Here is a 288,358-nt window from a genome sequence, read left to right on the forward strand (position 1 = left end):
ACTGCCACAAGAGAAGTGCCCTATAATTGAAGAATGAAAGCAAGAAAGAATATAACACAATGCCTTTGTGATAGGAATAAATATGGGAGTTGAAATAAGCTAGTAACAGGTGAGCTCCTAGAGCAGTTTCTGGTTTTCAATCTAAGAAATTTTGAAGGGCATGTTCCCTGGTTGAGGCTGGGGAGGGGAGGGCTGGGAGGGTTCCTCGTATAGGCCCCGGCTGGCCCTGGTTTGCCTCACACACAGAGACACATAATTCAGCAGCGGCTGATTCTGCTCACCGTTTTGAGTTGGAATAGAGAAGGTTCACTTATCATAACGCTGAAAAAATAAAAATGAGAAACCTTCCCGAACATATACTTCTTTCAGTATTTTTTCATAGAGTTACCGAAGATTAACTCCTGAAGTTCTTATTTATGCTTTCATCACCAGGCCTCAGCCCTTTATCTGGTGAAATTGGATGCCAAAGTGTAGATGGGGAGAGGGTCTCAGAAACTTTATAAAATTTGTCTGCAGCGTCTTAATTACTGTAATATTTTTAATAACTCTAGTTGTAGCTATGTTAGGAATAATCAATTCTTATTTGAGAGAAAAGGTCTGGATTGTCTTCACAGATATAGACTTTAATCATGCTAGCCAGAGGAAATAATTCACCTGCTAAGAAATGATGCTAGGCTCTGTGCAAAAGTCAACCAGGAATTTTTTTTTTCTTTTTTTCTTGTTGAAGGATCTGGATAACAAATGCTGTTCAGTAATGTAGTTGTCATAAATGTACTTTGAAATGACATTAACTGATTGCTCCTATCATATCAACAGCCTAAGTTAAAAGCTCCCAAGGGAATTTAACTTTAAACATACAGCTTGTTGGAGGAATGACAAAAAAGCAGCCCTGGCTGATTAAATTTAAATTTACAATGGGATCATGGCTGAAACCCAACTCTCCCAGGCTTGCTGGAAGAAATACAGCGCTGAGAAAATTTTAGCCTAAAGACTAAACAAATGTGGGGCCTTTCTAATTCACCACCTCCTTTTGCTCATGACCACCGGCAACAAGGTGCCTACCCCTTTCCCTTCTCCAAACTTGGAATTTTCCAGAGGCAAAGGCTGAAATCGGATCAGGGAAAAGGAATTCGCTTGTACAACTCTTAAATGTCAAGGCAGTCCTGAATGAATGGGTAGTGGCTCCTGTTCACCGCGGACGCCTTAAAATAGGTTCCCCGAGCGGGTGGCCTGGAGCAGGCATCATATTTAGCTTAGGGCTCCTCGGGCCAGGTCAGTCCCTGCGAGGTGGTTGCTCCCCAAAGCTGGACGCTAGGAAGGTCATAGGCCAAGACTCGCCTGCCTCGCCCAGTCTCTACCTTAAGAGGGCTGCCTGGGGTACTCCCTGCCTATTTGTACCCAAGCAAATTACCCACGCTCCTACACACCCTTCCCCGCCCCTTCCCACCGAGGGCCGAGGGACCCTGACCCTGGGTCCATTCCGTGGCATGTGGCCAGCCGCACGCCAAGTATTAATAGAGAGGCGCGGGCTGTAGGAGGCTGGCACTGGAGCCTCGGAAGGCAAAGGGAAAGCAGCGCCGAGCGCGCGCCCTCGTCCCTCCCCTCGCAGCGGCGTGCGCCCGGCGGCTGCCGCCTGCACCTGCGGGTCCCCAAGGGGGGCGCTGCCTCAGCAACCGCAGCCGTCGCCGCCTAGACTGTGGGAGCCGCGTCCGGGGGCAGCCCGGAGTGGGGGAGCAGCGATGAGCAGCGATCCGGACCGCGAGTGCCCGGTAGACGGTAACGACTCGCTTCGGCGGGGCTGCATTTTTAGTCCTTAACCGCCCCCCACGCGGGTTTTCCTCTCCCGGGTGCTGGTTGACCTGGGGGACGAGGAGGAGTGTTAGTTCTTCGGAAAGCGGCTGGGGCGTGTAGGAAGTCCCCACCTTCATGGATTTTTGCACCCTTTTCTGCACCTTTTAGGGTTATTTTTGGAATTAAACAAGCTAACTTTCGTAAAGCGCGGACAACTGCGCCTGGAACATAATGGGCACCGGGCAGGTTTGTTAAATGAAACGCAAATTGGGCTTTCACTGCTTGGCGCGCTGCTGCGGGTATCCGTAGGCAGAGTGGAAGTACCTTCCCTGAAAGAAAGATGGTTTTGCTTCTACTAGGAGACATGCATGGCATCACCCCCGCCCTCCCACCTCCGCCCCGCTGCTCTACACACAGGCAATAAGAGGCTACTTTGATCTTACACAGCGAGTGATGCCCTAATGCTTGTGGAGGGGAGACCCGGACGTTAGTTGTTTAAAGACGGCGTTGGGCAGCAGAAGTCCCAAACTGACTTTGTAACACCGGTGTCACTTAGTTCCGCTGTAAAACAGGGGCTACCAGCTTTTGCGAGAGAAGGGTCCAGATAGCTTTTGGACGTATGATGAAATACTCTGAACCCTTTTCCCACCAAAATTCACCTGTAGATACACAAGTTTGGATGTTTGCTGAAGATTTCAAGCTAGATCCCTTAACTGCCTGCGTGTCCCCCTTGGTTAAGAACCTCTGCTTGGAAAGGTCATTATTATCGCTATTCAGGCGTTTTCACTAACTAGTTAATTGTTGACCTTTTAGGAGGAGCCCTCCTCCAGGAATAACTCCTCCTTGCATCAATAACCCTTTCGGATTGTACTGAACACGGCTTAATGAAGCTGCGTTAAGTTGAAATTCCCTGGGGTCTGGGGCTCGACAGGTGCGTTAGGTATGCTGGTCTGGGTTCCCTGTGGATCAGTCATTTTCAGGGTGGGGAATTTTGCGCAGTAGTTGGCAGAGCAAGAACCACGTGCTGTAAGAACCATTTCATTCCTGGCCTGTAAAAAAATTTTTTTTTAAGTTACATTGTTATGGTTTTCATTTATATGGCATAAAAAACTGGCACTTTAAACTGTTGGAGCTTTTTGTTAAACTATTACTTTTGTGTTGATAGGGTCGGCATACACTGTAATTTAAGACATTTGGCTCGAGAACTGATTGAGAAGTATAAGTTCAATTGTTGATATAAAAAATCCTAGTAACGTGGCAGGCTTCTTCATGCGAAGCAAAGATGAGCAGAACAGTGGTGTCTGACTGCCATACCCTGCACGGTTTTGTTTGTTTGTTTTGTTTTGTTTTGAACCTTAATTCCTGTTTTAAAGCCATACGCCCTTTAGAACTCTGATGGAAGCATAGAAAAATTATCTATTCTTCCTAAATTAAGCATGTATCCTGTAACCAGGCATGTCTGTAGCCTGTGATGCCCTCATGTATGCCATATATGAAGGGTGAAGTGTGAAGTTCAACCTTCAGTCTGAATTCCGGAGGACACCAGAAGGCTTTGGCCACTATTTGGTTATCTTGAGCCAGCGATAAGTCGATGACATGCTTAATAACACTTAATTGTGCCAAATGCTTACTGTGATATCTTAAAAGACTCTACGATATGTATCTGTCAGGCTTAGTAAATTTCCAAGTATGTATGACAAGATCGTGCAATGTGACATTTGACGAGTATATTAAATGAGATGCCTGTTACAGACCTATACATCGGGGAAGAATGTCATAGGGAATCCTGTTGCAGATCAAGAATTCTTCTTCTAGGGGCCAGCCCAGTGGCGCAGCAGTTAAGTGCACACATTCTGCTTTGGTGGCCCGGGGTTCCCTGGTTTGGATCCTGGATGCGGACATAGCACCGCTTGGCAAGCCATGCTGTGGTAGGCGTCCCACATATAAAGTAGAGGAAGATGGGCATGGATGTTAGCTCAGGGCCAGTCTTCCTCAGCAAAAAGAGGAGGATTGGCAGCAGTTAGCTCGGGCTAATCGTCCTCAAAAAAAAAAAAAGAAAGAAAAAATTCTTATTCTACTCTATGCTTCTATACAATTTATGATCTTGCTATAGTATATCCAAGAGAAGTTTAGGCAATTCATGACATCAGACTCAAATTTTAATTTCACTAAAAATAAAGAATTTTTTGGACTCAATATTTTCCCCTATGGTTCGAAATAACAACACAAACCTTCCACATAATTGAGCCTGCAAAGTCATGTTTTTATTTTTATTCAGCTTTGATTCTGGTTGAAACATTTTTAAAATGAAAGCAAACTTCAAGTTTTAATGGAAGGGGGCAGAATCTTTTTCTGTTTTTTTCTGGTACATTGTAATAAAATTGAAACCGTGACATTCAGGAACAATATTTCTGGGTAATTTTTTCTTTGCCCTGTCTTTATCTCTTCTTTTCCTTTCTTTCTGTAATCTTTTCACTTTTTTTTTACTCCTTCTTATCATTATTTAAATGAAAGCCATGGCCAGCCCTGTGGCTGAATGGTTAAGTTCATGCATGCGCTCTCCGCTTCCGCGGCCCAGGGTTTCCCTGCTTCAGATCCTGGGCGCGGACCTGGCACCGCTCGTCAAGCCATGTTGAAATGGCGTCCTACATAGTAGAACTAGAAGGACTTACAACTAGAATATACAACTATGTGCTGGGGGGCTTTGGGGAGAAGAAGAAGAAGAAAAAAAGAAGATTGGCAACAGATAGCTCAGGGCCAATCTTAAAAAGAAAATTTTTTTTAATAAATAAATAAAAAATAAATGAAACCCACTGCAGGAAAAATTCATCACCCGTGGATGATCTCTCATTTAGAATAAGAAGTGCTAACGTTTATTGAACACTTACTATCTGCTGTGCTGAGCTGCAAGCACTATCATATCTCACCCTTATTAACAAGTCAATGGGAGGGGAACTACTATTGGCTGCTCTTTTTTTTTTTTTTTTGAGGGTGACTGTCAGCTCTGTGCATTCAACATAGGTGATCTGACTCCAGAGCCCACACCCCCAACATCTGATCCAGGGCCCGCGCAGTCTCCTGCTGGGCCACGATGTTGAATGTCCACAAGTGACCAAGAACAGCATCCTTTGCCTGCCTCCTCAGGGATCACAGGAGGAATGCTGGAGTGGGCCCTGGAATGTGGCTCTAAGCTCATTGAAAGGACAGCAGCATTCTTTCCTCTTCCTCTCGGGTGGGAGAGATGGAAGGAAAGGCTGTCAGTATTCGGAAGTCCACACTAAGGGCAGGGTTGCATGTGGCAGTCTGGTGGAGGCAGCTCACGCCAGCCCTCTCGCCAGGGTGGGGACGTGTGCTTTGCTGGTATGGCAGGAACACTTTGGTTGCTTGGAATGAAAGGCAGCTGGCCTTTCTGAGGGAAAAGGGCAGTGCCCCAGGGGACACACTCTCTAACAGCTGTTTTCTCGGAGCAGGTTTACCGGTCACATTCCTCTTAGGCCAAGGCAGATGGGTTCATTTTGGAAGGCGGTGCCCTGGGAGCAGGCAGACCCACAGTGGACCCCTGCTGTCTCCGTGGGTAACTGTGGGAACAGAGGAAGGAGAGAATACATAGCAAATATTCTAGCTTACAGCCTGCTCCCACTGCGGAGCTCTGAATAGTAGTTTAACCTCTGTGAGTCTCAGTTTCTTCATCTGTAAAGTAGGGATAAAAACAACCACTGTTTAAAATTATTGTGAGGAGTAGGAATAATATACAGTGTCTGGCTGAGAGTAGACTGTCCATCAATAAACTTATTATATTCAGAAAATTGGATGTCGAGATTAATGAGGTAGCTGGAAAGTGTTTGTACCAGGCAACCTTACCGAAAGAAAGCCCAGGGTGTAATTCATGCAGCTGTCCAACGCTACTGAGCGCAATTTACCCGGGGCTGCAGGAAGTCTGTCAGATGTGTGATCAGCCGCACACTCTGAGTGTTTTGTCTGCTGCTGCTCTGTCTTTGCAATCTGGGCTTTCATTTTTGGGAAAGACTGAGGAGAAGTTAATTTATATATTAAAACGGAAGGATGAGTGAAGAGTCCCGGGGATATGTGGGAAAGTGATTTTCAGAAAGCAATTTGGTCAATGGCATAGTGGAGTTACCCTCACAACTGACTTCAAGATTTCTATCCTTGCTCATCGATTTTTCTAGTGTAAGTAATTTGGTAAACCCTGTGTTGCCCATATCACAGCACTCTTCAAACTGTTTTGTAATTGTTTGTTTATGTCTGTGTTTCTTGCATAAAGTCCATGAGGGCATGGACCACATCTAGTAAAGCGCCAGGCACATAGTAGGTACATATAGTCAACATATATTTGTTGAATAAGTGAATGCACGAATGAAAAAGAGAGGGATGGGAGGCGACAATGCTTGATTGCTAAAATACTTTAATCCCTATTGCTTTTGCATTTAAGTTTTGAATTCATATTCACTTTTTCCTCCTGAGAGTTGTTTCTAATAGTGAAAATTTGTAAGTATTTACATGTCAATCAATAGGGCATTATTTAAAACATATAAAAATACTTTAGCTGGATGGCTTAAACAAATTATGATTGGTTATAAAACACTACGTGAAGGCATTCTGTTTTTGGAAAATGATCGTATATTGCGAGAGGCTCTAGGTGGACAGATAACAAAGGATTAATAGGTGTTGCCTCTGGGTAGGTGGGATTGTGGATATCCCTTAAATTTGTTCTTTTTTTTGCTTGTTTATCTGTCTGATTCTTACGTCATGAACTTGCTTTCTTTTGTAAGGATTAGGAGACACAATACGAGAAACATATACCATAAAACAGAATCATAGATCGCTTACCCTGCATCACCCAATCCCCTGTCACTGGACAACTAGGTTTTCTTCTGAACTAATTTTCCAGATTTGCCTTCCTCACTCTTTTTGAACATTTAGATAATTTCCAGCTCCTCAGGGTTATAAAGTAGCATAATTCATTTAAAAGAGATGAGTAATTGAAAAAGAAACTCAAAGTGAAAAAGAAGGCTGACTCAAAGCCAGTGAGGAAGGATATTAACTTTCCAACCTGTTGCCATGTTGAATGCATTGCTTTGCTGCAAATCATGGTTAAGCTAACTTATGGTCTCCCCTCTGCCCTTGGCTTTCCCTCCCTTGTTATGTAAAAATATTATAACAGTTCATGAATACCTAATTTGTAAGTGTTCCCTAATTGTTTTGTGTCTGTACCTGAGTAGCTTTCAAGGTGGCTACTGTTGAGTATTCTTTCTGTATTTGCAGAGTTAGCTCCAGGAACAAGAACCTTTGTACAATAGGGTGGCTTCTTCCTTTCAAAAGAAAAAGAAAAAAATCAGCATTCTTTGGCAATAGAGGTGTGAATGAGTAAACTTTAACCTTACATATTTATATACTTTGCAGAAATTATACTGCTGCTTCTACACCATTCCTGGGAACATCATGGTATTGTTTCTTTCTAACGTCTCCTTGCTTCTTCAGTTTTCAGACTGAGAAGTGGGACCTTGGGCCTCTTTTTCCAGAATCCGCCAGCAGCATCACTTTTTCTTCCATGAGGGGAACTGCTTTTCAGTCTTGAAGGAAATCCTCACCTAGTTTTTGAGATTTTTCCCTCACCGGCACTCTGATAATCTCACCAAGTGTCCCTGAGACCCCATCCCCAGCCCTCCTATAAAGCCCTGATCTCTTGCATTGAGGGTGATACCCCTGTTCCATCCCACTGTGGTAAGATGGGTATGGAAAGGGAAAAATACCTAAAAGAAAATAATATCCCCAAAATAGAATCCCTTCCCATTATAACTCTGGTATAGTCCCCTTCACACTTTCCTTTCACCTTGAGTTTCAGATGATTCCTGAGAATCATGGAACTCCATGGTGGTTGGTTCTGTTTTGTGTTTATTAAACTCCTTTCAGATTGTGAGGGGTTGCATCTATAGAACAGCCAGCTATCATTTTATACACTTGGAACCACCACCTAGATGGAGAAATATAATTTCTCCATTGTCCTAGAAGCCCCTATCGTGGGCCCCATTCCAGTCATAGCCCATTCCCTCCCCTATGAATTACCATTACCCTGGCGTTGATGGTAGTTACTTTCTTGCCTTTTTTATAGTCTAACCATCCAAGTATGCATTCCTAGACTTAACGATCTAGACTTACCCATTTAAAAAATTATGATATATGTTTTAATTTGTATTGTAGGTTTACCCTCCTGTCTCTTTCTATGCTTATAATTTATCTGTTGAAGAACCTGGGCCATTTGGCTTATAGAATTCTCTACAATCTGGATTTTGCTATTTGCATGCTCATGGTTCAACATTTTCCTTGAAGGTTACCTTCTTTTGAATTCCAGTTTATAGCACCCTAGCCCTTCCTCCTTCTGTATACAACAGGCACTCTGTTATTACCAAATATAAAGAAGTGAGGTGACATACTACTTTGGAGTCTGGGTACCACTGGTTAATGAACTCTAGACATAACCTTGGGCATGCTGCCCAGATTCTCTGGTCCAGCTTCCTCATCTGTAACTAATAACAGAACCATCTTGCAGAGTCCTAGTGAGAATTAAATGAAATGATACCTGTGAACCTTTAGCACATTGCCTGGCTCATTCATTGTAAGCGCTCTATGTACATTAACTGCTATTATTAGGAATATCATTGTTAAGTGGAGGCGAGTGGCAGGCTACACTTGGGACTGAAGCTCTGAGGCACCATATCAATTCCATTATCTTTTTTTGATCCACTGCCTATTTTATGCTTTTTGCCAAGAACTTTAGGTTGTGACCCTGCACACAGCAATACAGATTGGGACTTATAAGTTCTATTTATCTGTAGAGGCTGGATGCCCCAAAGCAATCAGAATCCTCTAGTCCTCTCTGTGCAGCACAGCTGTGGTGAGGAAAGGGGTTGCAACGTGCATTATTCGCATGAAGGTAACCCCCGTGGGGAGGAGTTTACATTCTGCTTGAAGAGGCTCTAACAGCTCAATGAAGCGTCGCTATCCCTCCCCCACTCCCTCCGGCCCCGGCTCTGCCTGCTTCTCGACAGCCCATGTTTGCTCTGGTTGCACCCACATTTTGCTCCGATAATGCAGTGACTTTGTGTAGTTTCTCTTGCGGGAGCATCTTGCTTACTTTTGCAGAACCTCTGGCTACTGTAATCAGTGGTAAGAAATCACCTCTTTCTCCATATTCCTACGTCCCTTGGACGTATCTAGTCCTCTTGGCCAAGTTACATTTCTTAGGCTAATCCTTAAATTCCAGAAACAACCATGAAATCATTTTATCTATTAGGTCTTTTATTATTAGGCAATCAAGCATTTTATTGAACTTTTCATATTCAGCTCCTCAGTTCTTGCCTTAACTTCATTAAACATAATGAGCTGGTTGAAAATTGATGCTCTCATTTACTAATCATTTCAAATATTAGTAATTTGGGAGCCTTATGGGGCAGTTTTGTAAACTTTTATATTTTAAGCCTTTCTTTGACCTATGTTCAGAATTTTCACATTTTTTTCTCTTTTATTTTTGATCTCTTGATTAATTTTCAAACAATTATTTCTTCTCCCTACCATTAGTAATAATAAAATGCTGGAGTGCATTAATTATTTAGAAATAGGGTTTAGTTTGAAAACTGTAAATTCCGGGTTATTTAAATGATAATAGATTGCAAAATAGCATGTACAATGAGTCCATTTTGTTGAAAATTAATAATCTATTTATACATACGGAACTGGAACTGAAAGAATATACAGCTGGGGATTAAAAGTAGTTGTGTATGATTGGGTGGATCATGGTTTTTTTCTTAGGTTCTTCTGCTTATCTATATTTTCTGTAATGAGTCAGCATTGCTTCTGGCAGAAAAAAAAAAAAGGAAAAAAAAGCAATTTTAATTCGGTAGAGGAGAGGCTTGGGGATGGGGTTTTTGTTTTGCTTAAATGTTTTTCTCATTCACTTTAGGCCAGGCTTTTCAGCCATACTCATCTGGTTTGGTTTTTATCTTCTTACACGGGCACGAATGTCATTTCTATTGTTCAAAGAAATTCTTACACTGGAATCTAAATGTGTTCTAATTAATACCCCATTGCTGAATTCTTAGATTGTTCCAACATTTTTTATCACAAACGTGATAGAGGAAAAAATAATTGGCTGAAAAGATAGAAGCAAAAAAAAAAAAGAAATTGTGAGAACACAAGAAAAGGATTAACAATATTTTAAGACACAATATAGAGTTGAAATTTAGCTCAGGAGGGCGTCAGGATTGCCATTCCTTGGAAATCTGGTGACTGGAAATATTTCTTTTCGACAAATGTTCATCTTGAACAATGTTGCACTTGGTCAAATTGCCGTTGGACAAACAGTAGGTTGCTGTCAGGGCAGTGAGGGGAAGGACTGGGTTTGAGCTTTGCTCTCATAAAGACCATGGCTCAGTTTCTGAGTCCAACAGCAGGGAGGCCCTTTTCTGAGCATTGGTTGACTGCCCAGTACAAGGGAGGCGATAAGAAACAACACTACTTACCTCATGGGGTTTGGTGAGAACATATGTGAATTACCTGGCACATTGAAGATAAGTCTTTCCTATCCTCCTCCCTCAATAAATATTTATCACATTGAATTATATGGATAAATATGCATGGAACTCTGTGGGGAGTATGTTTTAAGATATAGCTTAGTTTAAATAAATCCTCCAAACTAAATAGCAATTGCATTGTAAAATGAGGAAAGGAGATCTTTGACTTCTTTCACTCCTAATAGAGTAATTGAAAAGGGGACAGTGATTTTTAATATTCTTCCTGCTCAGAAGTGAAACAGCACAGATAGAGAATACAATAAAAAGATATAACGTGGGGGATAGATAGATTTTTTCTGTTTGCTGTTTTTGCTATGGATTAAGTTATGGTGGTTGAACTCAACATCTCCTTGAGCCTGTGCAGAGACAAGTCTTATCTCTGGTGGGTTTAGGGAATGGAAGTTGGTACTGCTTCTGTTGCTGCCACTGCCTTAAGAACCATTCCTTCAACAGGCACTGCACACTTGTACATGAAATGAATCACAGAGACCTCCAATGTGGGACCTCACGTGATGCTCATTTTATGAACAATACATCACAAAATTCTCATGTAATGGAATTATCACAGGGCAGGTATTCCTGTGCCCTAGCTGGACTTCAGCCCATGTCCCCAGATGTGGTTTAAATACTTTACTTCTTTACAAGTTCTTTACAACCATACAAGTTGTCTTGTCTGTGACTTCTGTGGTTGGGGCCCTTCAAGCCAGGGTTGTGTCCCAAGTGTTGGTCCTCGGACCCAAGAGGGTACCATAGAATGCATCTTTGCTGTTCCCTTCCTTTTCTGTACTGGTGGTGGAATGGGAAAATTTGGTAGACTAAAAGATGGAAGCATTTGGAGTCGGGTGAGCAAATAGGATATTTAGAGCTGAAGGATGTAGGTGAGTGGGATACCAGTTGTATATTCCACAGCTGACTATGTCACTGCTAATCTCTTTAAAAGCCAAAGACTTAAAATTTGTATTAAATTTTTTTTTTAAGATTTACAATAACATCAAAAATAATAAATATTTAGGAATAACCTAAACAAGAAGGTGAAAGACTTGTACATGGAAAACTTCAAGTACCGCTGAAAGAGATTAAAGGACACACAAATAAATGGAAAAACAACTCACGTTCATGGATTGGAAGACTTAGTGTCTTAGATCCCTATACTACCCAAAGCGAGCTACAGATTCAACACTATCCCTACCAAAGTGCCAAGAGCATTTTCTGAGGAAATAGAAAAATTCATCCTAAAAATCATATGGAACCTTAAGGAACCCCCAAATAGTCAAAACAATTTTGAAAAAGAAGAACAAAGTTGGTGGACTCACAATTCCTGATTTCAAAACATATTACAAAGCTACGGTAATCAAAACAGTGTGGTACTTGCATAAAGACAGACAAACAGATCAATGAAATCACTAAGGAGCCAAGAGATAAGCAATTATGTATATGGCCAGATGATCTTCAACAAGGTGACAAAACACTGAATGAGGGAAGGACAGTCTCTTTAACAAATGGTGTTGAGACAACTGGATATCCACATGCAAAAGAATAAAATTGGACCCTTATCTTACACAATATATGGAAATTAAGTAAAAATAGATTAAAGAGCTAAACTTAAGACCAAAAACTATAAAATTCCTAGAACAAAACATATGGGAAAAGCTTCCTGACATTTGATTTGGCAACAGTTTCTTGGATATGACACAGAAAGTACAGGCAACAAAAGCAAAAATAGACAAATGGGACTACATCCAACTTATAAACTTTTGTGCATGAAAGGACACAATCAACAGAGTGAAAAGGCAACCTATGGAATGGCAGAAAATATCTGTAAACCATATATCTGATAAGGAGTTAATACCCAGAATATATAAATAATTCCTGTAATGCAATGACAAAAAATCAAATCCAATTAGAAATGGGCAAAAGACTTGAAAAGACATTTCTTCAAAGATGATATACAAATAACCAACTAGTATATGAAAGATGCTCAACATCACTAATCATCAGAGAAACGCAAATCAAAACCACAGTGTGAAATATCACCTCACACGTATTAGGATGGCTACTATAAAAAACCAGCAAATAACAAGTGTTGGGGAGCATGCGGAGAAACTGAAACTCTTTATATGATTCTAAAATGCTGCAATTGCTATGGAAAACAATGTAGAGGCCCTTCAAAAAATTAAAAATAGAACTACCATAAAACCCAGTAACCCCACTTCTGGAAAAATATCCAAAAGACTTGAAAACAAGGTCTTGTAGAAATATTTGCATACCCATGTTCGCAGCAGCACTATTCACAATAGCCAAGAGGGAGAAGCAACCCAAATGTCCATCAATGGATGAATAGTAAAGAAATTGTGGTATATACACACAGTGGAATATTATTCAGCCCTGAAAAAGGAAGGAAATCCTGTCACTTGCTACCACATGATGGTATTATGCTAAGTGAAATAAGCTAGGAATAAAAATACAAATAATTTATAATTCCACTTACATGAGGTGTCTAAGTGGTCAAATTTATAGAAACCAGAAGTAGAATAGTGGTTACCAGGGCCTGGGGAATAGGAGGAGAAGGGGAAGTGTTTAATGGGTATAGCGGTGAAAAAGTTCTGGAGAGCTATTTCACGACAATGTGAATATACTTAACACTAGCGAGCTGTACACTTAAAAATGATTAAGACGGTAAATTTTATATTGTGTAGTTTTTACCATACACACAAAATATCCAATTTAAAAGCAAACAAGGGGCCAGCCCAGTGGCACAGCAGTTAAGTTAGCATGTTCTGTTTCTTGACGGCCAGAGGTTCACTGGTTTGGATTCCAGGTACGGACATGACACCACTTGGCAAACGCCATGCTGTGGTAGGCATCCCATGTATAAAGTAGAGGAAGATGGGCATGGATGTTAGCTCAGGGCCAGTCTTCCTCAGCAAAAAGAGGATGATTGGCTGTAGTTAGCTCAGGGCTAATCTTCCTCAAAAAAAAAAAAAAAAGGAAACAAAAAAAAAAGACTTTTAAGGATAGAAAAATTTATAAAATAATTTAAAAACTAACTTCCCTCGCTGAACAAGTTTAACTTTCTTTTGTGTATCTTGGCATTGCCATTGTGAGCACTGATCATGTTGTAACATTTCACAAGAGATGGGATGTGTCCAGCTGTTTGTTTATCCCTTCATTGAAGGATGTCAGATTGCCCTTCTTGAGGTCTCATATTTTTCTTTGTACTGTTACTGACTCCTTCATCATGATCTCCCATGAGTGTCACTTATATTTTCTTTCTTCTCTAAAATCCTAGTAGCATCTTTAATCACCATTTGCCACACTTCCTCCAGTTTATTGCTTTTTAACAAGCTTGGTCATCATCTAATCTTCTGTTTTTTAGCCCACAGAAGGTTGGAATTGTACACGATGTAAGGCAGATTCCTCTGAATGAGATGCGAAGAGATCTACCATAAGAAGAATTTATATCTGTTACATTGACATCGTTTTATTATTTATTTACTTATTTTTGCATTCCCCTGTATTTGTAAGTATATTCTGGATATGTGATGTTGCCAGATCAGAAGCTTCCATATAAAGTGTACATAAATGAAAAAGTATTTTTATGTAAACGTATGCATGCGTAATTACAGTTCCTGGTCATGATTTGAAGAAACTGCTAACATTTTATTGCTTGAGAGATATTCACATAAACAGAATTGTCAGGTAAGTTCCACTTGGTGAAGAAAAATTATAGCTTTTTGTTTATTGAAGTGCACTGGGAGTATGATTGATCTTTAATCCTCATGGAGAGGACGATGCCTGCATATTCTCTCCTTACTTGCTGTATTTCCACTGCTCCCGTCAGCACTGCCGCTAAGAGAGTCCATAGTCCAGTTTACAGCAGGCTGGGCAATGGGGCTTCCCTCTTTTTTATCTTGCACATGATTTTTTAAGAGCTTTATTGAGGTATGATTTACATACCATAAAATTCACCTGTTGGAATGTGCAATTCAATTTTTAGTAAATTTGCAGAGTTGTGCAACCCTTACCACAATCCAATTTTAGAGCATTTCCCTTCACATGATATTTCAAAAAATATTGCTGTGCTTTTCTTCTGCTGTTTCTAAGTACCAGCTCTTCTCTGCAAGCAGCTGTCTGCCTGAGAGAGATTATGGTCTTTGCAGGTAGAATGCAAAGGGAAAGACAATGGCTGTTTAGATTCTGGTGGTCAAAATAGGAGTTTCAAAGCAAAACAATAGTTTTAGAAGCCCAGCTATTGCCTTGAGATGGGGTTTTCTAAATTCTTTGATTTCCCTTTAATACAACATACTAGGCCTGGAAGACAAAATCGTGGAGTTTTGTCCAGAGTACAGAGAAGATACTCTTGTGTACCTTTAAAGATTATCCATAAAGCTAGGGTCAAAAAAGTGGTATATTTAATATAGGAAAAGTCAATGAAAAGTCTCCACTTCTGGCATGAGGTGATAATGGGGGCAGAAAAAGATTGAAGCAAGAGAGGCAAGTGCTGAAAGACACATTCTTGGTTTCTCATCACTTGGGATCAAAGCCAAGGGCTGGGGGGCAGGGGGCAGTAGATAGTTTTATATGGTAGTTTTATGGAAACATTGAAGGCAACAACAGAGATTTTACCAGCTTCTCTCTTGGAGGAGGACACCTTGCAACCTCTTCAAAGCGAAAGTGATGGCTCGCTGAAGTTGGACGGAGAGGGAGAGGCTGGATTTAGCTCTCCAAGGGGAGGAGGTGCTGCAAAAAGACCCTCTTGTCCTCAGAGGAAGGTAACTGGATCAAGTACCCTTGAACCTCTGGAGGAGCCCTCTCTGATGAGGATGAAGGCAGAAACCAAGAGATGGACCTGCTCTATCGGAGAACTGATGAAGGCTGCAGCATAATCCCGGGGGGTCTGTACCATCACCAACAACCAATGTGAGGCCGCCTCAGCCAGGGAGCACTCCTAGTGTGATGACCAAGATGAGAGAGAAGAGACCATGAATATGCCTCAGCCATGACAGCCAGGTGGGAAAGGAGTAAAGATGCAGAAAGCGAGATTGCCCGGAGACAAAGGTGCCAATGGACCGAGCACTGATCCAAGGATCCCACCATTCTTTTTCCATCAGGAAACTGAGTCACACATGCTTTCCTCCCATGCACCTAGAAGCCAGCAAGAAGAATATGAGGAGATGGGGAATGGAAATCTGAGAGATCAAGCATTTTTACACAGTAAAACTGAGCATTGCTTCAAGGGACTGTTTAATTTATTATATCTGACCAAATTTTAACCAGACTGGATTAAATAAAGTAAGTTTGGTTACCTCTTCCAGAAATGAGGACTCATGGGGAAGACAAGATTAATTAGAGACAAAAATAAGGATACTATATTTTCTCAGTACATCTGAGTGTCATAAATGTAATGGTGCCACAAATAGCCTTGAAACAAATGAAATAGGCTGCTTCAGCCACTGATGTTGACACCAGCGCTGTCTTTGGGGAGTGCAGTTGCCAAAGATAAATATGCTCAAAGCTGGGTCTCAGGTCTGCTGATAAAGTGTCCCCTGGTAAGTGAGCTTAGTAGATATGTTCTCCATTTTTTAAAGAGGGAAAAGCAATGGGTGTCAAATGTTAATCAGTCATATTGTAATTTGAAGCCGAAGTGTTTCTTCATTCAGTCACGCCCACAAGCTCTCTGTTTAAGCAAAATAATAGAGAGAGGCTTTTGAGATAAAACAGCTTTGCTGTGCCTGAAGTAGGCTCGTGGGCCTAAAGACCACCTGCTCAGCTTCTCCATCATTCCCTCTCCTGAGCCACCACCACGGAGGTTCTGAAACGTGATAGGAATTCACAGTTCTGCAGAGCATTGATGAAGAGCACTCTTAGAAATGCTGCAACGTGACTTATGTTAATCACATGAATAGGAAGTTAATTGAAAAATGGGCTTTAGCCTTAGAATCATTGACTGTTAGAGTGGCAAGTTGCCTTGCAGAGCATCATTTAACTGAGAGCATCGTTTAACCAGAGAGGTTAAAGTACTACTAGCAGCCAGAAAATTACATAGGGCTAGCGTCGGGGCTAGAACTCCCACATCCCAAATTCCAGACTGTTCTTTCTGTGCCTATTGTCAGAGCAGGTAATTAAAAGTACGAAAGCAACCCTACAAAATACTGATTAAATCAGAGTTGGGTTTTATATTTGTTTCCACCGGCATCTAACATGTCTTAGTGCAGCATTAAGAATTTCAGCGTTCAGGAGCTTCTTACTGGGAAATAGTGCAGAGCAATTCTCTAAATTACTCCATGTCAGCAAGCCGTTGGTAAATAGCCAAATCTGTTTTGGTGATTTAGCTGCAGCATCGACAAATTTTAAATTTCCCTACTCCAATTTTTGCCGATTAAATGTATTGCTAAATCTTCCCTTTGAGTTTCTTAGCTGGTAAGACTGTTCTCAATTCAGCACTCTGGACACTGTGTTGTTTGAACTCCTAATACTTTGTATCGACTTACAAAATCAGTAGAGACTTAGTTGGTATTTTATGATATATCTGTTCTCTTAGATGATATGTGGGCCAAAAAATACAGACAAGGAACATGTTTCCTTCATAGGCATTTTCATTGTGGTATATTCTGTTATACCATCAGCTCAGTTTTATTTCAGTACCTAATTTGTTTGAAGCAGTGATAGAGGAGAAAGAAAATCTATGAAAAATTGAATTTCCTAATATTTTTCAGTGGCCTTATTTTTCAAGTTGATGGCACAACAAAAGAGAATTTTTGAAAGTAATTGTGGAACATACGTATGATGACAGTTTTGCCCAGAAGTGTTCAGTACAATATGTCAGCTTAGCAATTAATTGTTCTTTTATTGTTTCATGTGTGTTAGTCCAGTCTCCCCAGTGAGAGAGCCTGAATAGTTTGGTGGAAAGAGAAGAGATGTTGCAATCACTCATAGTTTGAATATCAGCTGTGCTGTTAACCATACTAGCTATCTGACCTCCACAAGGTTAATTAACCTCTCTGATCCTCATTTCCATATTTGTAGAATTGGGTATAATACTTGCCTCATAGGGTGTTATCAAAATTTGTGCAAAAAAAGTAATATAAGTGCCTAGTACAGTGTCTGTCTGGTCCACAGGCATTAAAAAATGGTAACCATTTGTTTCGATTTAGGTGTTCCAGAAGCAGACGCTGAGTCAAAGATTGAGCATAAGTAGTTACTTTGGAAGAGAGAGAGCCAATCGAGAAACTGGCACTTGGATCAGCTGGCTTACACATGGAAGGGACATCTGAAGAACTACCCTACCTCATTTTTTAACTATTATTACTTTTGATTATTGAATAACTTTTGTTTTCCTAGCTCCCTATCCTGTAGTGAGCTGAAGCCCCTCATACCAGCTCATGAGAGTAGTAAATATTCAGAAATGTTGTAAGCCAATTTTTAAACTATTAGTGCCTTGAAATTTGATAGGAGTCTTTATACCATAGAAATAGGCAAATGCTATCAATCAGGGTCTTTTTTCTTCAGAAACCAGTTTAAAAGCATACCACTGTCCCCATTCCTTTCCTCCCAGAAGATGGAGAATAGGAGTTACATGCATAGGCTCAGGAATCAGATAGACCTGAGTTCAAATCTGACGTCTGACATCTTTTAGCTAGGTAGCCATAGGAAAGTTATCTAAATTCTCTGACCCTCAGTGCCCTTGTTTGTAAAATATGGATGTATATAACTTGTACAGCCATGGTGAAGATTAAACCCAATAACATATTGTATGTAAGGAGCACTGTGGAATAAGGAATTTATTATAAGAGTTAAACCTTACACAATTGTGAAAGGAGCCAAGAAAGGAAAATTCCATAAGGGGGAATTGGAAATCAGAGAAAAGTCACTAATTAGCCCTCCGGAAGCACTGGCAAGAATGGACAAGTTGGAGCTTGTAGGGGAATCTGGGAATGCAGGCATGTACGGTTACCAAAGTGTGACTATGAAAAGAGCTGGAGAAAGAAAGCTGTTTTTCTGTGTAGCTGCCATCTCTGGGGATCAAGGACCGAGCATCCAGATGAAAAGAGAGTGGGGTCAAGCCACAATGTGCTGGCATGTCTGCAACTACTCATCACTGTATCTGACCTCAAAGACTGTCAGAAAGGCAAGGCCACTGCTTTACTTGTTCCAGAGTGTAGAGTCAAGAGCCACAGAAAATAATGGGTTAGGAAACCACTCCAGAGGACAGAGTCAGACACCATTCAAAATGTGCAACTCGTGCCTGGCTAGATTTCAGAACTGCTTTGGACCAGTGACTGCCCTGTGCTGCCTATTCCTTCCTGGAAGTGTCTATGGCAGTTACCCTGTCCTTCTCGCTATTGTATGTTTTGTTTGTTGTTTGAGGTTTTTGATAACTTGTGTTTTAGTTTATGGGTCCCTGGACCAAGAGCGGCTGCAACTGAGCAGTCTTATCTATTTGTATTCCTGATACAAGTCATGAGATCCTGGACTTCAAGTCTGTTTATACAATAGGATAAGATTTTGGGAGTCCTGGAATGGGAATGAACAAGTTGTGTGCATGGAAGGATATGAATAATTTGTGGTCAGAGGGTAGACTCTGATAGATTGCAAAGTGGCTTCAAATTCCTTCCTTTCTAGTGCACATACCACTTTGCAATGTGACATTGCCTTCTGTCATCAAGAGATGAGCTTTTTCTCTGTATCTTTGAATCTGATTGTCCTTGTGACTTGCTTTGACCAACAGAGTATGACAGAAGTGATGTTGTATGCCATCCAATCTGAGGCCTCAAGAGGTTTTGCAGCTTTTGCCTTCACTGTGTTAGACCCTGCAGTCATCTTGTGAGGAAGATAACTCTAAGCTCTTTGATAATGAAAGCCCACGTGGAGAGAGAGGTCCAGCTACCTCAACCTTCCCAGCTGAGCTCAATTCCCAGCCAATGCACAAGTGGATGCAGTTGTGTGAGCCCAGGCACGACCAGCAGCACCAACCACGTGACCCAGCCACAGCATCAAAAGAAATAATACATCATTGTTGTTTTAAACTATGAAGTTTCGGGGTCATTTGTTACACAATTATAGATAACTGATATGCCCTCCCAATAAATTATTTTTCTGCTTAACTTAACCAGAATGAGTTTTAGTTGTTTGTATCTACACAGAGTTTTTGTGGGGGATAAATGTGCTATTGTTTATAAAGGACTTACCAAAAACCTGGTACATAGTAAATGCTAAATAAATGCTATTATTATGTGAAATAGATTCTAGATGCTTATACAAGGTGAAGTTTGGACAGCCCTTAGAGGATCTGAGGGACCTGTAAAAGGGGGTACAAATGCATTGAACCATCTGAGTGCCACTAAATCTGAGTTCCCTCACATTCAAAATGAAGATATTTGCTAAATTATCTGAAAGTGCTTGTCAAGCTCTAAGATCCCATGATTCTACACAAAACTGGCCAAGAAACAACCTTGGCATATATTCTAGATGGATCCAAAGCCCTGCCTCAGTGGGTGTCAGCTGTGGAATAACACATGCCAAGGTCTTCACGCTCTGTTGTGTGCTGCTCTGTGAGTACTTCATTTATCAGCATCAGGGTAGTCATGAGATGTGTGGGCATCCCCCAGAGCACCTGCATTTGCCCCGTCAGGGGCACCATCTAGAATGTAGTTGATGTGACTGTGTTGGCTCCCAAGTGAAAAATTTTAGAGTATTTTCTCTGATTTCCTATGGAGGCAAGGCTGATTCTGCGTAGCATAAAGGATGAGGAGGATGCTGGTGGCAGCCTCGCCCTCTTCTCTACTTCACGGAGCAATTCATCTCTGACTCCAAATTTGCGTATCCCATTCAGCAATGCATTTGCCCTGCAAGTGACAGAGTCCTCCCTCCTTAGAAGACAATTTAGACCATCTATTTTTACTTAAAGATGCTTCTTGGAGAGGTCTTACTGCCATTCCGAGCAGCTTCTCAGTATATTTTTTCCAATCACATTTAATAAACTCCATGGAGCAATTTTGGTTGGTATAGTTTTCTGCATTTGTGGGTGGCCACACGTGAATGTCACAGCATGCGTGCTGAGGTGCCAACTAGCTGAGAGTAATTGCCCTCTGCTCACTTAGAAGATGATCTGTCAGAGCCGAGGCCAGGAGGCAGAACCTTGGGCACAGATGAGCCTCATAGCAGAGTTAATCAGCAGATCATGCAAATGAGGCACCCATTTATAGCATTTATTTAAATTGTCATTTAAATTGCTGGTTAAATGGAATACATTTAAAATCCTGAAGTCAACACTTGGGCAAATTGGTTTTAAAACTATATATTAAATTGGAGCACATTGCAATTTAATACATAGTTCCAAGATAATTGCTTATTGCTTTAGGAGTACAAAGTGTGTGTCCAAATACTTGAGTATGGTTGATGAGACACAAGAAGCAATATTTTCTTGTTTTCCTTTTTTTGGAAACAGGTAGAATGTGGTAATTATCAATATAATGTGTGAACTCAGGCTGTGTGGCTTTGAATTTTGGCTTTATCACTTACTAGCTGTGTGATTTGGGCAATTCTCTTCATCTCTCTGGCCTCAGTTTCCCTGCCTATAGAATGGAGTCAATAAAGATCTCTCCATCACAGGGTTATTAGGATGATTAAATGAAATAATCCATATAAGGTGCCTAGCTCAGTACCTGATCCATTGCAAATATCCAATAAATGTTCACTTTTGTTATTATTTTGTAAGTGTACTTATATTTTGTTTCCTTTATGACATACTACTACTAGAAAAGATAGTCACACAGGTGGATTGCATTATATTTCCTTTTGGCAGTATTGTTCTAGACTCTTTTTGCTGAAATAGTACCCTACCCATTGACCTCAAGCATCCAGACTTATACTTAAGTGGAATATTTTTAAAAAGAGAGAAAAACCACCATGTTTATTTTCTGGTGGTAACTGGGTGATCTCCAAGTTTTAGCAAACAATAAAAATAGATGAGAAACTCTGAGGGTCCAGAAAGTATACTTAGTAAGTTGTGTCTAGTTGGTTTTAACTTTCCTTAGTTGGAAATGGCTACAGAAGCCAAGTTATTCAGAGTATTAGTTATGGTTCTCTAGTTTCACAGAACACAGAATGACTCTTACTCTCTAAAAGGGAGAATTTATTGGAAGGATCTTGGAGAACTCACAGAATTGGAGAGAAAACTAAATAACTATGCCTTGGAAAAGACAGGAGCCAAGGAAGCTCTGGAGATCTGGAATACTTGGGAGTTGGAGATGCCATAGAAGGGGGTAAACTTAACTGATGGCACTGCCAAGCCTGGGGAGAAGGGTGCTTCCAGTGGGATGCTGGTTGGTCCAAAAATGCCCTAAGAAAAAAAGCAAACTAAAACCAGTCATTCTTCCTACTCAGCCTTACATCTCAGAAAACACAGAAGTCACCGATAAAGTCATGAGTCAAATCTGATGTTTCACAATATATGTAGACAAGAAGCAAGATGAAGAATCAGAGAGGACAAGGAGCCAAGATGGCAGAGGGGGAAAATGCCAGCAGGAACTGTGATTACTAGAGTGGCAGTGGCTAATGACGGAGAGGGCCTACACAGGGAGTACGGCTCCAGGGGAGCATAGCGCGCCTTGGTGCAGTAGCTCCTGCTGAGCCAAATGGAAGCACATCATCTACAGCCAAATTCTCCAGCCTGGGGCTGAAGGATGGGGCTGAAGTTTACCATATGGGCATGCCAAATCCAGTTTTCTCACAGAGCCTGACTGCATTCAAGTCTTTACAAAGTTGTTCCCATCAAAGATCTCATAAGGTTTAGAGGTGGGATGGTGTGTGGGAGTGGTTTCAAGAGCTGTCTATCAATATGACAAGCCAAGACATACAATAGCAGCACATATAGCTTGCCAAGTAATGTTTACTGGAGCAATAGGAGTAGATGTCTCTGGAAAACCTACTTTCCTGACAATATCAGAAAGTTACCCAATTCCTCGCCTGGTGCCCAGTGAAAGGAAAGCATTTTTGAAATTAAAGATAAATAAACAGGGTTTACAGTACACCATGCATTTACTGGCCACTGCTAGGGCACTAACAGCTATTTTTTTGACTGTTTGAGAGACTCCCTTCTGAAGAGCTTGTCCTCTTAGAGAATGGATGGTATTTATGGACCCAGCTCTTGTTAAACAGAGTGCCTTGGTGTTTAAGCTGAATCTGAATCATTTGAATAGCATCCCAGATGTTAATACAGGAGGATCTCATGAAATAAAACTCTGCATGATGGGAACATGTCACCTCCCAGAAATGTTATATGTTCATCCATGACTTGAAAGAGAGCATCTGATGCATGGATACACAAAATTATTTTTTCCTATCCTATTATGTCACCTTTCATCCAAAGATCATTTTGGAATATAGGCTTTCTGGAGGATAGAAAAACTATCCTATCCATGAACAGCTGTCGGGCTCATGAGAAGGACATGTGATTCCTGGCTCCAAGTTTGCATAACACTATTGTAGGGGAGCGGTTTAAATACACACAAATCTAGCATCCTGTCATTTATCTAGTTCGTGTCCTCCCTCCCCCTGGCCTGGGTTATTGTTATCATAGCTCCCCACCTCCAATTCTTAACTTCTCATCTGAACTGTACACCAATAGCTGCTTCATCCCTCTAAAGCACTCTTCTTACCCCATCGGAAGTTCTCAATGACTTCCTGTTGCCTACCAAGTGACATCCAAATTCCTTAGTCTCTATTCAAGTTCCTGCAAGATCAATCTCCATGCCACCTTCTCAACAGTCACTTTTCCCATTTACAGACCTTGCCCTTTGGACAAACAGAAGTTCTCGAGGTTTCCTGGACACAGACAGACACATATATTTTTCTGCCTAGTTCATGATTCTTTTTTGTTATGAATGTCCTCTCCATGACCTTTGTTTCTCCCCTATCATAACCAATTCCTATTAATCAGTCAAAAGTCTCCATTTTCTACCCCCGCTCCACCACACACTTACCCAACTTGCCCTTTTCCATTGGTCCCCTGCATAGTCCCAGTATAGTATAGTCCTAGTACATTTCCCTGGTGGCTAAGACCCAAAACCCAAGAGCCGCCTTAGATTCTTTTGCATTCTTGACCCCCCTCATCCAACTGATCAGCAAGTCCTCTTGTCTTTACCACCAAAATCTCTCCCATATTGCAACACTTTGCTACACCTCCACTGCCACCTTCCAGATCAAAGCCACCATTATCTATTGTCTGGACTTCTAGTAGCCTCCTAAGCAATCTTCCTGTTTCCACACTGCTCACTGAGCGTCTATCCTCTACGTGGTATCAGAATAATCTTTGATAAATGTAAACCAGATCATGTTAAACCCTTAGGTGGCTTCCTTTGCTTTTAGAACAAAATATCTCACCTGATCTGCTTCCCGTCTTTCCAAAGAGCTCACTTTATTCCTTCCTTCCCCTTGTCCTCACACTTGGGCCACACTGATCTCTTTCTATTTCTTTAAGAGGCAAATTTATCAATTATTTGCATTTTCTGTTCCTTCTTCCTGGGCTTTTCTCTTTCCACATCTTTTTACATCTGGCTCCTTGTCCTTGATCACGTCTCAATTCAAATGTCTCTTCTCCCCCTGACCAGATCTAAAATACCTCCTTGTTCTTATTCTATCAAATCATTCAGGTAATTTCCTTTACAGCATTTATTAGAGTCTGCAACCATTTCAATTATTTACCTGTTTGCTCTTTTATTGACAATGGCTCCTGTCCACCCCAGGTAGATGTAAATTTGTGTCTTCTTGTTCATTGTTCAGTCTCTTTTGCCTTACACAGCGTTCTGAAGATAGCAGGCACTAAATAAATATTTGTGGAATGGCTGACTGAAGGGCCATCCTAAATACTGCCTAATCCAGGAGGACTTTCTGCTTTTCCCCTTCAGAGGCTCTTCTCTGGAATTTCAGTGTGTGTTTTGTCTGACCTCAAGCATCACACTTTATACCTTCTGGGTGGGATTCCAGATGTTCACAAACATGTCTAATTTTCCTTATTGGATTTTGAGGTCACCATCTGTAGATCTGATTCATCTTTGAGTTCCCCGCAGTCCCTACCCCAATGTCTTGCACATAGTAGGTATTCAATAATATTTCATGAAGGTGTAAAAAAAATATCCACTCACTGTGGATTTCAACTGAGGGGAGTTTAATCCCAAAATGAGACTAAACAAGCAATTTAAATTTGTTCCTTTTTCCCTATGTTTTGCCTGTGGGTACTCATCTCCAGCTGACTGAAGTTGTGAGCATCCTTTGCCATTTACTCCTTTGACGTCTTATTTGTGGGTTGCACTGTGGAAATTGTTCAATCTCTAAGTGAGCGCTGTGATTCTGCCCACTCACAGACCTAGATTCAGAAATGAAATCCCTGCCTTTGTTGTCTTTACCCAAATCTTCAGAGCTTCTGTGGTCACTGCCTTGTATTTCTGTTATTTCTTACTAGCTGCTTATTTCCTGTAGTTTTCTTCCTTGTACATTCTCCAAAGTTACCCTCTCATTGGCATGTTGGTTCTAAGACAACAAAAATGGCTTTAAACAGGTGTGACATTTGAAGGAGATGCAAACAATTTATGAGTCTGGCAGTATCTGGTACATCACCTAAATTAGGCATCCACTCTTATGAGCTTAGAATAGACACCTGAATTAGAAAACTCCAGAACAGAGGGATGTCTCTTCAACATATTTTTTCAGCTCTATTTTCCTTTGCCCTGGCTCCCTACATACTCTCTTTCTATACTTTGAACAACTGGATAACAGAGACCCTGTGTTTTTTGTTTCTATATTTCCAGGCACCACGCTGAGTACTTGGCATATAGTAGACCCTTATCAATTTATTAATTAATGCTATCCTCTTTGCCCAGGCTTTGCTTCTCATGCTTATCTTGGACTGGTCTACTGGGCTCTCCAGGTCCTGGCCCTCAGAGATCCCTTAGTCCCCAACATCTTCAGCACAAGTTTTTTGAAGAGTTCCACAGCCTCCCAACAAGATGCCTGGATTCATTTTTGATCTATTGTTCTGTCTTTCTATTCTTTGGAAGCAGGCATTATTTTCATATTGCTATTTGCTCTTAACAATTAAAGAGTCTTGGATGATAAACTTGGCTCTTACAGGCAGACTCTCTGACAAAGACCTAAGGCTGTTAATTCTAACCTCTCCCTGAGCCAACAGTGTAATGTGGGTGCCAAAAGAGAGTTCCTATAGACTCAGTCACATTAAGAGTTACCACTTACTGTGTTCTTTCCTCTGTTCCTGGCACTTTGCTCAGCAGCTTGCATGCATTGCCACATTCAACCCTCCCAATGACTCAGTGCGGTAGGCATGGCTATTTTCCCCATTTGCCGGATAAGAAATCCAGATCACATGGAAGTTAAGTAACATGGGTAACAAGGTCACAGCAGCACAGCTAGAATTTGGGCCAGGATTTGCCTGGTTTCAAAGCTTAAGCTTTGGAATCAACTAGGGTGCTAATGGAAGCCGTATTAATGGAATTATGGTGACTTCAGCATGGGAACTATGAATTCACTATATTTAAAACCTGGAGTTTTGTGCTATGCTTCATTTTCTAAGATAGAAATTCAGTGACCCAGACTAATGACCATGGGCTATCAGAAATCATTGAAGAAACTGGAACGGTTTTAACTGGCAAAAAAAAAAAAAAAAGAAATTTAGATGAGAGTTGAGAGAAGTCTTCACATATTTGTACTGTAGTTTTGTGGAAGAGAAATTAGACTTGCTTTGTCTAACTATTTATTGTAAAAGCCTGTTGAAATGATACACGTGCATATTTGGAGGTACTGTAAGGAGAAGATTTGTGACCATTCCAGCTGTCTTTACATGGCACTGATACTTTAAGAAGTGATAAAGTTTAAAAATTATTATTGTTATTTATTACTGCAGATATTCAAAGAGAAGACAAGTCTCCTAATTCAGAAACCTGATACCTCCCTGATACCTCAACTTCTCCTATAATTCTAAGCCTTAACCCCAGATGTCTATGTTGTTTATATTCAACATATGTTATTGTTGTCCTTCTCATGGCACTTGACATCTATTTTCTTCTATTGTAGTTATTCAGTTCCTTGAGGCTCTCAATTACTGGTGATAGGAACTGAGTCCAATTCATCTTGCCACCATTATTAACTCCCTAACATTGCCTTGCAAAGTGTAGACGCCCAGAAAGCAGAATCTTGTTGCTTCTTCATAGAACTTCATGTGTTATTTACCCCAGTTTCACTAGTTACTAGTTCTGTGACCTTGGGCAAGCCAATTAAACCCTTAGTTTCCTCAACTATAAAACTGAGCAACCAAGTGGAGTTTTTGTGACAATTAAATTTGTTAAATCTGTAAACCTTTTAGAACAGAGCCTGGCCCATAGTAAGTACTATATACATGTCTTGTACTGTCGTAAATTTTCAGCATTCATCTCCCCAATGAGACTTTGAGATTCTCAAGGAGATGATCCAATTCATGTCTTTAGCTTCTAGCCTATTGTGTGGCACATGGTAGGAGATAGATTCATGTTTGTTGAAATGAATGCATAATTATTAAAGAATGAGAGAAAGGCCGAACACCTGAAGCTGTTAGGTTTTGGAAAGACCTTAGCGGTCACCCAGAATAATGATTGCTAAACCCACCTGCATATTAGTATATTTCAGTACTATTAGTGTAAATTAGAGTGCTTGGAAAAATTTGAGATTCTAGGCCCGAGTCTGGAACAAAATCTTTTGCATAACAACTCAGGAATCTGAATCTTAGTCTTCCCAGGAGTTTTCTGGCAGCTAGTTGAGCAATTTCCTCAGATTGTCTCCTATTTTATAGATGAGGAAACTGAGGCACAGATAGGTTGTATTATACCAGAATCCAGAGCTTAAGAGTGACCAGGTGAGACTAGAACTCAACTCTCTTGGATGTCTAGGCCACTGGGTTGTGGAGGGGATTTTTGGGTTGTATGAAAGGGATAGAGAATATGATTTCCGAGATAACTATACAGTTGGTCAGTTGGTCCTCAGAGAGTTGTCGATTGCCTGCTAAACTATTTTCTGGGATGTCCAGAAAAATGAAACATAGATCCTTTCCCTGTAGGAGTTTATAATCTGGTGCAAGAAATAAAACCTCTACACAGATAACCACAGTGCAAGGTGGAAAGTGACAAGGTGCAAGGTCTGGACAGCCGTTCGCCAGCACGGGCTAAACTGCTTACTGCCATCTTGTGTTCTAAACATTGTGGCAGGAAATTCTACTTTCCTCACAGGGACAATCCCCTGCCATTGTGGCCCCCTCTTCTCACCCTTCCACAGGGGACAACTCACCAGCCACTTGGTCTAGAGTTCATTACCCTAGTCATTTGATCACTCTAAGGAGACCCCCCCCCACCCCGCCGCTTTCTACTGCATAGCTGACTGTCACATGCAAATTTCACTTTGCTCTTAGGCATTTATGTGTCTAACAAACATTATTGATTGTCTACTACTAGTAGCTAACATTTATTGAGTTTGCTAATACTGATAACATTTATTGAGTGCCCACTATGTACCAGGCACTGTTTTAAGTCTTTATCTGTATTAATTCATTTAATCCCATGTCAAAGGAAGAGGCCACCTCTCCATATCTGAAACAATATTTGAAGCTGAATTTATTGTTTATTAAGCAAAGGAGAGCTGTACCTCTCTTTGAACAAAACAAAAGTTGTGCTTATATAGAGTTTTGGAAGGTGTTGAGTTGAGGAGCTGGTGGAAATGCAGAAATCAGTGTTTAGTGGTTGACTGACTTTCATATTTGAAAGTGTGGTTCCTGGAGTGAGACTTGTTGATGGACTGACTCTCAGAAGTCAAATGATCACAAAAAAGGAGAAGAGAGAGCATAGAAAGAGAGTGGCTGCAGTAAAAAGAATGGAGAGAAGAGGCTGGCCCGGTGGGGTAGTGTTTAACTTCACATGCTCCACTCTGATGGCCTGGGGTTTGCAGGTTAGGATCCCAGGTGCAGACCTACACACCGCTCATCAAGCCATGCTGTTGCAGCATCCTACATACAAAATAGAGGAAGATTGGCATGGATGTTAGCTCAGGGCCAATCTTCCTCACCAAAAAAAGAAAAAAAAAAGAATGGAGAGGAGAGGAAAGTGAGAGCTTCTCATCTACTGTTTCCTTTAAAAATCCAGAAGCAACAAACTCAGTTTTGCCTAGTTGACTCTGTTCCCCAGGTTCTTCTTTCAGTCCCTACTCTCTCTTCTCCAGCCCATGAATTGTGTTCTATATCTGCCCCATGTCTAACTACAGGTATTTCCTGCTAGGTTAGATCCAGTAACTTGCAATGGCATCTCAGAGGAGGGGGACATTATCACTGGCTGGTTGAAGGAATTAGAGAAATCTTCTTTTATTTCATAGCCAACAAAGATCTATTGAACTCCTATGCACTGCCAGGCATTTTCTGGATGCTGCAGAAACAAAAGTGAAACCAACAGACACAAGCTCATGCTCTCAGAGAGCTTTACATCTATTGGAGAGACAGATATTTAAACAAATAAATGAATACATACATATTGTATGTCACATAGTGGTCACTGCTCTTGAGTCAAATAAAGTAGAGAAAGTAGGGAGGGGAGAGAAGTGGTTGCGGTTTTAAATAGAGTCATCAAGGAAGGCCTCACTGAGAAGATGATATTTAAGGAAAGAGTGAAAGAATAGTGAAGAAGCCAAAGTGGGTGGAACTTGGTGAGCTTGGAGGGCAGTCATAAGAGATCAGGTTTGAGGTCCAAGAAATAATGAGGAAGGGGCTCGTTTAGGGCCTTAGGGATCATTATAAGGACTTTGACTTTTAGTGCAACGAGATGAAGAGTCATTAAATGGTTTGAGTAGAGGAGTCATCATGTGATCCAACTTATCTTTTCAAAGGAACATAGCAACTACTATGTTGAGAACAGTCCATATGGCGTGCAGGGCAAGGTTGGAAACCAGGGGGTTAGTTGGAAGGCTACCACATTAATCTATGCATTTGCTGGTGGTTTGGACTAAGAATTTGCTGGTAATGGGGGAGCGGATGATGAAAAGCAGTCAGATTCTGCATACATTTTTCATGGAAGAGTCCTCCAATTGAAAGGCTTCATTAGTAACAACTATAAACTCCAGCAGTTAGATCGGAAGTCCTGAATATGCATTCCCAGAAGATCACAACTTGACCTACTGTACAATCTCCAGAGGGTCTTCTCCAATCTGGGCAAATTCAGGGGGAGGAAGAGGCACATTATCGCATCTGGCAATAGAAATAAAACACATTAGGAAAAGAGGCATAATCTATACCAAATTCTTTATAGTTTTTTAAAATGATATTTTCTCCTAGATAATTGTATGAATTATGAGAATTTCTTTAATTGATGGCTGTGAAGACAGAGAGGATTTTAATTTCAAGTTCACTGCTATTCTGGTTGCAAGTGGGTGTTTGACATTTGTGTGTGTGTGTATGTGTGTGCGTGTGTGTGTGTCTGTGTGTGAGAAAGAGAAGGAGGGAGAGAGAGAGAGAGAGAAAGAGACTTTGAGAGGGCTCCAGGGTGGCCGCTATTCCCTGGACAATAAAAACCTGAAACCCTATTAATGAGGTTAAAAAAACTTAACTTTTTCTGTGTGCTTAATAATAGTATTGCCTACTGACATAACCAGGGTTCCCTGAATAATTGCCCTCTTTTCCGATTTATTTTTAGGACGTAAAAAATTTGGGGAGGAAGGTGCCTTTAGATATAAGAGCATTTCCGTCTAAAAGCTCAATTCCAGGGCTTCAACATTTGGCCCTAAACCATGTTAAATACATCCTTTCAAGTGAAAGTGAAGGATGGAACTAAAATTCATCGTTGGAGCTCGGGATGGTTTACCCTTCAGTATGAGGATAAAAGATTGGTCCTTTGCTGCAGATTCCATCTTTCCCAAATTGGGGAATCTTCCTGTGACATATTTATCTGCCTCCGTGGACACCATTTGAGTTTGCCAGTAATAGAATTAAAGGATATATAAAACCACAGAATTTTTCCAAAACATTTAACTTTGAGAAGACGGACTCTAAGGCGTAGTAAATGTTAATACTATTAGAGCCCTCAGTAAGTATAAAAGTCTTTGAAATACATATAGACCACCAGCATATTTAAGGTAGACCTACAAAGTAGAAGTAACTCACTGTGCTGGGTGTGGTGCTGAAAAATACTTTTTAAAATTGTTTCTGTTAATTTCTATAACTCAATGAACATGAGGAAAGAGATACTGATAAGAAAAAGAGAGTACAGTCGAATCAAAGCTTATGGCAGATATTGGTTGAATATCTGAATTTAGTTGCCGGAATTATTTTTGTGGAGGGCTATTTTGGGTCAGCAGTAACCTTTATTCTCAGATACAGATTTCCTTGTTGACTTTTAACCTTTCGTCGCTGACCGGCAGTTGTATAGTCCTGAAAATGTTCCGTTCTATCCTTCTGCCTGTGCCTAAACTGCAAGTTTGAAAAGTTTAAAGGTATTATAAATGGGTGTGCGCAAATTATCGTGCTGCTCACGCGGTGTTTATCCTCCTTTCAGTAGGAAATTGCTGAGCACATTTAAGGAAGGGCTCCCAGCGACAAGGCAGTGTCTGTGATATCAAGGGTCATTTAAACATAGGCTTATAATGTAAAATTAAGAGAAGTGACATGTCGATGTTGTTTTTCTTCTTTAGAAATGACTTATTAAAAGGAAATATATGGCAATCCTTAACAAATTACAAGAGAGTGTGTGTGCCTGAAATAGACGTGGGTTTGTGTTTTCAAAGATCTTTTTGTTCATGTGTTTGAAAGGTGTCTGCAAGAGTGGGCAAAATGGGTTGAATTTACATTTCTTGAGTTCTTCCACACTCCCTGATGCTAAACAAGATGCTATAGGAATGGGGAATAGAACTTTCTTTCCTTAACTCTGTCATGCCAGTGGGCACCATAAGAAAATGTCAACTTCAGTGCCTCAGATTTATTAAAAGATAGTATGCCACTTGAAGTTGGGACGGTGACCCATTTTCTCCTTGTGTTTTGTTGTGTGATCTAATTAGATTATCTTTCAAACACAGTTTGTTTGTGTGCTTCCAGGAGGTATTGATCAGCAAGAGATGGTTTCAAGTAAGAAGAGCGCTGTTCTCGTGGATGGGGTCATACTGAATGGTCCCACAACAGATGCAAAAGCGGGAGAAAAATTTGTTGAAGAGGCCTGTAGGCTAATAATGGAAGAGGTGGTTTTGAAGGCTACAGATGTCAATGAGAAGGTAAAAATAAAAGCCTATAAGAAATCCCAGGAATGGGAAAGATAGGTTTTTTCCAAATCTGGATGGCCAGATGTAGAGGAAACGGGAAACACATACTTTAATTTCCCCCATACATTTGTTTCAAGGGGATGCCCAGATACCAGGGTTTGTGACCCCCAACCCTCACCCAGTATCTGCTTTCCTGGAAGGATTGACTCCCTAACTTTGCCAGCCATCCTTTGTTAGGGGACTGGCTGAGACTCCAGAACTTAACCAGGCTGTGAAACTCAGGAATGAAGCTTTCTGCCCTCGATAATCATATAGATTATAAATAACCTGATGCTCTGATTTATACACTCTCCAAAATACTCTTTACTCCCCATTTTTTTTGTGCATATTCTTTATGTTTCTAGTAAAAACTAAGCAGAAGGTATAAAAGAGTGCGAAAAGTTTTCACATTTATCTGATGGCCCTTACTGGGAGCCTGTCTGGGCTTTGGCTAGAAATCTTGGGTTGTTAAGTCTGACTTCTGACTGGTACCAATTTATTGGTTCTAGCTTTCAAATTCAGGCTCAAATTCAGATTCAAAATGATATTGGAGCTACTATTAATAACATCTACTTTTATGAGTACTTACAATATGCCAGGTGATGTTCTAAGGACTACTTCACATGTAATTGTGTGTTTAATCCTTAAAAACCCCTAAGAGGCAGATACTACTTACTAACTCCATTTTAGAGATGAGGGGAAAAAATGAGGCTCAAAGAGGTCAGGTACCTCTTTGCCCAGGATCATGTGCTAGTAAGGATCAGAGCTGACACTGAAATTCAGGCTGGCTTCAGAGTTTGTGCTTTGAACTACTCCTTTATATGTTTCTTAAAATCCCTAAATTACTCTTTATCATATCGATCACCTTTCATATTGGAATTGGATTATGAACAAATGGATATATAGGAGAGGTTTTTATTTCAATTCTACTTGTCAGAAATAAATGTCGTTAAAAACTTTTTGGAATGTGAAGTGGTATTTATTCTGAATTGTTGATCACATGCCTTTGGGAAAACTAATAGAAAAATAGGTTGAAATGACCCAGGAACTTAGAATAGTTATGTTCAAGGCAAAATCACTGATGGTATTCCCTTATAATATATTTATAATTACATATTTTCTGGTCTTACCTGTACTTGTGACATATTTTGGACTTATTTTACTTTAGAGCACACTGCTTCTCTGCTAAGAATTTTCTTAATTGGCCTTTATTCAATCATTAAATATTAACTGAGTGTTAGCTACGGGTAAGGCATTATATTCATCTCTGGGGAATAGAAAGAAAAAATAAGATAAAGGTTCAGCTTTGATCTGAATTTATAGTCAAATTGGAAGGATAAGTTTTTATTGGAAAAGAGAACAGAGGATTCCAGTAAGAATATGATAAATGCCCTGTGACTGGGGCTGACTTTGGGAATTTCACAGAGGAGTGGACACTTTGAGCTTTGGTGCGGAATGTGACGGTTAAGTAACATTTTGATGGGCAGAGAGAAGTCGGCCCATGCATTTTTGAAGAAAGCAGGAAGGTAAATAATGGAAAGAGAGTTGCAAAAGGCCAAGATGTATTTACCATAGCAAAGGGAATTTTTGTCTAGAAAGAAGAGTTCATATAGGGAACCAAGGGGAGAGAAGATGAGAAGGGGAAGCTCAAGATCTTAAGTTATCAATTAAGGAAGCACAAGTGGATTGCGATATAGTAGATGTGCCGGCTATCCATGTGAAGCTGGACTGAAAGCTACTTTGGGGTTGAGGGAGGGAGGTGAAATTTTTATGCCACTGACTTTGCCTACTTTGCCAGAGAACCAACAGGGCATCATTAAAAGGCGACCTGAAGATCCATCTCTACACTTAGTGAGATGATTACTTCTAGTGCCCTCTCTGGTAGATGTTCTTTCTCAGCCACTTTTTAAAAGAATTGAGTTATAATTTACATTCAGTAAAATTTACTCCTTTTGGTGTGCAGCTCTGTCAGTTTGAAAGGTTGTGTAACCATCACCACAATTAAGATATAGAATGGTGCCATCATCCCCCAAATTTCCCCATGTTGCTTTATTGTCAACACCTCCCCTCACCTCTAGCCACTGGCAGCCACTCATCTGTTTTCTGTCCCTGAAGTTTTTGCCTTTTCCAGAATGTCAGGTAGATGGGACCATACCACAAGTAGCCTTTTGAGTCTTGCATTTGAGATTCATCCATGTTGTTGCACATGTCTGTAGTCATTCCTTTTGATTGTCCCGGTCACTTTTGATTTACCTCTGCCTGTGATAGTTCTAACATCAGAGTTTAATTTCATATCTCTTGGACATTGGTACTTCCCCCTGCTTCCCTCACCCTCCCACCTCCTAGTCATTTCATTTCCTGGCTATCCTTGTCTCTCTCTTTCCCTCCACAGCCAAACTTTTTTAAGATTGTCTACACTCCCTCCTTCTCTCTATTTCCTCACCTCCTACATCCCCACTTCATGGCAATCTGGCCTCCACTCCCACCTCTTTAAGTCAAACTGCTCTTGCCAAGAAAACCTCCTTGTTGATAAATCCCATGAGCACTTCTCAGTCTTTATCTGATTTGGCTTCTCAGCAGGACTTGACAATGATGACCATCTTCTCCTTCTTAAGACTTTCTTTTTTCTTTGTTTTAGTAGCATATACTCTCCCAGGATTTTCTCTGCTTCTCTAGCTTGTCCTCCACCTCACAAGTGAGCTCCTCTCCCTTTGCCCGTTCCTTAAGTGTTGGTGTTGCCCAGGTGAGATCGGCGCCTTTCCTCATAGCTGTAGGTTCTCTCTGAGCTGTGTCATCCATGTCATATGATCATAGTATATGCCTGGAACTCTGTTCTTGATCTTTCGCAAGAGCTTCAGACTAACTGCTACACCCCTTTTAGATGTTCTGACAGGCCTTAAACTGAATATGTTCAAAACTTATCATCCCCATCTCACCCACAACCAGATTCTTCTTCTCGTCACCACCATCAACCCATGCATGCAAGCTAGAGACCTCAGAATTATCCTTGACTCATCCCTCTCCCTCATCCTTACTGTGTAACTTATTTCCAAGTTCTATTGATTGTGCAATTTAAATATCTTTAGAAATACTTCATTCCTATAGCATCTGCCCTCATCCAGACTACCACTTTCTCTTGCCTGGTTTATTAGAATAACCTCTCATTTCCAATTTTAGCTGGAATCTCCATATAGCAACTAAAGCTATTGTCCAAGAGACAAGTATGATCATATCATCCCCCTGTCCAAAACATTTCAATGTCTTCATTAAAACCAAGTTCGTACCCTGCAACATGCCACGTAAAGTCTGTCATGATCTGAGTCTTGTGTATCTCTTCATTCACTCATTCATCGCATCTTTATTGAGAACCACTTATACGACAACCTCTGTGTTAGTTACCTTGGACCAGTGAGCAAACAGACGAACATCTATGCTCTCAAGGAGATTATGTGAGACCTCATAAATGAATTACATGGTATGGAAAAAGGAAGAGTAGAAAAAGTCAGGGGGAATTAATAGAGATGGGGCAAGGTGCAGCTTGTGATTTCAAATAGGGACCCAGGATTGCTGTCATTAAGAAAGTGACATCTGAGCAGAGTTTTGAAAGAAGTGAGGGAGTTAGCTGTGAGGCTATTTGGGAGAGGAGCGTTCCAGGAAGAGGGCGAAGACCATGCAAAGACCCTAAGGTGGGAGCATGCCTGGTGCCTTTAAGGAATAGCCAGGAGGCCGGGGCAGCAGGCAGAGTCAGCCAGGAGGAAAGCCGTGCTAGGTGAGACAAGAGAGGAAACACTGCCAGAGGCAGCAGATTATACAGGATTGTTTCAGGTCATTGTAAGGACTTTGGCTTTTACTTTGAAGGAAATGAGGAGCCTTTGGAGGTATTTGAGCAGAGGAATGACCATGGCTTAGATTGAAGAGGATCATTTTGGATTCTGGCTGCTAGGTTGATAGTAGATTGTACAGGGCGAAAGTGCAAGCAGAGAGACTACTTAGGAAGTTATTTTGGTATTTCACCTTTACTTCTTGCCTCTCCCTTCCTCAAACTCCATGTTCTAGCCACACCAAACTTACTTCGTTCTTCAGATGTGCCATGAGCTCCCTTATATTTCAGCCTTTGTTACTTTTATTACTTCCACCTAGAATGCCTCTCACATTACCCCATCCTCTGATCTCTGCTTGACTCTCTCTACTCTTACCTCATGTAACAATTTAGATATCAGTTCCTCCAGGAAATCTTTGACCTTCCAAATCTAAGATGGAGCCTCTCATTTGTTCCAATGACATCTACATTACTGTCATGGCTCTTTTCACACTGAACTGTGGTTGTATGTTTAAACCTCTGTCTCTCTCACTTATCTGGAAGCTTTACAAGGGTGGGGTCCATGCTTCCAACCACCTCTCAACACTTGGCTCCAGTGGCTGCTCAATTAACTGTGCCATTGCCGAATCTCCAGGTTTGTGAATGGCGATCTCCTGAACAGCTGAAACAACTTCTAGATTTGGAGATGAGAGACACAGGAGAGCCACACCACAGGCTGCTGGAACTCTGCCAGGACGTCATTCGCTACAGCGTCAAAACTAGTAAGAACTTTAATTTACTTCCTTGATCTGTACCTCTAACAAGTTCTTACATTTTCTTAAGCACGTATTTACTTCATAGTAAAGCTGAGTATGACAATGTTTATGAGACGAGAAACTTGAATCCAAAAATAGTGGCTCTGATAATTTTACAATGATCCATTTAATCCCCAATACAGAGTTGTTGTCAAGACCAAAGATAAATTGATAGAAAAACTGTTGGTGTTAGTGATCATATATAAATATTATCTGCTCTTTGGCAGTCCCCATCATCTGTTTATAATCATGACCATATATCATGACTGCTACTTAGCATTTCTTATGTTGATCCAAACTGGCAAATGATATTTTAATTATAGAATTCATTAAGGGATTTTAAATCTTGATGGCCCAGAATATGCAAAAAAAAAAAAAAAAACCCCAAAAATGTTCTAGAGGGTGTCTTTACTATAAACAGGAATAGATTTATTTGGAAGATACTGATTAACTCTTGGCAGTTGATAATTACCAAATTATCTTATCAAATCTAGCAAGATCAAAAAATCAAAACCCTTACAAAAGTAGAAGAAAAATGAATACATGATAAGTTTTGTTGTTATTATTTCACAATGATGCTCAACCACCGTGATCTTTCATAAGTGCAGTAACATGATATCAGTCCTGTGCTGGAGTACTATTGCAACTGACTGTTAATATCCTATACACCCAGTGAACAAATCTCAAAAGCAGGAGGATAACTTTCCAAAACATGCATTTCTCAGTGTGATGTGAAGGTAATCTAGTGCTTAAGACCATACTGACATTATGCTTTGTGAATTCTGACACTGAACTAAATTTAGTGAAAAGAACATAATAAAATCCTGGCTAAAAATAATTGGTTTGTATTCCCTTGGGAAAGTCTGATGTATGTATCAAAAACCCAGTTAGCATTTCAAAAGCAGAGATACATATCTTACTATTATAGTGCGTGTCAGAAGTGTAGAATGACATTTAATGCAGCAGATTTTTTGGTTTGCTGGATATTTTCCATAATGTTGCCATGGAAATCAATCATAAATTAACACAGAACTAAAAGAAAAATCTTATTAAAATTACTTGTAGCAATGCCTGGTTTCCTTTGCCAGATTAGAGGAAGTTTTCCATGTTTTATTTGAAAAGACATTTCCTTTTGAGACTTTTGTTTTTTATTGAACCCCTCGTTTAAGGAGAAAAAAACCTAAACCCAAATGCTGTAAGTTGTGATGAGAGGTTACTGACTCAAGTGGTTCCCAAATCCTCAAATTTAGAAACAGACCTCCTGCCTCTTTGTTCTTTGTTGTCCTGGGCTTCCTCTGATTAAGAATGTCAAGCCAGTTAGCCTGTTGTTTGGTGTGAATATTCACACTGTGGAAAGCCAAGAACCTTTATGAGACCTTTCACAGAAGGGGAAAAAATAGAAAGTTGGAACTGAAGTCGTTTGAGTCTTAAAGGCGACTGCCTTTGAAGTAAGTTGAATCAGAAAGTTTACGTAAGCTGCACGATGAGTCACGTCGTATTCCATCTACATAATGCCAGCTGCATTAGGAAAAAGGGTCCGATCTGAAAAATGGAAAGGCCACTCACTGCTGATAGCCTGAAGTGTACCCTGTTGGTGAGTGAGATGCGTTTAAATGTAGGGAAGTTAATACTGATATTTTCAGAAGATAAAGGTCACAGGCTTTGACGCTTGTACAAGCAGCATTCAAATAACCTGTTTCTCAAGCATCCTTGTTTAGGTCTGGTTGTAAAAAAAAAGAAAAAGAGAAAAGAGCAGGTAAACCAATGCTCTTAAAAGAGTGCTCAAATTGTGCTTGGAAACATTATTGTTCAATAGAAAGAGCTATGAGGTGGGTCTTCAACATTTGTTTCCCTTGTCCATGATTAGATTTTGAAGGCTTTTTTAAAATTGAGCTTTAATTTACATTCAGTCAAGGGGACAGATCTTAAGTGCTTAGCTCGATGAATTTGTACATACCTGTGCATCAGTAACCATCACCCAGATCGAGAAATGAGCTGTTCCCAGCTCTCCAGGGGCTCCTTCCACGTCCTTCCTAGTCAATATCTCCTTCCCAAAGGTATGCAGAATTCTAACCTCTATCTCTGGAGATCAGCTTTGCCTGATACTGAATGTCGTATAAGTGGAATCAAGCAGTATATATTCTTTTGTGTCCAACTGCTTCATTGTCTGAAAGATTCATTTATGTTACTGCCTTTTTGATCTTTTTTTCTTTTTTATTGCTGCATGAATGAATATTTTGTTTCAATTTACAGACCACCCAAGATTTTTCAACCAGTTATATGCTGGACTTGATTATTATTCATTGGTGGCCCGATTTATGATAGAAGCATTGAACCCAAGTGTGTAAGTGCCATTTTACTGGAATTTTACACTGAACATGGATTAGAGATGTTTTTAAGTAGATGAAATTTTACTTCATGGATTTCTATTTAACGGTTTCACTTACACAGAGTCATCATAAATAATGGAATAGTGTTACGACACTTAGCAGTATTCAAAGAGCTGTTTGATTTGATAGTGGTACTGTGAAACGGGTAAGGCAAGCATTGTTATCTCCTCTTAACAGATGAGAAAATTGATTGAACAACTTTTCCTTCACTCCTGCATGAAAAGCCATGTCTGTGCTAAGTGTCGTATACTTTGAATAAAACAAATCTTGACTTTGCCTTCACAGAGCAAAAAATCTAGTGAGAAAGACATACTAATTGAAATGATCCACACAAATTAATGTAGAATTCAGTTTCTCATATGAAGGAGAGGTACATGATGCTATAAATATACATGGGACATTTTTTCCTAGTTGAGAGCTCAGGGAAGTCTTCTCTGAGGAAGCAATAGCTAAGAACTGAAGGATGAGTAAAAGCTAACTAGGTGAAAAGAGGAGGGAGGAGTGATGAGTTCCAAACTTAAGGAACAGTATGTACAAAGGCCCTGTGGCAGGAGACAGCATGTCATATGCTATAAACTGAAAGGTCAGTATGGGGTTAGCTGAGAAAGCTATGGGGAATATAGTGGAGGATAAGACTGGAGAGATAGAAGGCAGATGTGCAGGACCCAGTAGGCAATGTTTGTGAGTTGTTCTAAGTACCGTGGAAGGCCATTGAAGGTTTCTAAATCATTAGGTGCCATTTGCTTATTGAAAAGATCACTGGAAATATGGAGAGTGGATTGGAGGGGACCAATCAGGAGGAGATTACCTTAGTCAGGTGAGAGATGATAGTAGCTTGGACTTAGAGGAAAGTGGTAGGAAAAGAGAGAAAAAAAATGTGTTTAGAAGATAAAACAGGAAAGACTGGGTAATACATTGGGTCTTAGAAATGAGGACAAGGGGTAGGTTTAGGAGATGGTTCTTGGGTCTCTGGCTTTCATAGCTGGGTTGATGGTCATGTTATTCATTGAGATAAACATTTGAAGAGGGAACCAGTTTTTAAGTGCATGGTGAAGAAGGCAAGAGTAAGAAGTCAAATTTCACTTGTGAGCATTTGAGTTTGCAGTGACTTTGAGATATTTAAGAGTATATATCAACCAAGCTGAGAGATGTATGGGCCTGGAACTCCAATATCTATAAGAAAGATAAAAATTTAGGACTTGGCAAATCGATGGTAACTGAAATATTGGGCATGCATAAGATTCCTTAAGTCAGTGACTCTCAACACTCATTGCTCATTAGAATCAATCTAGGAACTTTTAAAAAATATTGAGGCCTGGGTCCCAATCCAGACCAATTAAATCTGAATTTCTATGGGTGTGTCCCACATGTTAATATATTTTCAAAGCTCAACAAGTGATTTTAATGAGCAGGATAGAGGCACTTGGAATAAAAACAAACCAGGAAGTTGATAACCACTGCCTGTGGGAGAGTATAGAATGAGGAGAGAAGAGGGCTGAGGACTGGGCCTTGAGGCCATCTAATATTTAATGGCTAGGAGGAGGAGGTCAGCCTACAAGAGAGAGAGAAGAAAGAGAAATCAAGTGAGAGGGTGTGGAAGCCATGGAGGACAGTGCACTAGGGTTGCCTGTTGTTCAGTATTCAAGTGAGACAAAGAATAAAAAATGTCCCCTGGATTAGCAACATGGATGTCATTGGTGACTCTAGTTAGAGAATTTTTGGTGGAGTAATGAGAGATGATAGCAGGTTACAATGGGTAGAAGAGTTAAGTGGTAGATAAGTCAGAAGAAACAGTAAAATTATACACTTCTGTGAACCTTTCTTGTTTATAAAATGACATAATGTCTGTAGAGTGCTTGGCGCATGGGGGATAGATGTTCATTTATTTTTTGCCTTCTTCCCAAAGTTTCCCCTTCTGGGTGTTAAAATAATTATATTAAATTCTGTGCCTATAAATCTAAATGTGTCTGCTTAGCTTATATATTTAGAGTACACTTTTATTCAGATACAGGTTAATGTAATCACCTAATTGTTTGCGATTATAGATATTTAGTCATCCTCAAGTGATCTGGAGAGAGAAGAGACTCAAAGATTACTAAACAAGGCATGATAAGTGTCACAGGTTGGGTTCCCTGGGCAGCTGGTCTAGAAGGAGTTTAGTGAGTAGGATGTTTATTAAGGAATACCCTTAGCACCAACATGGGTGATGGGAGGGGACAGAAGCAGGAGTGGGCAGAGAGGCATACAGACTCAATGACAATCTTGGCTGACCCTACAGAGACCTCTGGAGCCACAAAGGCCTTTCAGAGTGGTCTGGAGTTGCGCCGGCACACCTTTATACCTCCAGCTGGACCAGTTATCAGGTGTAGACCACAACAGGAAAGGGTGTAGCTTTGGGGAGCGTGGCTCCCCGCAGCTGAGGCAATTCCTAAAGGGGCTCACTTAGCAAGGTTCTCTGACCAGAGTCTTCTAGTCAAGAGCGACAAATTCTTCATTGGCAGGGGATCTGGGTAGGGCTTTGCAGTTAACTCATCACATCATAAGAGATGTCCACAGAGCACTTCCCATTTGTACCAACACAGGAGTGTGATGGAAGAAGCCCTAGTTCAGGATAGGTAGTTTCCGTGTAGAGTATCCAGAGCTGACTGTGAGGGTGCTCATGGTGGTTATCTAATAATACCTGATTACCATGACAATGGTTTTTCTTTAACTAGCATCCAAAGAGTAAACTGGCCACTGCTCATGGCAAGTAGAAAGAATCCAAATACACTGCCTTTATCTCTCCCAATGGAATGGAAAGTTTCCTATAAATTCAGACTGCAGAAGTAGCTTGCATATCCTTGAGGCCACCAGGTATTGGCATTTATCTAACCATGACTAGCGCTATCACTGACTGTGTATTTCTCTATTTCCAATGGATAAACTTCCAAAGACTCTACAGACACATCAGCAGCCACTTGATGTAATCAAACTCTATGTGCATTTCTTGGGACACCAAAGGGATGGTTTGACTTTAGTCATAGAAGTGAAGTGTTTTTTATATCTATCTAGTTATACGTATGAGGTGTCCCCAGTGTTTCTGTTAGTGGAAGAAGCGGTTCTGAAGAAAATGATTGAATTTATTGGCTGGAAAGAAGGGGATGGAATATTTAACCCAGGTAAGTACAATTAGTTATTGCCATCTCCCTTCCATTACAAGTACCTTAAAATGTATTCACGTCTTATAGAAGGAACAACTCCTTGCAAATTTGCACATTACAAAAAGTTGGACATTAATAATGCTACTGGGTGAGAATCTAGCTTGTGTGCCTTTCTCCAGAGTGATAATATTTTCCTTAAATGCTAAACAAATAACATAAATGCCAGACAAATGAGATGCCTACAATTTAGGGTTTATATTTAACACAAATAAATTTGTCCACTGCTGGGAGTTTGGAGGAGCTGTAATAAATTTTTCAGTCAATTTTATTTGAAAAGTCTTTCTGAATCACATTTTGGTTATCCTACTGTCCTCTTTTGGAACCAGAGATGAGCATATATTATCATTTTATTGATCAGATGACAAACTGAAAGAATATTATTAACTATGGAAACTTCGGTCCTGGCCCTAAGTCCAGAGATTGAAACTTTTTGTTTGGAAAAACTCTGGAATGAGAAAAGAGGCCCAGCCTTCTCTCTGTGCTGAGAGTGGAAATTGCCGGAATTGGAGATTAGGAAGTATGTACGAGTAATGGGGTGGAGGGTGTGGTGCACAGATGACTTTCACAGTTACTTGTCATTAGACTAGAGCAGCCACAGCTGTTCATGCTTTCCACTGTAGTCGGCGCTTAGGCAGCTATAACTTCATGCTGTAAATATGCCATTTCCATTTTGTTTTTGCAGGTGGTTCAGTGTCCAATATGTATGCAATGAATTTAGCTAGATACAAATATTGTCCTGATATTAAGGAAAAGGGGCTGTCTGGGTTGCCAAGATTAATCCTTTTCACATCTGCGGAGGTAAAAAACTATTTTTGATATCAGATATAGATTTCTGAGAATGCTTTAGTATTTAAGAGGTCTTATTTGTCTGGGGACTCCTAATGTGCTTTTATCCTATCCACGTGTGACTAATACACCTAAGTATAACATCGTATTTCATCTCAAAAGAAATTCTGATGAGTTTGATATTGTAACCCCTGGCCACCCAATTTTGTACATCACCTTTACTTAAAATTTATATTCTGTAACATTTTCTTTGAGGAAAGAGAATATTTAATTTGAAAGTGCTGTCTCTTTCTGTGAAATTCTTCTTTGAGTATCTTATTTATCAGAACTTGGATGATTACTACTGATCTCACCTAGGTCTTATACTCGCACTTCTTTGTAAAAGTGATTCCTCTCAATGCCTAACACAAGGGCTTTTCAAGAGGAAAGGGAGAGATTCAGTAACAATGAACATCACGCATACACACACACACACACACACACACACACAATTGGATGTTGCCACAATCCCCCATCTCATTTTACTCTTCACTAAAGTAGGAGGTCCAATTGTGGATAAGTACATTGGCTTTGAGCTAGGCTGCCTGGATTCAATTCCTGTCTTCACTGCTTTCTATCTGAGTGACCTTGGGTAAGTTGATTAACTCCTCTGTGCCTCAGTTTCCTAATTTGTAAAAATGAGTGTATCAGCTCTCATATCTAACAGATTATCCCAAAACTCAGTGGCATAGAATTATAGCTACATATTACTGCTGACAAGTCTTGGGATAGTCTTGACTGGGCTCCCTTAAGTGTCTGGGGCTTAGCTGGCTGATGGCTGATCAGGACTGGCTCAGCTAGGATGACTCCAGCGAGTCCTCTCTGCTCCACGTGTCTTACATCCTCCAGCAGGCTACTCCAGCTGTGTTGTCATGGCAATGGTGCAGGTGAAAAACAGCATGGAAACACACCAGACATCTTGAGTCCTAGGCTCAGAACTGGCACATTGTCATTTCTACCTCTTTTCTTGATAAAGTAAGTCACGTCTAGCAACCCAGATCCACAAAGTGGGAAAATAGACTACCTCTTAAGGAGACTTTCTGCAAAGTCACCTGGGAAGGGACATAGATACAGGGAGCAGTCAACAGTTGGGGTCATTGAGAAACGCAGCATCCACATGAGCTTAGTAGTCACCGATTAGTGGGTTGTTGCAACTCACTGAGTGAGTTAATGCTTGTAAAGTAGCATCTGGCACATAATTGATAAACAGAAATGTTAGCTATTATTATTAGCAGGAGGAGAGTGATCCAACTATAATAGTGTTGGTAGAATAGATGGCATGGTTTAAGTGTAGTCTTATCTGGAAGAGATTCTCTTTTTCCTTTTCTATTTTTGTGTGATTCCAGTGGGTGCCTCTGTCTGTTCCACAACTACCTCTTCCCCACGTCCCTGGCAGGAAAAGTTTAGCATCTGTACCTTCTGTGATAATCTAGGTCTCCTGTCAAGCACATGAGGTGGGCAAATCTGAAAATTCTGTTATTTCTAGTTGGGCTTTCCTGTGTCTGTTATTTTCTTTCAAGAGCCAAAGTTACTTTACTATTGCAAAAGGATAAATTGTGCCCTCAGAGGTGGGCAGTCAAAGAAAACCTGGCCACCCCGACGTTTTCCTCCTGCCCTGTCTGACCTTAGTTCGGGGTTAAGTGCAAAGTGGGCGTTGAGTGGTTGGGAGGCACCTAGGAGGGATAATCTAGGCTGAGATTCTTTTTTTTTTTCTTTTTTGTCTTTTTTATTGTAGTAACATTGGTTTATAACATTATATAAATTTCAGATGTACATCGTTATATGTTTTGTTTTCTGTGTAGAAAACATCATGTTCACCACCAAAGGACTAATTACAATTCATCACCACGCACATGTGCCTAATCACTCCTTTTTCTCTTCCTTCCTTGTCTCTTCCCCTCTGGTAACCACCAATCCAAAGTCTGAGATTCCTAGCACAGGCCCTGAGGCCCTTCTTTGTGAGGCCTTCTTTCTGTAGCAAGAGAAGAATGTTTGGGAATGTGGACAACTGGGGAAAATTCTTGGTTATTTGGTATTACTATGGAGTAGAGTTTCCCTCTCTGGGTTCCAATCCTTGGTATTTCAGTTTAGGGAACCCTAGCATATCAGCAATGTAAAGTCCATTCTGTATTTGAATTGCTGTTTCCATGTCTGGGAAAGCTGATTAAATAGGGCTTCTGCTATCAGCTCAGAGTTTTAGTTTTGCCTTTTTCTTTCTTCATTTGGTTTAAAACTTACTAGAGTTTTCTCTGGAATAATTGGGGGAAAAAATTCCATGGAAGCCTAGAATAAAGATTGTTCCTGGGAAAGATCAGGAACGCAGGTGTAGCTGGCAAATTGGGGGTGAAAAGAAATTGAAACCTCATGCAGTTGTGAAACCAGAACCCAGCATTTTTTTTAAGTCTCCAGTGGAGATATATATACAAAAGGAGGTGAAATATATGCCTTGGCTATTATGCCAGCAGAAGATGGAGCCAGAAAATCAAGAACTAGATATGTGTCTTGGTTTGCTGAGGCTGCTATAACAAATATCATAGGCTGGGGGCCTTAAACAACAGACATATGCCTCTCACAGTTCTGGAGGCTGGAAGTCCAAGAAGCAGGTGCTGATAGATTCAGTGCTGCTGAGAGCCGCTTCTTTGTAGAGCGCTGTGTGCTCCCAGGACATTTCCTCTGCTCTTGCTTGTAAACAGAATGAGATCTCTCCGTCTTCCTCGTTTTACAAGGGCACTAATCTCATGAGAGTCACCCTCATGAGCTCATCTAAAACTAATACCATCACATTGGGGGCTAGGGATTAAACACGTGAATTTTGAGGGGATACAAACATTCAGCCCATCACAATGTGAATTCCACAGAAAAATTCCATAACTGTGAACACACTATAGCCTTGAATATTTATTTTCACCCCCTCCATCAAGCCTCCACTTTGTAACTCACTCCTTTCCCTGTTTTGCCAAAGATACTCAGGTCATAGCATTTGCATTATTTTAATTCATATTTTAGAGACCGCCTTTACCACTTATTGCAACAAATCAATTCATTATTTAGTTTAAAAAAAGGAATTAAAGAATTAAAAAAATAACTGAAAATAAAAGAATTTCCAAGGCAAGTTTTAATGGTCTTAAACCCTATGTGAATCTTTGCTACACCTCCCTTGTTTTCTTATAGGTGTTGGCTCATGGCCCTGTGGTTATTATCATGTGTTCTTTATTAGGTGGTCTTACTTTTCCAGTTTTTATGCTGACCCAGATTAACCAGGGTAATTACTCCATCTCTGCCTTGCACCATCAAATGCAGAATGCACGCACCCACCACTGAAGGTATTTTTGCATCCTTCAGGTTTCAATTGTAATTCAACTGTTGCTGGAGACCTGGAATATCATGACAAAGCCCCCTACACTGTCAACCTATCCAAAGTAGCCTCTCCAGTGCTAAACAGGAACCAAAAAGAAGGGGATTTGGGAAGAAAAGTAATAGTAATAAATTCGAGGCATGATTAGCAGTTAGATAAGAATTTCTTGAATTTATAGAAATCCTAGGTTTGTAATTCGAATCATTTTGGGAATCAGCATAAAGTAGATCATTGTCTGCCACTAAAAAGTGAGAGAAGAAAGAAACTTTTACCTCCCAGGGCGACGATCAATTGGCCCAGCTCCTCTCTGGCAGGATCGAGGCCAGGGTAAGAAGAGTGAGACGACCAGGGTTCACGTCTCCGAGCTGTACCTCTTTATGTTTTGCACCCGAGATGCCTCATTCACTCACCCTATCCTGGCCCTGCCCTCCGGGAGAGGCTGCCCTGGTTTGGGTGTGACTGCAGGCGTGCTCCACAGGCAAGCAGGGGCTTCTTAGGATGTCGTGCCGAGCATGGAGTGGTCCACCTAGATGCCGGCTCTGCTTCTTTGGGAACTGACTCATCTGTGTGCTCTTGGAAAAGTCCCTGTACATTCTTTTTTTCATTCCCTAACATGGAACATTCATACACTCTGCTCTCCCCACCTCCTGGAGCTAATTTGAGTGTCCAACTAGTCAGCACTAGAAAGAGTCCAAGTGTCCAGAACACAATCTACGGGAGGGGAAAGCAGCAGTTCTTTGAGAAACCCAAGGTCACAGAAAAAAAATCCTTGCTGGAACCAGAAAGGAAAACCTCGGTGCAATTCTGTCTTTCATGTAGGTGCTTGCTGTTTTATCCTTATAGAAATGCACACCTCTGACATTTTTGCATCTTCAGTAGATGAACGAAGCCTAGAGGGAGATTGGGTCTTAGAACGACTGACTTATCTTTTGCCAGCAATGGGAGCAGCCACCGTTTGTTTCTAAATGCAGCTGTTACTTCTGAACTCCAGCCTTCTAGGTTATTCCTTTGCTTAAAACTACTCAGCATGTCTGAAGCATCGCCTTCTCTTTTCTTCCCTTCTAGAGCTCTTTTCCTCCTCTGCTGCGTTCAGACATTTAGACTTCAATTTTGTAGACTTTTTTTTACCTGTCTCTATCCATTTGAGATTGACATTGGACTAGACTTTGCCCTGGGGCACCCACAGATAGCTCCACTGAAGTTATTCTTATTCTGATTACCATTTTTTTATTCAACACGTTCATTGTTGGCGATATTTTGCTATTTCTCGGGCAAAGCAATGTGCTTTTCTTTATTGGCAAGTGTCAGTGGGGTAGGCTGCTGTTTCTCATTATGGAATCAATAGCTGTTTTGTTACCAGAGCCCAAATCTCTGGTGAGGAATAAGTCACCTTAGCTATGTCACCTTAGCTGTGGTGGGCTGATGTAGCAAGTAGAGAATTAATTACATTTTCAAGTACATTATTACTTCTCCATATGCATATGTTCTTGTAACAACCTGAAATGAATGCATCCTACAGGCATTTTGAACGCATCCTATTTGATATTTGGAAATTAATTATTTGAATGGTTTCATTTTTCCTGATGGTGTGACTTTTGCATTTATTTTGACAGAGTTAAAAAAAGGACTCCCAATAAAACTCTCTTGACAAAGAGGAAAAAATGACCACATTTGAGGGAATATATCAACTTAAGTGTGAAGGCATGACTTCTTTTTTAATGTATTCATACCTACAAATTAAATTACTACGGTTTTTTGGTACAATAATGTCCTTTAGCACCTTCATTTTTCTGGCATGAAAAAGAATTAATTGACCACCTGTCTGCACTAATTTATAAAGAGCGACATCTCCAATGTTTGAATGCTAATTAGTTTATAGACTTGATGTAGTAAGGAAAAATAGGCCCAACAATATAAAGCATATACTACTATTTGCCAGTAAGAAATAGACCAGACCTCATTCCAGAGCCATCTATAGCCTCATTCATGCCAGGGTGACATAAAGTAGTGCTTCCATAAATTATTATTACTTTTGTTATTATAATTTTGGCTACATTCCTTTGTGTCTAATTTCAATCTTACATTCAATATCAAACAACATTGGTCAAGTGTCTGATCAGCATTTATAACCCATTGTTTGCTCTTGAAAATAATTAAATTCTTCTGTGGTCTGTGATTACAATTTTTGAGACACAGTCTTCTTCATTCCTTAGAGGGTTTGGAGTCAGCAGTGGACTAGATTCTGTTTCCGTTAATACTGAGTCTCAGCAGTAGTATCAAGACAAACTTTTCTTGATGTTATGGAAAGCGACAGCCTCCAGTGTCCAAGTTTGCTCCATAAGCCAGGCTCTGTCCTGAGCTCTTTATGTTTATTAACCCATTTAATTCTAGGACAAGCAGATGGAGTAGGTATTGACACGCCCATTTTATAGATTAGCAAATTGAGGCTTGGAGAGTATTCATTATTTGCTCGAGGTTCCATTTCTGTAATTAGGAAGATTTGGAATTAAATCCTGGTTCCTCTGACCCCAAAGCCAATGTTCTCAACCACTATACTAAGGAGCTCAATTAAATTACTTTCTCCTTTTTCTTCTATGCAGTAATGTTCCAAAGATTGGGCTCAACCACATGACTTACACTCATTTAAATAATAAGCAAAACTTTTTTCATGCTATGTATTCACGTCTCTCTCTTCCCTTGTGTCCCTTTTAATTCAGTGTCATTACTCCATGAAGAAGGCAGCCTCCTTTCTTGGGATTGGTACTGACAATGTTTGCTTTGTGGAAACAGATGGAAGGTAATAGGGACAGGATCCAGAAGCCTGGTGGGCGGAGGGGGAAATTCATACTTTTGAAAAAGCAGTACTCAACATAACTGAGCTTCTCAAATCTCTTTCTCTTAGAGGTAAAATGATACCCGATGAACTGGAAAGGCAAATCTGGCAAGCCAGGAAGGAGGTGAGAAGGGAGAAGAAAAAAAGGGGAGAAAAAAATGCATGCATGTGTCTGGGTATGAGGGAGAGAATGCCAGGGAGGGAACACAGCAGCCAGACCCGTTTCTGTGTGTGGGAGAGAGGAGAGAGCTTGTTGGAAACAGAAGAGGGAAACTCATTTACAGATGTTCTATTTCCAGGTGCGTGGCTCTCTATGTTCTGTGGAGTTTCTCAGATGTTTTCATTCCCAGGAGGCTGGAGCCTATTAAAACTCTGACATCACTGTACTCGGGATTCTTGCCTAGAATTAGCCTGAAAAGATGAACCCAGCCTCTCCAGCAGGCTCCCAGCATCCCCTCTCCTAAATAACTGCTGACTGACAATCCTGCAGGCCAAACCAGTTGTCTCTGGGTTGCATTCAGAATGATTCCTGATTTCTTGATCAACCTATCCTCCCAGATTGCTTCCACCCCAAGCCAATCTATAACCATCACCCCATATTGGGTCTGAGTCTAGTATTTCAGCTCTGGCAGAACGTCCTCTCTTCCTCAGCTGCCAGAATGTATTAAAGCTGATGTGTCAGTTGCTGGGGAAGGCAGGGCATGGCCCTGGTCACCTCCTATTCTCCAGCTAAAGCTGTCCCCTGCTTTTTAGGTGTGGTGTTGTCTTGGTGCCAGCCATCTTGCTACTTGGCCTGAAAGCCTACTGAATTACGTGCGCCTACTTGACTGCTTCCCTCCCATCCCACCACAGTCCTCACTGCTGAGGGAGCTTCAGACCGCTCTCTCGTAACTTCCCAATGGGTAGCAACAAAGTCAGGTGTCACTGCTGAAAAATGAAAAGCCCAGCTTCTGAGCTGGGATGGAAGTATATCTCTCTTCATAGGATTTCGCACTCTAAGAAAGATGTTCGTTTATTTTTACTTTTGAAGTTTTAATATTATATTTTCTTTACTCTTTATATTTTTATTTATTCACAAAAATCACCTTATCCAGAGTATGCTAGATCACTGTATTTCGTTTGAAAGTCTGAACTTAAAAGTTCTGCCTTTCTTGCAGATGTATTGGCTTCAGGTGTGTGTCCTCAGATCTACGTTTATTTATTCATTTTTGTAACATTCCAATGCCAAGTGGATTTGATAGTTGTCTGGGGGTGCAGATTCTCAGATGTCTTTGACTCTTGGGTAAAATCCTACATTACAACCTGTTTGTTCTGCTATGAACCACAGATATTGCATTCTAGCTTTATCTTTTTTGATCTAGTTTTATCTTTTTTCTAAGAAATTCCTATGAAAAAGAACTTTATGTTATTAATGCTTGTTGGTGAGGAATATCGATGGTGCTTTTTGTACGGTTCATATGAGTCCTTCCTTCCTTTCTCCCTCCTTGCTCCTCCCTCCCTCTGTTTCTCCCTCTCCCTCTTTCTTTCTTGAGTTTTAAACTTTTCATTATGGAAAATTTCAAATATATGCACATCTAATATAATGAGCCTATGTATAGCCATCAAGCAACTTCAGCAATCATTAGCTTCTGCTCCTTTCTGCTTCATTTATGCCCCCTCCCGTCTCACCTGTAGATTAGTTTGAAGCAAATCCCGTATATCAGATCATTTCGTCTATAAATACTTCAGTATATCTGTAAAAGATATGCATTCTCTTTTTTTAAAGAAAAGGTAACACTACTACAAGAAATAACAGTTTCTTAATGTCATTAAATATTCACTTACATTAAAATCGTTCCCATTGCCTTTTTCTGTGTTTTTAAAAAGTTGGCTTGTTTGAATAAGGATTCAGACACGGTCCATACATTGCATTTGGTTGATTCATCACACAAATCTTTTCTAATCTATAGCTTCCGCCTCCTTATTTTCCTCCGTGCAATTGATTTGTTGAAGAAACCAGGTCCTTTGTCCTGTAGAGTTTTCCACATTATGGATTTTGTAGATTACATCAAGAATCTGAGAATCTAAGCACTCGCCTTTTTTGCACCATCCTGTTTGTTCTCTATATTTCCTATAATTCGGTTGTTAGATCTTGAAATTCAGTGAGATTCAGATTGGATTTTTCACCAGGAAGGCTTCCTGGGTGGCATTTTGTCCTTCCATCAGGAGACATCTTGTGTCTTTTTTCGTGATAACACTGATTGGTGGGTTCTGGTATTGTTAGTCCATCGATTATCGGGCTCTGCGTCACCTCTCACCTTATGGATTTTGCTGCCCTTGGTGATCATTGTCTCGACTCATTATTTCATTAGGTATGTTCTAATTCCTTCTCTTATTCCTCCTTCATTTATTGGAGGTACACTGCTATCAAGAAAAATGTTCCCTTAGGGCCAGCCTGGTGGTACAGTGGTTAAGTTCACGCACTCGCTCCGGTGGCCCAGGTTTTCGGGTTTAGATCCTGGGCACAGACCTACACACCACTCATCAAGCTGTTCTGGAGTGGCGTCCCACATACAAAGTAGAGGAAGATGGGCACACGTGTTAGCTCAGGGATGATCTTCCTCACAAAGAAAGAAAAATGTTCCCTCGTCCCTGTTTGATTTCCCTGAGGAAACAGTTTGCACAGGCAAGGCGAGATAAATGTTTTCTGCTTTCCCCTCATTTACTAATTTTCAGAATAGTAAATTAGTTGCCTGGCATCCCTTAAAGACAGACAAAACTTTTTTCTTCACTTAGTATCATTAAGAACTCATGCTCTAGCATGTGGGATGTGTTTTATTCCAGGATGGTCATCATTATTTTCATTGTTTAAATTTTGTTTGTTTTGACAATGAAAGTTCATGAAACTGATGTATTCTAAAGTTGAAAACTTGAGAAAGGAAGGATTTTTACTTTTTTAAAAAGTAAAAATTGCTTTAGGCACATTGAAAAGTAGGGCAGTGGGGTTAGAGTTGATACGTCTCCTCAGTTTTCTTTCAAGTCAGTTGAAACTGGAGCCTGCCTTCATCAAGGACAAACTTTGCATCCATTCTGAGATAATAATACTGATAACTAGTTTATTTTGCTCAGTAGCTTCAAACCTAGTTGTTTTTGTTTCAAACTTTTAACTCACGTTGTTTCAGAGGTAGAGAACAGGACGTCAACTTGTTTTCTGCTGGGATTCAATTCCCTGGCCAACCACAATCCATTAAAAATATGTTAAGCAATGACCTTTACTTGATGCCATGACAAAGCTGATGAAAACCACAGAGACAACAGAGGTTCTAAAGTGCTATGAAAAGATAAAACTAGTATAACCACTGAATATTTGGAAATATTTTTGGATATGAGTGTTTGAAGTGACGAACTTTCTTAGGGAATACAGCCCATTGTCAGCACATAATCGATACTGTTTCCACTGAGTTTTCTTATTAATAGCACGAGATATGAGAAAGGAAGAAAAACCTGGAAGGTTAAATCCAGATTTCAAAGTTTAATTTCTGGACCTGCTATTTATAGCTAAATTGTCTTTTAAAAAAAAAGTGAGGAAAACTCATTAATGGGTTATAATAGATTGCATAGGTACTTTCTCACAACTGTCAGGATGTCACATGGTTTATGAGGAAAAACCCAGCCATTAAAGACACCTCAGTGGTTTTAGTAAATTACTCTTTCTATTGCTTTTAATGGTTCATGTAAATCTGGTCTCATTTCATTTAAGTCATTGACATGATAAAGACATAATCTGTTGGTGTCTGAGTACAATGAAGAAGTCCCAAAGCCCCAGCTACTATCATCTACTGGCCCCGCTCTCAGAGGTATGGGCGGACTAATCCCATTTATCACAATCATCTCCCCAAATGGCAAATGGATTCATTGTGTGCCATCACTTGGGTTCCTATGCAACTCAATTTAGAGATGTGAACCAAGTGTCCTTGCTCTGCTCAGCTTCTCATTGAGATATAACTTCTTTCTGTCAAAGGTTAGCTAAATTGGAATGAGTCTGGTTCAAATGGAACAATCCCTGGCATTAAATGGGACATAAAAATATATTGCGAGAACAACTGCCTTTCAAGATAAAACTGAGGGAAAAATGACTCCATCCTAAATGGAGGTAAAATGACTTTTATAGGCACTAAATGTTCTCATCGCTTATTCCTCAGGTGCTCTAGAATCTTAGGATTCTAGTTGCTTCCCCCTCTCCCACCTTTGTCTGCAAATTTTCCCTTCAAGACGCTTCCACAGCAAGCAACCTCATGTACTCTTCCTTTGCCTGGTGGCCATAAAGTCCCTTATAGGGCCAAGGTGCCTGGCTCGCTTGGCAGGAATTACCATTCATCTCTGCATGTGCTCCCACAGTCTCTCTTTTCTCCCCCCTTTCTTTCCCGCTGGCACCTGTTCACTCTACAAGATGCAGCCATCAACTGTACAAGGAGGAATAATCGCTGTAGGAATGATGCAGGTTCTCTTTTCTAGCACATTCTAACAGATTTCTCTGTTGCATCACCTGTGTCCCCTTGGATGCCAAATTTGTAGCTGAGTACATTCTTTGTTTTGTAACTGCACTTGCTTTACAAGGAGACAAGCAGACAGGGCTGCCTGGTTTGTCTCTGGAGCTGACTGTTTGTCTTCCAATCATGTTCCTTTTTATTTTGGAGAAGAGTAACAAATGCTGGCACTGTGGAGGCCCCACTGAATCTTCCCAAGAAAGAGTTAGGAATCCCACAAAATACCAGTTTGCCATTGCGATTGAGGTTATTCACTTTCAATCTAGGGAATCTATAGACCAGAAAATGCTCAAGAAAGAAAATGAGAGTGAAAATAGCGAGGATGCATATTGAGTTGGAACAAAGGGCTACTATTGTCATAGCATCCTAACCTGTTTATAGTGACTAGAGGCTGTATAGTGAAGTTTTAAAAACACACTCTGAATTACTGATTATCTTCAAAGAAACCAAGTAAATTTCTGCATGTTTAACCTTTGTATTTACCAACCTACTACAGGACAAACTTAGTGGTGATGGTGACAGCTCTTGTGTGTGGGTCCTTCTCACAGGGAGCAGCACCATTTCTTGTCTGTGCCACCTCTGGTACAACTGTGTTGGGAGCCTTTGATCCTCTGGATGAAATAGCTGACATCTGTGAGCGGCACGGCCTCTGGCTTCATGTGGATGTAAGTTCGTTTGTATGTACACATCTGCTTAACTTTTCTAGTCTTTTTCCAGCTTTGGTGGGAAGTTTTTCATATTCTCAGAAACTAGATGTGAAGTCCCCAGCTACTTTTATTTAAGTGTGTATCTCTCATTATGGAAAATAAATATACCTTTTTCTGCAAAGTAATAAAGAAGAAGATCCCAAGACTTGATGTAAATTTTGTTTGTTTTTAGAATTCCATTTTATTTCCTCTTCTCCCATGACCAATTTTCTTTGGTCCCTTGAATCTACTGTCATTGAGGAAACACGGTATAAGGGGCACATTTTGGACCATGGAGTCAAGAGAGATAGATTTTGGATTCTAACTGGCCCCTTCTTCACTGTGACTTCAGTGCTTAGGGCTTCGGTTTCTTTATTTGTAAAGAGAGAAATGGCTGATGTGGGCTGTAAAGTATCTTCTAGCTCTAAAATAATATGATTCCAATCAGCCGGAAGATGCAAAAAGCTGCATTACATAATTGCATGCTATAACTAAAGCAGGTTTTAGCTCGATCCATCATAGATAATTATTTGAGAGGGGTTGGGATAACTTATATTACTTCTAATTTTCTAACTTAAAAGATTGTGTTTTTTTCTAATTAATTTAGTAAGTCCTAGGGCTGTTCATAATAAATTTGTCCTTAATTGAAGGTAACTCTTAACATTCTACTTATCCAGAGTTAAAAAGTTGAATTCAGCCAATTATGAATGCTTGTCGAACTTTTTGGTTTTCTTTTGTGTATGTGAAATCAGGAGTTAATTAGTCTGATTCAACCCAATAAAAGCGACTGTTGAACATGCTGACGAGACTTTAGGGAACTTCTGGAAAGTGAGAGATTCATATCCTCTTTATCAGAAAAGGAAAGGACAATGTTTTTGACTTACTGGGTGGAAGGTAACTAAGCATTTGGAGGATACACTTACATATAATTTTATAGTTTGGACGATTTTAAGCTTTCAAAGTAAAGCATTTTGATATTATATGGAGAGAATTTTTCAGCAGCTCAAGGTTTTCACTAAATATATGTTAATATTTGGTAAAAGCAGCAGTAATATAAAGCTCACAAGAGTTATAGGCTCCATTAGGATGCTGATGGCAATACTTCAGGTGGATTATTTGTGACTTCTTTAAATGGGATTGTAGTATTGTATCTGTTCACATTTCAACTTATATCTTATTGATTTTTATAGACTTAGAAGCATAATACATTATGTCCTAAAAGATAATATGAAGTGAGTACTCTGGTGACTGTGAAAATAGAGGGAAAAAATCAAATGCATCAGCAGTTACACTTAAAAATTCCACTCTCATAAAAGAAACATTAAATATGGATTATATAGTTTATGTAAAACAGTAACTACAGCAGTTTCTAACTTGGGAATGATATGAAGAGATTTATGGGGCTTAGAGAGAGGTGAGATTTAGAAGTATGAATGAAAACTCCAGATTTTCTAAAAATTAAAAGTTGAGCTTTTGAAGGAAATGTTTTTATAAGGAAACACATATCAATTATTCTATTGCACATAGTAGGCAGCTAGTGAATACCTGTAGTATCAGATTAAATTTGACAACAGTTTATCTGACCTATTAAAGAAATTAGCTCTAACACAGAGCGAGTGTTCACCCATCCTTTAATATTGCAGGCATCGATGCTGTTGATAAAATTTTACACAGGGGCGTGTAGCTTATCTTAAAGAAACGGCATATACAATTAATTTTAAAAATTGAAAATTAATAAAATTGCAGTGATTACTTTGGCCTGTTTGAAATTTTCTAAAGGATGTTTTGAAGATACTTTGAAATATTAAAAACTGCTATTTCCCTTTTTCTTTTTAAAAATGTAATTATGATTGCTTGTTCTTCTGGGTTTTCCATAAAACTGAGTTCCCCTGCATAGATACCACACTTTATTAATTTTAAGATATGCTTATTTTGTTTACATTGTTAACATATCTAAAATAGGTAGGTTGATGTCATTTTTTTTCTTTCTTAGTGGCACACAAAAAAATGGAGACTCTTAAATTTGATAGTGTCTTAAATTTGGTTAATTACAACGCATTTTTAAACAACCGAATAAGAAAACTTTGGTTTTGTGGGAATTTTTTGCCTCCAGTACTATCCTTCCTCCGTGAAAGCGAGTATTACTCCAGCTGTGCCTTAGACCAGGATTTCAGGGCTGGTCCAGCTGTTCTCTGAAGCAGAGGCTGTGACTGCTACAAAGCCTCACGCTCCTGCAAAGCTTCCTGAAGTCTCCCACCCGCTCTTCCTTCCAAGTCCCAGGGGAGGTAGTAAACACTAACCTCAGTGCCTAACATATAGTGATAGCTCAATAAATGATGGAATGATTGGGGCCACCCTGATAGTGTAGTGGGTAAGTTCACACGCTCCGCTTCAGTGGCCTGGGGTTTGCAGGTTCAGATTCAGGTACAGACCTCGCACTGCTTGTCGAGCCACACTGTGGCAGCATCCCACATAAAATAGGGAAGATGGGCACATTTAGCTCAGCGACAATCTTCCTCAAGAAAAAAGAGGAAGATCGGCAACAGATGTTAGTTCTCGGCCAGTCTTCCTTACAAAAATTTTAAAAATAAAATAATAAATGATGGTATAATAATAATATAATTATTGAGATGGAAAACCAAGCTTCTTTATCATTTAGGTAATTGGTTTGATGTTTTTGCAAGTTTTAGAGTTAGGAATTTAGAAAGTGAAGCCAATAGAAGTAGGGCATTGACATCAGGGGTGTTGTTTTTCTCCTTTCAGCTCTTTTGAGAAATAACTTTGTGAATGAGCTATTCCTAACCCTGCCAAACCACTGTGTAAACCAGTGAACTAATGCCTTGAAAGAGTTCGTGTGATTTTAAAACTTGAATCCAGCTCATTAGGATTGGGAGAATATCGTTCAGTTTCGGGGGGAGGAAGAGGAGGTAGAGGGTAGTGCAGGAGACATGAAGGAGAGCAAGTGTAATGTGTGAGGTTGGTGGAAAGGGCAAGAGAGGACATGGGAATGGCTGAATCTTACTAATTCAGCCTTCCCCTAGTTGTTGCTGGTAGGTTCTCAATGAGGTTATGGGATACAAGGATTGAGAAAGGTAGAGAACTTAGAGTTTAGGGTGTAAAAGGAAATAAAAGAACCTAATATGTAACTCATTTTAATGTTTGTGAAGGTCATATCTGGGGATCCTCAATTAGTAGGCCAGGATGAAGTTCTCCTAGAGGCTGAAGGCAGCTGCCTCTGTAGCTCAGCCTTAATCACACATGGTCCATCATGAATACCAGTTGGGGAGAGGGTGCAGCTTGAAGGGGACTTGACTGACAACCCCAAGTCATCTATCCTTTATCTGGGAATCTTTGGGATTTGCATGCACACCACCTTCAACACATAAACCTTTGCGAACACCTAGGGTTATTAGAGACTCTAGCCAATGGAAGCAGGGCTGGAACTGAGGTGAGGCGAGTGAGGTTCCTAGGACTCAAATTAAGGAGGCATTCACTCAGGGTTGTGCAAGAGTACAACTCTGAGAGTGAGCTCCTCCTTAATTGTGCATCCTTGGTGACTCACTTGCCTCACCCTAGTGCCAACCCTGAATGAGAGAGTTGCTTTTAAGTGGGATTAAAGGCCACTCTTCACTGTTCACCAATGCGTTCAGCTTTGGTGATACTCTGAGGATCATGGAGACCCCTTGTTTCCTTCATCCTCCACATCCATGGTGCACGCAATCTTTCCAATTCTTTCTGAACGATATTCTTCAGATAAGGAGTCTTCCTTATCTTTTTAAATTCTACAGGCAAAAACAGGACAGCCTTTTTCCACATCCTAGGCAGCTCCTGAACTCACCCCCGCCTGTAGTACTTCCATCACAGATCTCCATGCTGTACTCTACCATTTGGCCAAATCGTCACCTTCTTTCAGTTATGAGGTTAATCATGAAAAAAGAATAGGCTTTGGCTCCCAGATCTGATTTTTATTCCCTATGAGACCTTGGACAATTTATCTACCACCTCTCAACCTTAGCTTTTCTATTAAAAATTTTGAGGTGATGACTCCATTCTCAGTGCAATGTTATGCAGTGTGAATACCCTTGGAGAGCGTTCAACATAGCCCAAGCCAGACTCCTTATATTCCCTCACTGCCATCACCCTTCATTGCCTTACAAATTAAAACTTAGAAATCTGCTCAATTTCAAGGACCAAACGGACTTTCTCATTTCACACATTGATTCTTCCTCCTTCCCCTCCAGATTTATTGACTGTGGGGTTTTCTGTCATCTCATTATTCTCAGCTCCCTTCTCCTTTGCTCATAATATTTACATCTCCAATGAATATCTTCGTTAAGTCCAAGTCCTCCTTTCTCCTACTCTCACATTTTTTATTTCTAATTATTTCTAAAAGCTATTTGGCTAAAAAGATCTAATTTTCATTAATAAGATTCATTTCTACCTAGCCCATCCTAGCTGGCTGTGAGTTCCTGTATTCTCCTCTATCCACCCTGTCAAGCATGTGCCTCATTTATTATACAGAAAGTCAGCCCTTTGCCCATGTCTCATTATTAGCATTTGTACATTGTGTGTAGTAGAATATCAGCATTGTAAGGATCTTGTCTATTTTAGATTCTAAGATTCAAGAGGGTATGGGCTGTGTCTTCTAAACCTCCTTTTGTCAGTATGCAACAGAACAAGTTAATATACTAACTTCTTTATCTCGTGTGAATGTAAATCCTAAGGGTCAATGGGGGCCTAGCTGTTGTGATGTGCTTCTGATTGCCTGAGTAGAGTCAGTGATCAAAATTTCCTGGAGCACCAATTGGTTAACACTGACAAAGTATAAAATGACAGATTGAGGTTGTCACTCAAGGTTTTCTATGACAACCAGCTGGTAAACAAATAACACTGAAATAACATTATCTTGGTTATGTAAATATCTCAACAGGCTTCTTGGGGTGGCTCAGCTTTGCTGTCAAGAAAGCACCGCAAACTTCTGCATGGCGTCCACAGGTAAATGCAGTTTCCCAAGCACACGCCTTTTCTTTAGGCAAAGGAATCTCTTTGGACTTTGCCCACTTAAGTGACATTTTGAAAATAGGCAAAAAACTAAGTAATTGTTTTGCTTTAAACGAAAACCAAAAAACTCCAAACTCCCCTTACCAATCAAACAAGGAATCCCGTAGAGGACTAACCTGAGTATGAGTACTGAATGTACGTGCTGCTGAGGATAGGATTCTCTGCACCAGGAGAAACCAACTGAGTCCCCTCCCTACTCTGTCTTGTTTTTTGTTTAACAGAGCTGACTCTGTGGCCTGGAACCCCCACAAGATGCTGATGGCTGGAATTCAGTGCTGTGCTCTCCTTGTAAAAGACAAATCTGTAAGTTTTCCTTTTATGGCCTTTGGGCATCGATTGGAGTTAAATTATCGTGTTTGCGGAAGACCTGTTTTTGCTTATATTTTGGTGCCTTGGGCCATATAGATGAAGGTCTTCGGTAAATGCTGGTGGCATCAAAAGGAAAAATAAATAGGCCCAGGCAAACGATTTAGTGTTTCTGCTAGGGGAGCTTTGTGGATTTGATTTAGGTATTCTACAATCTCATTAGTTATAGCAAAATGGTCTCTCTTGCCTTCATTTGGATTACATTTTAAAACTCAGTTTTAAACATTATCGAGACTTTTTCTCCTTGATTAAGTCTGGGATTTAAGTTATCTCGAAATTTCTGCTCACTAAGTAAGTGGAACAGATGTGTGTCATACATTACACTGAATGCTTAATATGCTTCGCAAGGGCTTCACAGCCCGTTTATATAGAAAGACCTTATTTCAGGCTGATCATCGAATGTGGATTTATTAGAGGATTGCTAGTCTCAAGTGGCCGGTAGTTAGCTTCTTTTGGAACATTGGCGAGAGTTGGAAACTAGTTTGGATCCCTGTGAAGCAAGCGGGGGAAAGAGTTGCTGAGGTTCCTCTTGGCTAGAGGTATAAACCCTGTGTTTTCTGTGGTTTAAATAAGGATCCTTGTGGGAAGTGGCCCAGGCTGGGAAGTGCCACTTCATTCTTAGAAATGCCTCCTCAGATCTGTGTGCCGCATGTGGGTGATCTTTCTCAGCCATCTGTTTACATTTTTCCTGAGGGGACTCCCTTTGCCAATGCTAAAGGCATTTTCTCTTTTTAAGGAATTTTATTTGAAACAAAAGCCATATTTAAAGCTTCAAACCTAGTCTTGCATGCGTGGATAGTTACAACTCTCTTAAAGAACAAAAATGTGATATTTGTATGTCAATGCCCTTTGTGTTTTGAGATGACCAACCAGAATATCCATCAGATATGATGAATAGACTCTTCATCTGTAGATAAAGACACTCTGAGAATATGAATCTGCTCCTTAATATTTTATTAGGTTGGCTACGGTTGACTGTATTCAATGCCATTTGACTTTTTTTTAATTTAAGTCTTTAAATTGTATTGTATGTTATAACTTAAGGTAATTTAAGATTACTATATCATTTGTGAACCAAAAAACATGCTCAACTTGCCCATAGTTACATATTTAGGACAAGACAGAGTTAGGAGCAAACCCAGGCTTTCCTTTGGTCTAGATATAAGAACAAAAATACATCAAACATTCTTTCCATGCCAGGCATTTTACAACTGCTTTCTCCCTATCAGCCAATCTGAATGACATCCTTGTCTGTTGGTGGGATGTTCTCAGGAGTGGAAAATTTAGACCAAAAATTTTATGACTATTCTTTTAAATAACTCAAGCTTTTATGCGTTTTTCTTGTTGAGTGATATTTGAGTGATTTAGCCAAGAATTGATTTACATTTATATACCTGAGGCAATTTAAAATTTTCTGGATCATCTAACTCTATAACCAGGGTTAACATTTTATTTTTTTTAAAGAATTCATTCCGGGCTTTCAATAAAAACATATACTCATGTCTACTCATATGGCTGGAATTAGGAGGTTAGGAAAATGATATTCATTATGCAAAGAATTGAGTACTTTCAAAAGTTGCCCCTTTTTTGGATGAAAGGCTGTTTTCAAATTCACTGGAATGGAGAGCTGAACCATGCGATACATGAGATATGACAATCAGCTTAAGAAGTTTCATGTTGGCAGCTTTCTGTCTCTTTTGTACCTATTTTCTGCCTCTATTGTTCTCTTTCATATTCATTCATTCATTCATTCAGCCAACAACAATGATATTCTCTGTAGGCCCCATTCTGGGCTTACAAAACAGACACATTCCCCATAGCCAAAGAGTTTATAATCTCACAGAGGAGACAATGGACAAAATGTACATACTTAATTCTTTAATTACTATTTGGATAAGCGCTCCAAAGAATGTGTCAAACATTGTTGATTATATAGTCTAGAGCCAATCTGAGCTCCTTCCCTTCTATCTCCCAATATTTATCTACTCAGTCTCCCTTGCAGCTAAGAGTCACCATACGACACAGATGTGGTGAATACGATGTTGGGGAAATGTGATGGGGGCTCTTGAGAAAGGTTTTACTTTTGGCTAGAGGTGCTATACACAAGAGGAGAGCTTCGTCCCGCCTTTTCTGCCAGTTGTGTCAGAGCATGATGCATGGAGTTCTGACAGCCACCTTGTAACCATGAGGCAAGACCCTAAATTGAAAAATGAACATGCACAGAATGGCAGAGCAGAAAGGGGAAAAGTCATGGTCTTGGATAATGATTTTGAAATGTTGCACTAACTCTGAAAGATGTCATGTAGGCAGTTGACATATGAATCAAAAGCCAGGATAAGAGGTCTGGGCTGGAAAAGTATATTAGGGATATTAAGGAATTATTTACATACAGGTGATATTTGAGGTCAGAGGAGTGGAATGGACTGCCTTGGGAGGAACTTTGGAGTGAGAAGAGAAGAGGATATAGAACTTAGCCTTGAAGAACTTTGGAGTCTAAAGGCTGGATAGACAAGGAGGAAACCACAGTGAAAGCTATGTCGAAATAGCCAGGAAGGTAGTAGGAAGATCAGGAAAGAGTGATGCTAACAAAATCCATAGAAGAATGTCATGAGGAGTGTGAATGACCCTCATCCTTCATGTCAGAGCTTCAATGCCACCTCCTTAAGGAAGAGTTCTCAGGCTCACCGAGGTAAACTGGCATCTCCCCATTATTCTTTCTCAGACCCTGTCTCTTCCTCTAAAATGCTTATCACAATTTGTAATTATGATTTCTCATGTAATATCTTTGCCTCTCACTAGAATGTAAGCCATCTGAGGATAAAGACTATATGATAATATTCACCACTATATCCCCAGTGCCTAGCAATATTCACTGAAAAAGGAAAAAATCAAAATACACTGAAAAATTTAATGATTAAATAAATTCAAAATCCTCAGAAATGTCTGCCTTCATGTCAGCAATAACTAGGAGTTTCCTATTTCTCCCCTACCCCAAATAATTCCTTTTGAGAGCTCTGAGATAACAATGATTAAAATTATAGTTGATGAGCTTTATTGCCCAGGTCCTAACACAAGGCTTGAGCATGCCTCCGGCAGTAATTGATGAATAACGATTTTAATTTGGATTTACTTCTCTAGTTAATGGAAGGGGATAACTCTAGTTAAAAGCAAACGAATTACTTAGTGAATATACTTCCACTAAGGGAAAAACTAATCCCCTAATTTGTACCCTCAAAGCCCCGACATTCACAATGCTCATTTCCTGATTGTCTAGCTGGTGGTGTTTGCGTTTTTAATTTCATGTATTAGTAAAGAGGACTGCTTCAGAAACAAAGCAGAGCAGTTGCTCTCAAAGTTATACTATCACTAACCCTCTTTGCATCATAGGGATAAAAAAAAATCAGGGATTTAAAAAAAATTTGTGATTATAAATAGGTTGACAGATGTAAATGCTGGATCTACATGGCTTTTTTGGAACAAGACAGTTTTGATGCTTTGATTTAAAATAAAAGCCAATATATTCTAAGAATCAGTTGCATAGATAGAGAAAAATCTCAATATTGGCCTTTTGATTTTTAGTTTTTATTAGAAGGACTTTTTAGTTTTAAAAAAGCTACCAGATATATGTGAACATGAAACATACCAATGAGATGCCTTTTAGAGTACAGATTATTCCTCTCCATCTCTCCCTGCAATGTCATCCTATATTAACTCACAAAGACTTCCTGTTGAACCTAGCAGATACAGATAATTAAAGGGTCATCCTTTTCTTTTTTTAGGGAGATCATGTTAACACTATGGTTTTTTAAATCACATTCATTTTTATATGCTTATTTCATAAACAATTCATGTTTATCATACCAATTGGAAAATTCAGATATGGAAAAAGACGAAGAAAAAGAGACAGAATACAAATACCCAAAGATGTCTTTTTAATATATTTTCTTATGCATATATACATTTAAATATATGCATATGCACACACACCTCAACTAAAAAAATTGTAACATATTTTGCTTTTTCTTCTAGCTTTTTCTGTTTAACAAAATTGTGAGCATTGTTCCATGCCAATATGCATTCTATACATTTTTTAAAAATGCATAGTACCCTATCATTTTGATATATTGTAATTAACTTGACCATCCCCTTATTACTGATCAATTAGATTGTTTTAATTGTTGGCTATTACAGATTGGCTGCCGTCTTTGAGGCTAAATCTTTGTGCACATCTTGTGTTCTTCCCTTAGAAGAAATTCCTAGAAGTGGAAAAACCATGAACATCTTTCATGACACTTTTTTTATACTGGTTTCCTAAACGTTCTTTCAAAAAATTGCTTGCCTTCTCACTAGCAGAGTATGAGTGCGTGTGTGTATAAACCTTTGACATCACAGGGGTTTTTAGCTTGGTCGATTTGATAGGAAAGATGTTTGTACTCCCACACTTACAGACGCATGTGTAAACATTTTCCTTCTAATTTTATCTATTGCCATATTATACCTACTTTCCAAGGATCTTCTTTAGATTTGGATATTGACATGCAATTCTGGGCTACCTAGGTTTCAAATGTGAGGCCTTGGAGATAAGCTTGCAATTCTTTTCCTTTCATCCTCCTTCTAGAGGAGGCTCAGAATGTAGTCTCAGTTTTTCTTTAGGAGAAGAAGTAGTAGGAAGAAGAGGAGAAGAAAATTTATTCAGTACACACTCAACCAAAGATATATTGTGGGTTCAGCACTGCAATGCAAAGCAAAGCAAAGGACACTAGTATCGCCTCCCAATGTGGTCCCCCCCTAAACCCGAGAAGGCAGATAATTTTCTCTGGAGTACCACACCTGAAAAATGTGTTATCTCTCAGCTCCATTTAAATTTCTATTCTGAGTGATAATTGATATTGCAGATGACAACGATTATATGTCATTTTTAAAAACTTGTGCAAGACAAGAAAGAAGGAAGAGGAAATAGATTTATCAGAGAAACTAGAACAACTTGCATCTTCTTTCGTGAAGATTTCTTTCTCAGCTCTCATTTTCTTCATGGAGTTCCTACGGAAGTACCATCAGATAGTTTGAAAGTACTGGACAATCTGATCATGAAACACTTTTTTTGTCTCATGCGTGAGAACACTCACACCTCCCCTACACACGTACGTTATCCATTTCTTTGGAATGACAGCCTCCTTGCTAATGTAGCAGGAAAAGGGGGAGGTAGGTATTTAAAACTGATTAGAAAAAAGAAGCATTTGACTTGTAGGAGAGACATCAATCTCCTGTACTTGATGCTGCCAAAATTATTTTCCATGTCTTGAATGTTCCTGCTTGAGCTGAGAAAATTCTTCTTAGACTTTTCAGCAAAGTTGAGAATTGCATTAAACTGGCGAAATCATCAAATTCATGTTTGGTAAATAGCCCTTTTCTTTTTTAATTCCTGGGTTTTTTTTAAAGTTGTAATAAACTAAAATTAACTTTCTTTTCATGACACTTTTGAAAATTTGTACACATGCATTGTATATTGATGCATCACCTTAAAAAAAACCCACATAGTGTTATCTTAACACACACTCTTATCATGTCTGCTTTCCTTCTCCATGAAGTAAAAGGATTTAGCAATTAATGTTAGAGTCGTGTGTGTTTCAAAATCCATTTTGTCTTTCTCCACCAAATGGGCCAATAAAATTGGGTTTTAGGGTTTGTTTGTTGGTACTGAAATTATCATTAATTTTAACAAGGGGATTTGCACTTTATTTTACATCCATGCTGCATATAGCCTAATATATTAATTCCTTTGCAAACTGTGACTCCAAGAGATGTGTTGTTGCATCATGATCGTAGTACCTGATTTCAATCATTAGTTACCATCTAGTCATAAATAAGCACAGGTCCCAGTGTAGGACCTATTCCACAGTTCTTGGAATCATCTATGTAATAGACTGTGACATACTGGAGGACAGAAGGGGTCTGATTCACAGCTATAGTCCCACTACTTAGTATATAGATCCTGATACTCAATTAATGCTCAATAAAAATGTTTCTTGATATCAACTTACTTTGTGTCTTCTTCGAATACTACCAAATGGTAATGTATTTTAAATGTGTTACCTGCAGTATGAAGTAGTGTGTCCTTTATCATCGCAATCTGATCTCTTTCAAGTCTCAGAGTGTCCCTTCTTGCTAGTACATAGGAACCTTCTTTTTTTGAAGGAGTGTAGAAATTATTTGTCTTATCCATATGGTTTGATATATCTGTTACCTCCTTACGTCCCATTTCATGTTAGCACTTAAAAAAAGTCTTTAAACTGTGCCAACATTTGGCCTTTTATCTACATGCCTCAGAGACCAATAATAAATCAGTGACTCATGCTTTCCTTTTTCGGAAACCATATTTTCTTTCCCCTAGCAAGTTATTTTCGTTTCAGTGTCTAATGATGTTGTTCTTTATTGGAGACTGGACAAGCGGAAGAGAGACTTGCTTTTCTAAGGTTTCCTGGGTCCTCTCTCGACCCCTTCTAATGAACAGAATGACATTCACAATCTGCCAGTTTGCTGGTCCTGGCTGTTTGTAATGTTGGATCCAGAATCTTGGCCAACAGTTTTCCAATTTCATCCTTGAGTTCCTTCAAAACTCTTGGGTGACTGCCACCTGGTTCTACTGATTAAGCTAAGTTTGACTTAGATGAGTTGGGGTGTTGCCCACAATTGGATTTAATATCTTCTGCCTGTCTATTTCTGGAGAACCCTAAGTGTGGGAATCTCTCTGATATCCTTCCAGGTAAAGAATTCTTTCTTCATGGCAGCCATCCCGTTTCTGTATGGGACACCAACCTTTGCTTCTCTGCCAATCATCACAGAAGACTTCAGATTTGCTAAGAAATGACCAAAAAGGAAAAAATATGAAATTCTACCTCTGTGTCCTTTTGTCATCTCTGATTTGACAGAAGCTAGCAGTTGAAAAATACCCTCAGAAAGAGGATTCTATTTACAGATTGAACTTTTTCTATCCTATGTTGTAACAAGACTGATTAGGGTCCCAGAAGACAGGAAGATTATATAAGTTAACATCTATGAAAGATAAGAAACATAAAAGTAAAGGCACAAAAAGGAACCTGGAATGAAGCTAATGGAAAAATTCATGCCATAATTAGCACATTACACCTGCCTCAGTGGGTAGGCTAAAATTTGGTTTTAACATTTTTAAAGGATTCCAAGCATCTGCCTTTTGCTTTTTCATTTTTTGCCTTTTATTTCACTATTAACTCACTGCAACAAGGCTATCTCTTCTGTTTCTACTCTCTGATAAGGTGCTCGAGACCCTTTTGACTTCTTGGAATAATTGTTCCATTTGTTTTCCTTTGCACAGTTCTAGTTGTCATATTTGTTGTTTTCCAAGAAAGACATCTAAAAACATACCTGAAACTCCTAATTAGGATTTCTAGCTTTGTTGTTTCAAGGCCAAAAATTTCAGGGAGTCAATTTTTTTTCTAGGTTTTTCTTCCATGGCAATTCAAAGTGTCAATACAAGTACATGTGAACAGCAGAAGTATTCTAATTTTATAGATAACTCACTCAGAGGTGGTAAATATAGATTTATTTCATAAAGACTTTCAGTAATTGTATTTAAACCTTAATTTATATGGAAATTGTTAGTGGCATATAATAAAGAAATTAATTGTGGACTGAGCAGAAAAACAGAAACTCTAAAATAGTGACCACATCTTTGATATAGAAGGTGTATATAACTCACGCATGCAGGCACATGCACATGGACCCGCACACAGCAAACATACTGATGGAAAAATCTTAATTTAGGGAGTTTTGTTAACTGCAAATAGAACTGAATATATTCTCTGGTAGTTCATTCTGAGGGCTATTTGGGAGTTTGGAAGACGGTTGGTCTTTTTTCCAATTAATTATTATGAAATACAAGAAAAATATAAAAATATACATAAAATGTAAGTGAACAGCTTAATTAATTCTTATAAAAAGAATAATCAGGTAATTCCCATACAGATTAGAACAAAAAAGATAACTGGAAACTCAGAAATTCCCCATGTGCTCCTTCCCATGATTGACTTTTTTGCTTTTCTTTTTAGTTTTCTCTGTAGTTATGCATCTTCAAATAATATAGCTTATTTTTACCTTTTTGAAATGTATATAATGGAATCATACAGCATATATTTTTTTGATTGGCTTTGTTGTTGCTGCTGCTCAAACTTACCTTATGTCTGTAAGATTCATCCATGTTGTGGCACAATCTGATGATTATTCGTTTCCACTCTTTTATACTATTTTATATGCACTTATCACAGTTTGTTTATCCATTTTACTATTGATGGACATTTGGGTTATTCTAATTTTTGGTTTTTACAAAAATTTACTCTGAGCATTTTTGTGCACATATCTTCATTGCTTCCTGTATCTCCAAGGGTTCCATCTGGTATAGTCTTCCTTTCTCTTGAAGGCCATATTTAGCAATTTCTTATTGGATTGAATTGTGGCATATTCTGTTAGACTTTGCTTCTTTGAAAATGGCTTTATTTCATTTTTGCTGGGGATAGAATTCTGTCAGTAATTTTCTTTTGGCACTTTAATGATTTTTTTTTTTTTTTTTTTTTGTCTTTTGGTGTTGTGCATTGGAAAGTTAACTGTCATTCCTTTGATGGTAAAATGACTTTTTCTCTGGCTTAAGATTTTCAAGCTTTCTTTAAATTTCTGCTGTTTATCTATGATGTCCTAAATATGGATTTTGTTTAGTTTGTCCTGTTTTGGTTTCATTGGACTCCTTGAATCTGTGGATTAATGTGTTTCATAAATTTAAAAAATTATCCATTTAATTATTGAGTCTTCCTCTTTTTCTCTCTCTTTTTCTGGCACTCCAATTAAATGTGTATTAGGTCTTCTCGCTGTTTTTTCTCTTTTACTCTATTTTATATGTTTCATAATTTTGTCTTTCCATGCTCATTTTTATGGCCTATCTTGAAATTCACTAATTCTCTCTTCAGCTGTGTCTAATATGCTGTTAAAGCCATCCTTTGAGTTCTTACTTTGTTGTTATCTTTCCAGTTTTATTATTTCTAACTGAGTCTTTTTGGCATATATCATATCTCTAGGTTCTTGTTGACATTTTTAAGATCAGCTTTTATCTCCATGAACATTGTAAAGATAGATGTACAAACTGCCTCTATTAACTCTACTATTTAGATTCCCTCTGATGCTATTCCTGTTTTTTCTTGTGTCTGTGATTCCTGGCTTTCATATTGTCTAGAGAGGCACCTTATAATCTTTGATGGTTTACTGGATATTTTATTTGAAAAGTTACCTTTAGGAATAATTTAAACCTGAGGTAAAATTATCTTATTCCATAGAGGATTTTATTTTCATTCTTCTGGGCATCCAGGAGAATTAGCAGTCTAGGACCAAGACTTGAAGTTTTTCTGGATCTCTAGAGTATAGCTTATACCTCTGTTTCAGGGTGGAAACCTTTGGGTCCTAAATGAAAGAAAGCATTGCTTTACTGTCTTTGGTGACACTGAACACCTTTGAACTCTGTTTCCTGCAGCCTTTGGTATGCCTGCTGGTGAGAAGTGATGGTGATACACCAGATCTCCACACATGGTAGCTACAATCCCTGTGCCCTCACCTCTCATCATTCTGGTTCTTGTTTTAACTGTCTCCCCTCAGTCTGAAAATGTCCCTGGGCTAGAAACATTTCTGGCTTGTCTTCTTGAGCTCCATTCCTCTTCTTATACGCGCCCCACCACCCCCACCAGTAGTTTATTTCTGTCTTATGTAGGTCTGCTATGCTTTCCATTAGATGCAGTTTTTATGTTGTGTTCCAGCATTTTTTGTTGTCTTCAGTAAGAGCATTTCAAATTCATCTAGTCCTTTATTACTAGAACTGATGGATGCCAGGTTTTGGCTTTTTAGTAACCAGCTGCTGTTACTGCTGCCAGTGAGCATAAGCATTTGTTGATTTATTCAACCTTTCATTTAACCTGCAAATATGTACAGCCTCCAATCTGTTAAATAAGTACAACATGATCCCTATCCTAAGTGAACTCAAAGGCTAGTAGGAGAAACAGATTTCAAGCAAATAATTAAAATGTAATACTCTTTAGTTATGTAATTTCTTTATCCTTTCACCCATTGATGGACACTTAGGTTATTTATATATCTTGGCTATTGTAAATAATGCTGCAATGAACATGTGGTGCATGCATCTTTACAAATTAGTATTTTTGTGTTCTTCAGATAAATACCCAGAAGTGGAATTGCTGTAGCGTATCAACCATCTATTCTTCTTTGATTCTGTTGACAACTTTTTGTGACACACAGTACCTATTCATTTATAGAAAAAGTTCTCAAGTGAAACCATACTTTTGTAAGAGCAAGTTATCCCATTAGATGCAGCAGATTAGACCCAATGTTGCACAAAGCCTACAGACCAACTGGGGGAAGTGGGAAATTGTCTAACGTGAAAACAAATTTTTAAAAACATAAGAAATTGCAGAATTCTAACAGTGCATAAACTGGAGAAGAAAAAGCAGAGGAATGTTAATTAAGGGTCAGAAGAAGAGAAGGTGAGGCAAGGATCTAACCTGATATTCCATTTTTGGAGTAACTCATTCATTGGATCAAACTGCTAGTGATTGTGTTGCAAAGTCCCCATTGCTGTAATTATCATAGCTTCAAAATATGTTTTATCTAGTGGGCAACTCTTCATTCACTCTTCAACAAAAGGATTTTCATCTGTGTATTCTTCCACATGGAATTTGGAAACTTTTTTATTTAAGACAAAAACCTTCCACTGGTCTTTTTCTTAGGGTTATATTAAACCTATGAATTAATTTGAGAAGATTTTACATCCTTGCATTATTTCAACCTCTTATCTAGGAACATGGTATATATCTCCATTTATTCAGATCTCTTTCATTTCACACAAATATTCTTTTTAACTTTTTATTGTGAAAAATTTCAAAAATATACAAGATGAACTCCTACGTACCCATCATATGCCTACCAAATGCCTTCCATAAGGACGAATTCATGGCTAATCTAGCCTCATATCTACCCTTTCCTACTCTTCCCTTTTAAAAAAAGAAAAAACAATCACAGGCATTCTGTCATTTTACCTGTAAATATTTCAGCTTCATAGAATTTTGTGGGTTTTCTCATAGAGAACCTGCATATGCTTTGCTAGAGTTATATATATAAATTTTTATATTTGTTAATATCATTATGTATAGTCTTTTTTAAAAAAAAATCTTCTAACTATAAATGCCGGTATAGAGGGAAATTTTAAAGTATTTATTTATATTCAGCTACTTTACTGGATTTTTTATTAGTTCTGAGAGATTTAAGTTATTCTCTTACATTTTCTAAATATATAATCATATCAGCATATAGCTGTAATTTTGTTTTCTTTCTAATATCTAAGCTTCATATCAGTTGCAATTATAACACACTAATAGAATTTCCAAAAATATGTTCAGTAATAATATTAAATAGATGGCACTTTTGTCTTCTTTGTGAATTTATTAAAGTTGCCTTTAGAGATGCGTTCTTTATAAATCCTCTTGAGAAAATATTTAGGAATGGATATTGAATTTTACTATATTCTTTTTATTATCTAATAAGGTAGTTCTATCGTTTTACTTCTTGAACAAAGTTAAGTATGCGTTAATAGATTGTCTACTGATTAACCTCACTTTGTGGCATTAAATTACTTTAATGTATTGATGGATTTATATATTTAGAGTTTTGTCTTTATGTACATATGGTTGATCTACTCTGTGTGTGTGTTACCTTGGTTGGACTGCATTTTGAATGCCAGTTTTAAACTGTCTCCTTTGTTTTAGAATAATTACTGTAGCATAGAGATCATCAGTTTTTAGATATACTCAGAAAAATTAATCATGAAACTCTTGTCCAAAAGTTTGAGAGGAGATAATTCTTTGATCAAGTGTTCATTTTTCCTTTTTTTTTTTTTTATGAGGAAGTTTGGCCCTGAATTAAAATCTGTTGCCAATCTTCCTCTTTTTACTAAAGGAAGACTGTCGCTGAGTTAACATCTGTGCCACTCATCCTCTATTTTATGTGGGATGCCACCAGGGGGTGGCTTGATGAACCGTGCTAGGTCTGCACCCGGGATCCGAATCTGTGAACCCCAGGCTGCCATAGCGGAGCCCACAAACTTAACCACTCGGCCACAGGCTTGACCCCCTCATTTTATCTTATATCTTTGCCTGAAGTCTTAATTTTTAAAACATTTTTTTCTATTTTTCCTGATTTTGCTTGCTTATCTTCTTGGGAGTCACTTCTTGCATTTATTTTTCCATTCGTGTCTTTATTAAACTTATTTCATTACTATTCATTTTCTCCTGCTTTCTTTATGTTTTATTCTGTAAGAATGTGATTTTACATTTGAGGGCTGTTTTGACTCAGCTCCTTAAATTTTGTTTTGGAGTATTCTCATTTGAATTATTTTCCAATTAATCTATAATGACAGTGTTGATTTACTCTTCCAGCCGAGAGTGATTTATAAAAGTGATTTTGACCTCCCAAGTGCTTAAGATATATTATGAAGTTCTAGTTTGTTTTCTGGTAGTCCAGATAATGATCAGAATGAAACCACAGATCAAGAGTGACAAATTTTTACCTTTTAAACTCAAAAGTTACTCTTGAAGGGTATCTTATCATCCAGAATCCAGTTTTAGTTTGCACTTTCTTCCCCAAGTAGATAAATAGTTCTCAGAGTTGGAGAAGGGAGAAAAGCATTTTAAGAGGAACCAAGTGTTAAAGATGAATGTGTAATTTCAAGGAGATCAAGAAAGGATAGAACTTCCCTGTAAGTATAGGATACATAGGTTGTTTCCTCTCTTGGCTCAAGTTTTAGGTGAGACTTGGAGAGTTAGGAAGGCTCCCTCCTCTCCTATCTCTCATAGCAACATGGTTGAGCAGAAATTAAATAGATGGCAGGGGAGGCCCTAGGAGTGCTTGAGATAGCCCCCAGTTTTCCTGAAGGCTTCAGAGTGGCTGGCAAGGAGATCATCCATAAGTGACTGAAAATGAACAAGAAGACACAAGGAAGCCTGGAAATAAGGGAGCGTGATTCATATGATCTGACAACCAGAGGCTGTGGCAGGGCTTCATATATAAGCAGGAAGATGGAAAGACCATCTGGGGATGAGCAAGGGATGGAGCAGGTAGTTAGCATAAAGGCAGCAGTGACCACACTGGAAAAGCATATGTTCATTCCCCAGCTTCAACACAGCACTGCCAGATTTAGCAAATGAAAATATGGGATACTCAGTTAGATTTGAATTTCAGCTAAACAACATATCCTAGTATACTAAGAATTTTGGTTTTATGAATTTATATGTAATTCAAATTTAATAGGATGTTTTGTGTTTTATCTGGCAACCCTCTCCAGTGGCATTTGTGAATGTCCCAGTAGTGTCAAATAAAAAGCAAGAAGAAGAAAACTTTCAGAGGAAAGATCTCTTTTTTTTTTTTTTTTTTTTTTTGAGGAAGATTAGCTCTGAGCTAACTACTGCCAGTCCTCCTCTTTTTTGCTGAGGAAGCCTGGCCCTGAGCTAACATCGTGCCCATCTTCCTCTACTTTATATGTGGGATGCCTACCACAGCATGGCGTGCCAAGGGGTGCCATGTCCGCACCCAGGATCCAAACCAGCGAACCCCGGGCCGCCGAGAAGCGGAACGTGTGAACTTAACCGCTGTACTACCGGGCCGGCCCCAGAGGAAAAATCTCGATGGACCACATTTTACGTTTGAATGGCCTCAGAAATCACTCAATTTGAGTTTTTCTGGAAGTGACCAGATTAAATATTTTGCATTAGAAATAAATGTAGCTCCAAATCAGAAGTGTTTTCAGTTAAAGAAAAATGAAGTGTCACTTCTGGACATCCAAAGTGATATAATTTTGAAATTCATAATAACTGTATTTGTTTTTAAGTTCATGTAACAGGTAAAATATGGCACTTCACAGTATGATGTTTGCATCTTTGTGCAAAAGACCAGTGCAAGCTAAATTAGGCTCTCTCAGTATTAATTCCAAATTCCTAGGCTTCTCCGCCTCTGGTCCATTCAGCTGGGACCAGGCGGTGGGGTGAGGGAGTGGTGTAATGTTATCATCGCTATGGGTGAGAAGGGAAGTAAGGGGTCATTGTGAACTGGGCGAAGAGCCTAAATTGTCTACTATAAATGTCTTCCATCTCTTGCTGTGACAACTTACTAATGGATTGCTGAGTTTTAAATCTGGCTCAGAACCTGAAAAGGAGCAAAGAAGATGGATTCTATCTTCCCCATTTCTAGCTCCATAGCAATTGTCAGAAAGAAGTCCACAGCCTCTCTCTTAGAAGGCTACTCTCTTCCCAGTACATTTCATTATGCCCTTGTCATGGAGAAGCACATGTCACTATTATATGTCCTTTGGATCTTATCTTGACATATTGTTCCTCTGTTTTATTATCAGTTTTAGACAGCACCATAGTGCAGATTAAACTCTAAACATCGAGTTACAGAAATACCGATGCATTCATTTAGAGTACTGTCAGAAGCTTTGTGCCATTTCACTATCCAACTTGCCAGAGATGTAGGGAAATGCAATGAAACACATAGCGTTTTTTCAGAACTAGTGAGAATGAGGACTTTATATATAATAAGGAAAAGATTGTTTTCTGCCTATAGCAACAGCGAGTGTTAGAGGGTTAGTCACTCTCATAGGTTTTATTTCCCGATTATTAAAGTTACAGGGCCCCCTTCACTTAAACGGTTCAATTGAAATCCAAAAGGAAAATCTCCAGGGGAGTGGAGCTCTTCAAATATCTCCTTAATTTAAAAAGATTGTGATTGGGAAATGACTCACTCATGACTGGTGGTGAGATTAATTTCATGGAGCCAGGAGTCTTCAGTTTACTCTAGGGTCTGATATCGGCTTACAGTTTAAGAATGAATTAATGTGAACCTGTGGGGTTTAACTTTCCCTATATGAGGATTTGTTTCCCATTAACTCTATTGCTTTAGATCATCACTTATGTTCAAGGCATTTGCAATAATTATTTAGAACCAAAAATGCCATTCATCGGTGCTGGGCTAGATGAGATAACAGAGAAGACATATTGTCCCTTATCATGGTACCAGTTTCATGGGTTTTTTGAGGCAGCAAGAAGGAGGATGTCCACAGTTAATTTTAGGTCACTGTGTTTCTGGGACACCGTACCTGTCAGCGCACAGTGTCTTTATAGAGGGAACACTGAGCAGTGTAGGCTTGAGGACTGAATTTGGGGTAGGATATGGGGCAGGAGCAGGGACGAAGCCTTCACCCCATGATGCTGTATGATACAGTGATTCCCTGTTTTCTGACAAGTTCTAAACAGTCAGAAACTGAGAATGTGTGGTCTAGAGATAGAGCAGGCACCGTCCGGGCAATGACACATGCCAGGCGCCTGGGATTGAGGAGGGATGTGCTGGGAGATGTGGCTGGGAAGCAGCCTCAGGTTGCACGTGGAGGGCTTTGGACATCATATTAAGAGTACACTGATTTTCCTGTAGGCAAGTTGTCCTCTCTGTGTGGAAAACCAGACACTCTCTTCTTTGACTATCTGAGTCCTACTTTTTCTCTCACAAAACTCTGCTCAAGCATCAATTTTTCCAGGGGGCCTTCTTGCTTTCCTGGCTGCTTTAGGGGCCTCTCCTCTATCCAAGCATTTGGTCTGCATCTATCACAAAGAGCTCTATGGCTGAACCATTACCCTGTCATCTACACTGAACTAGAGGCTCCTTGACTGTTCTCATGCCCAATAGAGGCCTCACAAGTGTGATGGAGAGACATGGGGGGGGGCGGAAATAGAGTAACCCACTTAACCCCCATGTCAATCCCATGAGGTAGGGACTATTACTCTGCCCACTGCGCAGATGGAGGAACTGAGTACAGAAAGCATAAATAACATGCCCAAAGCTACAAAGCTAGTAATGGATGGAACTGGGATTCAGAACCACTCTGACTCACTCCACAATCCTTACGTTTCATCACACAATCCACATGTTCCTAAAACAAGATGACAGTTAACGGATCAACCTCATTTCCTGACTGAAATTATGAATTTTAAAGCCACAGTGATGTACAGAAATAGACAATGTTGATTTAGAAAGATAAAATTTGAGTGTCTAATCCCTTTAGAACCAATAGAAAGTGAAACACTATAGCTAATGATTTTGCTAATTCTAACTCTTTTCCGCAGACCCAGCCAGGCAGGTGAAGCTGATCTATAAATCTCCAAATTCAGTTTGGTCCCCAGACCTTGCCTGTAGGTTTTTCTCCATAGATATAGTCACTCTCCCCCAGGACTTGCAGTCAGGGTTGCTCTAAATACACCCAGTCCAATTGTCCCCTTCGGGACACTTGGAGTTCATCAAACAAGAGTTTGGTTTGGAAAATATGATTCTCATACCTAGAGACGGATGGAGCCAGAGACTCCTAGAAGTCATCTCATCCCTCTGCTTCCAACCCACAAGAGAGCTCTTCTTTCTGGCTTCCGTCCCTCCCTCCTTTCTTGCTCTTTGACCAGTAGTAGCTTTCACCTGCTGTTTGCATGTAATGAGCTTTCAGTTTGAGACTCATAGCCCTTCCTGCAACATTATTTCAGCAAAGATCCATTGCAAATGACAAAATACAACATTAAAATACAACAGACAATGACCTCGGATTTAACCAGTTTCGTCACAGAATTTGTTTTTTCTTGTTGCGGTATTGGGGGAACAAAGGAAATTAGAAACTATAAACCAGTGTGAGTCTGGGTCATCAAATGATATTCCGTATGGAAACTGCATAAAGTGTTTCTCAAAACCAAAAGGAAAAGAAACCATGGCAATTTTATTTTCCAAATTATTCTCTTTTAGAAGCTACTGTATAAAAGGGATTGAAAACTTGCCCTATTGAAAATGAAAGACAGTGGCTTGGAGCCTTCATGTAAATGTTTGACTTTTCCTACCTCTTCAATTTTGGAAATGGTTGTTGTATTGAGTGTGTCTCCTCCTGTCTTAGAACAGGGATCTGCAAATTATGGCTCAAAGCCTGTTTTTGTAAATGAAATTTTATTGGCACACAGTCACACCTATCATTTAGATATCCCATATAGCTGCTTTCATATACAGAGGTGAGTAGTTATGACAGAGATTGTATGCCTTATAAAGCTGAACATATTTACTATCTGACTTTTTACAGAAATTGTTTGCTCATACCTATTTTAGAATATCCAGAGGAGAGAGCTTTGCCTTTCCCAGTCTCTGGGACCACAGTTTGAACCAGGAAATTCTGGGATTAAATATGGTTTCTCAATGCATAAATCCACCTATGGATCTTGAAGCCTAGCAAGACTTGTATTCAGATTCTGCCTCTGCTAGAGACTGCTTCGCATGACGTTGACAAGTTGCTTAACTTTTTTGAACTTTAATTATTTTATCTGCAAAATGGAGATACTTTCTATTTTGAAAAACTTCTATGACATTAAATGAGAGAGTGTGCAGAAGTGTGTAGTGCATTTCCAGCCATATAGCAAGTACTCAGTGAATCTAATTTCTTTTTCCTTTGTTCCATCCAGATTGAGGAGTGAGCCACATGTGAACACACAGATTCTTCTGTCTGGACAAATGTCCATTACTATAGTGGAAACATTCTTTGTCATTTTAGCACATTCCTGTATTTTATCATGAATCTTTGAAAAAAAAATGCTTTTGTCCACTACATCATGAGTTTTATGTAGAGGTTTTACCAAATGCTTCTTGATTCAATGTAAACTATTATTTAAGGCAAGTTTTAAGTAGAATTGCTCATGGTTATGATAATATCAACAATTTCCAACAACTCTTTAATGGAATTTATACAAAGAGCAGGGAACTTGTGTTTCAGAAACTGCCAGCCTGCAAAGCATTTTTCCCCTGTATAAAATCAACCTCTTGCCTATATTCCGGGCCTCAGAGGCTAGACCTCCAGAGGATGCTCAGACTCCAAGAAATGTAGGCCAGTGACCTTGCTGCTCAATGTGTAAAATTCCATTTGAGAAGGAATAGGGCCCTCGTTAACAGCATCTCAATAAGTTGGAGACATAGACTGATTTTGTTAAATATTGTGCTCCTAGTGTGGAATCACTCTTCCAGCCTCAGTCCAGAGCAGCACAATTGCTCTGTGTCCATTTTGTCCAATTTGAAAGACGTCATTTCCATATACATCTGCTCACCTATTTTGGAGCGATGCAATTAAGCCATCTAGACTGAAGAACTATGCCTTGTGTTAATAAACATTTTTTCCCAGACATTCGCTTAAACATTGTGCCATAAATACTCATCCCCAGGGGGTGAGCTACCATGCAATATCATTGTATTCAACTTACAGATGAATGAAAACGAGATATGATGAGGCAAAGTGATGTCTTTGACAGTTACACAGTAAATACTCAGAGCTCAGAAGCAGCAAATGACTACTGGATGCTTTTGCCATGTGCACATTACCAGGCATGCCAAGAAATTGGCAGATGATCTATCCCCTTTCAACCTCCTTCCAGTGTGCCTTTTGTGCACAGGTGTCTCTCCAGGCTTTGTTGTATTTCCCCATCTCGTTTTCCTGTGGCCTTGATCTCATCTCTTCTCCTCACCTTCCTCCTCTTTTTCCCTTCCCCACCTCCCCCACTTCCCTCATCTCTTCTATCATCCCCTTCTCTCTTTCCTCTCCTTCCTCCTTTTCTCTCCTAATCCTACCATACTGTATTTTTGTAAGCTGACTTAAATCCCTTTTGCAACAAAGTAGAGTGTAAATAAATATATATCAAGTAGAATCATAGAAACTCACAGTTGGAAATAATGCAGGAAGAGCGAAGATCACAACTCCTCCCATCAGAGTTGAGTGAGCAAAGTTTGCTTATATCTGTGTTATGATTAAGCTTCCAAAAACAGATGATGCTTTGTTCCATATCACAAGAACATCGCAAATCAAAAAAGGTGAAAAGATTAGGGTTGTGGGGCTGTTTTGCACATTACATCCATGCCACAATCCTTGGACATATGATTCATAGTTTGTACCTTTTTCTCCCCCTATGATTAAGACTCCAGCATGATCCAGATCCAACCTATATTCTTGTTATTTAGGTGCATAGAACAAAGTCATTCTTCATTTGTATTCACGCACAAATAAAACTTTGATAATGGTCAGTAATAGCACAAAAATAAGTCAATCTCCCTGGTTTATATGCTCTGGTAAAAACTCAACACTTTAGAATTCTCTAGACTCAGCATGAATGTAATATTGACTGAAACTTCTAGATCTGGATTTTTCAATGTAAGGTTAAGATCCATCAGAGCAGTGGTTTTCAATTCTGGCTGCATATGAGGGTCACCTGGGAAGCTTTTAAAAAAAAGTGATATTCTCCTTACCCTACACCAAAGATTCTGATTTTTGGTCTGGAGTAAGACCCTCTGTTAGCATTTTCTTTAAAACTCAGATAATTCTAGGGCCAGTCCAGTGACGTAGTGGTGGTTAAGTTTGGCGTGCTCCACTTCAGTGGCCTGGGTTCATGGGTTTGGATCCCAGGCACTGACCTGCACCGCTCATCAGCCATGCTGTGGCAGCGACCCACATATAAAAAAAAGTGGAGGAAGATTGGCACAGATGTTAGCTCGGGGCTAATCTTTCTCAGGGATAAAATAAAAAGCCCTCAGATAATTCTAATATCATCTAGGGTTGGGAACCACCATATTAATTGGCCTTGAGTTATATAGTCATTTGTAAGTCATATAAGCTTTTTACTTTCCTTTTTAATGAACAGTCTGAATAGAATGGAATAGAAAATACCAGTATGCAGTTCACATAGTAATGATGAAACTATTCCATGAAACTTTTGTTTCAGTTTCATGTATATTAGTGTGGATGCTGTCGCTATTTAAAAATAATTTCTTACTGTGTGTTGCAGTCAAAGTTTGAAAAACACTATTTTAGATTATCTTTCACAGAGAAGGTATGTTGATAGCTGCCTGGGGAAAATCGGAAAATCTCCACCTGTCCTAAGAGAGAAGCCCAATTGCTCTATTTTTAAATGCTTGTGGGCATGCGAGGTATTGCCAAGTGATCTCTGCTCGATCAAATGTTCCCCGCCTATTTATAGAAGCCCTTACTTACACATTCTCTAAGAGACCGAGCCCAACTTTCCTCTCTCCGGTAGGCACTGTCAAGGTGTAAAATCATTAAGTTGCCTTTCTTAAAAATATCTTTTAGCTCAGTCTCCTCATTTTCAAATCAGCTCATTTTAACCCTTACTTAGGGATATTTAAGGAAGAGTTACACTTCAGAAAAAAATACAGGATCTCAGGTCTGGCACCAAAGTACCCGATCAGTTCTCTGAAGATCCCTATCAGGTTCACAGGCCTAGAACTTAACAAAACGTTCTGGAATCTTACAGGAGGCTTTCTAGAATGAGTAGTAGGGTCCCTGGTATTAGCAGTAAGCGCTCAAATATTCCAAGATAGTGGTTTTCACAGATGATATCAAACTGATTAGTCTCCTGTGATTTTTTAGCAGTTCATATGATGGTAATGTAGAAACCCCTACAAAGAAAGTTAAGCGTGCTCCTGGCCCTCGCTGGCTCTGCCGGGCAGGTGAGCGAGGGCCCTCCCTCTCCCCTCCCGCGCTCCCCTCCTTCCTATCCCCCTCCCCGTCCCCCGTTCTCCCCTTTCCGGCTTCCCCCTCCTCCTCCTCCCTTCAACCCCTCCTCCCCCTCCCCCTCTATTCTTTCATTTCTGAGTGAAGACACCTGTGCGCTGAAGGGCTGTTGTCCCCTCCCGCCATTTTGCTGTGATGTGGCTGTAGACCGACTGGGTGGAAGAGCAGCTGGGGAGAAAAATGGAGAAGGGAGGCGAGCCAGAGGGGGCTGCAGCCTTGAGAGGCCTGCACTTTCCTTGGCTAGGGGATCAGCCAGGGATGGGACCACCGTGCATGTAGCGCTTTCTGCTGCTTCTACCTTAAGCCGGGGCACAGAGCTGTAGGATCTGTTTGATAACTTAGAACAATGTGCACACTGGAAAAGTCATGATTTTCAAAAATACATCAAATGCATTAAAGAAAGGAGAGACTGAACTCAAGTATGCAAAGCAACTTAGGAATTTTCGAAAACAATCAACCTGAAGCCCAAAAGAAGAAGACAAATACGACTTAAATATCATGGAAAACTTCCCTTTCAAAACATGGATGAGATGATGACATTTTCTCAAAGAACAGACTTTTACAGATCACTGTGCAGTTAAAAGCATTATGTATATGAACTGAAACAGGAGAGGCAGTCCCATTTTTTTGTTGGAAACCTAGCACACAGCGCCCAGAAACTTTCTGGAAACAGCTTGAATCAGGCTGACTGTTGAGCAGGTTTGCAAAGATGGCTGAGAGCGGAGCAGTACTTTGAGTCAAGGGAGACCGACATGAGACCGACATGAACATTACAAAAGGAGATGTTGAAATGACAGGACAACATCTTAAATATATCACAAATATGCCACATTGAAGATGCTTCACCAATTCTTCAGAAATTCAAGCACAAGCACCTTAAATGTCAGCAAACTTCTATATATAACATCTTCTAGAAAAGATAAGTGATGAGGAGGAGAAGGTTGAGTGAGAATTGGAGAATTAATAGACATAGGCAGAAGTTGACCTGTAGATGGTACCAATGACTGGGAAATACTTGAAGAGAATAGGAAAGAGACCTGAATCAGTTGATCAAAAAATGATTCAGAGCTGCTAGTAGAAGCCTGTGTCAGCACGCGAACCTTCTGCAGACAGTGAAGCAGCCAATAAAGCACAGTGTATCTGAAACTAGCCTTTCCAGTGGCAAAGGAGAAGGCAAATAAAAACGCAGATTTGGTGGAGGGTTTGAAGAAAAACTGTAGCTGTTCATCAAAAATAATCTTTCTCTCAAGGTGGATGCAACAGCAGATGATTTTAACAATTTTACACTCTGATAGAGAGTGTAAAAACTACAACAGGGAAAAAATGGATTAAATAAATAAATCCAAAAGAGAGGGATCGAAGAAATGCCATAAGAAAAATAAAAGATGTGTATCTAAATAATCCACAGCTGAAAGGACAGCTGCTTTGGATTACAGATGAACATAAATAGAGCAAAATAAAGAAATACTGTGAGTAGAGTCCCAAAGAGTGGAGGTCTAGCTCATTAAAGTTGAAGGCAGATTCTCAATAAGTAAACAGATCTTACAACAGAGCTGAGTGGAGGAAACACATACCCCATCATCAGTCAATAACTGCGTGAGACTGGAAAAGCCAGACAGCAGTTACATAGAACAGAGTCAGGAGGGTGGTGAAGATTAATGCCAAGACTTTTGGTGTTGCAAATGATTTTGATGACCAGCTCTCATTCCTACCACAAAGATTTGTAAAATATTCTATACACTGGAAAGTCAGAATGAGAGAACATTCATGGGACTCTCATGGAAAAACATAGAGAAAAGCCAAAGTAGTGCGTGGGCATGCATTGAGAGAAATGAAGGCAGAGGGTTATATTCACACTTTCCTACTTCATACATCAAAGTCTAGACAAAAATGGCAAAGATTTCTAAAGGTGGTATGTTGGTGCAAGAACCACGGTGTGCTGGAGAAGAATCTGAATGGTCTCCTGGTTTCTACAGGCCTCAAACACACCCATATAAACACATGACTTGGGCTGACCTGTAATTTAGCATTTGAAATCTCACCTTGAAATGATAGCTCTATATTGTTCTGTTCTTTTCTCTCTTCTTCTCTTTCTCTCTCTCTCTCTCCAGGCTATTCATGGCTTAGCCTAATACACTGGCATTTTCCCCTGTTCACTCTGTTTTGCTTCCTTTTGGGGAAAATAACAATGACATTATTATCATTCACTTACTTTCTTCCCTCCACCCCACACCAACTACTCAGCAGTCAGTCAACATATCCTTTGTCGACTGCCTGCATGAGGAAACTGAAGACAGCTGGACAAGATGGACCTGGCCATTTGATGTCCCCTTGACCCTGAGTCCGCCTAGTGTGTGCCCTTGCCCACTTTCACTTCGTACTATGCCTTTTGTGTCTTCCATTCACAGCACACTGAGACTTGTAAAGACCCACAACATCTAAGAAGGCCATCAAGTGTGATAGCTTAAGTGAGGTCAGGCTTGGGTCGACTTGGAGGATGAAGACTGTGGATAATTCTTTCTTCATCCTAAGATTTCTTATGATAGCCTTAACATGTTCTATCAACTTGGTCTACTTCTGTAGTTGTTGGCAGATACATCCCATTAAAAAGGGGAGGTGGATGAGGTGTAATATGCTCATTTCATAAACATGAGGAAGTCTAAAGCTGGCATTCTGTTCTGTAGCTTGCCTGGGGAGAGAAGTCAATCAAAGGAAGAATGAATGGTGACAGCTGGGAGGGGCCAGGGGCACAGGCATATGCAGGAGAAAAGTAGTGCTGGGCAGAATTTTGGCAAAAGACTGAGAGGTGCTCCAAGTTGACAGTATATCACTGGATTTTCACAATATTCCTGTATGATGGGTAGAGCAAGCACCATCATCTCCGTGAGGTCAATGAGAAAAATGAAGCCCAAGATGTTAAGTGACTTGCTTTGAGTTCTGACACCAAGGGACTAAATCAAAAATGAAATCCATATCTGCTGATTCTCACTTTATTCTGCCAGATCAATAATGAAGTTTAAGTTGTAATATCTGTATGAGCCTGTGAAAATTCCATGACCAATCATTCTTACTAGGGCATTTAAGATCCATGGTGACTCAGCAATTCTTTACCTTTCCAGCCTTCCTAGCTCTGCCCACCTCATTAGTTGGCCTCTGTCATACTGAATTAATTCCATCTTTTCTTCTACCCAGCTATCCCTCATCATTTCAGCTCTTGGGTGACATATTTCTTCTCCTGAAGAGCCCTGTCTAACATCTCTAAGTTAGTGAAAGATGACTCTCCTTTGTCTCAGACCTCGTTCTCTCCCCCTCTTCTAGCACTGTACTGTAATTGCCTGTGTTTCTGTCCCTATCTCTATCTTAAACTTCTTAGGAATAGTGGCTTTCTTATTTACCATTACATCACCAGTGCCTAGCACAGCTATTGGCACATATTAAGGCTCTCAAAATGTTTGTTCAATAAATAAATACAGGCATACCTTGGAGATATCCAGGTTTGGTTCCAGACCATTGCAACATAGTGAATAACACAATAAAGCAAGTCAGACAAATTTTTTGGTTTCCTGGTTATGTTTACACTGTACTCTATAGTCTATTAAGTGTGCAATTGCATTATGTCTAAAAAAACAATGTACATACATTAATTATAAAATGCTTTATTGCTAAAAAATGCTAACCATCATCTGAGGCTTCAGCAAGTCATTATCTTCTTGCTGGTAGAGGGTCTTGTAAAAAACACAGTATCTGTGAAGCACAGTAAAGTGAAGTATAATAATGAGGTATGCCACTAAAGCCAATATTAGAAGGTATCATCATTTTTTAAATTCGCTTTTCTATTCTAGATTACAATCAAGCCTTTCTGCTATTCACAGCCTAAATTTAGCTTTGTGCATTCAATCAACAAATATTAGCCTAAATGCATAGTTCCTCCATGGGGTTGTATTCCCAGGCTCCTGGCATCACAGTGCTTGTTATATAATAGGCCTTAAGTACACAATTTTGGAATTAATTAATTAGTACAAAGATGATTAACATTTCCTAAGGCATTTAGTTTAGACAATTTCTTGTATGTAAATAATGGTGATATGGGACAGAACATGGGAAGAACCATTTGGGAAGAGTTTTGGTAGCTTTTATTTGGTGAGCAGAAGAACATGATTGCAAGAAGTGCAGACTTAAAGTAGGCCAAGTGGTCTTTGACTCCTGGAAAAGAGACAGCATCTTATCTGGCCTATGGAAATCAAAGATGGCTTGACTAAACTTGACAAGGGAAATGTGCAACCTAGTGATTCTCGATGTTTTTAGTGATACCCTTAAGTGTCACCAGCGTCACATGTCTTTAGAAAATCTCGAAATGCTTTATAGACAAGATATTACCCTAGTAAGACCAGAAGTCGTATTTATAGGAACCAAGTAAGGGTCCTCAAAGGGATGATAGTTATTTTGACCTCTAGTTTGATCTGTTTTCTACTGCCATTTTGCTTTTCACCAACCTCTTCAAGAACTCTTAATGAGCGTTTATGGAGCATCTCTTCCACATGTACTTAAGCACCCACTGTAGAGGGAGTAGAGTGTAATGGGTAAAGAGTTCAGGCCCTGAATCCAAACAGCCTTGGTTTGAAACCCAGTCCTACCACCTAGTAGCTACAAGATCTTAGGTAGTTACCTGAACCTCACTGTGTTGCAGTTTCCTCACAATGTGCAGTGGCATTGACAAAAATGATAGAACTTATCTCATTGGGTTGTTGTGAGATTTAAATTAATTCATACGTATACAATGCCTGGCACATAGTAAGAACTCCAGAAACGTTGGTTCTGGTCATTATTATTATGTGCTAGGTTAGGTGATGTGAAAACAAACAGTGAAAAAGAAAGCTGTATTTTCTGTACTCATGTCATGTTCTTGTCATTTACATGTTTCTCTGTACAGTATAATTCAATCTTCAGCCTTCCTCTGCTTTGCTCTGAAAGGGGTCTGACTCCTGAGAACCACATTTCCCAGAATCCCTTGTCAATTGGCTTCCTTCTAGGTTTGGGCAGCAGAAGGTTCAACAAGAGATTGAGTTTGGGAGGCCAGCGGTCCCTCTGTGCTTAGATAGCAGCAGCAGCAGAGGCTGTATCTTCTCCGTTTCCCATGTCTCTCCAAATCGAGCCTCCTCCCATGCTCACAGGTCCCACTGGAAGTGCTAGTTCTCAGCTTCCTAGCAGCTCTCTGCTTTTAGAGTGAGGCCAACACACAAGAAAATAGAACAAGCAGAAAAAGATTGCAGATTTAACCCTGGATCCAACTGTGCCTGAAGATTATGTATGACTGGATTTTTAAATATATAAGCCGATAAAAATTCGCTTTTTTGCTTCAGCTGCTTTGATTGCATTTCTTTTGCTCGCCATTGTGAGAGTCCTAGTACAGTGTCTACTAATTCCTGAAAACTGTTTGAGATGATATCACACTATAAAGCAATTGGTGTTCTTATTGCATACTTGTCTCTGGAATTCATATAACTTAATATTTATCATCCTGCTAGAATTAAGAGTATGAAGATGAGTAAGACAAACATGGTCCTTCACTTTGATAGCACAATAAGGACTAATTAAGTGCTTTCAAAAAGGTTAATTTTCACTATACTTATTCCAAAGTCTTGTTTTCTCTGGAGATCTGAACATCTTCTCTTAGTTGAGGTGTATCTTAAAACTTAAGACATCTCATCCATTTTAATACAAGGATATAAACTGAAATGCAAAGCAGGAACTTTGGGGGGAAAGTTTTCATTTATTTTCAATAAAGTAAATCCCAAGCCTCCAGTTGTTTTTTATGAAACCCTCACAAGGCAGGGGGATTTCTCAGTGTGATGAAATTCACAGTGTCACTCCTGCGGGACCATCAGTCATTCTGCTGTGTGCTTTCCTGCCTCTCTCCTTCTCCATTTGCCTGTGATCATGCAATTTGTCTTCTGATAATGGATGGGCTGCCTCTACCTTTCAATCACTAGCATAAGCCACTGAAACTTGCCCACGAGATGTCCAAAGTTCATCTGCTTTGGGGACTTTTTTTTAATCTTTCATGGTTGATGAATGTAAATTTATAATCTTGATGCAAGTACAAGTGTGTGTGCATGCTTTGTCCTTAAAATATATGCAGTGGCCTTTTAATGTTGTAATATATGGTCAGGCTGTGGTTGCTATGGAAACAATAACCAAATTTCCTGACCTTTGAGAGTGGGGAGATACAGTGGTGGCAGCTGTGATCAGAGTTGAGAGATGGCTGACAGCATTAAAGTAAAGATTAAGGAGTAAGGGCCTTTTTCTACCTTAATATTCAGGTCAGAGCAATGCACTCTTCCCTGTGTCTACCAATAATATCCATCAGCCAGGTTGAAAGCTTACTAGTATTCCTTTAATTATCATTTTATATTCAGTTTGTTTGGGATACTAGATGAGTAAGATTTTGCAGTCTTTGTTTCTAGCTATATGTAAGTTTTTACATAGTATAAGGTCACGCTTTCTGGTAACAAGGCACATAACTCCATATTAATGTCTACACAAGACAATATTGCTATGAAGACAGGAAATTCATGCTTTCGTTTGGAATGTGATACCTTGAGATTTTCTTTTTATTCTTTAAATAAAAGTTGATCAGTCAAACAGATACATTTGATACATTCTCTGTTCAGAAAGGATCATCTTCTAGGACCTCTGTGACTACCGGGGAGTTTCTCTGTAGCTTCCTGTACAGCATTGACTGTTTTGCACTGTTAAGGTTTGGAAGATGCACCAAATGAGAAGTTCATCTATCTGTGTGTGTTCTGTTCATACTACATGCCAAGGGAATGTGAGAGAAGTATGGAATATGGGAAGTGGCTTCATCACCCTGATTGCTTAGTGAGGTCTTCTGTTAAGCTCTGTGCATGTGGACATGGATAGGAAATGATTCCTGCCCTCGAGAACGTGCTTGATCACATGAGAAGAGAATGTATGTGCACTGCTCATTGAGTAGGGACATCACAGGAGCAAAGCCAACAAATGTAGCCAAATATGAAAGGAAAATTGAGTCCAATGGGATGGGCAGATAAAGAAGCTTAAGGGGAAACCAAACTTCAGATGAGACCCAAAAGAAGGGCAGACCCAGATAAAGAAGGAAGACAATGTTAGTAAACTTCAGTGTTAGTAAACTTTAGAATTTATAAATATTCTGCATATACTCTTTTGAATGTGTCAAATGTTATCTTAAAGTGGAGACAAGGTCAAGCAGATGATGTGAGCAAAGGTACAGATGGGGCACGATCTAGGGGGTAAGGGACACTGAGTAATTTGATTATGTTGGGGGAGCAGAAGGTTCTAACAGGTATTCTCTGGGGATGAAGATGCTTAGGGAGACCTGTGAAGGACAGGTCAGGATATCAGAAGACACTGAAGGCAACATGGCTTAAACTCTAATAATTTGAGGCCAAAGTGAAGACTCTATAATAGTAATAAACAGGGTAAATTGCCACCCACTTCTTAGTGAGCAGTAACCAGTCAGTAAATGAAACTGAATTTAGTTTCAAATAAAACCAATATGAGACCAACTCAAAAACCCTTTGGAATTGTAGAGGTTGTTTTATGGTGGTTAAAACTTGTTGCCTCTTGTTTAACTCTTCCATAGCTCTTTCCTCAGGTTTTTAATCCTTGGGTTACTGTTACTTCTGGCTTCTACAATATGGATATAAGTTGAAAAGAAGAGGGTTTAAAACCCTGGGGGGTTTTGCCTATGAAATTCTATAAAGTATGTGCAATATGTTATGGGGTTTTTTCCCCCCAATATGGAGCCTTGAGTGAGTTATAAACAGGTTTTTTCATCTTGATAAATTGGCCCACCTTAATGTCATGCAGATGTTGACATGGTCATCTCAAAGCTTCTCAATACCATACTCATTTGTGAAATTGTGAAGATGGACTTAACATTCTCAACTCCGAGGAGTATTTTTGGAAACACAGTAGGTAATCTGTGTCTCAAAGTTAATACACAGCAACTGCTTATGACATAGGACAGTCATAGAGTTAGACCAAGCGCCTTTAGCTCAAAGTAGTAGAATATCTTACAGGTTTTGTTTGTTATGGGTGTGTTTTTGAAATCAAGTGCACCCTAAAAATGGACAGTCTTACAATCTTTCCTTCTTCTTTTTTCCCCCCGCAGGATCTTCTTAAGAAATGCTACTCTGCCAAGGCATCTTACCTCTTCCAGCAGGATAAATTCTATGATGTCAGCTATGACACAGGAGACAAGTCTATCCAATGTAGCAGGAGACCAGATGCATTCAAGTTCTGGATGACTTGGAAGGCCCTGGGCACATCAGGCCTTGAAGAAAGAGTTAACCGTGCTCTGGCTTTATCTAGGTACTTGCTTGTGTGTGTGTGCATGTACGTGTGCGTGTATTGTGTCCATGGTTGTCTGTAACAGAACTACTCAATGAAAATAACATTTGCAAGGTCTGTCCATGTTCTTTCATTTGTGCATTCCTTCTTTCATCTCATAACCATTCTCTCAGTACTTACTGTGTGTTAGGAATTGTGAACAAGGCAGTCCTACCTTCTGCCCTCCAGGATCCTAGCCTAGTGAGAGATACAGTCTGGTGACAAAGCAGATAAAATACAAGTGAATGTACTTTTTGGTAAGGGGAGGTATAAGGTACTCCGGAGCACTCAGGAGGGTTCCCAGTATGTTTTTGAGAGGCATAGGCAGAGGCTTTCTGGAGGAAGTGACATTTGACTAAGACTCAGTGAAGAAAGGAGAGAAGAATGATCCAGGTGGAGGGAGCACCAGACCCAAATCTCGGGATGTGAGAGAGATCATGGGGACTTCAAGGACCTGAAAAGCAGGTCTGTGGGAATGTGGTGCTGGTGTAAAGGCATAAAAAGGTGAAGAGAGTGTAGAAACGCCATGCTTGCCTTGTTGTAACATGAGAGACAAAGCTTTGACACCACGCTCAAAGATTAGCAAAGCTCCTGAGATACAGGTGCTGGCCACTGGCCACCAGAACAGGACTCTGCTCGGGGATCAGTGAGTGCAAATGGCAGGCCACGGCCTAATTTAGTTTCAAATGTGGCTAGTTCAGCCTGAATTGCATAGAGTTAACTTTCATGGTGCTAAAAATAATAAACATTTAAACATTTAAAACACTTAAAACTAGGGAGATTTGTTGAAAAGCTAGGTTTTTGGCTTCTTTTGAAAGATCAGAATGCTCTCAGTCTCTCATGGTGACAAGCCTCTGAACATGATGCTCCCTGGTTCTGGAGACCCACGGTCCCGCCCTCTTCCCCCTGTTCCTTATCTAGCCTATTTTACTACAGCAGAGAGGTGAGGTGTGGACAACTGGGACTCAAAACCGAGCTCTACCCTGTACAAGCTGTGACTTGGGCAAGTTTCTTAATATTTCTGTATCTCAGTTTTATCCCAACAAAATGGAGATAACAGCATCTAACTTAAATAATTGTTATGAAGATTAAATGAATTGATATTCGTAAAACACTCAGAACAGGGCCTGGCATATGCTGCACGCTATACGAGCTTTAGTTATTATTTTCTTACCTGCTTGGCCCTAAAGGCATCAGGGTTTGTGATCTCTGGTTTGGAGAATCTCTCCTTCTTCACTCCCTGTTCACATTTCACTTGCAAAAATCTCAAGTGTCTCCTTAGAGATTTAAAATAATTTCCTCTTTCTATAGCGGAGTGGTATGGGTGCTGTGTGCAACACTCTGCAACAGTGATGCTCTGAGCATCACTGCAGACTGTCTGACAGCCCAGTATCTTAAAATATCAATTATTTATCCTAAGAGGTCTGCGAGTTGGCTGGAGTGGCTTTATCTCATCCTGTGGTCACTGTGAGGGTGAGGGGAGAGGCTGGGTCTACTCCCCACATGTCTTGCATCTTCCTTGGACCAGCAGGCCAGGTGGGGCATGTTTTTGAAATGCTGATGACAGAAGCCCGAGAAGGCGAGTCCATTCATGCAAGCCCACTTTAAACTCCTGACTCCATCCTATCTACTAGCATTCCAATGGCCAAAGCAAATCACATGGCCAAACTCAATGTGAAGAGGCAGAAGTACACTGGGTCTTTTTGCAGGATGAGCTGCAAAGTTACAGGGCAAAGGGCTTGGATATAAGGATGGATAAAGAGATGGCTTTGTCACTTTCCGAAGACTGTTAGAAGTCAGCACTTCTGGTGATTATGGTTTAATAAGTAATTTGGAAAATCTGTAAATGTTGTACCAGTTAGGACTCTTTTGGTGGTGAGCAACAGAAACCTTAGCTCAACGTATTCTGAACAAAGAAAGGTAATTTATTACCTCATGTTACTTATAAGCTAGAGTGGTGATGACTTCTGGAATGGCTTCTTCTAGGGGCTTAAACAATATCACCAGGCCTTAATCTCTCTCCATCTATTGGGTCCGTTCTTCTTCATGTTGGGTTTATTCCTATGTAGGAAGGTAGCTGTCAGGAGTGTCAGATCTGTCTTCTCCCAGATTCAAATTCAAGGTCAAAAGGAAAGAATGCTCCTTTCTCAACAATCCCAAGAAAAGTTTTAACTATTTCTGATTTAGGCAAATATCCATCTCTGAATCAGACACTTGCCAGGGAAATGTGATACTCTCATTGGTCATACTGAATCACATGCTCTCCTTTGGCAATGGGAAGACTGTCTGTTCCTTCTATGGAATATACACTGAAACTAGGTGAGGAGTGTGCCTTTATTAGGGTTAAAGTGCCTCCATCAGAAGTAGGGAGATAGCTACCCAGTGGTGAAAATATGACACTGTCTGCCATAAATATTCATAGTTGCCCATTAAATTAAAACAGAAGTTCAGAAAGCTCTGTTCCCTGCTTTGTATTTTCCCATACTATTTACGTGTGGTAGAATCTCTGTGTTATTTTATCTAAGCTGCTAAGTAATTCAATGACAGGTGTCTTGAAACAAAGCTAGATATAAATATTTGATGATCGTATTTCTTATAAAGTTAACATTCATCTCAGGGTGGAATTTAATTTATAGTCTAAGGATACTTTCTAATTTTTACAGAGATATATCACAGGAGGATAAATGATAACATTTCAATTCAATTCAACAACACTTATTGTTTGTAAATGTTTGTCAAGTTGAATTGAATTGAATTAACATTTCAGTGAGCATCACTGCAGACTCTGTAACCTATATTTAACTATTTGAAAAATAATCCCTCTTCTTTCATGCTGTTAATCATAATAGTTTTCTTGCCTTAACTTTCCACATTCTTGGTATTCAACACTCTATTCCTGGGGCGGACCGAAGTCATCCTATTCTCCCATCCCCAGAGCCAGGTGCCAAGGCGGAATCCTTTTAGGCGTGTTGCTTGGAATGAATGTGAAATGATAATCTTGGAGAAAGTTTCCGTAGGGCTAAGAATTACATTATAGGGCCAATCCTGATGGCCTAGTGTTTAAGGTTTGGCACTCTGTGCTTCAGCAGCCAGGGTTCAATTCCCAGTCATGGAACCACACCGCTAGTCTGTCAGCGGCCATGCTGTGGCAGCAGCTCCCATAGAAGAATTAGAAGGACCTGCAATGGTACTGGGGCTTTGGGAAAGAAAAAAAAGAAGAAGAAGATTGCAAACAGACATCAGTTCAGGGAGAATCTTTCCCAGCAAAAAAAATTATAGTAAGCATTATAAGGGATTTATATTCATGATTTTATTTATTTTCAAAATCATTGATTTGTTTGTGGTTCTACCCTTTAGGAAAGAAGAAACATTTTCTCTGTTCTAAGGTTTATTCTGTTTGCTGGAGCCTATGTACAAGGATTACTGGTAAACTGGCTCTCAGGAAGAAAATAAAACCCAGTTTGTAACATCTGCCAATTTCCATGGTGTAAATATTCCCACCATGGAAAATTGCAAGCTACCAAGAGTTGTGATTTGCAAGATTCCTGAATGTTTAACAATTGGCTCTCACTAGCCGGCACAATCTAGCTTTAGAACACCATTGGTTCTGTGAGTCGGGGTAGTTCAAACCACTGACTCGTGAGAGTTAAAATACCACTTCCCATAAGCCCATTGACCTGCGACCGCTTACATTTAATAAAACTGATTCTCATCCACGGTCAAAGGCTCTACCTGGCATAAATTCTAAGTCAGAGTAACATTGTTTTGTTTCCAAGAAGTATAATTTCCTTCAGTGGATAACAACTCCAGCAAAGTAAAGCTGCATATGATGATTGTTGATGATTCGGGATGCACGTCTATTATCAGCAGCCTGATGTAGCTAAGGTACCCATTTCCCTAAGTCCCAGGGCAGGTCTCTTATATTCTGGAAAGGCTGTGCAAGTCTTTTCCCCTGACAGGTTGCCGTACAGATTGCGCTGATTCCGTGGAAACAATATTTCCATGTTCCTGAATCTAAATGGAACTTAGTTTTGAAATTGTACATTGACTTTAAGATATTAAGGCCCAGATTTTGATGGACCAATAGATTGCCATCACCCTGATGGACTCGCTTGCTCTCTCTTCCCCTGGGAAAGCAAGGACAGGCATTTCAAAGAGGACAATGATTCTTATTTTAGGAGTTGTCAGAAATCTAGCAAGAAGGAAAAGTTTAGTGCCTAGAAGATCTCTAAGGCTTTTCCTAATTTCCATTTGACCCTTGTCATTTCAACTGATGAGAGAACATTTCTCTCAAGAAATATTAATGACTAAAAACGTGCTTTCTCTTTCAGTTATTTGAACACCAGTGACATCAGGAACCTAAAGCAACATGTGATTGTTAAGCATAATTGAAACTCAGATGGCTGAGGTTTAAAACCACCACCTCTAGCACAAGGCAGGTGATGTCTGCCTAAGAAAGTCAAAAATGTTTTCCAATACCAATAGCAGAGCTACCTGTTGCTGAGGGCACCCTCTACGCCTTTGTTATGGAACTCAGGGTAGATGGATATTCACTAAGGGGTAATTTCTAAAGCAAGTGTAGAAGAGTCATGTGCAGAAGTCTTTTCAACAACAACAAACAGCTCAGGAACTCCCGTTCTGCTCCTTTGTTGGGTCTCCAGTGCCTCATTTATCTATTCCCTTGACACACAATCTCTGTAATCTCTCAGATGGAATTCATTTCATCAACTTGCATGAGTACTGAGGAATTTATTGTTATCAGTATGGAAAAGGTGAGCAGTTACACAGTGACACTTTGGTGCTAGTATATTTCTCTAGGTGACGAGAGGGGGAGAGTCTAGAAGAGTATAGAAGGGCCAACGTTTTCATTTTTCCTCTATACTGGTAATTTTTTAAAAAAATCACAATTGCAGTAGAATGTAGCATGTAGATATCTGGGTTGAGTCACACAAGCCGTGCAATATGTTCCTTTACATGCAGAGCACACAGGAACCAGATGGAAAACATGCCCGGGAGTCCTGGGAGGCTCCGTGCATCAGAAGACATTTCAAATGAGGAGATGAGACTGGGAGAGAAATTTGGTCCACAGTGCTCCAGGGAGGTTCTCAGTGGCTGGTGAATTGAGAAAGGGACTGGAAAGGCTATTTCCAGAAAGGAAAGAACGTCCTGCCAAAGGACCCATGACACGCAAAAATATTAAACAGACTCATGCAACAGGTCGGAGACTGAGGCTCTGTAATTTGGAGGCACATTTGTAAGCAAAGGAAGAGGAAGTGTCATAGAGCAAGATTATCATTAATATATGCTTCAGAATCAAGCCAGAATCTTAGTAGAATGAGATTTTTACCCAGTAGAATGGGTGAAAACTCTTCCTAATGTGCGTTTTTTTCTCTCTTCTCTCTTTTTGCTAATCTTGGTGGGAAGGATAGTGAAGAGTTTTATGAAACTATTGTTGCTTTTTGAACCCATTTACCTGGATGACTTTTGCTAGAAATGGTTTATGGTTCCTGCTTTATGTCCAAAAACCCAATGTACATCTGTTTTTTCTGACTTGCATCAGATAAGAATAGGTTTTTTAAGTGTATTTTAACTTTAGACTTCTCCTGTATATTGAAAAGAAAAGTTGTGAGGATCAAATCAACCCCATGTGACTCAAACCTTACTTGGATTCTTGTACAAAAACTCATTTCATTGAAGCATTTACTTAAGAAGTGGGTAAAGTATCCTATAGAAGAGACACTTCTGAACTAGCATTGTTGAAACTATGCTCTGTGGGATAACAGGCTTCCAGAAGATCTTAATAGACATTCTTCCAAAGAATATTTCCATGGCCAAATATGTTTGGGAAATGCTAACTGCTATGTCATTCCTTTCTTGGAGATTCAGAGTGTTCATGGGTACAATAAAGGCTCTGAGAAGACCTGTAATATAGAAACGTTTTTTATCTGGCTTTAACCAGTATGCAGACACTGTTGGTAGTTCACCTCACAACCATTCTTCCTTTTCCTTGCCAGCAGAACCTTGATTTTGCCTAGGTAGCAATATTCCAGCTGGGAACATCAGTCTAAGCCGATCCTCTTTGCCAACAATTGGTTTATGAGTGGATATATGACTCAGTTTCAGTCAATAAGATACAGGAAGAATTCTGTGAAAGCTTATGGGGAAAATATTCTTACCTCAGTAGAGAGAAATGAAGAGAAAATGCTCTTGCTCCAGACCCCTCTCTTCCTCCGCTGGACACTGTTGTAAACAGTGTGGTGTATGAAGCTGTAGCAGCCATCTTGTGAACATGAAAGAATTCTCTAACACTCTGAGCATAGCAGGCTGAAATGATAGATTCCTGATTACTTTATTGAACCATCCAATCAGTTCAATAAATGTCCTTATGAATTAAGCCAAGTCTACTTCTAATTATAGAGAAAAGTAATCTAATTGATATCCCGAGCATTGCTCACATTTATCTGACGATGGAACCCTTTTATGTGGGAAATCTATGAACATGCTGTATCATGGAGTGTAGGTTGGGGACTCTGGTGTGAGCCTTTTGTTACTGTCATAATAGCAGCTCTTCACCCAAATCACCTCTACCCTCTGCTCAGTTGGTATGCTACACTGGGCTCCACAGGCTAAGAAAGTGACCGCAGTGGGGACACTGACCCTGACACGAAGCCCAGGTCCACATTTTTAGCAAAAAGCAGAGTTTTCACTGAAATGATTCAGCTCTGTTTTAGGATGCCTTTCTCCCAGAAGCAACTTCAGCCAGTTTGATGGAAATATTTTAAACTGAGACTATGGGCAGTATCTAAACTTCACGTAGACAAGGTCTGTCAGGAAAGGATTGTACCAGTCTGACTCGCCATCTCCATTACACACATGAAGAAACTGAGGCAGGCTCAAGCAGGCTGAGGAATTGGCCTGGAGTCACAAAGTTGATGAGCTGCCCAACTGGAATCTTCTAGAGTCAGTCCCAGGCTTTCTGCACATGCAAAGCTTTTCTGTACCCTCAGGGTGTGGAGGACTGGTCCTCAGGATGAAGTCACGGCATCGGCTTTAGAATTACAAATTGCCTACACGTTTGTGCCTGAGAAAGTGAGAAAAAGGATGGTTCGCAAAGCTGTCCTTGTATAGTTGGAGACTGTACATATCACTTTTATTTTGTGCTTTACTTTTTTTTCATTAAGTTCCTTTAAAAAATTATGCAAGTAACCACACCTATAGAAATTTGCAAAGAGACATAAAAAGAGAGCTAATAATCCCTGCCTCCCCCATGGCATCCTGTTTTTCCCTCCCTTGGGTAAACATTAACAATTTATCAGGTATTCTTCCATACCTTACTTTGTGATCATGTATAATCGTGGGTAGGTATTACTTTTGCTTTCTTTTTTATAATTTCTTAAAAAATGGAATCCTAGCATCCACATTTCTCAGTACCTTGCTTTTATCTCTTACTAATGCATCATGAGCTTCCCTGTGGTTTAATCGAAGTAGATAAACTTTATTCTTTTTAATAGCTGCATCATATTACATTGTTGCTATAATACATTTTATTTTACCATTTGCCAGTTTCTGGGTATTAATCTTGTTTCTAGTTATTTTGATGATTTTTTCCTGGTAGATTGGCATCTCAAAAGTGGTTTGCTGGATCAGAAGATGTGATTATTATTAATTTTAAAAGCTTTGTAGCAGCTTTCTACCACATTCTCATTAGCACTAGGTGTTGTCTCTCTTTAAAATTTGTTTAGTATCACATGGGCAACATGGCTTAATATTGTTTTAATTGGCACTTCTTTGATTACCAGTGATCTCCAGCACGTTGTCTGATGTTTATTAATGATTATAATTGCTTTTTTCTGAAAGTTGGGCAGTGTGTTAAAGGTTCAAAAACTTCACATCTTGGGGCTGGCCCGGTGGCGTAGTGGTTAAGTTCACGTTCTCTGCTTTGGCAGCCCGGAGTTCTTGGGTTCGGAGCCTGGACATGGACCTACACAGTGCTCATAAAGCCATGCTGTGGCGGCATCCCACACACAAAAATGGAAGAATATTGGCACAGATATTAGCTCAGGGACAATCTTCCACAGGCAAAAAAGAAGATTGGCAACAGATGTTAGCTTAGGGCCAATCTTCCTCACCAAAAGAACAAAACAAAACAAAACAAACTTTACAGCTATGTAACATCTGAAAAAATATTCAAGGAAAAGAGTATGTAAAACATCAAATACTTTGTGAGTCTGTGTGTGTGTGTGTCTGGTCACAACATTGTTGCTCAAAGTAAAGGATCTATATTATCTAGTTAGTACTGATAGGATTTTTCTAAGATGTTTGTATAATTCACAGATGGTGTAACCTATATGCTAACACCAATATTTAACCTTATGTGAAACTTATATAAATAAGTTTGGGAAAAAAGAAGTGCAACTTGTAAACTGGTGTATTCCATGTCCACATTCCAGAATGGCCTTTAGCAAATGAACGTAGTGATAATAATCCCCATTTCCACAGTTTCTATACTTTACAATTTTTTTGTGTATGATTTTATTTAATTTCTTTACAACCACCTCTTTTGAGATTGGAAAAGTACATTCTGTATTCCAGTTTTGCAAGTAAGGGAATTGAGGCCTAAAAGGAGAAGTTTTTGGTTGCCCTGAAATCTTAATTGAGTATATGTGATTTAGCGACGTGATCATATTTTGTATGGTGGCACCGTAATTCCATATGACTGGACCACGGTTTTCAAAACCAGTCCTCATTGCCGGCTGTGATGTTTCTTTCTTTCTTTTTTTTGCTGTTACATACAAAATCGCAATAAATACCTGACAAATGCACTTTTGTCAGTGCCCCTGATCATTTCCTTACATTTGAGCCCCAAATTTGAAATACTGCGTCAAGTGTTATGAACTTTTCAAGGCTCATCATCAAATTACTAGTTTTCAAGGCCAACCATTTCAGAAGGCGTCTCTTTTTATAGAGAGGAATACCAAGCCCAGGGGAGAGGTGTCAATGTTAATTTGCTCTCTGTTCTCAATATCGTTTTAGTCTTTCCTCGGTCATATTCCGTATCTCATATGTCTCTGCCCTTTGCTCATAGTGTGGTAGTTCTTTTTCCCTGATGCTCAAGATGACTTCATAGACCTTCCATCAATAGCTAAGCTCACTTACTTTTAACCTAAAACCAAATAATCTTTCCCCCTGTCCTGGCCTTGGAAAACATGATATTGAGCTTCTTTGATCTTAAGTGAATTTATAAGCAGCACTAAATCCCCATCTAGAATACAAATGTGAAACCCACATGGTCAGAGATGTATATCCAATCTACATTATGTGGCTTTTCACACTGAGGTTAAAGTCTGATGCTAACATGCAAGATAGACATCATCTCATCAAAAACATGTATCTTTCTCCTTGGACCCCAGGGTATTGCAGTAGGTTCCAGACTATTTGTCTAAATTCATACCTATGCCTAAAACAGCACCCTTACTTATTTCTAAGCCTTGTATTTCTAAGCCTTGTCTCTGCATCAGAAGTAGCTGTTTTGTCTTATGTCAGTCATGTTCACGGAATTTTTAGGTTGTCGATTATAAATGTTACTCTGACTTTCATTTTCAGGTACCTAGTAGAAGAAATCAAGAAAAGAGAAGGATTCAAGTTACTGCTGGAAGTAAGTGATTACGAAATTGTGCTTGTGATTTTGTCAGTCAACAGTGATGAAGGTGGTAATTTTCTAATCTGTTATATTTCATTGGTTTTTGTGTTGCAGACTTAGAAACACGTCATTAGCTTAATTCTTAGAGCCCATTATGTTAACTTACTCTATTAGTGAGTATTTTTCCTTTGTTGGATTCACAGAGAACACTCTTGCCTTTAAGTATTGAAAATTAAAGTGCTCAATAATAATTACCAAGGATAATACTGAATAAATTATGACCTCTATCTTGATATATAAATTGTATAATGATTGTACTGCAAATATTCAACTGTGCTATAGTGGTGCCTGCATGTGGAAAATCAATTAAGTGAATGTACAATAATGCATCCAGTTTTCTCTTTTTATGAAATAATGAGAGCATATTAGCTTTGGAGCAATGGGAAAACAAGCCATTTTGTTGTTGGTTGTTTGCTATATATAGGAAATAAGGTGGTTAGAAAGATAGAATATATTGCTTTTTTCCCTAAAATATATGGTTAGAAAATATGAAGAATATTATTTAATTCTGATTTTTAAGAAATATAAAGTGTGAGATTCTCTTAGATCTTCTTATAGCATATACTTGGTAGCAATTTTTAACCTAATGTAAAAATTATCTAGAGCTTGCCACCTAAGAACCTGTTCTGTATATAAGCAATTTGGCTATTTTTTGGTATTCATTTATTCAGCAAGATTTATTGAGTAATTGCTATGTGCCAGGCACAGTTCTAGGCACTGGGAGATACAAGACAGGGAAATTCTCTGCTCTCACGGTGCTTACACTCAATTAGAAAGTGGCAGGCAATAAACAAACAAATTAATACATAGGAAACATCAGGTAGTGAGAAGTCTTAATGAAAACAATAAAACAGCTTCATGAGAGATAATCTAGTATACAAATAAGTAATTAGACAGTTACAGATGTGGCAAGTATTATAGTGGAAATAAATCAGGTGAAATGCTGAAATGGGATGTGGGCGGGGGATGGCTTGTTTGGTTTGGGTAGTCCAGGCAGGGCCCTCTGAGGTTATCTTTGAGCTGAGACCTGAATGATGGTAAACAGCATGCCATGCAGACATTTGAGGGAAAGGCCTTCTAGGTAGAATCAATAGATAACTGCCAAGGCTTAATGCTGGAAAGAGTTCTATGTGTTTGAGGAGCCAAAATAAGGCGTATTAAGCAAGGAGGGGAATAGTAGGTGATGGTTTTGGAGAGGTGGGCAGAGATCAGCTCAGGTGGAGACCAGTAGGCCATGGTAAGACCCTTGGCGTTTATTCCAAGTGTAATCATTGGAGAAGTTTAAGCACAGGAGAGTCTGACTTCCATTTAAGAGATCATGCTGGATGTCATGAGAAGAGAGGAATGGGAGGTGGTGGTGAAAGGAGGACAAGAAAAGAATAAATGATACAAATTGGGAGACTGTTGCAGGAGTTCAGGTGCCATAGGATTATGGTGCCCAGGCAGCTTTGGGAAATACTGCTCTGGAGAACCCTGACCATGGTTTCTGCCACTATCTACAAAGGACGCATCAGACTAGAAGGTTCTGAGAATCCAAAGCTCCTGAAAACTAGGGATATAAAGGAACTTGCAAAGATAGCAGAAGAATCTATATTTAAATAACTTTCTGGTAATGCTACAAAGAAGCAAGAAGACAAATTTAGAATGTGGAATATTCTACAGGACAACTGACCTGGTTTCTTCAACAGGTCAGTGGCATGAAGAAAAATAAAGGAGAGAGTAGCGATGATCACTTTAGGGTTCGAAGAGACCTAAGAGGTATAACAACCAAATGCAGTGTATGGACCTGTTGAAATCTTGGTTTGAACAAGCCAATGGTACTTGTAATTAGTCTGTGGGTGGTGAACATGATGTAATCTACACAGAAGTCGGAATACATTACGATGTACATTTATTTGAAAGTTATATAATGTTATAATCCAATGTTACAATAAAAAATAACGTTAAAAAAATTAAAAGAAACAAGTCAATTGAAAAATGTAAATTTTGAAACAGTTGAAGAATTTCTAATATGAACTGGTAGGAATTATTGGTAATCTTGTTAGGCATGATAATGGCATTATGACTGTAAGAAAATGTCTATATTTTCTAGAGATGCATATTTACGCATCTGGGGATGAAACAACAGCTCTGTGACTGGCTTGAGTTTGACTTTGAATCACCTTTTTCATTTTTTTGTGGTTGAATTACTGCTTTATTTTCTCAAATTGGAATTGCCGCCTTTATTTCTCTGGCTATGGGAGCTATAGTAATTATGGACAGTGCTATGCACCTCATAATTGCACAGTCTTTTGATAGAGATAAGAAGAAAAGTGATGAGAAAAAAGATGAACTGATTTAAAAGTTATTTATATGTTCTTCCTAAAAGCTTAAAGACTGAGGGAGGAACCTCTTGCCATCATCATCAGGGAACTGCAAACATTCACATCCTGGTAATGAAAGTTAAGTGGGTGTTAATCATTAGGCAGCCTTCTGCCCTGAATATTTTGTCTGTGCGAGCCAGATGACCCCAAAGCAGTAAAGGTGACTTCCTCGATGGTACTCCAGGATGCCTACTTAGAAGGATTTTTGTATGTGATCTGCATTTGCTTATTTTCTCTGTATTCTGTTTGGACAAATAAACTAAATTTAGACCTTGAATTTCACATATAAGTGTCAAGTTGATTAGACTCTTTTTGTTAACAAATGCTTTCTTTGGCTTGACTAACTATAACCCTAATGCATGCTTAAGAGATACAAAGATTCGATTGGAACCCAGGTCTGTGAAACTGCAAGTCTTTCAGTTTAGGAAAAACAGAGGTCTATAATTATATATTTTTTCACTGTTTAGCAGATAGCTGTGAGAGTGTTAAGTGGAACGTTGAAAACAGTAAATGAACACAACAAAACAGAGTATCTGGTGCTTGAATATCTTTTCTTGAAAAGAGCAAAAATAATGTATATCTTCTTGAAGATGATTGAAAGTTATCATTTCAAATGAATTCTGCATTATTCATAGGCCCCTGAAAATCATCTCTATTTTCCTGTGTTGGATCTAAGATCTAATAGATGTTTTCCTCGAGGTATATTCATTCTTATACTATCGTTCACATATTTTATTTTGATCTCTCGGGAGAGTCGTAATTATTCAACTTTTGTTTTTCTCTTCCTGAGTTCTACATTAGGAAGAGTTATTTAGGTTTCATAGACTTTCTGAGTTATAAAGGATCTTCAAGGACATCTAGTCAACTTCCTGCTCAGTGTAGGAAATCTCTCTTAACAGTACCTGTAACAGGAGGTCAGCCTCTGCCTGGACACTTCCTGTGCCAGAGAATTCAGTTCATTCCTCTTCCAGGGAGCTCTAATTATTCATATTCAAATACGTATTGAATCCTACTGTTAGCATGTATCAAGCAGATTGCAATTATAATTATCTTTTTATATAGTTTTATTAGATCACAACAACCTTATAATTGCTAAATCCAATGCACATCATTTAATCTTTTTCTTATTAGACTTCTGCAGCATTTTATACCATTATCCACTCCATCCCTCTTGAAATTCTCTCCTATCTTGGTTTCTTTGGCTTCCTCTCCCAGTTTTTATCCTTTTCATGTGACGTTTTCTTCTCAGTCTCTATGTGAAGGTCTCTTCATCTGGGTACCCCGTTAAATGTTCTGCTTCACTCTTTTGTCTTTGGCCCTTCATTGTGTCCACATGCTCTCCTTGAACTGTTTTATCCATATCTAGAGCTCTGTTGTCAATAGCCTCAATAATGTCTCCCTCCTTGACTTGTTTCCTAAACTCTAGTCCTTTGCATATAGGTATGTCCTGGAATTTTCTTTCTTTTTTTTTTTTTGTTTTTTGAGGAAGATCAGCCCTGAGCTAACATCTGCTGCCAATCCTCCTCTTTTTGCTGAGGAAGATTGGCCCTGAGCTAACATCCATGCCCATCTTCCTCTACTTTATACGTGGGACGCCTACCACAGCATGGCGTTTGCCAAACGGTTACATGTCGGCACCCAGGATCCGAACCAGCAAACCCCGGGCCGCAAAGAACCGGAACGTGCGAACTTAACCACTGCACCAGCAGGCCAGCCCCATGTCCTGGAATTTTCAATTAGACCCCCACAGGCACCTCAAATTCAACATTTGTAAAGCTGAAAGGTAGCCATTTTCTTTACCCAAATTCTATATTCTTCTTTTGGTCATTAGAACTATGATCCATCCAAACAAAAATCTTGATGTTGTCTTCATATCTTCCTTCCCCTTCCCCTAAATATATCTTTGTTGCTACTCTTTTCCACTCCTGAAGCCATTGACTTGGTTCAGGCCCTCATCACTCCTCAAATTGGCTCTGTCTCCTAACTCATCTTCCACTTCCAGACTCAGACCCTTCTAGCCCATCTCCACACTGCAGCCCCACTGTGGACTTTTAAAATGAAATCCGTTGCCTAGATTGAAACACTCCAGTGACTCCACATTGCCTCTAGCATCAAGCCCAAATTCCTAAGTATGGCAGATGAGGAAGCCCTTCATGAGGTGACAACCATCTCCATTTCCAGCTTCACCTCTCTCCGGTACAACCCGTCCTCTATTCGTTCCAAGTTCTTGCCATCCCCCTGAATATACTGGCTTCCGCATGTGTACTATTCCTTTTGCCAGGAATGTTTCTTGGATTACAAGAAATTTCTTCTTTTGTACTGCTCATTCCATTGCAGTTTAATTGCCTGTACCTTGCTCCATTACTAGTCTGAGAGTTCCTGGAGATAAGCATATAGTACAAGTCATTTTTCTCATCCCAACGCCTGACCCAATATCTAGAACACGGAAAATTTATGCTTATTAAATTGAACATTTCAGTTGCCCTTCTTTGGACATGCTATAATTTTTTAATATTCCTCTTCAAACATGGTTCACAGATACCAGCATAGTGATGTGTCTCACCTAGTACAGATTTTAATGGGGCTATTCATCAGCTTGAAAACGACATCTTTTTATGCTAATATAATCCCAAATAATAGTTACTACACTGATAGAGTGCTTGCTGTATGCCAGATATAGTAGTAAATATTGAAAATAATCTCCTTACTCATCAAACCCACTCCGTGGCTCAGACAATATGATCTCCATCTGATAGATTAGGAAGCTGAGGCTCAGAGAGTTTGACACTTGTCCAAGCAAAGACCTGGTGAAGTTGGGATTCAAACCATATCTATGTGACTCCAAAACCCAGTCTTTCCATGCTACTCAGGGCTGTCTTTGAAATATTTCAGCAGTCTAATCAAATATTTAAAAGTTAGGAGCTTGAAGTCAATTAATAGCCACCATGGCCTCTCTCTCCGTTCCATATTTGCATGATTGATTGTTTCGTTCTATGTGCTAGATTCTGCATCTATACTTATTAAAATGCGTACTGCTAGGTTTGTTTTTTATCACTACTATTGTGATCTAATGACATTATAAGCAAAAGAGATGAATTTCTTTTAACATGACTCAGTTTTAGAGAATGCAAGCTACATGTTTGTGACCATTGACTTTTTCCCTCAAGGGGTCTCATATCATTTGCTCAATAATCCTTGCAGGAATTGACATCAAATCACCTGCTTTATTTCTTGGAATATATCTATTTTTTCCTCTTTGAAAATCAGGATAGAGTGCATCCATCTTTTCTTCACTGACGCTTCTCTTCTCCATGAATTTTTAGAGATTATGACAATGGTTTTACTGCTATAGGTTTTTTGTGTCCTGCCCTATCATCTGTCTGGTTTAGACACTTGGATTCCTTTTTATATCTTCTCAAGTTTATGGTGTTAGAGAACGTAGACTAAATGTGTTCCTAAGACACCCAAGAGGTCAGGCTTTCATATACGTAGGGAATTAAGTGGCATGTGAATGGTTCTACTCTGAAAATACTCACTAGTGCTATGAAGCCTCCTGAAGGAAGTCAGTATATAGAATGCAAGCTACAGAGGCAAAGATACAGGGAAAACTCAAATATTTTTCTTGTGAACATTCAAGGGGATGTCTTTTCCAACTCTTAATAATTTTGGAAATGACTACAGTAATGGTATTTCACCAAATGGAGCATCAAATTTCCTCCACTGAAAGAAGTGAAGTGTCAAAAAGGCTTCCCAGTTTTTCAAATGTCATAGCACTGAAGCCATGCCATTCTAAAAGAGACCATTTGGGGGAAAGGAATCACAGATATATCACTTTTAAAATATCTAAACAGAAACTTATGAAAGGAAGCAAATTTATAAGGTGATTCAAAGTTCTAGATCCTAACTTATAAAGTATAGAGCACATCTGGTAGCAGATAAAAACTGTTGCAAAATGATTCATAATGTTGCCACATAAATGAAAAGAAATAACTAATTTAATGATGTAGTAATCAGGGTCCAATAAGAAGACAAAAACTGCACAGCAATTTGAAGTGGGAAAGTGCAATATAAAGAATTATTGTCCTTGCTTCGACAGCACATGTACTAAAATTGGAAGGTTACAGACAAGATGAGGATGGCCCCTGTGCAAGGATGACCCACAAACTTGTGAAGCATTTCATATTTTTTAAAAAAAGAATTATTAACAGGAGCTTGGAGTCAGAGGGGATTGCCTCATGGAGAGAAAGAGAACCCTAAAAAGTACAGGAATAACAGATATAGAGAACTTCCACTACTCCTGGAACTGAGATAGAGCGTCCAGGCAAGAAGCCACCCCCTCCCTGGCTGAGATCCAGACTTGGTTGGAGAGAGCACAGTGTGGCTCACTGGATGGCAGGGAAGTTCACTGAGGTGTCACTCCAGTGGGATTCTCTAGAAATCCACCTTCTGGAGTGCTGGAGAAAGCCATTTTCAGGGCAGTGTCATACCTCGGAGCTCACTCCAGCTACCCACGGGGGTTCCAGAGAAGCCATCCAAGGCCATGTGCCTCGCTGGCAGCACTCCCTTATGGAACCACCTGAGGGGAGTGTGCCAGTAAAGCCTTTTACGGGTGCCCCCCTGCTGCCAGTCGGCTGTGAAGCCACCAGAGGGGGTGGTGCTGGGGGAGCGGTTGGGGGGCCACTTGCTGCTGGTCACCAAGGCTGCTGAGAAGAAGCACACATACTGCAGGAGACCCATGAGGAGAGCAGATCAGAACCAGGAAGAGACACCTCTTCCTTCTCAGTGACCCTCCAGCACCCTCTGCTGATAAATTCTAAGATTGGACCAGACGGCAAGGAGAAATGCTTATAGAGTCTACCTCCATTTTCACAGGACACAAAGAACGGGAGGATTTGGAGCTGAGAGGCAATAAATTGGTAACTGACATAAATGGTATCTAGAAAAAAAATCTTTGTTGATACAACATGCATTCCTAGAATCTAGTGACAGATAATAACTGTATTTTTTTCTACTTTCTAATCAACTATAGCTACTTTATTTGAAAAGATTTATTCACATTAAATGATTAAAAGTCTTGAAAGCCAGTACATTCTATGTTAGAGAAACCAATCACTTACAAATTAGAAATCCAAATATAAATTGTGCAAATTTTTAAAAACTATTGTAGTCTCATGATAAATATTTGTGGAAATTGGGTTAAATTACATAGTACTTGATTTTGAATTACTCTAGATTTGTAGCTCTTCTTTTTTGTCAAGTCCAATAAGCATGTCACAAATTTCAAAGGTGAAAGGATGATCAGATCAAGAACATCTTGTTGAACTGAGAATGTTTCTGCGCATTCACTTGTGATTTAAAATCCACGAAAATCAGAACTCTATGTAGTACCAGTCTTAATTTTAAGATATGAAATGAGAGCTATTTCCTCTTTCTGAAATACTTCGAAACTTTATACTGACACTGGAGCATAACTGATGGTTATCGAGAACTGTTATAACATTGGTTATTACCTACACACTGTGTTTGTGGTGGAAAAATGGGAATCATTTCAAATACTGTCAATGCTAAGAATCAAATAAGGAAGATGCTGAGTGGGTGGGCATGACCAATAATCTTTCCTGAATACAATTCTGTGTATCCAATATACACATCATATAATATAAATAATAAATAAGTAAAGATCTATAATATAAAATATGTAATATATATAAAATATATGAATATATAACATTATATGTATAAGATAATATATAAAATATATAATATATAAAATATATATATGATATAAGACCTCCAATATAGTGTCCCAAATCTCCTGGTCATTGAATACAAGTCTTGCCATTGCCTTTGGCATACCCTGTGTTTTTTGTCCAGTGAGGATGAAAGGTGTGGTGGAGAAGACCTCCTTGTCTGTGTGGCAATGGCTAGACTAAAACCTGTTTGAGAATGTTATTGCATATTTAACCAAATCGTGTCTCATAGAAAAGCAGATTACTGGGGAAGATGACTGGGCTATGGCCACTTGAGATCAGGCTTTCTCAAACATAGATGATGCATACTCACTTCAGAATCACCTGGGAGGCTTCACAAAATGCCAGTTCTTCAGCCTTTTCTATGAGGGACTCTGGGCATTCTAAGCACAGGGACTGAGAATCTGTACTTTGAGCAACCCCTAGCTAACTCACATCCTTTCTGATACTTGAGACTGAAACTGATACTTGAGAGCCTGGAGTCAAGGTGATGCTCTTTCTTTTTTCCAAAGCGGCATTGGCTAGGGTCACAGAGGGCTGGTCAGTGAAGCCTGAGTGGGGCGTATGTTATCAACTCACAGGTAATCGGGGATTTTGCATTTATCAGGTATTGCAGGTAACAGAAGCCAACTTTGGCCTCCTTAGGGAAAGAAGGAATTATCGGAAGGATATGATGGCATAAAGATTAGAGTTGAAGAGGATGGAACCAGGACATCTCTGGGCACATGTGTATCAGGCAGAGCTGGGTTGAGTTGGCTTCAAAGTTTACAATGTTTATTCCTGATTTTGTGCTCTTCCCTTACCTGGAGGAAAGAGCACCCTCTAAGTGTACCCAACTGAGAAGAAAAATTTCCCATTAGGCTGTTATCAGAAGTAAGCAGAATGGATGTCTACTCTGTCCGATTCTGACTTATCAACGTAATACACACATGATAACTCTTAAAGAAACTAGCTAAGAGTTTAATTGCATTCTAAGATTAACCTTAGGTTAACAAAACTTTCAAATTTTCTTAATCCTCAGCCTGAATATGCCAATATTTGCTTTTGGTACATTCCACCAAGCCTCAGAGAGATGGAAGAAGGACCCGAGTTCTGGGCAAAACTTAATTTGGTGAGTAAGAAGTAAATTGAATTTTCCCTTTTGATGAAATAGATTCAATGCCCATTGTCTATTGATCCTATAAATAATTCCCTATTTGCAAGAAACTCTTGAAGATCTAGAGAGGTGGCTCCTGGTATATTAATTCCTGATGACATGACAAATAGTTGTAAACATTGTTTACATTTAACAAATTAGCATATTTGATGCACACACAAATTCAAAATAATCGTGCTGCTTTCAAGATCGTTACAGAATTTATTAGAAGTTCTAGTTCACAGTACACTTCACACAGGGTGCTCTGGTAATGGGACACAAGGTTGAAGTTATACGATTAACAGCTTCTTCTTTCAGCTCTGCTAGTGCCCGTCTGTGACCATGTGCATCACCTCACTTGGAGATAATGTTGAAAGTCTAAATCTGTTGGCCTTTGTGAGTGTGACACCTTCTGTTCTTTTCACCAACAAAGGCCCTGCATCTTGTCCAAGGGGCTTATGTGATAAAAAAGAAAAGAAGTGCTAGCAAACGGGTTTCAACTGATCATCGAACAAAATGTGCTTGAAAGCGTTTCACACCCAGCTGGTGGAGGAGAAGCTCCAGGCTCTAGGGGCTTCTTTTGTCTACCCTGCACCATTCCTCACATGGCCCGGCTGGTTAAAATCCTGCCTCTAATTCAGATTTCCAAGAACTATGAAGTCTTATGAGTCAGCACTACTTTATCCCCTTCCCGTGCTGCATGGACATAATGTATATAAACATGACCCTGGTTAGTAAAAGCTCTGGCTTGCAAACCCCTCCCTACCCTCAGTGGGGAAATCAATGATGGCTTTAATGGCTTTTATAGGTGATAGCCCTTCTACTTGACCTTTAGAAGAAAAGGAAAAACTCGCCAGTCAGGCAAGCAGCACACATTGACTGAGTGTTCGCTGTGCTGTACACTGGAGACACAAACACCAAAAAGACTTGGTCCCCGCCCTGAAGAAGCTCATATTTGAGGAGACAACTGAGCAAAGAGATAATCACCAGGTACCTAGTAGGTGCTAGATGGAGATAAATCCTGTTTATAGAGACAACAGAGGGGCAGGGTACCTGCCCCAATATGTGACACTAGAGCTGAGTCTTGAACAATAAGTAGATGCCAGTCAGGGGACAATTGTAAAGAAGTGGATCCTGGGAAGAATGACAGCATTATGGCCTAGATTTTAAGAGAGGGGGTTGTGAGTCAAAGATCATAGGGCTGCCAAGAGCAGAGGTGGGAGATGAGATGAGAGCAACAAGCAGAGGGAGGGTCATGGGGTCCTTGTCTTTCATGAGCTTGGAATTTGTTCCTAATTAGCAGGAAGAGGGAAGACCATGGCCTTTAAGCCATAGCCACCTCACCTGCAGCATCTCCTTTCAGCCTCGGGTCATTTTCTGTTTATTCATGGCTCATTAAACCTCCGGGACTGTAACATAATGCATATCCAATATATAAATCTTCTCCCTCTTGTCAAACCTGTGATCAGGCAGCAGAGATGGGAAGAGATGGATGGTGTTATCTGTGCCTTTGCCTAGACAAGCCCTTCAATACCCATTTCAGCAGTTAACATAGTCTTGGGGTTCATCTTGCATTTTTGTCGCTCAAGGCAAGTAGGAAAGCGCTAAAGAATACATTTCAGATGGTAAGTAACCCATGAAAAGAAAGAAGTCCTGGACAAAGTGGGAATTTAATGGTGGGGTTTCTAGGGACATTTTCCGCTTTGATGGAATGCAACTGACATTTTTTGGTGGAATGGGGGAATAATTGCTTAGAGTTGGGAAAGAGATGGTTGGCATTTTTCTCACTTCTTGATTGTTAAGAAAAGCAACGAGGAATGTGATATTTGTGTTTTACTGACTCAGTACTGTTGCATAGACACGGATCAGGATAACTAAGTAGTCCCGTTATGTTTGGGAATATTTTTGACTCACTCTTTCTTTATTTAAAGAAATATCTACATTATCTAGTCTCATAAAATTCAAAATTGAGGATGGATATATAAGATAAAATAAGATAATTCAGCCTATATTACACTTTTAATCTTAACTGGAAATTAAATATGAATCAGGACATTCTCTTCTTTCCTCACTATTTGCCAGCTCTGATTCTTTTGTGGTTAATATCCATGATTCTCTATCCTTTCATTTTGGAAATGCTTTTCTGCCATTTAGAACCGTGGGTCCCTTGCCCAGTCTAATATTGTACTATTTTAATTGTTACGGTTGCTTCTGATTAGTAAACATGTGCATTGCCAACAAATTATCATGGTTCTCAGATTCTTAGTTTCCTTTTATTCTCTCTCTTGGTGTGGGGGTGTGTGCATGAATTTGGCAAGAAAAGGAGGCATGGAAATCTATTGTTGATGTACATGGTTTTATGCTTACTGTAGCATGAGAAAGCAAGTATGTGATTTATAACCTGGAGTGTGCTTAAAGCACACTTGAAATTTATTTCAGGATTTATCTTAGATGGAGAATCACAGACAAATAAATAAACTGAATACGGCTTTCCCCCTCCAATTCAGACTAGTGTCAGGTGGAGCTGTCAGATTTCAGAATCTGCGACGTGGTAAGTCTTCCCTTTGGCAGCAGGAGGAGAGAGGGATTATTTTGTAATGAATCTGGAGTTTCAGAGTACATGTGTGTCGTGTATGTGTGTGTGCGCTTGCAAATGTGCATGCACATGTGAGACTATTTTGAGAACACAATCACTCTGCAGTCTAATGAAACTATGATGGTCACTCCGTGACACTATATTCCATCACTGAGTTCCAGCGACTTCTCTTTTTGAGACGGCCTCCATAAAATGCACTTCTTTCTGATTCTTTTGGGCATTGTCGTATTCTAGGTCTTCATGAGTTCCCTGCCCAGGTTGCATTTGCCTCTTTTCTGGTCTCCTTGCCTCCTGCCATCTCCTTTTCCTGTTTATTTTCTTTACTCTCTGCACATTCATACCTCCACCTCTGCTTTATTGTGTCACTCTCCTGCTGGAAGTTTCTGAATGGCTTCCTATTCTTTATAGGAGAAGTTTTCAACCCTATAGACCCAATGACCACTGTTCATAGTAAATATATATATTTTCTTTGGTGAGGAAGATTCACCCTGAGCTAACATCTGCTGCCAATCCTCCTCTTTCTTTTTCGCTTGAGGAAGACTAACCTTGATCTAGTATCTGTGTCAATCTTTCTCTATTTTGTATGTGGGATGCCTCCACAGCATGGCTTATGAGTGGAGTAGGTCCACGCCCAGGATGTGAACCCACAAACCCGGGCTGCCAAAGCAGAACGTGTGGAACTTTAACCACTCGGCCACAGGGCTGGCCTCCACAGTAAATATTCTTAATGTTCCATTTACCCACCTAAAATAAAACCAGTAGAAAATATGACATATCTACACATAATTTTGTAAAAGGCAATAGAAGGCCTTACATGTAATATGAGGGAAAAATGATATTTTTAGTAAAGATAAGTATTTCATTACGTAAGTGCTTAGGCATGACAATATTAGAAGACATGAAGAAGGAATAAGATTCTCTCACATACTTTTAGAATCACAGTGAATCATACAAACTCAGACTGTTATACGTAGGTGATGTTGCTGATGCAGATAACAGGGACAGTGTGGTATTAGTGACATAATTTTCAAAAATGGTGTACAACTCTTGGTGAAACATTGAAGAAAACGTTTTTCCCTTGATTTTCATGGTAGTAGAAAACTTAGTATTTATGAAAAATGGGCACAGAATATTCTACATTTGCATGTAAAACAGAGTTCAGTTCTGGGCTTGAGTAATTGTAACCAGGCTTCTGACCTCATGCATTTCCGGTAGGACATTTGAAAGTCATGCCAGACCAGAGACAGTTTTTCATTGCTCAGGATTGCTCTGCACATTGCGGGGCAGCTAGCATCTCCGGTCCCCACCCACCTAACAGCAGTGGCATCCTCCAAACATTATGAAAACCAAAACCATCTGCCTAAATTTCCAAAATCTTCACTAGAGGTGTAGTACCGTTCCTGGAGAATGACGGGTCCCCAGGGGACAATCTAGCCCATCCTACTCGGCATCCAAAAGCCTCTAAGTCCAGTCCTCAGGTATCAAAATAGCAAGAGATTTTAAAGGACCTAAATATTCAACTACAGGGAATTGGTTACATTTCAGTAACAATTTATATGCAAATTTCTAGTGTATAGACAATTAAAATTCTGTTCCAAAATAACATATTCATAATGTATTATTAACTGAAACATGAGTTATAAAAGAGTCACTATAGTATGATACCAATTTTGAAAAATTATATGTTCGTATATACATAGGTGTTTATACACATACAAAATATAGTATATGGTTAGATAAGGGGCAGACAGTAGGCTCCAAAATATTTTAGAGATAGAGTTATAGGTGATATTTCCTTTTTTGTGTGTTACTCTGCAATTTCTTAATTTTCTGCAATTAATGAATATTGCTTTTATGAAAATATCAAGAATAATAAACCACAGTATCGAGTAATTGACCTAACGAAGCGATAGACTTCCTTGAGTGCTTATCTAGACAAAGCCTATCCAGGTTTTGACCTCAATCTCCTAACAAACAGTTAAAAAAACTGAAAAAAATAATTGAGGATTCACTCCAATTTATGTTTACTGTTTTTAAACTATCTACATGTATTACTTTTTAAATATAGTATGTATATTGAAAAAATACACAACGTAAGTTTTCTTAAGGATGAATCTTAAATTTTTAATTATTAAGAAGTGTTCTGGGGGCCAGCCCCATGGCTGAGTGGTTAAGTTTGTGCGCTCCGCTGTGGCGGCCCAGGGTTTCGCCGGTTCGGATCCTGGGCACGGACAGGGCACCACTCGTCAGGCCACGTTGAGGCGGCATCCCACATGCCACAACTAGAAGGACCTGATACTAAGATATACAACTATGTACGGGGGGGATTTGGGGAGATAAGGCAGGAAAAAAAAAAAGAAGATTGGCAACAGTTGTTAGCTCAGGTGCCAATCTTTAAAAAAAATAAGAAGTGTTCTAATCTTTTCTTCTTATACCACAGAGGATTGTCTTGTTCGGACATCATGATTGTACCATAGTCAATCAATTTTTTTGCAAAGTGTTTTCTCTCATGACTTATTCCCAGACGTATTACCATATAATTTGTCTTCCCTTCCCGTTGCTCTCCTTCTCTCTCCTTACTGAAATACCCACACCATCCACACTGACTTTAAGGTCAGAGGCGCTGCTGCTGCTGATTTACAGTGAGATCTTCCACAGCCCTCTCAGGGCACCCTGAAGCTTCCAGTATCATGGTGGTGCTACATTTGCTCTCTAAAGCCACGGCCCCAAATAACGTTATGTGCGTTTGTTTCTTCTGAGGCTGCATCCCAGTGATGAGATATGGAGGGCAAGGGAGTTGGGGATGGACTGCAAAGATAAGCCAGGAAGCGTTAAGACCCAGAGAATGTACTGAAAATTCCAGTAGTTTGCTTGTCTCGTCCTTACTCGGTGTTCTGAAGCAGAAGATTTCCTCTTTTGTCAACGTTTCATACATGACTCTACATCATGCCACCAAAATTTACATTCTTGAAAGTAATTAGCAAGTTGTCTTTTGGTACTCAGGCATGGTCACTTCAACTTTTTTTTATTTGCAGATTTGTGAGGAATATCAGTCATTTCCCCTCAACGCTGGGGGAGGAATAAATCTGTTAGAACATACTTGATGGGTTTGTTGTTTTACTGCTTATTTGGTGACGTAACTTGATAGGACATTCCAGATATCTTTAGAGGGAATTTAGTGTTCTCCCTGGCAGGCTCCTGATTAAGAGCACTTGCAGATGAGATTGCACAATCTGGGTAGGACGATGTGCTCCCATGGAAGTCTCACATCAAAGACGCCTGAACAGGCCACATTCCGGGACTGCAGGCAGGCCTGTGGGGCCCCTTGCTCTACCATTTGTCTTGCATATGAACACACATGTGTGTAAATTCACACATGTGCATAAGAGGGCATACACGTTTTGAGAGCTTCTGTATATTTTTGAGGATTCTGATTCTAATTTTCTTTCAGTCACCATCTGTGATATCAGTATATCCGATCACTCATTTCTGGATTGTGAACTAAAAACACCCATTATTTTAAAGGTGCAACAGAATTTTTTTAGTATTTTCGAAGACGAGGTACTTTTTTAACCCTGTGACATAGAATTTATAATAGGTTTTTTGAAAATCATGTTTCCTGGTGGATTTCACTCATTTTAAAGCTATACTTTCTTTATAATTTACATTTAAGAAAAATCTAATATAGAAGTGTCTTTTAAATAAACTCTTTCTGCATGTGACTTGAGAGCCTCTGCTTGTTCTGACAGTGGCTGAGATGTAGGTTTCCAAAAATGCTTAATTAGTGAATTTCCTACGTCTTGTAGGTACTGTATTCTCTTCTCCCAAATTATTAAGACTGAGATAAAATGCTTTTCTTTTAAATATTCTTTCAGATAGAGATGTTAAGATGTACAATTTGTCAGAGTCTGCTAGTTGTAATCAGTTTTGTTCTTGTGTCATTCTGCAATTAAGGGTCAAGGAGCCACTTATGTACATCCCGTGTAAGTATGGCCTTCTTTAGAAATCAGCTGGGGAAGCTGGGGTGTCCCTTCTGCTGAAGGACGTGGAAACTCTGAATGTTTTGTTTTCTATGCTCATCTCTCTTCTGTCCTTGTTTAGTCATTATCTTTCTAAATAACAATATTCCAGGGGATTTATAAAATTTCAACGAGTGAAAGTATCCAACAACAATTTTGTCGGATGTGCACAGACAATGGGGAAGTTCACAGTGAGTTTTCCATTGTATTTAACAGCACCTTTCAACACATAGAATAAATTTTCTAAATTGTTGTTGCTATTAATTTATGTATTTACTTATTTACTTCTGTTGCTTTTTGGGCTTTAAACCTTATTTTCAGACTCAGAGAGGAACTGTCACGGAAAGTAACTTGAATTCCAAGTTCAAGGCTACACAAGTCTTGAGAGAGGCGTGGAGCCCAGAGACCCTGTCTAGTTCTCGGGATGCGGAAAGGAGAAAACACAAGAACAGAATACACCCCTATATCCTAAGTGGGCTGCCACATTTGCCACAACATTACTGTTCCTAAAACCCCTGTTTACAAGTCTGACAGCATGTGACAGCAAAGTACAGATGTCCTCATTAAAAATTTATTTTCTCCTTCCTTTATTTTTCTCTCCTAAGTTTACCAGGCTGGCCTCTCTTGTTTCTGTTGGGCTTTTCTCATTTACTGCGGAAGAAGTTCTGAGCTTGGCTTATCTGTTGAAAATTAAAATTGAGCTGGAGTCTCTGCAGGCTGAGGCTGAGCTCCCGGGCCTGAGGACAGGACAAGACTAGTTCTGAAAGAGGAATTTCCATGCCTGCGGCCTCCCACAGCTCACTCACACCAGTCAACACTCCTTCATTTGTGACTGGCTGATCCACGGGGCACCCTGGGTGGCAGTGTTGAAAAATGAGGCCAAAGAACAGCGCTAAAGCTGCATTCCACAAACAGCTTTTGTCCCTTGGACTTTCTGTGCAGCACGCATGCCTGAGTATACTGTTATATTCCACGAGCACGACTGGCCTCGTCTATGCCATTCTCATATGCACGAAGTTGATCACTTAAATCTGCCAGTTTCTTTAGTCTCTGTTCAAATCTTAAGGTCCATCTGAAATTATTCTGAATTTCCAAATATATCAAGGTGAGCATTGAGGAAAGGCAGAAGCTTAACTAATCTTTATGGAACACTTACCACTGTGTCCTGAGTATAATTTTATTTAGTTTACTCATTCAGGGTTACAAACTCAAACATCTATGGAAGCTAGACAAGTAGCATAAATGAGGGCAGTAGACTGGAAATAATTAGTAGGGAGGGGTGAGGATTGTGGTAAACTGGAGAGCACTGGTCCCAGTAAAGGGAGCAGCCTCGACTCTGGTCCTAGTGTGGACTGCCATGCGGGAATGCATGTTGACAGGTCTTCTTATTTTTAAGAGATGCTAGATATACAGATAGTTATATGAACTGTCCTTTGCTTTTAATGTTTTAATTGTTGGTAAATGATTTAAAAATGTACACCACACCTATGTCAGTGGGATCTGACCTTCAGGCTTGTAGGTCACAACTCTTACTTAAATCCATCAGTCCTCCATTACCTGTTTCTGTGCACACGTCCCTGGAAGCTCTTTGAGATGAGGGTGTGTCCCCTCTTTGTCTTTGTTCCTCCAAGACAGCTCATCTGATGGCCAGTCCCCAGCCCACCATCAACATAGAGGGATACCTGAGTTCTGTGTTGTCTATCAGACGAAGAAAACTCACTGTCACATGCTGTGAGACATGTAAACAGGGGCTTTTAGGAACAGTAATCCTGTGGCAAATGTGGCAGCCCACTTAGGATACAAGGGTGTATTCTGTTCTTGTGTTTTCCCCTTTCCCCATCCAAGAACTAGACAGGGCCTCTGGGCTCCATGCTGCTCGGGGTTTGTGGAGCCTTGAACACAACTGTCTTCCTAGATTTTCTGAAAGCATCAGCTGGTCAATGATGAGGTGATAGAAGAAGGCAAGTGGTTTGCAGGCAGAGAGGCAGGTACAGGGGAGCAAGGAACTGAAAAAGGGGTGCTGGAGGCAAGAGTTCCACAAATAGGGATGACTCCCAGCTTTCCTTCTTTGAGTACACTAAGGGGGTATCTGTGTGTGTGTGTGTGTGTGTGTGTGTGTGTGTGTTCCAGACGTTGGAATGTCTGCCCATTCCTAACAGGTAAGGACACAGCATAGTCACAGCATATCAAGGGATCATGTTGGTTCAGATCATAAGCATTTCATATATTGGACCAATGACCTAAACGTTAGCACTAGCTGAGACCTCCGGTACCTCTGCAGGACCCTTTGGGGCTATGGGAGCCATAGTAATGACTGAGACTGACTTTTAGCCTGGCCAGGTGGCTCGAGGTTGGATTTAATTTTATTCAAAGGATATAAAGTACTGTGACATTTCTTGCACACCTGAGTTTATGGAGCAAAATTCATACCCACAAAACAATTATTAAGGAAATTACTCTGGACTTGATGCTGTATTTATGGCTGCAAAACGGAGAATGGACCCTGTGCTGAAAGAAACAACTTTTTTGCTTTTTGCATATCTTTGAAGTCCCTTTGTCAGTAGCAAACCTGCCCCCTGGTGGCGCTTTTGCTCATTTTTCCTTCCCTAGTTGGAAAGTGACACACTGAATGCTGACTGAATGAATGCTGTCATAAAATGTTGCAGAATTGTAGCATCACTGGTGTCATGGCTACTGCCTTCCACCAAACCAAGAAAGGCTCACCTGAGTAAGAAATTCTCAAAGGCTCAGATCGTTCCTTGTCTTCACTTCAAATGTGTTTCTGTTTCTCTTTCTTCGTCTGTCCTCTGGAGGAAGGCGGGTTCCTCATCTCACAGGAGTCTCCGTGGCGTGTCCTGCCTGGACTTCATCCCGCCTGCGGCAGCCTCACCACTTTCTTCCTCTCCTTGCATCCCCGCCCACCCTCTTCTCCCCTTTCTTCTCTCTCTCTGTCTCCTTTGTACGTTTTCACTCTTCTTTATTTCCTCTCTAAGATATTGCTCCCCTCAACTGATAAATAGTCCAGGCTCTGATATCCTTAAAGGAAATACTTTCATGATTTTCTCTTAATCTTGCTTTCTCTCAAGCTCCTTCCCTGTCTCTTTCTCCATTCTTTCGGACTAAACTTCTGAAAAGAAAAGCTTAAAATGTCTTACCCTGTTTAACAGTCTGGGTCATGGTTTATAATTTTGGACACTCATCTTGCTTCCAATATTTCACTATCGTAAACACTGAAGGATGAACATCCTCACGCTCACATCCACCTTGGCTTTTCTTATTTCCAGAAGATAAAGTGCTTAGAATGTAATTGCTGATTGTGAAAATCAAGGTTGTCTTGATCTTGACTCTGGGTATATATTGCGATACTGATGTTTAAGAAGGTTGTATCCATTTACAGTGCCACTAGTAAGGAATGAGTTTACAGGTTTCACTCTACCTGTGGCAACATTGGGTTTTGCCAGTTTGGGGGAAATATTTAGAAAGCTAAAAAACTCTATCTCAAGTCTGCTTTACTTTATTCTATTAATCGTTAGTGGGCTGAACAACTTTCTATTTTTTTCTTTACTGATTGTCTTTCTCTATGTATTCACTGTTTTGTTTTCATATTTTCCATATTTATACTTTGAGGTCTGATGTTTTCCTTATATATTTGAATGAGGGTATATGTAGTTTGAGTTTTAAAGCTCTTTTTATCGCGTGGAATGCAAATATTGCCCTCAGTGTAATGTCCTTTTTATTTCAGTCTTGCTATTTTTTCATTGTACAGAAGTTTTAAATTTTTTATGTATTCAAATCTGTCAGTCCTTTCCTTCATGATTTCTTCTGCTGCTTCAAAGCTGAAGTTACTGCTCTTTCACAAATCTGATAAATATTCTATTTCATCTCCTGCTGGTTTTTCTGTCATTCAATTATTTTTTGTATTTAACTCATTAATCCACGTGGAGATTATTTTTGTACACAGTGTAAAATATGGATCGAACCGTCTGTTTCCCCAAAATTATTATCTAGTTATTCCAATTTGATTTATTGAATAATTCTTCCAACACTTTTTATTATGGGCACCTTGTGTTATCATGCATTACATTTTTTTTAAAAACCACTTTATTCTATTTCTGGATTTTCCAATCTGTTCTATTGATCTCTGTTTCTACTTTTGTGCCAGGAACAAAAGGTTTTAATTGATATTGATTTATAATGGTTTCTCAAAGCTGCTGAAACTCCTTCTGGTTCTTTTTTAAAGCAGCATTTCATATATTTTAAATTTTTTGATATGTATTTCAGAAACTTTTGCCTTTGGTTAAAAAGACATCCTGTTAGGATTTTTATTGGAGTTTAAATCACCGGATCTGGAGCTAAACAAACCCTTCGCTGCTCATTGGCTGTGTAACCATGGGCAAGTTACTTAAACTTCCCCTGCCTGCTCTTTTTCATCAATAACGCAAAAGTAATAAAAAGTGCCTACCTTATAGGGTTTTAATAGGGATTGAATGGCGTAATCCATGTACCATGTGTGGCACAGAGTGAGTGTTCATTAAACACTAGTTTTCGTTATTATTAATCTTTTTGCCCCAAGTTTGAAGGACTACATGAGCTCAAATATTTTCTTCACACCTTTTTGTTTGTCTCCCTCCAAACTACCTTATATACTCTTACCATAATAAACTTTCTGAAATACCACCCTGATCATGTCACTCCTCCATGCTCCCCTTTGTCCCAAAGAGTCCATAATCATTCAGAATGCTGTGATCCATTTAACTCGACCTTCTTGCTTTGTGTCCTGCTAATCCTCTTCATGTCCCCTGCACTCTAGCCAACTCAGCCACCTGTTCCTGCCTTTGTTTGGAAAGCCAGCATAGTACTGTCATTAAACATGTTGCCTTGCCAGTCAGAGAAACTCAGGTTCAAATCCTGGCTTCATTATTTCTTTGTGGTGTGCCTTTTGGCAAAGTACATTACCACACCATGCCTCAGTTTCCTCATTCCATAAAATCACAGTAATAATGATGGGTTATGTATTTGTGGGGGTTAAATGAGATAGTGCCTGTAAACCATTTTCCACAGTGCTAAGTAGGACTGGCTACATAATTTGCAGAGCCTAGTGCAAATTAAAAAATTATCAAGAATTTCAAGATGATGACAGAAAAGCATTAAACCAAGCCTGGGGCCCTTGTAAGCACAGGGCCGTGTGCAAAGGCACAGGTTGCACACCTGTGAAGCCAGCCTTGGTACTGTACTGCGTGTTTAATAATAGGGGTGATTGTCGTATTCTTACTTCTTTGCATTTTCTCCCATTGCTACTATCACATGATAGATGCACAATAAATGTTTGCTGAATGAATGAATCAGTGAATAAAGGCATGAACTCAGGTGTTACCCTTTTGGGTGACTGATTACATGCTTGTAGTGATTTCCTAGGGACGTAGTGGCTCTTACATTCTTTGCCCATGAACTCACTTACAGAAGTTTTAAAAAATATGACCGCTCATTCTGAGAGTGTGATTGAGTTGGTCTAGAGCGAAGCCCTGGGATCGTCTCTTTTCCCTGACTTCCGATGTGCAGGCTATTCTGATGCGCAGCACGGGCTGACGGCCCTCACGTCTCATGAATGGTGATCTGTGTGGGGACTTCTCAGGATGAGGGCAGCTTGATAAGGAAGACATTTTAGGGGAGATGAACATCTTAACGGCTCTTCAAATGTTGCCATGGAGGAGGCCACTTCCTCTGTCTTCATGTAAATCTAGCAGAACTGGAGTTGTAAGTTGCTGTCTAATTGTGTTCTGTTGGCCAAATCATCAATAGTTCAGAATTCAAGAAAAAAATTAAAAAGTCAAAATTTACAGTTCTGACTTCAGATGGCTAAACCTCTTGGGGTTTTAGTTCAGACTTCTCCTACTCTCTATCTTTGAATCCTGCTCTGCATCTTATGAGAGTGTTCCCCTATTTAGGATTTCCTAGAAATGATACACCCCATCAGTAGGGATAATTCAAATGCTGAAAGCACAGCAGCAGAGCTTGCTTTGGTCGATTGTAAGATCATCAGCCTGACTCAGAATGGAGACTGTCTTTCAATGTGCAACCTGGGGGGAGACTGTTGTCCAGGCGGTACCAAGGTGGACCAGAATATTGTAGCTAGTGAACTGGGCCCTAATCACGTCTGTCCTGTCAGTTAACAATGCCTGAATGTAAAAAGCAAACAGGGACTCAGAATTCACATTTGAATCTGCCCATTCACCCAAAAAATATATATTGGGCACCTACTATGTGTCAGATACTCTTGCAGGTGCTTGGGGTGCATCCTTTTTGTTGAATAATTTCTCTGACAAAATGTGGATCGAGGGACTTAGAAAAATTATAATTAGAGACTGGAGTTTTGTGAAAGGTAACAGGAAAGATAAGAAAATATATAATAAAAATTGATTTGCTCCTCAGTTTTTACAAAAGAAAGCTCAACTTGGTTTTTAGTTTATAAAGCGGTGGTCTTACAGTTTTATTTTTCTCATGCTCATACATCGTAAGTCTAATCTAACAGAAGTATTGCAAAACTGAGTTATGTTTTCTGTTATATTCTAAATACCAGAATCTATCAGACCATGTCTTGGAAACTAGTTTCTACAGTGTATCTTCTTACAGTTTGAGCAAAGAAAATGCCTTGGAACCAAAATCTCATATTATAACTCTATTAAGAGGTTTTTTCTCTTTCATATCTTCAGTTATTATTTAAGAGGACTAAATTGTGAAAGTTTCTTAAAGTAATTTATTTTTTATTTACTTTTTGGTATGAAGTTTAAATATGAAATAGCTTCACTCTTAAAGACAAATATGAATACACTAAATATAAATATAATATATAAATATATATTAAATACAAATTTATGTCTTTGTAACATGCTTGTCATATTATTTTCTATCACAAAATTAATATTGAATAAATATTTTATTGCCTGATCTCCTCATTCAGAGGTTTAAACATAGTTTAGTAGTAATACCCTATGAAATTTTGGTTCTTTTTGTTACAAAGAAAAAAATCAATGGAAAGATAGTTTCTTTTGTATTATTGAACTTATAAAGCCATATTTTCCAAACATAGATAGCCACATTCTATATCTTTTCAAAAAAAGTATTTTCTGATATCTGCACATTTCTTCATTTCATAGGTATGTTAACTTTCTTATGTAATTAAAAAATTTCTAGTCAAAAACTGACTGAAGATTTTATATGTATATTAATGCATAAACACATGCATATGTGTACATACACACACATATATAAAATGACACATATAACTAGAGTGTGTGTATACGCATATATTTATACACGCACACAGAGAGATTTTCAATGGAAGTCATAGAGTAGAAAGTATGTTGAAGAAAAAATAGTTTATAAGCTCACAAAAATATTTTGTTAAATTTCCAATCTCTGATTTTGGAAGTCAGTTTGTTGAACTGTAGAAGTCAGATATGCATTGTACATTTTCCCATCTAATGGCAATTCAGAAAATCACGTGAAAACTTTGAATATAGCCTTCCAAAGGAACCTTATGTTGAAGTACCAGGGAGAAAAGGAAGCTATTTTAAATGTTATGTCCTCACTCCTCTTTCGTTACCTGGATGACCACCACAAACCGGCTCAAACGAATCCACTTGCTTCTAGAATTGCCTCTACTCCAAGCCTGTCTCCTTACACTGTTGGTGGGCCGTGTAGAAACAGCCATCGAATCATGTTCTGCTGTTTAAAGACCTTCCCACTGCTTTCTCTATAAAATGGAGGTTCCTAAGCAGGGCAGTCAAGGCATTTGGTGACAGGGGCTTTGTCTCCTACAACCACATGTCTCACCTATCCAGGCCGCATGAGCTTCTTTCAGATCTCCAAGAACTCTGTGCTCAAGGTCTAATCTCTCTCTTTTGTACCCTAGGTCCAGATGCTTCCTTTTCTTAGAACCTCACTCCTCCCTGGCCCTATCCTCCCCAAATATTACAAACATATACATATATATGTATGTGTATGTCTATGTATATAAATTTCACATTATATGTCATGTAAAATGCAATATATTGATGGGTTGTACCATCTCAACACTGTCTCAAAAATGTTAACCTGAGGTTTGACCCGTAATTGGTATATGTGTGGGCGCTCTATTGTGGATATAGTGTAGAATAAGTGTTCCAACATGATTTTTCAACTTAATCTGGTCCAGTAAAGTCATTTTCACTCTGTCCATGCCCCCTGATACATACCTCTGAAGATCTCTTTCTAGTCCTTTCTTTGATCACTATGGGTATTTTCAATTGGATAAAATTTGGTCTAGACTCAAAGACTTTTTGGGGTAAAAAACAAGGATCAACTACAGAGTTAGGAAGGAAGCTTACCCAATTTCCATTTGCACAAAAATCTTTAGCAGGAGCTAAAATATATCATGCAGTAAAAATAAACATATAAAACCCCAGATTCTGCAGTTAATAGAATGTGAAAATGTGTGTGTGCTGCTGACACTGGGGGCCTGGAATAAGCCTTAGCCACTTGTTTTGACAATAAACCCCACAACTACTCTGTAAACATAGCTGACATACATTCCTCGAATTTACCAAATACATATTCTCTGAGTCAGTTTCAACTCAGCAACTTGATAAGGGTCTCTGATAGGCTCTGGCTGTCTCATCTATCTGTAAATGAGATCCACACCCAGGGTCTCTTCAGAGGTCATTCATTAAATGCCTGTATACAAACCAATAGCGTGAGGGCTGGCCCAGTGGCACAGCAGTTAAGTTCACACTTTCCACTTCACCAGGCCAAGGTTTGCCGGTTTGGATCCTGAGTGTGAACCTACTCATCGATTATCAAGCCATGCTGTGGCAGGCATCCCACATATAAAAGTGGAGGAAGATGGGCACGGATGTTAGCTTAGGGCAAGTCTTCCTCAGCAAAAGGAGGAGGATTGTGGCAGATGTTAGCTCAGGGCTAATCTTCCTCAAAACAAAAGAAAAAAAGAAAGAAAGAAAAAACAGTGATAGTGTGATATCCTTTTAGAGTGAAAAAAGAAATCTAGGTGCAAAATTTTTATGGGCTGTGTTCTGCATGGTAAATTTTAATACCTGTTTTGACAGTCTAAGTTAGTATTGCTTATGTTTTTTATTAGCCATTGATTTTTGAATAGGACAGCTAGGACATCAGCCCCTAATTGTGATAACTGCAGTGAGAATGGTCAGTTTCCCTCCGTCCTTTCTCCCCACCAAAACCCTCAGTGATGCTCACAATCTTTTTTATTAGTATGCAGGAGGTTCCATCACCACTCTGTCCATCATCACTCTGCCCTCAATTCAAGAAAAATGTGCACAGTGAAAATCCTGAAATTAGAGAACACAGTCAGGGCAAAGTCACATTACCAAAGTCACTCTTTGCTTTACAAAATTATTCCAAACAGTGTTCCTTTAACTTACAAGCTCCACTAAACTAAACTTCTGAGCACTTAGCAAAACCACATCTATTTCAACTACACGGTGTTTGACAATTATTAAATTTGGAGTGTGCTTTGGGGGAGAGGAAGATAACTGTTTAATACTGAGATTTTTGTGTATGGATGATCTGGGAAATAATCAATAAAAGAAAGAGGAAACAGAAGAGTAAGTCTGAAGAAGTTGCTGACCATGATTTGGGGAGTACCGTGTGAGATATTAAGAGGAATATCGGTTGCAGACAATCTGTGGTAGCTAGAACTCAGTGGCTATGACGTAAAGAAAGCTTCAGAACTGGAGATAGAGTTTGGGAGTTTCCACAGAAAGTGATGCAAGTCCCTGAAATTGATACTTAAAGGAGAAAAGAGGACTTAATGAAGAAAGCAAAATTCTTGAGTGACATCTGTTGATAAGTCATAATGAGAGTGGGGGTAGTGGTAAGGTAAGATCAGAAAGTAGCTAGAGCCTAGCAATATATATTGTTATGGAAATGAAGGAGGTGAGTCTCAAGGAGGAAGATGGGTGTGAAGGGAAGGAGATGTGTTGGAAGAAAGTGTTAACCTTCATACAAGATGCACCTTGTCTTTCTAATACATCCAATCTCCCTTGAAAGGGAGTATTTCCTTTTTTGCCTTTCCAGGGACATAATTTATTGTTGCAATGATACTATGTAACAAACAACCACCAAACCTTAGTGATATAAAACAGTAAGCATTATTGCTCATGCATCTACAGATGAACGAGGAAAAGGGGAGATGTTGGGTGGCTAATTTAGGCTGGACTCAGCTGGGGATGGCTCTGTTCCGTGAACCTCTTATCTGCTCCTTGAACCAGTGAACTATCCAAGGTGTGGTCTCATGGCAATGACAGAGACACAACAGCACAAGCCCAAATGTTTAAGAAACTTTCAAGAGTTTCTATCACATCATGTCTGCTAACATACGATTGGCCAAGGCAAATCGTGTAATTGCACCCCACATTAAAGGATGTTGAAGACTAACTCCACCCCAGTATAAGGCCAAATGGCCAAAATCAATATCAGTGGAGCAGGGAAATATACTACTCCCATGGAAGTGAGGAGGTGAGAATAGATATTTCTGAAGAGTTACCTAGTCTACCACAAACAAAGATGGTTACTTTTAAAATTAGCAATTTAGACATAATTTAACAACAGATAGAATATGGAATAATAAAATCTAGTGATAATTCAAGATGAGTCTTTTGCCTGCCACTGTGTGACTGTGGGAACCTGCCCCAGTTTGATTCAGCACATGCTTTGTGCCAAGCACTGTGCGAAGCACTGTGGAGAAAATCAAAGATGAAAATGACATAGCATCTTCAGCCTTCAATTTGAAGAAGAGACAGTCGCATCTAAAAGTTACTATAATGAAAAGTCAAGTGTAACAATAATTGTGGGCAGGAACAAAGTTCTGTGGGCACAGAAGAGAGACCAAAAGGAATTCCTCTTCTAAGTGACTGCTTAGGGATCAAGTACAGAAAATAGAATATACTATGGCTAATTTAGGAAGAAAGGGATTTATAGAGAATTAAAGACTCACAAATCATTGGAGGGCTAAAAAGACAAATATTTCAAAGCCATGCCCCAGAACTGGGCTGCTCCTCCTGCGCCAGTCTGGTGAATTGTGAATCTGCCACAAAATGCCAGCACTAGAACTACAATCTGCCTGGCAAAAATGGATTCCTATCATTATGCCTCTTCTCCCACCTAATTCAGTTCTGCAATTATGGCTTATACTAGTGTATCTGATTGGGTAAGTCTCAACCGCATCAGATACCTTAGCTGCAAGAGAGTCTGGAAATGCATGAGCCTCTCCAGTAAAGGAAGGGACTTCATTTAGAAGGAAGTTGGATCAATGCTGAATCAATCCCTAATGTCTTCTACAGGAAGCTCAGGGAAGAATTCATCAAGAGGGTGGCATTTATACCAGGTCTTAGAAAGTGCTGCCTTATGTCAAGGATGGCATAGGATTCTGTATATGAAAGTACTTTACAGATTGTAAAGTAGCAAAGGAATGTAAAGTCTTGCTTTACAATAGAGTACAATGGAGTCCTCCTGAATGGGGTCTTTGTGGAAACCTTTTTCTCAGTAATGAGAATCTAGGACTAGTTTTAGCTTTTTCTCTCCTCCAAATCTGTATGTTCATGGAAGGCCTGTATTTATTTTTCTGTAACACTTTCTGAGTATTTACTATATTATCTTACACTGTGCTAAGCCTGGTATATCTATAATCTCATTTCGTCCTCTCTATGAAATAGATTCTATTATTACCCTCAGAGAGGGTAAGCTACTTGCTCAGCATCTCATGTTAATTAGTTAGTCAGTTAGTCAGTGGAAGAACCAGTCTGATCCTAAAGTTTTTAAGCCCGGACACTGTGGTTTGTGGTAAAGGGAAGGGAGGAAAAAGGATAAAAGGCGAAGTATAGGTAATGGAAATCTGATAAAAGGCAGAGCTGGGAGAGGCTACAAAGAGTGCCCCAGAGAAAAATTGTCAGCCTAGGAGGGGCTCTGCAGGGAGCTGGACCAAGCCTTCACAAAGAAACAAATTTAACTCAGAAAGGTGAAACATTTGGTTCATGTAACTGTGTGTGCGAGCCAAAGCTTGCGGTTCAAATGGTTGTGGAGAGAGTTCTTTGGTATTATCCAGACTGAGTTTTGCTCTTGGCTCTGCCAATAATTAGCTCTGAAACTTTTGGGACAAGTTACTGCATCTTGCCAAGCCTCATCTGTAAAATGGGTTTAATAATACCTGACTCATGGAATTGTTGAGATAACGACTGTATACCATGGTGCTCAGTACATATCAAAGTGCTTGCTAAATGTTACCTGCAATCATTGTTGATGGGTACCTGGCCTTCCCATCTTGACCTCAGCTGCTTTTTCTCACTTTTTGCTGATCTGCTGGTAGTTTGAGCAACTTTGCTGCTGGTATATTCTGTTAATAAAGAAGAAAGAGGGAAGGCTGGGTATCCAGAAGGTGTAATATAAAAAGAGAACCCTTTAAGCAAGGGTGGGAATATATTTGTAGGAGTTGTAGAATTCCTTCAAGTTCTCATAACTGTGTGCATCAAATCTATTAATCATAAGAAAAATTTGGATGATTGGAGTTCTAGGCCCACATTCCGCTTATGCATACTCTATGGGAGGGGTTAAGCCCTGGGAAATAAACAAAATGCAAACAGCAAGGCAGAAATAAAGGCAACCATTAATCCATGGGCTGTAATTATCCTCAGAATATTCACTAATGGCATTACATTAGCCTTGGCTGTACATGGCCGGAGCTCTGTGAGCAAGTACATACTTGGTCATAAAGAGGAACTGATGGGTTACTCTTTCATTTCTTTTTTAACTACCTTGCCACTTTCCATGCAAATTTTCCTGAGCATTTATGGTTTTACAGGCTTCTGATGATCTAGCCTCTGATCTGTTTCCTTTTTCACTTTTGCTAACTAATCCCTTCCTGCTTTCCTGAATCAGCTGATTTTCAAATGTCAGGCTGGGTGGGTTGATTTCAGAAGCTATATTTAAAAAGAGACCTGCCTGCATCTTTGGCTCTTTATTGGGGCACCGTACTTAAAGAGGGATTTGATAGGATCCAGGAGACCGTTTCTTATTTTCTTTTTAGATCACATCCTGGAAGCAGAAGCCCAGCCGTTCACGTGGTGTTCTGTGAGTTAAGGGCAGGCTTTCTGCTGAGATCAGAAGCTCTCAGCCTTAGTCCTGAGGTCAGCCAGGCATTGTGGCTAAAACCACCCTGGAAATGCTGAACAAAGCTGAAGAGAAAAGTTGAACCATACAGTTGTCCTTATTTCACCAGACCACACATTTTCTGGCTCTGGTAGCCCTGTTTTCTGGACATGTTCGCAACGCTCTGGTAGGAGGCTGTAATGCTGTATCAGTTAGCTATTGCTAATATAACAAGCCACTCCCAAACCAAATGGATTAAAACAGTAAGCGTTTATCACTCCTCATGAGTTTAAGATTATCTGGGTAGTTCTGCTGGTCTTGGCTGGGCTCAGTCTTTCACCTGCAGTCAACTATGGGTCCTGGAGGCAGTTCTGCTGATCGTGGCTGTGTTTGCTGCTGTAGGCTGGACCAGGATGTCCTCAGCTGGGACAACTGAGCTCTCCTCCACATGATCTCTAATCCTCCATCGGGCTATTCTGGACTCGTTCTCCTGGGAGTGGTAAGGTTCCACGAGAGCAAATGGAAGTTTGCAAAACTTCTTGAGGCCTAGGCTCAAAATTAGCACACCCTCACTTCTGCTGTTTTTTATAGACTGGAGAAAATTGTAGGACCAGCCAGATTGGAGAGGAGGTATGGTGGAGGAGTAGACTCTACCTATTGACGGGAGGAATTTCAAAGTCACATTGCAAAGAATGGTAGAGGCCCAGAGAATTAGTACTATATTTGCAATCATTCTACCACAAAGGCACCTTTCTCTATAACATGACACATTACAGAGTGTTTATGACTTGACAAGTGTTTCCACATCCAAAATCTCACCTGACTTGCCTAAGAATCCTATGAAGTCAATTTCATTCTTATCATTCCCATCTTACTTATGAGGAAACAGAGGCCCAGATCAGTAAATTAGGTACTTAATTAGGTGGAGTTGCAGTGGAGCTAGAAATTAAATTGAGTTCTTAACTGTCACCAAGCTCCATGTTGTTTTCATGGTCCATGAAAAGATGATTATATCAAAGGATGACGTGAAAAGGAATGCTTCTTGGCATAGCTAAATTGTATGTGTCCAAAGACTGGTGAGTCATTCTGTCTCTGCCAAGGCATTCCATGAAGCTCCCTCCTGCTTGGTGAATGGAGGGGCAAGTGTCTCCTGAATAGTCCAAGGTCTCTGCTGCCAGGCCTAGGTGGGGTGATCCTATGGGTGATCTGGAAGTTGAGGTCTTCATAGACATATAGGAGAAGGCTTGTGGAAGTCTACCAGTGATGCTCACACAAAAGCATCAACCATTTAAGGCTGACTTGGAACTATATATATGAATGTTGGGTATACACGTGATTACCTTTCACTCTCTTTTAGTAGGAAAAGAGAGTGTACTTTGGCACATGTTTAAATCATTTTCTCTCATGACATGTGTTTCTGGACATTTAGCTTTTGTTGCCTTCACTCATTGACTTAACAAATATTTATTGAGCATTTCAGTGTGTCAGGCACTGTTCCATGAAGGCTCTCTGTTCTCAATAAGCTTACAGTCTAATGGGGAAATACAGACAAACATATAAAGGTACTATATGTACATCTACATGTACATATATGTATACATATATAATATACATACAGATAACTATACAGCTAAACATATAAATAACTATAATATTACCATCATTCAGCAAGTGTATGTTCTCTGCAACTGCCACACCCTAATAAAAAAAACCCTGACAATTTCCTGCCCTAATGGTATTGCAAAGGAGATAGCTCTCCTAGGACAGGCACAATGCCCTAAGCAGAGGAAGAATCTTCACCAATCCTTTAACTTAATATAATTTTTTAATGTGTGAATAATCATCTTTGTATTTATTCCAGTGCTGGCTTACAGAAATTTTGGACTTGTTAAAAGTTTTACTATGTAGACGTTTTAAATTATTTCTGGTGGTTGTCTTCTTCCAAGAGCTATATTGGAACTATCCTGTTTTATTGTTGCTATTTAATAACCAGGAAAAAAAAATCCACATTCTTTAATAAATCAGGCTGGTAGTTTTGTCATGCAAACCTCTCTTTATACACCTTTGAATCAATAAATAATTATTATCTCCTGTTATATCCCAGAGAAATCTAGTTAGGATATAATTTACAGTAAGGTAAAGGTTAGTCCTTAGTATAAGTGCGAATCCTCTAGATCGAACAGTATTCTTCATCCCGGAAATCCTCTTCAGAGCTACTGTAATGCTGAAGTAGCTCTCCTTTTGTCTGCTTTCCCAGTGAAAATCTCTTGGTGTTTTGATATTTGACCATCTTATTAGTCAGTGAAAAAAATTTTTTTAATTCCTTACAAGCAAGTGAGAGACTGTTTTTCAGAAAGAAAAAAAATAAGGAAAATAAACTAGTGCCCTACAGTGTTGCCCCTCATGGCACAGAGTTAAGATCCATTTTCAGAAAAACCTGCTGGGTAATTACATCTTCTACCCTTGCCTGTTTATCTCCGTTAAACACAGTAAACTTCTCACTGCTTAATTTGCTCTGTGGACCACAGCTTTGAGAAAGCTGGAGCTCTGGGGCCGTTGAGAGTTGATGTCTGCAGTATAATTTCACAGGCAGGGTTTTTTTTTCTAATTTGGCATTCTTGGCTCATTTCCAGTCAAATATCTTCCACTCCATGAAGCTTAAATATTTAGCCATTGAGGTAATACATCGCTTATCATCTGTCAGCTAAGCTGTAGAATCTGGATCCATATTCTTGACACTCCTAGGCTCCTATAGATTCAAAAGTTTGTCATCGGCATTCCTATGAAGCTATCCTGTTCCATGTCCCTTTAGGATTTAGGCTTTATAATGCTCATCATTGTGGCTGAATGTACTCTCAAAATGTAGTCACAGCACACTCCGTTTTTCTTTCCCAAAGGAATCTGTCTTATAATATTACCTGATAATTTTAATTTCATCAGTTGGATAAAATTATAGCTTACTCCCCTAAAAGCTTGCATGTAGGTCCCTCTTTACACAGCTTGATAAAAATAAATGGTGCCCTTCCTTCCTCTTACACTACACTGGACTTGAAACCATGAAGAAAGTGGAAAACGATGGAGTCATACTTCAAAGCCAAACCAATATACCTACTTTTCTCTTTTTATTAAAAGGGTCTTTATTCATCTGGAAGCCACATATCAATCAGATGCTTTTCTACAGGAGCCTGTCTATCACTAAAATGGAGTGTATCACTTGAAAGTGGAAGATATAGAATAAAATTGATGATGCCAGTGGCCCTCAGCCCCCCTGGAGAAATTCTATGGGTGGCCATGACTTTTAGAGTGCTCCTAACAGAAAGAGATGTCATTTTAAACAATTGCTTCCTCTTCTCTGATTATTCAAGATTCTAGGTACCTTTTCCTTTTCTGCAGTGCCCACTAAAATGAAGGTGCTGAGTGAGGAACCTCATAAGTGGATTAAAATGTAAAGGAAACTAGCCTGTTTTCTTCTAACTTATGAGTTCGCTAAAGATTACACAGGAACACGTGACCTTAGAGTTTAATAGTTCAGAAGCAAAGGAGAGGTACTTTATATTTGGGCTACTAGATTCACATTGGTTTCCTCATATTACTGTTCAAATATCAGTTGGGGCCTCCTGTAAACCTCATCTCATAGGTAAATATGGGGTTAAGAGAGTGAAGTTAAGTATTGCTCAGGAGAAGGACTAACAAGTTATCCTTTAAGTTCTGTTGGTCTTTGGTTTTTTTGCTGGACAAACTCAATGATGGTGGGTGGGAAAAGGGTTTCCCATTCATCACTCTTCTACAAGAAACCATCCTTCCTTAACAGTTTCTTTTTAGATTGAAAAAATGACTACCTGAGAGAGTATTATATTCTGTTTTACCTAAAAGTTAATATTAAGAACATTTAAAAATAAACAACAAGCAAAGCCCCCAATTCACCAAGATAAATGAGCAAAATTCATATTGTATACAAACCTGTGACTGTGTTTTTAAAGATGTACTTGCAACTAGGAAAGCTGCTTTTGAGGAAGGACTTCTGAGTCGAAGGAATGAACGTCAGAGAGAAAAATGCTGTTACGTGTAGAGCATGTAATGTAAATTGAAACTGTTTCCACTCACACAATCTGAAGGCAATTTCCTTCCACTTGCATGCAATTAGAGGTGGGTCTTTGGAGTGTGGTTAATATTTCACAAGGTTACTTAGCAGATTGATATCGCAGAGTCAGTAAATCACTGTCTCACCAATAAGAGAAAACATTGCATTTGTCTATTGGCAACGACAGTGGTTTTTAAACAGAAGTTGGTTTAAGAAGATGCCTAGTATGACTCTCCTTTAGGAATCTGAATAAACTTAAAATTTAATCCTTAAGTACGTACTGATGATAGAGTGTTCTAGACCGATTGAAGTTGATGAGAATGCAGATTCTCAGTTCTTAGCTGAGTTTGACGGTCCAACCAGTTTGTCATCATCCACTTATACTGGTTTGACTTCCACCTACCTTTTGCAGCAGTTATTTTTTGAGATTTTAAGAAATGATTATTTTATTAAAACTTAAATAGAACAAAATACTAATCTCTACACAGTTGGATTGTTTTCACATGTCATGGTGAGAGAGGAAAGATAATCTTCCCTCTACCCTTCTAGGTTCTTTGTTGAGAGATCCTTATAATAAAAGACGGATTAACAGGAGAAAAACACACAGAAGTTTAATAACATGTATACCTCCTGTATACATGGGAGAGACCCAAGAAAATTAAGTCACTCCGCAAAATAGCCCAAGCCACCACCTTAAATACCATCTATAACTAAAGACAAAAAAAGACATTGGGGGTGGGAAGTCAATTATGGGAGGTAACCAGGAAAAACAGAGTAAACAAGGGTAAGGTTGTTATGCAGATTTAAATCCTTGCCTTTTCCATTGATAAGGATTTCTAGAGGTTGAGTCATCCCCCTCTTAATGGTACAGAGAGGGACACACCCTTATAAATGGAGATTTCCCTCATGAATGTATAGGATACTTATAAAAGGATAATTTCTATTCATTTTTTAGGGTTTTCCCTGTGTCTGGTGTTTCTAAAAATTAATCAGCCTAAAATAATCCTTATGCCAAAGATTCATGTTTGGGGGTGACAAATTCTGGTCCTCTTCATCATTAACATCTCTCAAATGTTAACTAACAAACCTTTGAGTTCCAACACTTTCTAGAAACCCACAAATGATCTGAGAGATGGAGAAGGTTTCTTCTAGAACAATTCATGTTGCACTTCAGCTACAGTCATCCTGCTGTGGAGTGTGCTCCAATGATAACTACCAGGGGAAGAGGTTGAGAGAGAAAGGACAGGGAATCAGTCACTTATAACTCCTTGAGACTTAATGAAGCCAGTAGTGTCCCATGGAATCCTTATTACCAGGGCTATCCGAAATTTATAGTAACTGTAGTAACTTATCAGATGCAGGGCATTCTTCAAAAGCTGAGATTGGCTGTGGCACAGCCTCCACTAATGTTATTCCTGTCATCTTTGACCATAAATTTCTACACCTCCATGCAAAGCGCACCCCTTCAATGGATTTTGTGCTTAAACTGCAACTTGGAACTGTTAGATAGGCAGAGGTGGGCCCTACAGTGTCTAAAATGAAAATTAAACTTGGTCTCATGCCAGCCTGGGCTAGTACTCAGTTTGTGAATCTGGCCTCCCTTAAATTTAAAAGAAGAGCACGCTGTTGGTAATAACCCTGAAATTATCTGAGAAAACCCCATGCACAGCACCACCTCAGGGCCACCTGTTTTGCTCAAGCTCCTCAGTGAAGTCCTCGGTCAGGTCCCTTTTGTGTGCGGAGTGAGAAGCCACAACAGCGCTCTAATGAAATCGGTTTCAGTGGACAGGCTGGGCGGCCTTTGGAAGCCTTCCGCCTGCTGGGTTTAATTTCAAAATCTCAGCCTGTCTTATTCAGACGCCGTGGGCAAGGCTCTTTTTTTGTTGTTCTTTTCATCCTTGGCTTCATTACTCTTTGCCATTCACTTTTTGGGAAGAGAGGGGAACAAAATTGGTTAAAGGTGCAGAGGGAAGCTGGGTTTAGCTTTGCTGTTTAATCCTCCTGTGACAAAAACCAGCGGAAGTTTTCAAGGGGTTTCCTCTAAAACTAGGAACAGTGAAATGGTAAGACCATTGGGGACCGCCAGTGCCACAGAAATCTAATTGAGTTTCTCAGTACGCATTTATGGGACACAGCTGTAGGAAAAACTAGATTGGGAAGCGGGAGAAGATAGCCCCTCAAATCATTTCTCTTTAAATTTTCCTGTTAACCTATTTTTCCCAGATACTTCATTCAAAATCTGGAGGGCTTTTTTTCTCTTTTGCTTGGTATATTCAGTTTGCCTAAGAAATAGTTCTTTACTTCTTTCTCTACCAAAGCACATTTCCCTTTACATTTGCTGCAAAAGTTGACCTTGTGGTACAGATGATGTCCTGTGTCTTCCAAAAATGTGTAAAATAGATAATGTTCTATTGATTTTAGGCTCTGCCAGGCCCTAACATTCATTGTAAGTAAAAAATGAGCTCTCAAGTCAGGCAAATAAATCAGCATTTATTTTGAGTCAAGATGAAAATAAATTAGTTTGAATAAGATACTGATTTAAATCAAGCAATATGAAACCAAGAACAAATTACGTGTATATTGTGTCTATGTGTATTGCTAATATGGGCAATTAGTTGTAGCAATTGTGGCAAAAGATTGGCCACAGGGAGAAAGAAAGGGAGCAATACAAGTTTTTGCCCAGTAGGTTAGTCCATCCTTTGAAAGTATAAATTGGTGCCCTCTCAGTAGCAGCTATGACATTTCACACAGTCTCCCCTTTGGAATGCTGTGTGGGTATCTCAGTAGACCTGGCATTTTGGAAGCCTAAGCAGAGGGAGACCGACAGTGCTGGTGGTGCCAGTGGATGATTATCCAGTGCATCAGGGCCACTTGTCCACTCCATTCACTTACACAGCATTCATAAGACAGGCTGTTGGTATGCGTCAGGTGACTAGACAGTGTATTGCCCAACTCAGGCCACTTTTGAAAGTGAAATGGATGCTGTTAATAATTACACCAGAGAAACATGCACAAATAAGGACTCTTTGGAGCAAACCAGCATCCCTAGTTGTATGCTCTTTCTATTGTAATTTTAACCCCTTCTCTCCCATTCATGAAAGCATGTCAGAACAGGAGTGAGAGGGATGTTATATGAGGATAATCTGAAATGTCCTCTAACCTACTTTGAAGAACAAGGAAGAGGAGTTACTTGCAAATTCCTGTACTTTTAACCTGCTTAATAATAAGTAACCTACATACCACACAGCCAATTGAGTACCAGCAATATCTCCTGACCTTTGTCAAAGCATTCTTTTCCATCAGCCCTGATCATTGGCTGTAAAACACCATGTCTTAAATCTCCATCACTTTTTCTACTTCAGTTTATGGTATTTAACCCATTTTGTTTCATACGATAGTCACTTTTATGTTTTCTTACCCCTCCCTGAAAGGTGACTGTTACTCCCCATTACTCCTTATTAGGGTGCCTCAGCAGCTTATTTGTATTAGATGCTGAGCTGGAGCAAGTAACAAGGGACTGTGGAATTCTAAACCACTAAGCAGAGGCAGCCCGCCCTTCTACCTGCCTGCAGGTGCCTTGCAGGAGTTTCCTAGAAGATTGAAAATATTGCCAGATAAAAACTTCCCCTCCCTATTAGTTAAAAGACTACAAATAAACATAAGGAAAGCACAGCTGAGATGTTTGAAAACTCCTCTATTCTCTAAGTTCAAAGTAAGTTCAATTGGTTTAAAGTGTTATGTTCTTGGAGAAATGTCCCAAGATACAACTGTTGCTGAAAGTAAGTGTGGGTTGGTCAGTGCATGGCTGGATTAAGGTAGTGATAGCTAATTAGCCATTCATCAAACAATGGAAGAGCTGGAAGGAGAAAGTGAGAGCCGTCTAGCCTTCTGGTCAGTCTTTTCTTCTGATTACAGACAGAAGACCAAGGGTATCATGGAAGCTCACGATCTTCCCCGTGCCCTCTAATTGAGGCTTGGAGACCCGGTGGACGCTTTCTTGCTTCATCTAAAAAGGGATACCCAGCAGCATGGGCAACACAAATACAGCCTTTGGTTCCATTTAAAGTAGCTAGAATCAGTTATTCATAGAAACTGTGGTGCCCCAAATGGCAAACTGACCATGTACCTTCAGAGCAACAGCTAGAAATAACAAAACAAGCTTATAATCAAGAATGGTGACGTGAATTTTCCGAACATCAAAATAAGACAATGATCATTTGTTAGAAACTATTGATCGTTAATTATGGTAAGAGTCCTACAGTATTGAGCTGGGCTGGGGGGAGGGGGGTTGTTGTTTTGCTTTACTTTTTTCCCCCTGTGGGAAGTATAGACAGTCACATAACATTTATTCAATCCCAAAAGCACATAGATCAGTGTTCTGAGGGGTGTAACATGAAATGTGGAATTGAGAAGTTCAAAATAAATAAATAAATAAATAAATAAATAAACAGAGGCACCATTTTATATAGAAGAATTCAAAATGTAATAATTGAATTATATTCAACTTTCTTTCCCAGTTAAAAATCCTAGCTGACAGCTCTAGTTATAGAATAATGTCATATTTATTCAGTGCTTTTTGTGTGCAGCACACTGTGAAATAGGTACTATTGGTACTGATTTTCTGGCAATAAAAGCTATTGAGTCTAGAATAAAATTTTTAATTTTTTGATAGCTAAGGCCTCTGACACATATACTGTTTAACCAAAAAACGCCATGACTGACAGATGCATGTCTGAAAATCCAGCGCCCTGGCATCTTTCTTGCCAAACCCTTTAGTGCCATTTTCAGATGCTGACTTTCTGGCAGAAGTAGACTATTGATTGGGCTGACTCCATGGGGTATTTTTACATCCTTACCATAGTCAATGAGAAGTGCTGAGAGAAGAAACTGACTATTCTATCCCAAGAGGCAGGTGGGATAATGAGCTGAATCTGGTCTGTGCTCAAGTACACACTGGTCATTCTGTTTTGCTTTTACCCTAACTTAAAAAAAAACTCACACCATCATTCATTTCAGAACCATTTAAAATAGTCTGAAAGGAGGCATTAAACCAATTGAATCAGAATTTGGCTTGAGATTTTTCTTTCTACGTTCATGCACTTCCTCAAATCCTTCACTAGATGGTGTTCCAAATCAATCCATAGTCCTTAGACCATTGCTTTGGTCCAGGAGGAACGGGGAAAACACAAAGCCGTCCCTGTGACTCATCTGCCTCCCTTCTTCTGACTTCAAGAATGACTGGACCTTTCACAGCTATCCAGTGAGTGATTAGATCTGAATATTGTTGAACTGTTTTTGCGAGCCATGCTTGTTAATATTTTGTGGGTGGTTCTGACAGGAGGCATTTTCCTTGTGATTGGCAGGAAGCCTTGCTAGACCCATCATTAGTGGCCCCCGTGATCTAGCTGGTGCTGTGAATCAGGAGCAAATTTGTTTTAACTCCCTGGTAGAGACAGTCAGTTCAAACCACAGGCCACAATCCTGACAGGAACTGAAATCCAAGTTGGGTGAGTGGGGTGGACACATGAGTAATGAATAGAATGTATTTACACAATATGATAGACCAGTGGAAATATATAAACCCTGTGCGCTCTTATGTAAATCTTCCATGTTGCCTTAGATATGGCCGTGTCTAGAGTCTTCATTTCAAAGAAAGTGATAAATTAATGTTTTTGTAAATACTGAAAATTCATTTGGCACACAAAATATATTGGAGACTATCTTTCCAAGGGCAACTGGATTTGAAGATTCTGCAAAAACTGTCCAAAGAGATGTATGAACAGATGTGAATTTATCCTTCACCAGAATTAATGCGTGTTTAGATTCAGACTCTACTTAATTCCACAGTTCTCTTGCTCTCTCCTCCCCTTCTGCTCAATTATTCAGATAGCTAAACACACCATCATTTTGACAGCTATATATGCAGTTGGTTCATCCTTGGCAGTAACCAAGGAGACTGAATTTTTTCATGACATGTTTGAGATCTGTAGGCAGCTCCATGGGAAAAAAGAACTTCTAGACAATGCAACGGATTGTGTGTTAAAATCCCTGGGAGGGAACAGTGGCCTGGTTCCACTTGTGATCATTTGGCTGTCAACTAAGCAGAGCAGAGCTGGAATCTAATTGACGGGTCTGATGGTATGCTTCGTGTTCAAGGCTTAGTTCAGGTCTGCGATGATGAAAATCATCTGAGGGGTACAGAGAAAAATGCAGGAACCTGAAAGTTACCACCATGTTGTAGAGACATCCCTATAGAGCTGCAATAATTTTACAAGGTACCAAAAAGGGCCTGTGAGGATAAAGAATGGAAAATTCCTGGCCTCAATTGTATCCTTTCACTGAGGAATTTTTCAGTCCTTGTCTGCCCTGTAGTGCTCAAACTCACACTATTTCATTTTCACTTCCCTGCATTGCTGGCCCTCAGGAACACGGAAATACAATAGAGTATGATTTTGTACATCTGATAGTGCTGGTTCATTTTTTTCAAATATTTGAATTGCAATTTTTATTGACAGTTATTTTAATGACAAGTTTTTTTTTTGCATCCCCAAATTAGACCTCATTTTAATTTGTTGATATTCCTGAGTGTGAGATGTCTGATGAGCCAAGATTAGATACTATTCTCAGCTGACGGAAAAGTACAAAGTAGAAAGAGAAAGAAGCTTCTCACAAGCAAAGCTAACCCACCTGTCACCTTATGGCCCAATGAGCTATGCCCTGGTACCATTTTCCATGCCTACCTGAAAATACTTAAGGTGATGACTATTTGCATCTCTCATGTTCTTCATGTTCCTTTAATAAGGAGGTTCCCATACTTGGCTTCACATGAGAAACACAGGAAAATTTTGGTAAAAATCATATTCCCAGGCCCAACTTCTTAGAGATTGGAGATTCCATAGGTCTGCAGTGAGTGGTGCCCTAAAATCTGTATTTTTAACAAACATCTCCAGATGATTCCAAGGCAATTTCTCCACAATCTGGAAACACTAAACAGAGTGATTCAGTGCCTGGTGCAAATGCTACTATCTCCACCACCGGCTCAATTTGAATTATGTTAACATTAGGATTAAGTGAGTATTAAGTTGTTTCTCTGTTCTATATTCCCTCCAGCACATGTTTATTCAAGCACACAACCATACTATACGACCTCAGAGCAATTTCACTTACCTTGAAAATCTCCCTTACTCTGTGAATAAGTGGAAGCCTCCCTAAGCAAATACCTAATTTTTAGAGAAGATGAGTTCTACATTTCTTTTTATACCAGTTCAGGAGGAAGGTGTTCACCCCTGCCTTGATGTCTTATGAGGGAACTGTGATAGATTTGATGCATGTCAGATTATCTATCTCATGGACAGAAAAGACACTGTGTGGTTGTGAATCCCATTGGCCATTATTTTGACAGTAGAAGAAATGGAAAGAATGGGAGGAGGATTTTTGTATTTTAGGGCAAGGTGAACTTCAGGGTAGGGCTGAAAGATAAATTTAAAATGTTAAATCAAGCAGAAAATGTATTGGAAAAGTAAATATGCTTTTATCTGGTGGTATTTAAACTTACAGGCAGTAAAAAGTGACAATCTCAACAATTGTCACTTTGGCCCATGCACCAAAGATGGTGGATATTGGCCATGGGCTCCTGAGCATATTTGATCCTAATTATTTATGGTAGAAGACATTTAACAGAACATAGAGCAACATATTGAGATTCATTGCTTTTTGAAAGAAAACTTGACTTCCTAGTCTGAGTGTAATAAATCACAAAACTGACTTCTATTTAATTGAGCAGATAGTATTGAGATTTTCTTTCCTACCCCTTATCCATGCAGGACAGAGCCCTAATGCAAGATGTTGGGAATTTCATGACTTTGGTGTAGAGCACAGAATTATTATTTATTATTCAAAATATGCTCCTGAATTGAAAAGAAAGCATTTCTCTGTTAGGTCAATATAATTAGGAATCTAATTAATGGACATGTAAATCATGACATATATTAATATTTATTCTTAGTTATCATGAGTTTGTCTTATCAAACCAATTGCTCAGCAAATGTTGACTTAAAGGATTCTTGCTTCACCTCATTACTGTTTGACCTCATTCATTAACTTGGCACGCATTAAACAGGCCTTCACTGAGAATCCACTCTGAGTTTTGTATAGCAGGACAGAGAAAGATGAAAGGAATAGAAACTCATTGAGTGCTTACTTACTGGCACTTTATATTTCATCTGAATTAATTCCTACAAAAACCTATGAAGTTGTTTTTATTGTCTGTTTTTTACATATGGGAAAACCGAGGAATTATCTATGTCTTTCAGTGGCCATGGAGCAGCTTTTGATGTTAAAACAATACAACTGTGGTTGTAAAACATTAGGCTTGTTTTAAGATTTTTTTTGTTTGTGTGTTTTTTTTTTTTTTAATTTTCTTATGCTATGGCAGGGATCAGCCTGAGGCCAAATCCAGTCCGTTACCTATTTTTGCAAATAAAGTTTTACTGGAACACAGCTACACTCACATGTGTTCTGCTGTCTGTGGCTTCTGTAGATTGATACTATCTCTCTATGACTTTTATGATGGCAGATACTCACTGAATAACAGCTTAGAATCGTAGATCATTGCTTTGACTTTACCTATGGAAATCTAAGTGCATGATTATCTTCAGGGTTTGAGGCTTTAGTCTCCAGTGTCTAACGCAGAGAAAACTTATTACAGCCAAACTTTCAAACAAATGGGAGTACCTTAGCTTCCTTTAAAATGGGACTCATCCTACATCTGGCCTAATACATGTTAGTTTGAGTTGTATTAATTAGATTTCACTTAGTTATGCCACAGCAACAAATGAGCCCTCCCTCTCAAACTCAGTGGTTTATGATAACAAAGGTTTATTTCCTCAACACATTTCATGTCTACTTCATGTCTAGTGGCAGCTCTGCTCTGCCCCATGGTCTAAAGACCATGGTTGAAACCCAACGTCCCCGCGAAGGAGGAGCCCCTCCCTGAGACATGCCATTCTCACAGCAAAGGGAAAGGAGGAAAGGGCTGGAAGAAACACACAATGGTTCTTAAAGTTTCAGCTCAGAATTGATCACATGACAATGGAATGGAGATACATACTCCTGCTACAGGGAGGCACTGCAGGTTACCAGGCAAAGGCAAGGATACATACTCTTGAAGCAAGAAGGACATTTGAATAATTGAAAATAATAAGAAAATCTACTGCGGGCCATAACAATCAATTCCCTATCTGCCAACTAGAAAACATCCATCCTCCTAACCATCACTTAGGTGATCAGAGTGTTGTGCAGTTTCGGCATTATTGCTTTCTGTAAGCACCTCACTATCCCATCCCTCTTCTGGATAGACTATTGCTCTGTCTTTTCTTCTAGCAACCCAGCCTTACCTCATCTTCCAGCATGTGTTTCTGTTTTTCTTTCTGAGGTGAGCGCCTATGACTTGACAAATAATTGATGGTGTAGTAAAAGCAGGCCCAGTCAACAGCTTTTGATTTGCTCCCATCAATAGGTATGCACTATTCTGAGGCACTTCGACTGACTCTTCCAGGTCTCTGCCTTCCATTTGTCAGGCTTGTAAAGTAGAACGTAAAATCACCTAAAAAGCTGCCTTGTGATGTAAGTTTCAGTTTCCTTTTTAAAGAAAGCTGACCTCTTTGTAAGCCTAAAGATGAAAGTTGCCAGTTGAATGCAGATATTTTTGGCTCTTCTGCCTGGAGGTCAGTGAAGTAGAACAAGATATTAAAGATACTTCCCCAAACTGGGTCAGAACTGTGTTAAAAGACGAGGGGATTATTTCAGGAAGCCACACAATAATCCACTCACACAGGTTGAAAAACTTAATTTAGGTAGCATTTTTGGACTCCAAAAAGCTGTGTGAAGAGATGGGTTAGCCCGCCAGGGTAGCGCACGGGATCGCCACACAGGTTCTGTTTTTAGTGTTCCATTCAGCAGAACTCCATTATTGCAAAAGCAGGTTTTTAAAAGCAGTTTCATCATTTTCTACCTATCTCTGAGCATGTAAATCAAGAAAGTAATCCAAAATTATTTCTCCCACCTAAAATAGAGCAAGAAAAAAGCTCTTAGGAATCTACTAAAATACGTGTTGAATGACCTTCAAAATTAATGTTAAGACTTAGAGGTTGCATCATGGTTATATTCTCTTGTTTGTTTATATGATGCATTAGATTAATATTAAACTCAGAAAGTCTTCTCGTTAAACTCAGTAACAAATTAGGAACACCTGCCCTCACTGTTGTGTGTGGAGGTTGTCCTGGGAGTGCTAGTCAATGCAATGACCAGAAAGAGGCATGAGCTTTGAAATATTTTAAAGGAGAAGACTCAAATGCATTCATTTTTGTTTTATTTTTGCTGAGGAAGATTCACTCTTAGCTAACATCCATTGTCAATCTTCCTCTTTTTGCTTCAGGAAGATTCGCCCTGAGCTAACACCTGTGCCACTCTTCCTCTTTTTTGTATGTGGTTCGCTGCCACAGCATGGCCACTGACGACTATAGGTCCATGCCCAGGAACCGAACCCAGGCCACCAAAGCTGAGTGCACCAAACTTAACCACTAGGCCATGGGGCCAGCCACTGCAAGTGCATTCGTTTTAGATTGTGTGATTGTGTATGTATAAAGCCCAAGAGCATCAAATAAATAACTTTAAGAAATTTGCTATAGTGATATAAAAAGTTGACTATCTCAAAATTATTTTTCTTACGTACAGAGTAAGAAACTAGGAGGTAGAAAATTGAAATTTATGTTAGAAGGCAGCTTTTTATTCAGAATAATTTCATCACCACAATACCAAAAAACACATTCAATAACTAAGAGTTAACTTAAATAAAGTATAGAACCCATGGAAGAAAACTATAAAACTTGAAGGCCAAAAAAAAAAAACTCTTAATGTTATAGTAACAATTTCTGTTTTGCAAATTATTTCAAATGTAGCAGCTTTAAACAGCCATTTTATTGTGCTCATGGATTCTGTGGGTTAGAGCATAGAGGGAATACGATGTCTTGAGCCTCATCTGGGAAGACTAAATAGCTGTGAGTGAGTCAGTGGCTGGGACTGGAATATTCTGAAAGCATCTTTACTCACAAGTTTGATGGTTGATGCTGGCCCTTTGCTGGGACCTCGTTTGGGACTGTCAACCAGAACACCTACCTGAGGGCTCTCCAGCTTGTCTAGGATTCCTTATGGTGTGGTGGGCTCAGGATAGTCAGACTTCAAAAAGTGAGTGTTCCTGAGATCCAGCTGGACACTCCACCTCTCCTGACCTCAACTCAGGCCACGCAGAGTCCACTGCATCCTGCTGGTAACTAACCTGCCAACCCACAACAAACCCTCTGCAATTCGGAAAATCTCTTGGAGAGGAGTGCCAAAGCATTTGCATCCGTATTTTTTAAAACCACCTCATTTAGAAACTGAAAAACACCATAATTCTAGATGAGAAGATTAATTTTCCATAGTTAATAAATAGGCTTAATATAATTCTAGTCATATTAATGGAAGGTTTGCTTTTTTAAATTTCTCAAGCGTGTTTCTAGATATCATCTAAGAGACTAAATGGGTAATAATAAGTAAGAAGATTTTAAGAAGGATGGATACTAAAAGGAGAGTTGCCCTCTCAAGCAGTTTAACATTTTATAGCATTACAATAAATAAAACAGCTTGGATTCTCCCAAGCACAGACATGTTAATATTACAGAATAGAAAGCTCAGACCCAAGTGTTCTTGGAATCATACATGTTCTCAGTACATACTGGAAAGGCAGGCTTATTCCATCACTGGTTTTGAGAATCCTAGTTAAAAGTGGGGTTATAGGGAGCATATCTAATTTATGCAAGGTACCAATGGAATGTTCAAATGGATTAAAAGCTTTAAGTATCAAAATCAAATGAGAAAAAAGTATTTATTTAATCTTGGTATAGAAAAGGTTTTCCAAGTCGAACATCATATGTATAGTTGATAGGTCTAATTATATAAATATTAAAACTATACATGAAATAACTAAAAAGTAAAATTAAAAGCAGATAAATAACTTGCAACATGTAAAGCAATCAGATAGTTAAAGTTCTTAATGATAAAGGATTCTTTTAAATCACTAAGAAAAAGATGAGCACCCAAAATGGGCAAAGAACTTGAAGAAGCAGTTCGCAAAAGGAAGATGTTCGAATGGCCAGTGCAGAAGTTGAAACCCTGGGAGTGATTACAGGAGAGAAGCATATAGGTGTGGAATAATGATTACCCGCAAGACGCAAGAGAGCCCTTTGATTGGAAAGTGACATGGATTTTTATGGCACTGTACTTGAGACATACTTGAGGTTCAATTATGTGAAATATTTATTGCTTATTATTATTCTACTTGAACATGACTTGACAACGTAAGACATCCTTAACTCTTAAGCAAAAGAAGCTTGGGTTTAGCAAAGCAAGCTGTTTCTCTGTGCCTTTTTCTCAGTTTCCCCAACTTGGTCAAGAATGTCAGACTCCAAGAGCTCCTCTCTCCCTTTAGACTTGGCAGGTAGAAGCGTTCCCTGGGCCACCATCTTGAGGGCTATTTTTCAGCTATTCAAAAATGATAGATCGTGAATAATGATAAAAATAAATACATTGACAATCGAACTCAAACTTGGTCTTTTTAAATGGCAGAGCCCTTGCTGTCAAACAAACTCTTACATAGAATTCCAGTACATAAGACAGGTAAAGTGGGGCTTGGTTTAGGCCGAGAAGGGCCCTGTCTGCTTTGCCTCCTTCCTGCCCCCTGTGGCAGGCTCTCTCCCCCTCCACAGCACACTGTAGCCTGTAGCCCTCTGGAACACAACTGGACCACCATGACTTCGAGGAAAAAGCAACTTCCGATTTTAAACACTGAGTTAAAGAGTATTGAGCGAGCTCCCTAACAAAGAACGTATAATTCACTTTTGTTAATTTGCTCAAAATGTGCAAACCTAAAGCATTTTATTACTTATGTAAACTGTCTGGATTGCTGTTAAAAGCCATTGCTTAATATTTACAGCATTAATTGTAAAAACCCTTTATGAGTATTTATACCGATTTCAATGAGGAACACCTAACACTTAACATTTTCTCAATATTTTTATGAGTAATACAGGAACAATAATTATTTTTAAATACCCTCATGGTAGCTCTCTTTGATTCAGTAAAAAATAAAGTACATAAACATATGACTTTAAAAGTTCAGATTTTGCCTCTGAGGTTGAAATACCAGGCATTTTAGGATGCACTAGAGCTGAATAAAGAAATGCAGTGAAAAGATATGAAAACTGCTTATAAATAGAGATGCAAAGAAAAGCCACAGGGAGAGGTGGGAGTATGTCGTGTGCAACTAACTTTTGGATGAACAATGAACATCTGTGTTTCACTTGACCAAAAAAAGGTCAAAAAGGCAATTTGGACTTCAGTTTACTCCAGGAGCAAATAATCAGTGCACAAAAACGATAAACAAGATAAGGATGCAGGTGGGTGGGTGCAGGAGGGTGGGTGCAAGCCGGTGGGCACCCCACCGAGGTGTAGTTTGAAGGCCTTGGCAGCCTGTGTGGAGCAAGGTGTCTCTTAGGACAGAGCAGCATAGCACCGTGGGATCACTTCCTTTTTATTCTCTGCCTTGTCAGGCCCCAGAATCTACTATAAAAACCAATAATTCTGCTGCTCAGGAAGCTAAGCTTCCCAATCTATTATGCAGGTTCTGTGCCTTAAAATTCTTACTGTGCCAACACTGGGACCACCTCCACATCTGTGCCTGTGCCACTAGGTACGGGTTTTGCATTTATACCCCAAAAAGCTGTTATACTCTAACAGCCAGTTAGAAGCTTATTGGCATGTAATGAATCAAAAGAGAATTTCAGCTGCTAATTGCCCATTGCCAAATATCAAAAGGGAATAGGATTCTCAGGGAAAGTTACCCTGAGAAAAGCTGTGGGAAAAGGAGTCAGAATTGTCATCCTCTGTAGGATGCTTTTCAGGTGCTCCTTGTCTCACTGAATGTGTGGGTGACATGCGAATACAGCATCTGTGTGGCTGAAAACTGGTGAATCCGAGCTGCTTACGGTAGTGGGCAGTAGTGCTGGGGCCAACCCGAGGGTCACCAAGCTGTGTCCTCGCTAAACTGGACAGATGCAGTAATTAGAAATATTGGACCACTGCCAAGAGGACCTAGAGAGAGACCTGGGACTACTCATTTTCTCCTCTCAGATGGAGTGATACTCTTTGAATATGTTAAGAATCTTTGAGTAATCATTTCACGATGTACAGTATTTCAAAACATCACATTGTACTCCGTAAACGTATACAGTTTTTGTCAATCATACCTCAGTAAAGTTGGGGAAAAGTAAGATAAGAATAAGACCTAAATAAAAAAGAATCTAAGGGAAGCCAAACGAAGTACTTTTTGCCTCTGAGGATCCTATTTACTTTGCTGACTCATCAATTTAGTCATCTGTTCTGGACCAAGGTTAAGAACTCGTGAGAGAAATTGAAATAATCCAGAAGTGTCAAGACAAACTGTAGAAGGTGTCCCTGGAACACATGGGGCTCCTGACCAGTGTTTCTCAACAAGGGCATCAGTAGCATTTTGGGCAACATGACATCTTCCTTAGGCAGCTTTAGTCTAAATGATGTGGAGTGTTTGGCACCCTTGACCTTTGGGCATTAAATGCAAGCAGCACCCTGCAGTCATTGCAACAACCAGAAATGCTTAGACACATTTCCAAATGCCCTAGAGAGGTGGTACCACCTCTGGCAGAGAATTACCGAATAACTTGTCATTTTAAGGAACAATATAGGAATCTCTCAACATGGGCTAAAAGTTGGGAGTTGGCCCACTACAGTTACTGAGGAGCTGTTAGCTCAGATGGCTGCTGTGACACAATTGGGTATTAAGTTTTTGCTTTATAGAGTATGTAAAACGTTTATTGTGTCCATTCTTCAGCTAAAGCATTCAGTTCAGTTTGGTTTATTTTTATGGCTGTCATTTCAGCTGCCGTGAATACATGACTGACATTACGTTTATTGGAATTGCTGTCATCATCATTTCTATGTTGTAAACACCAAATGTGAAGCTAGCTGTGTTCTTCAGTCTTTCTGGGATTCTAAGCTCGTCATTTTTGTGGCTTTGCTCATCAGCATCGGAAAGGGTATAAACAGGGCGGTTCTTCTAAGTTGAAGCACTTTTTTATTTTGTGCATGTCTGCTTTTGAGATATACTCTGGAGGAAAATAAGGGTAAAAATCCATATTTGAAAAAAGGTATACCCGGTCAAAGTGTGGCCTGTTTCTCCATGTTCTGCCAAGCTGAAATGATCTCTTAGATGTGTATGATTTCATGGGCTATAGACCATCAATTTTACATAATTTAAGCTCAAGAGACTTATATCAATGCAACTCGTCTCTAAATTATAGGGGGAGGATATCAGGGGAAATGAGTGAGGGTCGTGCAAAAGAGTAAAAGAGGAATTGTGCAGGTAAGGAATGGCAGAAAATATATTAGAAGAGGCAAATTGACTCTTCAAGCAATCAAAACAAAGAGTTTCATTCATTGTTTCCTGGGTTATAGTTTAGTGTTTCAAACACTTTACCAGGTTTTACGATTAACAGAAAAGTTGGCTAGCAACTGCTTTGAAGGTCACTGGTTTATTATAAAATAGACTTAAGCAATTCCAGAAGGAGAGATTCCCAATCTCATCTCCCTTCATCTCTCAAAATTGTTTTTCCTGTCCAAAACACCTCCCACCGCCTACCTCACCATTACCTCTTCCAAAGTCCTAGTTAAGGACTGTCATTCTCCATGTTCCAAAGCTTGCATCGTGATAGCAAGAACTTGAGGTGCCTGGTAAATATATAGCCCACCACACCTATCCTGTCAAGATTCAAATTTAGTTGCTCTGGACTGGGGCCTGGAGCCAGGTGATTTGTATCCTCAGGTACATTTGGAAAGTATCTCATAGTGCCCTTTGACCTTCCTTTGATAAAAATATAAGTGGCAGGACAGCACAAGGAGACTGTACAATTTTGGACACAAGCTCATGAAGAGAGGGACAAATGACCTTTTCAGTATATGACCTTTTCACATATCCAAAGAAGAAGTAAATTTTTTACTTATAAAATATTTCTATATTCTGCAAAATGCTTTCACAACACATAGAAATTTCTAGAATACAGTAGAAACTCATCCCTGCCCACGATACATTTCAGTGGAAAGCTTCTCTCCCCACCCAACCCCCACCAAACTGCCAAGATAATCAACAACTGTCTTACTTTTTGAAGGAAAAAAAGACTTGACTTTGTCAATTTTTGTCCCAGTTTGAAAAAAATCTGGAACTTAAATAGAAGATTAACATAGAAGTGGCATACATGAGGTGCAAGATTTAATTTCCAAAACTGCTCATTTACAACCTCTCAAAATTATTTAAATACGGTTTAGATGCTTTTGGGAGAAAAGATAAATTACGAGTCATATTTTCTCAGCACTTTCAAATGCTATATCTCAAGGGATAATAATGAAATAGTATAATAAAAGACTAGGTGTGAATGTAAATTGATTAAAAACAAATTCATTTTAAGAAATTAATAATACTAGTTTGTATTATTGAGTACCTAGCAGATGCCAAACCCTATGCTTGGTGCATTCATATATATTATTTCATTTAGTACACATAACAATCCTCCAGGGGATTAGCAGTTCCAAATAGAAGAGGAATATGTGTCCCAGAGGAGGTAAATATTTACCCAAAGTCACATAAAATTTCAGGCACTGGGTCCCAGATCGGTCTAAACCAGTCTGTTGGTCTATGTATGGCTAGTCTAAATCTTATAACTGGCACCTAAACTGAGACATTTGTAACAGTGAAAACGGATGCTGTTGATAATTACAGGTGTAAATTGAGTCTGTCCTGAGGAAACTGGATATTTAGTCACTCTAGTGTGAACAGAGCTGGTTTATTCAATCAACAGGCAAAGTAAGCATAAGGAGCATAGGAATTGAATAGGGGCATGTAAAAATAGTTGCTAGCTTTTGAAAATGGCTCCAAAATACAAAAGAAAAACTGCAAAATCAGACATAAAGAAAGATAACATTATCTTTGTCAACTACAACTCAACTGAAATCTTCTATAATTATGCATGAGTTATTTCCTAAGTATGGCGGCCACATTTTGGTCTGACGTGCTGTAGAGCCCCAAAAAGCCCTGAGCCATACAGCGTCCCTTAGTTCACAGTGCTCACCAGGAAGAAAAGTTTCAAGTGCCGCCATGTCCAAAATACCTTCATTCTTTGCACCCAAGAGTGGCCCACATGACTCTTCTCATTTTCAGACCTACAGAGAAATTAAGTGATTTGCTTCAGGACATTCAATTAGTGGTAGAACTGGGAGGAAATACCCCAATTTAGAGCTCCATTTCCTTTCCAGAGTTTGTGCTCTAGACTATTCTTGAATAAAAGCAATGATCTCCATCATGTACTCTCTGTTTGTTCACAGCCTTACACGCTGCACCTACAGTATCGTACTCCATGTTTTGTGAGTCTTATGAAGAATCACTGTACTGTTATTATCATCTCCTGTCCAGAGATAGGAAACTGAGCACTGGGAGCCGAGGTTATTTGCCTGATCTCATGTGGCTACATGTCCTCTCAGCTTTGAATAGAACGGAGAGTCCAGTGGTCATGTATCCAACACTACAGTACCATACAGTTTTCCACTTTGAATCGCCAAATGCTCTAAGAAATGTGTGAGCGTTTTTGCATTGTTCTGGCAGGTACTGATGTTTCTTCCTTGATGGGGGGGCGGAAACTGCCTGTATGATTAGGCATAACCAAAACTTCTGCAGTTCAGGGCTGTGGGCTCAGAACGATTTTAGACAAAAGCAAGTTGTGTTAGGAGAGCAAATGTCTATTCTATATAGAATGTCACATTTAGGGCAAGAACAAATTACTCAAATGTGTTTAGAAATAGAAAGGAAAGCTTTCTATAATGTGAGGTAGCAACTGTTTTCTATCAGGTGAGAGATTGCATTTACTACATTTTAAAGATGCAAATCTTACCATTACCACAGAGAATTTTTTATATAAGACTGAAAAAAAGTTACTTTCTCCTTTGGACTACAGTATATTTAGACCATAAGGAAATGTTTTCTTTCAACAGCTGTTCATTTAGCAGCAACCTCCCTGGGTAACACAGAGGTTACAAACTGGAGGATACATATTTAGCTGAATTCAAAGCCCAATTCAACTCTACATGTTCTGAGTTGCATGTGTAAAGGAAAAGCCAGTTCTTATTTACAAAGGAAACCCAGATATCTGGTCAAAGATAAAAATGTTCATTTAGGTTTTAGTAATTTCTTATACGCAGCCTATTGTGGCACTTTTTCATGATCAGAAATTGATGGAATACACTTTTCCAGTGAAGAATAAATCTTTTTCTTTTCTTTTTTTTTTTTTTTTGCTGAGGAAGATTAGCCTTGAGTTAACATCTGTGCCAATCATCCTCTATTTTGTATATGGGTTGCTGCCACAGTGTGGCTGATGAGTGGTGTGGGCCCATGCCCAGGATCCGAAGCCACAAACCTGGGCTGCCAAAGCAGAGCATGCCAAACTTCACCACTAAGCCACAGGGCTGACCCCAGCCTTTATTTTTTTTAATTGAAGTTAAAAGGAAAACAGAGATGCAAATCTATGCTTAGACTTTGTGATCAAATATGGGTGTTGTGATGGCCTTCCATTCACTGGCTCATGACAGGAACATCACGATGCTTTTGTTATGGAGATAAATACCAGAGTAATTAGTGAGCAAATAAAGGAATTGCCGGCTTTCTCACATGTCTAATTTTCTACATCTACAGAACTGAGCATTCAGGACTGCAGGGGTAATCTCTCCAGGGTAGCTTTGCTCAGATGGTTGATCGACCATCAGCTTGCGCAGTCTGGGAAAACTCTATTTGCTTCCGAGACTGCCGGGGCACTGGCCTGCACCCTTCTTAGAAAAAGGAAGGCACATGGAAAGCCCATGGAAGTTCTCTGAGTGGTTCAGGCCTGCTAATTCTTCTCTTGGACTGGAATTCTTCCATTTAAGTCTGGTCCTTGATACTGTTTATGCCCTGAATTCTGGGCCCCACCTTGATCCACATTGTATCTCTATCTGAACTCAGAAAATCTGAGATGTCCCCAAACTGTCCAAAAGAAAAAAGTGACGACGGAGAAAAGAGCTATGTAGCTTAAGTCTCAGAAACAGCTTTGGGTTGAGTGCCAGGTACAAAGTGTGAACATTTCATGCCAACTCTTTGCATGAGCTAGATTTTAATATCCTACTCAAGAGCGTCTACCTCAAGTTAACTTGGAGGATGGGGCTTCTTTGGAACCCAGATTATCTGGGAAGAAAGAATAAAGCAAGTTACTTTTTGTGATTGTTCAAGAATAAGTGTGCTGAAACAAAGCCACAATGGCAACCCAGCCCACCCATCTGTGGCTCTGGTTTCATGCTCTGCTGGAGAAGGAGAGTCGAGAACACCTTTATCATTTCCTGGCTCAATGCAGAATTTCTGAAAAAAGCCCAGTGAACATAATTTTCTATACACTTTTTCCTTTGAAGGGGTAGATTTTACATATCATAATGTATTTTTCCATTTTGACCAGGAAGTTGGTAAAAGATGTCCAAAGCCAAATATAGTTTATCACCTATTTATGTATAGCCTAGGAGCTACGAATGGGCTTACCATTTTTAAGTGGTTGAAAAATAATCAAAAACAGTATAATATTTCATGACATGTGAAAATTGTATGATATTAAATTTTATCATTCCTAAATAAAGTCTCATTAGAACACAGCCATACTTTTTTGTTGTTGTTTGTATACTGTCTAGGGCTGCTTTTATGCTACAAAGGCAGCGTTGAATTTACAACAGAGATTGTATGATTTACAAGGCCTAAAATATTTATTATGTAGAGCTTTACAGAAAAAAAGTTTGCCACCCCAGATATAGAACAACTAACATTCAAGTATAGCCACTGAATTATCTCCCACTATATTGCTTTCTCGGTGTTTATTTGCTTAACCATGTATCACAAGGAATAGTTTTGGTATGGCTAGAAACTCTGTTCTGGAGAATACGGTCGGGCCAAAGGTGTACAAAGTTTAGTGTGAATATGGGGAAATTAAAAACTCTTTCAAGTGGATAGTTATATAGAGAAAAATTATTGTAGATAATTTTGCTTATTTGATACAACTCACTTTTAGGCAAGATAATCTTAGAAAAAATGTTGATTGCAATAAAACTCTCATAATTTATTCTTCAGTTTATTAGTCTGCCTGCCTGCTCCAAGCTCTATCCACAAAATTTACAAATTATGATGAGTTTAGCCTCGTACTCCTCAATCTCTGCTTCCTTGGAAAAAATGGGATGTGGATTAATTAAGCTGAAATTGAAAGACAGCTCTAAAATCTGGAGTTTGAGGAACATCGATTTGTTCATGGTTTAGGGGAGAATTTAAGAAAATACAAATCTCTCTGGATTTGGTAGACATCACTGTCTAGAGTCATACATAGTAGAAGCTTATGTAGTTTTTGTCCCTCATATTTGCTGCGAAAGGATCACCTCCTTAGTTATGGGTTGGCTTCTCAGAAACCCTGGGTATTGTGCTGCCCTATATTTTACAGGTGAAGATGTGACTATTTCACCCTCATAGCAAGTTATAGGAGAACTTGTTTAAAGACCCTGAAGTCTAAGACATTTTGAACCATTTACTGTTATAATCAATCTAAACCGGACTTTGAGGAACCGATTTAGAACTTTCACGATTGAGTCCATGGTTTCACTGAAATGCTATCATAACTGAAGCAGTTACAAGATTTAACAACTGGGAAACGTGTAGGTAAACTATGGCGCAGTGGTAGGGTGGAATACAAAAACACCGTTCAAAAAGGTATGGCGACCATGCCCATAAGCAGAAATAAATATGCAAAATAACATCAAGATTCATGACTAAAATAATGTACACCCGCAAGGAGCCAAGGGAGATAAACAGAGCAGCACTCCCCAAAATGGAGCCCCCAGCCCAGTGCAGATCCGTGAGCTGGATGCTACCTGTCTGCAATAAGAAAAGTATGGAAATTAAGAGTTATTGTTTAGAAACTTTTATAAGAACTTAGCAGAATAACTTTGCTGTTGAATTTAAAAATTAAAAACCCAAATCTGACTTGTATTTTTGGGTGTCTTTTTTATTTCATTTTTATGTAGCAATTCATTTTCATTTAATAATTCATGTTTATGGTATGTTGCAAATGTGTTTTTGTAATACATTAGAAAAAAGAAACTTCTTCACAGGGAGTTTGAGAAACACCTTGTATATTGAAAAAAAATGTGTTGTTATTAACATGAAATATGTTACACATTTTTAAGAAGGAATGCCATTTTATGGACATTACAATTTTGTTTTAATAAAAGACTATGATGGTGCCTGTTCAATTTCTTGTTATCAAATTAGCGCACTTGGCCAGAATGAGAGAGGGTTTCTTCCCTCTCTTTGTTCCCCTTTATAAGCAACTTATAAATATCAACTTATAAATATCAACTGCTATTTTATGCTGCAGGGGTGCAACAACAAAATTCTGTGTAAATGACTAAATCATTGCTGGGACATAATTTAAGGGAGGAAAAGCAATCCCACAGCAACTTGTCAATTAAGTTCCTGTGCAACCAAATAGAGACGTCAGGCTTTTCCTCCACTTAAGAAGCAGGGACCAGCGCACTGAGGCACGAGAAAAGAATTTGATTTACAATTCGAAGGGAAACTAGCAGTAAAATAATTGAGAGCCGGAAAGCAATCCACTCCTGCCAAATTGCTTTCCTCCGTGCATGCCCCGTTTTGGGGCGATGTTCAGATCCCCGCATTTAGTTTGTGCATATTTTCTTTCCCCTGTGAATATTCCGTCCTGTCGGAGTAGGACTGTTTCTCTGTTGTGATCAGCAATAGAGAATATCCAAGTCATCCAGCCTTGGAGCAAGCTCGGAGCTTTATAAATAGGAAATGGTTGATTTTTTTTAAGTGCAAAGGTGATAACCTCGCTGTTGGTGAAAACATTCTTGGTCCCTAAATTGCAAAGACACAGGTTCGTTTCAAATAAGCTTTAATTTGAGTTCATGAGAATCAGACAAGTGAAGGCGCTTTGCAAATTGGAATGAGTTGGTAAAATATTTATTAACAACAGCTTCTACTACAATTATAATTTGTCACAGAGATTTGATGACTATTAGCCTTGGTGTCCCTTATGGCTTGCTCTCCCTATGAAGTTTTTATAGACAAAGGAGGCCTTCCACTCTTGCCTAGGGGTAATTGCCTCTAGGAATTAAGCTTATACTCAGGGATTCATAAATAAAATGTGTGTTGTACTGTCAAGCCCTTGCTTAGTTGGGTCTCTGAGTCATATAGATATTTAGTCATTTATTTATAATGTTTGAAAGTCAGTGACACAATTTGGCTTAGAAGTTTGCTCCTTATGTCATATGTTCTGCCCGCAGAAGCACATTCTTATGCCTTACACAAGAGCAAGAATTTAAAGATCAAAAACATCTTTATGTGAAAACATCCCAGGGGCTCTCTTACTTTCATCTTTCTTGCTCACATTAGAAAATGTTTTTGGTTTGCTTATAAGAAATGCAAACCTGACACTCATTTTGATATTATTTCATGCGACCCTCTGACACATTAGGAGCTGGAATCAAAATTCTGATGCTCTCCCAAGGTAAGGTGTAAAGTATCATTTGAGGGGAAAATAGAGTTTTGAAAAGCAAACAGGAATAGACAATGCAAATTAGATTTGGGCCAAGAAAGTGCCTGTTTTAAATTTAAAATTGGCTCTAAGCCAGAGCCAGTTATGCCTTGGGTACCTAGAGGAGGATGGAGAGGAATATGAAGGGAATTTTTATCTAAAAAAAAAAAATCTACAGAATCCAGAATCACAATCTGTAAGCTCTAAAATTGATAGCCTGTGACTCTCCTGGCCAAACATCCGTCCCGTGTGAACCAGGTCTTCCTAATGTTGACAGCCCTGGCACTACTGCACTATTCTCTCATGCCTTCAGTTTACACTCAAGAGGCCACTTGTTTCTTTGAATTAAAAATAAACATGCCTTTGTCATGAGCCTGTCAGACCGTGATTCTGCATTTCCCTGTGACCAAATAGGAGGATTTTAAGAACAATAAATCAAAAATAATGGGTTAGAAGTTTAAAGTACATGTGATTGTGAACACTCACAAGTGCACGTACAAGCATGTGCACATACATACTGTGCACACACATGCACTTAGACACATACGTGCATGTGCATATACATGTCCTTGCACGTCCACCCATTCACATCCACATCCACACCAGAAGCCCTCCTACATGAGGCAATGAGGATGGGTTAGTTAAAGCAAATGATCCTAGAAAAAAATGTGATATATACATAACTCAAATATTTTAACATCTATGTGCGTTTATTTCCCCATCTTTTTTCTTTCTTTCTTTCTTCTTCTTTTTTTTTTTTTTTTTGCTGAGGAAGATTTGCTCTGAGCTAACCTCTGTTGCCAATCCTCCTCTTTTTGCTAGAGGAGGATTCACTCTGAGCTAACATTCATGCCAATCTTCCTCTATTTTGTATGTGGGTCACCACCACAGCATGGCTGCTGACAAGTAGTGTAGGTCCGTGCCCAGGAGCCAAACCTGAGCTGCTGAAGTGGAGCACACCAAACTTAACCACTGGGCCATGGGGCTGTCCCCTATTTCCCCATCTTTTGGTGGAAAGATTTTTTTCATCAAGTGAGGATTTCCAAAAGCCAAAAGCAAGTGAGGCTTTTCTCGAGTAGGAGTCTGATGATTAGAAGGCCTCTACCATTCTCTCACAAACTACACTCTTCAGAAATCATCTGTCATTTCCAGCTCAGGTTCCTTTAAGAGGAGTGAGTGCTCAGGCACCTGTGTAACCATCTGTGTGCAGAATCAGTCTGCACTCTCAAGGTTTTGTCTTAAAGCTTTTACATTCACTTACCCCACCTAACTTGACAGCAATGATGTTTGTCAGTCCCGCTTTATCTAGTCTTTCCAAAGGATTCAACTTAGATTTTATGGAAAGCACTTTTATTTTGCACTCACCTTTCATTTGCTTACACGTTATTTCACTAGATTTGATAATTCTAATAACAAATGGTACTTGCATAAAGAGCCTTGGAAGAAAACTCAGTTGATGCTTGGAGCATTCAAATTCAAGGTTTTCAAACTGACATGAAGAGGCATAGTAGAGGGTCGCCTACCAGCTTCCAGCTTCCAGCATCCAATGGACATTTGTGTCTAATTTTTGCCAAGAGAATGGAGGTGGTGTTGACTTAAAGCTATTTTTCTAATCTCTGAAAAGCTCAGAATAAGATTTGTGACACATTTCTAGTAATTTATAGAACCTGATGGTCAACGTGGTTTCACTAATTTGACCTCTGATTTCATCTTCTTTTTCTACATTTAGTCTTCTTTAAAGTTTGTATATCTTCTTTTCCCATCTTTTTACACTGTGGGAGACTTCCATCCTCTGCTAGAATAGCAGTGTGATTGGGTGTTGGTTTTTGCTGTCGTAGGCACCATGTTGTCCAACTTTTACAAGATTTAGGTTCTAAAATTAGCACATGAGGAAAAAAGTACTTAGTTAAAATTACCCTTGAACATCCCTTGAGAAGACTGTGCTGGAGTCCAACACATCAGACCTCCATATGTCTAAAACACCCAATGTTCCCCTAAGCTTTAGAACAGATCAACCTTATGTTGAGCATCAGATGAGGTAGTTTGGCTTGCCTTCAGGGGGGTATCTGACAAAACATAGGTATGGTTAAAAACTAGAATGCTGCGGATGGTCACGCTATGAGACAGGCTTCTGGGAACTGAGGTTTATACCCCTCACCCATGGAATTTTAAAGCACATTGTGCCTGATGTTATTTAGCACACATTCCTCCTTTCTGGATTAGCTAAATCTCATCTTCCTGAGAAGATGAGGACAGAAACTCTTTATGTTTCCTTTCCACATATTCACGGAGGACATGCTCAAAACTTTTTAGAGTTAAAATAAAATGAAAATGGAAAACCTTTGCTTGCATTTCCAAGCCAGTAAGAGCAGATTCTTAATTCTTTAACTCAGTGTTTCAAAATCTAACTTCACTTTTTAAAAAGTTTTTAACCTAAATTTTGGATGGTCACATGACTGAGTTGAAAATGAACTGATATTCCCGTATGGTTCTTTATTGGAGCAATTTCTTCAAATGTTAAACTTTTAGAAAAATTTGTTCATTTGGGTTATCAGGGCTCATTCTTCTCGTGTTAGCTAGAAATCCTTAAAATACGGGCTTCCTAATTTTGTTACCAACTTTATACTTCTTAATAAAAGACAGAGTGTTTATATTTCTCATTTGTCCTATTAATAAACTAATAAACTGTTAGTCTTCAAAATAGAACTGCACATAGTACCCATATTAGTGTTTTCCTTGGTAGATCATCAGTGCAAGGCTGTTATTTTGTGGGGGTTTTTTCCATCTATGACTTATTTTCTTCGTTCAAGATGCCTGAAGTGGAGTATTTTTTAGTTCAGACAAATTTGCAAATGTAAGATTTGACTCTTCGGAGACTGACACCTGAGGACACCCGATTTGTTTTTAATGAGGCAGCATTGCATAATGATTTAGGTTTCAGAGCGTGGGCTTGGGTGAGACGGCCTGGTTTTAAATCGTGGCTCTCCCACTTACTGAACACAGGACTGAGGCTATTTATTTAATCTCCATACACCTCAATTTCCTCATCTATAAAGAGGCATATTAGTAGTATCTCCCTCATGGAGTTAACTGTGAAGATTAAGTGAATTAACATATCTGAAGCGCTTGAATCAGTCCTTCTATGCCATAAGTTCTCGGTAGACTATATTATTAATGTCAACCTTGTTGTGTACATGAGAGCGGGATCCACGCCAGTGGATGCCAGTAAATATCAGTGGACTGGTTAGAATGCCGCTGCAACGCCTTGGTGTTCTGATCTTTCCCCTCCTCCCCTCCTCTCACCCATGCAGGTGGCCCCAGCCATTAAGGAGAGGATGATGAAGAAGGGAAGCCTGATGCTGAGCTACCAGCCGCACCGGGGGAAGGTCAACTTCTTCCGCCAGGTGGTGATCAGCCCTCAAGTGAGCCGGGAGGACATGGACTTCCTCCTGGATGAGATAGACCTACTGGGTAGAGACATGTAGCTGTGGCTTTTGGTCCCCCAGAGACATGGATCCCGTCCCGGGGAGGGTTACAGATCCAGAGAGTCTGGGGACACATAGGAGATTGCAGCCCTTCTGGTGAGAAATAGAAAGCATGCTCCATCCAGGCCCAGCAAAACCAAAATGCTAAGCCAATAGTGTTAAGGACTCTTTAGCTGCCTGGGCACTACTGTTGCTATAAAGCAGGAAGTGAAAATGGATTTTCTCAAGGATTGGCCCTGGGACACAGCCTTGAGGAGAGTTTTGTAAGTACCACGTGGGGCCTGAGTTCTAAGCTTGCGTTGCTCTTTAAAGAACATATAAATTAATAGTCTAAAGCAGCAGTTCTCAAAGTGTGGTCCCTAGACCAGCAGCATCAGCATCATCTGGGAACTTGTTAGCCATGCAGATTCTCAGCCCCACCCCAGACTTGCTGAATCAGAAACTCTTGGGTGGTGCCCAGTATTCTGTATTTTAAGGAGCCCTCCAGGTGATGGCAAGGCAAGGTAAAATCTGAGAGGCAGTGGTTTAGTGAAATCTTGTAATGATGGAAGAATCACCGTGATGTTTGGCTGGCAAAGTGATATCTAATATCTCAGCGGCCCCTGAGCCAGTCTGAAAATACAGCTGTGGCATCTGTAGCACAAGTGTTTAGGGGCATCAGAAGTATATCGAAGCTATTTTTTAAAAGAGAAACTGTATGAGATGTTTCCTAACTCACTTCCCAAAAGCATTTGTGTCATTAGCTGGGAGTGGACATTAGATATGTATGTCTTTAACCATGTACCTCTTCAGTTTGAGGGGCCCATTTCTTATCTTGCTCTCTGCTTGTAGGAAATAACGAGAATCAAGTCCAGGGTTATACAACATTCCCTTTCTCAAGCTTTGAAATGTCTGTTTAGACTCTTAAGTGGTTTATTTTGGGCAGAGAATCTGGGAATTAGACGCATTTCGATGCAAACATCTCCTCCATTTCTCCTGGGAGTGGATGATAGTAATTCTATTTCTGATCCTGGTCCTAGATTTCTAGGAGAATTTTCTTTGGCTAAGAAATAAACAAAATTCAGAGGGGTGAGTGCAGAGTTCAACAAGGTAAGATTACGCACCTAATTAGACTCCGATTTGGAAGGCAAATGATTGAAGCGCGCTCAAGTATTAGATTTAGTGTATTCAATAACCTTTTCATACTCCATCATTAACTTGTATCGTTTAAATTTTGAAGAGTAAGAAGCAGATGTGTACTATTTGCTTTTATTCCATATTTGCATTTTAGGGTGTGTGGTTTCTCTGTATCTCTGTTGGTCAAATATTTTAATCTTTCTCTGAATTACTTCAATCTCTGGTGATAACTATCTGTGTGTGTTTTGAATTTCTTGTTGCCTTTTTGTTTTAATATCTTCATAAAATGTTCCTGAAATTGATGTTTGCAATACTTTGGGCTTCGTGAAATTAAAAGCAACATTAGCACACACTTAGTGTTGTTGACTTTTCTTTTCTGGCCGTCTCCTCTTTACTGAATTGTATCAATACATTCTAGAAATGAATGGGGCTTGGTTAGCATTTTAGCTATATAATGTTTTTTAGTTAACACCTTGAATAAAATGGAAAAAGCAGTTATAGCAAAGTATGGATTTATCTCTCTTTTAATCTTTCTTCACCTATTAGGCAAGCCTTGGGAAACTCAAGAGCCACAGCTCAGCTCCTGTTGGGCCTTTTTCTGAGAGATGGCAATTCTTTGATCAGTGAAAAAAACTGCTACCAGATACTTTGAAAATTCCATTCTTTTTTCCTTAAAATGGTCAGATATACCATACCCAATCAGGTATTTGATTGAATGGTCAAGAGTAATTTTTTGATAAACTGTAATTCGTTCACTTATTAAAAATATTGGTGGTGTGCCTACTATGTCCCAGGCAGTTATCTAGGTCTTGGGGATATGCAGTGAATGAAACAGACAAAGTCCCTGCTCTTCTGAAGCCTTCACTCTAGTTGGGGCAAACAATCAACAAGTAAATATCTAACAAGTCAGATGAAGAAAAATTAAAGAAATAAAGGTGTTAAGTATGAAAGTAAAAGTGGGGTGTGTTATTGGAGAAAAGTTGGTTAGGCAGGTCTCTCTGATAAGATAACTTTTGAGTGAAGACTAAGGAAGTAAGGGGGAGAACCATGTGGGTATCGGCGAAAGGGTGTTCTAGATGGAGGGTAAGCCATGCTAGAGACCTGGGGAGCTGCATCCACGGTATGTCCAAGCACCAACATGGAGGTAAGTATGGCTGGGGCAGAGAGAAAGATGGGGTGAGTGGCAGGTGATGAAGTAAAGGAGTATCTGGGAGTCAGTACAGTGGGCCCTGTAGGTGGGGACTTAGAGTTAGATGGAAACCCACTGGACAATCTGGACAGAGCGTTGATGTGATTCAACTTATATTTTAGAAGGACCACTCTGATTACTGTTCAGAGAATAGAGTGTACATGGGGCAAGTGTGGACTCAGGGAGACCAATTAGGAAGCAATTGCAACAGTTCAAACCAGAAATCATGGTAGTTTATACTAGAGACGTAGTGAAGGAAGCGGTGATGAGGGGTCTGATTCTGGAAGCATCTAAAGATAGAGTTGATAGGGTTGGCTAATGGAATGGAGTGTTCAAAGAGAAAGGAGGAATTAAGGATAGTTTCATATACTTTTGACCTGGGCAACTATAAGAAAGGAATTGCCGTGTACTGAGAAAAAGACTGCAAGAAGAATAATTTTACTTGGTTTTGGTCATGGAAAACTTGAGCTGTCTATAAGTCAGCCAGCCAGATATGATATAAGTAGTTACCTCTGAGTCTCAACACTGGGGAGAAGTTGGGGCTAAAGATATAAATTTAAGAACCATCAGCATAAGGATGTGATTTCAAATTATGGGATTGGGTGCCATCATCTAGAGAGTGTTTGTAGATATAAAGCAGAATCAGGCCAAAGATTGAGCCCTGGGACACAGCTCAAGATGAAGGGGAGCCAGCAAAGGAGACTGAAAAGGAGCAGCCAATAAGGCAGAGAAAGGACCAAAAGAGAGTGGTCACCCAGAGGCCAGGAAAAGAAGCATTTTTCAGGAAGGAGGGAGTGATCGGCTGTATCAAATGCTGCCAATGGGTCCAGGAAGAACTGAGATGCATTTTAGAGTTGGCAATATACAGGCCATTTATTTGTTGAAATTTTATTTGCTAAAAATAAGCATTTAGAATATAACTTTCAATATTTCTTCAAGTAGTCATCATACTTCATTCAATCAAAAGATTTGTAAATTCCTCTTCTGGCTTTTGATTTTTAACCGATGGTTCTGGTTACCAAAAAAAGATCTAGTAACATAAAAGGATTTAAACTTAAGGAGGTATCATATTGCTAATTGGATTAGAGAGGATGAGGTTTAACAGCATATAACAGAAAACCCAAATGATTCCGGTTTCATTAGAGGGATTTGTTTTTCTTTATACAAAAGAAGCCCCAAGATAGACAATCCAGAGATGGTGTATTACATTTGGTTATCTCATAAGCACACAAGGACAAGGATTTGAAAGCAAGCAGCCTATTCATTTGGTGATCCCAAGAAATACTGTTTGGGAAGCGGTAAGTGAGATGGAGAAGAGATGGAAACCAGGAGAGTGCACGTTAGTGAGCCAATTAATGCTGTGGACAACTGAGGCTCAATGCTGCCATTGACCTCTGGGAAAGCATGTAGACATACCTCAGAGATGTCCCACCTGAGGGATGAGGAAGATGGGGCATTAATCCATTAGTGGAGTAATTGGTTGAGGGCTGATCGCAGGGCCATTAGCTCCCTAACAATCTCGACCATGCTTCTGTGGCCCTAGGAAGACTTCAGGCAGAGAGTACAGGTGCTTGTAACTAAAGCCTTCAACAGAATCAGTGAATGTTGAGGAGATTTGGGAGAGGCACTGATGGCTTTTGTAACAGATGGTACCTCCCATGTTGTCAGCTACCCCAGATCCTTCTATATTTTTGCTCTGCCATCTTTTGAGATAGATTCAATCATCAAATTTTACTCATGGTTGCACTTTGGGCACTGTGGCTCCAGCCATCTCCTCCACATTTCTGGCAGCAAGAAATAGAAAGGAACTTTCTGAGAAGCCCACCCACCACTTCCTCATTTGCCACACTTTGCTTCTGAGGGAGACAGAGAAGTGTAGTTTTTGGTTTTTGGGCATTTTTAGCTAGATATATTTACGCCCACTACCATATAAGAAGTTTTGTTAGTAGTAAAGAAAAATAGGAGAATGAATGCTGGGAGTAACTGGTAGTCTTTGCCACTGTGACACAAGCATTGGGTGGCACCAGTTTTTAAAGCACCTTTTTTTTTCCGGACAGCTCAGAAATTAAGCTACTTTGGTAAAGTTTGCTTCCCTTTGAACTGTTTGGATTCCAGTCTGTCTGGTTCAAGCTGAGCAGAATCAGCTTTGCCCCATTCACATTTATCTAATCCAACTGGAAATGGATTGACACAACTGGAAATGTCTTAATCCCCTTAACTCAATTAGAGCCAATTTTGAACTGGAGGAAAAAAAATTTAGATTCAATTTAATCTCTTCAGGACCAGTTTGATAGCTCTTAATTTAAACTGGTCTGAACTCACCCAATATAATCTGAACTGGCCTGATTCCGGTTTGAAGCAATTTTCTATCTCTGCTTTGATCACATTCCATTTGAGCTAGCCTGATCTTGTGGGAATTCATGTCAACCAATTAGAACTGATTTGATTTGTTCTAATTTGTATAGGATTTATTTTATACGATTTAACTCAAAGAAAATTGGATTAAACTTGCGTAATCCAACTGGATGCACAAAAAAAGTGCTCTTTTCAGGAAGCAGTGGGCTGTAGGCAGTACAATCTAGTAGAAGCAGTACAGTAAGGGGACTCTTGACCAGCTCTTCACAGAAAATTCTAGCAGCAAAACTCTAGCAGCAAAGGACAACCCTAGGTCTCACTGGAGTCACAAATGGAGAAAAATGAGAGTTCTCAGTTCTCATTCTTTTTTCCACTTCCTTTTTTACTGGCATGAGACTGATCAAACGAAAAATTGGATACACAGACCCTTAAAATAAAGGCCCATGGGGGAAGGGACTATGTGGAGTATAGCAGCCAAAAGGAGAAAAATACCATAATTTTCCTGTTCCTTTACCTCATTAGTCCTGCAACTATGGCATTTCTCATGGCCAAATTCCACAAGTTTGAGGATCCTCTAATACGGAAAACCAAGGATGATTGTAACAATAGCTAACATTTACTGAGTCTGTACTATGCCAAGCACTATGCTAACTAGTATATTTACATGGTCTTATTTATGCCTCACAAAACCCCAAATAAAAACTCCCAGGTGGGAGTTATTATTATCTTCATTTTACAGTTGAGGAACCTGGGGTTCAGATAGTTTAAGAACATTCTCGAAGAGTATCAAGCTAGTGAGTGGTAGATCAGTCCAATCAAATCTAGGTCCACTATACCCCAGAGCCCAGGCTCTAAATGTCTTCACTTTGCTGTAGCTATATGGTGAGGAAAGAGCCATCTGGGACAAATCCTGGCCATCTGACTATGTCTGGCATCCCACAGTCACTTGGCAACCAAAAATGTCAAGAACTGAGTTGGTCTCAGAGGGCAATAATTATATTATACTGTCATGGCCCCCTTCTCAAACCAGAATATAGGAATTTCTCTGTCTGCTTTTTGCCATTAAACTTGGAGGGCAGCACTGTAGAGGGCCTTTTGATTTGAAATATTAAGAAATTTTAACAGGAACCACACAGTAGAGGTGAAAATAATTATTTCCTGAGTATTTGGCCATAGCTTCATTTCTCAGACCTTTCTGAGTTCCATGACCACATGTGCAAATGCTTACTTGACAACTCCACTTGGGTGTCATCCAACTCAGCATGTCCAAAACTGACTCGTGATTTTCTGTCTCCAACCCCACGTTCCTCCTCAAACCTGTTTGTTTGTCCATGTTTCCATCTCAGTGAGTGCCATCATTTTCCATCTACTTTAACAAACCAAAATTTATAATTCATGCTTGATATCTCTGACTCCCTCTCTCCCTGACTGTCCAATCTATTGGCAGGCCTTGCCGGATTTATCTCCAAAACACATCTCCAAACCTTCCATTTATCCCATCTCCGTTGTTATGTCCAAATTCCAAGCTTCTTCCACCTCTCCTCCTTACTGCCATAGCCTCCTTACTGCCTCCATGCGTTGATTCTGGTGTCTGTCCAATCTACTCATCAAACTACGGCAAGATTAAAACACGAAACCTATCCTATCTCTGACTTGCTTAAAAACCTGCCATGTCTTCCTGTTTACTCTTAGGATTGACAACTGGCATCTCTGTAAAAGGCCAACAGAAAACCTGTTGGTCAAGCAAAACTGAGTTTATTAGCCCTCCTGAGTATGAGAGAACACTGCCTTGGAAGAGTTTTAGTGGCATCTCAGAAGGGGGAAGTTGGAAGAAGAAATTTACACATTCAGGTTTGTGCTCAAGTGACTTAAGGTGGGTCTTTCAAGGCAAACTGATTGGTACACAGTTCATCATGTAATAGTTTAGGATTGGTGGACACAGCAAGGTGAGAGTCTTGACGCAAGGCTTGATATGGAATCTGTTAAGCGCTAAGCAAGCTATTTCTGCGGGTAAGAACTCTTTTGTCCTAGTGGGATCGATGAATTAAGTGTTTGTCTGGATAAATTGGTTGGCAGGAATTTCCTAAGCAAACGGTAAAGTTACTCATTGACTTACAACCTTCACTTTCTGAGCAAGAATCTCCTGAAACACACAGTTAAATCATGTTGATGCAAGTAATCTCAGTTCTCAGTTCTGATAGTAAAGCTGTGCGGAGGCAAGTGATTTCAATTCTCAGGATAAAGATCAAATTCCGCAAATGGCTGCCAAGGCCCTGCGTCCTTGCAGCTCCCATACAGTTTCAGCTTTGTGTCGTCCTGCCTCCCTCCCACCGAGGGCCAGAAAATTCAGTCTTCTCTCGGATGCCACCCCTCCTCTTTTTTTTTTTTTTGATGCGTAACATAAAATTTACTGTGTTAACCATTTTTAAGTGTACAGTTCGGTATGTTAAGTATATTCACATTGTTGTGTGACCATCTCCAGCACTATGCAAAACTGAAACTCTGCCCGTCAAATACCAGCTCCCCACTCCCACCCCTCGCCCCGCATCCACTGTTCTTTCTGACTGCTCCAGGGACCTCCTACAGGTGAATCCTACAGTGTTTGTCCTTTTGTGACTGGCTTATTTCACTTAGCATTGTGTCCTCAAGGTTCATCTCTATTGTAGAATGCGTCAGAACTTTCTTCCTTTTTAAGGCTGACTAATATTCCATTGTGTGGATGTACCGTTTTGTTTATCCATTCACCAGTCCATGGACATTCGGGCTGTTCCCCTTTTTGGCTGTTGTGAATACTGCTGCTATTAACGTGGGTGTGCAAGTATCTGTTCAAGATCCCACTTTCACTTCTTTTGGATGCATACCCAGAATTGGGATTGCTGGATCATACTAAAAATCTGTGTTCAATTTTTTAAGGAAATGCTATGCGGTTTTCCACAGTGGCTGCAGCATTTTATGTTCCCACAACAGGGCACGAAGTTTCCAATTTCTCCACATCCTCACCAATACTTGTTATTCTTTGTTTTTTGGTTTTGTTTTTTTTTTTCATAGCAGCCATCCTAATGGGTATGATATCCCCACTTTTTAAATGTGGAAACTGAAGCTTGAAGGCAGTAAATAACTTGTCCAAGGCTGCAAAGCCCATTAATATCATCAATTCAGTTGTGATGTGGCACCGAATGCCCCGCCCGACTCCTGCAGCCACGGAGGAGGCCCACCAGCCATCATCAAGCTGCCAGCAAAAGTACACTCGAGGTTTTCCCAGAGCCCCAGCCTGTGCTCCCTGAGGCCGTCACCAACCCCCGGGGTGCCCCATGCTATTGCGGAAGTCAGCGCCCAGCCCAGCCCCAGCTGCTCTTACCAACCAGCAGGCCTGCCCTGCAGGGTCCACCCTCCCTGTGCTCCACCCAGGCGCTGCCCCACCCCCACCCCTTGTGCATGGAGGCCATGCAGGTGGTGAGGGAACCAGGATCCAGGCTGAGGATCGGGAAGGCACTGGACACTGGGACCCAGCTCTGGCTTTGTCACGTCCGTTTCTGGCCCCGCGGCCACCCCTCCTCTTTACTCATGTGTCAAAACCCTTTGACGTGGTACTCCCTCTTCCTAGAATGCTATTCTCCCTTCACCTTACTGAATTTCTGCTTACAGCTCTGATCTCAGCTTGATTCTCAGTTTCTTAGGGATGCCTTCTCTGCCTGCCTTCCAACAACCCAGAAGGATCTCTTTATAATTTTCCTAAAATAAATGTATCACTAGTCATAATTATATATCTCTGTGCATTGTAAAAATTAGACTACGATATCCATAGAGGGCTTAGCACATAGTAACTGCTCAGTAAATAATTGTGGCAGTAAGGATGGTTGGCAATAGGTACATTGCTTTCCCTTTGGAGATAACTTCTTTAATTAGGGGACCCTCGGATGCATAAATGTGATATAACTAACCCGTGTCTTAGAGAAAACTCTTAAATCACCTTTAATCTTAAAACACATGATGCAAACTGAGTTGTCAAGTGTTCTGGTTAGTAGACATGCCCCTGCCAAAAAAGAGAAATTTCCCCTTAAAAATGAATTTAGGCTTAACTTATCTCAGAAAAATTTTCTTCTTGGGATAAGTATGATTTTGATTTCTAAATATTTTCCCACAAGAGTGTGTAAGACTAAAGCCACATCCACCTTAAGACATCACAAGTTGTGGGTTGGTTAACACTTCACTAACACTGCCTAGTACTAACTCACATTTGAAATATTCTACAGTTCTGACTGATAGCTGACAATAATGCAGAACACAAATAGCCACAAATTGCAGCTCAAGTGAATGCTGAATCCTAAACAATTTTTATCCTGTTATTTGAAGGCTTTAAGAGTTCTTTGAGTTGGAGAAGAAGGGATGAGAAGGTTTTTATGCCTTAATGGAAACACAGCCGTCCTCTCTGAAGATGGAGTCCCTTTCTGCTGGTGGGCTGCGTAGGGAAGGGGATGAGCAATGGATGCTTGAGGACACTGATTACCTCCTCACCTCCCTGCTCTTAGAACAGGACCTATTGTCACAGTGAAGAACCCACGGTAAATTAAAAAATATGTCTTCCACATTATACCTAAGTCAACACGTGAGTTGAATTTTTACTTGAATGATTAGGTCAAGTGTTCAAGGACTCAGATTTGGGCCTATAGAGAGGAATTTTCCAACCCTGGGACCAGCAGCCCCAACTTAGTGCTTACTGGCTGTTACCCTGGAGCCTGTGGATAAGTTTCTGTATTTCTCATATCCTTAGGGCAGAACTACACAACCCAAATGGCATGGCTTCCAGGGCAGTTTTACATTCATGTTATAGAGACTTGCTGGTCTGCCAGGCAAGAGTACACATATTCCTCCCAAGCTGGTGTGCAAATTGTGAGGATCTGTTTGGGATTCTCCACCAAGCTCTGCATGCCCATTATAGTTGTGGCCACATAATAAATTCTAGGTGGGAATTTCTGCATCACTTCTCAATAATCAAGAGTGAATAATCAAGAGTGAAGAACAGATCCTGGAGATTACATGTAAGCAGATTATGTGGCACTTGGGCATGTTCCATCCCTCCTGTGGCTAGCTAAACCAGTGGAAAAACATTCATGTGCCTAATCCTGCACATTTACACAGTAGCATAGCATCCCCTACCTGTATTGGTCTGTGTTGTAAGACCATGGAAATAAGACCTCAACTGATATAGACTTAAGGCAAAGGTTCTGCTCCTAGCCTGTGTGTGTGCGTGTGTGTGTATGTGTGTGTGGTTATAGATTGAGACTGGGTTATAGATTGAAGGCACGTGCTTATACAACTGGGGCTGGCTTGACCAGGATGCTGGTCAGGTGTTGGCAGCCGGTCTGGGTTCTCTGAAGCCATAACGGTAGTAGGAGATTTTAACAGGAATGCAGTAATCTAGCAGCACTGCCCTCTCTACACCTTGGAAATAACATGAATTGAATACTGGAGAGACCAAGCCTAAATAATAAAATCCAGATACCAAAGATGGGGAATAAGGCAGAGTCAACAGAGCCTGACAGTTAGAGCTATGAAGATTTGACTTCTAAAATGAGATCAAATTGGTACCAAGGTTACTGCCATGAATACTAGCTGAGGTTTGAATTTCACCTTTTCAAGTCAGCAGTTTAATGTGTGTGATGTATGTGTGAATTGCACTATTCTAAAGGGCCAAAGTCAGGGTGCACTGGATGAGTGAAGGCATATGTGGAAGATTGATGCAAGTCTTTGAATCTGAGTAAACGAAAGAGTGGTTGTCATTACCAGGGAAACTTGAAGGAGAGCTGGTTTGGCAGGCAAGTGGGTGAATTTGATTTTGGATAAGCAAGTAACTTGCAATAAGAAGGATGTAATACAACTCAGAAAACTGAAGTATGCTAACAACCATAAATTGCCGTTGCATATGAAAACTGAAGAAAAACTGTGCCCTTGTGCCAACTGTTGCCTCCTCAAAAGTGCCTGGCATTTAGAAACCAGTGATTAGCATTTCTGCTGCTGTTGCTGATCTCAGATTCCATGCCAGCTGAGTGTTGTGTGATGCTGCCTGCTGAAATGATAATTGAATGGCTCCAGTCTCGGGCCTGATCCTGCCTAAATGGATCACCTTTGCTTCTTACTGTCAGAATAAGAAAAGCTCCAGTGAATGTTCATCAAGGAGTTTGCTGAGTTAAGAACAGGAGCTGTGTGTCTGGATGACTTTGGACCCCATTGTGAGCTTGATTGAGTGCTGATGACTTTCCTTAATTTGAAGAATAATTGTCCCTGAAATCCTTTCTCTGCTTTCCCATCAAAATAACGATTAAATCCTGAAAATAAGGGGAAAAAAATACTTAACAAGAGTTACTGTGGATGACAGGAATCCAGAGTATTCTGGATTTAGTTAGATTATATATCAGTTTCCTTCTTGGTGGAGCATTGACCTGAGTGAGCTGCAGTGGTGAACCGGAGCATCAGACGCAACCAGTTCAAGCTACGATGGGCTCCTCAGACTTGCCTGAATGGGAAGAAATGAGAAATATCCACAATGTGCTGGAAGAAAAAGACTAATAATTTGACCCCACAGAATCAGGAAGAAGAAGAGAAGAAGAGGAAGAAGGAGAGGGAGAGAGAGAGGGAGAAAGAAAGAGATCAGAAGTGGTAAGACGTGGTGGAGGGTAAAAAGTAGAAATAAATTATTTTTTTTAAATACATTCTAGTGCTAGATGCTTACCCAGATATTATTTAATTAATTTTTACAATAACCGTGAAAAGGAGGTATTATTTTATCAGTTTATTCACTTATTAGTACATTCTGCATATACTCATGCTTCTACAACTCAGCCTTGCACTGGAAATAGCAGATATTGGCAATGATGCTTTTATATTTAGATGAATAAATGAAGAAATATCAAATACTTTAATATTTAGATAAATTAAGTATAAAATCATCTCAAGAAAACTGTCACATGTGAAATAAATTGGCAGGGAGACAAAAACATTGGGTGATGAGATGGTAGATGTGGAAGATAGAAGGAGATATCTCTAGGCATCCTTCTTCTTCCAACAAAAGTGAAGTGACAGCAGCCAGATTTACTCTTATACATGGAATGACCAAACAACTGGACAAAATATATGAAACAATAGTTTTCAAGACATTAGGCAATAAAGGACAGGATCCCGGTGAAATAGGAAACTAATGAGGTGAACCATGGATTGCTCCACTTTACTGAATGAGAGTTTTTGGAGTGTGGCACAGGGAAGGGGAAACCAGGTGGAGCTCACCAGACTCCCTGAGTTAAGGAGACAGATTTGGGAGAATGGGAGACCAGGCAGCCAGAGGGTGCAGGACAGACAACTGGTGGGCAAAGAGTTGTATGGAAGGAAACCTATATCTGGAAGCTAAGTGTGCTGACTATATTTGAGGTGTCACTGCATCTAGGCCATCTCAGAAGACAGAGCTAGGAAACATATGCATGTCTCTAACCCAAGTATGCACACACACACACACTTTATATATATTACATACTATATGCGTATCATTTATATATGTTGCATATACATACACGTGTGTGTGTGTATAAATGTGAGTTCACACTGATATCACTGATGTTAAGCCACCACCACAGGGTTATTTTTAGCATTCCCTCCCTTACTTATTTGTAACTTCTTTCTCTGACAGTAAGAAATATGGCTGTCTTTATCTACAATATATTTACTAATTTGTTAAACTCTATTACATACATAAATTAATTTCAGAATTGCTAACCTGTGCCCCTGTAGGAAACAAATTTACCAACTGGAGTATCGTGAACAGTTCTTTTCCCTTTAGCTTTACACTAACCACCCAAGAAATTTTTACCAGTGACTTAGGGGCATCTCCTTTTTTTATCCCCCATCCCCTTCAGTGAGGTTATGTCACACATTTGTAATACCGTTAGATTTATTTATCGTAGTCTACATTCTGTCCTAATTACTGAAAAAGAATCTCCCCTTAACCAATCTTTAGCAGACTCTTCTGAACCCTCTTCCCGACTAGGCTTTGACCTTGGGCTTTTATGCTCATCCTTGCCGAGTCCAATTTTAGCAAGAATTCTGCTGAGTAGGTTTAGAGAGCTCCTCCACCCTTGATATGTGATCATTCTTGATATCTGATCAAGTTCTTGATCCTCCGACTTTGATGCGTAAGTCTTTGGTGTGTCTTTAGCAAGAATCCTGTTAGGTCAGTTTATAATCACAGGACCAGGAACAGAATTTGCTGCCCCAAAATATGCCTCTTTGGCATAAGGATTATTTTAGGATTATTTTTAACAAAGAGCAGACACAGGGAAAGCTCAGAAAACCTAGTGGAAGTTACCCATTTGTAAGAGAAATTTATGTTTATAACAGAAGTCGCCATTTGTAAGGATGCCTTCCTCTCTGTGCCAGGAAGAAGAGGATGACTAAATCTCTAAAAACTCTTATCAATAGAGGAGGCAATGACTTAAATCTACACAACTTTACCCTTGTTCACTGTGCTGACCTCATCCTAAAAATACAATGTTAAAGCTGTTTTTCAGGGGCAGTGAGCCAGCCAGGAGCATGTGCAGAAGAGAAAATTTTGATCTGCCAATGGAAATTTATCCTACCAGAGCTTCTGCATACCAGGCTGCCCTCCCTGATCCTTTAAACCTTACCCCATACCCTGGATCTGGGAGACAGAATTAAGAGACTTTCCTTCTGTCTCCTTACCATTTGATCACTTAATAAACTTCTTCCCTCAAAGACGCGTGTACCACAATATCAGCTTTTGTGAGCATCAGATGGCGAGTCCTTGCTTGGTAACAAGTTTAGCAAGAATCCCCCTATCCTTGAGGTATCCTCTTAGTAATTTCCCATCTGCTGACCCCCTTACTCTGTCCATTGGCTACAAATCCCCAGCTGCCTTTGAATTTGAAGCTGAGCTGGATCTCTATTGAAATATTCTAACTGCGATAGTCTTGAATAAAGTTTCTCTTACCATTTTAACAAGCATAGGAATAATTTTTTCTTTAACATCACTCTGACATTTCTACTTGATTTTTTAAATTTTGCATATAGTACAATTCACCCTTTGTGATGTATCTTTGTATGGGTTTTGAAAACTGCATGCAGTCAAGCATCTAAAACTACAGTAGAGAAGAGTTCCACCACCCGAAACATTTCCTCATGTGGCCCCTTTGTAGTCAACTCCTCTTTCCACCTTCAAACTCTGGCAACCAATGATCTGTTTTCCATCCCCATATTATTGCCTTTTCCACACTGTCATATAAATGGAATCACATAAATGTAGTGTTTAGAATCTAGCAACTTTCACTTGGCAAAATGCATTTAAGATTCACTCATGTTATTATGTTAACCAATAGTTCACTCATTTTTATTGCTGAGTAGTAATCCATTGTATGTATATATCACAGTTAGTTTATCCACTTAGCTGTTGAAAGAATATCTGATTTGTTTCCCATTTAAAGCAATTATAAATAAAGCTTTTATAAATATTTGTGTATAGGTTTTTGTATGAACATAAATTTTCAATACACTTGAGTAAATGCTTAGGAGAGGATTGCTGGGCAACATGGTAAATATATATCTCACTTTATAAGAAACTGCTAAATTGTTTTCTAAAGTGACTGTACCATTTTGCATTCCCACTAGCAACATATGTAAATTTCTTCTGCTCCATATTCTCACTATCGCTTAGTAGTGTCAGGTTTTTTTTTAGCATAAGGAACTGAAAAAAAACCTTTACTCTACCCTCTTAAGTTTAGTGCCTGGGGCTGATGAATTAAATTGACAGAAGACAGACTGACAGAAAAAAAAAGTTTATTTTGCATGCATTCAGAGGCTTTCCAGAAAAGAGGTGAAAACCCAAAGAAGCAGTTAGACCCAGAAGCTTATATAGCGTTTTAACAAAGGGTCATAAAGTGTGAAGAAGAAATTAGACAAAGGAAAAAGGAGTTTGGTCTTCTGGGGGTGGGGAGGGTAAGTTGTGGGAAGGTGACTAGGAAATATACAGTAAATAAGGGTTATTCAGTAAGGTTTGTTATGCGGATTCAAGTCATCTCAGGTGATACATTTCCTTTACAAAAGGGACATTTATGCCCTGCTTTTAGGCAGAAAGGGGGAAGGCAGAGAGCTCTTCTGTATTTGCTGTTTCTTAATCACCTTCAGCTCAAAATTATCCTTATGTCAAAGTGGCATATTGTGGGGTGGCATGTTGTGATCCCCTTCAATTAGCCATTCTAATGCTTATGTAGTGACGTCTCCTTGTGGTTTTCATTTGCATTTCCCTAATGACTGAAATATTGAGCTTTTTTATGTGCTTATTTGCCACTCATATATTTTATTTGGTGAAGTTCCTGTTCAGTTTTCGCCTGTTTATTAAAGTGGGGTCTTTGTTTTCTTCTTGTTGAGTGTTGTGTTCTTTATATGTTCTGGATGCAAGTCCTCTATCACAAATACAATTCACGAATATTTTCTCCCACTCTGCAGTTTATCTTTTTATCCTCTTCCCAATGTCTTTCACAAAATAAAAGTTGAAACTTTGACCAACTGAAATTTATCAATTATTCTTTTATAGTTCATGCTTTTGGCATCATATCTAAAAAGACTCATTGCCAAACTCAAAGTCACTCAGACTTTTCTCCTGTTTTCTTCTAGATGTTTTATAATATTACATTTTTTCACTTACATTTCTGATCCATTTTGAGTGAATTTTTATATAAAGTATGTGGTACGTGTTAAGTTTCATTTATTCTTCATCCAATCTTTCTAACACCATTTATTGAAAGGATTTTCCTTTCTCCAAGGAGTAGCTTTTGTACACTGTGTAAGGGTAAATGCAAATTAAAATAAATAAATAAATTCTCATACCAGAAGCAAAAAAGAACTTGCCCCTCTCTTTTTAACATCTTTTTTAGAAGATACGAAATTGCAAATACTTTCTGTTTCTTTTGGAGATGCACTTGTCTTTTTAAAAGCTAAATGAGCCTCTTGTCAGTTTTTCATTTGAGATTTCTTTCTTGAGATGACAGGCCTGTCTTTTTGAAATGTGAAGGTCAAGGAAGGTGACCCCAATCTTCCTGTTTCTTTGGGAGTTTTAGCTTCAAGTGTTTGATTCCAAGCTGTAACTTTCAGTTTGTCATAAAGACACAAGAAGTTTTATTTTTCCTTCTTGATAAAGACAATTAACACGTGTGTAATGGATTGTGTCTGTTTTGCTTTATAAGAGGGTGTGATTTCTTTCTGTCTTTACAATCTCCTGAGCTTGTTGCCTGAGGTGCACATCACATTCCGGTTTAATGCTTTTTCAGTAATAAAACTGTTTTCTTTCTCTTCTACCTTTGTGGGTAGGCTTTACAGATTGGCAGGAGATTTTATTTATATTATTAGATTTCCTCCTCAACTATCAAAAATCAATTGCTTATGTTTGTATGGTCTATTTCTGAGCTCCTCATTATGATGGCTATAGCTTTATAGGATGTCTTGAAAATTGACAGAATGAGGGCTCTGATTTATTTTGTTTTCAGAATTGTTTGGGCTATCCTAGTGCCTTTGCATTTCCACATAAATTTTAGAATCTGCTCCCTGACATCTGAAAAAAAAAAAAGTGCCAGGAGTTTGATTGCATTGTGTTGAATCTGCAGATCAAACGGGGGAAAATCAATAACTTAACAATATTGAATCTTCCAATTCATCGTCACAGTACAGTGCTCCACTTATTTTGGTCTTTTATATTCTTTTCATCAGTTTATTGTAGTTTCCAGCATACAAATACTGCTCATATTTTGTTAGCATTTAAACTGGTAGAGCTTTTCTCACTTTGAGGTCACAAGTATGCTATCTTCTGATCTTTTATCCTACTTCTTCACTAATTGTGCTCTAACTGTATACTTTCCAATAATTTTATAACCTATTTTACTTCTTTTGATTAACTTTGTTATCATTTCCTTTCCTAATAAAATAGATCAATACTCAGTACTTTGTAATTATAAACTATTGGAAACAACCAGTGTCTTTGAGTAAGGTGAATGAAGAAATTGTGGTATATTCATGTGTGTTAAAAGATAAACTGAAGCATATTAAAATTTTGAAGAGTTTATTTGAGCAAGCATCACTTTGAATCAGGCAGCATCGCGCCAAATGTAGTTAAGATGCTCCACTGACAGGAGCTGGGGCAAAGTTTTTATAGAGAAGACAGGAAGCCAAGCAAGGAAATTATTTGATTGGCTATAGCTGAAGCAATTCCATTATTTGGGAAAGCCTAGTTGGCTGTTTGTGATTGGTTGTTTTTCTTAACCTTTAGGCATTTACAGGAATTGACCCTGGATTCATGGTTTATTTGCTTACTAGGCTGGAAAGGCATTTGAGCCACTGAAATGTGATTACATGTGATTAAACACTACAAAGCAGTTAAAATGAATAAATAAGATTGATAGGCATCAACATAGATGGATCTCAAAAGCATAATCTTAAGTAAGAAAAAGGCAGGGAGTAAAGCAATACATACAGGGTTCCATTTATATAAATTAAAAACAAACAAACATACACAGAAGATAACACTCTAGATTATAGGTACATGCATAGATGGGAATGATCCACATTTAAGCCATGGAGGGGTGGGCTCAGTAGGGACAGGAACTGGGAACAAGGGATAGTTACTTAGATGGTGGTGATAGGCTTGTAATGTTTTGTTTCTTTTTAAACAAAAGGCTAAGTTTTGAATCAAAGATAACAGCACACATTTATTTAACTCTGGATATATTTTATAGGCCTGGATATGTGCTGAATTTTTAATCTTTTCCTAACAAAATAATTTACAATAAGAACAAAAAAAGTCTGAAAAATACAAGCCATAATATTAAAGAAAATTCTGGAAATGAGAAGTACAAACATTAATTAGAAGTAACATTATCTATAACAGACTTGTATTGAAATTTGGGTAATGGAGCAAGATAGTCCAGAAGTATTTTCTATTACAAAGACAAACCTACTGTGTCGTGGGGGATTGGAATTGGCCACCCCAAGATATGTCTCTTTGGCATGAGGATTATTTTGGGCTGGTTACTTTTAAAAACTGCAGACGTGAAAGAAACTCTGAAAAGTAGAAGTTACCCTTTGTAACAGACATTTATATTTGTAAGGGAAATCTCCATCTGTAAAGGTGTCTCCATCTCTACACCAGGAAGAAGGGAAGATGATTTTATCTCTAGAAACTCTTATCAATGCTGAAGGCAAGGACTTAAATCTACATAACAACCTTACTCTTGTTTACTGTGCTTTTCTGTAACCTCCCATAAATGATTCCCCTCACCCCCAACATCCTCCTTTGTAACTGAAGATGGTATTTAACATGAGAACCTCCACCATTTTGGAGAGTAGCTCGGTTTTGAGTCTCTCACATGTGTACATGTTATAAAGCTTTGTTTAATTTTCTCTTGTTATTGTGTCTCATGTAAATTTAATTCACAGCCTGACCAGAAGGACCTAGAGTGGGGAGAGGAAATGTCTTCCTCCCCTACAGTGTCCTTAAGGAAGTAACGTAAGTCCGTCATAAAGGAGTTTCTCACCCTCATCCCCACATTAAATGATGGTGGGGCATCTGTTTAGCAATTAGAAAATATATAGCTGGTCTTCCCTCAAGCCCACACCATGTACTCAAATACATTCCAGAGAGAATAGATAATTAACTCTTTAAAAATAATGCCACAGAAAATCTTTAAGAAAATAGAATTGGATATTTATTGGATCTTTGTAAAGACCATTATTTTCTAAATATGAATGCAATAGGAGAGTTCATAAGAAAATAGGGTGAGTAACTTAACTGCATACATATTTTAAAATTTGGATATATTAAATACACATTAACAAAATGAAAAGGCAAATAAAAGCTGAGAAAGTATTTGTGGCAAATATTATACTTTATATAATCATTTAGGTGTAATAGACAAATACGTAAAGGACATGACAGAGAATTCTCAGCAGTAAAACCCAAATTTCTAAACAAATTTATCAAAAAAAGATCAACCTTCTATAAATAAAAGAAATGCAAATAATAACAATGACGTATAATTGTGAAATATTAAATTAACAAAAAGTGGTAATATACAAAGCTAGTGAATGTGCTGTGAAATGTATGTTCTCATGTATTGTTGGTGGGAATAAAAATAGACACAATCCTTCTGGGAAATAATTTGGCAGAGATGACAAAAACCATAAAACTATTCATAATTTCCTGTAGGCTATCTTCATATAAATAAAAAATATACAAATACCAACTTACATGAAGATATTCGCTGCAGCAATATTCATAATGCTGGAAAATGGAAAATGGGAAACAATCTAACAGATATGAATGCAAGAATGATAAATTAATGCACATAGATACATGTGAAAGACACACAATTTTTAAAAACAGGGTAAATGTTGTATGTTTTCTGTGATTATTTTCACCTTACTATTAGACCCTACACAGCAGACTCCATAACTTGTCTACATGACTATCCTCTGAATATAATTTACTTAATCACTTCTATATTACTGACTGGTAAAATTTTGAATATTCAATGTCTGAATTTAAACTCAGGTTTCGCATTTTAAGAAGTCACATCTAGCATCTATTAGTAAAGATTTATAACTTGTAAGTGATTTAATGTCTTTCTGTGGTATGTGAATGACTTAATTTCCTAACACAGTATCTGTATTGTTTACACAACACTTATCTCATGAAACAAAACCACAAGTATTGCCTACGTTAGAGCTCTTTTCTGTACTGTTTATGCCAATAGCAGAGACATTCCTTCCAGTAATCATGATTTAAGCCTAGTGCATAGGGGAGCTATAGTGAAGAGGCATTCCAACAAAACCAGCTCTGTTCTAGAAGTAGGGTCTGTTTTTCCAAGGAGCAACAGCTGAAGAAAATACACTGCTTCCGTGGGTTTGGAAGAGATTTTCAACTGATACCATTCAGTCCCAAACAAATTCAAGTGTGGAGGTTGAGAGGCTGGGAGGATCTAAGCTAAATACCACCGCCATTATCTTTCTAGGCATCCAGTGCTCCACCCTCCAACTTGAAGGGCTCCTGAGTGCTCTGGGAAATTGAAAGAGCATTACCCACACAGCTCTCAGGTAGTGAATTGCAGTCTGCGCTTTACTTTCAAATACTTTAGCATATATATTTGGTATATATGTGTGTGTGTGGGTATATAACTTCGAAATACATTCATAGGATGGATGGCTGCTCCAATCTCAATAAATATTCCAGGGATGGTTAGTTCATATATAATCAAAAGTCACACACCAGAGACTGTTACTACAAGTACTTCACCTGCGTTTATTCATCAATAGAGGAGGTTTTGTTAATTATCATAATGGATGTACAAATGGGTGTTCATTGGTGAAACTACTGGTGTTCAGGATATGTGAATAGGCTACAAATATGGTGAAGATTCTCTATCTTCACATAAACAGAATCCAACTGGCTCAGAATTCTGGATCCTTCAGGATAGTATTTGAGGTCTGCTTCTAAAACAGGGTCCAGGTACTGATTTAGAAGATTCTGGTTGGTGGATACTGACAAATAAAAATGGCAAGTAATAGGATATATTGGAATATATGAGGAAGCCATTTGGTGTAAACCTAATTCGGCCTGACCTTGTCTTTCCAAAAGGGCCTGACCGAGGCGTTGAGCATGCATTGTGTCTCTGCTTTAGAGATTCCCTATGGCAAGAGCAAAAGGCTCTTGAGATAAAGGTGCAACTTCCCTCCCCCTCCCAACGTTGCCGTTGGCGTCTCCTTAAGGATTAAGTATCTTTCCTTAGGCTAGAAACTGATTGCTGCGCTCATCTGTGACCTCCCAGCTTGAGACAATAGACTTGCCTCCTGCTACACCCACCAAGATAGCAGACCCACTACCTGCTGTGTCCATCAAGTGCTGTGCGGACAGGGCAATCTTGTGACTATTGTGGGAGGGACATTTCAACCATATGTGAAACCACCCTGTGTACCCCCACTTCTTTGGAGTGCTCTGTTCCTTTGTGGAAAGACTCTCCCTGGTTATAATCCTAAGATTTAAGCTCAGAATAAACTCACCCAAATTTTCATTTATAGATTGGTTATGGATTATTTTCGTTGACAGTTCCAACTATAAAGTTGCTACATCCCCCATCTCTGGAATGTTACTGATTTTAATCTCAAATGCGAAGTATGGTGATAGCACCTAAGAAGAGAGATTTGGGACTTCCTTGAGGTTATGGAATGGGTTGCATGATGACTTCTGTGCAATCTGAGGCTACTTTTATTAAAACCTGCTGGTGAGGTTGTTGGGGAGACCTGTAGCCTTAGTCTGCTTCTAACTATTGGAAGCTACCAATACCCACAAGAGTCTGAGCATTAAGAATGATTTGGCTGGCCCAGTGGCACAGCAGTTAGGTTCACTGGCCCGGATCCCAGGTGCAGACATGGTGCTGTGTGGCAAGCCATGCTGTGGTAGGCGTCCCACATATAGGGTGGAGGAAGATGGGCACAGATGTTGGCTCAGGGCCAGCCTTCCTCAGCAAAAAGAGGAGGATTGGCAGTAGATAGCTCAGAGTTAATCTTCCTCAAAAAAAAAAAAAAAAAGATTGGCAAAATTGATTTAGGTTAATCCGCAACAGATTAGGTCTGAGAAAACTCTCTGGGGGCACTGGGACCACTTCTTGTGGACATTCAGTGGGCAATAGGCTGTTATGGATGGGAGCTTCTCACCAGATGCTTAGTGTGAAACACTATTGATGTAATTCCTTGGCACAGAAGATAGTGATGCTCACTGGAGTAGATTATGGAGGTTTTAGGCTTTCCGACTCAGTATCCATGTTGTTCCATGGGCTGACAATTTAAGGCCGCGCTCTAATTGGGGCTGAGTGTTCTCTGCATTATGACTTGACTTCAGTCTGCATGGTTCCTCCAGGTCTACAGCGCACTGGGTCCCCAGCCCCATGGTCATCTTCCCTCATCAGTCCTTTTGTTTCCTTTCAACTGGGGAATTTTGACTGGATTCAGTGGTGTGGAGACCAGAAGCCTTGTTCTGATTCAACCTGTCTTCCTCCTTGCTTTGAGTCCACCACAAGCTTTTTAAATTCAAAATACCTTTTCTTCTTTCAATCCTACCCTGAAATCATCACGCCCCACTAGATCACGCCTCATGATCTAGCCTGAATGGCATTAGAGAAAATATCATGAATAAGAAACCTACTGGTTCATATGTCCCAAACCCTATCCAAAACCTCTGGATTCAGATAGATTTAGAAATTCAGATTCTTTGGGGGATTTTTAGAAAGATAATAAGATAAACATTATGTGACACCCTAAAGTGCAGTATAGGTGACACTCCCATAATCAAACACATTAATATTTCTGCCATACAACATAAATATTCACCCTAAATGGGATGAATAATGACTGTAAGTTGCCTCACATCAGGTTTAGAAACCAAATAAGATAGGAAATTTATTTAGAGTTTTCAGAGATTTTATATTTGAAACAAAAAATAAGGGATTATGGACCTGTATTATCTCATCTCAACAATAAATGCTACGTCTGCCATTTTGTTCTCTTTTCCATATTTCTTCAGTGTTGTCAGCCAAGAAAGAGGCTGTTCTCCCATCAGGCCCAAGAGATTTAGAAAGTGGTCGAACATAGACTTGAAAAAACTATCAGATGGAAGTGTAATTCCCTTGATTATACTGGAGGATATGCAATGCATATAAATAAGCCTGATGTATTCTTTTGTGGCAGGATGTGAACATTCACTCTTATTATGGAAAAATAATCAATTGGTTCTTCTTCCTTTTCTTTGAAGCACTAGGAAGATGGAATGCAAATATTTCCTTCTCCAGGGAAGGTTTGAAAATTAAGTGAACTAGTTATTTGGTTGCTAATGATTCAGGCTCCAAGTTGATAGGCTATCAAACTCTGTTGAAGAAAGGGTAGGAGCAGAGCCTGGGCAAAGGAAATGATGGAGGATAGAGAAGCCTTAGGATCTGAAGGAGTGACGATTGTGTTGACTTCTGGAGCAGAGAACCCCTGCCTATTGCTCCCAGACATGGACCTGAGGGTACAGTGGGTTTTAAGGGTATAGCCCAGGGCACACCAGGATGCAAATCTAGATGTGTGGCGCTCAGATTCTCTCAAAAATAACACTAAGTCCCTAGCAAGGCAAGGAACTAGAGGAGAGGCAAACCTGAACAAACCCAGCAAATGGGATAAGCGAATCGTGCTTCACTGATAACTGAGAACCAGAATTCCCCACCCCCTTGCTCCTGTTCTCACGGTGTGAGACCTGGGCCAATGGTAAAACTTCGGGAGTTAGTGGGGAAGGTAGTCCCCCAAATAAGGGCTGAATTTCCCACCAGGCCAGCAGGATAGAAGTTTAGAATCAAAGTTAAGTAGACTTATAGAAAAATAAGAAATATGACATTTCTTGCACACCTGAGTTTGTAATCTGAGGTTAAAAACCACTATAATTTAATTAGAATATTAAATTTTACTGCCATATAGTATGTTTAGTTATAATGGCAACTGATGCTTCTTAAAAACAAGATGCCAGAATGCCTTTCTGGCTTGTTTAATTCTGAGAAAAAGATTCTAAAAAGGTGAACTGATGAGTTCATCACACTCACACACAGACACACAAGTACCACACATAAACACACATATTAAACAACTCTAAAAACATATATAAAGAATAGGAAGGTTATTGAAAATGAACCTTTTCTCTGTTTCTTTCCTAATTTTATGTAACACAGTTATTTTATAGTAAAAAAGAAGGGAAATGTCATATAAATATTGATGTGGGTAAATTAGAATAATTAAAGGAAAGTACTCAATAGACTTTAAGTACTAGAGAAGCCTTAGAGATAATGTAGTCCCATTTTACAGATAAGAGACTGAGACCCACATACTGTAAGGTACCTGTGGTGGTTTTAAAGCATTGCCCCAAAATTCTTTGTCCCTCCTTCCATTGCGAGGTGGGAGACCGCATCCCCTTGCTTTGAATTTGAGTGACTTGCAATTGCTTGGTTCAGTAGAGTATGGGAGAAATGATCTTATATGACTTCCAAGATGATGTCATAAATGTCCATGCAGTTTCTGCCTGGTTCTCTTGTGATGCTCACCCTAAAGGAAGCCAGCTGCTGTGTAAGAACTCTATTGCCCTGACACTGCCAGCTGGACAGGCCACGTGGAGGTGTTCTAGATATCACCCCAACTGAGCTCCCAGCAGACAATCAGCATTAACTGCCAGAGTGAGGCATCTTGGACATCCAGCCCAGCTGAACCATCATGATTCTAACCCAAGTAGATATCTGAATTCAACAGCAGAAGAGACCCTAAGTGAGACTGTCCAGCCCAAGCCCTTCCTAAATTTTTGACCCACAAAATTCGAGCAAAGTAAAATGGTTGCTATAAGCCACTATATCTTATAGTCATTTGTTATGCTAGAATAATGATAACTAGAATACTCAAGGTCATAGAGGTAAGGGACTTAGTAACAGGATATTAGGCCAGAACTCATCTTCCCATTCTCACATTTCTTATAGTCCAAAGGAATGAGATGGGGCATGGGAACAAGACATATACATATTTTCACATAGCCATAGTTTGTTTCTAAGTTTGGCCCTGGCGTGAAATTTCATAATATTGTTTGAGCATGAATTGCTCCCTGCGTTTTGTCAGGGGCTGTTAAACACAAGGTGGTTTCAAAGGAGGCTACAGTGGGTGGAAATTTTGCCAACTCTTTCTCATTTCTACATTCTTGGAAAGAAAAGTCATAGCTGCTCAAAAAATGATAGATGTGCAAAAAGCATGTGAAATCATTGAGATAAATCCTAATCCTTAAGTGACATTTTAATTATTGCACAATGTAAACATATCATTTTTGTTGCTGTTGTTAAGAGAGACAATGAAACCAAATAAAATTTGTGAAGTGGTTGGATTTTTATCTTTGGGAATCCCTGAAGTGAACAAGGGAGAGAGTCTTGGGCTTGGAACCTTTTCACCTTGGAAGAATTCATACCAGTGAATTGACTGAAGCTCTGTAGTGAGTTGAATGACAGTCCTCAAAAAGAGGTGTCCATATCCTAACCCCCAGAACCTGTGACCGTGACCTTATTTGGAAAAAGGGTCTTTGCAAATGTAATTAAGTCAAAGACCTTGAGACGAGCTCATCCTGCATTATCCAGGTGGGCGCTAACTCAAATGATAAACATCACTAGGAGGCACACGGAGAAGAAGCGGGAAAGGCCATGTGAAGATGGAGGCAGAGACTGGAGCGGTGTGACCGCAAGCCAGGGAACACCTGGAGGCCACGGTGGCCGAAGGAGTCAAGCTCTAGATTATCTAGTCCTGATTATTCCCTAGAGCCTTTAGAGGCAACAAGGCTTTGCTGACACCTTGATTTTGAATTTCTAGACTCCAGTACTGCGAGAGAAAAAAATTTCTGTTGGTTAAACCGCCAAGATTGCGGTAATTTGTTGTAGCGGTCCTCGGAAACTAATACACGGTCCTTGAGAGAGTTGTGAGAGAATTGAAGGAGCAAGGCCATCCTGTCAGGGGAGCAATGGTGGCTGGAGCACTACATCCATACGGGCAGATGTGGGACAGCAGGCAGGTTCTGACTAGGAACTTCTCTGCAAAAACCAGGCTGTTTCACTCCCGTAAGCATTACCAGCAGGTACATCCCCATCACACTGTTTCTTGTATCTGTCTGTCTCCTCAGCTGGACTGTGGACTTCTAAAGGCCAAGAGCTTTCATTTCGTCCTTCAGCAAAAATTATTGAACAATCATTATGCGCTCCTCTCTGTGCCAGCTGCTAGGATAGGATGCTGGGTGACACACAGTTCTTGCTTTCAAGATGAAGCAGACACTGGGTGGTACACCACCTTGCATTCAAGTGATATCTGTTGGGTGAAGGAAATAAACATGGACAAAACAGCTTGGAGGAGTGGATGGTTTTGCACTGAGAGAGACCTGGGTTCAGAGTGTGTAAACTTGCATAAGATACTTATCTCAATTTCCTTAAGTGCAAAATGGAGAAAATAATACCAATCTCATAGGGTTGCTAAGGGGATTGACATCACACACAGTTGGCTGTTCATATCCTCGGGTTCTGTGTCACAGGTTCTGTATCCACAGATTCAATCAACTGTGGATTGAAAGGCCTATGATGGTTGCATCTGTGTTGAATATGTACAGACTTTTTTTCTTGTCATTATTCCCCAAACAATACAGTATAACAACTATTTACACAGCATTTGCGTTATATTTGGTTTTACAAGTAATCTAGAGATAATTTAAAGTGTAAAGGAGGATGTGCTTAGGTTATATGCAAATACTATTCCATTTTATATATGGAACTTGAGCATCTGTGGATTTTGGTATCCACGGGGGTCCTGGAACCAATCCCTCGTGGATAGTGAGGGACGACATGATGGTATATATATATATATATATAAAATGTTATTAATAAATGAGGATCCAGCAAAGTTTCAGTGTACATATCTATGTCCCCAAAAAAGGCAATAAATTTTATCTTACATTAGTAATATTTTTCAATAACACTTTTCCCATGTGTTTTCACTTTTCACCTTATGTGATTTTTCTTCAGCTTTCTGATGTGGGCAGGACAGGGAAGTGTCTCAGATGAGGTAAGAGCCCGAAGTCATGGGAGAATGAACAGGTGATGGATGGTGGAGCAAGACCGAAACCCAACCTTCCTGTGTCACACGGCCCTGCGGGCACAGCACAGCCATGCCTGGCGCCCTGGGTGAAACAGCCCCTCACGGAAAGGGGCGGTTTGCTCACAGTTACAGATAAACGTGGCTCATCCTCCCCAAGAGTCCATTTTACCCAAAGATTTTGGTATCAATATGTCTTTAAAATAGCAGAAAAATACAGCTTTATTTTAGGGTAGAATACAAAAACTTAATAATAACCAATGCTTAGGTGCACCAGCCTCTATTCTTTTTCTTTTTGAGGAGAGCTAACATCTGCTGCCAATCCTCCTCTTTTTGCTGAGGAAGGCTGGCTCTGAGCTAATATCCGTGCCCATCTTCCTCTACTTTTATATGTGGGATGCCTGCCACAGCATGGCTTGCCAAGCGGTGCCATGTCTGCACCCAGGATCCAAACCCGCGAACCCTGGGCCGCTGAAGTGGAACGTGCGCACTTAACCGCTGAGCCACCAGACTGGCCCTGACCAGCCTCTATTCTAACCAATTTTAAAATAATAGCTCTATTCTTACAGTAGTTCTTACCACTCTCCTAGGTAGGTCCTATCATTTCTTCCATTTTACACATTAACAAACCAAAAGAATAAAATGCTTAAAAGGATTGAAGAAAATCCTACAGCAAGTCAGTGACAGAGCTGGGATTTGAACCAAGGGGGTCTAGCTCCAGAGGTCCAATTTAAATGATTTTGTTACGGATATTTAGACAAAACAGGAAATTTCAAAGGCATGTTCTCTTTTTTGGTGATCCTACTGCACCAGGGCTATAGCAGCTCCCTTCTACCATTGCAGGTGTGGGTGGAGAGAAGTCTTTGAGGACAATTTCAGAAGCACTGTGCTGTGCAGGTTGCATGCAGAAATGATCTTTAAGGATCATTTGTGTGTGTGTGTGTGTGTGTGCGCGCGCGCGCACAGTGTGTGAAATTTTAGCTTAATTAGAATAGGAAGACTATTAACAAGTTATTTTTAAATGCACCAAAGATCAGGAGATGTATTAGAATTAAATTGCACTGTGTGAGGCTGATTGGCAGGCCACGTAATGTGGGAAAGTTCACAATCTTGTCTTCACCAGCACAGTTTGCAAAGCCATGGCCCCAAACCTGTAGTCTACAGCTGTAATTATTCAAGTAAAAAAAAAAAAAAACTAATTGGAAATGTGATATGTAATGATTAGGCAGCCTATTTCAGGAGGAAAATGAACAAAATGAGCAGATGTCTACTGCAGTGACTTTTGTGAAAAAAGATGAGCACGCTTGTTTAAGTGAAAAGTTCTCTGTCACCTAGGGAAGGAATTTCCCTCAGGACTGGACTATTAGCATGTCATTTGCATAAAGAGCTTAAAACAAACACCACTGCCACAAAATAGAAAGTCCTGGGCACAAAGAGCGCCTGCATTCAAGAGCTGCCGCCTGGCGGAAGGGACTGCGTCCCCGCTGAGGGCACTTGGAGACATTGCCAAGTGGGAAGGCTCGCGACCTTGCAGTAGCGAGAACTGAAATAACCCGGGCAAAACAGAGCCTGCAAGGGGGAGTCAGAAGACCTTGGCTCCTGTTTTGGCTGAAGTTCTTGGGCTGAAGCCCAGAGTCCATGTGCCTTTGAGGAATGACTTTTCTCTCCCTGGGCCTCCTGATGGCCAACCCCTGCCCTTCCAATGCAAACAGCATCTTCCTTCTCTGTATTTTAGGCTACCGAATCAGACCCCTGAGCATTCCAGAGGCTCACCTGGGTTTCTAACTCTGGCTTCATCTTGTGTTCAACGTGGGAGTGTGGGCTCTAGGGTCTGACTGCTTCAGTTCAAATCCTGGCCTAAAGATGGCTAACAGTGGGACTCAGTAATACCTCGCTCTCTGCCTCAGTTAAGATGACCTCATAGGTTTGTGGTGAAGATTAAAGCAGATAAAGAAGATAACACACAGAGAATAGTGTTTGGTGCTTCCCCAGCAAGCGCTGAATAAAGGTTAGTGATTCGTATGCATTTGCTTCCTGGAGTGGAGCACACTCACTTCAACCATTCATATTCATGTGTCCCCTAGTCACCAAAAATAAGTTCCATCATCTACTTAATGCATTTTAAAAATCAATTCAAGGTTTTGAACTGAGCTATATTTCAAGCAATAATATTTCTGGAAGCCCAGGCTTAATGTGCTTATTTTTTCTAATACATGTTAAAATAAAAACAGACTCATTAAAATAATGTTTTAAAGGTTGGCACAATCTGAAATCATCTGAAGTACCAGTGTACATTTCACACATTAGGCAACACTGTCCACACTTATCCATCCATTCATTTTTCAATCGTTCTCTCAGCAAGAATTTAGACAACACATCGTGTTAGTGGAGAGCAAGTTGGGCAACAGAGATGAAAAAGCATCTTCCTTGCCCCCACTGAGACCCAGAGGAGAGTGAGAACACTGATCATGCTGTGTGGATGGAGTAGTGGAACATTTCATCATGGAGTGTCTCTTTTATCCCACGGGGTAGGCCAATTTCCTCAGGAGACAATATGAAGTAAAGAACCAACCATTATTCTAACTTATTGCAAATTCTATTTCCAGGACAACTTGGCTTTGCACCCAATTCTACCTCTGTGAGACCTTAGCCTTCTTACTTGAGTTCTCTGAACATTTCTCATCTGTAAAATGGGCACACGGAACTAGTGGAGGATTAAATCTGATGACACAGCAGGTACTCAGTGAATGAGAGTTTTCAGATTATTAATACTCACACAGGACAGAAAATTTCCTGTTCTATAGGCCTGTAGTATGTGCCCCGTTCTCCTATGTGTTGTAAATGCTCCCTAGAATTTGCCTCAAAATCTGCCTCTTTGCAAAAGCAGTCCTTGGCATACTAAACCAACTTAATATTGGCCAGTATGTATTGAAGGCTTTCCAAGTTCAAGACGTACCTCCAAAAGCCTTGCGTGTATTCTTTATCACAATGGTATCTTGTATAGGATGAGGTCAGTAAAATCCCATTTTACAGAAAATTAAACTGAGGTATGGAGAGGTTAAGTATTTGCCCAGGTCACATAGCAAGTAAGTGGGGGGCAGGTAACCACTAAAATTAGTAATCGCTAAAATTGCCAACCTACTAGTTAAGAGAGGACTAAAGCTAATTCTCAACTGAGGGTGATTTTTGTCCCCCAGGAGACATCGGTATTGGTGGCGACCTTTTCAATTGTCAGAGCTGTGGGGTGGGTGCTATTGGTAGCTAGTGGGTAGAGGCCAGGGATGCCACTACACAGCTTACAATGCACAGGACAGGCCCACTCCCCAAAGAATTATCCAACCAAAATGTCAATAATGCCAAGGTTTTGAAACCCTGATGTCAGTGCTACTATGTAACTATTTACAACCTTCACTCTTTAGAACCCAGTTGATAACTCAGAAGCAGCCACAGAATCTCTCAGATTCCAAAACAGGCAGCTCAAAGTTCAGGCAGAAAATGGCATATACTTTGTCACAAGAAGGCCTTCAAGAAATGACCTGGAGCCAACTGCCAAAGGCACGTTCATCTGTTGAGGCAGGTAAGCCAATCAGAAGCCCCAAGGGGGATGCTGTGGCTGACTAGAGAGGAAAAAGGAGGAGGCATGACAGCTGGCAGGAGTTGAAAAGATAGTGAACAGCCTGCTACTGTGAGGAAAGGAGAAAAGAGAAGAAACATATGCTCTTAGCAGCAGCCTTGGCTGAGCCAAGCCCTGGAAGAAGCGCTCATGGGGATGAGGGCAGCTCCTGGGAGTGTGGAGAGACTGAGATGGTGGCCGGGAGACGGAGGAGGACACCACGTCAGGGCCCTGGGATAAAGGGCAGGCCACCAACAGCACCTGCTATATCGCATGTTATTGAACTTCTCCAATGATTGCTTTTTTTTAAAAAAAAAAAAGGACCTGAAACTGTCATTGACAAAGACAGTGAATATGGAAAAGTTGGAGAGGATTTGTCTTGTGACTTTTTCTGCATAAACTGCAAAACAACCAAGTGAGGTCAATAGGCTTAGCTACTATGAACAGGAACAGGAGACAGGAAGCTGACCTGAGTATTTTTGCTTTATTCAATCTAATAAACATTTTATTTATATAAAAGACAAACGATGCATAGAATGAAAATTAGTGCTTGAGACATTTGATATAAAAAGAGTATATAGCATTCACATTCCTATTTTAATACATGAGTACTGCGGAAGTGTTCCATAAAAGAATAAAACTTTCCCTTTATGTATAGTAGTAAAAAAAAGTCAGTATTTTTAGGAACTACAGAATGTTATTCCTTGGTCTTTTTCTTGAATAAGAAAAAACAAAAACAAAACAAGCCACAGTATCATCTGACACAACATTCCAGTTTATACTGATGATGACCCATGAGTGATAAAGCTCTTTTGAATCTTGGAAGATCCCATTAATGGACCAGTATTCTAGAAATTCACCACTAGAGGTCAATGAGCAACAGCTATTGGGATGGCATCAACGAGCCCTAAGGTGCACAGAATTTCTGGGCCCTTCCATGGTATTGCAGCCAAAATGTCCTTAAGTCCCTCAGCCCACTCCCACTGAGCAGGGCGCCTCAAAGTTACACCCAATCCTAAACGTCAGCATGTCTGCTTAACCCCAATGAGATGAGGCCTTCCAAAATCCAAACACAGCTGATCTGCTCACTGCCAGTCCCTCTCTAATATTCCTATTTGGCTGAAAATAAGTAGCTTCCAAAACATTTTTTAAAAAGAGATTATTTGCAGCATTAACACTTGTTTGTGGATTAACAAGTTTCCTATGGAGTATTAAAGCTCATTCTTTGTTTTTGTCCATGTGGACACAGATTTCCTAATTGCAAATGGGATTTGTGTCCCACATTCAAGTCCTCACTAGCAAATTCTGCAACGGCTGGGAAGGCTGGTATGATGGAGAGACCAGTAACCGTTATGAAAGCTTCTTGGAGTAAAGGGCTCCCTTCCCCAGTGCAGAGGGGAAAGCTCTTAATATACAAGCAAAAGAGACTTGAGTTAACTGGGACCATTTAGAGGAGGTCCCTTACAGGCCAAATTCAAATCTTAACGGGTAGAGGGAGGGAATCAAAATCATATGTAGCCGGAGAATGACTGATTGAATGCACATTTCTTACAAGGGACCCTGGTTAGGGGTATGTGGAATTCCCAGACTGGGCTGGAGGTGGGCAGAAAATGCAAATGTTTACAGTGAGAAGTGAAGCAGCTTTGTCAAAGTGTCCACACCTTCATTTTGTGAATGATGCAGACCGGGGAGAAGTGGAAACCATCTGCTATCTATTCTCACTTGGGGATCCAGATTTTTTTTTGCAAAACCTCCAAATATTTAAAAAGTGGCTCAATTTTGTGAAACGCTGTGCTGGCCAAGCAACATACAGGTTCAGAGTGCCCGAGGAAACAGTCCTGACCGTGGCAGTGTTGTGCAGCTGTTGTACAGCTCCTTTCCACCAGGCCAAAATATACTTGAGCGCTCAGGAGCCCAGAAGGATAGAACCTACTGGTGTTTGCATAGAAAGCTAGAGACTCAAACCAAACATGAGGAAAAATTAAACACCATGAGCCCCAGAAGGGAAATTTGCTCCCTTTTAGGAAAAGAAGAAGGGCTGGGAGTGGAGAACAGTAACATAGATGTGGGGAGAAATTCTTTTTTAAAAAAAGGACAATCTCTTATTAGTAGAAGGTGTGGCAATTTCATGGGTGGGGAAGTTTGTCCTTCTGATTTTTCTGCAGCCTGTGAAGGTAAAAAATGAGGCTCAAAACTTTTAAGCTATTAGAGATAGGATGGAGTTTCTGAGATAGCTGAGGAAGATGGGTCACAAACCAATGATGAGGCTTGAAGCTCAAGAGAAAAGTCCAGGAGAAACAATGGCACACAGGAACCCCAGGATCTGGTCCCCAGACAGTGCGACTATAATTAGCTCCGTGGCCAGAAGAGGATCCACGTGCATGGAATTATCATTTTGCAAAACTGAGTGCAAGGTGACCATAGCAGGCTCTGAGGCACGGAGCCTCCCTCCCAATGCTAAGTCCTCCATCGTGTAGTCAGAGAACCATCACACGGGTGATTGTCAAGCGCTAATGCCAGCATGGATCCCTTCCCTCTGCACTTGGCTCTGGAGCTCTCCAATCAAACCAACTTCCTGGGAATATTTGATCTTTCTCTTTGTCTCTTTCCAGAGTATGGCTGTATATATAGATATAGACATATATAGATATATATAAAACATAGCTATTCCATATTTATATACAAGCATTAATAAAGTGCAAATGTTATTGGCTATTGTAAAAATCAATCTCATTTCCTGAGGAAGTGCTAACACAGCTTATCCTATGACAACGTCAAAGGCATAGAATGCTTCATGTCACCCACTCCCTGCTGCTGCTCTTTCTGCTCAGCCCCACAGCTTACAGGGAGGGGAGTGACCCCCTGGTTTTCCAGGAAGCATCGTTCAGGGGCAGCTTCCTGCTGCCTCTGTACTTTGGCAACAGGGGCAGCCTCTTTGGACTTGGCCCGGCCTGCCCCGGAAGAGCTATTTGGTAGTGTTCAGCGAGCCGTCTTCGGGAATCTTCTCCTCGGAGCAGCTCCTCCCCGAGAGTCTGTCCATGTGCTCCAGCTCGCTGAAGCGTTCTGCCACGCACTGGGCCGTGAGACGGGCCTCCGGGTCGTGGTCCCAGCACTCGGTCAGAGTCTCACACACCATCTGGATGCCCTGCAGGGGGAGAGAAGGCCATAGGGACTCTGAGTTGGTGGGTTGGTGGGCTCTACGAAGGGCAAAGTAGCCTGCTGACCTAGCTGCCGCAGTGCAGGCCAGGTGCGAAAGAGGCTGTGCACTGACTGTGTTCTGACCGGGTGCTCCCTGTATGAGGCCCGCCAGTTGCATGTGGAAAGCAGGGGCTGTGCAGGTGGCTGTGCATGTCCTGGAAACCAGCTGTACCTATTCGCTCTGGTGCCATTTGATCACAGTAAGTCGTGAAATGGAGAGACAGCACAAGGACCCTCCAGTAGGCTTCTGGGGCACAGTAGCATTCCCAATACCTGAAAATTTCCATGAAGTGGCCCCTAACACCGTTTCACACCTTTCTTTTCTTTTCTTTTTTTCTTTAGAGCAGTTCTAGGCTTTATTATTTAGGGAAGTTTTAGGTTAATAGCAAAATTGAGCGGAAAGTACAGAGGGTTTCCATAGCCCTCTCCCCCCACACGCAACCTCCCCCACCATCAACATCTTGCATCTGTGTGGGACATTTGTTAAAATCAGCGAACCAGCATTGACACAGTATTATCAACCAAAGTCTACAGTTCACATAAGGGCACACACTATGGGTTTGGACAAATGTATAATGACATGGATCCACCATTATAGCATCCCACAGAAGAAGCTCACTGCCCTAAACCATCCTCTGCGCTCCACCAGTCACCCCTCCTTCCTTGCCTCCTGAGCCTCTGACAACCAACCACAGATCTTTTTACTGTCTCTGTGGTTTTGCCTTTTCCAGAGTGTCCTATAGTTGGAATCATATACACATTTTTATTTAAACAGGGCTGAATACCCCAGGCAGAGTGAAATCCAGGCATTAGTCTGATTTCACTTTGTAAAGTCCACATGTTTTGGGGAGTAATTCAGTAGCCGCCTCCAACAGTTGCCAAAGATGCCCTCTGTTTCTCCCCCCTCCTCTCCAGCAACAGCAGACTGGACCCTATGAAACAGCTGTCTTTGTAGGTCAGAAGTGCTTAACTCTAGACCGTTTCAGAGGGTTCACCCTAGGCCCACAAAGGCCGCATTCAAAAGGCCCATCCAGGGGATGCTGCCCAGTATGGTGGCAAGGGTCTTCTCTCACAGCCTTAATTTTTATTTTCCATTGCAAATATTTTTGTTATCATCTCAAGCCCCTTTTGGAAATAAAGCAGGCAGGGCTTAAATAGAAAGTCCAATAGGCGGTAACAGAGTGTGCTCCTGCTCATTAGAGGCTCCACATCGTCACTGGGGATCCCTCACACCGGCGGCCCAGGTGGGATGGATAAAGCCCAATGCGTCTCCAGAGCCAGCACTTACCCTGTCCACCATCTCACACCAACAACTTTCCCAACACACCTAGGAGCCTCTGCCTCCGTTCCCGCCCTGAGACTGAGTTTATGATGTTGAATTAATTGTATAATTCACCTAATTGACGGTATTGATTGATGGTCCTGTTAAGAGTGGGGTGTTATTGTTGGTACACAAGTAACATTTATTTTATTCTGGCACTGTAATTACAGGCAGTAAATTAAATTAAATATTAAGCATTAACTTGAAATCAATAGGGCAACAAATCTCATTAAGAGAAAAAATGTATTATGCAAATTCTTTCCAGAATTTTATCATCATGAATAATGGCTTCATTACAAGAATGCTACAATGGAGGCGGCAACAGAGTTTGAAAGAAATAACACTAGTGCTTCTGATTTCAGAGTTGACGCAAAACAGTCTTGCATTTTCAGAGTCAACAAGGCTTTGCCCGAAACCCTGGGGAAGCGCCGAACTACGGCAGCCTGGTTCATGCTCTGCCCCGACTTCGTCAGGGTCTGTCTGCTGATGTGGCTGCAGGCCAGGACTGGCACAGACTGGGCTTCCTGCTCCATCTGTCTTCCCGATTGCGCCTGATTTGTTGTTTCTGTTTCTTATCTGAATTTGCCTTGCCCTTAGGAAAACCTCGGACTTAGCCCCAGCCTTCACTGGATAAGGGAATTCATCCAAAGGAGGCAATGAAAGGTTCTACTCAGCAGAAAGAACAGTTTGGCCAGTGAGATAGGGGTACCCCGTTCCCTCTCATTCTTCATTCCAGATCTTTCCTGGGTATCTCAGACAGACCTCTCCCTGTCATAAACTATCACTTTCTTCTTTTCCTCTGACCATTGCCTGCAAAAAAATGCCCCCAAACAAAGAATTTGGACAGGTTTCCCTCTAAGTCCAGAACCACTGCCCTGCTCTGGATGGCCTTAGCTATCATTTCTTGAAAAGAAAAAATAAGAAGCCATTAGGATGTTCTCAAAAGACAGATTTCCTGTTTGGCCACTTGCATGTTTCTATTCCACTTTGCTTTCTTTCATTTCAGAGTGGGGAGCTAGGCTCCTCTCTCCCAGCTCTGTGTGCACAGCCTGCAAAGGCCTGTACGTGACCCTGAGCACACGGCAGTCGCCTCTCAGTCCAGCTGGCTGACAAACTCTGCTTATTTCTCACTCTGCTAACTATTTCCTTCCAGAGCTGAAGATTCCCAGAAGAAAACATTTGGAACCAGAAGGGAAGAAAACATAAACTCCCTATGTAAAGGCTTGAGAGTGAGTGGCCGAGGCTGCAAACAGAATTTTAACCCCGAACCAAAGGGCTTGGATAGTGTGACAAATGCCTTTCAAATGATTATTTGCAAGCCCTCTTTGAACGCTGTATCTACCTACTTGTTGGAACTTACCATAACAGGGTCACCCCACTTCACTGGAATCTTCTTTATAAACAAAACCTAACAGCATCAGATTGAAGCCCAAGATTCCAGAATTGTCTCCTACCTAAGAGGTTACCTCAGAAGAATCTTATTCACCCCTCAAAAGAGTCACTCCTTACCTGGTGGTTGAGCCAGGAGCTGGGAATTTCTGGTCGTCCTCGATCTCTCAAGACATTGTCCTTCATGCTTTCGACACAGGGATGCTCCCGCACCTTGGAACCAAATGGAGGCTCATAATCTTTCACTTCTGTTAAGAAAGCAGGCAAACACAAGGCCATTGAGAAGGGTGTGTACAGCCGGGACAAATAAGCACGTTGAGATGTCTGGCTGGGCAGCATGAAGCACTGAGAGTCAAGATATATCTGTGACTACTCTAATAGCAATTTTTAATAACAGTGGATTAAAATAAAGGAAAGAGTGGTTGTGGAAGGAGCTTGAGAAGCATCAACAAATGATTGTCGACTGCTTATTATACTCAAGGTGTTGCGCTAACAGCTGGGGACACAGTGGAGAACAAGACCAACAAGGTCACCGAGCTCACATTTTAACACAGGCATTCTCAATGGGGTGACATTGCCCCAAGGGGGCAAAATCAGTTCTTGGGAAGTGGAAAAATCTTACATATTACAATGGTCTGTGGCCCTACAAAAGTCCACAGTACATAAACAGACTTAACATGTGGTGTTAAAATTTCATGAGGGAATTCGGCCATAAAAAGGATTCAAATTTTGACACATACTGCAACATGGATGAATCTTGAAAACATTCTGGTAGAAATAAACCAGACACCAAAGGACAAATGTTGTATGATTCCACTTATATGAGGTTCCTAGAATAGGCTAATTCTAGACATAAAGACAGAAAGTAGAGTAGTGGTTTCCAGGGGCCTGGGGGAGGAGAGATGGACAGTTATTATTTAATGGGTACAGAGTTTCAGGTCGAGCAGATAAAAAATTTCTGGAAATGGATAACAGTGATGGTTGAACAAGATTGTGAATGTACTTAATGCTAGTTTAAAAATGATTAAAATGGGGAATTTTATGTTATGCATGTTTTACCACAAGGAAAAAAATTTAGGAGGAGTGGGGATTAAGAAAAAAATGTCTAAAAGCCTCCTTTCGAAAGCCATGATGAAAAAAGAGTTGAGAAATACTGTTTTAGTCGGATGACAGAAGAGACAGATTAGCAATAACATCAACAAACAAGATTTTAAAAGATAATGTTTCTTCAACGATACATGCTATGTATGGTGCTCCCTTCACTAGGCCTTCAGGTTTCAACTAAGGTCAATTTCTTTACAGAAACTTTCGTGAACATCCTCTAAGTTGTTCTCAGATGGGCTGAGCAAAGCTCTATTTAGCATGTATCACATTTTAATATAATCGCCTGTTTATCTGTCTCATCTAACTAGACTGTGAGCACTGGAGGGCAGGTTGAGAGCCCTCTTCTCATTCTTGTATTCCTAGCACCCAGGACAGGGCCTCCCATACAATAGGCTCTCAACAAATGCTTTGTTGAGTAACAAATGAATGAATGAATCTTAGATCCTGTCCAAAGTGGCAGCACATAAACTCTGGGTGAATATGAAAATAACACACTAATTTAAATGGGCAGACCGATGTACACATCAGTGCCACAGAGGACAATTTAAAAGACAGAAAACACTCCCAGTGCTAAAATACGTCTGAGCTGAAAGGGGAGAGTAGGTTGGATTCAACATTTTTCTCTAGAGTAGTAGAACCTTTGACTTTTAGTCTTAAAATCATCTTGTTTAATGAGTAAGACTTTCAATAATCTGCCCTTCCAGGCTAAGAACTATGAAAGCTTTCAAGGCAAAATGTCATTTTGAGAAGGGATGGCTTGTTCTCGTTAATTTATTTTTTCCCCCTTTCCCAGAACCCTACTTGCATATTTATCTTCTTCAGCCTTGCCCAAATAGAAGAGCTAGTGGGATATTTTTCTTTTTCCATAGTTTGAGATATAGGGAAATTTGGGAGGAAGGCCTCCCATCATATGGAGACAAGCACACACCATCCTTCTGTGTGTCCACATTTGCCTTCAAGGGCCCACAGCACTTAATCCGTACTGCTCTTGGAGAGAGATCTGAATTTTGATTTGCATAATATCCTTCTTTTTGTTTTCTGCTGTTCTCTTATCTTCTACCAGACAGTAAATTCCTAAGGCCCAAGGCAGAGGCTGTGTTTTGTGTCTTGCAGTTCCCTCCTTGGTGCCTAAAATTGTGCCTTACACATAGTAGGCATTCGATAATTATGAGCTGGGTTGAATTCAAGAAAAAGCAGAGCACCGAGAAGCAGAGCTGGTTCCCAGTAAGGGTTTACTCTGACCTAATTCTTCTCTTCTATAAAATAAAGGGGCTGAATTGAATGACCTCCATGTTGCCCTTCACAGTTACCTTGAAATCCAATCTAGTCAAATAATGGGACGCCCTCTTAGTGCCATGCCTGGAGATATGAATACTTATAATACAATGTAATAGATAGGATTTGTATATGATATAAATTGCTCCTTAGATAATGTATCAGTCCACTGACTCTCCACTTCCAACTGTTGTGGTGGCTGTAGCAGACGTGGTTGGCACCCTGCCTAGATGCCCCTTAGCAAGCCAGGAGCACAGACCCCAGCTCCGCAGGTGTTGAGTCCTAAGGGCTCATACCTTCACCCTTCTCTGGAGGATTGTCCTTGGCTGATGGGACTACCTGGCCTGGAGATTTCTGGAACATGACAGCCTCACCTCCAGGGGCAGCCTGTAGCTAAAGACAAATTAATGTGGGAGTTTTCACAGTCTAACCCTCTTGCCTCTGGGGGTGATAACTTTGGTGTAATTCATACTCCAGAGTTCCCTGTGCGATCAGGCTGAGGCTAGACATCTCCCAAAACTGCTGGTTTGCTGACCTCTTTCCCCTTCCTGTTTCTCTTACTCGCTTCTCCTGAGACCTTGTCCTTAATAAATCACTGTGCAGTGGCTGGCCCTGTGGCTGAGTTTGTGTGCTCTGCTTCAGCAGCCCAGGGTTACCAGTTCAGATCCTGGGTGCGGACCTACACACCACTCATCAAGCCATGCTGTGGCGGCATCCCACATAGAAGAGCTAGAATGACCTATAACTAGGATATGCAACTATGGGGAGGGGAAAAAAAAAGAGGAAGATTAGTAACAGATGTTAGTGCGAGGCCAATCTTCCTCACCAAAACTGCATAAAAAAAGAAAAAAAAATTGCTGTCATTTAAAAAAAAATAAATCACTCTGCAAAAATCTGTGTGTTGGATCCTATTTCTAGTAAAGCTGGCCTAAGACAGCTGCCAAAGAAGTGCTTTCTCCTTTCTCCCAGGTCTATGTCTCAGGTAAATGACGCCATTTGACCATGGTCACAAAGTCACCCTGAGGAAGCCTTGATGTGGCCTCTTCTCAAGAAACCGAAAGTACCAACCCATCAACAATTCCTGTAGCACAGCGAATGCAATGCTCACGAGGGGGAGGGGTGAGCACAATTGGGGGAGGAAGATGCCAGGATCAGAATCAACCCCAGGTGTCAATCTCATGGCTGAGATTCCTTGAGATCAAAGGAAATGTCTTTACAGTTGACGTGATAACCCAGGGCCAATTTATTTGGTTTCCAGTCCTAATCTTCAGAGTCACATAAACCACAGTGTTTACTTTTCTAAGTTCTGCATGGACCAAAGCAGGTTTCTGTGGGGTATGGGGAGAGGATGGCACTGGGCATCAGGTGTGGGAATGTATTCCACTTAATGAAAAACTAATGGATGTTCCTGTGGAAAAGAAGACAAATGCAACAGTTCTTTCCCAAAGCAAAGAGAATTTCAACCGGATTACTTCCTACTTTTCTTAAAACCTTGAGAAGTTGTGAGAGTCCGTATTATTCCCAGGGGAGACGAAGACTTCTTCCTCTCTTTGCCTTGTGGGAGAGTGTGTGGGGAAGGGGGTCAAAGAGAGCCTGAAAGGAGCTAGAGAGGGGATTGACTCCCTGAGCCGGACTAGAAGAGTATGAATCCATGAGCCTCCTGCCTCCTTCTGAGTTTAGAACAGACAAGTCTGGGCTGATCATTGAACTGGCATGCTCCAGTCCCTTCAGGCTAAAGTAGTCTTTCGTGTATGCATATTTTAAGCTGACCTTTCTTCAACTCCTGGGAAAAGTCACATTTATTTAATATATATTTTCCAAACTAGCTAAGTTTGCTTTTTGTCTTATATGTATTTTTACAATTGCTCTTTCTTTGCTCTTCTCCCTCACTTTGAACACTCTACTCCTACCCATTTTTTTTTTTTATCATGCCCTGTAATGTGTATAAAGGTGACCTAATGCTTGGCAGTGTGTGTCCATTTGTCTCAGTCACCAGCTTTGATATTTGATCGTGGCAATCAGGAAACCCACCCTCAGGCAGCGATGCCTTCTTGTCCCTTTTGTGGCTAAGGCAATGCCATTCTAGGAGCTTCCATTAGGACGCGGAGGATGACCACTGACACACATTATACTGCAGGCCCTTCCTTCCTGGCGGCCATTTCTTAACTGCTCCTCAGTTCTTCTCAGAGTCTCTCAGAATACCATGGATACTTAGGTTGACTCAGCTGAAGGGGATGGCCACAGACACCTGGACGGAAGCCTGAACCCTGGGCGAGGAGGTAAAAGGGCAGAAACCACTGCCAGCCAAGTGGACGCTGATAGTCCTTCCAAGGATGGAACCTCATGCACTGAAACCCAGACAGTACTGCAGAATCGAGCAGAGCCGGTGACGAGCAAAAAGTTGGTGGCTGGGACCTCTGCAACTCCAGCTTCCTTCCCCTGGTTTCAGGCATCTAGAGGCTGGGATGCTTAATCTACCTGGGCAAAATCGCTGGGTTCAAACTGCCTATCTTTTATCGTTATCTATTTATTTTTCATGTTGGTGCTTAAAATACTTTTACTTTAGGAAATGCATGCAATTAAACTATAAAATTACTAAACAAATGGATACAGAGAAAAGCAAATCTCTCCCCAACTCCTAACCCTAGTTCCTTTCACAAAAGTGGCTTAAGTTGAATAATTCAGTGGGATTTAAAGTGACTTAAATTTTTCCCTTGTTTATAAATGAGCACTTCTCAATCTATTTTTTATAAAAGACCTGTGGTTTTGCCCCAAATTCATTGGGGACTGAGGCTTTGGTAAAAGACTATATAAATGAATTACAAGAAAAATGAATCCCACTTCGGGGTCATGGCAACATCAAATGATGATTAAAGGTACTAAACACCTACTCTCAGTTTCTGTCCTCATCATATCGCAAATGTGAAACCGCCAGTTGGAGGACCAGCATGTTTCACAGCGCACACGTGGAGCAGCTTTCAATGTTTTGCAAGGAATATGAGCTGCATCTTGACAGAGGAAAGTAAGGAAGGTATTAAACATATTCTAAGGGTTTCAAATTAGTCAGACAGAGACTACCGAAGAAGAGCCTTCAAAGACAGAATCCAACACCTCACTTTACAGTTGAGAAAACTGATGCCAAAGAGTGCACTGGATTCCGGGAAGCGCCTTCAGAACTGCCTACTGTCTTACTGTCACTCTGATGAAATGGCTTTGCCTTTTTCGGAAGCTTTCATGCTTTCTTTTCTCTACCAAGCATTTCAGTGAGTTCTTTCTCTTCCAACTAGCATAAGCACAGCTGGGGCAGCCCCAAGTGGGAACACGTCTGTCACAAATGTGACAAATGTGTCTTTCCCTGTCTTGGCTAGGCTGTCCTGACCGTATGACCCTGAGACAGGGAACCTTATGGGACCTGTTGCATGACTATGGTTTCTAAACAAGCCATGCAAAAAAACACCGATTACAAAGGGCAGCACTCTCCTTAGCTACTATCAAACCCAAACACTTGTCCATTCTGAGTTTTTGGAGGTAGGGGGACTGGTGGGGGCGGAGGTGGGGAAAAACGAGACTGTCACATTTTACACCACAGGCACCAGACCAGGGCATGGCTGGCAAGAGAATGAATGCACTATTTTCTAGAGTTCCTCTTTACACATTTAATCAAATGGTACCCAGGCTCAGGCCTCCCTTCGGTTAAGAACTGCAGAGAAATCAAGTTCAGGGGTGAGTGGGGTTAGCTCAGAGAGTGCTCTACCTGGCTAACCTATAATAAGAACGATCTGTAAAAGAAATTTGGAAATGCCTCTAAGAAAAAAGGGCAAAGAGTTTAGAGAATAAGACTGAGTTTAGCACTTACAAAAAAGTGCTAGCAATACGCACCCTAAAGAGGAGTATTATTAACTGTGTTTGCCCTGGTGTCATCATAAACTAGATATGAGGACTTGCAAAAGAGATGTCAACACTTTGTGCCTCAGCTCTATGTCCACAAAATAAGAAAAATCACATGTGCCCTCTACTATTACTCAGGATTCTCCTGTAGGACTGCTGGCCACACAGCCCTCTGCACTCTCCCTTTCCATGCACGCTGGCCCAGCTCCAAGTGGGGCAGGCTGGGCATCTGGGGGGGAAGGCCTCTCCACCCTTGCCTCCGGAGCAGCCCTCAACCAGACAGATGAGAGTTGGAAGATAAGCACTCCACTTTCCTCGTGCATCAGAAGGTGGATGCTGAGGTGCGTGTGTGACGCTGCATCCAGGGCCCCCAGCAGGATTACGCTCCAGTCATCCAAGGGGTGACCCGCTTGATAACACACCACTTCCTGGCTTCCTTCCCTTTCCTGACTCAATTTTCTGTTCTCTGACTGGCATTTCCTGAGATTTCTCCCCAAAGAAACTACTTACACTCAAATTCTTGTTCCAGGGTCTGGGACACCCAGCCCAAAGCAGAAGCCCACGCAGCAGAATTATTATTATTATTTTTTTTTAACAAGCTTCTGTTTTGTTTTTTTTTTTTTTAAAGATTTTATTTTTTCCTTTTTCTCCCCAAAGCCCCCCGGTACATAGTTGTGTATTCTTCGTTGTGGGTTCTTCTAGTTGTGGCATGTGGGACGCTGCCTCAGCGTGGTCTGACGAGCAGTGCCATGTCCGCGCCCAGGATTCGAACTAACGAAACACTGGGCCGCCTGCAGCGGAGCGCGCGAACTTAACCACCCGGCCACGGGGCCAGCCCCGCAGCAGAATTATTTACTCACACCAAGTCCCTCTCTCACCCTCGGACTGCTTCCCATGCCAGGGGGCTGGAGGCCGAACACCTCAGGACCTCCCTGCGTGCCTCAGACATCTCCCCTAAGCAACTTCTTTATTTCACAGCTCGAGAACAACCTGCTCTCCATTCCAGCACCCCTCCCCCTGTTTTCCCCACAATATATTTAGTGATGAAGCCGCCCCCAGCTCCAGGGCCTTGCAGCTTCTTTCCATTTCTCTCAGAAGGCTCTCGGAAGGGACTATGCTTGCGTCTCCCTTCCCAGGTCAGCAACACTCAGAGGGCAAGTCTCTGGGACAGCAACAGTGTTCCTCTGAACGTCAGCATCTGGTACACAGCTGCTGTTTGGATTGTAACAGGCAGCAAAGCTGTTGACGGTTTTCCCTGAAGCCGTACTCCTGAGTTTTCAACTATCCGCCTTCCGAATTATCCTCCCCTGAAACGCAGGAAAACGAAGCGCTTCCATCCTAGCCTCTCTTCAGTGTTTCTCTCTCACGCTTCTTTTTCTATTTCTCTCCCTTTCTTTTCTTTTTGACTCATTTGTACTTTCTGTCTGTCTCACAGACGGCAGCCAGCTGACAATACACTCAGGAGCCATTCTTGGGCTTATGTTTCTCCTCTTGTTAAATCCTTGCTCGGTCGGCTGCTGTGCGTCAGCTTATATTCAAAGGCCTAAATGGCTAGGGGTTTGGAAGTCGTCTGCTTGTGGGCCCATTTTGGCTGGGGATGACGTGAGTATTGTGCCTGCTGTGCTCGCCAAAGGGAGCCTGAAAGGGACCAGCCTGGCCTGCGTCGGCCTCCCACACACCACACAAACATTTGCATGAACACCAAACAAGCCAAAAGCCCCACAGAGGGTTCTTTGTAAAAGAGAACCAGCCTCCGAGTTTGTCCTTGCTGAATGGAGATTTCATGACTTTTCCCTTTCTTCATAAAACAGGAACACACCAATCACCTCCTTCTATCTTGTTCTTCTTCAAACAACTCCGAGAGACCTGTTTTCTTGACTTTTCTCTTTATTCTTTCAGATGACTCAAGTGTCTGAAATAACACCCTCTGTCATTTTCTATGCCCTAACTTCGAGTTATTGTCTTTCTAAAATCGCCATATCTACCTCCTTCCCTCCACGTTGTATAATGTATCTATTTGTTCATTACCCGTCTTTCTAGAGTATTAGGTCTTCATTAGACTCCCTGTCCCTGAGGACAGAGACTTTTTTTCACTGCTGTATCCTTAGCATTTTGAATAACGCCTGCCACTCCATAGGTACTCAATAAATACTTATTGAGTGAATGAGTGAATGAATGAACGAATGTATCTTCAGAAAAATAAGGAAAAGGAAGTTATCTCAGACTTTAAGGCACTGAGTTTATGAACATGCCACAGAATTTCACAGCCTTTGGATTCTGTTGACAGAGATTTACCCAGAGGAGACAGGAAAGCCAATCAGTGGAAACCTTCAGAAGTGAGGCCATCACTGACTGCTCTTCAAGTGTGCGACTGTCTTGCCAGGTACTTCCTGAAAGGCTTCGAGTCAAAGGCCAGGATGCACAAAGTAGTACTGACCACTCCATCCATAATAATAATGATGCGTGTGGCTGCCATTTATTAAACATGTTCTCCATTGCTCAGGCCAGCACTGGACTAGGAAGGTTAGAGTCTGTGGGCTAGTGTCAGACAACAGGGCTTTGATTCCTGTCTCCACAACTTTCCCATCTCCTGAAGCCTCAGTTTTCTCATCTGTGAAATGGGGTTAATAATACTACAATAGTTTAAAGGGTGCTTAGTAGATCAAATGCGCTGACCCATGAGGCAAGTGCTCAAGTAAGGGTAGCTATTATTCCTTGGTGGCTTTCCTCATCTGGACCAAACCTACTTCTACCAGAAAGTCTTTCCCTTTTGACCACTCTGTTCAATTATGACAACCCATCCCTTGAGCTCTGACGTGGAATTTTGTACTAACAGAGCTGTACCAGGTGGCTAGAAGGGTGGTATTATCATGTTGGCATTTTTTCACCTGATAAGAGTGAGGCTTCTCCAGGTAATGCTGTATCTTTCTTGGGTTTCCCTGTGCTGTTCTGCTCAGAGGAGAGGCTGGCTGATAAGGAAGTAACTGAAGAGGACACTTCTGAGTCTTACCGACCCTTCGAGAGCTGACCTAACTCTCAGTCCTGATCCTTTGGTTGCATTCCCTTTAGCCGATGTCGGCATTCAGTCCCTTGTGCCCCCTGCCTTACCTTCCTGCAGCGCCAATCACAACTCCACCACATTTGCCTGTGTAATAGTCTATTTCAGTGTTCTAGTCCCACGAAATGGCGTGAGACAAAGCCTAGAGATGAGACCTACAGGAGGTTCCGAACAATGAATGCAGAATGAGAGCACTGGTTGGAGACGAGCCTAGAGAGGCAAGCAAGGGCCGGGCTTAGCTTCCATGTGGAGAGTCTGGTCTCAACCTTAAGAACAGAATGGAGTCACTCACAGGCAGGAAAGCTGGTATTTCACATTCTCCCCCAAGACTGCCCCTGCCTCATTCCATCAGATGTTCTGCTTCTCAGAATAAACTGAATGGAATGTTAGTTGACCTATGTTGTGAAATAAAATGTTGATCTACAATTCATCGTACTAAGGTAAGCATATTCCACATTTCCTTTTTAAAGTGAGACTGTCAATGAAGAACAGTACTTACATATGCTGTATTTCAAGTGGCAGAAAAGTTTAAGCTTAAGAAAAGCCCTTTTACGTCCTGCCTTGTTTCTTAGACCTTATACATTAAAGCCTAATGTCAACTAGAGGGAATTATTAGCTATTTTATTTGTAAGGCAAGAAATGCGTCTGTATATACAAATTTTTGAAAAGTAAAGGAGAAAAAATAAATGTCTGTTTCATCAGTAAACTACATGCTTCCTGAGAGCAAGCCCTTTCTATGTGTGTTTCTACAACAGCTAGGAGGGACCACATCTACCTTCAGGTTTTATGTACCTTTCTTTAAGTATAAAAGAAAAATCTGAAATTAAGACTAGGCTAAAAATCTGTCTTGAAGGTTTCCAAAACCTTTGCTTTTTTTCCAAAAGGAAAAACAATCAATGCTTTCTAAAAAAGGTAAAAGAAATGGCTTAATATGTGAGTTCACTTCACTTAATCGAGTCAAGGGCTTTCTGTTGGACCGAAGCAAGGACAGATAAATAAAACTGGCTTCTGCAGCCGAAGCGGAGATGGGAGAAACAGGGCTGTGGGCTTAGGATCAAACAAAATGAGAACCAGGATGGCCTCTTTCCGGTTCCCCAAAAGCCGTCTGTTCTTATCCTAAAGGTTATGAAAGGTTTCTTGAGACTAGCTGAACAAATGAGATCCTGTTCCTTCCTTGGGAAAACTTGTTTATACTGTATCTGTTTTTAGACCTCGTAAAAGTTGGTGAACTCAGTTCTTTGCCGTTAGCCCAAATTCTTCCACACTCAGCAAATATCAACAGGAAAGGGCTTCAGTCTTTGATAACAATGAGAGCAGGGAGCACACACAGGGCCTTAAGAAACCCACTGCACAGACGGAGGGAAAGACAAAGACACAACCTCCATCTCAAGCTGACAGAACAATGAGTTTGAAAGGACAGAAAAGATACCCAAATCTGGGTAAATTTATCCTGGCAATGACAACAGCATCATCTCTTACACAGCTCAGACTGGTCTCAGGATTCATTTGGGAAGTGTCAAAGCTTTTAAGCAGAAAATCATTCTCAGTGGCTGAAACTTTGGTTAAACCAATTTCACTGTGGAAGGAAAAACCAAGTTACTTTTGGAAATGCCGCAGGGGAAGAAATCTTAGGCAGGAAACCAGAAAACCATAGTATCAGCCAGATAGAAAGTGCTATCCCCATGCAGGGACCCAGGACATAGGCGAAGGTACAGCAAGGTTTGCAATGGGAGGCGATGACCTGGTGTCATCCTGGAGAGTCAGCTAAGATAGTTCTAAACAGGAGGAAGAATCAGAGCTAGCAAGAGCGCCAACCAAATCCAGCAAAATGTTGGGTAGTTTTGCCCAGTGGTCAAAGCTGTGGCAATCTGAGCAACAAAATAAATACTGATGATATCGGATACCCATAGAATAAAATAAATATCCACAACTCCATACTGAGATAAATACATAATTAAATGAATAAATAACAGGAGGTGGTGAGAGAAAGGGCAGATCTCCCTTACAGTAGAATATTTATTAATAAATGTAGAGGGAGAAGAAAGGAAATCACTTGTTAGGCAAACATTACAGTAATGATTGTTGCCAGCAAGAAGTACTGATGGATCCTAAAATTGGCAGGTAAAATTATAATGAGAAACAGGTGTAGTATCCTTACTAAACAGGTGTTTAGTATTTTTAGAAACAGGCCAAAGTACTTTCCCACAAGATATATGTTAATTACAAGTGGACAAAAACAGTATCTTTACAGGGGAGAAATCTGGCAAAAACTTAACTAAATGATCAAATTGAAGATCACCAATAATTGGGCACACTGACATCTTGTGACCCCAATATGAGGCACTGAGAAGGACACAACATCATGTCTGTGGTATTCTTGCCCAAAATGCACAATCTCAACGTAATGAGGAGAAAACATCAGAGAAACCCAAAGTGAGAGACTGTCTAAAAAATAACTAAATTCTTCACAAGTGTCAAGGTCATGAAAGACAAAGACAGCTTGAGGAACTGGCACAAGTTGAAGGAGACTAAGGAGGCATGGATGTTAAACGGAAGTAGGATCCGGGATTGGCTCCTGTTCAGAAAAGGACATTTCTGGGGACTTGGAAATTCGAGTAAGTTCTATAGACTAGTTATGAGTATTGTACCAATGTTAATTTCCTGTTTTCAATAGCTGAATTATGATTTAGGTAAGATGTTCATGCAAGGGGAAGCCAGGTGAAGAGCGTATGCAAACGTTGTACTATTTTTGCAACAATTCGGTAAGTCTCAAATTATTACAAAACAAAGAGTTAAAAACAAAATTGGAGTTAGCTTGGCTTGATTCAGCAGCTAGTCAGGACTAGGATGGCATGCATTAATTTCCAAGGTAAGAGCTAAGACTCTGATGAAAACTACTGCAAGGAGAGTCAGAAAAGGATAAAGTCATGTAGACCTCAGCCATTCTCATGTCCAGGAAGATCAGGGGACAATACTCTCTAAAACAATGACACCCTCCCTGTACCCATGAAGAATACTGCACTCCTCAATAAACTCTCTTCACTAGATTTTTCAAAACCTAAACAAATGCATCAAACCATTCTGCTTGTTTTGCCCAATACAAGGAAAGTCAGGTCTATAAAAGTAATTTTGAGTCACATTCATCTCCTAGACCTTACAATTCTCAAAAATCTTAAAATACAAAAAGAAACAAAAATCAGATACTTTTCTGAATAATATTATCCATTTGATAAGTAGAAATAATTCTTATAAATATTAGCAGTGTTCGTCTCTTGCGAGATATTTAAATATTTGTGAAGAGAGGTGTCAAGAGAAAAGTAATTATATTTCAAGAAAGGAGATAAAAAGATTTATGCTCCAAACACAGCTTTCAGCTTAAAAACCTAGGCTTTTTTAGCACAGTTCCAAATCATTCTGGAATGGCTGTGCACTACCAGATCTCAACTACCTCTCACTGTGGGGTTAACTCTTTCGTAATCCTGGAATCACCCTTGAAGCAACTAACATGACATCATTCAAAGGAGCATCCACCACTGCACCATGATGGTGGTCCATACGTACCTCCCACTGCGTTACAGCGAGATGTCATTTCCCAGAGCACCAGAGCCATGGAGTAGACATCTGTCTGCTTGAAGGACTCAACATTCTCCAAATTCATCCTGGACTCCAGGACTTCTGGGGCCATGTATCTTGCAGTTCCCACCTAAAGCAAAAACAGCCCATCATTTAATTCCAGCTGCATTTTTATTTTCAAAATATAGCTGACGTTTGTCCCCCACATGAACAGATGATCTTTAAAAAGCACAATGACCTTCGAAGTAATGAGACTGGCACAGAGAGGCAGAGCTTACATAATTATTTTCAAAAATACGTGTTTTCTCCCTGAAAACCCTGTAAAGAATACGAACAAAGCATGCCAAAATAAGGAAATGCCAACCCACAGAGCTATCTTATCTAGTCCCATGATATATATGTCATCATATCATACAATAACATCCTTGCAGATAACCTAGGAGACAAGATCTGTGATACTTTAGATGTTTATTTTTGCTTTTGCAAATTAAATATTTTTCATTCCTGAAACTCCAAGATTTATGGTGAAAATAATAATACTAATTATCATCATTAGTTTTGGTCACTTAAGGACCATCTTAATCTTCTTTGTTTACCCCATGGCACATTCTAGTGTGCCAAGGGTGTAGTATAATTTCATAAAAATCTGTACTAAATTGTATGAAAGTATTTCCAAAGTAAAACAACAAATCTGAATCATTTTATAATTTAAGGGCATGCTATATAATTTTATTTTGACAATGACTGATAATATGAAAACATTGGGATCCAGAGAAAAAAAGAAAAAATACTTCTAGCCAAGAAATCAATTAAATATTTGAAATTACAGCATGTATAGCTTGACTAAATAACAACAAAATTCTATTTTCCCAAGGATCTAAGGAAGGTTAAGTGAGTTGATATTACCATCCCAAGGAATGTTCCTTATTGGCATGTATGAGAAGAAAATTTTCTTTTTAATAGGTCATTGCATGACTCATTACCCTGGCACATGAATCCACAGTGTTTCAACATGTTTACCTCAACACTACATGGGCAGCCACGGACCCAGAGGGCTGACTGAGCTGTGATTAAATGCTTCAGAAGCACGTCTCTCCACCTGGTTAGAGGAAATAACGGTGCTCTCAAGACACCACTCTAATCCAGAGTCAAGCTTCCAGTGTGTGAAAACATGGGCCCCACCATTCATAAAAGATATCTTGGAAATTTCTAGTCACTTTCCAATAGCTCCTTAGCCAAAAAAGTTTCTATTTCAATCAGTGAGATGCTTCAAAAGTAGAACTGTTCATTCATGCAGTCTGTCACTCACTCAACAAATACTTATTGGTCACCTGCATTGTTCAAGGCATTGTGCCAGATGTGATCAAATGGGCATGGATTTGGACATCAAGGAGACTGTCTTCTAGAACAGTAAAAGGAAACCAATATGACTACCAATAGCACAGTAGAAAGGGCTAAGTACAACCATTAAGAGAGGAAAAAACGGAGATAAGTACTAACAGTGCTTGAAGCAAAGAAAAATAATTTGCAAATCGCAGAGAAATGAAGATTGAGTCAACGAAAAAAATATCTATCTTGAATTGGGGAGGATTTGAAGAAACAAGAGGAGAAATGCTGTTGATTAGCAAAGGCACCCTGGCTGGAGAGAGTGGGGCATGCCCAGGATAAACTCCCTAGTTTGGCTAGATTCCCTCGACAAGGGTCCAGAGTGTAGGGCTGTTTGAGACAAGAGGCATGCGATATGGATCAAGAGGTAGGGAGGGACCAGGAAGAGGCAAGGGGGATCCAGGTCTAACCTACCTGCCCACTGTTGGCCAGGTCATCCACAGACAGGGTCGGGTCCAAACGCAGGGAAAGCCCAAAGTCACACAGGCAGCAGGTCAGGTCATTCTTCACGAGGATGTTGGAGCTCTTGAGGTCCCTGTGCACAATGGGCATCTTGGGCCTCCCGCACAGGGTGTGGTCACTGTGCAGGTGAGCAATGCCCCGGGCTAGGGAGCTGCCTAGCTTGCGCAGGTCCTCCCAGCTGATGACATGCCGTGTAAGGTATTCCTGTAGGTTGCCCTTGGCATGGAAAGCGGTGATCAGCCAATATTGCTTTCCCAGTTCTGTCTTTCGCTCCTCAGCTGTCAGGAACTGGAGTATGTTCTCATGCTTCAGGTTGATGTCTGAAAAAATGTCCTTCTCTGTCTTCCAGGAGGCGTACTCCTCATAAGGAAAGATCTTGACTGCCACGGTCTCGAACTGCTCTGAAGTGTTCTGCTTCAGCTTGGCCTTGTAGACCTCAGCAAAGCGACCTTTCCCCACCAGGGTGTCCAGCTCAATGGGCAGCAGCTCTGTGTTGTGGTTGATATTGTTGGCACACGTAGAGCTGATGTCGGAGCGGTCGTCTTCCAGAATGATGGCAAGGTGCTCGCTGAACTCCATGAGCTTCCGTGGCTTGCTGGTCTCCCAGGACGGGCTCAGCTTCTGCTGCCGGTGAACGCGGTAGCAGTAGAAGGTGATGATGACCGCAATGGCAATTCCCAGCGGTGGCAGGAGGCTGACGCCTGTCACTTGGAATATGACTAACAACAAGTCAGGGTTGTTGGTGGCATATTCTGATGTGGAAACAAAACAAGGGAGAAGAGTTGGGATGAGTAGGCATGCACCGTGAGGAAATGGGTCCACACCTCAGGCATCTGTTAGTTTTAACATCAACACAGTTTTTGTGGATAATATGTTGTGAGTTTTTATTCCAGGGATGGTTGCTAGTTTGCACTTGTCCAGTTTTCCCTACCTCTGGCCATCCATTCAACTTCCCCTACTCTTCCCTCAAACTTCAGCTTAAATGTTGCTCCCTAAAGGAAATCCGGGAAAACTTGGAAAAATGTTTTACATTATATATTCTCATAGTACTCTACATTTTTTCTATGGAACAAGTTAGCACAATGAAAATTATATAACTATGACTCCACTTACTGGTTTCATATCTGTCTTTCTCTACTTACTCCACCCCCAGTAGACTGAGAACTCCACGCTGGCAGGGACCATGTCTTTCTTCTTCACTGCTCTACACACTACCTAGCACACATCAGATCATCAATTAGTCTTGAATAAATGGACAACTAAGCTCAAGGCATTGCAGGAGGCTTGGGAATACAGAAGGTATGACAGCTCTTGCCTCCAAAAAGCTCGCACGTACGGTATCCGGTAGAAACAGAGAGACTGCCACAGTTCTGACATGGTCTTTGCTCTTTTCTAAACTCCAACTTGTCATGTCCTGATCAACATCCAGGCTACCATTAAACATCAGCTCTGTGCCCATCAGCAGTGGGGAGACGAGTCTGTGGAAAGGTTGGAAGTTATTTACCTTATACCCACCCAATACTCCTCTTTTCAGTGTGCATGTGATTTGGAGTTATATAAAACAAGAATAATTGCTGGCAACAATGGAAATGTTACGACAAAGGTGAGAGAAGTTAAAGACAGAAATGCAGCTAGTTTTCTGATATGGACCACTAAAGTAGGCCCCGTGGGTTAATGAAGGAGTGTCCTTAGCACCAGCTATCTAAGTGCAATGTCTTGTATGTCAAACTTTGATTCATGTGCTGGCCTTGACTGGCTCTGATTAAATAGTTTTCCTCTTGGGAAGCAGGACATGGATGGAAACATTCAGTGGGTGGGAGACAATAAAAGGTAGTTATAGTTCAGTGAGAGCTTTATTGCTAGGCTGCCCCCATTGGGAAGAACGCTAGGCCTCATGCTGGGATACTAGATTCATTCATTAAACATAGCACTGCTGAGTGCTACCATGGGTATGGCACTGCCCTCAAAAGGTTATAGCCCAGTAGAGGTGTTAGGGCCTATACACAAATGCCTAGCAATATATGGCAGTCTGGGATGGGAGGTAAATCTGTGCTGCAATCTATGTGTTGGTGGAGTATGGAAAAGCTTAAAGAAACAGAGAAGACACAGTGGCAAGGACTGCCTTTGAGTTGGTCAACGAAGGATGGCAAAAAGTCAATGATGGGTAGAAGAAACGTTATGTTAAAAAGTAAGAATACAAGATCTGTCGGAGGAAGAGCAATTCTCCCAAAGCGATAACTCTGCACAAGGGAATAGAAAGGAAAAGTTTGGGTAGGTGGTATGGAAGCAGACACGTCAGAGAAGGGATCTGTAATCATTCAGTTGGCAGTTTTCACCCATTATATGTGTTTGAGCAAAAAGAGGAAAAAAGAGAGATGAGGATACAGTCCAGGTGGAATGGGAATAACCATAATCTCTCGAGGGAACCCATTCCCTGAATCCTATTTGATACCATCACTTAACGAAGAAATGAAGCTAGCACCATGTCAGTTTGGAGTGTGCATGTGGTTTAATACGATTTACTACACATTCTTAAGGTAAGTTCCACATGGAAATGCCAACTTCCACCAACTATATTCCAGATGACAACCTTAGGTCTTAAATCTATTTGATGTCACTAAAAACTGGAAAAGTAACACCCAAACATCAGAATTTCAGCAATCAAGAGAAAAAAACATCACTTTTGGGGGGAACAAATACATTAATGCATTAAAAAGAACAGGAAAAGGAAACAATTTGGTGATTGACTCTTGAAAACCTAAATTCTTATGCACACTGGGAAGCCTGAATGGGACAAAGGACAGGTGAGACTAAGGCGGCAGTGGTGGTAGGACAAAGCAATTACAGAAAGAGCTGGAATTGCAAAAAAAACTCTTGTGGAGAAGTATGGACTGTCCTTGTTGCCAGCAAAGTATGGAGCTGGAGAGCAAAATTAAGAGGACAGATGAAATAATACTCAGGCGCAACAGCAGCAAGCAACAATCCCTCCCTGTAACTCTGTCTCTATTATCTGAAGCATCCACTGAATGTGTGTGCTTCCAGTATCCACTTCTCTGTAACTACATGAGATGTCTTATAATTACAAATCGATTTGGTTCTCTTGACTGCTTGTTTCTCCCCTGAGAAAGTAAGCTTTACACTGGGAAAGGCCAGGTCTATTTGGATCACCATGATGTACCCAGCACCTGGCTCAGGATGGGCCACTTAATGGTACCTAGGAATGTGTGCTGTAGAAGCTGAATGAATGGTTAGTTACATGGGACAATATCCCTCACATTTTTTATGTCCCGCAGCAAGGGATGGCAAACTGCGGCCCGAGGGCCCATGGCCTGTTTTTCTACAGCCTTGTGAGCAGAGAATGTTTTTTTCATTTTTAAAAGACTGTTTCAAAAACAGAAGAAACTAAAAAGTTCATGCAACAGAGTTCATATCTGGCCCAGAGAGCCTAAAATATTTACCACCTGGCCCTTTCCAGAAAAAGTTTGCTGACTCTCTTTTTACAACCGTTATTTTAATAACCTGTAAGACATTGACAGAATTTGGAGATTTCATTTTGGTCTGATGTGAATATTTTCTTTCACGTACAAGGAAACAACACAATTAGAAAATTTTAAAAATAACTGAATAATTACTTAGCTGTGAACCAATTCATTAAAAAGCAAACATCCAAATGAACTCTTCATTTATCACGATGATTTTATTTTATAATTGCTGTCCATATATGAAAACGGTCTTCCATGCTAATTTCTATTCTTTTTTAGGCTAAGAGAAACCCAAAAATAGAAATCCCCTGAAATTTACGTGTGGCATTGATTGAAGAAGACTCTAGAAATCCCCCGTTCAATGTCAGACACTAAAGTCAGACACTTCCCCCCCAAATTTCCTGTGATTTCTTTTTGAAAACCTATATGTAAAAATTTGGTGGGGAGGGAATTATTGAATAACATCTGTCAATCTTGAAACCTCAAAGAGGTGATAAGACACCCTAACAATAGCAAAAGGGGCTAAAAGGAAGCTTTGGGATGTGGCTTTATTTAAACAGGAGCCACCCACATGCTCTTGTGGTATTAACCCTTGGGCTGCCACTAGAAAAACCAATAGCTGGAGGTCTAGGTATAAGCTAGCATCTCCTATACTCAGAGACGAGCAGGCAGTGTTTCTTTTCACCTACCCCCAACTACACAGAAACCTGTAAAGTGAACACTTTGTATGTACCTGGCTGTGTTGTACTGAGTTCTATATAATATTTATATTTAATTGACAGAAATACTCTATGAGGTAGATACTGCTATTATTGTAAACACCATTTTACAGACAGGGAAGTTAAAGGTCAGACAGTTTAAATAATTTCCCAAGATCATGAACTTAGGCAATAGCAAAGCTGATATTTGAAAGGAGTTCTGTCTGATTGGCAAGACCCTTGCTCTTAACCCCACGCCATATTGGCTCTAAAGTTCACATTGGTGAGAGCCAATTATGTACGACTTTACATAACATCTCAATGTGATAAAGTGGTTTTCTTCAATGAGGGCTAGACTAAGAGATTTTATAGCCATCCATTAAGTGATGTCTGCAATTCTTGGATAATTTGTCTAAAGGGGCATGTTCTGGGTATACAGGCTATTCTCCTTGGTTCCTAATTAAGAACCACAGTTGACTGGTGTCCCGGTAAATATCCATCTTTTCCCTGCCTGGGAAGAAAAAGTCTTACATGAAGGAGAACCCTAAAATCTTCCTCTTTCTTTTCTCAGAGCCTATCCCATGGCCTAGAACATAAGGGGCTCAAGATTTAACTGTTGAACTATTGGAACCTTCCATGAATTGTTTCTCGTATGCACAGGTAACTAGTACTCAAGACTTGACATTCACATTAAACTCCTTTGTTATGTAACGTAGAGCTAGATATAGTTCTTGGGGGGCATTACAAATGAGGGTAGAATTCCTCCAGGGTTCGTAGAAAATGCGGCTCTACACTGTGACAGCAGGAGATCTCAGCCTGGGCTCCATGGATTGAATTCAGTGCGTCTGTGAATTTAAATAGGCAAAAATTACACCTTTTTCTTTCTCTAACCTTTAACCAAAATTTAACATTTCCTAGTATTAGCCGTTCCTATAACTTTGTCACCCATAGAAACCACAGATATTTTCTTGCCATATTACCTTTGCTGCATTGCTGTATTGTTTATACTCATTACTTAGACATTTCAAGTTTTTAGATCTGATGCTAGATCTTGCTATTTAAAGCATTACTACAGAAGCACATTTTACTATGTCACAAATCTATTTTTAAAAATATGTGATAATGGTATTTTAATATCATTAATTTTCTTCTAAAGCCTATGTATTATATTTTATGCATTTAAAAACATCACTCTGAGAAGGGGTCCATAGGATTCACCAGACTTCCAAGAAGTGCCTGGCACACGCTCAAAGAAAGCGAAGAGACCTTGGCAGAGTGAAGACACACCAGCTCTAGTCTCTTTGCCAGGATTTCCTAGAAGAGAGATTTTCAGATTCATCTGTTTCTTGGGAAAGTTAGTCAGGGAGGAAACTGGTGCCAATGACAGATCTTCCTGGCATGATGTGTTGTGTTGCCTATGAGCAACTCTGAATTCTGTCAGAGCTTTGGTCCTGCGTGAAGGGAGCTCTGCAGGGGAAAAAATGGGAGGCCCTTCTTTGAACTCTCCTATCAGTAACATGATAACTAACATATAATGTGTTCCCAGTGAGCGAGGCACTGAGCCATTCACTTAATAAGCATCATCTCATTTTAGTTCTCCAGCAACCAAGTGAGGTTCTGTTAACAGCACTGTTGTCTGGAGGAGCATGATGGGCCTTTGTTGCTTCTACAATGTTCTTGTTTACTTAACTAAGTAAAATTTGTCCCTAGGATTAACTCTCCTGGCTAAGTTTCTCTGACACAACCAAAGTAGAAGTATAGCTAAAGAGGTGGTTGTTGCTTACCATTATACACTCACAGCTTACCACATAAATAGAGAGATAATTCATGTTTGTTGAATAAATAAAAGAATGAATAAAACATCTGATGAACCAATCTGATGAGGAGTAATTCTGTAGAGCTGACTCTCGCTCGCTCAAAGGCCAAATCCCACAAATGAGCCAGGCTCTCCCCTGCTTGTGTAGGTGCATGCTTCATTTTGCACCCAGTCTCTTTGTAATTTGCACATGGTATGTGGGGACCATAACCATGAGTACTTGGAATGGGGTGTGAAAGAATGAGCACTAGCTAGGAAGTCAGGAGACTGAGATTCTCTTCTTATACCTGTCACTAATCAGCCCTGAGATCCTAGACAACTCATTTAACCTCACTAGGACTCAGTTTCCTCTAAAGGTTGATGGTTGTTGGGTTTCTGCTTCAGAAAGAAAATGCCTCATCAACAGAACACTTTCAACAGAAGAAACCAAGGCTTCTTGGCAAAATGGCCAATTCTAGGTCTGGAGCTGGAAATAATGAGTTTGGAATACTTTGCTATACCACATAACAAGGAAGTGATCAAAGACTACCAAGGTCATGACAAAAGAACCCAGGAGCCATCTTGAAGAGACTTCCACTGGCCAAGATAGGATATTTGGAGCTTTAATAAAGATAAGAAAAGCAATACACCGGGACCCATTAAGTATGCTTACATTTATGATATCATAATTACAAAAAACAAATTTATCAACTTCTGAGGACAGCAGAATATCAATTCATTATATTGAAAACTAGAAAACAAAGGGAAACATCAGCGTGTATCTTGTCTTTTCCATAAGAACCACAGCACTGGGTAATCAAAGAGTCGAAGCAAGCATCTCCTCATTAAATTATTCTAGCTAACAAATAGAAACGAGTTGATAGAAATCGATTACCTTTTTTTAACCCCTAATGAATTAAATGGACTAGGCAACAGGCACCAATGCCAGCTAATATCATAAAACAAGAGAGAATCAGACACTCTTACCCCCAGTAGAGGAACATAACCTTTTCAAAGAGATCTAACCTGAGTCTGATGAAGCCTAAGGATCCAGCTGCTGATCTGCAGGAAACACATAGGACGGAGAAACTCAGGGAACTGCATCATGAATGTGCAATCAGCAAAATCCAGACTGTGAGATGATACACGTCAAACAGATTCTTCAACAGATAATCGTAAGGAGAAAAGAGGAATTGAGGAGGGCAGTAGATTAAAGAGACCTAAGATAGATCAAATTCCCAAAATAAGAAGAAGAAGAGGTAGGACTAAACTAGTGTTTACAGATGCACACGTAGAGGATAAAGCCATTCTCAAAAGACGCAAGGAAGGGATCCTTATAAAAGAGGAACAGTGGTTACTTTTGGAGGGAAGGTGGGGTCGGTGAGTGGCTTGGGGAACATGAAGGAACATCTGGGATGGCTGGCAAAGTTCTATTTTTTGATCTGGGCAGGGGTTACAAGAGTGTTAGCCTTATGACAATTCATTAAGCTAAATATGTGTTTTATGTGCTTTTATGTATTTGTATTTTATTTTGGAATGAAAAGATTTTTTAAGAAAGAAATCAGAAGAATAATTATGGAGGCCATGCCTTGCTCCTGGGCTAAGTCTATTATTTCAGATACCCTTGGGGGGAAAAGAAATGCGGAGAGCAAACTAACTTTTTTTTTTGAGCACCTACTATGTGCCAGGAAGTTCAAATATGTAATCTCATTTGATATTCAGAATACTCCTTCAAGTATTTGTCCCAATTCAGGGCTTAAGAAATTAAGAGCTACTTGTACGAATCTACCACAATGTATTTATCCCTTGTACCACTGTTGGTTCTTTGGAGCTATGGCTGATGCTGCAAGAAACTTTCTTGTAATGTGAAAGAAAGGAAGGAAGGAAAGAAGGAGGAAGGGAAGGAAAAAGAAAGAAAGAGAAATTCAGAATTACTATGATTCACTCAAGGGCAAGCAGGGGAGCTCATTTCCCCCAGGTCTGAGGGGCTTGTCAAAGCTTTTGTTCTTTCCACATCCCCAAGCTGTCTCCCTAGTAATCAACCCGGAGGTCTATTTAATAATCCTGAAAATTTCCAACCAAATGTGTCCCACATAAGGAGAACAGACTGAGTGGCAAATAAGGAGCTATTTGCAAATGTCAGAATCTTGATAAATATTTTTTAAAGGCAAATGTAAAAGATAAATGTTAGTATGTTGTAAAAAAAAATACAAACTGGCAGAAAACCTCAAGGGGAAATTCCATGGCATAGGTTCCTTCAGAGTGATTGAAAAGTAAACAAGTTGCCTAGTAACACACCCACACCCTACACCACACACACACACACACACACACATTACCCCACCCACCCACACACAGAGAGGACAATGAAAACAGGGTGCTCCCAGCCTCTTTCAAGTCCTTTGTTGTGCCCAACTCCAATAACTGGTTGCGAAAAGGAACTTAAAACTGAACCTCCATAATTCACAATTTTAAAAAATCACATAGTACAAAAGAAATTAAATTAAAGCCAACATAGTAAAAAAGCCTACGTGGGTCAGTTAATGTGTTTTGATAAAAACCAAATCGGCATAGATGAATTTGAGAAATGGGCTCCTAGTTTAACATTTGAAGTACTTTGGCAATTCCTCCACTCACTGAAAGAGTTTGGGTCAAAAATTTACCAAAATACTAATTTATCCAAGCAATAGAAAGGGACAGGGACGGTCATTTTCTGCATATCTTGCTGAGCTGGTGCACCAATGAACATCACAAGTCTACTACAGAGATTCCTGAAGCTGGCGGTGACACTCTAACCACAAAGCTTTTCACAGGCCAACAGGATCATCTGAAGCAACAGGATATATATATGCAACTGGCCGAGATCCAAAGAAGGAAACTGTGCTAAAGAGAGATATGCTGGGGGGAAGGGAGAACTTCCTGTCTCAAGTTATTATGTTAATCATAATAGTAAAAGGGATAACATCCATTTATTGAGCACCTACTAAATGCCAAACACTGTGTTTTACATGGATTACATGCCAGATATGTATTATTATTTCTATTTCAGAGAAACGGAAACTGGAAAATGTACTTAGGAAGTAGCTGGGGTCAAAGCATGGGAGCCTCGCATGGTAGGCAGTTGGAGTTGGAGGGTACAGAATCACTGAGAAGGGATGTTTATGGCAGCTCTCAGGATCTGAAGCCAACATAGGGTTTAATGTGCAAATACTACTCGGCCATAAATAAAGAAGGAAATCCTGCCGTTTGGGACAAGATGGACGGACCTTGAGGGCATTATGCTAAGTGAAATAAGTCAGAGAAAGACTAACACCTTGTGATCTCCACTTACATGTGGAATCTAAAGCAAAAACAAAAAAACAAACCCCCTGAACTCATAGATACAGAGAACAGATCAGTGGTTGCCAGAGGCAGGGGAGGGAGGTGGGCAAAATGGGTGAAGGTGGTCAAACGGCACAAACTTCCAGTTATAAGATAAGCCTGAGAGATGAAAGGCACAGCAGGCGACTACAGTTAATAATACTGGACTGTCTATCTGAAAGTTGCTACAAGAGGAAATCTTAAAGTTCTCATCATAAGAAATAAATATTTGTAACTATGTGCTGTGACGGATGTTAACTGGACTTATTGTGGTGATCAATTCAAAATATATACATATACCAAATCATTATATTGTATACCTGAAACTAATGTAATGTTATATTTCAATTATATCTCAATGAGAATAAAAGAATCTAAACAGGAACTATCAGACAAGTCCAGAATGTGCTTCTATAAAATAAATGGCCTGGCCTGTTCAAAGTCAGTGTCAGGAAAAACAAAAAACACACTGAAGAGACAAAATAACCAAATGCAATGTGTAGTCCTTGACCGGATCCTGAATTGAAACAGCAGCAGCAACCCCACAGCTTTGGGGAAACTTGGATAGAGACTGTAATGCGCGCATGCGCACACGTGCACACAGAAATGAGGATGTGGTTAAGTGTTAACACAGGGTAAATACTGAAAAAGAGAAAGGGTAAACAGGCTTCGTTGTACCATTCCCTCAACTTTTCTGAAAGTTTAAAATGTTTTGAAATAAAAAATAACCCAAAACATTAGAACAACAATGTTCCCTCAAAAGCTTCAAACACATACCAGGCCCAGATGAAGTTGAGAGCCACAAAACTTTCTAGATACAGGTCATTTCAATTTCACAGAAACTCGTTCAGAGAACAGAAAAAGTGTACCATGGCTCACTTTGTTCTATGAAAACAGTACAACCAAAAGCAGCCAAGAAGAAAAGAAAATTATAGAACAATCTCATGCACATACGATGATTTTTTTAAAAATTCTAAATAAAATTCGAGTAAGCCGAATCCAGTAGATACCAAATAAAAATAAGACAGACCAGGCTACCAGGAAAGCATGTTTTAGCACTAAAAACAAAGAAAACAACTGCTGCCATTGACCACATTAATAATTTAAAGGAGAAAAACTCTATGATCAGAGTTATACAGACAAAGTACATGATAAAAGTAAACACTCCGATAAGGAATAGATGCTAGTAATCTTCAGCAAACCTTATTCTAATGGGGAAATGTTAGATGCATTCCTTTTAAAAACAGAAAAAGGGCACTAACGCCAATCATAGCACTTTCCACTCAACAAGAATTAGAGATTCTCACCAGCACAGTAAAACAAAATGGAGGAATCTGCCTTACTAGATAGAGAATTTTCATAAACCTCCAGCTTCGGCTAGCCTGGTCCTTTACACCTGATCTCAGCGATTCTTCGTCTCCAGATGTCACTGTGCCAGCTCATCTACTGTAAAAACAGATTCCCTGACATGTGGCTTCTTTTCCAACAAAATTTATATTTAAGGGATGATCCAGGTTTGGGGAAGCACAAGAGGTTCACAATATTAAAAGTATTCTTAGTTTCAGTCAAAAAAACTAGTTTTTCCAAACAGACTAATGCGAAGCATATTTTGGTAAAACAGCTTATCTGAGGATTTTTATCTCCAGTCTCCTCTATAGTACCCCGGAGTCATCCTTCCTTGCCATGCTGTGTTTGCTGCCTAGGATTTAAGGTCACTTTATTTCCCTTAAACAATGTAGCGGGATAGTCTGCAACAGCAACCACACTGAAAACCCTGAAGTCCCTGCTGCTCTTGAGTGTTCCAGGACCACAATCCAAGTGATGTACTAGCGTCTTCCATGTTACTTCTCCTCCAAACCACGGTATTCCAGACACCACACTGAGCTGAGACCCAATATCCTGATTTTCCCAATGCACACTGAGAAGTTGCCTTTTTTGACAATTTGAAAGAAAAAGAAAAACTAACTCAACTCAAACTAGTAATATTTCATCAGGCAATAGAATGCTCCAAGAATAATGAAAGTTGACGTTGAGGTTAAACAATTTACAGATACCATTCTGTATATTTAGAGGCAGTATAACTTGGTTTCTAAGAACTTGGGACTCTGACTTGAAACCTGGCTTTGCTGTTTCCAGACTGTGTGATTTGGGGTCTCAGCTTCCTCATTTGCATAATGAAGACAACCCGGAACCAACCCCACTGGGTTCTTGTAAGGATTACGAGAGATAATGTTTGTCAAGCTCTTAAGTATTACACCTTTAAAAGAGAAAGTGTTCAATAAATATGTTTGTATTATTTTATAATAGATCCGAACAAATACTGGTTTTCATTAATAACATATTTCACAGATTTCTGACCAGAAGAAAAATCCTGATCTTGTAAAGAAGCATCAAAATATCACTGAGTATGTGGCCTGGCTGCAGTTTGCTTTGGCCTCTTTTTGTAACATGTCCCTTGGCAATACTGTTTTTAGAGAAACCATTTTCCCCACGACTATCTGACCTGCAGGATTCTCTTTTTTGAAAAAGTGAAGCAATATAACCTTGTCAGAAATAAGTTTAGATAGCATATACTGAAGAGTTTGAAGTGAAAAAACAAAATAAGCCAGAAATCTATTTTGACAGTCTGAGGTAGTCAGTTCTGGCTGTACTGAGAAAATGGGGGCACGTGCTTGTGGGTTTCTTGGTTTGGGTGGGGTTGTCTTCCCAGAGACGTAACTCAGTTGAACCATATGTCTAGTAAAGCTGGACCCAGTTATAATAAAGAAAATGATGAAAGTGAATAAAAGGTACTCCTATCTCCTAAAGATTTACTGGCTATGTTCTGAGTATGTTCATTCAATATGCAAAGGTAGTGTTACTGAGTCACAGTACTCACAGGCACAGACATGCCGGGATCCCTAGAAAGAAAGATAACGGATTTTATAAGGAGCAACACAAATTGCCTCTTTATTCTGTTACATTCCATATCCTTATCAGCTTTCCTCTGTTCTTGCTCCATCACAGACATACACACACACACATGCACACACACACTCCAAGCCATCACATTATATATATACACATATATATGTACTTTCTAACTTGGGCGTTTCAATATCTTATAACTATTTTCTGCATCTTTAAAAATTTTGGTGGCATGGCACAGGAAGAATCTCTTGGCACCCTGCTTTTCAAAGCATGTTCCCCAGACCAGCAGCATCAGCAGGCAGGGCCTGGGAACTCACTGGAAATGCAGAATCTCTGCATTTCATGCAGACTTGTCCTAAATTGCTGAATCAGAAATCTGCATCCTACAAAGCTCCCTGAGTTATTCATTTACACAGTAAAGTTTGAGAAGCACGGCTTTAGCAAATATGGAATGAGTCCCTTGGTACTCTGCCACAGAGATATTTCCCTCTTACGAAGAAAATTCGCAGTGGACTTGTTTGCAAAGCTCTAGGACAACTGTATTCAGTGCTAGTCAATGAGAAAATGGTCTGTGAGAATTTTCTAGTCAAATTAACTGCGGGAGGAGTGTGGAATGAGATATGATTCCCCATCCATCATCTCAATAAAAAGCAAACAATTAAATTCAGGCAAACAATAAAAAATCATTTTAATTAAACAACAGAAGGACAGGGAGCTCACTGAGAAGGCAGGATTTAATTTAACTTCCAGCATATTGACAATACTGTTTGACATTTTAGACAGACTTTGAGAATATTTTTTCCCACAATGATGGAAGATGTCTTTCCTCCAGTCCATGTGACTTATGCCAATTATACGTAATTCAAAACCAAGCTATTCCCCACCTCTTGCATCTCATTCCACAGTCTCCCTTACATTATTTCCTTCCCACCTCTCTCCCCTACAAAAAGGCCTTACATGTAGTCTAATCTGGTTTGATAACCTCTTCTAGACTATTCCTGGGAGGTACAGATAAAACCTCTGGCTGAAATGTTACAATAGAGGTACCCCACTTCTCTGTAAATTATCCCTAATCAAATCCCAATATATCTAACTGCAGATCTATTAGGATAAAGCCTAACATTGGGATATTTTAAAAATGTATGCTTTATATTACAAAGGTGGCTTTCCTGTATGTCCCCTTACTGACTTTCATGCTGCTCTCTAAAGCAAAAGATAACAAAATGATTCCTTCCTCTACGGGATGAGAGCTCTTAAACTCCTGGTGGAAATTTTAACGCATTTCCCTCCATCATTTCCTTTTTAGGTCGAACATCCCTGTTTCCTTCGATCACTCTTCAAAAGACATATTTATCAGACTCTAAAGACTGACATATTTATCACACCCTAAAATCTGCCAGCTCATGATATAGCAGGCATCCAATAAACGCCATGTCCTTTTTCTAAGTATAAAGTGATCTGTTGTCTGAAATTATTCTTGTTCTTCAAGATTCTCAATGATACGTTTCGTTAGACCCAACTATAATACCTGGAATGCAATCTGTGTAGCAAAGATTACAGCAGCCTCTCACAGCCCTTTCCAGTGAGTTTCCAATAGTTTAAGACTATTGCCGGTTTGATTGTTCTCTTGTCTTGTTTTGATTCTTTCAGCCAGATCACCCCAATTTCAGAATGATCTCAACTCACCTGTAAACAGTGGGTCTTCACCGTAAGAACAGACCCCAAGCCAGTTTTTGGATAAGCTGCTCCTCTGCACTCGATCGTTTGAACCTCTATGCCTGACTTTACATTTATCTGTTGTTTCATATTCCTGGTCCTTTCAGGCCATTAAAACCCTGATTCTGTCTCTGCTGTCTTGGGCATCCCTTCCGCTCTGCTTACTGTCCTTCATGTTCTCCCTTGGGATAGAGATTCTTGCTACTTCTGTTGCTGTGGCTTTCGAAGGAGGCCAGCCAACATTAACAGAGTGCCTGCCTGTGCCAGGCTTTGCTTAAGAAACAACAGCACGTCTTATGAACGTCTGTTCCTCCATGGACAGAGCCTCAGCCTGATGGATGTTCTCTGAGCAGGATGTTTTGTTTCCCTCTCTGTGTTCCAGTCTTCTGACCACTAGGCTTGGATTTTCTTAGGCTCCCCCATCTGCCCTGATTCTTCAGTTGTTTTTCTGGCTGCCTGTCTGGATTATATCTGCTATTCTGTCTAGGGGCCCTTCATGTTCTCAGGAAACCTGAAAGGAGAGACAGAGTTCTTAAGTTATTTCAGTATCTTCTCCAACAGGGAGACTAGACCACTTGAGAAAAGCACAGTAATAACGCACACTATCAAGACCTGTCAGGCCACCGAAACACGTCCTCATTTTTCTTCTGGCTTTCCACGTCAACCACAGCTCACCACAGTTCTCCGCCACCTGGGAGTCCTCCCCTCCCGCCACCATGCACACTGTCGCCCCCTCCCCGCCTTGTCTTTGCCAAGGCAGTGGCATCCAAACCATGCCATCCAACCTTTCAGGCACATTTCCAGGTTTCAAATGTGCCTGCCCTTAACGTATAATTTCATCAGTTCTACAACCTCCGATGCCTACTCCCAGGGAGGCCCTTCGCCTCATTCTGAAGTAATTGCTTGTAAATTGCAGAAAGCACAGCAATATCTTATATTAAAGAAGCCTATTAGTCCTCAGGGATGTGGTAATATAGGTGTTTTGTTTGCCTGTTTTTCTCCTCCTTTAACCCAGAAGGCTACATTTCGGCTACTTCCTGTGGTGAGTGCTATTCTCAACTTATTCCCATCCTTTCCCAGGTTATATGGGGAACACGATGAAAAATATAAAAAGATTTGGCAGAACAAACTGTCTTGAGTCCAGTGGTTCCCGACATTGGCCACACATTGGAATATCTTAGGGAGTTGTTTTTTTTTTAAATCCTAATACCAGGCCCCAGACTAATTAAGTCAGAAACTGTGGGCTCAGACCCAGTTAATGAGTAGTTTTTAAAGCTTCTCAGGTGTTTCCAATGTGCAGCCACGTCGTGGAGAATGACTACTTCAGCCTGACAGAGAAACAGGCATTTAGAATAGGAGGGCACCTGGAAAACAGAATGAATTTTAATGACTAAATTCAGGATCAATTGTTCTTGGCATTGGAACCAGCTATATCCTAATGAAGCAACATGAGGTCTATTTTTTTAAAAAGAAGAAAAGCAAAACTGAATTGTTTCTTTAAAAGTTAACATTAATTTTGTTTTTAAAAAATAGGCATAATTATTGCTGGTAAGGCTGACATTTTACATAATTCGCAACGTGCAAGAGTGATTTGAGGCTCAGCAAAAATTTTTCCAAAAGCAAGTCAGTCAGATGTCCAACTCATGGTAAACAGAGCTCTGGAGCTCAGGATAGGCAGAAATGAAAGTCAACTTCACAGTAGTTAGCCCGCTCCCTGGGGTTTTTTGCACTAGTGGGACACTGGCATACCTATAAAATCGCTAAAAGAATCTCCGTCGACCCTTTCCACCATCATCCATCCCTCTGCTGTTTTGGGACACATGGAGGTGGCTGTGGGAGAGACAAGAAACTAGACGTATCACCAGCGCCTCGCAGCAATGCCAGCCTTATTGGTCCAAGTGTTTTACTGGTCACTCACATCCAGTGGATGGAATTCGAGACAGCCTGTGTCCATACTGGATTCCACTCTGCCATGATTCATGTCAGAATGAGGTTCCAGGGTAGAAATATTCACAACCACGAACTACATCTGGCCCCAGAGGATCTTTGTTTACTTTGCTGCTTAGGAAAAAAAAAATCTACAAAAGTGAGTTGCTTTGCCTGCAGATGCTACAAATACATCCTAAGCTTCACTTGACTGAGTCACAATGCCCTCTGGTACATACAATCTTTATTATTTCCCTGGCCAGACATGGGGCTATATTCAGCGATTCAGAGGATGCTTTCTAACCCACCTCATTCACAACCAAAGGCTCTTTCAGCACTGAGTCATCACCTCAAACAACCGATTTCTCCTGCTAGGACCAAGACTAGTGATTTTCATCCATAATTTTCCTCCTCTTCTAACAACTTTTCTCAGCCATATTTCCACACTTATTTTTTTCTTCTGCATTTAGACCGGAAAGTCAATGTGGTTTGTTTCTCTCAAAACAAAAACGCACAGCTGGCGAGCCAGCGTTTATGAGCAGCGAGTGCACAGTTCAAAGGCAGCACACCCAGAACCCCTGGAGCTGCCAAAGCACCATTTCTTCTTCTCATTTCTTACATGCTTGCGAACTAAGAGCTTCCCCAAGAAGCCACCTCCCTGATGCTGGAGCAGAGCAAACACCAAATGAGATTTGAGAGAACGGGGGCAGCATTTCTAAGTCTTCCCAGACTCAGAAACCAATATGAGTCGATAAAGTGTGCAAGGAATGTGATCAATACACAGAGTGGGTTTGCTGGAGAGCATGAGGCAACGTTATTAAGGTCACAAAAGGCCCAGGGGGAACCAGCTGGCTGAGATGCTTTGCTGCAAGTTAAACACAGACAGGAAACCGCGCGTCTGATACTGTAAAAAAATCATTTGTCTTCCTGCCAGGGTTAGGCTTGCAAACCAAAGAAGCTGTTTTCATTTAAAAGAAATTCTACAACAATGAGAGAGGAAGGAATGAAACTCTGTGGCTAGGAGGAGTCCTCCTCCTCTCCCTTCTCTCAACTACTCCAGCTAGCGTGCTAACTGCGAGGACCTGCACACAGCTGGCAGGTTAGCAAAGAACACGCCTTGGGGGACAGCCTCCCTCTGAAGCTCTGCTTCTCGATTTAACCACATAGGTTGAACTTGGAGTCAGAAGAGTTTCTGGAGTCCTGGACTGTGTAAATCAACTAGATACAATGAACGTATTTACTGATAGTTCCATCCCTTAAAAAAAAACAAACTCATGCAACTTACAGATAGACATTGTAGCGAAGGAACTGGAATCAAGACAAATGGAAGATAAATGTAGGTTTTGAAAACAGGCAAGCTGGGGTGAGACCAGGATACAAAATGTAGACACACATTCTTGCTAGAAGCATGACTTTCATTGGACTCCAAGCTTTCCTGGTAGGTAGGCTCGGAGGGAGACATACAAGGAACATGATCATCTACCTGAGGGGTTGGCCTAAAGCCTGTTTTTGTAAATGTAGTTTTACTGGAACAGAGTTGCGTCCGCTTGTTTACATACTGTCGACAGCTGTTTCAATGACAGAGGCGAGTACCTGTGACAGAGACTCTACAGCCTGCAAAGCCAAAAATATTCATTAACTGGTCCTTTGTCAAAAAAGCTTGCTGACCCCTGCTCTGTAAGCTTTAAAGTGTCCTTAAGATCAGAAGCAAACAGGACCTCATAAGCGGAATAATCTTTCTAAGGCGGAGCGCTGAGAGAAATTTCTCCTGCCTTCCTCATTGGGATAACAATACAATGCAGCGAACAGTTTCCTCAACAGCATTCTTTCCAGGGAACAGGCGACTCTAATTCACAGGACTGTTGCTTATGATGGATGGCACCTAAACACAATTCAGCTGAAGGAATTTTCCAGAAGGAGGAGAATATAACACGATGTTGGTAGAAAACTCCTCGCTCATCTGGCTGAACCCAAAGATAAGACGTTTGAATCTAAAGGAACAATAGTAGCTATTTACAGCCAAAATATATTAATACTTACTCTGTGCCAGGCACTGTTCTCAGTTCTCAACTTGAATAAACTCATTTATCTTCACAAAAATCCTATTCAAAGTGAACACCAAATCCATCCCCATTTTTTGGAGGGCAAAAGCGAGGTGAAATAGTTCACCCAAGGACAAACCAGCTTATAAATGGCCTAGCTGGAATTTGAACCCAGATAATCTCACTGAGAGACCATAATCTTCTTAGAAGATAAGCGTCCTGCTGGCCATCATTTATAAACTTCATTCCTCACAAACAAGTGAACACTGCAAGCCTGAAGTAGTAATGCTTACCAAGGACTTGCCAAATGGCAAGTCTGAGCTGAGTTTAGCAAACAGTCATAAGCCCAGAGAATGGGCAGCCTCTTAGGGAAGGTGTGCAGGATTCCGAGGGCGAAAGATGATAAAGAGCACACCCCCCCACCCCCGACTTGAATGTGGAAGGGTGAGGGTATTCTCTGAAAAAAGAGACAAGATTTTCCGACTCTCCTGTGGACAAAAGGTAGAGAACTGACTATGAGATCTTGGGAAATTCACGCCACTCTCTGGAGACCCATTTCTTTGTCAATAAAATGGTAAGTTTGGACAAGCTAATTTTATGGGTTTCATTTAAGCCTTAGAAAGTTATGACTTCAAAACAACAAGGGATAACAAGTGTTGGCAAAGTTGTGGAGAAAAGGGAACACTTTTGCACTGTTGATGGGAATGTAACTTGGTGCAGCCACTATGGAAAACAGTATGGAAGTTCCTCAAAAAATTGAAAATAGAAATACCATATGATCCAGCAATCCCACTTTTGGGTACGTATCCAAAGGAAATGAAAACAGGATCTCAAAGAGATATGTGCACTCCCGTGTGCATTGCAGCGTTATTCACAACAGCCAAGATATGGAAACAACCTAAGTGTCTGTCAACGGATGAACGGATAAAGAAAATGTAGTGTATATATATATACAGTGGAATATTAATCACCTACAAGAAAGAAGGAAATCTTGCCATTTGCAACATCATGGATGGACCTTGAGAGTATCATGCTAAGTGAAATAAGCCAGACAGAGAAAGACAAATACTGCATGGTATAATTTATATGTGGAATCTAAAAAAAAAAAGTCAAACTCATAGAAACAAAAAGTAGAATGGTGGCTGCCATAGGCTAGGGGGTTGGGGAAATAGGGAGAGGTTGGTAAAAGCGTACAGACTTTGAGTGATAAGATGAATAAGTGTTGAGGCTCTAACGTAAAACATGGTGATGACAGTTGATAACTCTGTATTGTACAATTGAAATTTGCTAAGAGATTAGACCTTAAATGTTCTCACATACACACAGAAAACAAGACAAATATGTGAGGTGATGGATGTGTTAATTGACTAGACAGGAGAAATCCTTTCACGATATATATGTATATCAAATCGTCGTGATGTACAGCTTAAATATCTTACAATTTTATTTGCCAATTATACCTCAAGAAAGCTGAAGAAAAGATGCTAAAACATGATGTCATAAAAAAAAAGTTATGATTCTAGGAAATAGGACAACACACTTGAAAGTGGTTAGCACAGGTGAATCAATCCTCAGTGGGCTCTCGACCCAGGGCCGTGATCATTGCTACGACTGTTCTGTGAATCCCATGGCCTGGGCCTTGGCCACAGTGTCAGCTTGCCTGTAGTTCAGTTAAGGAAGGGGGTGGGCCTCTGGCCTTGAAACTAAACTTTCCCAAGTCCAGGACTTGAGTTTCATACTAATTCCCTTTCCTGCATGGCCACAGTGCCTCTCAATTTCCAGAATAAGCAGTTTGGCTCTAAGTCAGGAAGAAGGGTAGGATGGCCAGGATCCATCCATCTAGGAGCTGGAAGCAGTGCAGAAGCATGTCTCTTTTCCACAAGGGACATTCTTGTGTTCCGTGTACCCAACTCCAGCAGACGCTCATACCAAACCACTGAGGAACAAACCGATTCAGGCAAACTCTTTTTAATGCTGCTCTATTACTCGTCCAGGGCTCCCTGGTGCTACCAAACAACTCCCTTATAGATCCAATTCAAAACGACATCTTGTAAAGTACATCTTGAAGGCATTCCTCAATGTCTTCTTGCTCTGGGAAATATTAGCAGACAATCCTACAGATAAACTAATCCGAACATTATCATGGAAACCAAAGAAATGTTACTGAAAAGGTGCCTGATCTTCTCTACATGCAGACCCATGCTGGTGCAAAGTCTGCGCAGTATATAAAAAATGAACTTCGCTATTGCTGCTGAAAAACACCCACATTTCACTGGTCAGTTTTGTTACGTGAATGGACTGAGTAGAGTATATTTAGCTCATTTCCAAATGACTAAGTTTAAGACCAGATTTATTCCTCTTGGGCTGATTAGCTCAGCAAGTTACTAACATGAAGTTATCAAGACCCACCTCCAATTCCATCCTTAGCTGGGGTGAGTTCACACAAGTGCTTTCCACACTTCAGTGTGCAAACAAATCACCAAGGACACTGTTACAATGCAGTAAGCCCAGGAGGACTCCAAGGTTCTGTCCTTCTAACAAGCTCCCTGGTGCACTACTGCTCATCAGCTGACACGTTGAGTAACAGGGGTTTTCAGCATTCAGAAGAGCTGTGCTCTCAGCAGAGAGTGGTCTCCTTGCCCAGGGGAGGAATGAGCAGGAAAGGAGGCACCTCCTGTGTCCCAGCTACTGTGTGGAGCACTCCCGAGCATCACCTCCCTTAATCCCCACAGCGATCCCAGGTGAGAGGTACCATGATCAGTGCTGGTTGGTCAACAATGGCACAGCCATTCAATGAGAAAGCCAGGTGGCCCAAAGCAAGCTTTTGGCTGAAAAAAGAAAAGGGCATAGGGGCTGGTCTGGTGGAGTAGTGGTTAAGTTTATGTGCTCTGCTTTGGCAGCCCGGCATTTGTGAGTTCAGATTCCAGAAGCAGACCTATGCACCATTCATCAAGCCATGCTGTGACAGCATCCCATATACAAAATAGAGGAAGACTGGAAGATGTTAGCACAGGGCCAATCTTCCTCACCAAAAAAAATGAAGAAGAAGAAGAGGGCATGAATCCCTTTGGCAAGTAAGGAACTGTGATTACCCTAATCGCTGATCTGAAGGGCACTTGTGAGTCGTTTCAGTTTTATTTAGTTGCCTCCTGCTGTGATTCTGAGTCAAAACAGGAACAACATGCCTAATTTGTAATATTATCCAACAATGTTAGGGGCGTGGTTAGCTTTGATTAGAAATCCTAGACTCAGCATGCTCCCCTTGCCTCTGTGAAGGCATGTGGAGAAAAATGGAAACCGGATGAGGCACGGATGAAAGCAAAATAAGCCCCTCCCAACCTCTTGTGGTGTGATACCTAGAGGGGTCCCAACGCTCTGCCAGGATGCTGTGGTCAAAACTCGACTACAAAACCTCAGTGCTGGAACACTCCTGAGGACGGAACAGTCCTGGCTTCACGTCCTAAGATAAGTAAAAGCCCCAAACCCTATATAAAAAGCCCAAAGAATCCTACCAGCTAACAGTGACTCCTTACCCTGTACCAGGCACTGCTGTAAACACTTTGCACGTATGAAGCTAGTCAATCCCCACAACATCACAACAAGCCCCCTCTCCTTTTATTTCCATTTTACAGACGAGGAGACTGAAGCATCGAGACCTCGGGTAACTGGCCCAAGGTGGCCAAGCTCATAAGTGGTAGAATAGGCCTTAAATCCGGGGAAGCCACCTCGGGCTCCCACTCTTAACCACTACACTAGACTGTTTCTCTCTTACCTAGAAGACCAGAAATCATCTCTTTGCCCAGTGCTCTGCAAATTGTCTTTACTGCATTTGGAAACCATTTATGAAATGAATAAAACTGAGGGGATTTTTTAAAGTTCAGTGAGAGATCCACAACAACACGTCTTTGCAAAGTGGATATGTCATCTGCAAGTACACAGGGAGCTGTTAGCTCAGGATTCCCACCTCCCACATCCTAGGCTCACCTCAGTTCTGGAGCCTGACAGGTCTTGTTTGACTGACAGCTGTCACCAGGCCATCAATAAGGACCAATACAAATACGCCCTCTTGTAACTGGAATCTTAGGTCTTGGTGAGTTCAGGGGTAAACTCTGACTTTCTCAGAATTCTACATAACATCTTTTGGCAAGAGGGGATCTTCAGAGACAGGACAAGGAGACATGACCGTTGGAGAGCAGTGGAGAAGAGCAGACCCCGGCCTCATTCTGGTTGGTCCTCTAATTCCTACCTGCCCTTGGCTACCTCATGGAAGCAGCGGAGCCACCAGGCACTGCACAAGGCCCACTGAAGGATTCAGGGGTAAGGGTAGATACCTGGTTCAAAGAGAAAGACAGCAAGTTCTCTTTAACTCCTTTGTTCTAGAACAATGATTTCAAACTCATGAAAGCTGACAACACCTTTCTGTAATTCATATCTTTGACTGAAGCTCAGTATACAGGGCAGGAACAGGAGGGCCGATTCATCTGCTTCTTTCTCAGAGCAGTCCCTGATGCCCTCAGAATGCAGATTTCAAACTCTCTCCTAGGGTAACAAGATCCTGATGAGAGTGTAGAGAGCTAAGCTGCAGCCCTAGCTATGCCACTAACTAGCTGAGGAAGTGTAGGCAAGTCACTTAACTTCCACGTTGCTGTTTTTCCTCCAACATCACCTAGGGGTAGTAATCTAATTACCTTATGAGGCCTTAAAAGAATTATCCCAATGTATCGTCAGTGCATTTTCTGTACATTTCTCATCTATAGAAAATAAAGGTGCTTCAACAAGGTGGACAGGACGATACGCATATAAGCCACTGCTACACACTGACCTCCATGAGCCTGAAGCAGGTGGAGATAGAAAGACTGCGAGTTTATATGGAAGCCCATCCTCCCCTCAAACCATCTGACAGGCTTCACACTCACTCACTGCATGGCACACAGACAAGCAACATGGAATGGGAGAGAAAATCGGAGCTACACGATGCAGAGTTGGCATTTCTCCCCTTTTACTGTAGACTAGGCTTGGGTGTCTGTAAAGTCAAGGGAATAGAGTAGCATCTTGTTGTCCAAGGCTGGGGGCACCCCACAGGTCCATTCTTCAGAGGGTGAGGTAATGGCATTAATGAAGTAACAGGAACATCACAAAATACAGGAAGCAAGCAAGCACATTTTTAAAGTGAGAATAAAAATACGAATTATAACTGCGAAAGGGCATAAGGGAACCGACTGGGAATCACAAAGACACCCTGAATTTTGGTTGTGGTAGTAGTTACACAGCTGCATACATTTGTCACAATTCAGTCAACCATACATTTTAAAGAGATGAATTTTATCTTATGTAAATTATACATCAATGAATCTGACTTTTTTAAAAAAAAAAATCTCATTGATATGCTTTACCAAATTCAGAATTTCCATGCAGAATTCCATGCAGAAAAATGTCTGTGGAAGCATGGATGATCAGTGGTTAACCATGGCCAGGGAGATCGGGGGACAAACCAAACGGAAGACTTTCTCATCACCGTCTCCATGTTGTCTGAACTTTTTAGATATGTGCATGTATTATCTGTTTAGATACAGAGAGAGATAAAGAGTGAGAGAAAGAGGAAATAAAAAGAGAAGAAGGAAGGAACACCCTCACAGATATTTTAGTTCACACATAGCCTGCTCTAAACCCTAACTCTGCCACCCACTAGTCATGTGATGCTGGACAAAGTGTTAAAAGATCTGTGAGCTTGGTGTTCTCATACATAAGATGAGGATACCAACAGTGCCTACCCTATGGGGTGGCTATGAGATTAAAGAGGTCACGCCATGGAACGGTCTGAGCACCATACACAGCCACGGTACATTCTCTCTGAACGTCAGCTATCAGTCACAATTACACTCAAAGTAAATTTCTACATTTAAAAAGAAACAATTGTGGCTCAACTTTTTTCTCTTACTTATTTCAGAAAAAGGGAAGATGTAAGTAATTATCATCCATTGTTTTTACAGATCAACAACTGGCAATAAGAAGAGAATCATGCACTAATAAAAATACAGCATAACACACTCCACAGCTTTTGTGCTCACCATCTTATTTGACTTCGAGTGGGGAAATAAAATTTGCTCCAAGAGTTTTCATTCTTTAGAATAAAGAAGAGATGGCGGCAGTAAGAGGAGAAATGGATCCCAAAATGTTGTTGCTAATATCTGAGGCTTTAGGTGGGGGAAATATCCCATCACAGACAAGAGGGATGCTTAAAAAGCATACACTCCTGGTGCACTTTAGAAGCCTCTGATATCACGCAGACATCAGAGTCATCAGCGGTGCTGGATTTCTTGAGTTGTACAATGAGAGACTGCCTTTATGCTGATTCTCTCACCTCATAAGGAAATAAAGAGCCTGATAATGAAGAAGAGGGAAAATATGAATGTGGGCCCATGATTATCACCTGAATTGAAAGACACTGAAAACTGAAGTCAATGCCATCTTAAGAGGTTAGAGTCATATATATATATCCAACTTGCAGGTCATTTATCAACTTACATCCCTTTTGGATGAAACAAACTCTTCCAGTGTGGATAAGCCAGTATACACAAAAGGAGAGACAAGGTTCACAGATATAATCCATAAATGGATATCCTATATATCAAAGAGCATATCCATCCATAGATGGATATTCTGCTATAAGAGATTAATTCTTTGGCTCAATCTGGATCTTCTTTTTAAAAGGTGATCTATGTGGGGAAAGCTACCACTGTTAAGGCAGAATCTCAGGGGTTCTCATGCTTTAGTGTGATTTAATCTAGTTACATCTTCCCTCCTAACTCAAACTCCATAAGGAAAATGAGAGAAATGGAGTGTTTACAGGATGAGAAAATAGAAGGGAGAAGTGACATTGGAAAGGGTTGGGCTGATAAGATGTACACGCCTGCCTTTGTAAACTGAGAAGTTGGCACAGGTCGGGAGTTGGACAGGAAGAGAGGGAAACTGGCAGAAAGTGACGTGCACAGAGAGAGACAGAGGTGGGTACCCAGTGCCGTGAGCACCATGAACAAAGCATGAGACATATCATTTTCCAGAGTTGGGACACAAAGAAGCAGCTATAGTGCGTAGACTCAGTACTTGTGTTTTTTTAAAAAAAGGATTTTTTATTGAATCAGACCTATTTTGGGTTACAATAACCTTTCTCCACTCTGAGTTTACATTCCTACAACCAAGAGAATATTATTTTCATTATCAGACTGATGAAATTAAAAGGTTTATAATTCCAATGTTGGAGAAGTACAGGGAAACCCATATGCTCAGATATCTTTTTGGGGAGAAAAATAATTTAATGATGGTTATTCAAATTTAAAATATGCATAATTTCTGATCCAGAAACTTCATTTCTAAAAATCTATCTTGCAGAAATGTTAGCACGAATGTACGTAATATTTTTACAGATACTCATTTTAGCATTAAGTGGAAAACTGAAGACAACTCAATAAACTACCAACAGAGGAATGATTAAATCAGTTATAGGAGATAATCCACATTATGGAATTTTAGATAATAATTAAAGACATGCAGTATATATACATGTATTATCTTGTTTAGAAGGAGGTGTAAAAGTGGTTGGGTGAACAAAATGTTGCCAGGTAATATTTATAGCATGATCAACTATTTGCACTGAACGACAGGTGAGTGAACGGGATGGATGAATGAAAAGACGGACAGACACATGGATGGAGGAAAGGAGGGAAAGAAGAAGGGAGACAGAGAGGGAGTAGGGGAAGAGAAGAGGGAAGGAGGCATAATATGAATGAATAACAGGCACAGTGCGCAGCCGACAAACTGTCAATATTGCTTCCTGTTCAGTAGTGAGTGAAGGGATGGGGTTAATGTACTTTCATTTGAAAATTTCCCCAGACTGTTGGATTGTCAATTTTTGATAAGGAACATATATTACTTTTGTAATTAAAAATCAGCAAATACTTCTTTAAATTGAACAAATAGTGTGTGCCCTCCTTTCAAGCTGAATCAATGCTGAACTTCAAAGATGGAGGCAAGTAACTAACCTACTCTTCCTCTGTCTTCATGACTAAACCTTGGTTCATTTTTGTCCCTCTGCATTTCACCTCTTCTCCCAAAAGGTCCAATGACAAGTACCCTTTAAACAAATCCTAGGAATATGTACACAAAATCACTTGGGAGAATTCAAAGCAAGTCCCCTTTCTGAATCAAACAACCTCCTCCAATTTCTAGACCAATGGTTCTCAAATTCTAGCTGCATCAGAATCACCTGGAAGGCTTGTTAAAACACAGACTGCCGGGTCCACACCCACGGTTTTGGATTCAACAGTCTGGGGGGCCCTAGAATCTGCATTTCTAATGCATTCTCAGGTGACACTCATGCTGCTCCAGGGACTGCACTTTGGGAACCACTGCTCTAGGGGAAAGAAACCATTGGTCAAAGACAAATAATAACGTGACCCCGGGAGCCAGATGTGATAAGAACCAGAACCAACCCTGTTACGCCTTAAGCACCTTCTTCCTCCAGGAGAATGGGTTCCTAATCCACAGAGCACGGCTCACTCTCAGCCTCAGCCACAGGAGGATGGACTGGGAGACAGCAGACCAGGGGCACAGGAATTCAACACAGAGGAAGTCGGGCTCCAGACCCTCGAGAGAAGAAAACTCACCTTCTGAGAAGATGATGTGGTCGTTGCACTCATCAGAGCTACAGGAACACATAAAGAAAGTCTCGCCAGACACTTTTTTTTCCTTCATAATACACTTTGGAGAAGCAGCATCTTCAAGAACAAATCCATGGTAGGTGAGCTTGGGGTCATGGCAAACCGTCTCTAGTGTTATGTTCTTATCATTCTTTCTCCTAGGGTGCAGGGTTCATGGGAGGAGGGGAGGGGAAAAGAGAATGGATGAGTATGGTCTCTGGACAGAAAAGCAATCTCGACTCTCTTTCCTTCACAAAGTTGTTTCTAACAACAGCAGCTGGTTCCTGTTCTCCCACATGAAAACACGTTGGCCTAGAGTCTCCTGGGCTTTTTCTACTCATTTCAGTTTTTCCTTTGCTTATTTGCAGAATCCACTTAGGTTTAGAAACATGAGGGCTTTCCTTAGGGGCTAACCTGTTGAAGAACTTTACACATAAGTCTTAATTAAATCATGAAAAGGGAGGGCATGGGAAAACAGAAGAGGCCAGGTCCTCAGGATGACTTTAATCCTTCCATCTTGAATGCACAGCAAGGCTCACATTGCATCGCCGGTTGATTTGACAGAATCAGGGTCATGTCTAGCTAAATTGTTCTCAAAGAGCTCGCCTGGGAAAATGGCTGCAGTTCCTCTCTTTTGGTTTGCTGGGCCCCAGCACACTGTGTGTGAGGGCGTATTCCAGTCAGCAGCTGGCCGTGCTGAGAAAACACAAGAAACTTCCTAGAGAAAGAATGGCACTTTCCCGAATTACAGAGAGGAACAGACGGGAAAAACATCAAAACACATGGAAAAGAACTGCATGGTGTTCTTCATTTACAGTTCAGAGAAATAGTTTATGCTGTCATAGACTAATTACTTCTACACTTAATATCCCATCACATCACATCTTCGGAGCCTAACTCAGCTAAGGGCTCAGAGAATCTTTCATGTGGCATTTTACTGGGCCCTAAGAAATATTCCGTCGGCTCGACATGTACATTACATTTAGAAATTATATGATTAATGCCCACTGTTAAACCTGCAAAAGCTAAAATAAAACTCTGGCATCTTGGAAAAATGCTTTTTCTGTGCCTGATTCAATCTGCTCCCCTCATAAACTTGCCATCTTGGATGACTCTGTCCAACATCAAGGTTTGTTTAATTTCCTTCCTTCCATTTCCACCCTTTTTAGATCAAAATACTTATTGTCTTGGATGGTATATTTTATATCTGGAGGCGGAGTCTAGGGAAGGGCTAATCATGCCTTAAATAATACAGGAGGTCCAGTGAGTTTTGCGAGAGTAACCTTCTCTGGGAAGGATTCTGAGTGCATACATATGAGTGCACATGTGTGCCCACACACCCTCGGGCACTCTGACCAAATGACACCCCAGTATGGCACAGAGGGGGGAGTTGAACCACAATGCAGGTTGCAACAAAGGACTCAGTGGATCCCTCAGGAGCAGGATGGCTCATCAGAGCTGTCCCAAATTGAGGGACGCATTTGGATCTCTGCATCAATCAGTCATAGGATGCTGGCTGCCCATCAACAGGGGCCAAACTTGAGGAGAGGCCAAACTGGAATAAAGCAGCTCTGATCAGTGGAAGGGAATTCCCTGGAGGGACTCGGGGGTGATCCCTCAGCAGCCGGTGCTGCCAGCAGCTGAGGGGTCAAGTACTTCAGTGCTGAAGGCATCAGGGGGATGTACCACAGCACCCACCGCACGGCCCTTTCTGCTTACCCACACTCTTGCTCCATAAGAGTACCCGTCTTCGCCAAGACAGGTCAAAAGAACATTCACTGTGTTTACTCTTTATGGCTTGGACACAGAGGAGACAGGGCCCCTTCCTCTCCCCCATAGGCTCCCATTTTCTGAGACTACACAGCCTCTGCTGCACAGAGACTTGATCACAGTCAGTCATCTGGACTTGTACTACAGGGCAGGGAAAATATCTTAATTGGAAGAGCCTGTTTTTGGCAAGCTCTCACACAGTGAGATAGCTCCCAGTGGAGGTTTAAGTAAAGATGGCCAGCAGAGAGAGAACCAAAGAAGGAAGCCTGGGCTCATCCAGTCTGGTGTCTCAATCTTTCCTGCACTAGACTGGACAGATGCTCATCCAGCCTCGCCTGCACTTTATTTGACTCTTTTAGAGACGGAAGGCTGTTCTGCTCTTAGGAAACCACGATTATGAAAATGTTTAAACCTATACTGAGCACAAGTCTATCCCCTGGTAAATTTTATGGACCCTCCTCTTTCTGCCCTTCCATTACACAGAACTAGTTTATTCTATTTTCCATGAAACAGATCATCAAACATCTCTCAAGAGAGCCCACGTCCTCTCTTTACTGGACTAACCATGTCTAATTTCCTCAGCCATTCCTCAGATCCCATGTTTTCTAAATCTGTAGTCATACTGGTCCCTTTCCTCTGAACACGATCTTTCTCAAAATGCCTTTTTCAAAAGCCTTGCTCAGAACTGGACATTGATGAAGTTGGCAGGTACAGCAAGCTGTCATGACAGGTCTTTGCTGTTAACACTCCTTTAGTTCTTAAGAACTAAATTCATCTCCTGGTATGTATGGAAATGTGCAAGTTTTTCAGATCTATCATCAAGGGTAACTATATGTAGTCTGGAGAAAGTCTCAGATGACTCATTCCCAGAGAGTGGGAAGATACTTGGATTTATATTCTTGGTTGCCAACTGGCCAGGAGACACCTAGGACCCTTAAAAAAAAAATGCCAGTAAATTCCAAAGATCAGAATAAGTCTGCAAAGTGCTATATTTCATTAATGAATTTATACATTTTAATAAACTGGGGACCTTTTAATGATCTCTGTTTTGCTTTTATCTCTTACACATACTCTGAATCCATGACCAGGAATTTATCAAATGACTCTTGAGCACTGTTTGTGCGTGTATGTCTGTGTGTGCGCGCATGTGTACTGAGGTGGGGGGAATGGGGCGGGGAGGGAGGGAGAGGGGGAGGAAGGGGGAGAGAGAGAGAAAGAGAGAGAGGGAGAGAGAGAGAGAGTGGGAGGAGGAATCTACTTAAGAGAACTGTGCAATTCTGAAGAGAAAGATGTAGTGTATAGCCCACTGGTAGTGTGAGTGACGTGGCCAGGGCTTCACTAAGGAATGGGTTGTTTCCTGGTTCCGCAAAAAGCTTCCCCCTTTTTGACAAGTTTTTTCTTCCAAAAGCCCACCTTTCATCTCCTCTCCTTCCACATAACAAGACTGAGGTTGTCCCAGAAGGAAAAAGGTCCTGGTGTCACTAGGAGTTACTTAAGGGGTATTAACTAAATGACTAGTAAATGGAAATCCTTCCCATTGATACAAGGAAGGGCTTCCAGATTTACTGCAAATATTAAAGGTCATCTCACATGCTGTCACACACACACAAACACGCACCCACACACATAGATACATGTATGTATGTAGTTGAAAATATCTCTGGAAACTACACTGAATAATTAAAAGAGAAGCAGGCTAAAGGAGAGGAAATTGGATGGACGTGCACACTTAAGGCATGGAGACGCACCAACTCTCTGCTCCACAAGCATACATTACTTATCAAAGGGGAAAAGAATGATGGTTAAAAGGGAGCCTTACCAGACAGCCACACAGACTTCGTGTGGATCCTCACAGATGGATGTGATGCTGCAGTTGCTCATGCAGGATTTCTGATTGTCACAGGTGGAAGATGTCACGTCACAAAATTTACACAGTTGTGGAAGCTTGACTGCACCATTGTTGTCAGTGATCATGATGTCGTTATTAACTAGCCGGGAGGGGAGAGAAAGATAAATTAAATGATTAGATAACTGCTAGGCAGCCTACCAATGAATTCCAATGATGTTATGCAATTTAAAATGCACTTGATGTTCTAGGAATCAATAGGCAGAAAGGCAACATAATGCCTTCACATCAGATTAGAATTTTCCTCACATACGCAATTTGTGAAAAAGCCATTGCAGGGAGGTAGAGGTTGGGGGCGGGGATGGAGAAGGGGGTTTGAGTAACTTCTTGCCTTTGTCGGAGATTACCATAAGGCACTGTTTCTAATAAAATCTGATCAATTAAGAAACACAGACTGGGGGAGAGTGACGTCAGCAACACAGCAGAGTGAGCTGTTCCCTTTGTCTCTCCCCCTTTGCACTACAACTAAACGGACATTCACTGATCAGCTGAGGATACCCACACAGCACATCAGGACGCCTGAGAGACCCAAGCAGCTAAACATCTGAAGGTGTATGGACTACCTCTGGGGGAGGTGGTGGAGCTAGGTGAGCACTCTCTGGGCCCCAGGCAGTCAAGTACACGTGTGTGACTGTTCTCCTGGCTGGAGTGCTCACAGCACTGCTGAGTGCCCGAGGCTGGGAGTGGGCCTTGGTGCAACTGCGGAAATAGATGATGGAAGCTCTGAGCCCCTGTGTGATCATTTCCCCTCCAGTGGGAGAGTCCACAGGGCTGCGTGGTCCACAGGGAGGCTGGTGCAACCTAGGAGCAAATGGCAGTAGAGCTGCGAGCCTGGGGTAATGAGCTCATGGCTGCCTCAAATGCTGCAGCCCTGAAGGGAGCAGAGTGACTTGGCAGGACTACGGGAGCAGGCAACAGCAGCCATGAACCCCTACGTGATTGCTCTCTCATCTAGGGAGAGAGCCCACAGTCCCATCATGGTCCCAGGGAGTGGCTCTGGCTCAGACACAGTGGAGAGGCCCGACCCAGCAAGCACAAGAGCTGGTGTGACCTAGGAGCAGACGGTGGCAGAGCTGCAAGTCCAGGCAAACAAGCTCCCAGCTGCCACACATGCCCATAGTACTGCCGCAGCCCTGAAGAGGGGAACATGTCTTTGTGGGACTGTGGGAGCAGGTGGCAGCCCTGAGCCCCTGCATGATTTCTTTCCCATTCAGTGGGAAACCCCACAGGGCAACTGCCATCCCAAGGAGTGGCCAAGGCTCGGACAGGGATCATGAGCTAACAGGGATCATGGGGGGCTCAGATTACACATCTGCTGTCCCACCACCCCATGGTGGCAGGTGGAACCTGCGACCAGATATTATCACTACATGATGGCACAAATCCACTCCATAAAGTGGTATGAAGAACTTATTAATACTCCAGACCAAGAGGAAAAAGACAAACACCCAGAAATCAATCCTGAAGGCATAGAAATCTACCATGTAAATGACAGAGAATTCAAAATAGCCATCATAAAAAAACTCAATGAGTTACAAGAGAATTCAGAAAGACAGTTCAATGAAATCAGGAATGAAATTAATGAACAGAGGGAATTCTTCACAAAAGAGATCAAAACTAGAAAGAAAAAACAATCACAAATGTTGGAAATGAAAATCAATGGATGAGATAAAGAAAAATCTGGAGTCCTTAAATAACAGAGCTGATATCATGGAGCATAGAATTAGCAACATAAAGGATAGGAATAGAGAAATGCTTCATATGGAGGAGGAGAGAGAACTAAGACTAAAAAGAAATGAAGAAATTCTCCAAGAAATATCCGACTCAATTAGGAAATGCAACATAAGGATTATACATATTCCAAAGGGAGAAAAGAGGGAGAAAGGAGAAGAGAGGTTGTTCAAATAACAGTAGCTGAGAACTTCCCAAACGTGGAGAAGGGGCTGAAATTACATGTAAATGAAGCCAATAGAATTCCTAATTACATCAATGTAAAAAGACCTTCTCCAAGGCATATATTAGTAAAGCTGGCAAAAGTCGATGATAAAGAAAATATATCAAGGGCAGCAAGGTAGAAGAAAATAATCTACAAAGGAACCCCTATCAGGCTTTCAGCAGATTTCTCAGCAGAAACCTTACAGGCTAGGCAAGAGTGAAATGATATATTCAAAAGTCTGAAAGATAAAAACTTTCAGCCAAGAATACTATATCCAGTGAAAACATCCTTTAGCTATGATGGAAAAATAAAAACTTTCCCAGATAAACAAAAGTTGAGGGTGTTCATCACCACTAGACCTCCCCTACAAGATTTCATCAGGAAGGCCCTCATATCTGAAAAAATTTTTAAAAAGGGTTACAAAGCCTTGAGCAAGGAGATAAATAGGTAGATAAAAGTAGAAAACTGCAGCTCTCTATCAGAACAGATTAGGAAACACTTAATTATAACTCTAAAGATAAAGAGAAGAAGAGGGCCAGCCCGATGGTGCAGTGGCTAAGTGCCCATGTTCTGCTTCGGCAGCCTGGGGTTTGCCGGTTTCGGATCCTGAATGCAGACACAGCACCACTTGGCAAGCCATGCTGTGGCAGGCATCCCACATATAAAGTAGAGGAAGATGGGCATGGATGTTAGCTCAGGGCCAGTCTTCCTCAGCAAAAAGAGGAGGATAGGCAGCAGATGTTAGCTCAAGACTAATTTCCTAAAAAAAAGAAAAGGAAAAAAAATAAAGAGAATGAAAACATCACAAACAAATATAATCACTGCATTTTCACGACAAATTCACAACATATAATAGATTAAGTTGTGACAACAACTTAGAAGGAGAAGAGGAAGGGATGAAACTTGCTTAGACTAAGGGAATAAGAGGCTATCAGAGAATGCACTATCTCATCTATGAGATCTTTTGTACAAACCTCACAGTAACCACCAAAGAAAAAACCAGAACAGAGACACAAATGATAAATAATGAGAAAACCATCATAGAGAGCCACAAAACTGACCTAGCGGTCTGAGATACATGAGATGAGAAACAAGGCAAATGCAAAACAACAGGAAAAAAAGGTGATAACATGACAGCTGGAACCCCTCATATATCAACAATCACTCTAAATGTAAATGTATTGAATTCTGCAATCAAGAGACACAGAGTGGCTGGATGGATTTTTAAAAAGACCCAACAATTTGCTGCCTCCAAGAAACACATCTCAGCTCTAAAGACAAACACAGGCTTAGAGTGAAGGGATGGAAGATGATATGCCAAGCTAATGGCAAACAAATGAAAGCAGATGTTGCCGTACTTACATCAGACAAAGCAGACTTCAAGATAAAAAAGACAATGAAAGACAAAGCAGGGCAGTATATAATGATAAAAGGGACACACCATGAAGAGGACATGACACTTATAAATAAATATGCACCTAACATAGAACTACAAAGGACATAAAGCAACTATTAATTGACCTAAAAGGAGATATTAACAGCAACACAATAATAGTAGGGGACCTTAATACCCCACTGTCATCAATGGATAGATAAGTCAACAAGGAAACAGTGGAACTAAGTGAAAAACTAGACCAGATGGACTTAATAGATATATATATAGAACACTTCATCAAAAATTAGCAGAACATACATTCTTCTCAAGTGCACATGGAACATTCTCAAAGATAGATCATATACTGGGAAGCAAGGAAAGCCTCAATAAATTTAAGAAGATTGAAATCACATCAAGCATCTTTTCCAATCAGAATGTGAGGAAACTAGAAATCAACTACAAGAAAAAAGCTGGGGAAGTGACAAACATGTGGAGACTAAACAACATGCTACTGAACAACCAATGGATCCTTGAGGAAATTGTAGGAGAAATCAAAGAATATCTGGAGACAAATGAAATGAAAATACACCATACCAATTCATATGGATTTCAGCAAAAGTGGTCCTAAGAGGGAAATTCATAGCAATATAGGCCCACCTAAACAAATAAGAAAAATCTCAAATAAGCAATCTTAAACTACACCTAACAGAACTAGAAAAAGAAGAACAGACAAAGCCCAAACTCAGCAAAAGAGGAAAATAATAAAAATTAGAACAGAAATAAGTCAAAACCAAAATAAAAGTAGAAAGTATCAATGAAACTAAGAGCTGATTCTTTGAGAAGATAAACAAAATTGACACACCCTTAGCCAGACTCACTAAGAAAAAAGGGAGAAAGCTTAAATAAATAAAATTAGAAATGAAAGAGGAGAAATTACAACAGATACTACAGAAATACAAAGGATTATAAGAGAATACTATGAAAAACTATACGCCAATAAATTGGACAATGTAGAAGAAATGGATAAATTCTTAGACTTGTACAACCTACCAAAACTGAACCAATAAGAAATAGAGAATCTGAATAGACCAATCACAAGTCAAGAGATTGAAACAGTAATCAACAACCTCCCCAAAAATAAAAGTCCAGGGTCAGTTGGCTTCTCTGGAGAATTCTACCAAACATTCAAAGAAGATTTAGTACCTATCCTCCTCAAACTATTCCAAAAAATTGAAGAAGACGGAGCACTTCCTAACACAGTTTTTACAAGGCCAACATCATCCTGATCCCGAAGCCAGACAAGGATACCACAAAGAAAGAAAACTGCAGGCAAATATCGCTGATGAACATAGATGCAAAAATCTTCAACAAAATATTGGCAAACTGAATACAGCAATACATCAAAAGGATCATACACCACAATCAAGTGGGATTTACACCAGGGAAACAGGGATGATTCAACATTCACAAATCAATCAATGTGATACACCACATTAACAAAATGAGGAATAAAAACCACATGATCATCTCAATAGTCACTGAGAAAGCATCTGACAAGATCCTACAGCCATTTATGACAAGAAAAACTCAATAAAATGGGTATAGAAGGAAAGTACCTCAACATAATAAAGGCCAGTTATGACAAACCTACAGCCAACATCTCACTCAGTGGGGAAAAACTGAATGCCATCCCTTTCAGAACAAGAATAAGACAAGGGTACCCACTCTTACCGCTCTTATTCAACATAGTACTAGAGGTTTTGGTCAGAGCAATTAGGCAAGAAAAAGACATAAAGGGTATCCAAATTGGCAGGGAGGAAGTAAAACTTTTGCTGTTTGCAGACGATATGATTTAATGTATAGAAAACCCTAAAGAATCCATTAGAAAACTATTAGAAATAATCAACAACAGCAAAGTTGCAGGGTACAAAATCAACTTACAAAAATCAGTTGCATTTCTACATTCTAATAATGAGCTAACAGAAAGAGAACTCAAGAATACAATCCCATTTACAATCACAACAAAAAGAATAAAATATCTAGCAATAAATTTAACTAATGAGGTGAAAGACCTATACAATGAAAACTATAAGACATTGTTGAAAGAAACCGCTGGTGACATAAAGAAATGGAAAGATATTCCATGCACATGGATTGGAAGAAGAAACATAGTCAAAATGTCCACGTTACCTAAAGCAATCTACAGATTCAGTGTAATACCAATCAGAATCCCAACGACATTCTTCACAGAAATAGAACAAAAATTCCTAAAACTCATAGGGGTCCAAAAGACCCTGAATAGCTAAAGCAATCCTGAGAAAAAAGAACAAAATTGGAGGCATCCACAATGCCTGACTTCAAAATACTACAAAGCCATAGTAATCAAAACAGCATGGTACTGGCACAAAAACAGAGACACAGATCAATGGAACAGAACTGAAAGCCCACAAATAAAACCACACATCTATGGACAGCTAATCTTTGAGTAAAAAGCTAAGAACATACAATGGAGAAAGGAAAGTCACTTCAATAAATGGTGTTGGAAAAACTGGACAGCCACAGGCAAAAGAATGAAGGTAGACCATAATCTTTCACAACACACAAAAATTAAGTCAAAATGGACTAAAGACTTGAAGGTAAGATGTGAAACCATAAAACTCCTAGAAGAAAATATAGGCAGAACACTCTTTGACATCAGTCTTAGAAGGATCTTTTCAAACACCATGTCTATTCAGGCAAGGGAAACAAAAGAAAAAATAAACAAATGGGTCTTCATCAGACTAAAGAGCTTCTGGAAGTCAAAGGGAACCTGTTAACAAAATGAAAAGACAACCCACCAACTGGGAGAAAATATCTGTAAATCATAAATCTGACAAGGGGTTAATCTCCACAATATATAAGGAACTCACACAACTGAACAACAAAAAACAACAACTTGACCAAAAAACAGGCAGAGGATATGAACAGACATTTTTCCAAAGAAAATATACAGATGGCCAACAGGCACACGAAAAGATGTTCAACATCATTAATCATCAGGGAAATGCAAATCAAAACTACAATGAGCTATCGCTTTACACCCATTAGAGTGACTATAACTACCAAGACGAAAACAAAGGTTGGAGAGAATATGGAGAAAAGGGAACCCTCATACACTGCTGGTGGGAATGCAAACTGGTACAGCCACTATGGAAAATAGGATGGAGATGCATCACAACAAATTAAAAATATAAATACCATACAATCCAGCTATTGCACTCCAGGGGTGTTATCCAAAGAACTTGAGATAAACAATTCAAAGACACTCATGCCACCCCTATGTTCATTGCATCATTATTCTCCACAGGCAAGATGTGGAAGCAACCCAAGTGCCCACTGACTAATGAATGGTTAAAGAAGACATGGCATATATATACAATGGAATACAACTCAGCAACAAAAAAAGACAAAATCATCCATTTGCAACAGCATGGATGGACCTTGAGGGTATTTTGTTAAGTGAGATAAGCCAGACAAAAAGAGACAAACAGTATGATTTCACTCATACGTGGAAGATAAACAAATACATGGACAAAGAGAACAGATTAGTAGTTACCAGAGGGGAAGGGGGCTGGGAGCGGACATAATGGGTTAAGGGGCACATATATATTATGACTGACAAATAATAATGTACAATTGAAATTTCACAATGTTATAAACTACTATGACATCAATAAAAAAAAAGGAAACACTTGAATTGGCCGATTTCATAGTACTGGGTGCTGAGAGCACAGTGAAAAGTACCCTTAAGGAAATTACAGTTCAGCTGGGTGGACGGACAAGGAAACAGACTAGGAGAGGGTAACCCAAAATAGAGAGAAGCAGAGAGGGTGTGGGAGCCAGACAAGAGGCACTGCCCAGATGGACAGACAGGGGTCAAAAGGCAGCAGAGCCGTGAAGTGCAAAAGGCAGTTGGCCAGCTCAGAGGAGTCACTGTCGGGGAAGGACGGTGCCATCACTTTCCTGACCTACACCCCAAAGAGCTCTAGGACCTTCTTTGCAAGGGATGGCTCTGACTTCTCTGCTGCCTTGAGGGAAGTCAGCTGGTTAACCAATGCTGACCGAGTGCCTCCTAGACACAATCCCAAACACTGGTGAGGCATTGGAGTCCTGCAGGTGACAAAAACCTGAGTTCCACCTCAAGGGTCTGCTGCCTGCTGCCTCAGTGATGTCAGCCCTTGCCTCAGCCGCCAACACTCACTCCTTCCTCGCGAGCCCTCTTACTGCTTCCTCATTATTTTTTAGGACATACAGGCTTTTCCTGGAAGAAGCCAAGTTCCTTCCTTCCTCTGACCTTGCCTCTTGGCCTTGCTGCTCTCTTTGTCTGGCTTCTAGTCACCTTTATGGTCTCTGGTTAAATGTCACCTCTTCATCCTAATGCAGCCCACAAGTAGCTACCATAGGACTTGGATATTCTGCACAAAGTAACTCCATCACTTCCTTGCTTAGAATCTAGCCACCAAAATGCCAGCTCCACGAGACCCTATCTGCCTTGTTCACACGCTGTGTCTCCAGTGCCAAGAAGAGGGCCTGTCACATAGAAGATATCCCAAAATACCTATGAACAAGGGAATAGAGACAGCCATAAAGGAATGAACATTTGGCCCTTTATACCAGAGGGAAAGGATACAGACTTTCTTCACTCACGTCACAGAGTGTGATTACAAGGCAACATTCATTCACAGTCACCAATAACGTATTGAACCCAGACTGTTGAAGCGGCATGTATGCTGGGGCAGAGAGGGAATAAACACAGTACAGACCCCCTGCCCACCTTGTTCCTCAATGAGAAACATGTCCATTGGGAATGGTGGTCATTAAGGGCGTGAGTTTGGAAAGTGAGTTAAAGTAAGACCAGGCCATTAGGCATTTGGTCAACAAACATGAACCTAAAGACACTTATATCCTGGAGTAAAAAGATGAAGCACAGAGACCGCATGTGGCACTAGACTAGTCGTTGGCCTTTAGGAGGTTGGAGGTGAGGCTGGGACAGCCGCCCCCCGGCTCCCCAGGTTAGGTGTGCTCCCGCCTAAAGCCAGAGGCACAGTTTCAGTGCCTCTCAAGGTCAATGCTGGTCCTTGAATTGTAGCTTCCAGTCATCAATGCTTTGCCTCACACACATCTCGGTTGCTTGGGCCTAACACCTGTTTGCTGGGTCTCTAAAAATATAAACATACAGCAATTTAAGATTTGCTTTCTTGTGGTAACATTAAATACAGAAGAAAAAAAAAAAACCCATTCATCCCTCCCAGGCCTCGAGTTCATTTCAGGAAGTGTATTTTTAGGTAACAAACTATTTTGAAATTCTCAAAGCCTCCCAGAGCAAGAGCTCTATGCTTAGCTAAAAACATGGGCCAAAATGCTCTCTGAACCTTGTGTTACATTTGGCACTAACGCAACAATGAATATGTATTTTTTTCTGCAATGGTGAGATTTGGATCATTGTGAAACAACTAATTTAACCCTTTAGGTTTCCCTACAAGACACAAAAGCTAGGAAAGCTAGGTCATGTTTGTTTATTTGATTGTGTGTGTGTGTGTGTGTGTGTGAGCAAGATTGGCCCTGATCTTACATCCATTGCCAATCTTCGTCTATTTGCTTCAGGAAGATTGTCCCTGAGCTAACATCTGTGTCAATCTTCCTCTCTTTGTATGTGAGATGCTGCCGTTGCACAGCTTAATGAGCACTGCATAGGTCCACATCAGGAAATGAACCCGCGAACCGCGGCTGCTGAAGCACGGTGCATGCACTCAACCACTACGACACCAGGTAGGCCCCTAATTTTTTTTTTTTTAAAGAATATATTTCAGACAAACATCTATTTGCTGGTGAGGACGTCTGGTTGTTTTTAAATTTAAAACCAGGCTGCATGACTTGGAATTCAGCATTCCAGCCTGTTAGGATTTTTGCCTAGCTTGGTGTTCATCAACTTTGGGGTCATGTTTGAATCCACGACCTAGGAGCTTAAAATTAATGAAGTGGCCCCACCCCCAGATATGCTGATTTAATTATTCTGGAGGGTCACCTGGGAATCAGGAGTCCTAAAAGGTGCCCACGACTCTAATGTGCAACCAAGGGGGAGAACGCCGACCTAGAATGCAGGTGAAATCAACGTGATCAAAACAAAACAGCAAAAGAAAAAACCACCCCCGCAACCCACAGAAACACGTTTGTATCCAACTTATGTGATGGTGAAGGGAAGCCCTCAAGACAGCTGGAACAAGTTTCCTTGTGAATAACAAGCATCTAAAGCTGGGCGATCGGCACTTGTACACCTGGGATGCACAGGCATCCTTTCCGGGGCCGGCCAAGGCTTTTCTAACAAAAGCTAAGAAGCGTGAGAAAAGTGACAGGAGGCAGGAGTGCTGGGAGAGAAATGAAAACAGATGAGACTGTGCTGGAAGCAGCGGTGGCAGCCACAGACGTGTTGACAAGCAGAAGTGGCTCTGATCCGATGCCTGCGGAACACAAGCAACAGTGAGAAAACACAAAAAGAGCATCAAGAAAAAGGAAGAAAAGAAGAAGAGAAAGGTGAAAGAAGGGCCACTGAGACTGCAGTGTGTGCAAACGGGGGCCCCTGGAGACGTGCAGCTGGACAATCCATGCTGCCTTACCCTGAGACCAGGGGAGAAAACCGCTCCAGTGAATTCTGGGGAAAACGCAAACAGCCATCTTTACTCCATCCTTGGAGGCACAGGCATATGGGGGGAGGGGAGGGTGTGCACTGGGAACTTCCATGTATTAGGGACCTACTGTGTGCTAGTTAAGGCGTCTAAGTTGTCAATGATCATCTGCGACGTAGCCAGCCAGAGGCCTCATTTTTCTTCCTGTTACGGAAAAAGCTACCACTTCTGAGGTGAGCAGACATGTCAGCTTCTTACTCTGAACATGTGAAAGCCTTTACACAGGGCACGCTCATCACAGTGCCCCTGCCAGCCACTCCCTATTACTCAACCTCAGGACGCTTCCCACCTTAACTATTCGAGACAGCAAGTACCTGCGCAGCCTTCACTATAAGCCTGTATTCTCCTTTGTGAACGTGTGTATTGGTGGGACAGAGAGGTAAGTGAAGAGGCAAAGCTACTCTTAGTCTTTGGGGGAGCAGGTCACCTTACGTTGATAAAAGATTTGTGGACTGTCTCTGGGGTGTGGGAGCAGAGAGAAGTACATACAAACTGATGCTCACCATTTCAGGCAGTTGGTTCACAGATTCCCTGAAGGTCAAGAAGCCCTAGTCGAAGTATTCTAGGCCTACCCGAGTCCTCAAGGGTCACTCATAACAAGCTAAGCAGCACCTGCCAATCGGAGTGGGTGCAGGGCTAGTGGGGACAGGGGTCGTGATGGTCTTCCCTGGATGCACCACTGCATCTGTGCATCCCGATCCACAGGAGAAGAAGTCACTGTCATGAACTCACACAGCAAACGACAAACAACAGCTTCTCTTTAACACGTGATGGTTGTGAAGCCAAAGGAAGGAAAAGTAAACGCAGGCATGTGACTAGCCAGGAACAAGGACATTACTCTCAGCAACAACACAACCAAAGCCTCCACGTTAACCCTACAGCAAACCCTCACCAGCATCAAAATTACTTCCAAGTCAGGCTGTGAAATGACTCTCCTAAGCATCTTCAGTTAAGATGGTCTCATATTAAGGCAGTATATGTTAATGCCTAGAGACCCTCTGTGAGCAGCTGACCATCCTTAGGGCATTTTCTACCGGTGACAGGCAAAACAGCGATTCCTAATGTCCCAGGAAGAGGTTCCAATACGAACATCTCTCACCTAGAAGGTCCTTCAGTAAAGGAAGTGACCATGGGCAGCTGCCTTCAGCATATGATAGTATCACGTGGCCCATCATATTTCACTTCTCTTCAAACAGACACATGAGTAACAGCAAACCCTTCAGTCTAGGTCAAACCACCTTCCTCATTTCAGGGCACGTGTTCCCCAACTCATTGCCTACACACAGAGGTTCCAGTTCTGGAGAATATGAATTAAGTAAATGCTCCACTGGGTCTATTTCTGGAACTGTCCTGTTGTCTCGCAAGATCAGAGATGAGCCGCGTAATAAGGTTCAGACTTCTTCCAGATACATATTAGGAATTTTGCATATGAATCCTTAGTCCATATCTTTGGAAGAGCATCTCCTATTAGCTGAACTCTTAGGCAAAATCTCAAGATTCCACAAATACTACTAAACGCTTTGCTGAAATGGATGCATGTATCATTGAATTCATGCATCTATCTCCTGTTGTTTTGTAGCATTTGTTGGAGGGCCATTAAGAACACATTTATTTCACAAACACCTGTGGATGTCTTGCTTAGTGCTATATATTTCATAGCAGGACCACTAAAATTGAGACAACTAAGTGCAGCATCTCAGGAATAATCCATGACAACCGGCGAAGAGAACTCACTGTGCCTCAGAGCAGTGCTTCTCAGATGTTAATAAGCACACGGACCCCTTGTGAATATGTTTAACCCACAGGTGTGGGGTGGCCTATTGGCTCAGGCAATTGTGGAGCTGGCAAGTCTGAAATTTATAGACCTGGCTGGTGGGCTGGAGACTCAGGCAGGAATCGATGTCACAGTTTTGAGGCAGAATTTCCTATCTAGGAAACCTCAGTTTTTGCTCCCAAGGCCTTCCAACCGATGGGATGAGGCCCATTCACATTCTCGAGGGTAATCGCCTTTTTTTAAAGTCAACTGATTGTAGTTGTTAATCACATTGACCAAGTTCCATCACAGCAACACCTAAATTGGTATTTGATTAAAGAACTGGACACTATGGCCTAGCCAAGTACTCTTAGAACTGACCCCCACAGACAGGAACCAGGACTGTGCTCCCAGCTGATGGCGATGCTGCCAATTTATAGCGCAGGAAGGTTATGGAGAACACAGTTTTTGACTGGCCATTATTTCCCTTTCTCCACTTCTTTTGGATATAGCAAAATCAAATACCTATTCCTCACCTTTTTTACAGGCATGTCTCATTTACAGTTCTTTCCATCTCTTTTCTCCTGAGCCTGGCCTCTTAAACGACCACAGACCCAGAGGCTCTGATCACCATATGGACCCAGAACTGAAAGACTTGTGCTCTGAAGGAAGGCTTTTAATTGCAGTTGGCATTTCAGAGGCAGACACTGAGGCAGCCATCTGGCAGACAGCCGCCATGAGCTGGGACGCTGGCAACAAGCGCTCCATGCAGGGCCCTTGAGACCTGGTGGGACAAGTCCATGGGCCTGTCCCACACGTCCTCCCACCCACAGCAAAGCAACAAGTCAAGCAACCTCTGAGGAGTCCCCACATAACTCTTCAGGAAAGGAAGACATTCCCAAGTGAATCAAATAGTTTGGCCAATTACTTTACTATAAACAAACAGACAAACAAAAAACACATTGTGATTAAGTCAAAGATATTTTAGGAATACTTCCGTTCTCTGAACATCTATTATACAATCAGAACTTCTAAAACAATGCAATACCTTCTTTTTTAGTTTTAAATTATATTGGAGCCGTCATTCCCTATAATTATGAGTATCTAGAGAGTTGCAGAGGTGGGCTTTCCTTCAAGTGACAGTCCCACATGGTTTCTGGGGCATGAGGATCAGTGCTAGAGAAACCATCACTTCATTAACAGGGACCAGAATGTGGGCAGGAAAGAAACAGAGACAAGTGATCTGAAGGCATCAAGTCTTCTTTCCATGCATTTTTGTAATAATTTTTTTTTTTTTAATTTCAAGGATGATCTAATCAGTTCTCTAAAACTTCTTTGAAATAGCAAAGAAATCATTGTAGTCAAAAACCTTGTGATAAAAGATATGTATTTCTTTACATTGCAGTTTCCTACCACATGGGCAACAGTTAGGAATTTATCAAATGTCTTCTCCCAATTGTTATATTGTCTTTTTGTTTTGTTGATGTTTTCCTTTGTGCAGAAGCTTTTTAGTTTGATGTAGTCCTGTTTGTTTATTTTTTCTTTGTTTCCCTTGCCTGCTGAGACATGGTATTCCAAAAGATGCAGCTAAGACCGACGGTGAAGAGTGTACTGCCTATATTTTCTTCTAGAAGTTTCATGGTGTCAGGTCTTACATTCAAGTCTTTAATCCATTTTGAGTTGATTTTTGTGCATGGTGTAAGATAATGGTCTACTTTCATTCTTTTGCATGTAGCTGTCCAGTTTTCCCAGCACCATTTATTGAAGATACTTTCCTTTCTCCATTGTATGTTCTTTACTCCCTTATTGAAAATTAGCTGTCCATAGATGTGTTGGTTTATTTCTGGGCTCTCGATTCTGTTCCACTGATCTGTGTCTCTGTTTTTGTGCCAGTACCATGATGTTTTGATTACTATGGCTTTGTAGTATATTTTGAAATCAGGGAACGTGATACCTCCAGTTTTTTTCTTTTTTTCTCAGGATTCTTTGGCTATTTGGGGTCTTTTGTTCTTCCATATAAGTTTTGGTATTCTTTGTTCTATTTCTCTGAAAAATGTTGTTGGAACTTTGATAGAGACTACACTGAATTTGTAGATTGCCTTAGGAAGTATGGAAACCATCAACAACAAAAAAAGACAACCTAACAATTGAGAGAATATATTTGCAAACCGAAAACTGATAAGAGGTTAATATCCAAAATATATAAATAACTCATACAACTCAACAACAAAGGAGCAAACAACTCAATTAAAAAAATGGGTAATAGATCTGAACAGACATTTTTCCAAAGAAGACACACAGATGGCCAACAGGCATGTGAAAAGATTTTCAACATCACTAATTATTAGGGAAATGCAAATCAAAACTGCTATGAGGTATCACCTCATGCCCCTGTCAGAATGGCTATAACTATCAAGACAAGAAATATTAAGTGTTGGATAGGATGTGGAGAAAAGGCAACTCTCATACACTGCTGGTGGGAATGCAAACTGGTGCAGCCACTATGGAAAACAGTATGGAGATCCCTCAAAAACTTAAGAATAGAACTACTATGTGATCCAGCTATTCCACTGCTGGGTATTTATCCAAAGAACATGAAAACACAAATGCGTGAAGATACAAGCACCCGCGATGTTCACTGCAGTATTATTCACAACAGCCATGAACTGGAAACAACCTAAGTGCCAATCAAGCGATGAATGGATAAGGAAGATGTGGTATATATACACAATGGAATACTACCCAGCTATAAAAAAAGATGAAATCTTGCCATTTGCAAAAACGAGGCTTGACCTTGAGGGTATTATGCTAAGTGAAATAAGTCAGATGGAGAAGTCAAACTCCATATGATCTCATTCATAAGTAGAAGACAAAAACAACAACAACAAGCAAACACATACATACAGAGATTAGATTGCTGGTTACCAGAAGGGAAGCGGGAGGGAGAAGGGTGAAAGGGCTGACAGGGCGCATGTGTAGGGCAATGGATGGTAATTAGTCTTTGGGTGGTGAAAATGATGTAGTCTACACAGAAATTGAAATATAGTGATGTACACCTGAAATGTATATGTTATAAACCAATGTTACTTCAATAAAAAATAAATTTTAAAAAAAATTTATCAACTGTCTGTGATATCCTCCACACAGTAAGAGATTTAAAACAAACATCAGGTTGGTTCCTGCCCTCTGTGGCTTTCATTCTAGTTTGAGAGGCAACATTATCGAATGCAACCTAGTTGGAAATGATGGCCAGTCAACGCAGGGGTTCTCCACAGCCTTCCTACTCAAAGTGTGAACTGGCAGCCTTGAAATGCAAGCATGAGGTCAGGAAAGGAGAGACAGCTGACGCTGGAGTACCCACTTTCATGCAAGAGTCCACCCTGAAAAGATGGGTGGTTTTGAGAGGCAGAGGAAGGACAAAAAGGCATTCCGGGTAGATTATACAGCTCAGACCAGGAGAGGTTGAGCAGAATGGGCGATCCAGAGAATCTAGAGGGCAGATCTCTAATGGCAGAGAATTATTCAACAAATGTGTGCGTGTGGCTCATAGGACTGGCTTCACCAAAACTAGATTTACGACAGGAGAGTTGAGGAGGTAAGGAAAAGTCCCAGCAGAAGCACAACAGCCAAGAACAGAATTCCACACTTGGTCTACCCAATCTCATAACAGAAATACTCTATTCTACAAATGAACTGAACAAACTCAGTACCTCGTTTGGAAACTTAGACGTTAAGGGCTGGAAGTAAACCACTGAATCTGGACAGCTGTAGACCATCTTAACAGAACTCCAGCCTAAACTCACTATCATGTACGTAATTATGAATGAATTGAGAGGAGGGGTGTGTGTGTGTGATTTCGTCCCTGTTTGACTTGCTCAACTGAAGGAATTTAGCTTTGAGGGTTTGGGTTTCAGTTGCCTTTTTGGCTCATGAATTTACTTGTTCACTATGGATTTTTTTAAAGAAAACTGCATAAACATAAATCTATATTCACCAAACAAATAAATGAAGGCATTAAGGGATGTTTCAAAGAGATTAATCCAATAGGGTACTTAAAATTGAAAATCTGACTGTGACTTTAAACTAGGATGTTTAAAACTTGATTCACAAGGAAATTTTAAGGAAGCTAAATATAGAATAAAACAAGCTGTAGCTGAGTGGGAAAGCCACTGGCTTTTTCTAGTAACAAGCATCCAATAACTGAGCTGATGTTTCAATTGACTCCTTCCCTACTTAACACTCCCTAGCCCAATAATGCCAAATTACTCCCAAATATGCACACTCAGTTTTCCTGCTTATCCCTGAATTTCTTGGATCACTGAAGAATGAAGTGCAGTTCGAGTTCTCCCAACACTTGCTGAATTTGCCCTTTTTTTCTTTTTTAATATATATCCCAGAATCAGGTCACATATCAGGTGATAAAATCCAAACATTTAAAACGACTCTTGCAGATGGAAATACCTATATTGTTGCCAAAGGCAGTAATTCAGGATACTAGCACTTTTGCCTTATTCAAAAAACTGAAAAACTTTTCACTGTCTCAATGACCTCCCTTCATTTTAAAAGAGATCTAGTGGAACAAATACACTTCTGAAAGCTAGACAGAGGGGAGCACTCACTGCATGGCACATAGACAAGCCACATGGAGTGGGAGAGAAAATCTGAGCTACAGGATGCACAGTCGGCATTTGTTCCTTTTTACTGCACACTAGGCTTGGGTGCCTGTAGAGGCAAAGGAATAGAACAGCATCTTATCATCCAAGGCTGGGGGCACCGCACATGTCCATGCTTCAGAGGATAGTCATGGCATTAGTGAAGTAATAGGAAGACCACAAAATATAGGAAGAAAACAACCACATTTTTAAAGTGAAAATAAAAATACCAATGATAACTGCAAAAGGGCATAAGGGAACCGACTGGGAGTCACAAAGACGCCCTGAATCTTGGTTGCGGTAGTAGTTACACAGCTGCATACATGTGTCACAATTCAGCCAACCACAGTATATTATACATCAATAAATCAGAGTTTTTTAAAAAAAATCTCATTGATATGCTTTTCCAAATTCAGAATTCCCATGCAGAATTCCATGCAGCAAAATCTCTGTGGAAGCATGGATGATCAGTGGTTAACCATGGCCAGGGAGATCGGGGGACAAACCAAAAGGAAGACTTTCTCATCACTGCCTCCCTGTTGTCTGAACTTTTTAGATATGCGCATGTATTATCTGTTTAGATACAGAGAGAGATAAAGAGTGAGAGAAAGAGGAAATAAAAAGAGAAGAAGGAAGGAACACCCTTACAGATATTTTAGTTCACAAATAGCCTGCTGTAAATCCTAGCTATGCCACCCACTAGTCATGTGATTCTGGACAAAGTGTTAAAGATCTGTGAGCCTGGTGTTCTCGTCCATAAGTTGAGGATACCAACAGTGCCTACCTTACGGGGCGGCTAGGAGATTAAAGAGGTCACGCCATGGAACGGGCTGAGCACCATACATAGCCACGGTACATTCTCTCTGAATGTCAGCTATCAGTCACAATTGCACTCAAAGTAAATTTCTACAGTTAAAAAGAAACAATTGTGGCTCAACTTTTTTCTCATATATTTAACAAAAGATGGATGATATAAGTAATTATCATCCTTTATGTTTTCAGATCAACTGGCAATAAGAACAGACTAATGTACTATTAATAAAAATACAGGAGAAAACACCTAGAGCTTATTTGTTCACCATCTTATTTGACCTGGAGTGGAGAAATAAAAATTACTTCAAGAGTTTTCAGTTCTTGTATAAAGAAGCGATGGTGGCAGTAAGAGGAGAAATGGATCCCAAACTGTTGCTCCTAATATCCGATGCTTTAGTGGGGACATACCCCATCAGAGACAAGAAAGATGCTTAAAAAGCACACTATCCTGGAGCATTTTAGAAGACTCTGATATCACCCAGACCTTTGAGTCATCAGCTGTGCCCGATTTCTTGAGCTGTACAAAGAGAGATTGCCTCTATGCTGATTATCTGACCTCATAAGGAAATAAAGAGCCTGATAATGAAGAAGAGGGAAAATATGAATGTGGGCTCATGATTATCACCTGAGTTGAAATACACTGAAAACTGAAGTCATTAATATCTTAAGAGCTTACAATCAAAAATATATCCAACTTAGAGGTCATTTATCATATTTTGTCTCTTTTGGATGAAATCAACTCTTCCACTAGAGATAAGCCACTATGCAAAAAGAGAAAAAAGCTTCACAGATGGTATCGTAGATGGATATTCTATATATCAAAGAGCACACCCATCCATAGATGGATAGTCAGCCCTTAAGATTAATTCCCTTGGCCCAGTCTGGGTCTTCTTTTAAAAGGTAATCTACGTGGGGAAAGTTAACACTGTTAAGGCAGGATCTCAGGGGTTCTCATGCTTTAGTGTGATTTAATCTAGTTACATCTCCCCTCCCAACTCAAACTCCATAAGGAAAGTGAGAGAAATGGAGTGTTTACAGGATGAGAAAATAGAAGGGAGGAGTGACATTGCAAAGGGTTGGGCTGACAAGATGTACACGCCTGCCTTTGTAAACTGAGAAGTTGGCAAAGGCGGGGAGCTGGACAGGAAGAGAGGGAAACTGGCAGAAAGTGACGGGCACAGAGAGAGACAGAAGTGGGTACCCAGTGCCGTGAGCACCATGAACAAAGCATGAGACACATTATTTTCCAGATTTGGGACACACAGTAGCAAAGATGTGTGGAGACTCAGTACTTCTGTTCCAAAAGGAGTTTTTATTGAATCAGGCCTATTTTGGGCTACAATAACCTTTTTCCACTCTGAGTTTGCATTCCTACAACCAAGAGAATCCTATTTTCACTACCAGACTGACGAAATTAAAAGGCTTATAATCTTTTTTTTTTAAGATTGGCACCTGAGCTAACAACTGTTGCCAATCTTCTTTTTTTTTCTGCTTTTTCTCCCCAAGTCCCCCCAGTACATAGTTGTATATTTCAGTTGTGGGTCCTTCTAGTTATGGAATGTGGGATGCCGCCTCAACGTGGCCTGAGTAGTGGTGCCATGTCCATGCAAAGACTCTGAACCAGCGAAACCCTGGGCCGCGTGAACTTAACCACTTGACCATGGAGCCGGCCCCAAGGCTTATAATCTTGAATGCTGAGGAAGGTACCCGGAAATCCATATGTTCAGATATCTTTTGGGGGAGGAAAATAATTTAATAACGGTGATTCAAATTTAAAATGTGCATAACTTCTGATCCAGAAATTTCATTTCTAGAAATCGATCTTGCAGAACTATTAGTACAGATGTCCAAGATTCTTTTTCAAGGACATTCAGTGTAGCATTAAGCAGAAATCTGGAGACACCTAAATAATCTGCCAACAGGAGAATGGTTAAGTCAGGCATAGGAGATAACTAATATTGTGGAATTATAGACAACAATTAAAAGGAGTGCAGGATATCTATATGTATTGCCTTGTTTAGAAGGAGAAATAAAAGTGGTGGGGTGAAAAAAATGTTGCCAAATAATATTTATAGAATGATCAACTATTTACACTGAAAGATGGATGAGAGAATGGGATGAGTGGACGGAGAGATGAATAGATGCATGGATGGAGGAAGGGAGGGAAGGAAGAAGGGAGACAGGGACGAAATACAGAAAGAGAGGAAAGAGAGGGATAATATGAATGAATGCTTAGAGACCACTGCGCATCCAACAGTCAATCTTATCTGTTGGGTACAGAGTGAGGGGATAAGGTTAAGGTAGTGTCATTTTAAAATTTTTCCAGACTGTTGGACTGTCTGAATTTTGGATAAGGAACATATATTACTTTTGTAATTAAAAATCAGTGAATAATTCTTTAAATTGAACAAATAGTATCTGCCCCCCTTTCAAGCTGATTCAATGCGGAACTTCAAAGATGGAGGCTAGTATTTAACATATTCTTCCCCCGTTTTCACGAATAAACATCACCTCGTTATTGTCCCTCTGCATTTCACTTCTTCTCTCAAAAGGTCCAATGACAAGTACCCTTTAAACAAATCCTAGGAATATGTACAAAAAACTACTTCAGTGAATTCAAAACAAGTCCCCCTCTTGTATCAAAAACCTCCTCCAATTTCTAGACCACTGGTTCTCAAATTCTAGCTGCATCAGAACCACCTAGAGGGCTTGTTAAAACACAGACTGCCGGGTCCACACCCACGGTTTTGGATTCAACAGTCTGGGGGGCCCTAGAATCTGCATTTCTAATACATTCTCAGGTGACACTCATGCTGCTCCAGGGACTGCACTTTGAAAACCACTGCTCTAGGGGAAAGAAACCATTGGTCAAAGACAAATAATAATGTGACCCCGGGAGCCAGATGTGATAAGAACCAGAACCAACCCTGTTACGCCTTAAGCACCTTCTTCCTCCAGGAGAATGGGTTCCTAATCCACAGAGCACGGCTCACTCTCAGCCTCAGCCACAGGAGGATGGACTGGGAGACAGCAGACCAGGGGCACAGGAATTCAACACAGAGGAAGTCAGGTTCCAGACCCTCAAGAGAAGAAAACTCACCTTCTGAGAAGATGATGTGGTCGTTGCACTCATCAGAGCTACAGGAACACATAAAGAAAGTCTCGCCAGACACTTTTTTTTCCTTCATAATACACTTTGGAGAAGCAGCATCTTCAAGAACAAATCCATGGTAGGTGAGCTTGGGGTCATGGCAAACCGTCTCTAGTGTTATGTTCTTATCATTCTTTCTCCTGGGGTGCAGGGTTCATGGGAGGAGGGGAGGGGAAAAGAGAATGGATGAGTACGGTCTCTGGACAGAAAAGCAATCTCGACTCTCTTTCCTTCACAAAGTTGTTTCTAACAACAGCAGCTGGTTCCTGTTCTCCCACATGAAAACACGTTGGCCTAGAGTCTCCTGGGCTTTTTCTACTCATTTCAGTTTTTCCTTTGCTTATTTGCAGAACCCACTTAGGTTTAGAAACATGAGGGCTTTCCTTGGGGGCTAACCTGTTGAAGAACTTTACACATAAGTCTTAATTAAATCACGAAAAAGGAGGTCATGGGAAAACAGAACAGGCCTGGTCGTCAGGATGACTTTAATCCTTCCGTCCTCAACGCACTGCAAGGCTCACATTGCATCGCCGGTTGATTTGACAGAATCAGGGTCATGTCTAGCTAAATTGTTCTCAAAGAGCTCGCCTGGGAAAATAGCTGCAGTTCCTCTTTTTTGGTTTGCTGGGCCCCAGCGCAGTGGGTGTGAGGGCGTATTCCAGTCAGCAGCTGGCCGTGCTGAGAAAACACAAGAAACTTCCTAGAGAAAGAATGGCACTTTCCCGAATTACAGAGAGGAACAGACGGGAAAAACATCAGAACACATGGAAAAGAACTGCATGGTGTTCTTCATTTACAGTTCAGAGAAATAGTTTATGCTGTCATAGACTAATTACTTCTACACTTAATATCCCATCACATCACATCTTCGCAGCCTAACTCAGCTAAGGGCTCAGAGAATCTTTCATGTGGCATTTTACTGGGCCTAGGAAATATTCAGTCGGCTCTACATGTACATTACATTTAAAAATCACATGATGAATGCCCACTATTATAACTACAAAAGCCAAAATAAAACTCTGGCATCCTTGGAAAACTGTGTTTTTCTGTGCCTGATTCAATCTACTCCCCTCATCAACTTGCCACCTTGGATGATTCTGTCCAAGACTAAGGTTGATCTAACCTCCTTCCTTCCATTTCTCCCCTTTTCAGATCAAAACACCTACGGTCTTGAATGGTATATTCTATATCTGGAGGGGGCGTCTAGGGAAGGGCTAACCAGGTGTTAAATACACAAGAGTTCCAGTCAGTTTTGCGAGTGTAACCCTCCCTGGCAAGGATTCTGAGTGCATGCATATGAGTGCACGTGTGGGCACATGCTTGGGCACATTCACCAACTGCCCACCCCACCCCCAGACACTCACTGCTCACAGCCAGTAAAATGGGAGGCAAGCTGGAAGAAAGAAGCAGCTAAGGTACAGCTTTCACCTGGAAAAGAGTAGGGGCCATACCCACAGGGAAAGAGCAACTTTGACCAGTCCCACCACTTAGTGCTTAACTCAAGGACACTAAAGGACAAGATGTCAACAAGGGGACAGGAAGACCAGGAGAGAAGGTGAGGATGGAATGGTCTAGCCAGAAATGGAGTCGGTGTTATGTCATCCATGCAGCTCTGAGTTGACTCCAACAGAGGTGCACGTGCCCCTTGGTGAAAGAGCTCAACAGTTCTGGAACTAACCATCCAGCAGGCACAAGAGGAGCAAGCCCTTGCTAAGCAGGTCCTACTGTTAAACAGCGACAATAAGAATCCTCACTGTAGGCTGGCCGGCAGGGAACTAAGCGAAACATACCTTGGCATGATCACACAACAAATTATGTATATTTAAAAATCTAGCCATCCTTGACCCCAAAGCTCCTGAGAAGTCTTGGCAAAAATGGCAGCCATGAAACAAGAGCACCTCCCTCCCTGCCCCCACAGTTGTGTGTGTGTGTGTGCATGCATGTGCATCCAGGGTTGTTTTGTGGTTTTGGTAACAAACACAAGGCATGCTGACTCCTCTCTGCTCCCAGGGAAAAGCATGATGCTGCTTCCTTGTGAAGCTTCTAGAGACCAAGGAATGGGAAAAGGAAGGAACTGTGAGCCATGAAGGAAAGGTGCTTTATAGTCATTGGGCAGCTCTTCCACAACCTCCTGCCTCCCACCTCAAAACTGCTCAGAGAACCAATGTCGCAGAGAGGAAACTCCGGCAGAATACTTGAGTCTCGGTAAAGTCCTTAAGTGCTTTCTCCACTCCCTCCTGTCACAGTGCCCTCCATGACAGGTGGAGCTAACTTTGCAAAACATCTTTGAACACAGCTGAGCAAAGGAAGGAAAACAGACTACTTCTTTGTCCTGAAACATTTGCTCTGAACCATTGAAGAGGTGGTCAATAACCACTGAAGAAAGAACCAGAGTAATGAAATTAATTTTGGTTCCAAAATATTTCTATAATGGAAAGAACTTAAGCATTTTACATGGTATGGGTACACAAGCGACATTCTGTAAATGAATGACTGAATCAATGAATGAATGGACAGGACACTAAAACTGAGAAAGGCATGGGAACGCACTACCAAAGTAGACACTTTCAGTTCCATATCTGGCTGTTTCTAAAACAGCCTCCTGTCTTAGCTTGGGTTCCCTGGCAACAGACTTCAAGGCTGTGAATGTCTGTGCAGGAGGTTTTGGAGATGGACCTGTAAGGCACTGAAGGAAGCAGTGCTATACAGAGGGGGAGTTGAACCACAATGCAGGTTGCAACAAAGGACTCAGTGGATCCCTCAGAAGCTGTGAAGCAGGGATGGTCCATCAGAGCTGTCCCAAATAGAGGCAAAGTTGCCACACATTTGGGCGCCTGCATCAAGCAGTCATGGGATGCTGGCCGCCCATCAAGAGGGGCCAACCTTGAGGAGAGGCCAAACTGGAATAAAGCAGCTCTGATCAGTGGAAGGGAATTCCCTGGAGGGACTCGGGGGTGATCCCTCAGCAGCCGGTGCTGCCAGCAGCTGAGGGGTCAAGTACTTCAGTGCTGAAGGCATCAGGGGGATGTACCACAGCACCCACCGCATGGCCCTTTCTGCTTACCCGCACTCCCACTCCACAGGAGTACCTGTCTTCGCCAAGACAGGTCAAAAGAACATTCACTGTGTTTACTCTTTATGGCTGGGACACAGAGGAGACAGGGCGCCTTCCTGTCCCCCACAGGCTCCCATTTTCTGAGACTACACAGCCTCTGCTGCACAGAGACTTGATCACAGTCAGTCATCTGGACTTGTACTACAGGGCAGGGAAAATATCTTAATTGGAAGAGCCTGTTTTTGGCAAGCTCTCACACAGTGAGATAGCTCCCAGTGGAGGTTTAAGTAAAGATGGCCAGCAGAGAGAGAACCAAAGAAGGAAGCCTGGGCTCATCCAGTCTGGTGTCTCAATCTTTCCTGCACTAGACTGGACAGATGGTCATCCAGCCTCTCCTGCTCTTTATTTGACTCTTTTAGAGACGGAAGGCTGTTCTGCTCTTAGGAAACCACGATTATGAAAATGTTTAAACCTATACTGAGCACAGTATATACCCCTGGTAAATTTTATGGACCCTCCTCCTTCTGCCCTTCAGTTATACAGAACAAGTTTATTCTCTTTTCCAACAGACAGATCATCAAATACTTCTCAAGGGAACCCATGTCTTCTCTTTATTGGACTAACCATGTCTAATTGCCTCAGCCATTCCTCAGATCCCATGCTTTCTAAACCTATAATCATACTGGTCCCTTTCCTCTGAACATGATCTTTCTCAAAATCCCTTTTTCAAAAAGTGTTGCTCAGAACAAGACATGAATGAAGTTGGCAGGTACAGCAAGCTGTCATGACAGGTCTTCGCTGTTGACATTCCTTTAGTTCCCAAGAAACTAATTCATCTCCTGGTATGTATGGAAATGTGCAAGGTTTTCAGGTCTATCATCAAGGCTAACTATACGTGGTCTGGAGAAAGTCTCAGATGACTCATTCCCAAAGAGGAGGGGAAGATATTTGGATATATACTCTCGTTTGCCAACTGGCCGGGAGACACATAGGCTCCTTAAAAAAAAAAAGCCAATAAATTCCAAATATCAGAATAAGTCTGCAAAATGTTATATTTCATTAATGAATTTACACATTTTTATAAAATGGAGACAATTCAATGATCTCTACTTTTCTTTTATCTCTTGCTGATACCCCTAATCCATGACCATGAATTAATCAAATGATTCATGAACACCCTGTGTTTATGTGTGGACTGAGGTGGGCGGAATGAGAGAAGAGAGAGGGGAGGAACCTGATTGAAGAGAACTGTGTAGTTCTGACCCAAGAAAAAGATGTAGTGTGTAGCCCACTGGTGGTGTGAGTGACATGGCCAGGGCTTCACTAAGGAATGGGCTCTTTTTCTGATTCCCCAAATAGTTTTCCCTTTTCTTACTAGTTCTGACTAGTTCTCTTCCAAAAGCCCACCTTTCATCTCCTCTCCTTCCACAAAACAAGTCTTAGATTGTCTCAGAAGAACAAAACTCCTGGTGTCACTAGGATGTAGTAAAGGAGTGTCAATTAAATGACTACTAAGTAGCATATTCCTCCCCTTAACACAAGGAAGGGCTTCCAGATTTATTACAAATATTAAAGGTCATCTCACATACTGTCACACACACACGTAAACACATACACATAGATACACGTGTGTATGTATTTGCAAATGTGTCGAATATCTCTGGGAACTACACTGAATAATTAAAAGAGAAGTAGGCTAAGGACAAGCAATGGGACAGACATGCACACTTAGGGCGTGGAGACGCACCCACTCTACGCCCCACAAGCATACATTTCTTATCAAAGGGGAAAAGAACGATGGTTAAAAGGCAGCCTTACCAGACAGCCACACAGACTTCGTGTGGCTTCTCACATCTGGACGTGATGCTGCAGTTGCTCATGCAGGATTTCTGGTTGTCACAGATGGAAGAGCTCACGTTGCAAAATTTACAAAATTGTGGAAACTTGACTGCACCGTCGTTGTCAGTGACCATGATGTCATTATTAACTGGGGTGGGCAGGAGAAAGATACAATAAATGGTTACCTAACTGCTAGGCAGCAGACCAGTGAATTCCCGATGATGTCACACAATTTCAAATGCACCTGCTGTCCTAAGAATGAACCAGGGAGAAAGGCAAAATAATGCCTTCACATCAGATTTGAATTTCCCTCACATACGCAATTTGTGAGGAAAGCCATTGCAGAGAGGTAGTGGTTGCGGGCAGGGAGGGTGAGGGAGGTTTGACTAACTTCTTGCTTTCGTCAGTGATTACCATAAGGCACTGCTTCTACAAAAACCTCATCAATCAAGAAACATAGACTGGACTGGCCCATTTCATAGTATGGGTGCTGGGAGCACAGTGAAAAGTACCCTTAAGGAAATTACAGTTCAGCTGGGTGGACGGACAAGGAAACAGACTAGGAGAGGGTAACCCAAAATAGAGAGAAGCAGAGAGGGTGTGGGAGCCAGACAAGAGGCACTGCCCAGATGGGCACAGAGAGGTCAAAAGGCAGCAGAGCTGTGAAGTGCAAAAGGGAGTTGGCCAGCTCAGAGGAGTCACTGTCGGGGAAGGACGGTGCCATCACTTTCCTGACCTACACCCCAAAGAGCTCTAGGACCTTCTTTGCAAGGGATGGCTCTGACTTCTCTGCTGCCTTGAGGGAAGTCAGCTGGTTAACCAATGCTGACCGAGTGCCTCCTAGACACAATCCCAAACACTGGTGAGGCATTGGAGTCCTGCAGGTGACAAAAACCTGAGTTCCACCTCAAGGGTCTGCTGCCTGCTGCCTCAGTGATGTCAGCCCTTGCCTCAGCCGCCAACACTCACTCCTTCCTTGCGAGCCCTCCTACTGCTTCCTCATTATTTTTAGGACATACAGGCTTTTCCTGGAAGAAGCCAAGTTCCTTCCTTCCTCTGACCTTGCCTCTTGGCCTTGCTGCTCTCTTTGTCTGGCTTCTAGTCACCTTTATGGTCTCTGGTTAAATGTCACCTCTTCATCCTAATGCAGCCCACAAGTAGCTACCATAGGACTTGGATATTCTGCACAAAGTAACTCCATCACTTCCTTGCTTAGAATCTAGCCACCAAAATGCCAGCTCCACGAGACCCTATCTGCCTTGTTCACACGCTGTGTCTCCAGTGCCAAGAAGAGGGCCTGTCACATAGAAGATATCCCAAAATACCTATGAACAAGGGAATAGAGACAGCCATAAAGGAATGAACATTTGGCCCTTTATACCAGAGGGAAAGGATACAGACTTTCTTCACTCACGTCACAGAGTGTGATTACAAGGCAACATTCATTCACAGTCACCAATAACGTATTGAACCCAGACTGTTGCAGCGGCACGTATGCTGGGGCAGAGAGGGAATAAACACAGTACAGACCCCCTGCCCACCTTGTTCCTCAATGAGAAACATTTCCATTGGCAATGGTGGTCATTAAAGGCGTGAGTTTGGAGAGTGAGTTGAAGTAAGACCAGGCCATTAGGCATTTGGTCAACAAACATGAACCTAAAGACACTTATATCCTGGAGTAAAAAGATGAAGCACAGAGACCGCATGTGGCACTAGACTAGTCGTTGGCCTTTAGGAGGTTGGAGGTGAGGCTGGGACAGCCGCCCCCCGGCTCCCCAGGTTAGGTGTGCTCCCGCCTAAAGCCAGAGGCACAGTTTCAGTGCCTCTCAAGGTCAATGCTGGTCCTTGAATTGTAGCTTCCAGTCATCAATGCTTTGCCTCACACACATCTCGGTTGCTTGGGCCTAACACCTGTTTGCTGGGTCTCTAAAAATATAAACATACAGCAATTTAAGATTTGCTTTCTTGTGGTAACATTAAATATAGAAGGAAAAAATAAACCCATTCATCCCTCTCAGGCCTCGAGTTCATTTCAGGAAGAGTATTTTTAGGTAACAAACTATTTTGAAATTCTCAAAGCCTCCCAGAGCAAGAGCTCTATGCTTAGCTAAAAATACGGGCCAAATGCTCTCTGAAACTTGTGTTACATTTGGGACTAACGCAACAATGAATATGTATTTTTTCTGCAATGGTGAGATTTGGATCATTGTGAAACAACTAATTTAACTCTTTAGGTTTCCCTACAAGACATAAAAGCTAGGAAAGCTAGGTCATGTTTGTTTATTTGATTTCTTTTGCTTCAACAGTATGTTTCAGACAAACATCTATTTGCTGGTGAGGAAGCTTGGTTGTTTTTAAATATAAAATTGAGCCTGTGTGACTTGGAATTAAGCTTTCCAAAAAGTTAGTATTTCAGCCTAGATTAGTGGTGAGCAACGTTGGAGATGTGTTGGAATCCATCACCTACCAAGCCTTAAAAACAATGAAGTGGTCCCACCCCCAGATATGCTGATTTAATTATTCTGGAGGGTCACCTGGGAATCAGGATTTCTAGAAGGTGCCCACATGATTCTAGCGCGCAATTAAGGCAGAGAACTCAGACCTAGAATTAGTTGACAACAACGTGACCAACACAAAACAAAGCAGCAAAAAAACACCCCTTATCCCACAGAAACACATTTGTATCCAACTTATGTGATGGTGAAGGGAAGCCCTCAAGACAGCTGGAACAAGTTTCCTTGTGAATAACAAGCATCTAAAGCTGGGCGATCGGCACTTGTACACCTGGGATGCACAGGCATCCTTTCCGGGGCCGGCCAAGGCTTTTCTAACAAAAGCTAAGAAGCGTGAGAAAAGTGACAGGAGGCAGGAGTGCTGGGAGAGAAATGAAAACAGATGAGACTGTGCTGGAAGCAGCGGTGGCAGCCACAGACGTGTTGACAAGCAGAAGTGGCTCTGATCCGATGCCTGCGGAACACAAGCAACAGTGAGAAAACACAAAAAGAGCATCAAGAAAAAGGAAGAAAAGAAGAAGAGAAAGGAGAAAGAAGGGCCACTGAGACTGCAGTGTGTGCAGATGGGGGCCCCTGGAGACGTGCAGCTGGACAATCCATGCTGCCTTACCCTGAGACCAGGGGAGAAAACCGCTCCAGTGAATTTTGGGGAAAACGCAAACAGCCATCTTTACTCCATCCTTGGAGGCACAGGCATATGGGGGGAGGGGAGGGTGTGCACTGGGAACTTCCATGTATTAGGGACCTACTGTGTGCTAGTTAAGGCGTCTAAGTTGTCAATGATCATCTGCGACGTAGCCAGCCAGAGGCCTCATTTTTCTTCCTGTTACGGAAAAAGCTACCACTTCTGAGGTGAGCAGACATGTGAGCCTGGTCAGCTTCTTAGTCTGAAAGATCTGAAAGACTTTACACAGGGCACGCTCATCACAGTGCCCCCACCCAGCCATTCCCTATTACTCGACCTCAGGACGCTTCCCACCTTAACTATTCGAGAAAGCAAATACCTGTGCAGCCTTCACCATAAGCCTGTATTCTCCTTTGTGAACGTGCGTATTGGTGGGACAGAGAGGTAAGTGAAGAGGCAAAGCTACTCTTAGTCTTTGGGGGAGCAGGTCACCTAACGCTGATAAAAGATTATGGACTCACTCTGGGGTGTGGGAGCAGAGAGAAGTACATACAAACTGATGCTCACCATTTCAGACAGTTGGTTCAAGATTCCGTAAAGGCTCAGAAGCCCCAGTCAAAGAATCCTAGGCCAACCCCAGAGTCCTCAAGGGTCACTCATAACAAGCTAAGCAGCACCTGCCAATCGGAGTGGGTGCAGGGCTAGTGGGGACAGGGGTCGTGATGGTCTTCCCTGGATGCACCACTGCATCTGTGCATCCCGATCCACAGGAGAAGAAGTCACTGTCATGAACTCACACAGCAAACGACAAACAACAGCTTCTCTTTAACACGTGATGGTTGTGAAGTCAAAGGAAGGAAAAGTAAACGCAGGCATGTGACTAGCCAGGAACAAGGACATTACTCTCAGCAACAACACAACCAAAGCCTCCACGTTAACCCTACAGCAAACCCTCACCAGCATCAAAATTACTTCCAAGTCAGGCTGTGAAATGACTCTCCTAAGCATCTTCAGTTAAGATGGTCTCATATTAAGGCAGTATATGTTAATGCCTAGAGACCCTCTGTGAGCAGCTGACCATCCTTAGGGCATTTTCTACCGGTGACAGGCAAAACAGCGATTCCTAATGTCCCAGGAAGAAGTTCCAATACGAACATCTCTCACTTAGAAGGTCCTTCAGTAAAGGAAGTGACCATGGGCAGCTGCCTTCAGCATATGATAGTATCACGTGGCCCATCATATTTCACTTCTCTTCAAACAGACACATGAGTAACAGCAAACCCTTCAGTCTAGGTCAAACCACCTTCCTCATTTCAGGGCACGTGTTCCCCAACTCATTGCCTACACACAGAGGTTCCAGTTCTGGAGAATATGAATTAAGTAAATGCTCCACTGGGTCTATTTCTGGAACTGTCCTGTTGTCTCGCAAGATCAGAGATGAGCCGCGTAATAAGGTTCAGACTTCTTCCAGATACATATTAGGAATTTTGCATATGAATCCTTAGTCCACATCTTTGGAAGAGTGTCTCCTATTAGCTGAACTCTTAGGCAAAATCTCAAGATTCCACAAATACTACTAAATGCTTTGCTGAAATGGATGCATGTATCATTGAATTCATGCATCTATCTCCTGTTGTTTTGTGGCATTTGTTGGAGGGCCATTAAGAACACATTTATTTCACAAACACCTGTGGATGTCTTGCTTAGTGCTATGTATTTCATAGCAGGACCACTAAAATTGAGACAACTAAGTGCAGCATCTCAGGAATAATCCATGGCAACCGGCGAAGAGAACTCACTGTGCCTCAGAGCAGTGCTTCTCAGATGTTAATAAGCACACGGACCCCTTGCGAATATGTTTAACCCACAGGTGTGGGGTGGCCTATTGGCTCAGGCAATTGTGGAGCTGGCAAGTCTGAACTTTACAGGGCAGGCTGGCGGGCTGGAGACTCAGGCAGGAATCGATGTCACAGTTTTGAGGCAGAATTTCCTATCTAGGAAACCTCAGTTTTTGCTCCCAAGGCCTTCCAACCGATGGGATGAGGCCCATTCACATTCTCGAGGGTAATCGCCTTTTTTTAAAGTCAACTGATTGTAGTTGTTAATCACATTGACCAAGTTCCTTCACAGCAACACCTAGATCAGTGTTTGATTAAAGAACTGGACACTATGGCCTAGCCACGTACTCCTAGAACTGACCCCCACAGACAGGAACCAGGACTGTGCTCCCAGGTGATGGCGATGGTGCCAGTTTATAGCGCAGGAAGGTTATGGAGAACACAGTTTTTGACTGGCCATTATTTCCCTTTCTCCACTTCTTTTGGATATAGCAAAATCAAATACCTATTCCTCACCTTTATTACAGGCATGTCTCATTTACAGTTCTTTCCATCTGCTTCTCTCCTGAGCCTGGCCTCAAACGACCACAGGCCCAGAGGCTCTGATCACCATATGGACCCAGAACTGAAAGACTTGTGCTCTGAAGGAAGGCTTTTAATTGCAGTTGGCATTTCAGAGGCAGACACTGAGGCAGCCATCTGGCAGACAGCCGCCATGAGCTGGGACTCTGGCAACAAGCGCTCCATGCAGGGCCCTTGAGACCTGGTGGGACAAGTCCATGGGCCTGTCCCACACGTCCTCCCACCCACAGCAAAGTAACAAGTCAAGCAACCTTCGAGGAGTGCCCACATAACTCTTCACGAAAGGAAGACATTCCCAAGTGAATCAAATACTTTGGCCAATTCCTATAAACAAACAAACAAAAAACACACTGTGATTAAGTCAAAGATATTTTAGGAATACTCCGTTCTCTGAACATCTATTACATAACTGGAAATTCTAACACAATGCAATTCTTTTTTAGTTTTAAAGTTGTATTTGAATGCTCATTCCCCAAGATAATAGTATCTTGAGAGCAGGAGAGCTGAGGCTTTCCTTCAAGTGACAGTCCCACATGGTTTCTGGGGCACCAGGATCAGTGCTGGAGAAACCATCACTTCATTAAGAGGAGACCAGAATGTGGGCAGGATAAAACAGAGATAAGTGACCTGAAGGCATCAAGTCTTCTTTTCATGCAAATGTTTTCTAATATATATTTTAAAAACCTTCCAAAGATGATGTAATTAATACCCTAAAATCTGTTTGAAATGGCAGTAAAATCATTCTAGTCAAAAACCCAGTAAGAAAAGATAGATGTTTCTCCATATTGAAATTGCCTACCACAAGGTTAACAATTAAGGATTTATCAACTGTCTGTGATACCCTCCACACAGTAAGAGATTTAAAACAAACATCAGGTTGGTCCCTGCTCACTGTGGCTTTCATTCTAGTTTGAGAGGCAAAGTTGTCAAATGCAACCTACTTGGAAATAATGGTCAGTCAACAAATGGGTTCTCCACAGCCTTCCTACTCAAAGTGTGAACTGGCAGCCTTGAAAACCAAGCATGAGGTCAGGAAAGGAGAGACAGCTGACGCTGGAGTACCCACTTTCATGCAAGAGTCCACCCTGAAAAGATGGGTGGTTTTGAGAGGCAGAGGAAGGACAAAAAGGCATTCCGGGTAGATTATACAGCTCAGACCAGGAGAGGTTGAGCCAAAAAATGGGCGATCCAGAGAATCTAGAGGGCAGATCTCTAAAGGCAGAGAATTATTTGACAAATGTGTGCGTGTGGCTCACAGGACTGGCTTCACCAAAACTAGATTTACGCCAGGAGAGTTGAGGAGGCAGGAACAGTCCCAGCAGAAGCACAACAGCCAAGAACAGAATCCCACACTCGGTCCACCCAATCTCATGACAGAAATACTCTCTTCTGCAAATGAACTGAACAAACTCAGTCCCTCGTTTGCAAACTTAGAAGTCAAAGGCTGGAAGTAAACCACTGAATCTGGACAGTTGCAGACCATCTCAACAGAACTCCAGCCTAAACTCACTATCATGTACGTAATTATGAATGAACTGAGAGGAGGGGTGTGTGTGTGTGTGTGTGTGTGTGTGTGTGATTTCGTCCCTGTTTGACTTGCTCAACTGAAGGAATTTAGCTTTGAGGGTTTGGGTTTCAGTTGCCTTTTGGCTCAATGAGCTTTAATAGTTCACTATGGATTGCTTTAAGAAAACTGCATAAACATAAATCTATATTCACCAAACAAGTAAATGAAGGCATTAAGGGATGTTTCAAAGAGATTAATCCAATAGGGTACTTTAAATTGAAAACTTGACTGTAAATTTAAACTAGGATGTTTAAAACTTGATTCACAAGGAAATTTTAAGGAAGCTAAATATAGAATAAAACAAGCTGTAGCTGAGTGGGAAAGCCATTGCCTTTTTCTAGTAACAAGCATCCAATAACTGAGCTGATGTTTCAATTGACTCCTTCCCTACTTAACACTCCCCAGCCCAATAATGCCAAATTACTCCCAAATATGCACACTCAGTTTTCCTGCTTATCCCTGAATTTCTTGGATCATTGAAGCATGAAGTTCAGTTGAGTTCTCCCAACACTTGCTGAATTTGCCTTTTTTCTTTTGGATATATATCCCAGAATCAGGTCACATATCAGGTGCCAAAACCCAAACATTTAAAATGATTCTTGCAGATGGAAATACCTATGCTGTTGCCAAAGGCAGTATGTCAGAATACTAGCACTTTTGCGTTATTCAAAAAGCTGAAAAACTTTTAGCTCTCTCCATCACCTCCCTTCGTTTTAACAGGAATCTGGTGGATCAAATATACTTTTGAAAGCTGTCCTGAGGGAGCAGTTTGCAGGAAACACCACCGTCCAGATTGCAGCAAATAACACTGTCCATACTAGGCAATTTTAGATTATGTTTGAGAAAGCTGATTTTAATAGTGCGTTTCGCTGGCAAATCCTAACTCGAGAGACGTTCAAAGAAGGCAAAAACCAGGAGCATGCAGGGGCTGGGGCTCTGGAAAAGTGAAAACTAGCTGAAAAAATTAAGCGCATCAGTGTAAACAAGATAGTCTGTAGAGTGAAGGAGTAGAATGTGGCACTATTTCATGGATTGTCAACATAACAACGATGCTTCTGCAGGGAAGTGCTTTAAAGTAATACTAAGTGTATTTACAAAAAGTAACAGTAAGTGAGGAAGAATTCTCCCTCAGTTAATGACTTGGACAGTGTGCTGTAGCAACAAGGGAAATAACCCAGAGATTATTGAAAATAAAAGATGATTAACTAACTCTCTTGGTGACAGTCAAAACAACAGTGGTAAATAGTCTGATAGAGGCAAGATAATGAGCACACAATTTATGGAGTGTTGTAACATTCCAGTTCAGCTAAAATAATTTGTTGCATACCAGAAAAATTAGCCGACATAAACAAATGTGCATTATTTATCTGATCTGTGAGCACCTCCATATTAAACCCTTGTGGAAAGGTTGGACAGTATAAGACATGGTCCTTTCCTCCAGATGCTTATGCTCTTGCAAGGAATGAAAAACATGTACAAAACTGATTGTTATGAAAACGAACTTTGGAAGTGGAAAAAGGTGTACAGGAAGACGTGCTTTTCAATTAAGTTATTCATTTAGGATTTAGACAATACTTTATCTCAAAGTGCTGAGGCAGCTTTAATGCAAAAACTAATACAAAATCTGGTAAGAAGCGATTTTTTAAAAGGTAGCAACTAGAGAGTCAGAAAAATAGGCGATGAGCCATTTGCTTCAACTAAGCAAGGAATTTGGTTTGGATATCAATTTCCTGTGAGACTGGGCTTTTCATTTATAAATTTCTCTGCGGAGCTGTCCCCAGCCCCCACCTTCCAAAATGTGCTGCAGAGTCCTGGTGCCCGGTGCGTGCCCGGTGCCTGAAAGGTTTTCCAACTTCAGTTTTACTAAGTATGTGAAAATAGCAGTCAAAGCAGATTCCTATATTCATGCTCTGGAAAAGGGCCAGAAATACTACTGCAGTCGGAGGAGGCAGTCCTTTCAAGGGTGAGGTCCGAGATGCTTGGTTTCTGACAACCAAATACCTTGGAAGAGCAGGCTGGGCGATGCTACAGCAGAGATTGCTACGTGGGGGTGCATGAGCCAGGGGCAGCCCACGGGTGTGTTCAGTTTGGCCTAAATTCTTTTCTTTTTAAAATGTGAAACAAAGTTTTAAATTAGGATATTTCACAGGAAAAGCCAGATTTCTAACTCCACTTAGGGAAATAAAAAGATTTGGCAACAGTGGGCCTACATCATCCCGTGACCACAGTCAGCTGGCGGCGAGGGGCGGTGCCCCTTGAGGTGATGCCAAGAGCTTCACGTTTGCCTCATCCCTGCCCCTCCCTTGTGTCTCCCACCCCTCTGCCTGGCCGCTGTGGGCCATCTGAATTTTTACCATTAATGATTATTTAATGTGTCCATTCAATTCTCGCTTCCAATACTGGAGGTTTAACTGGAATGTAAAAATTCATGATTCGACTCTTAATATGGATATTTTCTAACATGCGTTTGATTCTCTAATGTGGATACTCACATTTCAGTTCCAGAAAAAGAAAAGTTTTCTACTTTAGAAATCAGATTTGTGTGGGATAATAATTATTATTTCCATTCTCACCATTTATTGAATGCAAACCAAATGCATAGTCGAGGACTAAGGGTTGTGATGATTATTTCATTTACTCAGCACAGCAATCATGTATTTCTGTCATCACCATTTTATTGATGAGAAATTAAGGGTCAAAGATGTGAAATATCTTATCCAAGGTCAATGAGAGAGAGCTAATGAGAGACAAAGCCACAGGTCACCTGTAACCTCTCATCCTTCCTGATACTAACAATAGAATAGATATTCCCATTGTAAAAGTTTAAGAGCAGAGTTTTCCACCCATTCCAGAAGAAAGCAAAGACACTGAGTGTGGCCTACAGGAGTTGAGGGGAGTATGTAGGGGCAGGAGGAGCAGCTAAGTTTCTTAGAAAAGAGCTCTGGTTCTTTGTAATTATGTCACTTAGTTTAGGAGACATATATAGTAAGGGCAGCTTGGTGATGTCCAAGAGTTTTTACGGTCAAAGACCTGAGAGGGAGTGCAGGTTCTGCCAGTATTAGCAGCGGGACCAAGGGCAAGCCACTTAACTTCTCAGAACCTCTGTTTCTTGACCTACGAAATGGTCCTCTCTGGGGTCAAGATGAAGAGAAGATGTTCTCGAAGTCCATGGGAAAATTGTCCAGACAATAAAAAGTGCCACACAAGCACTCTCTGGTTAGGAAAGTAACATCGCATCCAACACTCTCTCTCACAAAAGAAAATTACAGGAAAGGCACCACAAGATAATTAAGAGTTTGGTAAATCTATTCCTACCCATCAATACAATGCAGCAGTTTGATGACTTCTAAAACATCTTTCAGGAAATTTACTGAATAGACAAATTGAAATATAATAACTTTTTGTTATCAGTATGTTCCAAAGCTTTCAGAGATATAATGGAATCAATCATTGTGACAGTGAAGTCCTCAAGAGTGCTTAGGATCTTTAAACAACCCTTCTAGAACCAAATAATCCGGTTTTAAAATATCATCCATAGCCAGCTTCATAACCTTACTGTGTGGCAAATAGACAGTAACTTGAAGATCAAGTTCAGTTTTCAAATCCTCTGCTGACTCTTGCACATTCAACAGGCGAGAGCTGATCTGTTTTGGCTTTAAGACGCTTAGTGTGTAATTTGGAAACGTTAATAAAATTAGTGAGTTTGACATGCAGAGATGGGGAGGCAATGAGACGCCTTAAGATTACAGAATTTTAAAATATTGGAATAAAGTTATGTTTGGCTCTCTTGCTCAAGGAAATAAAACTACCACACTTTGATTCACAGCTGATGAGAGAATGGAAGAAGAATCTGAGCAACAATTTTACTAGATTTTTAAGCATCTAGTTAAGAAGGTTCTTGCCATTCAGATGTATAGAAAGCAATATTCTTTCATCTCTTCTCCTTGAGGCCATTTACTCATGTAAAAATTAATCATGTGATATTGCTATATGATTTCTGCTGGAGGAGAATTCACCACACTGGGAGTGGAAAAAGGTTGCAGGAGAGAAGGCCCTGGACTGTCTGAGCTGGCGGCGTGTTCAGGGGCGATTACGCAACCACTCTCGCATCTGTCCTCTGACTAGTCAAATAAGTGGGCCGAGCACAATGATCTTTAAGGTCTTTTCATTTTGGAAAATATTCACAGTTCAAATTCAAATATGTCCCAGCTTAGGCCTGGCAGCCCTGATTACACAGAACGAAATGCTGTGTTTCAGCTTTTAAGAAAAATGGCTTCAGGACTATCAAGCAGTGTGATTTACATTTTGGTTTGTTTTCTCTGCTAATTGAGAAACTCACTCTCTGCAACTTCTTAGTATGCTGTGTAAGTACCACGTCCCCCCTGAACACTCATTCACAGACTTACACCTGATCACTGCAGCTGATCAGTCTTGCAAGAACAAAACACAGTGTCATTTGTGCATCACGAGGTTGGAAGGAAGGAAAATTATGTCAGGTGACAAAGGACCACTTTCCATCCTGCCCTTGTAGGCATTTCCTCTAATTTTATGGGGGATGTGGAGGAAACTCTGATTTAGAGCAGAGCCATTTACTGTAACAGTTTAAAACAACAACCTTCAGCACGTTCCTGATGTTTCTGGTCTATGTTTTCTCTGCATATGTTCTCGAGGCTCAGCTTGAACGGTAAGTAATAATAACAAAAGGTGTGATTGCGTAAAAACATCCTATTGCTTGATCAATGCCTTGATTATGTGGGCCAAATGGTTATGGAAGATTAGTAGTAGTATGACCATTTTACAAAAGAGACAAATGTTTCAGTAACTTGCTGAGGTTGGCCATAAGCTTCACGAGGGCAGGGACCACCATCCGTCCTGTTCTATGACCATAGCTTCAGTCCAGGGTCTGCCACACAAAAGGGGCTCGATAAAGTTGGTTGAATCAAAAGCCAAAATTCAAACTCAAGCTCCTTCTACTATGCCATCTATTCAAGACTGACTTTCCCCAAAATGCAAATTAAGGAAAAGAAACATAGTCAATTTTAAGGAAATGAAAGTGGAAACCACTCCTAGCGTAAATTCAGCGTTATATTAAAACAGTGATCCATTTCTAAAAGAATTAGGGGAGGTTTTTAATTGACTAGCAGCAGCCAAACGACCCTTGACTAGTTGACACAAGAGGACTAAAAGGCGCGTTCAGATTCACTTCACTTTCTCAGATAACACCAAACACTTTGAATTCTCCCCCTCCATGTTTTTCAAGCAGAGGAAATAAAATAAAAAAGAAACAAGTTTCAAGCATTGTTAAGGCTTCAAGGACTGACAACAAAGGGCAGGAAATTTGAAATGAAATCTGAGAATCTGCCCTTAAACTGGGCAACTTTGCTTGTTTTCTCACAGTGCAGTTGGATGAGAAAGTGTAAGGCGGATCTCTGCCTTTCCTGGGCATTACTCATTGCTGTCGTGACCTTACTGTTATTTGCAGTAAATAGCAAAAGGCCCTGCATGAGGTTAAGTAGCCGCGATCTGGGTGATGCTACCCTCCGATGAGTGAAAAGTCAACTCCCCTCCAAGCCCTAAGAATCCCACTAAAGTTGGTGAGACGAGAGAAGAGCATTTATACCATGACGTTGCTAGATTGTCAACAGGCTGCGGTAGAGTCAAGATAGATTCCAGCCATTATTTTAATACAGAAAATGAGAACCACACACTCAAAGACCTTGAAGTGTGTTCTTCTCGCAGAGTGCTGGAATACAATGCACTCCTTCCATCCATGGGGAAAGGCCACATTTGCATACTGAAATAACATTCAGGGTGGGGATAAGGGTGGAATAAGTAACCGATATGTTGAAATGTTGTGATTTACCTTTGACTAGATACTTTCTAGATCCCAGGACTTTTTAGGCAAGCTCTTGTATGCAGTTAACTTTTGCACCTTCAATTTGCCCTCCAATCAAATAATCTTATTCGTTAAACTGACCTAGTGCTGGAGTGAGAGCCGAGACGTGTAAAATGCCACATGGCCCCAGAGGTGACCAAGAAAGTACATTTGGACTACATTTCACAGTCTTTGATCCATCTCAGTCTAATCTTTTTACCAACATCAATGGTGTTGCAGACTAGCTCCAGTTCTTGTGGAGTCCAGTGTAAAAACGTGTCTATAAATGCAAAAGAAGAGAAGCAAAGATGAGAGACCATGGGGGAGTGGAAAGGAGAGGAAGGAATGACAAGCACACTCTGGTTTGGGGGCATTTGAACTTGCTGTTCCCTCCAACTAGAATGTTCTTACCCCAGATATCTGCCTTCTTCAGATGGAGATGTGACAACCTCGTCTGAAATAACACACACTCACCATCACTCTCTGCCGCTTACCCCGCACTTTTCATCCCTAACATATTGGTAGATCCTATCTGCTAACTTGTACACAGGGACTTTGTTTAGCTCACTGCTCTACTCCAGAATCTTCTTGCACACTACCTGCTACTCAATAAACACTTTTTCCAGTTTTCCATTTCCCTCTGTCCTCCGAAGCCAAGTCTCATATCCCTTCCCAGGTTCCAAGAGAAACCTTCTACCCTTCTGATAAATTCCTGTTATTTGTAAAAAATCAATGCATATTTCCAGTTGCTGGACAAGGTATAAAAATATGCTCACAGAGGAAATAGGACAATAGAAAAAAAAGATCTATTGAACCCAGGCGTAGAGGGTGTGAATAGTCAGTGAACAGTTTAAAAAAAATAAAAAGCTCAAGGTTGAGTCAGTCAAAATTAGCAGTACAAAGAAGGTAGTTCAGAAGCCAAAATGTGTTCCTTTCCTGGAAGAGCTGGTTCATGAAGGTGGAGGACCATGGAGCAGCCAAGAGAAGATGTTTCTCTCAAGACACACTGTTCTGATGTCCAGGGGACAATCTGGAGCTGCACGGCATAGTACAGCAGCCTGAAGCACACAGGGCTTTTTAAATTAAAATTTAAATTAACTAAATCTAAATAAAATCACATATTCCGTTTCAAGTCCCGCTAGCCATTTTAAAGTACTTAGCAGCCACACGTGGCCAGGATAGAGAGAGAAAATTTTCGTCACCACAGAAAGTTCTGTTGGACAACACTGATCTAAAGAAATCCAAAAAGACCTGGGTTCCTCAGTTCCAGGGAGATCTCAAATTAAAGGCTGCAAGGGACATGCAGGGAGAAGTAGGGCAGAGCCAGAAAAGAAGTCCTCCTGGGAAGAGACTTGACTAGCCTACCGGCTTGGATGTCGTTTGTAATTAAAGTTCCACCCCAACTTCTTAAGGAATGTGTTTTGTATAAACGATTGGCTGTGTGTCGCGTGACTGCTAAGACAGGGACAGAAGACAATTAGGGACAAGGGCTAGGGTTCCATAGTAGACCCATAAACCCTGAGTGGCAGCAGCAGAAGGTCCCAGAAGTGAGAAAAATGGACCAAACTAGGTTTGCAACAAGCTGAAACCTGTGAGGGCTCAAGTCAGCTGGCACAACCTCTCAAGACGCAAATCCCTGTGCCTGAGATCAAAGACTGTTTCAAAAACAGTAAGGCTCGTCTGACTCCGAAGGGATCAAGTAATTCTTATTAAGCCCCATTTCAATGACGGCAACATAATGCAGAGCTGAGGCACACAGATTAAGTTCCAGTCAAAGCCCGCATAAGCCTAAAGCGAGCAAATTAACATTTCAGAAAAAATACCAGCTCTTTTTCTTTTCAGGGTTTTTTGGAGGGTTTCAATCACAGCATGCCAAATAAGGGGGAGTTGCTAGAAGAACAGAGCAGAGGGGTGACCAATGGGGGGAGAATTTACTCACAAGGGAAAATCCCAGTGCCCTCAGGGAAGCCACTTCCGCTGGACTCTTGTGATGAAAGCTAAACCCAATAAAAAGCATTCCTCCCCCTCGGGGCAAGTTTTCTCCCAGTGACTCCTACCTGCCTCTTTAACTTCTCTTCACCCAGAAGGAGGAGCCTGAATGGTTTATAATCCCTCCCCCTCCGTGGCCATAGACTTGAAGCATATTTTTCTCTGGCAAGACAATGCGATTTTTGCAGCCCTTTCAAGATGAAAACCAAAAACACAGATGATGAAAGAGGCCCGGCTGGATCCTCCTACAACAAAGAATTATAATTATTGTGTAGTACTAAGGAGGATTTTCATAAACATTAGACTATCACGTAACTGGGACAGAAACAGCCCAGAATTCCAAAGTACAGGAGTGGAAAAGGACAAAGAATTTAATCCGTTTTACTATGATTATAGGTGCTAAGAAATGACCTGAATTTACCTCTTTGGAGGACTTGAGAAGAACAGGAATTTAAGGATACCCTATAACTGTTCTGTCCATTATTGACGTTCAACTTAATTAAAATAAAATAATACTTAAAATTCAGTTTCTTAGTTGCACCTGCCACATTTCAAACCATGTGTGACTAACGGTTACCATGTTGGACAGCTCAGATATAAACTACACTCACCACTGCAGAAAGTTACTGAAACAGTGTTGCTCTCTAAGATGGCGACGTAACTTAGCCCAATATGGTAAGAAAGATTATGAAGTAAAAAGCTCCCCAAATAACTCTCCACTCTGGGGAATTCCTTGCTGTGGTTTATATACGCCGTTCAAGCAAGCCAACCTCCCCACTCTCAAGCCTGTTAAAATGGCATTAGACATAATAAAAGTATTCCGCTGAGGCTCTACCCATTGAAACCCTAAATTCTTCAGAATTCCAAAAGTACAATGTGTATCTTTGAGATACTTGAGGTGCAAACATGTCAAGAAAATGTCTATGAGTGGGGCCCAGGCAAATGAAGGCACTCTCTGGAATTAATGAATTTGCGTCCTTGTCTGGTTTCTTCACACCTTATTCCAGAGGAGTCAGCAGGCTACTTAGCATGGAGTGAGGTGTAGATGGAACCTAAAGATGAGGTGGGGATACTGAAGGTTCTGGGACTCTAAAAAGCTTCCCCACATATCTTTTCTAGTGCAATGCAGGAACTATGATTTTCAAAAATCATGAAGTGTTGATGATGGAACCCTAGCCCCACCGAGGGATCAGAAACAAGAAGGGCCCAGGTGCTGACTTGATGCATAGGGAGGTTGTGATGGGAAAAGAAGAGAGAGTTGCTACCTTCAAATCATGAACTCCTGGCCTTGCGATGGTTTTATTATGTCATTCCCCTACTTACAATTTGCCAGTGGCTCAGAGAAGTAGGCCTAAACTGCACAGCCTGGCATTTAAGGGCCTCATAATCTGATTACCTTTCTGTTGAACAATCTCCTTATCAGAAACCCTTGGATCTGTTAACTCATTCTGCCTTCCCCATGCCCAGCATTTCCACCTCCCCACAAGATCTACCAGCTCAAGGCCAAGGAGATCATCCCCAAGATGGCCTTCCCAGGAACTCCCAGAGGAGTTCAGTGCCTCTGCTATCAGCTGTGAGGTTTACTGTGATTGGGAGAAGGGACTCAGAGACTGGCTTCTCCAAAAACATCCGGTGTCTGACAGTGTCCATGAGGAGGCCCAAGGCAGTTGGCATGCCAACTGCCCACTTTGGCTGTAGCTTGGGAGAGCTGGCAAACCTCCTCTGTGTGGTTGGTGGACAGACTTCCCAGGCATCTTCCCAGCTTTCCCTGTTTCCTTGAAGCAAGTGGAGAAGTATGACCCTGGGGCTAACGAGTGGACAGTGGTGCCCCCATTGAGTTGGACCCAGCCTTTCAGACCCAAGTCAATTGTTTCCTCTCTGGTAAAAGTCATCCTTGGGCCAGCCCAGTGGCGCAGCAGTTAAGTTCACATGTTCTGCTTTGACGGCCACGGGTTCACCGGTTCGGATCCTGGTGCGGACATGGCACCGCTTGTCAAGCCATGCTGTGGTAGGCATCTCACATATAAAGTAGAGGAAGATGGGCACAGATGTTAGCTCAGGGCCAGTCTTCCTCAGCAAAAAAGAGGAGGATTGGTAGCAGATGTTAGCTCAGGGCTAATCTTCCTCAAAAAAACAGAATAAAATAAAATAAAATGCTTTAAAAACAAGTCATCCTTACTACCCACCTCCAACCCAACTCACAGTGCTGTGCCTCCTGTGGCCTTGATTTTTAACCACCTTTATTGTGAGGTACCTTTTAGATGGACTTGTATTTATTCCACTCTGCAGAGATGAGTTTCCAGAACTAAAAGGATTTTGATCCTTCCATAGCTCTACTCCGAAACTTTGCTTGTATTTGTCATACTTGATTTAAAGTCAGTAGATGGGAGGTTTTGAACCCAATAAATGGTACTTCTTTGCTGGGAGACATCAAGTAAGTATCTTGACCTCTCTGGTCAAATTCCCCCTTTATAACCTATTAGGTTAGGCTGGATCCGTGTTTCTCAACCTCCGCTCCACATCAGAATCATCTGGGGATCTTTTAAAACAATATTGATGCCAGGGCCCTACCTCAGGCCGAACGAAACAGAACTTCCAGGGTTTTGGGTCAGGCATTGGGATTGCTTTAAAAGCTCCCTAGATGATCCCAATGTGGAGCCAGAGTTGAAAAAAAATACAGTTCAGAAAAGGATTTATTCTATATGAATTGAAGAACTGAACAGCAACAAACTTAGGAGTTAGAGCTAGGGGCCATGGCAGCTCTGGACAGAGGTGGCCAGGCCCATGAGGGAGGTTTTCTCGACTCGCCCGGCTGCTAAGGAAAAGTACAAACCACATTCAAACCCAACCTTATTGTAAATGTGGACAGGTAGGGTCAAGCCCAACCCAAACAATTTTCTTATGTGACTCAAACTCTAATAACGCTCTGGGATGGGGCTGGGATCATAAACATAACGGGCCCCAACGCATTTGGTTGCTATTGTACAAATTCTTCCTGGAAGATCATTTTTAGATTAATTTTTAAGTACGGATTTTACAAGTTCCTATCTTTTTAAAGGGTGGAAATCCCTTGCCAATCACCAAAGGGACAATAGCTTGAAGGAAGATCTGTTTGAAAGATCTGAGGAGAGGTTTCCTGAGAAGCTGAGTTTCCAAAGAGCTCTGACCCCAGCAGGCAAAATGAATAGGGAGTTCAAGGAGAGCAACGTGAGAAAGAGTATCTCCTTTTAGATAATCTAGCAAAGAAGTTAGGAAGGTAAATAGTTCCTTAGATCAGTTAACAGTTGTGGATAAGCTTTTCCTCCAGAAAATCACAACGCTAAATACTATCACAAACAAGATAACTTGTAAGTTCCAACATATTCCTGTAATTTAATTTCACTTCCTACTCTCTGCGATATTTTTCTTTTTTATTGCACTAAACAGACACTGAGCGCCATCTGTATACTAATTCGGAAGAAGGATTTCTGAAATGTGAGAAATTTGAGTATTTTTCTTGGTACAATTACACTTGCCTTAACAGGAAGCAGTACGTAAAAATTAAATTTTTTAAAAGAATTATATAAAAGGTATTATTCCAGAGATTTACTATGGAATCCTTTTAATAAGGAGGTGCATAAAAAATTAACACCGAAACCTCCTTATGGTTTGAAGAAAATTTCTCCGATTAAAACATAAATTCATGAACCCAGTCATTATTTAATGAAGCTCATCTTTTCTAGGAAATTTTCACTGAGGAGGAAGGATCAGAATGTTCCTCAGTCCCAAACCATTGGAAAAATCATCCTGACGAATAATGGTGGAAAAGAAGGGAAGGAAGTCCACATTAGAGTGTGAGAGCTGATTAATGTGCTTCCTTAACCAAAATTAAGTAGGATGCCAACATGACTCAATTTCTCTTTTTATGTTGTGGGGAAAATAACATTTATATAGAGCAAATTGCAGGAAAGCTGGGGTATAAACTAGCTTTGTATGCTGGAAAATGAAGGCAGTTTCTGCTACTGGAGGTCACTCTTCACAATATCCTTTGAAAATGTCAGTCATACAATTAGGCTTTGCTATTCGTCCAGGTACAACTTCTTTTATATAAAAGTAATTTGACTAAATGTTAGATGTCTGTGTTACTTGTGTTCTGCCAGTCAAAACAATTTTTTTTTCGTCTCTCTATCTTTACTCAGACATACATCTTTAAGAAGCTCTGGAAAAGGAAGCCAAAGACAAGCCCCTCCTACAGAAAGACGCCCATATCCCTGATTATGTTAAGACCTTGAGGCGATGGCGGAAGAGAAAAACTACAGGACTGGCAACTGCCATAGTCTTTTATAAACGGCAACGTTTGTCTACTGACAATGGTGACATAACCCTCAAGAGGGCAGACCGCATGGTGTTTAAAAGGGAAACTGTCCCCACAAGAAAAGGAGAAAAAGAAAAATGACTCATGGCTTAGTTTGAACTCCAGTAAGACTGGTCTGCATCTTGAACGAGGGAATTCTCCAGTCCTAATCGCGGCTTCTAATTTACAAGGCAAAGAGCAAGCCTTCTGATCCAACCCTTCCATCCCCTCTTCTACAACTTACCTACGAAAATAAAAAACCTTATGAGACCACAGTTTTTGTCTTAGCTTAATTAGAAATTAAGCAGCGAGGGAACACAATGACTAAAAATGGTAGAATGATGAAAAGACAGATTTGTGATACTTTACAATGCCTCAGATGGCATCATCTTTCTGGGCTTCCATTTCCATATCATCTGTAAAAGAGGATAATTATACCCATCTCAGAGGGCTGTTTCCAAAATTAAATATGACATGCAAGTGAAACTGTTTTACAGATAATAAAGCACACTGTTAACATAAGGGATTATTAAAAAATTATTATAACCAGACACAGCCAATATGTTTCCTTCAAAGTTATCAGACTGGACTTTTTTTCCCACTGGTGTTCTTTCCCCTGAGAGTCTCAAGGAGAGTCAAGTTATTCAAATCACTTCTCTTTTCTGTTTTCCTGGCACTGGTTTTTCAATCCGCCTGGACAAGTTGACAAATGACTATTTTTACGATGCTTGTTATGCTTTTAATATGAATTTAACAGCAATTTGAACAACAAAAGACATTTTATATGTTCCCAAGAGATATGCACTGAAGAGGGCTGTGGGCAGAAATGTTCACTAAAGTTGGGACCTGCCGCAGCAGCCCTGGGGACGCTGATCAAATGAACCAGCACAGTCCTCGCTACCCACTCTGATCCCTTCGTTTTCTTCTAACTTCACAACACTTCAATTTAGAGAGCCCAACAACCGCGTCAGCATCCATCGTCATCTTGCGTGACATGGGACGATAATTTAAAAGAAGTGACGCCAGATCAATCAGACTTTCCCAAGATTTTCAGAGGCTTACTCCAGAGACTCTCCTTTAGATAAATTTTATTAAAGTACTAATCATAATCAAAACAGTACATTGTATCAGAGGTCAAGTATTGTTCTGGGCTTCCTTTCCCAGACCTTAAAGATGAAGGCCTGAATCTTATATATAGAGAAGAACAAAACTGTTTTGACAGGCAGAACATGAGCAACACAGGCATCTAACATTCAGCCAATTGCTTTAATAGAAAAGATGTTATACCTTGAGGAGTGGCAAAGCCAAGAGGCTTGAAACAGAGTTAACTGGAGCTCCAACAGTTACTCAAGAAGTAAACAACGAACTGTTAAGAAACTAGATCCCTCCTGTGCTCTGAAGACACCAGAAGCATCTCATTAATACTCTGGTAAGAGGAAACACTCTGAGCTTGACAAAATGCTTGCACAGTGCTGAATAAAGATTATATAATAAATAGCCACAAACATCCTCACCAACATCATCACCAAAAACTTGAGAGAGAAATGTTTACAGCAGTTTTGAAAGCTAACCAATGGTACATGAAATTAAAAGTATCCTATCTAAACCATTTTCAATAAGTGCCACAGAATATGAAGACATAAAATTCTTCTTTCATCTCCTTTTCCCCCTAGATAGAGCGGGTAGGGCATGGACAGTCCGGATCTAAGTAATGTTATGAAGTCAGGAGTTGCCCCAGAATTTCCACAGAGGAGGGGCTCCATGGGTGACGATCCAGGGAGGTGGGAGACGTGTCTGGAGGTTGTGCTGGCACAGGAAGGACACTACCACTGGTGCCTAGACTACACGTGTATCCAGAGTGGCTCTGCAGGGAGCTGATGGAGACTATGGCAGAGCAGGGGACCGACGACCTTCACGACCTTCCTTAGAGATCGTTCCTATTGAGCACCCGTCTAAGAAAGCCTTCATAGCTAAGTCTCCTTAGCACGTGCTGTTTTAACAGGCTTTCCAGAAAGTGCAACCAGGAGTCACCTGTGAATCTGGCTGTTTTCCCTCAGGCAGGCAGAAGGGTGTCTTGAGCCACTCTCCATTGCACCAGGACCTTCATCCAAAGGCCCCTGCAACAACCCCAACAACCGGAGATAACCTGTGATTCATCCAAATAAAAGGCAGCAGTGGCAAAAAACTGTCCTGAGTCAGATGCGATGACTGACTTTATGACTTTTCTGACCTCTACAGTCATAGCATATTGGGCCCTCTACAAAAGATTCACGCACAAGAAGAAGATAAATGAACCAAAGGTGGCCCATGATGGATGGAAAAACAACAGCTCTTAACACTCACAGACGGCAGCTCCCCCAAATTCACAGAAACTAAAGACAGGAGACAGAAGCAGCCTCCACTGTAAAGAGCAGCTTACACACATCAGACCGTCCGAAATTTCCCACAAGCCCACGGCTCTCTCAAACAAGACTGCAGGTGGCTATAAATAACAAAGCCACTGACGACACACTCGGTGGTGAAAAAGTAAGCAGTTTACCCCCAAAAAAATACATATATATATATCTTGTCACCCCATCTTAGATTTATAAGCAGTTTCTCCCCGGCCTTTGAAAGCTATGAATTCCAAACAACAACAATCTTGTAGTGAGAATATGTGCTGAGTGCTAGGGAAGAATCAGACAGAAGGTTCTCTCCCTTAAAGTTTTCATTGTAGTAAGGGAGTTGAAATACACGCACTTAGAGGCACAAGTGGCTTGCCGACCAAGGCCACCTGTGGGAGGAAGCAGGGCCTGTTAAGACGGGCTGTGAAGAGGAGAAAGAGGGAAATCTGTCCGGGATAATCCCAGAAGACCCAACAGAAGAAGCGGCATTAGGCCAGGGATTATTTCAGAAGAGTAGGGGTGTTGCAGGGTACGGAGAAAGAATGGGAAAACTGGGGGGAGCAGAATAGTCATGAGCTAGAAAATCTGAAAGCAAAAGGATGTCTGAGGAAGCCTGGTTCGCGCGGCTCCGGGGCCTGAGACATGCACAAGGGTAGAATGGGAGATGAGGCAGAAGGTGGGCCTCATCCATGCACGCGGTCATCAAACCACTCCTCTGTCCCATCTGTGTGTCTTAGGAGCCAGGGATAGTGATGCAGCCACTGACCTTAAAGTGGAGGCGAGAGCTTTGTAATCACCTAGGATCCATGGACGGGATCCATGGAAGGCTTTCTAGCAGGGGCCGCCTTTCAAAATCACGTCTGGGGTGAGATTTAACTAGTGTACGTGTATTGAAGAGATAAAGGACAGGGGGTGTCCATGGGCAGAAACCAATGAAGAGATTCTTACAGATGACAGAAAATAAGAGTTCAGACTTGCATTGTGGTAGCATAATTTAAGAGCAAAAATGAAACCAACTGGTTATGCATTTTGTGTAACTAGGTTCCTGTTGTAAATAAATGTCTGACTAAGAGATTCTAGGTATCAAGGTTTGAAAAGTATTCTGATGAATAAGTTGAGATTTGATGCAACAGGAAGCAACACAAGATATAGGTTGCAATGGAAAGTTTTTTCTGTTCTTTTTTTTTCCCCCGCCAAGTATAGTTAAGATGTCAAGAGAAATAAAAAGTCGGAAAATAAAATTATTGGGAAAAATCAGAAAGTAGTTGTAAAAGCTGGTTGTCAGAACTGACAGAGACCCACAAGTCTTGAAGACGAAAGTAATCAAGGTGCAAAAAATTTTCTTATGGTGAGTGAAACACAGGAGCCAATCAATGAAAAAGCCAATAGTGTTGCTCTCAGAACAGTCTAAAATAAATGTTGAGGAATTCAAGAAAAATTTAGTGACTCTTCACTGAGCACTGAGTACATAAGTTTCTCAAGACAAAAGAAGATTTTTTAAAAAATGCTGAAGAGTAGAACCACTTCCTGGAAAACGTGACATTAATTCATTAATTTATCGGGTACATACTTTGTACACAGCAGAGTGCTACATATTTTAAGAAACGCCAAGGTATAATTGTTCAGGGAAAGGCCTACAAATGTCAAGGCCGCCTGTGATTAAATGCCTAATGAGTAAACATGATAAATGCTGCGAGTGCGGCAGAGAAACGGACCCCTGGGATCTACAGTTGGTGATCAAGGGACATTCAGTGGAGAAAAGGGCCATGAAGGATGCTTTGAGGAAACAGACTTTTAAAACTGACTCATTCATTGACTTGCCGTCAGAGCCTTCTCTCTTCTGCCAGCCTGCCAGCCTGCCAGCCTTAGTTACAGAGCTAAAATGGGCCTTGTAGCTTAGGAGTCAAAACACCCTCATAAACTAGGAGCTACTCTTCCTTGAATCCTTCTCTTCCTCAGGGACAGAAACAAGTCTGATCTGATCCAGTGAAATCACGGCAGAGCACATGACTCCTCTGTGGAAAATGCTTTAATGCTTTTAAAGCGGCGCCTCTGGAGCTTCATGAATCACCTGGAGATCTTGTTGAAATGCAGATTTCGGTGCAGCAGATCTGGAGAGGGGCCCAACTTTCTGCATTTCCAATAAATCCTCAGTGCCACTGATGATGCTGGTCCCTGGATCACCCTTTGAAGAGCAAGGTATTAAAATTGTTATCATGGGGCCAGCCTGGTGGCATAGTGGCTTCAGCGGCCCTGGCTTCACTGGCCTGGACCCCGGGTGTGGACCTACGCACCGCTTGTCAAGCTGTGCTCTGGCATTTGTGAATACAAAATGTTACTATTGGGTTTTTATTTTTTCCTTTTCACATATTTGAGGATAAATTTTATCATATTGTGTATATGGTCTTTCCCTCTTCAATACTACGGGCTTTAGAGAATAAAACACAAATACGATACGTAGTAACAAGATAGCCACTCAAAGCAATAGTTAGACCACTACTCAGTGCTAACCAGTGCCTGCAGACTCCGGAAATGCAATTATGGGACTGACAGCTACTCCCCTGCCTGAAAAAGCAGTCTGACGACTGCCAATCTGTAGCAAATTCTGTCTTTTCTGAGAAGATTTTAGGAAAAGTGGTGGAGAAATCTTTGAAAGACAACAGGAGACTATATTCAGACA

At 40.6% G+C, this 288,358-nt stretch overlaps 2 protein-coding genes, 2 long non-coding RNA genes and 1 other non-coding gene across 20 annotated transcripts in view; 3 read left to right on the forward strand and 2 right to left on the reverse strand.

Moving 5' to 3' along the window:
- The first annotated feature begins 1,196 nt into the window (after positions 1–1,196).
- On the forward strand, positions 1,197–159,190 carry GADL1 (glutamate decarboxylase like 1). Of its 11 annotated transcripts, none has more exons than XR_288569.3 (17): positions 1,276–1,776; positions 1,960–2,037; positions 31,486–31,658; positions 36,140–36,266; positions 38,553–38,643; positions 41,741–41,847; positions 42,572–42,687; positions 48,787–48,866; positions 48,972–49,026; positions 53,977–54,093; positions 59,045–59,109; positions 59,397–59,478; positions 88,434–88,633; positions 98,255–98,306; positions 107,486–107,575; positions 108,408–108,589; positions 157,549–159,190. XR_288569.3 is itself a non-coding variant. In XM_005600868.3 (16 exons), exons 1-16 carry the CDS (start codon positions 1,740–1,742, stop codon positions 157,720–157,722), a joined length of 1,644 nt encoding a protein of 547 aa, XP_005600925.1. In that variant the 5' UTR covers positions 1,197–1,739; the 3' UTR covers positions 157,723–159,190. The 11 variants fall into 11 exon arrangements, 7 of the variants coding, with proteins under 7 accessions (XP_005600925.1, XP_005600926.1, XP_070094172.1 ...); XR_011427010.1 differs by lacking the exon at positions 1,960–2,037 and adding an exon at positions 30,092–30,481; XR_011427011.1 differs by lacking the exon at positions 1,960–2,037 and adding an exon at positions 2,605–2,731 and having other exon boundaries at positions 1,542–1,776.
- LOC111768511 (U6 spliceosomal RNA) lies at positions 104,795–104,901 on the forward strand. The gene has a single exon (XR_002800911.2). It is a non-coding gene; the product is annotated as a U6 spliceosomal RNA (small nuclear RNA).
- LOC102148792 (uncharacterized) lies at positions 123,324–141,046 on the reverse strand. The gene is made up of 3 exons (XR_288568.3): positions 140,846–141,046; positions 126,509–126,617; positions 123,324–123,555 (listed from the first exon to the last, which is right to left on the reverse strand). It is a non-coding gene; the product is annotated as an uncharacterized lncRNA (long non-coding RNA).
- Positions 159,191–188,186: 28,996 nt separating the features above from the next.
- Positions 188,187–288,358, reverse strand: part of TGFBR2 (transforming growth factor beta receptor 2) — a 109,734-nt gene continuing 9,562 nt past the window's right edge. For 2 of the 6 annotated variants that reach the window (XM_005600871.4, XM_023619733.2), the window contains exons 2-9: positions 263,952–264,120; positions 259,028–259,218; positions 238,590–238,758; positions 234,968–235,158; positions 208,328–209,127; positions 206,516–206,657; positions 193,750–193,877; positions 188,187–190,866 (exon numbers count right to left, since the gene is read on the reverse strand). In XM_005600871.4, the coding sequence (XP_005600928.3) occupies positions 190,687–190,866; positions 193,750–193,877; positions 206,516–206,657; positions 208,328–209,127; positions 234,968–235,158; positions 238,590–238,758; positions 259,028–259,218; positions 263,952–264,120 (1,970 nt within the window). In that variant the 3' untranslated portion in view covers positions 188,187–190,686. 6 annotated transcript variants of the gene reach the window in all.
- Positions 270,930–283,569, forward strand: LOC138918072 (uncharacterized). The gene is made up of 2 exons (XR_011427012.1): positions 270,930–271,046; positions 283,140–283,569. It is a non-coding gene; the product is annotated as an uncharacterized lncRNA (long non-coding RNA).

This window comes from Equus caballus, chromosome 16 (assembly GCF_041296265.1).
Source record: "Equus caballus isolate H_3958 breed thoroughbred chromosome 16, TB-T2T, whole genome shotgun sequence".
Taxonomy (NCBI): domain Eukaryota; kingdom Metazoa; phylum Chordata; class Mammalia; order Perissodactyla; family Equidae; genus Equus; species Equus caballus.

Coding starts and splice junctions, on each gene's coding strand:
- GADL1 (XM_005600868.3), top strand. CDS start 1,740: ATGAGCAGCGATCCGGACCGCGAGTGCCCGGTAGACG. Junction 48,867..48,971: donor TTTGTGGAAACAGATGGAAG/GTAATAGGGACA, acceptor TCTTTCTCTTAG/AGGTAAAATGATACCCGATG. Junction 49,027..53,976: donor TCTGGCAAGCCAGGAAGGAG/GTGAGAAGGGAG, acceptor TCCTTCTCACAG/GGAGCAGCACCATTTCTTGT.